Source organism: Sus scrofa, chromosome 5 (genome assembly GCF_000003025.6).
Source record: "Sus scrofa isolate TJ Tabasco breed Duroc chromosome 5, Sscrofa11.1, whole genome shotgun sequence".
In the NCBI taxonomy this organism is placed as follows: domain Eukaryota; kingdom Metazoa; phylum Chordata; class Mammalia; order Artiodactyla; family Suidae; genus Sus; species Sus scrofa.
In genome coordinates, this window is record NC_010447.5 from 3942548 (window position 1) to 4225745 (window position 283198).

Here is a 283198-nt window from a genome sequence, read left to right on the forward strand (position 1 = left end):
CTCAACTGGGTCAGCATGCTGTACAGTAGGAAAAAAAAATTGTATGGGGGAAATAACAACTTAAAAAATTAAAAAGAAGAAAAATAAAGAGTGTTTTCTCTGAGTCTGGAATTCTGAACTTTTCCTTTCAGCCTTCGTTAAGGGTGTGCTGCTTTCTTCTGATGAGAAACCTCCTCTAATTTGAATGGTTTCTCCTCTCAGTACAGGGTCGATGCGTTTGAGATGTTTTTTTTCTTTGTCTTGAATTATTTGACGTTTTGACTGTGGTGCATCTCCACGTGGGTTTCTTTGGGTTTTATCACATTTGGAATTTGCTCAGCTTCTTGAATGTGTACGTTTATGTCTGTTGCCAAACCTGGGAAGTTTTCCGTTATGATTTCAGCCCCACCCTCTTTCTCTTCGCCTCCTAGGACTTGATGTAACAGATATTCGATCTTTTGTTATAATCTCATGGGTCCCCAGGACTCTGTTCATTTCTCCCCAGTCTATCATCTCTCAGTTATCCACACTGAGGAATTCCTATTATTCGGTCTTCGGCTCACAGACACGTTCCCTTCGGCATCTTCTATTTCTTTGCTGAAACTTTCTATTTTTTCATTGGTTTTGGGCATATTCGTAATTGTTTGCTGAATGCACTTCCCGTGTGGCTCACAGCATGATTGTTTGCTGGAGCATTTTTATCAGGGATGCTTTGAAACCTTTAGCAGCTAATCTGACGTCTCTGTCAACTCACAGGTGATATCTTGTTATGTTTTTCATCCAGGTTGAGGTCTTTTGGCTCTGAGTACACTGGGTGATTTTCAGCTGAACCTGGACCTTCTCACATGACATGGGAGGCTCTGGATCCTATTTAAACCTTCTCTTTCAGCTGGCTTCCTCTCTCTGCTCTGGCGGGGGAGGAGGGCTCTGCCTCATTCCTGCCAGGTGGTTTCCTCCTTGGCCTTCCTCAGCAGCCACAAGGGGCGCTCCTCATCGCCCCTGGGCACGGTGGGAGCTCTGACCCCCGCTCCATCTGCGCCGAAACCTCCTTGGCTGGGAGGGGCAGAAGGCTCTATTTCTTCTCTTCACCTGGCCACATGGGGCAGGGGGAGGGGCCACCTTGTTACCATGGCCAAGGTGACGGTCCTGGCTTGGGGTGGCAGTCTGGACTCCCCAGGTGTCTACTGACACCCCGGGAGGGGGCCTCCTTTCCGGCGGGCTCCCCCTCAGCCTCCTCTGGCCCAGGGGGGCGTTGGGGTAGCTCATTACCGTCTGCTGTGGGCGTGGGCAGAGCCAGGTTCTCTTCTGGGTGTTTAGCTAAAGTAGGGCAGTTATTGTCTGAAAGTTTTCTGTTTTGCTGGGCTGCCCTTTCCTGGTCCCTTGGCCAGAGAGAGCTGACTTTTGTCCGACTTTTGTTTGCCTGGGACTGTTGGTGTTTCCAGATGCCAGCTTTTCCAGCTCCAAGTCCAGGATACCCGCGGCCAAAGAAAACCCAGGGAAGTCGCCACTGTGCAAAGCCTTGGATCCTGAGGTCCTGGTCAGCCCATGAGCTTCCCTCCACCTCTCAGAACCTTCTTCTGTTTGTTTTAACTCAAACATTCAGCGTTTTTCGTGGAGCGGAGCAGGAGGAATAGGGAAACGCACGTCTCCTCCGTCTTTCCAGAAGCAGACAAGTCCCTCTGTGCTAGTTTTGCAACTTCCTGTGAACCTATAATTTTTTCGAAATAAAAGGTTTAAAGGAAATTCTAGCCTCCCCAGTGTGTTCATGCATTAGAATCCAAGAAAGAGAGTCGCTCTAAGAGAAGGAGGCTGTTCAATTCACATCGATGTGTGACACATTCCAAAGGACAGTGACACCGAGGCAGGAGCGGGCTACCCCGCAGGGCCCGGAGAGCTGCGGCTGGGGGTGGCTGGGGACAGACGTGTGGGGTGGATTAGGAAGCCCTTTTCAAACCAAAGGCCCTGTTGCGGCTGGCCTGTGGGGGTCCTCGGACGCCTGACTTTGATTCTGAGGCAGCCGCAAGCCCAGGTGACACACGATGACGACGGATGACTGTTGGCGTGGAAGGGTCCTTGGGGACCATCTGCCCAGCTCCCCCCTCCCCGGCCCCTGTCCCAGGCCGCAGCCACGCAGCGGGCGGAAGCGGGAGGCTTAGCTGAAGGAGAGGCCCCCGTGGGGGCCCCGCTGGCCAGCTGGACTCCTGGCTGGAGCCGATGGCAGCCTCTGGAAAGCATCAGTCCCTTGGACCCATCAGTGTTTCAAGGCCAAACAAAGAAGCAGTGAGCACAGCTGGCTTTCTCTCCTCCTCCCAAGCCGACCCGCACATCTGGGTGTTTGGTTTCAGCTCACGGTCCCCTGGACACGGCGCTGCCCTGGCGGCGGAAGCCCTGGTCATGGAAGAGGACGCATTTACCCACCTTGAGCTCCCAGAAGTGGACTGAAGTCACAAAAACAGACATTCCCACCTGCCTAAGGGAACCTGGAAATGACTCTTTCCATATCTCACTTTCGATGCCATTCCCGAGCCAGGCCTGGGATGGGGGCGGGAGGAGGGAGCAGATAAAAGCAGGACTAAGACCCTGCCCCAGACGGTCTGCCGTCTGGGGGGAGACGTGGAAGGGGCTGAGTGCCAGATGGAAAAACAGCCACTGCATGGAGGCCGTTCACACGACGACTGCCCCGTCCTCCTCCAGCACTCCCTTCCCCTTCCCGGAGACCCGTCTGGAAACTCACCCTGCCCTGGATCTTCCTAGGTCCCAGCAGCCACAGCGTCACCTTCCCTTCCCGGGCTGGATTCCTGGACGCTCCATCCTAAATCTCTTTTTTTCCTCTCCCTCCCTCTCTCTCCTGGACCAGTCCCCCCTCTCCTGTGGCCCCCATAACCGTTTCTTTGCCCCCCACTCCTGGATTCACAGCTCCAGCCAAGCCCTTCTCTCTGAACCCAGGCGGACACGTGGAACACGGCCTCTGGGGTGTCTGCGGGGTTCTCGGGACTCAACCTGTTTACTGTCACACACGTGGTGTTACGGGCTGAATCTCCCCAAAATCCATCCTAATCCTCAGTGCCTCACGGGTGACCACACGTGGAGACGGGGTCTTTCAAGAGGTGATCAAGGTAAAATGAGGACAGGAGTTCCCATCGTGGCGCATCGGTAATGAACCTGACTAGTATCCACGAGGATGCGGGTTCAATCCCTGGCCTCACTCAGTGGGTTAAGGATCCAGCACTGCCATGAGCTGTAGTGTAGATCAAAGGCATGGCTCAGATCCTGTGTTGCTGTGGCTGTGGTATAGGTCCCAGATGTGGCTCGATCTGGTGTTGCTGTGGCTCTGGTGTAGGCAGGCAGCTGCAGCTCTGATTCGACCCCTAGCCTGGGGACTTCCATATGCTATGGGTTCAGCCCTAAAAACCAAAAAAAAAAAAAAAAAAAAAAGAGGTCATTGGGGAGTTCCCTGGTGGCGTGCCCTAGCAGTTAAGGATCCAGCATTGTCACTGCTATGGCGTGGGTTCGATCCCTGGTCCAGGAGCTTCTGCATGCTAGGGATGCAGCCAAAAAAAACCCCACAGAGGTCATTAAGGTGGGTCCTAAACCAATATGACTGGCGCCCTTATAAGAGACTAGGACACAGAGATGACCACTTGAGGAAGAAAACAGTTATCCATCCCCAAGCCAAGGAGGGAGTCCTCAGAAAGAACCAGCCCTGCCGACCCCTTGACCTTGGGCTTCCAGCCCCCAGATAAACGTCTGTTGTCCAAGCCCCCATCTGAAGTGTCTGTGGACAGTCCTAGGAAGCAGTACACGTGCTTCACCCCAGCTGGCTTGCCTGTCGTGTTTCCGTCGCCCGTGAAAGATGTCACCACCTAGCCAGGTGCCCCCGCCGGGAAGAGGCCCAAGATTTCTTCCAGCTCCCGCCTCTCGGCATCCCCCGGTTATCCACAGCTACACCTGGGGAACCGGGCTTCCAGAGAGCTCTTCGCTCTGTTAACTTCGCGCCATCCCTTCTGCCCCACACCCCCACACACCCCAAGACTGGCTGAGCACGACACAGGCAGGACGGCCAAGCTCAGTGCTTCTCGGGGTCAGTAGCCCCTGAGGGCCCAACCACACATGGCCACAGATGGGTCATCACTTTGTGGTACCGGGGCTGTGGGGGGTGGGGGGTGTGGGGGTTGCATGTAGGTGCCACCTAGGCATTGCTGCATGACCTACAGGCCGATGCCAAGACACCACGCTGCTGTGGTCTCAGAAATCGCCCCTCAGACTTAGGCGTTACACTCATGGACAATTTTAGCAGCCACAGAAGGCAGTTATGCTGTCATTCCAGAGTGAGGTGCTTTGGAGTATGAGAGGTCCCTTCTTTTGGCTCCTCTCAACTCAGAAAGCCCCGACCCAGGGCTCATGGAATGCTGTCACCGCCAACCTGAACTCGTCTCCCGGGAGGAAGGGGGCGGCCGTGGCCCCACGCTCAGCAAGCATCCTTGGCCGGGCCTCACCTCGGTGATTGGCCAAGAACGTGGCGTCTGGCAAACGCGGGGCACCAAGCAAGCCCGAGAAAAGACAGGCAAGAGTCCTGCAAGCGTCAGATCTAGAAAGATGCTGTATACAACAAATGCTAGGTTCATGGTTCGAAGTACCAGCGGGAGCTGAACCTGGGATGCCGGGGGTGGACCGGTAGGCCCTTCCCGGACACTCACCGCCAGACCCTGCCCACAGCAAGCAGGCCCGTCTCCTAGGACCCACTCTCGACGGCAGGAGGTAGACAGTGAACACAGAGGAACTGCAGCGGTACGTGGTGGGGACAGCGAGGCTCAGGGGGAGGAAGGAGGGAGCGGTTCCAGAAAAGACACCAGAACCCCAGTGTTCCAGCAGGTACTGAAAGGTAAGGAAGAGGGGTCCGTCAGGCAGACCAGGTAGGACAGGCCGCCTGTGCAAAGACCCAGAGCCATGGGGTGGGGCCGGTGGGAGGGGGGGCGCAAGTGGAGCCGGGTAGGTGGGGGCCAGGAGCAGAGGTGGCTGCAGGGACGCTTCGGAGCCACACCCACCTGCTCTGACGTCCTACGGCGGGGGGCGGGGGGCGGGGGGGTACCCGGAGGATTGAGCCGAGTGATGGGGTCAGATTTGGGTTCTGGAAAGACGCTTGGCTCCAAGGTCCCTGTACTGTCAAATGACAACCTCAGTTTCCCCATCTGTTAAATGGGGATAATGACAGGACCTACGTCGTTGGGGTTGGGTGGGTTAACTGAGTGGATGTAGGACCAGATGTGCTTAGGACGGTGTCTGGCACTTTGCGAGCACAGGTCACTAGGACCCATTTCACAGCAGTGTCACCGTTGTCATTGTCAGGGCCTGGAGCTGGATGGCAGGCTCAGGAACACGTGGCCTGGGCGCTTGTGACTGACAGCCTCCTGGCTGAGTGTGACGCTGATGCTGCACACAGACGCAGGGCCGAGGGGTAAATGGTGGCCCCGGTGCCACCCACTGCAAGCTGGGCAGGCTGGGTGCCTGGATGCAGGACGACACCCAGCAGAGAGCAGATGCCCTTTTCTTGGTCTTTTTCTTTGATTTTTTTTTGTCTTTTTAGGGCCGCACCTGTGGCATATGGAAGTTCCCAGCTGCCTGCCTACACCACAGCTCACAGCAACACCAGATTCTTAACCCGCTGAGCGGGCCCAGGGATGGAACCCGAATCCCCGTGGATAGAGTTGCATTCTTATCCCGCTGAGCCACAATAGGAACTCCAGATGCCCTTTTCCAATTTGCCAAGCCCCCCATTGGGAGAGGGGGCTGGGGGCCTTTCTGAATTCCTGCCTGACATCCTGGAGCCCCCAGAGCAGTAAAGGGGGCTTCACTGTCGCTGCCATTGGGGGTGAGGGCTGGAAGCCAAGCAGACGTGTCTGAGTGATGTTGGGGGTTGGGGGGCGAATTAGGAGGGAGGCCCGCCCCCTCGAGACCCCAGTTCAAGGCCCCTTCGGTGGAGCACATGCCCAAGGCCAGTTAGAGGCCCATGGATCCCACATTAAAATAAAATCCTCAGGAGTGGAGTTCCCACCATGGCGCAGCGGAAACGAATCCAACAAGGAACCATGAGGTTGTGGGTTTGATCCCTGTCCTTGCTCAGTGGGTTAAGGATCCGGCGTTGCTGTGGCTGTGGTGTAGGTTAGCAGCAACAGCTCCGACTGAACCCCTAGCCTGGGAACCTCCATATGCTATGGGTGTGGCCCTAAAAAGACACAAATAAAAAAAAAAAACCACAGGAGTTCCCTGGTGGCTCAGCTGGTTAAGGATCCAGTGTTGTCACCGCTGTGGCACAGGTCTGACCCCTGGCCTAGGAACTTCCACATGGCATGGGCGCATCAAATACATATATACATACATACATATATAAAATAAAAATAAATAAAATCCGCAGAACTTCAGAAGTCGGCATCTGCTGACGTGTGTGTCCTCCAGCCCCCAGCTGAGCGTCATGTTCAACACAGAACTTAGAGTCAAATAAACCTGGATTCAGATCTCAGGGTCCCCCTGTGGCGGGGGCTTGACCCCCTAGGGCTTGGCCGTCTCCTCCAGCACATGGTGCGATGACAGCAGCTCCACAGCACAGCGTAGACGGGAGCCCAGCATGAACGAACACCTCGAGGGCAACTAGCATGGTGCCTGGCACAGAGCAGACGCCCCAGAAATGCCAGCCACGCGCTGTCCATCCCACCTGGGGAAACCTGCATGGAACATTTTCCACGACAACCAGAAAACGTTAGAAGCTTGCAGTGTGGCCAGGTTTATTTAAATCAGCTAGCGGCAGGAAAAGTTGATTCAGGAATGTGAGTGTTTGATGATCTCCCCAGGTGGGAGGGAAAAATATTAAATGACAAAAACAAACTGAGAAACATTCTTGAGGGAAAGAGAGAAAGAGGGAGAGAGAGAGAGAGAGTCCTGTTCATAGCGCTGCCTAAATATAGCAGCGCGTATTTTTGTCGATGGCAAAAAGGGTGCCCAACCTGCAGAAGAAAATCCTGCTGCTTCCCAGATTTTCCGACTAGCTCTTTCTTGAATCAAAGTGGCCAGGCACGTCTGGACGCCTCCAGCCGAGGGAGTGTCAGCCTGTGAACCTTTGTGCTGGGCGCCGTCCAGGGCAGAGGGACAAAGCCCAACAATTTTCCAGCCCTTCCCAGAAAACCCAGTGCAGCAGCCCAACGGCAAGACCGCGGTCTTCCCACCTCCAAGGGCCTTTTTTTCCGTCTGCATCTTAAAAAAGAAAAGATGAACACGGCTCCACAAAGGGCCCTCAGAGGCAGAATTTGGTCCAAGAGCTTCACAAACAAACGGGAGGCCCTGAGCGCCCCCAAGCCCCTAATTGGGAACAGGTTAGCGGAGGCGTCCGCAGGGAGTTGCCATGTGGTCTCCGACAGCGGCCTTCCCCACCGAATTCTTTCGCTTTGATTTCGACATAAGCCACAACAACACCATGCAGAACCAATTATGCCCGGCTCCGCAGAGGAGGCTGCGACTCCAGTCGGGGTGGCTGGAAGTGGCCGCCCTGGGCCAGCCTCCTCTGCGGGGGGCCACCCCCCTCTCTGCCCTGTGACCCTCCTGTGCCCAGAGCCCAGCCTGCCCTCCCAAAGGAAAACCACACAGCATTTATCATGAGCGCGATGAAACGCTGGAGCCTTCTGTGGGTGGCCGACAAAGTGTTGACCACAGAGCTGACCACTGGTAGGGAGCAGCTGTGGCATCAACGTTTTGGAAAGAGCGGTGGGGGGTCCATTTGTATTGAATGAGTGGATAATTTGGGACTTCCCTCAGGGAAAGCAATCAACAGCTGGACAAAGACCTTCGGGGCGGAATCCGAAAGAGGTGCTTCATAGGGAGGGTGGGGGTTGGATTGGGGGGGAGCTGCTGGGTGGTGGAGGCTGTTTGGCATCTGATTGAATAATGCACCTGTGGAGTTCCCTGGTGGCTCAGTGGGTTAAGGATCTGGCGTTGTCACCGCTGTGGCGTGAGTTTGCTCTCTGGCCTGGGAACTCCCACATGTTGTGAAATGAGTAAATAAACTGCACCCATGACCTCTTTCAGCAAACATCTAAGAATGTCAACGTTGAGTTCAAATCTTGGTTCCACCATTGACCGACTGTGTGACCTCGGGCCAGCCACTTAGCTGACCTGGGCCTTGATTTCTCACCCACCAATGGGTATGATCACTGTGGGCAGCCCACAGGCTGTTGTCACGATTGCACGAGACAATGCAAACAAAATGCTTAGTGCATAGCTAGGATGCAGCAAGTATTAGCTGTTCCTACAGTCCTGCAAGTGGGGTCACCACGGTGAAAAACCCACACTGAGCTCATCAGCTTTGCCCTTTGGGTGTCCCGGAGCAGACCGGGGGCGGGGGGAGCCAGTTTATGGAAACGGAGCTATGCATTCACCTAGCAAATATTTAGTTCCGAGCCGCCTTCTAAGAACGAAGCAAAAGGAAGCAAAGGCATATAAGTCCGTTACTCGTCAGAGCCCCTTGAGGCTGCAAGAGGTGGGCCTCTCGGCACTGCAGGGATGCTGGCCCGGGCCCAAGCAGCCAGCTCCAGGTGAGGGGTGGCGGGGCCCAGGGGCGTCTCTGTCCCCCTTCAGGATTCCCAAGTGCAAAGCCCAAGCGAAAGGCTGCCAGGAATGGAAAGCGGCGGGGGTGGGAGAGCTTGTAGCCTGGCTTATCAGTCTAGTGCCTGGCACTGCCCCACCACTGTCCTGCTCACGCTGGGTCGGCTTCCCCTGACCATAGGCCTCGCTCCATTCTTTTGGCCTTTTTTAAGGCTCAAGGTTTTCTCAAGCTGGCCCTGCCCCTCTCTGGTCCCTCCTTCTGGAAATATTCCTTTGAGTCATTACTAACTACCCATCCTCCACCATCCTGTTACAGGGGCCAGGATCCTGCCACCAGACCATCAGTTCTATCATCCAGGATGTGATGGGCTGGAAGAAGGGGCAGAGTCTTCCCCCAGGGTGTCCTGGTCTCAGGGCGGGTCCTAGAAGGTCCCTTCTCATATTAAATCCAAGGTACAAATTGTTGTTATTTACTTTTTTCTTGGAAGGTGGAGTTAAGTGGAGAAACACGGATTCATGTTCCAGTTCAGTTCTCCGAAAGGTCCTCGGCCAAGGTGGATCTAGCTGGGTCTTTCTTTTTTCTTTTTTTTTTTTTTTTTTTGTCTTTTTGCATTTTCTAGGGCCGCTCCCGCGGCATATGGAGGTTCCCAGGCTAGGGGTAGAATCAGGAGCTGTAGCCATCTGCCTATACCACAGCCACAGCAATGCTGGATCCAAGCCGCATCTGCGACCTACATCACGGCTTCACAGCAACGCCGGATCCTTTAACCCACTGAGCAAGGCCAGGGACCGAACCCGCAACCTCATGGTTCCTAGTCGGATTTCTTAACCACTGTGCCACAACAGGAACTCCTGGGTCTTTCTTTTTCTTTCTTTCTTTCTTTCTTTTTTTTTTTTTCACAGCTGCACCTGCAGCATAAGGAAGTTCCTGGGCTAGGGGTTGATTCGGAGCTGCAGCTGTTGATTGCAGCCACAGCCCCAGCAATACCAGATCTGAGCCATATCTGTGACCTATACCACAGCTTGGGCAACACGGGGTCCTTAAGTCACTGAGCGAGGCCGGGGATGGAACCCGCATCCTCATAGATCTAGTTGGGTTCTTAACCTGCTAAGCTACAGGGGGAACTCCAATCTGGGTTCTTCCAAAGATCGGTCCGGCTGGAAGAGTAGGGAGTGGGCTGCAGAGGTGTGCAAGAGGAGGCTACTGCGATGGTTCAGACTCCAGAGGAGGACCCCAAACCGGGTGGGGGCCAGGGGAAGAGGGGAGCAAAGCGGAGAGGAGAGGGCCAGCTCTTGATTGATGTGGGGGCCGCATGGGCAGTGGAGGGGAAAATCAGGACCGATTCCCAGAGGTCCTGCCGGGACGAGGTGGCGCCTTTCATCCATGTGGAATTCAGAGAGAGCGAAGTAGGTTTGGTGGACGTGCTGAGTTGGAGAGGCCTGGGGACATCCAGGTGGGGAACCTAGGGGTGGACGAGGAAGGCCGGAGGTGGGGGCTGCAGGGGCGATTGGGGCTGTGGGGTATTTCCTACCGCCTGGTGCCGCCTCCCCCAGGACGCTTCGCCCCGGTCCTTGTGCAGCCTGGACAGAGGAGAAGGCAGGAGACCTGAGTGTTGCAACATCCCGAGGTGATTTATGGGGGCTATGTCCTGTGTGTTTGTTTCTCAGCACTGCCTTCCAAGTGGGAACCTAAAACCCCACATTCTGATCCGAAGTGTAATTTCCAGTCATTTCCACCGACGACATTTGGTTCTTATTATCAAAAGATACTCACCCAGATGTAGCATTAAAATCTTGGCTTCAGCGGATAAAGAAAACAAGATTATCTCAAGTATTGCAGCAACTCTCAGACATTTATGATTCCAAGAAATGGCTGTTGGATCACTGCTCAGGAGATCCATTTTCCAGTGTGTTTCTGGGTGGAAGAGAGCCAGTCACTTAGTAAATTTCACGCTGTTCATCTGAACTTTCCATTGGGAAGATCCGAGGGCCTTAGATGGCGAATTCCTTAGGGATAAAGGTGGAGGCATTCCCTCCCCCCACCCCGGCATCCCCAACCCCTCACACAGGCAGGCACCCAGAAGTGCTCAACCAGGGTTTGTTGACTGAAAAACAGCCCGATACTGTTCGGTCGGGACATGCAAGGTTTTCTCATTTGACGTTTCCTTCCAAAGGTTCCGAGGGCTTGAATTACAGGGAAAGGCAGCTTCTGTCAGTCAGACATGGAAAAACGTTTATGCCGAAGTGATGTTTTGAACTTTAATAGAGAACTTTATCTTTCCTGCATCCAATTCTGTATTAGTGGTTTGAGGTCCCTTCAAATACCAGTCTGGGGTATGGCGTCCCCCATTCATGAGTCCTGACATCCTCAAAGTGACCTTTTTACACACACTCAGGCATCGCTGATGCTTCCAAAGCACGTCTCATGTGCCAAACGCTTGAACAAATCATCCCGTTTCATTCCACAATGATTCTGAGCAATGATGCTTATCATTCTCATTTTACAGATGTGATACCTCTGCCTTGGGAAACACAGGCGGCCCTTCCAAGGGCGCATGGCTGGCGACAGGCAGGGCTGATGTCTGAGCCCAAGGAACGTGACCCCACGGCCCAGCTCCCCACTGTTTCCGGGGCTTCCGGGCAGGGCTGAGTGGGATGGGACTTCATGTACATTCACCTGCTTACCCCTCTTGGCAACCCCAGGAGAGGGGCTGGTGTTTGGATCCCATTTTACAGCTGGGGAAACTGAGCCTCACAGAGGTGAAGCCACGGGATGTGATGGAGGCCGATCCTGGGTCCAAGGAAGTTCACTCGCCACTCTGTCTTCCCACCAGCGCGGGACTCTGCGCCTCCCTCTGCATCGCCTGAGGACCTCACAGGCTCCATCAGATAGCCGGTCCTTGTCAGGTCCCTAGGGGCACCGAGGTGCAGAGGGGACAGCTTCAGCGCAGGCAACCTCCAGGACCACGGGGCCTCCATGCAGTCGTGGTCGTGCCAAGCCTGGCTCGGGAGGCAGAGAGAAGGACCATGAGCAGCCAATTCTGAGAGAAGCCAGCCTGGGTGCCAGTTCCCACGCCCTCCTTTGGACATCTCCCACCTGTGCGTCCTGTGCGCATGGCAGCAGGAACAGAATCGAGACTGAATCCAGTCCTGTCCCTCCTCCAAGGCTTGCGCTTAGCGGGTCTGAGTTAAGGTCAGGGACACCTCTCTGCTTCCCCATGGGGGGCCTCAGTGACCAGCCAGCCCCTGCCCCATCCCCACGGCCCAGCAGGCAGTTTGCACGTTGCAGCCCAGGAGAGAGGACTGGGCTCCCCCCAAACAGACTCACCTCACCCAGGAAGCTGCCAGCCCAGAGCTGGTTCTGTCTGCCCTCGGTCTCCTCGTGGCGGTCTCGGGATCGAGAAGCGGCGGCTTGCGGAGACTCCGGTGGACCAGACTTCTGCGCGTGCGTGGCGTGGAGTCCTCCCATTGGCCCAGGCAGGTGAGCAGGTGTCTCTCCCGTTGACAGACAGAAGGCAGAGTCCAAAGTGGGCTTTGGGACCGCGTAAGCCTGTGGCAGCTCAGTATTGCCTGGTTTTGAGCAAATCCCTTCACCTCGCTGAGCCTGTTTATCCATCGCACCGGCAAAATAAATGTGTTACAGGGGTTCTTCATCTGGGTCCACAGATCCCTGAAAGATCCTTGGAAAGGATGGGGGGGTCCTTAAAAGAGGATGGGGAGGAGTTATCTTTTTTTTTCTCTTTTTAGGGCTGCACCTGCGGCATATGGAAGTTCCTGGACTAGGGGTCACACTGGAGCTGCAGCTGCCAGCCTACACCACTGCCACAGCAACGCCAGATCTGAGCTGCATCTGTGACCCACACCACAGCTTGAGGCAAAACAGGATATTTTATCCCACTAAGCGAGGCCAGAGATTGAACCCGTATCCTCATGGATACTAGTCGGGTTCTTAACCCACTAAGCCACAACAGGGACTCTCCAAAGTTACCTCTTTATGCCAACCAGCCTGTAACTGAAATGCAGCATTTCCTTCTACTGTGAAGGGGCAGCGTGACCAGAGAAGGATTAGTCACACCTGTGGCCGGTCATCAATTAATGGCCGTGGCCACTTCAAAACTGCAGTCATTACTAGATCTCTCCCAGGGTCTTGCTGTTCGATGCCTTACTTTGCCAATGCTCTTCCTGAAGTGTGTGTCCTAGGGAAAAGGAGGCCTCGGGGGGGCAGTGGGGTCTGTTTTGGCCCCTCGGCTGGGTGGTGGGGTCTGTTTCGGCTCCTTGGCTGGGTGAGGTCCCTCTGTGCCCACCCGACTGCCAGTATAGAGGAGAGGGTTTGAAGAAGGACGGACTCTTTTTTGGCCATGCCCATGGCACATGGATGTTCCTGGGCCAGGGATGGAACCTGAACCACTGCAGCGACTAGAGCCACAGCAGTGGCCATGCTGAAGGACTGGCTCTTGAATGCCCCGCACAGGCCTGGCCTGGTGGGCTTGACCCAACATCTTTAAGAAGGCATCCACTTTTTTTTTTTTTTTTTTTCTTTTTTGGCCGCCCCACGACATAGGGAATTCCCGGGCTAAGGGTCAGATCCCAGTGTAGTGACTGTGGCTGCAGCAATGCAGGATCCCTTAACCCACTGTGTGGGTTGGGGATCCAACCTGCATCCTGGCGCTGCAGAGATACCAGTGATTCCATTGCACCACAGCGGGAACGCCTAACAGCAACGTCATTCAAACAGTGGCTCAGCCCCCAAACTTTGGAGTCACCCTTGACTCTTCTTCCCACAGCCACGTCCAGATCTGTCAGCATATTTGTTTGCTCTGTCTCTAAAGCTGTCCATGAGGGGACATGGACCTCTGGGCTGCCCATTGGAGACGATGACCCGGTCTTATCAGACGCCCTGGGCACGAATTTGGGCTGGAAATCAGGAAATGGGGCCATCAGTGGGGGGTCTGGGTCACTTCCCACAGGAGCACGTCAGGCACAGAGTGACCTTGAATCCTCATGGTGGCTGCCTGGGTCCAGTCTCATCCCGGGAGGCCCAAATGGCCATCAGGCTCCCTGAGTTCCCAGTGGACATCCAGTCGACAGAGGTGCATGGGTTGAGCCTGGGAGCCTCAGTGGGAACCTTACGGGGTGATTAGCTCACAGCCTGGCCTGCCGCCGTGGAGGAGATGCTCCAGCTGCTTGTTTCTCCAATGAGCTCTGGAATGTTCCGCCCCCACCAGTGGTGGAAAATACGGTTGAAGTCTCTTCCGGCACCGTTAGGACGAGTGTGTTGGAAAAGCTTTCTAGGACGTCTGGTAAAAAAAGAAAAGACCCACCAGATTTCCCATTGTGGCTCGGTGGTAACAAACCCGAGTTGTACCCATGAGGCCTCAGGTTCGATCCCTGGCCTTGCTCAGGGGGTCAAGGATCCGGTGTTGCCGTGAGCTGTGGTGTAGGTCAGCAGCGGCCGCTCTGATTTGACCCCGAGCCTGGGATCATCCATGTGCCCCGGGTGCGGCTCTAAAGACGAAAAGAAAAGACCCACTAAATCATGGGTATTCCTTCTTCCCACATCCATGCCCAGGTCCACATTCTGGGGCTGTAACGGGGCCGGGATTGGCTCTAGGGACACTGGACACATCCTTCTTGGTGAAGAAAAGGACAGACCTATCAGACACGGGACGGCGGAAACCAGCTTTGCCGGCTCTGGGCAGAGGGGCAGCTGGGTTCCAACATGGGGCAGCATGAACCGGGGGTGGAGGGGGGCGACCCTGGGCCTTCGCGTGGGTGGCAGGGTGAGGGGTAAAGCACAGAGGAAGGCCCCACCCTCACTCCTTTCTCCGCGTTGCTCTGTCTTGCTCTCTGCATCTCCTTTTCATCAATGTCTTTACATGTTACATGTGGTCCAAAAGATGCCTCGTTTGGAAACTGTACCCAAGAAGTGCCTGCTCCATTCCCCAGCCTTCTCCACGTGCCTGCCTGCGACCAGGCGGGAAGCGTGGGGACCAGCTGTGGACTCACTGCACCAGCACCCCAAAGTGGCTGTCACAGCAGGTCATACCTACAGCCTCCACTGCAGCCCCGTGTATCTGCCTGCAGAGACAAGAGGCACACGGAAATGACATGGCCAGGGGTTTGGGGCCCTGATGAGGGGCCAGGGCATGCGAGGCAGAACTGCCACCTGCTGGCGGACATCGGCAAGGGCAGCCGGCCACCAGCTCACTTTTTCGGTCTGGTCGCAAGTGTGTTAGGGCCCCTCCTTTTGCTGTCTCGGTGGGAGTTGGGGTCGGGGGGGGGGGGTCTTTGCGTTTTTTCTGTACATTTCCATCATCCCCCCAAAAAGTCGCCCTTTGCATTCCACTCCCATACCCTTGTCCTAAGCAAACAGAATATTTTTGCACGTTCTAGAACTTCATATATAAACAACTGAATTGCTATACTTTGGAGGTCTGGTACATTGTTTCTGATTCAACTATTTTGATATTAGCGGTTTGTTTCTTTTAATCAGTGAGCGGAGCGGGTGTACCATTGTTTATCTGAGAAACAGACTCACAGACATAGAGAACAGACTTGTGGTTGCCGGGGGGGGGGGGGGGGGGCGGGGGAGGGAGTGGGATGGACGGGGCGTTTGGGGTCAGTAGATGCAAACTATTACATTGAGAAGGGAGTAGCAGTGAGGTCCTGCTGTACAGCACAGGGAAGCCTATCCAGTGTCAGGATAGACCATGATGGAAAATAAAAGGGAATATGTGTTATATATATGACGGGGTCACTTTGCTGTACAGCAGAAATTGGCACAGCATTGTAAATCAACCATACTTTTTTTTTTTTTTTTAAAGTTTTAGGGCCGCACCCACAGCTTATGGAAGTTCCCAGGCTAGGGGTCGAATGTGATCGAATGTGCCTAAGTCACAGCCACAGCTACGCAGGATCCGAGCCGTGTCGGCAACCTACACCATAGCTCATGCTAATGCCTGATCCTTAACCCACTGAGCGAGGCCAGGGATCGAACCCACGTCCTCATGGATCCTAGTTGGGTTTGTTAAATGCTGAGACATGATGGAAACTCCTCAACTATTCTTTCATTGAAAAAAAGTTCAAAATTTGTTTATCTGATTACCTGTTGCTAAACATTGTGGTGGATTCAATCTTACAGCTACAATGAATAAGGTGCCATGAACACTTCCATAAAAGTCTTTTTGTGGACCTGTGTTTCCATTTCTCTTGGAGTAGCTGGTTGTAGGATAAACGCATGGTTGCCTTGTTAAATGTTAAATGTACGGGAAAACGCAGAGTGAGATGTGTGGTTAATTTTGTGAAAACTGCCTCTTTCCACGAATGATGGATTAACGTTCTAGTTCCTCTGCATCTTGGTCATCAACTAGTATATTTTTTTGTTTTTGTTTTTGTTTTTGTTTTTTTTTTTTGGTCTTTTTAGGGCCCACCCATGGCACATGGAGGTTCCCAGGCTAGGGGTCAAATCAGAGCTGCAGCTGCCAACTCACGTCACAGCCACTGCAACGCCAGATTCGAGCCGCGTCTGTGACCAACACGGCAGCTCATGGCCATGCCGGATCCTTAACCCACTGAGCGAGGCCAGGGATCAAACCTGCATCCTCATGGATACTAGTCAGATTTGTTTCCGCTGAGCCACAACGGGAACTCCCCTTAGCATGCTGTTTTCAAGGTTCATCCACGTGGTAGCATTTATCAGTACTTCACTCGTTTTTATGGTCAGTAATATCTGTTGCATGTACACACACGTATTTTGTGTACCCATTGGTTGGTGGTGGACATTTGGGTTGTTTTCCCTTTTTGGCTAATTTCAATACAGCTGCTCTGAATGTTCACGTCCAGGTTTTGTGTGGACATGTTTTTACTTCTCCTGGGCACAGACTTAGGATGGAATTACTGAGTCCCATTGTGACTCTGCCCCACAAATTCCAGCCGCCTCAGCTTTGCTGACTTGGAGCCCTTCCTCCTCCGCTCTGCGAGGTCGGTGCCCTCCCCCTGCCAAGGTGCAGCAGGGCCTCCAGGAAGAAGTCCCGGCGATTGTACAGCGCACCTGTTCCCTTCCCTCAGGGAGCACAGTCCTGTGCTATCTGGTGTCCGGTGTCTGAAAACTGCTCTTGCATTTATTTCATCCAACGTTCTGCTGTTTGTAGCCAAAGAGATAGTTTGGTCATTACATCCAGTCTGGACGCAGACGACCTATACACTTTTTTTTTCTTTTTTTTTTACAGCCGCCCCTGCAGCATATAGAAGTTCCTGGGCCGGGGGTCCATTCAGAGATTCAGCTGCCAGCCTACGCCACAGCCACCACAGCGCCAGCTCAAGCTCCATCTGTGACCTACACCACAGCTTGTGGCAGCTCCAGGTCCTTAACCCACTGAAGGCCAGAGATCAAACATGCGTCGCTGCGGGCACTATGTTGCGTTTTTAACCTGCTGCAACACAACAGGAACGCCCTTGTACACTTTTTAAATACCTATGTCTGATAAGTTCATCATCTAAAGTTCTAGGGAGACCCAATTCTGGCTGGTTGTTTTACCTGACATTTCCTTGTGGCAGGTTGTTCCCGTGTAAGTTTGTGTGAGCCTGTCTTTGGTTGAATTTAATCGGGAGAAGTCTAAATTGGGACAACTTTCTTCCAGAGGTTGTGTGCGTTGGTTTCTACCAGGTACCGTGGAAGAAAAATTAACCAGAGAACACTTAAAGTTAATTTTTGTGCTGGGGATTTTCCTCGCCTCTTTGGAAAAAGTGGAACTTCTGGGGCTACATTAGAGTGAGCTTATGGGTGTGAATTCTCAAGGACCACCATCATCACCGTCACCACCACCACCACCACCAAAACTCCATCGCATCACCGTCACCACCACCACCACCATTATAACTGTCACCACCACCACCATCACAACACCCCATCACACCACCATCATCATCATCACCATTATAATTGTCACCACCACCATCACCAACACCCCATCACACCACCATCACCTCCACCATCACCAACACCCCATCACACCACCATCACCACCATCACCACCATCAATCACCACCACCAACCCATTGCATCATCATCACCACCACCCTCATCACCACCATCACCACCACCACCATCATCACCATTATAATTGTCACCATCACCACCATCACCAACACCCCATCACATCATCACCATCACACCATCATCACCACCACCATCACCCACACCCCATCACACCACCGTCACTATCACCATCACCATCATCACCACTATCACTGTCATCACCACCCTCATCCTATCTCAGCCAAAATGAAGACTCATTAGTTTCTAGCAGTTTCTCCATCCCTGAGGGTGTAGCCACCTCCAAGCTCCCAGATTAACACAGAAGTCTCAATGTTGATGCTTCCCCACCCCATGAGGGTCTCTCCCTTTTCTTCTGTTTCTTCGTCCCCAGAGCTCTGGGTTCCTGTTATGAGCCTTTACCACCAGGGCAGCCTCAGCTTCTGTTTCTCATTACGGCTCACTGTCCTGGTTTCTGTGCATTGTTCTTTCTTGTGCGTGTGTGTAACTTTCCACGCTTTCATTTATTCCCTGTGACCTCAGCAATGCATATAAAATGCTTGCTGTAGTTTATCCAGGATTGAGGTGCGTTGCAGTAGACGTACATGTTGGGATATTCAATCCACTGTATATACATCATTCCTTTGGAAGCAGACATCCTCCACCTCAGTGACGTCATCTGTGAAGAATGGGGACAAAAATCCTGCCTGCTGAGGATAGTTGGAAGGCGCCAAGATTTGTGAAAGACATGTACTTAGCACAGTACTTGGCACAGACGGAGCCCGCGGGCAAAATCCATTCTGACGTGGGAGGTAGAAGCACCAGTTGCAACACAGTGCACTCTTTACTCTTCATCAACAACAGAAATTAGGCCAAGTACCCAGGGCAGAAGCACCCCCTCAGGCTGGGGGTTTATATGCCCGATCTGGGCCTTTCTTAGTGGATAGACAGTCTGAGAACTAAAGGAGGAGTCAGCATGACCTGGGTTTGAATCCTCACTCTGCTCTTCTCATGCTGTGACACTTCTCTCTCTAAATCTGTCTCCTTATCTGTTAATCAAGGGAATAACTGACTCACAGGTGTGTTTCAGGAATCCAGTGACATCATGTCACTGACACTTCTCTGTCTACAGTGCAGCACGTAGATGCCAGAGTTTATTAAGCTGGTCAAAACGGAGAGAGGGAGACGGCTTTTTGAAGGTACATGGGCATTTCTGTGCCCATGAAATGAGGCTGGCTGGTAGTGTTACCGAGTCCAAGCTCATACGACTCACCATGCAAAGGACCAATAAATTGAGAGAGCAGATATTGGGGCAGAAAAAGTGACTTTGTTCAGAAAGCAAGCAGACTGCGAAGAAGGTGGACTCATGTCCCAAAGACCCATCTTGCCTGGTTAGAATTCAGGCTTCTTTTATACTCAACAGGGAGGGAGTAAAGTCAAACATCCCCTGGTTCCAGTCAGCCTTCAGAGGCGACGTGTTCATTTCTTCTTGCCTTGAGTCATGCACAGGTAGGTCTGCTCAGGATGTTATTTTAGCACACAAAGCTATTTCAGCTTAGGGCTCATCACCTAGGTGCCCAGGGACGGGCCATTTAAGTTCGTAATTTAAGCTTATAGGCACATCCCTTAGGTGATTGATTTGTGATAGGACACAAAGGTTCTTCCTCATTACAGCAGCTGGGGGGTCGGGAACGCCAAAGAGTAGGGAGAGTGATGGCAATCAGGTTATCTGGGTTTGGAACCAGCTTCCCCATCACTAGCTGATTGACCTCAAGCAGGTCGGCAACTTCTCTGTTCTCCAGCTTCCTCATTTGTAAAACAAGGGTAAATAGCAACCAGGTGGTTGTGGCAAAAAGCTGATATTCCGTGGAACACAATTACCCGAGTTGGTGTAGCAGGAACCGTTCCCATAATGGGGATATTTGGAAGCCAAAAGGGTGTGACACAAGTCTAATGGGACTGTCAAGGCGATGGAGGCATGTTTTACACTTTCTGTGAAACAAGTGGAAACTCAAATGCGAGTGCTGTGGTTTTCGTATTTGGAAAATATGCAAAATCAGGAGAAAAACCCTCAGCTGGGGGCAAGAAGATTCGTCAACAGTTTAACAATAATCGCATCACAGGCTCTTCTAGCCGAGAAGAGAAGCTTTCCCCGTAGAAAATGCTTCCTAAAAACTCTCAAGTGGAATCTTGGAAGAGCAGATGATATGAAAGGACGGAGTTCTGCGTGAGATGGTGCGGGCAAGGATCAATTAAAATTGTATTTCCCTTTGGAGCACATTTATGGGAGGATACAAATGGGTGGACGATCCAAACACATGACATCTGAACAGGCAAGGGACACTGACAAATATCAAATGCTTCCAAACTCTTTCTTTAGTTAATCTACCCTCCGGCAAAGTCAGAAGTGCTCACCTGAAGCTCCCTGGTGGCTCAGTGGGTTAAAGATTCAGTGTTGTCGGGGCTGTGGCTCACATCACTGGTGTGGCACGGGTTCAATACCTGGCCTGGGTACTTCTGTATGCCATGGGTATGGCCAAAAAAAGAAAACAACAGCAAAAAACAGTGCTGACTCCTGAGTAGGGAGGAGTAAAGGTAACAGAATTTTGCTAGGTTTTCCTAGAGGAGGGCATGCCTAAGGAGATACGTGGGGGAAGGTAGTAGTAAAAATGACGAGAAGCAAAATAAAGTTTCTGATGTGTGCAAAGATGTACACTCCTGAGCAAAGAGACTCGTGTGCAACTGCCGCTCCTGCTACCCTGACAAAAAGGAGGTTCCCTGGGTGAAATAATGACCCAGAATTTAAATACTTGTTTTTGCCATTAAGGTATTAGGCAGTGTTTAGGGACCTGAATATTCAGGGATTCTTGATTCTACAACACCCACCATGAATAGAAACTGGGACAAAGCAGGAACGGGGTGGTGGGGCAGGAATAAAGGTACACAGTTCATTCTCCGTGATGCAGCCGTGGAACGGTGCACACGCTCTCTCTGTGGGGCCACGTCTAAAAAGGACGGATAAAAGGACAGACAAGGGAATTTGGGTCTAGGATCACCCCTCACCCCCGGCTTGGCACAGTCACTCGTTTTGTATATTCTCACCTAGGACAGACAGGCAAGGCCAGGGATGACACACAGGCTACAAGGGAGAATCCTTAAATTACTTTGCATAGAGATAAGCCTTTCTTTTTCAGTTTTCCCCTCCATTATTCTGAACCCCAGTTATTTTATGGCTTCTTCCTTTTTTATATACTAGTCTTTCTTCCTTCCTTCCTTTTTTATTTTTGTTTTTACTTTATTTTTTGCTTTTTAGGGCCACACCTGCAGCATATGCAGGTTCCCAGGCTAGGGGTCAAATCAGAGCTACAGCTGCTGGCCTACACCACAGCCACAGCAGCACCAGATCCGAGCCTCGTCTGTGATCTACACCACAGCTCATGGCAGTGTGGGATCCTCAACCTCCTGAGTGAGGCCAGGGATTGAACCTGCAACCTCATGGTTGCTAGTCAGATTGGTTTCTGCTACGCCAGGATGGGAACTCCCTCTTCAGTTCTTTCTTTCTTTCTTTCCTCCTTTTCTTCCCTTCTTTCTTTTGTTTGCTTTTTAGGGTCACACCCGCAGCATATGGAAGTTCCTAGACTAGGGGTCGAATCTGAGCTGCAGCTGCTGGCCTATGCCACAGCCACAGCAAAGCAATATGGGATCTGAGTCTCATCTGTATCTTACACCACAGCTCACGACAACACCAGATCCTTAATCCACTAAGCAGGGCCAGAGATCGAACCCACATCCTCGTGGATTCTAGCCAAGTTCTTAACCCACTGAGCCACCACAGGATCTCTGCAAAATGTTAACTGTAGAATCTGCATAGTAGGTATATGAGTGTATATTGTACAATTCTTTCGATCTTTCTGTATGTTTGAAATTTTTCATAATAAATTTGGGGAAGGGAGTTCCCATCATGGCTCATCAGAAATGAATCTGCCTAGCATCCCTGAGGATGCAGGTTCTTTCCCTGGCCTTGCTCAGTGGGTTAAGGATCCGGTGTTGCCGTGAGCTGGGGTGTAAGTGGCAGACGCAGCTCAGATCTGACGTTGCTGTGGCTGGGGCTTAGGCTAGCAGCTGCAGCTCCAATTCCACCCCTAGCCTGGGAACCTACCTATGCTGCTAGTGCGGCCCTAAAAAGACAAATGCATAAATAAATAAATTTGGGGGAAAAGTGAAAAAACAAAAAAGAACCTTCTGTTGTGTGCGTGTTTGTGTACATGGGGCCATTCGGGGGAGCCATGGAGAGGGTCCCACATCTGGATTCTGGCTCTGCCTTCCAGGTGGAGGCAAAGTATTCCACCTCTCTTCTTTTGTTATCTCTCAACAGGATGGGAATCACAACACCCAGTGGTGCAGGGATGTCGTAGGAACCTGCCCGGCCCTGGGCCTGCCCGCCTGTAGTTGAATCAATCACTGGCCTCATTCATTTTCCTGTCCGAGAAACACGAGGAATGTTGTTGTGCTGCTGGTCACCAGCAGAGGGCGCACTTAAAACAAACAAGCGTTCCGTTTCCAAGCCTCGCCTTCCTTTCGAAATATTTTTTATAGGGATGGGAAATGCAGAGTCACAGCAAACCTCTCCACGTTGGGCCCATGATTCCAGGCTTGAAGCTGTACTACCGACACTGCAGCGTCCGCCTATCGCTATCTCCCTCCTAGCCCGTGCCCATCAGCCCCAGGCCTGATCCTACTTCCTCCCCATCCCCAGTGAGGCCCTGTTTCCACATTGGAGTCTCCCTCCGGATTGTGAGATCCTAGCACAGGGCCCAGCACAGCGTCCAGGACTTGGAGAGCATTCGAGGTGCACTGAATCAACTGACCTCACCTCCGATCACTGACTGCATCTCCCTGCCCAAACGTCTGCAGGAGGATAAACGGTCTCTACAGGCTGTCACTCACCCAGCATCCCCACTGAAGGGTGGCTCGTTCAGCTTGGGCAACAACCTTTTTAATGGGATTATCCTGGGAAGCCCTGGGGCCAGGTGCCCCTCAGCAATCCCCCTGTTCAGGGTGGAATTGTGCCCCCTGCTAAAAACATGTATTGGCGTCCTGACCTCCAGTGTCTCAGAAGGAGAGCTTACTTGGAAATAAGGTCACTGTGGATATAATTAGTTTAGGTAATTATATCATGGTGGTGCAGCCTAATTAAAAATGGCTAGTGTCCTTACAAACAGGGAACACGGGAGCAGACACACAATGTGAGAAAGCCACGTGAAGAAGAAAGCATCGAGGCGGCTGATGCCTCTACAAGCCAAGGAACATGAACAATCGACCCCAAATCCCCAAAGCGAGGAGAGGAGCCAGGAGCGGGTTCCCTGGCAGAGCCCTCAGAGGGAACCAGCCCGGCCAACACCTTGACCTTGGACTTCTGGTCTCTGTACATTTCCGTGTTCAAGCCTCCCAGGGCGCGGTACTTTGTTATGGAAACCCCAGGAGATGACACTCCCCAGCCTGCTTCCCTAAAGGGTGTAAATATTATAGTATTGCCTGTCGGCATGATGAGCTTGCTCAGCTTCCTGCAGCCTGTGCAGCCACATGGTCACGTGACTAAATTCTGGCCAATAGGATGTGAGCAGAGGTGAAATGTACGATTCCCCAGCCACCTTGAAGCTGTGCTGCTGCTGCCATCCCACTTCCTTCCCATTTTCTCCTCCCTGCTGCTGTGAAGTGCACGATGGTGGGAGCCCAAGGAGCATTCCTGGGCCACAGGGTGAGGGTGGCAGAGCACAGAGGTGGCACTGCTCAGCTTGGGCTTTGACAAGAGGAGGAAATAAACTTCCATTTGGGGAGTCACTCTTGTTTTGGGTCCGCTTACCTGGACCCAGGAGAGAGAAGGGGGTGAGAGCCAGACTGTCCAGGTTCAACCCCCGGGGTCAGTGTGACCTTGGGCAAGTCACTGATCGGTGTCTATAGCTCAGGCTCTTCACCTGGAGAGAATGAGGAATAAATATACCCACCCTGACTGCTGTGAGGACCAAAGTGGTTAAATCCAGGTGAAGGGGGTTAGAATGATGCTGGTGAGTGCTGGCAATTGCAGCAGCTGAACTGAGAGTCTGAATAACACGCAGGCTTTCATCCCGAATCCACAGCACCCAGGGCTGCTCTATAGACGGTCTGAGCTGAGTTGAACAGACAAGCTTGTTCCTCACAGAAATGCAGGGAGAGGTTTAATCAAGTTTTGACGACAGTGGAAAATTAAGTTGAAGGGTCCTTCTGGACCAAAGTGCTTTTTTTTTTTTTTTAACACATGGGACTCTTTAAGGGTACAGCACTTTATACAATTAGCAGGAAGGCAGGTGGCCTTTTCATTATCGACTTCTTGTATTAAATTGTGTGAAATAATCTTCAGTGGGCTGATTTGTATAGATTTCCTTCATATATTTTTTCCTGATAATAAAACAAGGAGAAAAATAAATCAGCAGGTGCCTGACTTCCTAAATATTCTACTTTTCTCAGTGTGTTATTCCTAGGACACAGAACACATCCCCAACCTGTGAGCTCGAGGGGGAAGGAGGGGGCATTTTGTCACCTCGTCCCCACAGACCAGTCTAGGGACACGGGAGCTACCTGCAAGTTCCATGACTATAGGGCATTTGCTCATCCCATTTGACTTCTGTGAGATTATCTCTCAAATGCTCCTTACTTAGGCCCCAATGACGGACCTTCGGATCAACAGACACCTGATTGGAAAAGATACTGGAGGGTCCCCTCTGAGTTCAAGCCAGAGCTTGGTGAATGGATAGATACGTCAGTAAATAAATAATGTGTTTTGTTAGTGACAGGTTCACCTGCTGATCTGCATTTGACATTTTCTGTAGCTGGAACTCTGAACTATTCCTGGGGCATGTCTGTCATGAAGAAGAGACTCCAGGCAGCCCAAGAGCCCCTTCCTCTGCCCGGGGAGCCCCTCCCTCTGCCCGGAGAGCCCTCCCTGCGGTGGGCGGCTGGCACTGTCCTAGGCCATGTCTCCCTCAGGTCCACTCAGTGCCCTCCGGGGCTCCCGCGCCCTCCGGGTACTCCATCACCCCATAACGGGTACCCGTGTCTGAGCCCACTGGGCGTCGCCATGCCCAGGTGAGGATTGCCTGCGGAGGGGTGTTTACAGGATGAGGGCACAGTGAAATCTCAGCCCCCGGTCTGTCTGGGGACCAGTGGATTCCCAGCACTTAGTCTCTGGCTTCCCAGTTCGGAGCCCTTCTTCCCTTCCTCTTTACCAGAAGGCTGTGCCACCGCCCCAACCACTGCTGCTCCGGGGCTTCTGGGGAAATATACCCCAAGGGTCCTGAGCCTTTGGGTGGGAAAGATGTGGGGGGGTGAGCAGGGGTCCCGGAAAGGATGGTTCTATGGGCACAGCAGCGTGCCAGCGCCCATCCCCTCAATGGTGCACACAATGCCCCTTGACCCTGACCTGGTCTCACCCCCGCTGCCTGCCACCCCTCCACCCCGTCGTCTCTGCTCACTTCCTCCCGCCCCAGCGTCCGCCCCACACTCACTGCAAAAGCTGCTCCTTGGCCAGGCTGAGGTTGCTGCCGTCCAGGGCTCTGCGCAGCGCACGCTGCTGGCGCTGCAGCTGCCGCTCCGACAGCAAGGTGGCGCGAGCCTTCTGAACCCTCTGCCGGTCCCAGTCCATGTCCCGCTGGCGCTCCTCTTCCTGGAGCCTCTGTGGAGAGGAGACGGGACTCAGCACCCTGCCCCAGCAGAAGAGCCCCGGGAGAGCCGCCCTTTCATTTTACAGACGGGGAAACTGAGGCTTGGGGGCAGGTAGGTGAGCAAGGCCAGGCAGGAAATTGGAGGAGACACTACCCCCCCTCCCCGGCCCCTGCACCTGCTATCATGCTGGTGGCCCAGCCACTTGCTTCCCCAACTTGGAAGGCCTGGGCCGGCCCTCTGAGGCCTGAAGGGGACAGCAGAGTCTCCCCAGGGGCTTTCTCCCCATCTCCTGGTCCAGGCCACTGCTCCTCCCCCATGCCTGCCCCCTCACCCTGGCGGGGCGGCCACCTGCTGACCCGGGAGCCCCGCCCATCCTCCCCAGGTCTGAGAACCCCTCCGATACTTCTTGCCACGATTCCGAGTGGTTTCAACACCTTCCCTCTCCCTGCCTCTCAGCGATTCTGCCTCCCCTGGAAGACCCCTTTCCAGTCTGTCAGCTGTCACCCCAGTGTAGGGGTCCCCTTGTGGGGGGCTTGCTAGGCCACAGACGATGGGCCCCATAAAGCCTCAGTAGGTCTGGGGAGGGGCCTGAGAACCTGCATTTCTCTGAAGCTCTTTGGTGATGCTGAGAGTGTTATTTGTGCTTGCTTGCTTTCTTTTTCTTTCCTTCCTTCCTTCCTTCCTTCCTTCCTTCTTTCTTTCTTTCTTTCTTTCTTTCTTTCTTTCTTTCTTTCTTTCTTTCTTCTTTTGCTTTTTAAGGCCACACCAGCGGCATATGGAAGTTCCCAGGCTAGGGGTCGAATTGGAGCTGCAGCTGCTGATCTATGCCACAGCCCCAGCAACACGAGATCTGAACCAAGTCTGTGACCTATACCACAGCTCACGGCAACCCCCAGACCCTTAACCCACTGAGCGAGGCCAGGGATCAAACCCATATCCTCGTGGATGCTAGTTGGGTTCATTACTGCTGGGAACTCCTTTCTTTGGGGTTTTCGACTGAATCCTTAACGGACACAGACGCCTGAAGAACACCGCCCACGTGTCCCACGTGGCCCTTGTGATTCCCGCTCCCCATCAAGCTCCCTCCGGACTTGCTCCTCCCACCCCCTTCCCGTCTCGGGAAACACCAACTCCATGCTTCTCGATGCTCAGGCCAGGAGGCCTGGAGGATTCCCAAACTCCTCTGTCTCTCCAAGGCCACGCCCAGCCTTTCAACCCATCTCGTAGGCTCTACCTCCCAAACAGATCCAGAATCCAACTGCCTCTCAGCACCCCCGCTGCTGGGGCCCCGGCCTCTGCCAGCACCCGCTCTCACCTGACCACCTCATCTGCCTCCCCAGCCAGCTCTCTCCTTCCGCCTGGGCCCCTAGGTCCACCCTCAACCCAGCAGCGGGCGGGAGATCCTGTCCCTTCTCTGCTCAGACCCCTCCAGAGCCCCGCAGCGCAGTCCCAGAAAAGGCACGGTCTTCCCCAGTGGCCTGCCGGGCCCTCCCCTCCCCTCCTCCCGACTCGGCCACCAGGCTCCTCCCATCTGAACAGGTCCGGGTGGTCCTGGTCCCAGGGGTCCTGCCTCGAGGCTTTGCCCTTGCCATTCACCCCGTCCTCTCCCCAGACATGGGGAGGGTCCCCTTCCCTCCTCAGGGTTTTGACCCAAAGCCACTTCTCAGTCCCCTGAGGACCCTCCTCCCTCCCAGCGCCCCCAGCCCCCTCCCCTCCTGAGCACTCGGCATGGGGGCATAAATCAGCTCTTGTCCTCCCGCCACCAGAACCTGGACAGCTTCTAGGGCCAGTGTGACACTGGCTACAACTAGATGCTTGAGGCAGCGGCAGGGAGCCCAGAGCTGCGTCTGGGGGCTCGGGGGTGGGGGTGGGCAGGCACCAGCTTCTCCTGGACTTGCTGTTTCTGAACCAGGCGGATCTGCTCCAGCTGCTCCTGGGTCATGCCCTTCCAGCGGTCGGGGACCACGCGATGGGGCCCGAAGGAACTGGCTGCCTGCTGCGGGTCCTCTGACAGCAGGTCCCCACGCAGCAGGTTGGTGATCTCGGCCAAGTTGTCCTCTTGTTCCTGTTTTCTCTCTTGACGTTTCTTTTCCGCTGACTCCAAGGCCTGCACAGCGAAAGAGACTAAGGAGGCTGCTCTGAGTGACTCCAGTGGGATGCAGCGACCCCATAGGCTGGCCCGTCTCACTGCCCCCAAAGGAAGAAGGGCCCCAGGGATGGGTGGCTAGGGAGGTACCCTTGTCAGGCACAGAGGTGGAAAGGCCCTCGGACCCTCCATCAGCTGCCTGGGCAATGACGGGGGAATGAGCTGGGCCCCAGGAATCACTAGGACTCAGGTCATGTGCATAATCACTGAAGGTTTTGGTTTGCAGCGATTGGCCAAAGCGGGGAGCTGCCTCCCCCTTTTAGGCGGCTGTGTCCCCTCGGCTTGGCCTCACCCACCCCCAGATGGGGTCTGTGGCCCTGGTCACCCTTGGACAGCAACCAGCCACAGAGAACGACCAACCCGGTTCACAGCAGTGGTGATTCCTAAAAGGCACTTCCACTGCCCGGTAACCTCGGCCCCAAGGAGAGGTCAATCCCTGGCCCAATCCCAGCTCCCTTGAGGGTGGTGGGTGGAGGGAGTGGGCCCTGATGTGTGACCTGGAGCAGGTCCCTCCCCTGTCTGGGCTGCAGTTATCTCTCAGTAAAGTCAGGAGATGGATTCAGAGACATTTATCAGTGTTCCTACTTCTCTTTAGTAATGAACCAACGGACAGGGCACTTTGCCAGTGGCGCCCAGCAGGGACTCACAGGGGAACCAGCTTACACAAGCTACGTTACCACCTTACATAAGCTTGTGCTCTGAAGCTGGACAGGCCCAGATTCAAATCCTGGACTTGCTATATTTGGAAGTCCAGGGTTGGAATCTGCCAAAGCAGATCAGGTTAGGACTCAGGTGTCCTGAAGAAAGTCAGTTCCTCCAGGAAGCCTGTTTCTTTATCAATTAAAGTGGGTTAATCATGCCCTCCTGATATGGTTGTTGAACACGATGACTGATAAGAGCAGCTAATTGTTGCAGGGATTAGAAGGAAAGGCCATGATTGATGAGCCAAGGAGGCTGGGGTGCCCCAGGAGGTGGCTGTGTGTTTGTCCTCCCCTCCAGACAGTGCCCGGGGTGTACCTGGTTCTTGTTGAATTCTTTCACAGCTGCACAAACCGCCTTTCTGGTGGTGCCTTCCAGATTCTGTAAATGCTTGGCTGTTTCATCAAACTGCAGCCTGGTCTCCAAGTAGAGATCCTCTGAAAAGAAGCAAAGTGCAATCAAACCTTGCATCCACGTGTCTGTTCATGCACCTGCTTCTCATCCTGCACCCGTCTAAAGAAAGAGGATGCATGGGAGGGCTATGGGGAGACTGGGATGAGTTCATGCAAGTGAAGCTCTTCAGTGGGTTCCTGGCACGAATGTCAGCAATCATGTCTATGGATGGGTAATGTCTGCTATGGATTAGTAATGTCTGCCACGCTAGCAGTGGGGTTGGGGAGGTAGGGCGCGGCACGGTGGGAGATACGGTCAGACGGTGAGGGCCTTGCTGGTCCTTGAAATAAATTTGGTTTTTATTGAGTGAAGCTTTTGGAAGGTTTTGAGTAGATAACTTTGAATACAGTCATCCTGGCTGCTGGATGGAGCAGAGATGGTAGAGGGACCAAAGCAGAAGCCAGGAGACCAGTTAGGGGTTTTACTGCAGTCCTCCAGTTGGGAGATGTTAGCCGCTTAGCCCAGAGTGGTGCTGGTGAAGGTGGTGGGAAGCTGAGGTGACCTGCTCTTGGACTGCGTGTGGCATTTGAGAGAAAGGAAGGAGCCCAGGCTGCTTGGGCTGGGCCTGGTCAACTAGGAGAACAGAGCTGGTCTTTTTAGGGCTGCACCCATAGCAGGTGGAGGTTCCCAGGCTAGGGGTCCAATTGGAACTACAGCTGCTGGCCTACACCACAGCCACAGCCATGTGGGATCTGAACCACGTCTGTGACCCACACCCCAGCTCACGGCAACGCCAGATCTTTAACCCACTGAGAGAGGCCAGGGATGGAACCCACAACCTCATGGTTCCTAGTCGGACTCATTTCTGCTGCACCTTGATGGGAACTCCTGATCTGCTGAAGAAGGTACTGAGACCCGTTGGTCTTTTTTGTCCCTCACCGGCGTGTTTTTGGTCCTCACGGGCAATCTTCCACTCCCTTTGCTGTTGCAAGGACCATTCTCTGTTTTGTTCCTCTTGGAATTTCCTCCTCTGATGGAAGTTTAAATCCTCTCCCATGAATTTCTGCATTCCTGACACCGTATTCCGAGCATCATTATCGGACTGCCGGGCTGGAAGATCTTTCTTAAGGGCAAGGGGGTCAGAGAGGTCAAATTCACGGCGAGTTTCTGGCTTCTGAAAGCTCTGCTGGAAGTCACTGATAGCTTTACAGAGAGTTTTCCTGTCTCTCCTTGCCCGGTCTTCTAATATGCATGTGATTTTGTCATTCTGCCTCATTTCAGCAGCTAGAAGAGACAGAGCATATCCATAACGTAAGCTTCAGAGGGAAAAATAAATTTAAATCCATTTTAACATAATTTTCAGGCAGTTCCCTTCGTGGCACACCAGTTAACGAACTAGGATCCATGAGGACACAGGTTCAATCCCTGGACTCAGGTTGGATCCCTGGCCTCACTCAGTGGGTTAAGCATCCAGCCTTGCTGTGGCTGGGGCATAGGTTGGGAAATTCCACATGTCGTGGGTGCAGCCAAAAAATAATAATAATAATTTTTAGTGATTCTAAAAGTAATACAATCCTCCAAAAAGGTAACACAACTATTAAAGGGTTAGTGTCCTGAATATATAAAAAGCACCTACATTACAATTAAAAAAAAACCCAAGCAATCCAACCAAAAAAGGGGCAAAGGATGGGAAAAGGCAAACCACTATAAAGAAACCCGAGTGATTAATAAACTGAAAAAATTATGAGTCTTACAAGATGGGAAACAGTCAATGAATTGGTGAAATACTTTGAATGTTAATAATAGCACATATTAGTAGGAATATGGGGAACTAAAGATTTCTTTTTTTTTTTTTTTTACTTCTTAAGTTTGTCTTTCTTCCTTTTTTTTAGATTTCTTGTTTACTGTTTATGGGAGTGTGACTTGGAACACTTATACCTTTGGAAAGCAATTTGCCAATATCCCATAAAACTGAAAAGCACATATCCTGTGACCCATCAATTCCACTTCTAGGTAACCAGGAACAATTACCCTTAGGGCGATAATGCAGGGCAATCATGAACATTATTTGCACTTATTTAAAAAACTGGAAAAAATCTAAATCAGACACCAGTAGGGGAATAAAGAAATTGTGGTTAAAATTCATATAACAAAACACTATAAAGCAATTAAAATGAATATTCTGTATGTAGATCACTGATTAATTCCAAAATAGACCATTGAATTTTTTAAATGTTGCAAAAGGATATATCCAGGGAGTTCCCTTCGTGGCTCAGCGGTTAACGAACCCAGCTAGGATCCATGTGGATGTGGGTTCGATCCCTGGCCTCGCTCAATGGGTTAAGGATCTGGCATTGCTGTGAGCTGTGGTGCAGGCTGAAGACGTGGCTCGGATGTGAGGTGGCTGTGGCAAAGGCAGGCAGCTGCAGCTCCAATTCCTAGCCTGGGAATTTCCATATGCTGGGAGTGAGGCCCTAAAAGCAAAAAAAAAAAAAAAGTATTCTTAACGTAAGATATCTAAAGCCAGGTTGGCAAAATGTTAACATCTAATCGGTGGTGGGTATGTATTACGTCTGTTATATCATTTTTCTAAGTTTGAATTACTTTTAAACTAGATTTTTTTTTTTTTGTCATTTTCTTGGGCTGCTCCTGCGGCATATGGAGGTTCCCAGGCTAGGGGTCGAATTGGAGCTGTAGCCGCCAGCCTACGCCAGAGCCACAGCAATGTGGGATCTGAGCTGTGTCTGCAACCTACACCATAGCTCACGGCAACGCCGGATCGTTAACCCACTGAGCAAGGTCAGGGATCGAACCTGCAACCTCATGGTTCCTAGTCGGATTCGTTAACCACTGAGCCATGACAGGAACTCCCTAAACTAGAATTTTAAAAGATGAAAGGTTTAGAAAATATGAAACATTATAAAGAAAATAAGCTTCACTCATCATGCCATCACTCCAATTTTACCACTGCTAACATGTTGGTATATTTCCTTTCTGTGTTTTTCTAAGTATATTTTTACATTTTTTAAAAGTTATATATATATATTTAAATTTAGTTGATAACTTTTGTATATACAATTTTATATGCTTTTTTCTATTTAAAAAATCCTTGGAGTTCCCTGGTGGCTCAGCAGGTTAAGGATCCAGCATTGCCACTGCCGTGGCTCATGGCTCAGATCACTGCTGTAGTGGCATGGGTTTGATCCCTGGCTCGGGAACTTCCACATGCTGAGGCTTGGCCAAAAAAAAAAAAAAAAAAAAAAATCCTTATGATGCTTTAAAAGTAGCTGTTGGACATGATGGGAGAAAGGAATTTTATTTGAGAATTTGATCTAAGAGCTCAAATACTATTATTTGGACCATATCTGGTTCTGAGTCAGCTCAGGGGTGTGAGCTCAGGGGTGTGTGTTGTCTAGTGCAAGCAGCCATCCCCAGTAGAAGGTCTTGAATTTTCTGGCCAGGAAACATGTGCGTTTAAGATTTTTCATACTCAGTTTTTTAAGGAAACAGAGAAAAACATACATCTATCCTCATAATATATTTCCTACAGCTCACAGAGAATTCAATAGCTGATTTTCTTTTAAGTGATGGAGAATCAGCACATTAACTCAAGCACAAGAAATTGTGACATTTTAAAAGGAGGAAGAGCTTGAAAACAAATTTGTACATATGTGAGGAAATAAGGTGAGGGGTCTAAAGGGTGACAGCCCTGAACCACTAAGTGGCCATGCAGGGGACACTCACCAAATGTTTCCTGTCTAGCTTTTTCCGTTGCTTCTCTTATCTTCTGGTCACAAACCTGTACGTTCCAGGCATCTATGTCTCCCTGGGAAAGGAAAACCAAGGGAGAGAAGTATAGCCGGATAATTTTATTCAGTTAATAACTCTCCTACTTATCTTTTTAGATCAGAACTTTTCATACTCTGATGCTTTTGAAGAAGTTAGTTCTTCAGCCTGTCTTAACTTTCCCCAAAGTTCCTTCTCCCTTTCTTAGTCAATAGATCCTCATTCTCAGAACACTACTTGGGCATCACCTCCTCTGGGAAGCCCTCTCTGATTCCCTCTCCCAGCCTCAACTGGTGCTCCCTGGCACCCTGCGCTCTTTTCCCTGGCAGCCCTGGCTCCACTGCATTGTAACGAGACCATTTACTGCCTGCCTCCTCCACTGGGCTGTGAAGGTCAGGACTGCTTTATTCCTCATCTCCTGGGCCCAGCTCAGGCCTGCCACAAAAGACGAACTCCACTGGCATTTGTCAAATGAATGGAGTGGAAGGAGCTCCTGGCAATAGAGAAAATCTGGCTCAGAGAGAGGAGAACTGTGTCCAGTCTCTTTTTCGGCCACTAAATCCAGCAAGCCCCCTCCCTGCTGCAGGACTCAATTTGCCTGCCTGGCAAGAGATAGGGGGCATTATTCGGTCTGTTCAGGTCTCTCCCATCCTCAGCAAAGTCAGTACATCGAACTATTCTTCCAGGCAAGGCCTGGAGCCGTTTGCAGCTGTTCCTGGATCAAAAGTTTCACTCCAAGGATTTGTCTGCTCTTGCCTCCCGCAGCCCGCCTCTCGCGCCCCTCAGCTGCCCCTGTTGGCCCTTTCCATTCCGGGCTGAAGGGGCTCACCCCAAAGATCCTGTTCCTGGCATTGAAGATCCGTTTCTGCCTGCACAGCTCTGCATGTCTCTTCTTGGCCTGGCCAAAGTCCTCCTCCAGGTCCTTGGGCTGAGCTACCTCCATGACTGCAAAATCGCCCAGAAATTCCAAGAGGTTTTTAAAACATACGAGATAAAAAGAAAAGACGACAAAAATAAAACAAGCTCAAGCTAAGTGAGGCTGTTCCCTAGGAGCCTGGGCCGGTGGGATCCGCGCCTGCTCCAGAGACTTTCAGTCCATTCTTCCTGCCCTTCGACGGGCTTGTGGAGACCGGGTTCCCTCGGAAACGTAAACAACTCCGGTTGCTAAGGAACAGCGCAGCGCTCTCGCGTGTTCTGGCTTTAGTCTCGCGAGACTGCACGAGGCCCTTCCCGCGCTTTTCCCGCCGGCGTGTGAGGACGCCGCTGAGGCGCGGAGGGCGCAGCCATGGGCCATTTGGAGCTGCTGCTTGTGGAGAATTTCAAGTCGTGGCGGGGCCGCCAGGTCATAGGCCCCTTCAGGAGGTTCACCTGCATCATCGGCCCCAACGGCTCCGGTAACTTGGGAGCTGGAAGGCTTCCGGCCGTTCCCGGCGTCCGGGCCGGTTCTCCCGCAGGGGTCGTGAGGGTGGCCTCGCGGCCTGGACTCGGGCGGCTGCTGCCCCGCGGGCCCCGACCACCTCCGCTGCCCGCCCCTCGCCCTCCAGCTCGGGGACCGGGGTCGGGGCGACGGTCAGACTCTGCCCCGGGTTGGGGGGCGGTTGAAGGGGGCGGGGAGCCGGCCCTCGGCCCCCAGCGCCCCCCCCGCAGACCACACCCCCGGGACCCCCCCTCGGCCCCCCCCCGCTCTGCACCGCGACCCCCACCCCGGGGCCCCACCCTGGCCGCTCCTCGCGTCGCCCCCGCTCCCCTGCCCGGCGGTTTCTCCTCCTGCCCTCAGCCCCGTCACCTCTGCTCTCCACCCGCCTCCCTCTGTCCCCCCAAAAAGCGAGTGGGAGCGCGGTCTGGAGGAGGGAATTGGTTCCGGGGAGCCCGAGCCGCCGTGTGGTTCCAAGGAACCGGCACGGCGGTATCGGGACAATGACCACGTTTGTGGAGCTTTTTCCAGACTCGTGGCGCCGCCGTTTTGGTTGAATCCTCACCAGGGTGTATGATCCCCATTTCACAGTTGGGGAAACTGAGGTCCAGAGAGGCCATGTAACTTTTCCCAGGTTGCCCAGGAAGTGGCAGAGCCTGGACTGGAGCTGGGCCTGGCCAGGCTCCCCTCGGCTCTGGGATGGGAGGTAGTGGGGTACTGACCCCCCAGCAGGCAGAGAACGGCCTAAAAGGATGGTTCCCTGGGGAGTATTTTTTTCCCTAAATCTGGAGTCTCCTTTTGGCTCTTTTGGCCCAGATTTCCTTTCTTAATTCGGGAACCATATTTGAGTCAAGAGATAACTTGCCAAGTTCCTGTGGTGGCACAATGGAAACGAATCCAACTAGGAACCATGAGGACGTGGGTTCGACCCCTGGCCTTGCTCAGTGGGTTAAGGATCCAGCGTTGCCATGAGCTGTGGTGTAGGTCGCAGATGTGGCTCGGATCTGGCATTGCTGTGGCTGTGGTGTAGGCCGGTGGCAGCAGCTCCAATTAGACCCCTAGTCTGGGAACCTCCTTGAAAAGACCAAAAAAAAAAAAAAAAAAAAGATAACTTGCCTCAGTGCATTAAGTAACTTGGCAGACGAATAGGACACTGTCCCACAGATGAATATAATTCTGGGGGAAGAAGCCTTTTGAAATTTCTATTGCCTTATAAAACAGCTGCTGTTTCATGTTTTCTTATGCACTCAGTATACGCGAAGGAACACCTGAGCTTAGAAATAGTCACGTACGTGAAGATTTCCTTACCTCTTCTGTGTAATGTATTTCCTCATTTTCACTGTATTCCGTTATCAGAAAACACTGAAAAGATAATTAGTGTAATCACTGCTGCCTTGTTAACCCTCGCTGATCTTCTCCACTCATTTATCAGGAAGTTCCTGAACCCACCACCAGCTGATTTTCACCCTTTAACTGGCGATTAGGTGAAGGCAGCTCAGTTACATTTCACGGCTGCAGCAGTGTGGTACTTGGAGTATCTGCACAGGGTCTTGAACTTCATTCAGTCCACTTGAACTCCATGCCCCTTGCCACTCCAGATCCTGTTAAAGTGGGGCTTGGAATTTGTTTAAACTAGTGCCAAACATGTTTCAAAATAATCTCATTTCTTAATTTAAAACTACATATGGTTACTAACATACCTTAAGATGGTAGTGAAAATGCCCTTACAAATTCCTCTTGCCCCTCCTTAGATCCCTAGATCCACAAGCCCTGAAAACTCAACTCCCCTCTTGAGAATCACTGGCAACTTAGAGGCTATGCTAAAGGAAATTATGGATTAGTTCAGCATTGCCTTTTTTTTTAAATGATTTTTATTTTTTCCATTATAGCTGGTTTGCAGTGTTCTGTCAGTTTTCTACTGTACAGCAGTGACCCGGTCACACATGCTTTTTCTCACATTATCCTCCAGCATACTCCATCACAAGTAACTAGATGTAGTTCCCAGTGCTACACAGCAGGATCTCATTGCTTATCCATTCCAAAGGCAATTGTTTGCATCTGTTAACCCCAGATTCCCAGACCATCCCACTCCCTCCCCATCCTCCTTGGCAACCACAAGTCTGTTCTCCAAGTCCATGAGTTTCTTTTCTGTGGAAAGGTTTATTTGTGCCATATATTAGGTGCCAGATATGTGACATCATATGGCATTTGTCTTTCTCTTTCTGGCTTAACTTCACTTAGTATGAGAGTCTCCAGTTACATCTATGTTGCTGCAAATGGCATTAGTTTGTTCTTTTTAATGACTGAATAGTATTCCATTGTGTATATATACCACATCTCCTTAATCCATTCATCTGTTGACGGATTTTTTTTTATATAAGGATTTTAATTTTTTTTCATTATAGCTGATTTACAGTGTTCTGTCGACTTTCTACTGTACAGCATGGTTTCTCACATTCTCATGCTTCATCATAAGTGACTAGATATAGGAGTTCCTGTTGTGGCACAGCAGAAACGAATCTGACTAGGAACCATGAGGTTGCGGGTTCAATCCCTGGCCTCGCTCAGGGAGTTGAGGATCCGGCGTTGCCGTGAGCTGTGGTGTAGGTCACAGACGTGGCTCAGATCTGGCATTGCTGTGGCTCTGGTGTAGGCCAGCGGCTACAGCCCCTATTCAACCCCTAGCCTGGGAACCTTCATATGCCCTAAAAAGGACAAAAAGACCAAAAAAAAAAAAAAAAAAGTGACTAGATGTGGTTCCTAGTGCTACACAGCAGGATCTCATGGCAAATCCATACCAAAGGCAAGAGTCCAGCATTGCCTTCTATACCATCTCTCCACAACAAAAATTTCTGGTTTGCTAATTTATTACTGAGTTTTGCTAAGATGTTCACGTTCTCTCTGCTATTTGAAGGCCAAAACTCAACATGAAACTTACCCATGACTGATGTAATGGGTGATATTCCATTTATAGTCATTTGAACATTTTTTGGTAGATAATTTTTTAATCTTACAAAATTATTGGCATATTCAGATAGACTTTGTTAAACCAATTAATAACTTCTTGTCATGCTCATTTCCTGTTATACTTTAGTTATATTTTTTGTAATAATTTCCTATTGTCACCACCTGCCAAACTTGACATATTCTCATTTGTGTTTTTAGTAAACTCTTAATTTAGGGCTTTTTATGAGTGGTAGAAAATTTTCATCCTTCATGTTTTCCACTCAGATGCAGCAAATAGTTGTTGCATATATGGAAGCAGGAGCAGAAGAGGTTGTATAGACTAAGACAGCTCCTGCTCTGAAGGCGTACAGAGTAGAAGAAAATGATGCAGTAACTGAAAGAGAAAGCCACATAGCGCTGTTTATGAAACTTTAAACAAGGAACATGCAACATCTGATTTGGGCAGTTATGGACAAGGAGTGAAGATTAGGAAAGGTTTTCTACAGGAGTTGGCATTTGTGCTGGGTTCAGAGTAAAGAGTATTTTTCCAGGGGTTTGTGAAAGGTTTATTTGTGTGACATGTAGTAGTCCAGATTGGCTGGAATATAGTGCACATGTAGGGAAGCAGTGGGATAGACTGGAATCCTATTGGGTAAATCCTTGCCAGAGAAAAGAGTTTGTATTTAACTTTCTGGAAAAAAAAAAAAAGTTAGACTTTGAAGGATTTTTAGCCATGGACGACCACGAGGGTGCCTGAATCTAAGGCCATCCTCTCCACTTGTGCTTTGGATCCTGTCCCTTCCTCAATTCTTTGCTTTTGTAATTGTCCTCTTTCTCTTTTGAACTGTTACCTTTTTTCCCTTGTGGATAATTTTCTTTGGCATAAATAGACAGATGCCTTGTTAACACTCTCAGGACACTGAGGATGGATGTATGTGTGAAAAGCAAGTATAGTGCAGTGTTCAACGGTAGGATTTAGTGGTAAATGTATGGGTGTTTCCTATGAAGTTTTTGTATGTTTGAACATTTTATAATCGAGTGCATGGGGGGAATGTCCCTTGAACCTCACTGTCTTCTTAGGCTATTGCCCCCCCCCCAAATCTGTCTGTAGTTCCATTCTCTTCTCAATACACTCAATTCAGTTTTTAGCCCCAAACGCCACTAAAATGACCCTTAATCTAGGTCACCGTTGAGCTATATCTTATTAAAATCAGTGACCAATTCCTTATCCTCATCTTGTTTGACATTTCAGCAGTATTTCATTCATGTAAAAATCATTGAGGCGTTCCCTGGAGGCCTCGCAGGTTAAGGATCCGGCGTTGTCACTTCAGTGGTGCTCATTCAGTCCCTGGCCCAGGAAGTCTTGTATGTCACGGACATAGGTCCTCCCACACAAAAAAATTGAGTGCCTACTGTGTGCCACGCACTATTTTTGGTTATTTGGAATTCATCAGTGAGTTTAACATAAAAATCCTGCCTGGGAGTTCCCACTCCAGGTATAATGAACCCAACTAGTATCCATGAAAATGTGGATTCAATCCCTGGCTCAGTGGGTTAAAGGATCTGGTGTTGCTGTGAGCTGGAGTGTAGGCTGCAGACATGGCTCAGATCTGGCGTGGCTGTGGCTGTGGCGTAGACCAGCAGCTGCAGCTCTAATAGGACCCCTAGCCTGGGAATTTCCATGCTGCAGGTGCGGTCCTGAAAAAAAAATTCCTGCCCCTATAGAACTGGCATTCAAGTGCAAAGAGACAGACAAATATGAAAAGTATACCGAATATTAAAGTGTTAATTTTTAAAGAGAAAAGAGAAGCAAGGTTAGGGAGTAGGAAATGCTGGGGGTGAGTTTTTTTTTTTTTAAAGAAGTTGGTCACGAGAAGGCCTTGCTGTCAAGGGACAAGGTGGATCACATTTCGTTTCTCTGTCGTAAAATACTTCGCTCTCTGAACTCTCTCGAGTATACCAACAAGGTTTTCTCTGCTCCACTGGCCACCCCCGAGTTATTGGCTGCTTCTCCTCAAGATCTCTTAAGCGCTAGAGCGCCCCCTGGGCGTGTGTCCTGTCTCTTCCCTCTCCTCTCCTTCCAGGTGGTCTTAGCCAGTCCCATCCTTATGCTGCTGACTTGGAAATTATATTTCCAGCCTGTGGTGTTCAGCATCTGGTTTCCTAGTTCTAGTAGACATCTAAAACAGTATAATCAGGCAGAGTAATTTCCTCTCCCCACCTCTACCAAAGAGCAAACCTGTTTCTTCCTAGATCTTTACCAGCTTAGTAAGGGGCGACATTTACTCATATATTCAGACCAGAAGCCCACAGTAATTCTTGATTCCTGCTTTTACCTGCTATACCCCACTTTCCTTGTCCAGTTGTCTATAAATCCTAATGACTCTACCTCTGAAATATATCCTAAATCCAATACATCCCAAATACATCCTAAATCCAGTTGCCACTCTTCACTGGGAGAGTCAAAGCTGCTAGAGCTTTCATTTAAACTATTGCTATAATCTTCTAACACGTCCTTGTGCTTGCTTGCTTGTTTTTATGCAGTGCATTCTCACAGCAGGATATAAATTAAAGCACTCCCCAACTTAAAACTCCAGTGGCTCTCATCTTGCACTTGGAATAAAATTGATATTTCTTACCGTGATCCCCAAAGCCCTTTATAATCTCTATGCTCAGGTCAGAATGGTTTGGGGTTTTTTTATTTTTATTTTTATTTTTTTGCTTTCCTTACACAGCCAAGCCCTTTGCCATTTCAGGGTTTTAGCATTTGCTGTTCCTTGGACTTAGTATCCCTTTCTCCCAGGATTTCATGTGGCTACTACCTTAGTTTTTGAGGGTTTTTTTTTTTTGTCTTTTTAGGGCTGCATCCGCGGCATATGGAGGTTCCCGGGCTAGGGGTCCAATCAGCTGAAGCTGCCAGCCTACACCACAGCAATACAGGATCCGAGCCGTGTCTGCAACCTTCACCACAGCTCACGGCAACGCCAGATCCTTAACCAACTGAGTGAGGCCAGCGATCAAACCTGCAACCTCATGGTTCCTAGTTGGATTCGTTTCCTCTGTGCCATGACGGGAACTCCAAATTTTTTTTTTTCCTACTAGCTTGATAAGCTGTCCTTCAACCCTGATAAGTTCTCCCTCTTACAGCCAATATATTGTCAATCATCCCAGTCCTGCTCTTTAATAGCCTCGTCCCTGTCTCTCCATTCCCACTGCTGTCACTTATTTCTTCCTTGGATTAATGCAGTCACCTTTTGGCTTAATTCCCAACTTCTGGTCTTACCCTACTTTAATCCATATGGCACACTGCTATCAGAGTAATCTTCATTTGTTCTTGCAAGAAACAAGATCCATTTTATTTTCTTGAAAAGGCATTTGACAAAATTCAGTATTCCATCAACAGTTTTTTTCCAGAAGGTGTAATTTTTCAGGTGACTTAAAAAGTACTTTTCTGGGAGTTCCCGTCGTGGCGCAGTGGTTAACGAATCCGACTAGAAACCATGAGGTTGCGGGTTCGGTCCCTGCCCTTGCTCAGTGGGTTAACGATCCGGCGTTGCCGTGAGCTGTGGTGTAGGTTGCAGACGCGGCTCGGATCCCGCGTTGCTGTGGCTCTGGTGTAGGCCAGTGGCTATGGCTCCGATTCAACCCCTAGCCTGGGAACCTCCATATGCCGCGGGAGCGGCCCAAGAAATAGCAACAACAACAACAATAATGCCGCGGGAGCGGCCCAAGAAATAGCAACAACAACAACAAAAGACAAAAAAAAAAAAAAAAAGTACTTTTCTGTTTTCCAGAACCGTATATTGAATGGTTTACTGTTCTAATCAGGAAAAAATGTTGTTATTATTATTATTATTACTATTATTATTATTTGTCTTTTTAGGGCTACACCTGCGGCATATGGAGGTTCCTAGGCTAGGAGTCGAATCAGAGCTGTAGCTGACAGCCTATGCCACAGCCACAGCAAAGAGGGATCTGAGCCACATCTGCGACCTACACCCCAGCTCACGGCAATGCCAGATCCTTAACCCACCGAGCAAGGCCAGGGATTGAACCTGTGTCCTCATGGATGCTAGTCAGGTTCATTTCCACTGAGCCACAATGGGAACTCTGGAAAAAAATGTTATTTTTAAAAACCATTTTAGACAATTTTAAACATTTTAAACATTTTAGACAATGGCTGTTGAATTCATAAAAATAATATTTTATTATTATAAAAACTATATATGTGTGTGTATATATCTGTGTGTGTATATATCTGTGTGTGTATATATGTATATATATATATACACACACACACTCACACACACACATTGTAAAAAGTTAGAAACTAGAGTAAAAAACTGAAACAGGAGTTCCCACCTTGGTGCAGTGGGTTAATGATCCAGCTTGTCTTACCACCTGGTTTGACCCAGGGGCGCAGGGGGTTAAGGATCTGGTGTGCTGCATCTGTGGAGTGGGTCAGAGCTCTGGCCTGGATTTGATCCCTGGTCCAGGAACTTCTGTATGTCTTGGGGGCAGCCAAAACGAAAGGGAAAAAAAAAGAAAAGTAAAATGTATTCCCACAAACCAGAGAGTACTACTGTAATACCTGAGGGCATGTCCATATAGATGGTTTTCTTTGCAGACTTTTTTTCATGAAAATGAGATCATACAGTACATGCTGTTGTCTTACTTATTCTTTTTAGACAGTTATCCGCACCTTTTTTCCTCATTCATTTTCTCTGATGTATAGCTCTAGTTTAGATTTCCTCTGTTGACTTCAAAATGTTCTTTGACCAAACCATAATGCTGCCGTGAACGTTTGTGTGCAAGTTTTGGTGTGGAGATTTTTTTTTTCTCATTTCCTTTGGGGATATGCCCAGAAGTGGAGAGTCTGGATCCTATAGTAACTCTGTGTAACAGTTTGGAGAACTGCCAGACTGTTTTTCAATGTGACTCATCATTTTACATTTCCATTGTCAGAATTTTCCATATCTTCACCAGTAGTTGTTCCTGTAGTTTGTCTTGTTTCTTTTCACCATCCTAACTGATGTGAAGTGGCATTTCATTGTAGGGTTGTCTTGTTTGTTTGTTTTTGTCGTGTCTTTTTAGGGCCCTACACACAGCGTATGGAAGTTCCCAGGCTAGGGGGTGAATCAGAGCTACAGCTGCCAGCCTACACCACAGCCACAGCAACGCCAGATTCTTAACCCTCTGAGCAAGGCCAGAGATCAGACCCCAGTCCTCGTGGATACTCGTCAGATGCAGTACCACTGAGCCATGATGGGAACTCCTTTCATTGTAGTTTTGATTAGCATTTTCCTAAGGACTAGTGTGACTGAGCATCTTTTCATGTTAGAGTAATTTTTTTTTTTTGTCTTTTTTTTTTTTTGCTATTTCTTTGGGCCGCTCCCGCGGCATATGGGGGTTCCCAGGCTAGGGGTCTAATCGGAGCTGTAGTCCCCGGCCTACACCAGAGCCACAGCAATGCAGGATCCGAGCCGCGTCTGCAACCTACACCACAGCTCACGGCAACGCCGGATCGTTAACCCACGGAGCAAGGGCAGGGACCGAACCCGCGACCTCATGGTTCCTAGTCGGATTCGTTAACCACTGAGCCACGACGGGAACTCCAATGTTAGAGTAATTTTTAAAAATTGAGTTCATGCTGATGTTTTCCATTTGGGTTTTGAAAAAGTTTTTATTTAAGTACAATCAATTTACAATGTTCTGTCAATTTCTGATGTACAGCAAAGTGACCCAGTCATACATGTATATGCATTCTTTTTCTTGTATTATCTTCTATCATGTTCTATCAAGTGATTGGCTATAGTTCCCTGTGCTATACACAGGACCTCATTGCTTATTCACTCCAAATGTAATAGTTTGTACCTGCTAACCCCAAACTCCTGGTCCATCCCACTCCCTCCACCCCTCCTTGCAACCACAAGTTTGTCTCCATGTCTGTGAGTCTGTTTCTGTTCTGTAGATAGGTTCATCTCTGCCATATTTTAGATTCCACATATAAGTGATACATGAGGAGTTCCCAGTGTGGCTCAGCGGATAACGAACCCGACTAGTATCCATGAGGACACGGGTTTGATCCCTGGTCTTGCTCAGTGGGTTGAGGATCCAGTGTTGCTGTGAGCAGTGGTGTGGGTCGCAGACACGTTTCAGATCTGGCATTGCTGTGGCTGTGGTAGTACGCTGGCAGCTATTGCTCCGATTCGACCCCTAGCTTGGGAACTTCCATGTGCCATGAGGGCAGTGCTAAAAAGACAAAAAAAAAAAACCCTGATATATGGCATTTGTCTTTATCTTTCTACTTCACCAAGTATGAGAATGTCTGATTCCATCCATGTTGCTGCAGATGGCATTATTTTGTTCTTTTTTAATGGCAGAGTAGTATTCCATTGTGTATGTGTACCACATCTTCTTTACCCGTTCATCTGTCCATGGACATTTAGGTTGTTTCCACGTCTTGGCTATTGTGAATAGTGCTGCCATGAACATAGGGGTACATCTATCTTTTTGAATGAAAGTTGTGTCTGGTTATAAGCCCAGGAATGGGATTGCTAGATCATATGGTAGTTTTATAGTTTTTTGAGGAACCTGCATACTGTTTTCCATAGTGGTTGTACCAATTTGCATTCCCACTGACAGTGTAGGAAGGGTTTCCTTTCTCCATACCCTCTCCTGCATTTGTTATTTGTGGACTTATTAATGATAGCCATTCTGACTGGTGTGCTGGTCATTTTTAACCGTGTTTTCACTGTTCCTTGATTTTTGTCATTGTAAATATTTTTCCTTACTCTGAAAATCTTATTTCCTAACATGACTAGTATAATTAATTATTTGCTTTAACGTACAATATAAAAAAATGCCTTAAAGTACCAATAACATTATAAACAATAAAGCTACTAAAGGAAATTTAAAATTCCTTTGTACTTCTTTTTGGTCCTTAGAATGGATTCTACTGAGAATGTACGGTCACAATTCTGTGATCCAAAATCCCTTGAAATGAATCATTTCAGTATGCCTATGTTACCAATGTAATACTCAGTTAAGTTTACTTGTTTGTGATTGTTTTCATTTATGGTATTTTTTCTTTAATTTTTTATTATAGTTTATTTGCAACGTTCCATCAATTTCTTCTGTACAGCAAAGTGACCCAGTTATATAACATTCTTTTTCTCACATTATCCTCCATCATGTTCTATCACAGGTGACTGGATATAGTTCCCTGTGCTATACAGCAGGATCTCATTGCTTATCAACTCCGAATGCAATGGTTTGCATCTACTAACCCCAAACTCCCCATCCATCCTACTCCTTCCCCCCCCGCCCCGGCAACCACAAGTCTGTTCTCCATGTCCATGAGTTTGTTTCTTTTCTGTAGATAGGTTCATTTGCATATATGGTATCTTAAAAATTTAGTTTTTTTTTAATTGGTAATGTATGCACATATTTTAAAGGTCAGAACTATAGAAAAGTTTCTTCTACCCCTACTTCCTGTGTCACTTAGGATCCCAAGAGGAAATAGGTGGCAGTATCAAAATTAGGACAGTTCGAGGAAGGTTTATTTAAAAGAGACAAATTACATAGGTGTGGGAGGGCTGTAGAGGAATCAAAGAATATAGCGGTCACACAGCTAGCACCACCCCAAGGCCCAGAGAGGAAGGAACCCAGAAGGAACTTGGAAACATTGAAGGGCACAGCCAATCGGAAGCCACCTTCCAGGGAGGAAAGTAGGGAAGTAAATACTCTGACCTCAGCCTTCTTCGACCCTCGTGCCAGGGCGCTCCATCGGCCAAATCCAACTTGAAACTAAAAGTCTGAAGAGCTTGTGGATAAAGGGCAGAAGGTGCCCAACTCAGCTTCTGTGCCATGCTCTTCTTCACCTTCTGTACATAACCATTAGTTCCTTAATGATCCTTTATTTCTTTCTGCAAATTCTCCCAAGTATGTGTATATTGTTATTCCCAACCCCTCACTTTTTCTTTAAATAAGTCTGTATTCGTTTTTTTTTTTATTTATTTACTATGTCTACTGTTACGTACTTTTCATTTCCTCTTCTATTCTCTTACTGCTGTGTGATTTCTCTTTTCTGTGGCTATTACGTGATTATTTCAAATAGACTTTTCTGGAGTTGCCATTGTGGCACAGCAGAAAAAAATTGACTAGTATCGATGAGGATTCGGGTTCAATCCCTGGCCTCGCTCAGTGGGTCAGAGATCTGGTGTTGCCCTGAGCTGTGATGCAGGTCCCAGATGTGGCTTGGATCCCTTGTGGCTGTGGCTGCCAGCAGCCATAGCTCCAATTCGACCCCTAGCCTGAGAAATTTCATATCCTGTGGGTCCAGCCCTAAAAAGCAAAAAAAAAAAAAACTTAAAAATCAAAAAAAAAAATCAAAATTTCCTTTAATTTTTGAACACTTTAAGTTGTTTTCAGTCCTTCTGTGTTAGAAATTACCTATAATGAATTGTATGATTGTGTTTTTGCCATTGTGTAGTTTTTGTTTTGGTTTTGTCTTTTGTCTTTTTAGGGCAAAAAAAGACAAATTGGAGTTGTAGCCACCAGCCTACACCACAGCTACAGCAACACCAGATCTGAGCCATGTCTGTGACCTACACCACAGCTCATAGCAATGCCGAACCCTTAACCCACTGACTGAGGCCAGGGATCCATCCTGCATCCTCATGGATCCTAGTTGGGTTCGTTAACTGCTGAGCCATGACAGGAACTTCTCCATTGTGTAGTTTTGCATCTGTATCAGGGAGATAGCTCCCTAGAAGTGAAATTGTCAGTTCAAAAGCTAAATGGGGTTACAACTTAGTTAGCTGTTGCCAGATTCCCCCCTCCATAGTGGTTGTATCATTTTGTACTCCCAAGAATAATTTAATGAGAGGGCTGTCTCCCTCTTGCTGCATCAAAAGAATGTTTTCAAATTTTTGGATTTTTGCCTGTCTAGTAGATAAGAAATGGTAATCAAAACAGTTTTAATTTACATTTCTCTTATTATGACTGAGTTCAAGTATCTTTTCGTATGGTTAAGCACCTTTGTATTTCTCTTTCTCTGAATTGCCCTTTCATTTCCTTTGCCTGGTTGTCTGGTGGGTTATTGTCTCAGAAATGTTTATAAAATATATCGGAAAAAGTCACTGCTGTTCCTAAAATCCTTCATGGTTTCACATAATCTTAAGCATAAAGTTGATTTCTCTTTTATGCCTCCTAACCTTGCAAGCTTGGTGTCACTGCTATATAATCACTTACTGTTTCTTACGGAACCTTGCTATCCCATTTGTACCGGTGACCAAGCATTCTCTATTCCTGGAATGGTTCTGGTTACCTTCACCACCACCTCCGCAAACTTCTACTTACTTACCCTTTAAAACTCAGCCCAGAATTATCTCCTACAAAGCCTACTCAGAGTCTCCAGTAATTAGGGCCCCCCCTAAGTGCTTCTATAGTTCTTTGTGTTAATTTTGTCTTAGAACTTGTAGTAAGTTATAATTTCCTGCTTTGAGTGGGAAGAGTATAGGTTTTGATATCAGACACCTAAAAAACCATGTTAATTAACTGAGACTTAGCTAAATACAGCTACAGCATTTTACTATCTAGTTCTTTTTAGAAAGATCATGGAAAGATCATAGAAAAACCATGCCATATTTCCAATGACTGGCAGTATTTTCTTGTTTATGTAACTTTTCCCGCTTTTGGCACTAGAAATTTAAATTTCTTAAAAAGAAAAGAAATTAAATAGAAACAGTGGTAGCTGAGAGGACCCTGCATCTTGGATACTGTCTTAGAACAAACTATGGGCTCAGGGTTGGGGAACAATTTGCCGTTTGGGTCAGGAGTCCCCAAGACTCCCCCCAGTGTTGATGGTCCACTAGGAGGACTCACAGGACTCAGCATAGTTGTCATGACTGAAAGGAAACAAAGCAGACTCAGGCAAGAGAATAGGTACAGGGGGTGAACTCTTGAGGAAGCCAGGCACAAGGTTCTCTGAATCCTCCCCGAGTGAAGTCGCACAGGACAGGCTTAATTCTTCCACAGCCAGTTGTGACAGCACATGTGAGAGGTTGTCTACCAGAGAACCTCATCAAGGACTCAATGCCCAGGGTTTTGATCGGGGTATAGCCACATAGGCACCTCTGCCTAGCACGCACCAAAATTCCAGACTCCTAGAAAGAAAGCAAGTATTCAGCATAAGTCGTAGTGTTTATATAAACGGTTTAGGTGCAGTGAGACATTCTTGTCAGAAAGTGGTGGAAATTCTCATGGCATCCAAATCCAAATCAAATCCTATCATGCCAGCCAGGCTGGTAAGCAGGACTTTCAGAGGATAGCAGGCTTGGACATGCTTTATAATTCTTCTGCACTACCAACTCATACTAGTCATAAATATTCTAGCAACCTGAGTCCAGGCCTTGGGAAAATCCTGGAGGTAGATAGCCATTTAAAAAAATATATGTGGAGTTCCCACTGTGACTCAGCAGGTTAAGAACTCAACATGGTGTCTGTGGGGATGCGGGTTCAATCCCTGGCCTCGCTTGGTGGGTTAAGGATCCAGTGTTGCCGCGAGCTGTGATGTAGATCACAGATGCAGCTTGGATCTGGCGTGGCTGTGGCCTAGGCCACAGTTGCAGCTCTGATTCTACCCATAGCCCCGGAACTTCCATGTGCCTTAGGGTACGGCCCTAAAGAAGGAAGAAAAATGTGATACTTAAAATTTATGAAGTGGGGATAACTGAAATTCAGAGAAGTTAAATGATTTGCCACGATATGATATTTAATAGTGGGAGAGAGCTGGGGTTTAGATTCATGTATGTATGTATGTATGTATTTTTTTAGGGTGCAGCATATGGAGGTTCCTATGCTAGGGATCAAATTGGAGCTGCAGCCGCCAGCCTACGCCACAGCCACAGCAATGCCACATCCAAGCTGGTCTGCAGCCTACATCATAGCCCACTGCAGTACAGGTCCTTAACCCACTGAGAAAGGCCAGGAATCAAACCTGCATCCTCATGGCTGCTCGTCAGATTCGTTTCCGCTGAACCACAACGGAAACTCCTAGATTCATGTATGTAGCTCCTTAAATTTTGAACACTTAATACTCTACCATAGCTGCATAGAAGAAACCAGTAATCTACATAAAATTATTCAGTAACATGCATTTTGAATATAGAAAAGACAGTACTGTTTAGACGTGTGACCGCCTCTGTTTCACTTGCATTGGTAACCTGGTCTCTTTAGCTCTGGGCAAGGGTTCTTTTTCATTAAGGATAAATAACTTTTTCTCTCTTTTCTTCCCCAGGAAAATCTAATGTAATGGATGCACTTAGTTTTGTCATGGGAGAAAAAATTGCTAATTTAAGAGTGAAAAATATTCAAGAACTTATTCATGGGGCACATATTGGCAAACCTGTTTCTTCTTCTGCAAGTGTGAGAATTGTGTATGTGGAGGAAAGTGGAGAAGAGAAAACATTTACAAGGATTATCCGAGGTATGTTTTTTTGTTTGTTTGTTTTTTTGTTTTTTTGTCTTTTTGCCATTTTCTTGGGCCGCTCTTGCGGCATATGGAGGTTCCCAGGCTAGGGGTCGAATCAGAGCTATAGCCACCAGCCTACGCCAGAGCCACAGCAATGTGGGATCTGAACCACGTCTGTGACCTACACCCCAGCTCACGGCAACGCCAGATCTTTAACCCACTGAGAGAGGCCAGGGATGGAACCCACAACCTCATGGTTCCTAGTCGGGTTCGTTAACCACTGCGCCACGACGGGAACTCCTGTTTTTTATTTTTATCTTGGGTAGCAGATCTCAGAAGCAGGTGATAGAACTTGTCTGATTCTCCACTGGACTTTAAGCAGGCATATTATTCAAATTCCCTACTCTTTGTTTGGGGTTTGTGGGTTTTGTTTTTTGTTTTTTTTGTTTGTTTGTTTGGTTGTTTTTGTCTTTTTAGGGCCACACCTGCGGCATATGGAGGTTCCCAGGCTAGGGGCGAATTGGAGCTATAGCTGCTGGCCTACACCACAGCCACAGCAACATTGGATCTGAGACGAGTCTTTGACCTACACCATAGCTCGTGGCAAGGCTGGATCCTTAACCCCCTGAGCAAGGCCAGGGATCGTACCTGCATCCTCATGGATGCCAGTTTCCACTGAGCTACGATGGGAACTCCCAAATTCCCTACTGCTGAATAACATTCTTCTCCCTGGTTAGTAGGTTACAATGAAGGAGAGAGTCTGCCTCAAAGACAGTGACGTTGTAAAGCCCTTCCTGAGGGCCTCTATATATGAGCATCTGCTTTTCCTAGGGATGAAATAATTCAGCGCATGTTTTTGGTTTGTTTAGAAAGCTTTCCCTACCACCAAAAGCAAGTTGAATGAAATATTCGAATTTCTGTTTTGTTTTGATTTATTAATTAAATCCCTGTATTTCTTGACAAAACAAATCAAGATTTATTTAATTATATTTTTCTACCTATGCTAGGAGTTTACAGAGCTTGTATAAACAGATGTTTCTTATTTTCGTTTTTTGTTGTTGTTTCTTTCCATTCTGCCACTAGAACACAGTTTTAATGTTCTAATGTACAACTTTCCCCAAGTTCAATCATAGGTAATTTTAGAAATACTTATTATTATGTGCATGTACCTTAATGTATAATTTAAGTTTTTCACCACTTTATCACCTAGATGTTTCTTTCTTTTTTTTTTTTTTTTTGTCTTTTTTTGCCATTTCTTGGGCCACTCTCACAGCATATGGAGGTTCCCAGGCTAGGGGTCTATTCGGAGCTGGAGCTGTAGCCGCTGGCCTACGCCACAGCCACAGCAATGCCAGATCGTTAACCCACTGAGCAAGGGCAGGGATCGAACCCGCAACCTCATGGTTCCTAGTCGGATTCGTTAACCACTGCGCCACGACGGGAACTCCCTAGATGTTTCTTTATTGGTTATTTTTCTCACTTTCTTTGAGTTTTTTATCAAAAGACTCCATCTCAATCAGAGTCCCAAGCTTGCTTTCTTTTCTTCTTTTTTTTTTTTTTTTTTTTTTTTTTGTCTTTTGTTGTTGTTGTTGTTGCTATTTCTTGGGCCGCTCCCGCGGCATATGGAGGTTCCCAGGCTAGGGGTTGAATCGGAGCTGTAGCCACCGGCCTACGCCAGAGCCACAGCAACGCAGGACCCGAGCCGCGTCTGCAACCTACACCACAGCTCACGGCAACGCTGGATCGTTAACCCACGGAGCAAGGGCAGGGACCAAACCCGCGACCTCATGGTTCCTAGTCGGATTCGTTAACCACTGCGCCACGACGGGAACTCCGCTTTCTTTTCTTAATAAACCACTGTAAGTTCATTTTTCCATATTTATTGACATAATTGTCAAATAAAAATTGTATATGTTTAAAGTATATAATTTGATGTTTTAATATACATTGTGAAATAATCACCACAATCAAGCTAATTAACATATGCATCGCCTCACATGGTTACTGTTTTGTGTGTGTGTGTGTGTGTGTGGTGAGAACATTTAAGAGCTACCCTCTTGGCAAATTTGGAGTATGCAGTACAGTGGTGTTACCTCTAGTCACATTGCTGTATTACATCTCCAGAACTTACTCATCTGGCATAAATGAAACTGTTCACCTTGACCAGAAACATCTCTCCATTTCCCCTCCCCAGCCCCCGGCAACACCGTCCTTCTGTCTGTCTCTATGAGTTTAACTGTTTTCCATTCCACGTAAAGGTGAGATCGTGTATATGGGTTATTTCACTACCGTAGCATCCTCCGGGTTCATCTGTGATGCCACAGATGGCAGAATTTCCTTCTCTTTTAAGGCTGAGTAATATTCCCACATTTTCTGTATCCAGTCATCCACTGGCAGAGATTTAGTTTGTTTCCATATCTCAGTTATTGTGAATAATGCTGCAGTAACATACGAGTGCAGTTAACTCTTCAAGGTACTTTGATTTTCTTTGCATATATACTCAGAAGTGGGATTGCTGGATCATAAGGTGGTTCCATTTTTAAGTCTTTTAGGAATCTTCATACTGTTTTTCATAATGGCCATGCCAATTTATATTCTCACCAACAATATTAAGGGTTCCCTTTTCTTCACGTCCTCACCAAAACTTATCTTTTACATTCTAATAGGTATGAGGTGATTCCTCATTAAAGTTTTGATTTGCATTTTGCTGGTGATTCCTGCTTCTGAGCACGTTTTTACATACCTGTTGGTCATTTGTATATTATCTTTTGAGGAATATCTATCCAGGTCCTTTGCCCATTTTTAAATTGGGTTATTTGGGTTTTTTGCTATTAAGTTCTGTGGATTCCTTATATATTTTGGATATTAACCCCTGTTAGATATTTGGTTCCAAAATATTTTCTCCCATTCCACATGCTGCTTTTTGTGCTCTGTTGGTTATCGCCCTTGCTATACAGAAGCTTTTTAGTTTGATACAATCCCACTTGTCTGTTTTTGCTTTTGTTGCTTCTGTTTTTGATATCACATCCAAAAAATCATTGCTCAGAGAATCGTCACGAAGCTTTTCCCCATGCTTTCTTTTAGTAGTTTCGCAGTTTTAGGCATTACATTTAAGTCTTTAGTTCAAGTTATTTTTTGTATAGATGTGTCCATTTTGTATAAGGGTCCAATTTTATTCGTCTGCTGCGGATATCCACTTTTCCCAACACTGTTATTGAAGAGACTATCTTTTTGCCATTATGTATTCTTGGCACCCTTGTTGAAGATTGGTTCACTGTAGATGCTTAGATTTCTTTCTGGATTCTATTCTGTTCCACTTTTCTCTATGTTTTTGTGCCAGTACCATGCTGCTTGGATTACTGCAGCTTTATAATGTATTTTCAAATCAGGAAGTGTGATGCCTCCAGCTTTGTTCTTCCTAGCTCATCTATCTTAGTGCATTTGGGCTGCTATAATAAAATACCACAGACTGGTAGCATATAAACAATAGAAACTTACTTCTCCTGGTCCTGGGGGCTGGAAGTCCAAGATGAGGGTGCCAGCATGGTTGAATGAAGCTCTCTTCTGTTGCAGACCCCTCACTGTACCCTCGCATGTGGATGCAACTACGGAGACTTGAGGGCTCCTTTTATGAGTGCACCAGTGCTATTTGTGAGGGCTCCACTGTCATGACCTAGTCACCTCCCAAAGGCCTTACCTTCTTTTTTTTTTTTGTCTTTTTGTCTTTTTTTTTAGGGCTGCTCCCGTGGCATGTGGAGGTTCCCAGGCTAGGGGTCCAACTGGCAAGCTGAAGCCACTGGCCAAAGCCACAGCAACGCGGGATCCAAGGCACATCTGTGACCTACACCACAGTTCATGGCAGTGCTGGATCCTTAACCCACTGAGTGAGGGCAGGGATCGAACCTGTGTCCTCTTGGATCCTAGTCGGGTTTGTTAACGGCTGAGCCATGACGGGAACTCCCCAAAGGCCGTACCTTCAAACATCACTTTTGTTGTTAGGATTTCATCATATGAATTTAGGGGGACACAAACATTCAGACCATTGCACCATCCTATTTAAAATTGCCCTCTCTCTCCCACACAGAAACTTCCACACTCCCTCCTCAGCTCTGTTTTACTCCTTAGCACTTAATACTTGCTCACATGCTTTATTTTACTTACATAGCTTATCTGTCTCCATTACTAGGATATAAGCTCCTTGAGACCAGACTTTTGTCTCTTATGTTTATTGCTGTATAATACTCCTTGGCATGTAGTAGACACTCATTATTTGGTGACTGATTACATGCATTTATGAACATGTATATTATTGTATAAAGGGCCATTTTAAGAAGATAGTTTAAGCTTTCAGTAGTTGCTTACGTATGTCTGGTATTTATACTTCCTATAACAGTCTTTATTCTTTTACTTTAGGGGGATGCTCAGAATTTCATTTTGATGATAATCCTGTGAGTCGTTCTTCTTATATTAAAGAGCTGGAAAAGATAGGCATAATAGTCAAAGCCCGGAACTGTCTGGTTTTTCAGGTAAGTAGCTGCAGTGGTTTATTTTATCCATAATTTTGAAAATACATCGCTGTATTTTACATGTTGGTGTGCTTTACTGCTTTGAAAGGGAACTGTGGAATCGATTTCGTTGAAAAAACCCAAAGAAAGAACACAGTTTTTCGAGGAAATCAGCACTTCTGGGGAGCTCGTAAGAGAATATGAGGAAAAGAAAAGGAGGTTACAGAAGGCTGAAGAAGACGCACAGTTTAATTTTAATAAGAAGAAGAATATAGCTGCAGAACGCAAACATGCAAAATTAGAGAAAGAAGAGGTAAGACGTCATGACGTGACCACTTGAGTGTGGGATGCAAAAACTTCCGCCACGAGTGTAGGTGCTGGTGTGGGGTTGCTGAAGAGATTTTTAACAACACGTGACAAAGCCCAGGAGTCATCAGTGGTAAGCTTTGTGATATGTTTTCCACAGTTTAGGTTTTTTCGCCCAAATAGGGAGGATAACCTGAACTACACCGATGTCTGTTTTCCCAACTAAAATTAAACTTGAGGGATTTGTGTCTTATATGGCGGAGACTCTCCAACTTTTGGAGCCTGTCCTCTTACACTTTAAAAATTATTGAGGACCCCAAAAGTTTCTGCTTATGTGGTTATATCTGTTGATAATTGTTGTATTTGAAATTAAAACAGACTTTTTTTTTTTTTGTCTTTTTGCCATTTCTTGGGCCGCTCCCTCGGCATATGGAGGTTCCCAGGCTAGGGGTTGAATCGGAGCTGTAGCCACCTGCCTACGCCAGAGCCAGAGCAACGCAGGATCCGAGCCTCGTCTGCGACCTACACCACAGCTCACGGCAACGCCAGATCCTTAACTCACTGAGCAAGGCCAGGGACCGAACCCGCAACCTCATGGTTCCTAGTCGGATTCGTTAACCACTGTGCCACGACGGGAACTCCTTGAGACATTTTAAAAATGCATTTTAACAATCAGCTTTAAAATGGCAATAAAAATTTGTTGCATATTAACAACATTTTTTTGAAAAATGATTCTTAAAACCAAAAATTAGAAGGGTAGTATTGTTTTACAATTTTATAATCTCCTTAATATCCATCTTAATAGAAGACAGGTGACTTCTCATATCTCCTTAAATCTTGTGTTAAATCTTATCTGTGCTGAGACTTAGCAGCTTTACCATCCATTGGCTCCTACACCATCAGTGCAGACATCAACACAGCAAAAATGGCAAAGAAAATATTAGTATTGCAGAATTCCCGTCATGGCTCAGCTGTAGCAAATCTGACTAGTATCCATGAGGCCGTGGGTTTGATCCCTGGCCCTGCTCAGTGGGTTAAGGATCTAGCGTTGCTGTGAGCACAGACACAGCGCGGATCTGGCGTTGCTGTGGAGTAGGCCGGCTTGGACTCCTAGCTTGGGAACTTCTCTGTGCTGCAGGTGTGGCCATAAAAAGCAAAACAGAGGGAAAAACTTAATTATTATTATGGCATAGTTTTGACCTCAGGGCCTCTGTAGAAGGGTGTGGGGGAAGCCTAGGAAACCGTGGCCACATTTTGCAGACGCTCTTCTGTGGTATTTCTGGGTGCCCTTCACAGTGCCTTGTGTATTGTTGGTAATTGTTTGCCTTTAGCGTAGTCCCTTTCAAAGGCGGCTCTGATTCTGTCTGTCTTGCAGAGCAGGGCTCCCCGGTGCACTGAGAATCGCATCTCCCTATCCAGCCTGCTGGTCTGCCCCTTGTTCACCTCTGAAGCTTTACCTTCCTCACATTGACCTTTATTATTTATTGAACACACCATGCTCCCTTCTCTCCTGAAGCTTTTGTTTTTTCCTCTGCCTAGATAGTCATATGCCTGATTTGTACATGGCTGATACTCTCATTCAGGTTTTCATAAAAAGCCATTTTCTCAGGCAGGCATTTGCTGTCCATTCCTCCAATCTAAATTAGCATCCTTTCCCTGGTACTCTTTGCTTATTTATTTATTTATTTTTTTGGGGTAGATTTTGCTCTATGAAATTTTCTTGCTTTTTATTTGTTTGCTTATTTATTCTCTGCCTCCTTCCCTCTCTACCCCATTAGAGGACTTAGATTATAAAGTCGCACGAGCAGAGTCTGTCTCTGACTTCTTCCCCACTATATTTCCAGCAGGTAGAAGAGGGCCTGGCACACAATAGGCAGTTAATAAATACTTGAAGAAGTAAATGAAGAGTGGATTGTGTTTCTTATTAGAGATGTTTCTTCATATCTTTTTTTTTTTTTTTTTTGTCTTTTTGCTATTTCTTGGGCCGCTCCCTCGGCATATGGAGGTTCCCAGGCTAGGGGTCTAATCGGAGCTGTGGCTGCCAGCCTACACCAGAGCCACAGCAACGCAGGATCCGAGCCACGTCTGCAACCTACACCACAGCTCACGGCAACGCCGGATCCTTAACCCACTGAGCGAGGCCAGGGACCGAACCCGCAACCTCATGGTTCCTAGTCGGATTCGTTAACCACTGCGCCACGACGGGAACTCCTCTTCATATTTTTATATGTGTATATGTGTTCTTGGTTTTATCAGTGGAAAGGGGTGGCGTAATTGCAAGTCCAATTATAGTATTCGTAATATACTGAAATAGCATGTGGCAATTTAGAATTTTAGAACTTTAAACATTATAAGGACAGTTAGAATAGTCCAAGTTCCTAATTATTTTTTACAACATCCTGGGAGATAGCTATTTACCTGTCCCTTGGGGTATTTCATAGATATGAGCTTTGATTTCAAGGCAGCACAATCCTTTATATCTTTTTTTAAAATATATAATGTTTTTTATTTGTTTTCATCATAGCTGGTTTACAGTGTTCTGTCAATTTTCTATGGTACAGCATGGTGACCCAGTTACACATACATGTAAAGATTCTTTTATCTCACACTATCATGCTCCATCATAAGTGACTAGATATAGTTCCCAGTGCTACACAGCAAGATCTCATTGCTTATCCATTCCAAAGGCAATAGTTTGATTCTATTAACTGCAAGTTCCCAATCTGTCCTGCTCCCTCCCCCTTCCCCTTGGCAACCACAAGTCTATTCTCCAAATCCATGATTTTCTTTTCTGTGGAAAGGTTCATTTGTGCCATATATTAGATTGCGAGTATAAGTGATATCATATGGTTTTTGTCTTTCTCTTTCTGACTTCGCTTAGTATGAGAGTCTCTAGTTCCATCCATGTTGCTGCTATGGTACAGTGGGTAAAGGATTGAGCATTACTGCAGCTGTGGCATAGGTTGCAGCTGCAGCTTGGTTTTGATCCCTGGCCCAGGAACTTCCTTGCAGGTGGCCATTAAAAAAAGAATTCATTACAGATCACCTGTTGGTTTTATAATTGAGTTTATGAAAGGTCAACATAAAATATATTCCCTTTTGGAGTTCCCATTGTGGTACAGCAGACTAAGAACCTGATGTAGTCTCTGTGAGGATGTGGGTTTGATCCCTAGCCTCACTCAGTGGGTTAAGGATCCAGTGTTGCCACAGTCTATGGCATGGGTCACAGATGTGGCTCAGATCCAGTGTCACTGTACTGTGTGGTATAGGCCGGCAGCTGCAGCTCTGATTAGACCCCTAGCCTGGGAACTTCTGTATACCGTAGGTGTGGCCTTAAAAAGAAAAAAATATATACTATTTTATATATATTTCATATTTTACATATAAATATTCAACTGTTGTTGAATTATACTGTTTTATAGGCAGAACGCTACCAGAATCTCCTTGAAGAACTTAAAATAAATAAGATACAACTGCAGCTTTTCCAACTGTATCACAATGAGAGAAAAATTCATTTTCTGAACACTGAGTTGAAACGTGTGAATGAGGATTTGAGTGTCACAAAAGAGTCTCTTTCTCGTCATGAAAACATAGTTAAAGCCAAGAAAAAGGAGCATGGAATGTTAAGCAGACAACTACAACAAACAGAAAAAGAATTAAAGTGAGTTTTTTAAAATCTTTGTTAACACTTGGGTTTTATGTAGATTGATAGACGAAATAAAAATCTAAGTGACACTTTGAAAGTTAACTTTAAAAACTTTTTTACTTTGGAACACTTTTAGATATAAAGAAAAAGAATAAAGGTAGCAGAAAGAGTTCTCCTTCCCACACCCAGTTTCTCTCATTCATAGTATATTGTGTTTGTTGCTAGTAGGTTACCTTTGTCAGAATTAGTTAACCAGTATTGATGTATTACCATGCTAAGTATTCCATACTTTATTCATACTTTTTAGGTTTACCTAAGGTTCTTTCTTTGGCACCGTGCACCATAGTATATTCAGTCATCGTGTCCCTTTAGGCTCCTCTTAGTTGTGACAGATTCTCAGACTTTCCTTGTTTTTAGTGACCTCGACAGTTTTAAGAAGTATTGGTCAGCTTTTTTGTAGAATGTATCCCAATGAGGATTTTTTTCTGCTAGTTTTCTTATGGTTAGACGGGATTTGTGGGTTTTGGGGAAGCAGACCACAGTGGTAGAGTGCTGTTATCATCACATTATATCGGGGATGTCAATGCATCCTGTATGTTACATGACATATCTGTGTCATGTGATGCCAGCATGGCATCATGGTTGATGTTGACCCTTTTTTGCTTATCTGTAACCCTCCATCCCGATAGTATGAGATCTAGGTTCCACAGTCTCCCATCCATTAGCTTAATTGTGCATTTCCAGAAATCACGCCTGGCAATATCAGAATGAACAGCCCATGTCCTTGTGGGAAGCGACTTTTATCAACTAGAGTGCAGGGCTTATGTACAGTTCCTTTTGCTTTCAGTTTTAAGACTCCACTCATTTCCAAAGTCACCCAGGTTATTCCCCCACACTCTTCAGTAAGGTCATTTCACACATTTGTCATACAGTTAGATTCTTTTGTCACACCTATAGTCCATCTAGGAGCCCTCCGTCTCCTAAGTGGTTTTTCAAAAAACGTGCTACATTAGGGCTCACTGTTGGTGCTGTAAAGTTCTGTAGGTTTGGACGAATGCACGGTGTCATGTGTCCACTAGTATAGTGTCATACTGAGTAGTTCTCACTCTTAAAAAATTTCCCCATGCTTCCACTATTTGGTCCTCCCCTCGACATCTGGCAACCACTGATCAAAAGAACTTCCCTGTGTATATTATAAAATTTAATTGCCTCTAAAGCGAACTTTTTCTTTTTAGATCTCTTGAAGCACTTTTAAATCAGAAGAGGCCTCAGTACATTAAAGCAAAAGAAAACACTTCGCACCACCTCAAGAAATTAGATGTGGCTAAGAAATCAATAAAGGACAGCGAAAAACAATGTTCTAAACAGGAAGATGACATAAAAGCCTTAGAGACAGAGCTGGTTGATTTAGATGGTGCATGGAGAAGTTTTGAAAAGCAGATTGAAGAAGAAATCTTACACAAAGGGAGAGACATTGAACTAGAAGCCAGTCAGGTGAAAAAGTCAACATATGGGAAATCATATGTTGTTTCTATTGTTTCAGCTTCTTTTAATTAGAAAATATTTGAAGGATGACCTCTCTTTCTGATATTTTATTTTATTTTATTTTATTTTATTTTTTCGCTTTTTAGGGCTGCAGTCACATCATATGGAGGTTCCCAGGCTAGGGGTCCAGTCGGAGATGAAGCTGCCAGCGTACACGACAGCCATGGCAACATCAGATCCGAGCCACGTCTGCAACTTATACCACAGCTCACGGCAGTGCCGGATCCTTAACCCCTTGAGTGAGGCCGGGGATCGAACCTGCAACCTCATGGTTCCCAGTCACATTCTGCTGTGCCACAATGGGAACTCCTCTTTCCGAGATTTTAAAAGATTGCCCTCAGAATTTAAATTATGAGAATTAAAATTTTTCAGCCTCTATGTAGAAGCTAAGTTTTAATCTTTAGGCTGTTTTTCCTTCATAAGATTAGATGACATTTATGAGTTAAAGTCATAGAAAATACTTCAATAGGATTACATGGTAACATTTTGTAATAAAAGTTAAGTAATTAAATTGTATTAGGTTGTTAAGGTTATCATTTTTCCTCATGAATATTCTCTTCGTTTGCTTTTCAGGGCCGCACCTACAGCATATGGAAATTCCCAGGCTAGGGTCAGATTGGAGCTGCAGGTGCCGGCCTACGCCACAGCCACAGCAACAGGGGATCCAAGCCGTGTCTGTGACCTACACCACAGCTCACAGTAACACTGAATCCTTAACCCACTGAGCGAAGCCGGGGATCAAACCCACATCCTTGTGAATACTGGTTGGGTTCGTAATCCACTGAGGGAACTCCTTCACGAATATTGTAAAAACTTAAAAGTCAGATAGTATATGGCATTGAAGAGACATGATCACTTAATTGACAGGGGGAAATTGATTACTTAAGATGATTAAAATGTTGATGAATTAATATCTACTTTGTTATTAAGACTTAATTATATTAGGTTGATTGTAGATATCCAAAAATTTGTAATTCAGTTTTCAAACAATCTTTGAACTAAATTTCTATCATTTATCTCTTTCATTAAATTTTTTTGTCTTTTGTCTTTTTATTTATTTATTTATTTACTTATTTATTTATTTAGGGCCGCACCCGCAGCATATGGAGGTTCCCCAGCTAGGGGTCTAATCAGAGCTATAGCTGCTGGCCTACACCACAGCCACAACAACGCCAGATTCAAGCCTTGTCTGTGACCTACACCACAGCTCACGGCAACGCCGCATCCTTAACCCACTGAGCAAGGCCAGGGATCGAACCCGCAACCTCATGGTTCCTAGTTGGATTCATTTCTGCTGCACCACGGTGGGAACTCCTCTCTCATTAATTTTATGATAATCTTTTATTGCTGTGTATATTAAAATAATTATGACCATTTAAATAGAAAAATACATAATTTTCTCTTAAACTCCTCCTGCTTCTGAACTATTAATGAGTTTTAATGCACTTTCTCTTTTAAGAATTTCTTACAGAGACCTTTTGGAGTTGGTTTTGAATATGTTATTGATCTGTCTAAACAGTTTTAAGTAGGATGTTTATTTTATGTTCATACTGTCTTAGCTGGAGAAGATGGCCAACTGTGGTCTAATTTATATAAAACATATGTTTGATAAGTTTATATATCTGCTAGTAGAGGAAATTCACATAAAGAATTTCCTCCCTGCTTCTTTAAGTGAGTTATCAATGTTTAAACGATCCTTGTACAGCTGGACCGTTATAAAGAACTTAAGGAACAAGTGAGAAAGAAAGTGGCTATAATGACCCAACAACTGGAAAAACTGCAGTGGGAACAGAAGGCTGATGAAGAAAGACTGGCATTTGAAAAGAGGAGGCACGGAGAAGCTCAGGTACCTTGGTTTGTGCAATGATAATGTAGCATTATTTTCCATGAAATTTTATCCCCTTTTTGTATTGGCTTTTCAGTATATAAATGGACTTACACCAGACATAAGGAATTCATTAAATTTTCTGGATTACCTGTTATGCTGCTTAGTATCATTCAGGAGCTCTTTCTTTCATGGTCTAAGATGTAAAGAGGCAGTGCCTTCATTCATACAATCAGTAAGCATTTTATGTGCCTCCGTATAGTGATAGGTGCAGGCGGATGCTATTACCTGTTCTTACGTGTGGTTTACCCCAGAGAGGTTAGGACGAGGAGGGTAAAGGGGAAGAGCAAGCAAGTGTAATATAGGTGAGAAGTCACTAGGAAACACGAAGGACATAGCCCCGGAGGCCCTTAGTGGTCCACATGAGAAGTGACCATCAAGGCAGCCTTAGAGTGTGCTCTGCTTTTGAAGAAAGCAGACCTGGCTTCCGGCCAGTCTTGTCCTGTCACCGACTCATGTTGGTATAACTAAATCGTGTCACTTCTCTGAGCTTTGAGTTCTTCCTTTGTCCAGTGAAAACAGGTACGTGTCCCTCATAGCTATGGGCAGGCTGAGTCAGGTGAAGGGGAGTGTGATGACACACCAAGCGCCCGGTCCTTCCCCGTGGGCCTCGTGACCTCCTTCACTAAGGGCTGAGTGAAGACTGCTGTGAGGTTGTTACTACGGCATCTCAACAGTAGTAACAGTTGTGTACCTTGGAGCCTGTGGGCCCTACTGAGCATGTGAGCACCATTTCTAGTGAGACCTAATGGGGAAAGGATTCTAAATTATATATACGCTTGATCTATAAATGCCTTCTTGGAATTCTGAGGAGAAAAGGTTTATTGATTATTTTTCTAGGCACTTTTCATTAATTAGCTCATTTATATCTCACAATAATACTGTGGGGTTAGGTTTTTACTCTAGGGTACAGATAAACTGAGGGTTAGGAAGTCTGTCTCAAGAAATGGGTCTGACATCTTCCGGAGTAGCAACAAAACCATTATAATGTCATGTGTGTTAGTGCAGTGTGTATGTGCTACATTTACGTCACTGCTATAAACCCAATTTATTTAATCCTTAAACAGCTTTAGGAGGAAGATAATCAGTATTATGTTTTCATCATAGTATTTTTCATTTCAGCATTTTCTGCCTTGGTGTCTATAATCTCATAACTTTATTTTTAATTAGCTTTTGTCGAAAAAGTAATCTATGCATATGGCAAAAACAGATTTGCAAAGGAGTATGAAGGGAAGACTCAGCCACTCCATACTCCCACTTAGAGTCCACTCCCATAGCTGTTAACACTTTCTTACATACCTGTCCAGAAATACTCCATGTAAATACAAGCGTATGTGTCTACACATGTCTGTGGTGAACTTTGATGTTCCTGATTTTGGCTGGAGTTTTATAGGCCTCATATCTTCAGATGTGCTCCAAACACTTTTGATGCCTAGAGGGTGTGTAAGGTCATGTGATGGCTCACTTAATCTTCTAGGAGGTCATTGGTGGGCATCAGTCCCCAGGGTCTGTTCCAGAGGCCTCATTTCCCTTCTAGCCAAGAAAGAGGTAGGTGGTAGGCTCTGTTCTGTAACCTCTTTGAGATCAAGGACCTTTCTGTTGACATCTTTTTTTTTTTTTTTTTTTTTTTTTTGTCTTTTGTTGTTGCTGTTGTTGCTATTTCTTGGGCCGCTCCCGTGGCATATGGAGGTTCCCAGGCCAGGGGTTGAATCGGAGCTGTAGCCACCGGCCTATGCCAGAGCCACAGCAACGCAGGATCCGAGCCGCGTCTGCAACCTACACCACAGCTCATGGCAACGCCGGATCGTTAACCCACTGAGCAAGGGCAGGGACCGAACCCGCAACCTCATGGTTCCTAGTCGGATTCGTTAACCACTGCGCCACGACAGGAACTCCATAATCCTGCATTTTGAAGTAATGGAGCTGCAGTTATTGTGGGGACATCTCTGCCTCTGGTTTGTTGACGACAAGTTAACTCTTCTTTAAATGGGGGAAGTCCCCCATGAAGCCATATGGTTGTGGACTTTTTTTTATTGGTTTGTTTTTTTTCCTAATTACTGATTCAGTTTCATTGCTGGTAATTGGTCTGTTCATGTTTTCTGTTTCTTGCTTATTCATTGCTGTGAGATTGTATGTTTCTAAGAATTTATCCATTTCTTCTAGTGCCCATTTTATCAGCATGTATTTGTTCCTAATGATTTCTTTTTTTTTTTTTTTTTTGTCTTTTTGCTATTTCTTTGGGCCGCTCCCGCGGCATATGGAGGTTCCCAGGCTAGGGGTCCAATCGGAGCTGTAGCCACCGGCCTGTGCCAGAGCCACAGCAACGCGGGATCCGAGCCGCGTCTGCAACCTACACCACAGCTCACAGCAACGCCGGATCGTTAACCCACTGAGCAAGGGCAGGGACCGAACCCGCAACCTCATGGTTCCTAGTCGGATTCGTTAACCACTGCGCTACGACGGGAACTCCCCCTAATGATTTCTTAATGATCTTTCTACTTCCCTGGTATCAGTTGTAACTTCCCTTTTGTTTCTGGTTTTATTTATTTGGCCCTCTTTTTTCTTGATGAGTCTGGCTAAGTTTTTATCAATTAAAACAATTTTTTCCCTTCCAGTTTTATTGAGACATAATTGACATACACCACTGTGTAAGTTTAAGGTATACTGCGTAATGATTTGACTTACACACATCGTAAAGTGATTATCACGATAAGTTTGGTGAACATCTGTCATTTCATGAGGGTACAAAATTAATTTTTAAAATTTTTTCTTGTGATAGAGCTCTTTAAGATGTACTCTCTCAACTTCATATATCACAAACCGCAATGCTAGCTATATTAATCGCGTGGATATTACATCCCTAGTATTTATGTATCTTGTAACTGGAAGTGTGTATATTTGATCGCCTTCACCTGTTCTCTCTCCCCCTCCCCCACCTCTAGGAGCATAAACCTGATCTCTTTTTCTGTGGATCTGTGCATTTTTGAAGCATAATTGACCTGTGACACTGTTAGATCTTGTAACAGCATAGCGATTCGCTACTTCTGTACCTTTCACACTGATCGTTGTGACAAGTCTGGTTACGACAGGTCACCGTGCAAAGATAGCACATAGTGATTGACTGTGTTCCCCATACGGTGCTGCCCTCCCGGAGAGGCCTGCCGTCCGCGTGCCCAGTCCCTTCTGCTCCCCGTACCCTGGCTCTTCCTCCCATAGCATTTGTCCCCTATCATGCCGTTTATTTGCATATTACTGTCTGTCTAGAACGTCAATTCCACAAGAACAGGGTGTTTGTCTCTTGTTCGCTGATACATCCCCGGCACCTAGAGTAGTTCCTGACCTAGAGTAACTAATCTGTAAGAATTTACTGAATTAATGAACTTTAGAGGTGAAGGAGTTGAGGCCTGAGGTGGTTAACTAGACAGTCAGTGGGGGAACTGGAATTTGATTCTAAACACTTTTGTCTTCAGAACGAACCTTCCTGATCCCGACCCTGTATACCTCTTACTTTTGTCTCTTTGTCATTCAGCAGATGAGAATACAAACTTGAAGGGTGGTATATGATAATGTGCTAATGTATTTTGATAATCATATGAGCAGAAGAGAGTAAACTTGCTGGAGCTCAGATATCTAATCAATGATGGAACCAAGATTCGAACCTGGATTCTTGAAACTTCAGAGCTTTATACCTCATGCTGCCTTTTCAAAATTAAAATTTGGTCTTATGAGAATTTTGTTTGGTGTTGCTATAATTCAGACTCCATTTCCTCTTTTAGGAAAATCTAAAACAAGTAAAAGAACAAATAGAAGATCATAAAAAGAGAATAGAAAAGTTGGAGGAGTATACAAAAGCATGCATGTAGGTATAGTAAAAATGTATGTATTCCTTGCAGCTTTTTTATATCTCGAGGTTCTGGTATATTTGTGGTATATTCATCAGACGAATGCTTCCACTATATTATAATATTCTTTTTCCTCCATTGGTTTTTTTGTTCGTTTGTTTCTTTTTCCGTTTTTGGCTATACACGTGGTATACGGAAGTTCCCAGGCCAAGGACTGAATCTGAGCCGCATCTGTTATCTGTGCCATAGTTGCAGCAACACCAGATCCTTAACCCTAACCCACTGCGCCAGGCCAGGGATTGAACCAGCAGTGCCACAGAGACAAGCCAGATCACTAACCCACTGCACCACAGTGGGAACTCCTCCATTTTTTTATTTCATTATAGGTAATTAAAAATTAACCACTAAGATTTAAGATTTGAAAATATAAATGTTTGGAGTTCCCATTGTTGCTTAGTGGAAACAAACCCAACTAGCATCCATGAGGATGTGAGTTCAACCCTGGCCTCACTCAGTGGGTTAAGGATCTGGTGTTGCCACACACTGCAGCATAGGTCGAGGATGTAGTAGGCCGGCAGCTGCAGCTCCGATTTGACCCTTACCCTGGGAATCTCCATGTGCTGGGGGTGTGGCCCTGAGAGAAAAGAAAAGAAAATATAAATGTTTAACAGTGGTGAAACTTGAAACTCTCTTTTGGCTTTTTTTTTTGGGTATTGATATTTTATGATAAAAGTTATGTCATAAAACCTAGCACGACCTAAGTATTCTTCTACTGAGAATTTCTTTTTGTTGTTGTTGTTGTTGCTATTTCTTGGGCCGCTCCCGCGGCATATGGAGGTTCCCAGGCTAGGGGTCGAATCGGAGCTGTGGCTGCCAGCCTACACCAGAGCCACAGCCACATTAGATCTGAGCCGCATCTGCAACCTACACCACAGCTCACGGCAACGCCGGATCGTTAACCCACTGAGCAAGGGCAGGGACGGAACCCGCAACCTCATGGTTCCTAGTCGGATTCGTTAACCACTGCGCCACGACGGGAACTCCGAGAATTTCTTATTAGTTGGCATTTACTTACGATTAAGCTCTTGATGATTGCTCTGGTTATAATGATCTAGCCTTTCTTTTCCAGTATCCAGGAATATGGATCGTTTGAATCAAGAAAGAATGACTAAACTCTCTTGTCCATGTTTGATGCTAGGTTTATTTTATTGTATTTTTTATCATTTAAAATTGATAGGCACTCCCACTGTGGCTCAGTGGGTTAAGAACCCGACTAATATCCGTGAGGATATAGATTTGATCCCTGGCCCTTGCTTAGTGGACCTGGTGCCACAAGATGCGGTGTAGATGTCATATGTGACTCGGAGTGGGTGTTACTGTGGTGTCGGCCAGAGGCTATGGCTCTGATTCGCCCCCTAGCCTGGGAACCTTCATATGCCTGCGGGTGTGACCCTAAAAAGACCAAAAAATAAAAAAATAAAAATTGATAGCCCCTCTTCTGTTCTCCTGCAGTGCCAGACCAGAGTGTATTATATCTTGTCATTCCTAAGCCGTGGTTCTTCTTTTTGCTGTATAGTGTGTTGTTGTTGTTGTTGTTATGCAGGACTTGCTTGGAGGAGAAAAAGCAGCAAGAGAAAACCCTAGTGGATGAAATTGCGAAAACAAAATCGAGAATGTCTGAAGTGAACGAAGAGTTGAATCTTATCAGGAGTGAACTGCAGAATGCGGGAATCGATAACCACGAGGGGAGACGTCAGCAAAAGAGAGCAGAGGTTCTGGAGCACCTTCAGAGACTCTACCCAGATTCTGTGGTAACTGAAACAAAACGGCCAGGCTTGCTTATTTGGGATTCAGAACTTACCATTACGAGGAGGTTATTCAGAAATCTGTAAATTTTGAGTTTTTATTTAAAACTTAGTAGTAGATAACCAGGGTCAAATGTCAATAACTTAATTTTTTCAAAAGTCAGTAACTTCAGGGATGTCTACAGATAAGTGATTATTGGAGAGAAACTCTGACATGAACACATTACCCAGAAGGTCCAGGTTATGGCCAGCATCCCCAGAGGACACAGGTGCATGAAGTAGTTTGGGAGTGTAGTACCTCGCAGACACACGGCCTCACACGTCTCCTTATTCGTGATGTCGTTTACTGGGGTTTTTAAAAATGTTTTCTCAGTAGACATTGTTGGCATACTTTTGCAATGGTGAACTTTTATTCTCTAAATCTGACTGTCCACCCAGTATTACTAGTGTATTTCTTAATCCAAATACAGCAATATCCAACATGTTGTTTGGAGTGTCATCTTCCCGGAATCGTTTCTTTTGGCGTTGGGGTCTGGCATCTCACTCTTGTCACTAACACCAGTGTACACTTGTCCCTGTTTTATGACGGCTTCTTGTCAGCATTTGACACTGTTAACCACTTGTACTGTTTGGAAACACCTCTCCGTTGGCCTCCATGATACCACACTCTGTTGGTTTTCCTCCTGTATCTCTGGTCACCCATCTTGATTTCCTTTACAGCATCCTTTTTGTCTCTTAAGTGTTAGCCTTGACTTTAGATAAAGATGGAGAGTGGAGTTCCCATCGTGGCTCAGCGGTTGACAAACCCCACTAGCATCCATGAGGACTCGGGTTTGATCCCTGGCCTCGCTCAGTGGGTTAAGGATCCAGTGTTGCCATGAGCTGTGGTGTAGGTTGCAGACACGGCTCAGATCCTGCATTGCTGTGCCTGTGGTGTAGGCTGGTGGCTACAGCTCCAATGGGACCCCTAGCCTGGGAACCTCCATATGCTGCGGTTGTGGCCCTAAAAGGAAAAAAAAAAAAGATGGAGAGTTCAGTCGGGATCACAGAATTCTCGCCCCAGTACCAAGTGAGATACTAATTCAAAACCGTTTGAAGAGGGGCTCATGCATCATGCTGTAAATGTCAGAAAATGGTAATGGTCCGGATTTTAAAAAAAGGTTGAGGTAGAGCATTGCTTGCTCTTAATTCTGCAGAAAGCAAACTGATAAATTAATACCTGCAAAGTCAAAGAGTAGTTTAATGGTAATATAATAACAGAAAGAATAATTTAAAAGGCATTTAGAAGTCAAGGGCCTTGTGGAAGAAGTGTACAGAACAAAATTCCACATAAGTACTTTGTGCTGTGAACAATTTAATAAGAGCTTGAGTTCATAAAACTAGATCCGAATATGAGCTAAAACAGAATGAAAAGAAAAATGTAGGGCTGAGAGGAAACAAATCAAAAACAAACATTGGAGTTCCCATCGTGGTGCAGCGGAAACGAATCTGACTAGGAACCGTGAGTTTGCAGGTTCGATCCCTGGCCTCGTTCAGTGGGTTAAGGGTCTGGCGTTGCTGTGAGCCGTGGTGTAGGTCGCAGATGTGGCTCAGATCTGGTGTTGCTCTGGCTCTGGCATAGGCCAGCAGCAACAGCTCCAATTAGGCCCCTAGCCTGGGAACTTCCATATGCTGTGGGCAGCCCTATAAAGACAAAAGACAAAAAAAAAAAAATGAACTAATAAATTGCAAGCAGCCAGGAATGGGTTTTATAGCTGAAAATCACACTACTGACCTAGAAGTAAGGCTTAAGAATTGAGAAGGAAAAAAATGAAGAGCAAGATAATAAATATTAAAGTCAGTGATGATCTATCATAAAGCAACTGGTATTTCTAAAGTAGAACCTAGCAAATGAAGAAAGAGTTGAGGTGTGTAAAATTAAACCTTCAGATATTCTAGGGAGCATTGGTAAAGACCTGTTGACATTCTGACATTTGTTGGAAGACTCTTTGAATTTCAGTCTGATTCCTGACCAGTCTCCAGATCTCCAAAAAACTTCTCCATGGGAAGCCTTCTCTGATTTCTCAGGGCAACCTGGTCCCTGTTTTATACTCTTAGAGTGCTCTGTGCTTTATCAGGGTCTATTATGACTACTCCGTAGCTACATGGGATTACTGATTATTTGTATCTTTCTTCCCTCCTAGTCTGAAAGCTCTGTGAGGTCAGAGAGGATCTGTTTTATTCAGTGATGATTACCCAGTGTCTAGCTTAGTACCTGCATGAGTAGGTACCGTACAGATTCTAACTTAATAAGTAATGCATAAGGGAATAATAAATACTGTTTAATTAGTGTAGCTTTGTACCTTGGTATGACCAACCCCTCCTTTTTACTCTTTTTGTTGAATGAAGAGTGACACTCCTAAGTGGATATTTTGTAATGAAATTTATGTCCATTTGAACAATACTCTGTTAAATGATGATGTTTACAGTTTTACAGAATTAGTTTTCAGTCTATGCTGCTCTGTCTGTTACACTAGAAAACGATGAATTGTATGTTCCTCACTAATGTATTTGTTTTTTTCCTCTCCTTGTTTGAAACCTGCTAAGTTTGGAAGACTGCTTGACCTCTGTCATCCTATTCATAAGAAATACCAGCTGGCTGTTACGAAACTCTTTGGCCGGTACATGGTCGCCATTGTCGTAGCCTCTGAAAAGGTAGCGAAGGATTGTATTCGATTTCTGAAGGAAGAAAGAGCTGAGCCCGAGACATTCCTTGCTCTGGATTACCTTGATGTAAGAAATGTATAATAATCCTTAGTATTTAGGAGTGACAGATTCTTTTAAAGTATATCTGTATTAACTACAGATGTGATAAATTCACTTGAGTAATAATAAAAAAAGAATGTCTACACACACACACACACACACACACAGTATGTCTGTATTGCCTGGTACTGGCAGTGACTGAGGCAGTCATAGGTTGGATGCCAGTTAGGGAGTCATTCAAATGGCTAGTGTTAACGGCTTGTCAGGCAAAGAAGAATCATCGAGTGGGTGCTGTCTTTCTTAACTTCATTTTTTCCTAATCTGGTTTTGCCTTAATTTGCCTTGATGATTTTGAGCACATTGCTGTAGCAGTGTGCCACCCTGCCTATTAGCCAGCAATTTATTTTGTTCTATGGCAAAGTAAGGAGATGGCTAAGGCATGTGTTCTCCAGGTGAAACGCCAACCTGGCGTCTCAGTTGTAAATATGTGGCCCAGTAAATACATGCCAGCTTTTGGTGGAGCAGGCAGATTTTGAGCCCTGAGGTATGTATGAAGAGCCTTGGAGCGTCCACAGTTTAACTTCTTGAGGCAGGAACTCCATCCTTATCATGTCTGACATCCTTCGGTGACTCTTTCATTGCCTCCTAAAGAAAGGTTCTGCTCAGTTCAGCTTTCAAGCCCCTGCCCTGCGGGCAGCGTGCATGGTGGTGCAGGTCACATGTCCTACAGTTATGCTGACCTGAGTTTGAATCTCAGCCCTCCTTCTAGTTCTTACTCATTGGTTCTTCATTCTTCTGAGCTCCGGTTTCGTCATTGGTCCAGCCGTGGAATCACTCCTTACCGCATGGGATTATTACAAGGGATCTTTACCCGTGAAACACCGAGCACCATGCCTGGCGCAGAGGAGGGCTCAGCAAATGCCAGCTGGGCCTCGGGGTCCAGACTTGCCTTTGGTACTTTCACACCCTCACTCATTCCTTCTGCCCACTAAACTATGTAGCCTAATCTAAATTTCCGTTTTGCTTATTTTGTGCTTAAGATTTTTTTTAAGGCACACTCATTTTGTAAAAAATGTAATACAGAAGAATTTCAGAGATAAAGGAAGTACCCTACCTCTTCTCAGTGCCCAGTTCTTTTAGCACAACTATTTTAGATTTCTTCCATCCATAGAAATTTATATAAATATATGCTCCCTATGTATATATGTATTTTGATTGTATACATTGTTTTTGCTTTATTTTACAAAAATGACTTATACTTGGCTGTTTTTCAGTAGTACCTTGCAGATCTCTCTCGATCTCTTAGTAGACCCAGCTTAAACGTCTTGTCAAAGTTTCTCGGCGGTCTGATGGTTAGGATCCAGTGCTTTCACTGCTGCAGCCCAGGTTCAGTCTCTGGTCTGGGAACTGAGATCCCACATCAAGTGGCTGCACACTTTGGCCAAAAGAAAGAAAAAAAAAAACTTTCCTGACCTCTTAAGCCTAAAGTGATTTTTTGAGTTTCATACTATTATGCCACTCTTTGGAAGCATGTAAATGAGTATTATCTCCCACTAGATTTTATGACTCTGAGAGCATGAAGTGCTTCTTATGCATTGCTTTGTCCTAACTAGTTAGTGATGGTGGAGTCTGGAAATTATATCTTCTGGCTTTTAATGAAGTGTATTTTAAAAAAATATTATCTGTGCCCATGTTGGGATATTGTTCAGCTTGTTATCAGAATTTATTGTATGTAAGTACATCCTGTTAATCATTTGCTGTCATGCTTATGTATGTTTTTTGAAAAAGGATATACTAAGTATTCGATTTATTTTAATATACCTAATGTATCAAATATTCTTTAAACCTTTTAGATCAAGCCAATCAATGAAAGATTAAGGGAGATCAAAGGCTGTAAAATGGTGATTGATGTCGTAAAGACTCAGTTTCCTCAGCTGAGGAAAGTAATTCAGTTTGTGTGTGGAAATGGCCTTGTCTGTGAGACGGTGGAAGAAGCGAGGCACATTGCCTTCGGTGGACCTGAAAGACGGAAAGTAAGGCCTAGATTGTATTGTTGGATAATCTGAAGCAGTGTTTATAAGATTCACATATCACACACTCAAATATGTATGCTTTCATAAGTTCTCTAATAGAGGGAAAACTAACACAGAATTAAGAGGTTTATGGCATCAGTAGTTTTCATAATGTTGAGTTGAGTTTTCAAAAAGGTAATTTCTATAATACTTCCCCAAGTTGTAAATCATATTTTTGGAAGTTAGATTTACTGTAGTGGTCGCCTAAAGCCAGTAGTTTTTTTTTTTTTTACTTTATATATGATAAATGTCCTTGCTGAATCTTGGATTTTCCCTGCATTTGCATATATAAGATGTGTTTCTGAATGCCAGGAAAGATTTGGGGTGCTTATTTTACCTAAATAGCTTAATAAAGATGTTAAATGCCCTTTTACACATTCAAGGTTTTCACACATTTGAAGTTATAAAAATAGCGCATTTGAATTAGACTACTAATCTCTCAAGGAATTAACTTTCTCGTTTTAAAAATACTGCTTTACTTTGAGTTAATTAAGAGTTTGTATTTAGTTAAGCAATGTTAAATTCTTTGAATTATGTGATGTTTTTTTTTTTAAACTACATTTGTGATAACACAGTGCCTAAGGGCATAAACTCTAGAGTAAGACCAGTGGTGCTACTTAGTAATTCATTATGTGACTTAGGCAAGTTTCTAAACCTCTAATTTTAGTTTGTCATCTAAAATTGGGAAAATAATAGTACCAATTTCATAGAGTTATAGAATTAAAATAAATAATAACATCCAAAGTCTATTATAATGCTCAGCAAATAGCTCTCAAAAAGCGATACTCATTTTCTAATTTACTAGTCAATTTACGCATTTGATCTGGAATGTCCAGAATTGCAGATTAACACAAAACAGGCTATTTTTCTGGGAGACAGGAGTCGCTAGTGTTAAATGTGTTGGCTTGTCTAACGTGATTAACTTGTCACCCACTTGAGCAGTTCCGTCTGTAATAACCTTGATGATGATGCAGTCACGGTCTTGGGAATCGCTGTCATGGATTCTTACGTGTTAAATTAACGCAGGTGTAGTAAGTGCGCTACTAGGGTGTCTTCCTTAGTTTGCTACCTAATTAACTGCTAAAATTGGTGTTTGGAGATTTCTGTGGTCGACGTAAGTCACGTGAAGATGACTGTGTTTTAACCTTCCCTTCGTTCAGCATACCTTTATGATTTATATCTTGTTCACAGTAATACGCTCTACGCCTCTAAGTTATATTTTATTCTTACCACTATTTCAAAATTTTAATCAGCTTTATTTGCTGTATTTTTACCTTAAGTATATTCTGGGGTCTCTTATTTTCTCCCCATTACTATTATTCACTTGAAGAATTTCCTCTGTGTTTTAGGATGCATAAAACATTTGCACAGATGTCACATTTGCACAGAAATCACCTGATGTTTTAAATTGTACTTTCGCTTTCCCATGGACTTGATATTTTTCCATTTACTTGATAGCATGTTTTAGAATTTTCTTTATTCAGGCATTGCAAGTAACATCACAAAATGATATTTTGGTTAGTTTATAAACTACATAAGTACATATAAAATTATGTAATATAAATTACAGCAATTCTGCTAGCTATAGTTAGTCACCAAGGTTTTTAGAATGCAGCTTTTAAATATTTTAAAAATTTATGTAACAAAATTTTAAAATCTGGAGTCTCTTTCAATACATGTAATTATTTCATCCATTTCCCTTAAGCAAAGAAAGAACAATTATTTGCTTTCTTTTCCCACAGAGTTGATGGTTATTATTCAAAAAATACATAGAAAGATCTATCTTTGCTTTGCTTTTTTAATATGATGTGGCAAAAAAAAAAAAAAAAAATCCAAAACACATACCCCCCCAAAATGTCATTAACCAACTGGTAATTTGTGAAGTGATTATTTTTCCAAAAATTGAACACATTAAATAAGAATAGAAATGTAGGGTAGAGTGAGTTGGAAAAACCAGGGGTACCATCTGAAGTAAAACACAGTTGAATCTAAACTTTATACCTTCTATCGAGGACATTCCACGTGGATTAGGAATGTAAATGGTGGAGTTCCTGCTGTGACACGTGGGTTAAGAATCCAGCTGCGCGGCTCAGGTCACTACAGAGTTTGATCCTGGGCCCAGTAGCGTGGGTAAAAGGATGTGGCATTACCGCAGCTGCAGCATAGGTTGCAGCTGCATCTCAGATTCAGTCCCTGACCCAGCCATGTGCTGCAGGTGCGACCGTTAAAAAGATGTAAATGTTAAAAAGTGAAGCTGTAAGAATACTAAGGGAAATACAGAAAATTTTTTAAATCTCAGAGATAGGAAGGCCTAGTAATATGACAAAACTCTAAAAGCTATAAAAGATGGGCAAACTCACATAACCATAAAAATTTCTGCATGGTCAGAACCACCCTATGCAAAATCAAAAGACATGGCAAACCAGGGAAAATACTTGCAACTCATAATAAAGAGCAGAATTTCCTACAAGCCAACACAGAAAAGAACAGAAACAAAGTTGAAAATGAGCAAGGAAGATGAGCAAACTTATTTTAATGACAGGAAATATAATCGATCTTTAACGTGAAAACTCGCCCTTACTTAAAATATGGGAAATGCTCATTAAAACTGCACCGTAGCTCCGATTCCACCCTATCCTGGGAACTTCCCTATGCTGCGGGTGCGGCCCTAAAAAGACAAAAAAAAAAAAAAGTGTGATAACACTCTATGGGAATGCTGTGGGGGTATAATGTGTACCCACTCTGTGAAGGGCAGTTCTAGCAGCTGCGCTTCCTAGAACTTCTCATGCGCGTAGGCTCGCATGTATGTGAAATGATATATACACAAAAGATTGTTCATTGAGTCATTGTGTGTAGCAGGAAAAATTGAAAACAATTTGCCCAAGACTAGTTCAGTAAAATTATACGCGTTCATAGAATGGAACACTCTGCAACCTTAAATAAGAGTGAGGCTCTTTATATACATGTGTGAGACAATCTCCCATATATATTCAGTTTTTTAAAAAGTAATGTGTGGACTAGTGTGTATAAAAATTGGGGAAAGAGGAGTTCCCGTCGTGGCGCAGTGGTTAACGAATCCGACTAGGAACCATGAGGTTGCGGGTTCGGTCCCTGCCCTTGCTCAGTGGGTTAACGATCCGGCGTTGCCGTGAGCTGTGGTGTAGGTTGCAGACGCGGCTCGGATCCCGCGTTGCTGTGGCTCTGGCGTAGGCCGGTGGCTACAGCTCCGATTCAACCCCTAGCCTGGGAACCTCCCTATGCCGAGGGAGCGGCCCAAGAAATAGCAACAATAACAACAACAAAAAGACAAAAGACCAAAAAAAAAAAAATTGGGGAAAGAAGAGATGTATGTGTATATTTGTTTATGCAAAGGTATCTCTGGGAGAATACATAAGAAATTGATAGCATCGATTACCCCTGAGGAGGGTCACACGGTGGTGGGAGCCGGCAATGCCAGGGACATTTTTTACTCTGTACTCTTGTATCTTTTTGGATTTTGAACTATGTGAATATTTTACCCATTTAGAAACAAAAGAAAATGTTAGAGTATATTATTTTTCACACCAGTGAAAGGCAGCTTTAAAAATATGTATAATCTGTATAACACAGAAATTATAGGAGAATCTATTTTAGCAGCTTGTAACACTGAAGTAATATTTCTTGAAGCAGTTGAAGTTGGTTCAGTGGAATAATTGGTTATCCTGCAGAACAAATTTTTAATGCCAAAGAATTCCTAACCCATCTTCTCTGGAAGTTTTATTTAATGCTATTTAAACATTTCTGCAACTCTTTATTTTATATGAGATCCCAGTCCCATTTTTGGGGGGGGATGTAACTTCCAAAGTAGGTATAGGATCACTGCACTGAACAACTAATATAAGCCATAAGTAAGGGATTTGCAGGCTGGAAATAGGAATTATAGTCTTTTCAGAATAGGAATTTGATTGTAAATCAAATGAAAATAGGTTATTTGATAATAAATTTTCTTTTAGAAGGAGTAAATTTTTTAATAAACCTAGAAACTATCCCCCCCGCAAGACCTATAATCCTATGAATATTTGGCCATTTTTTAGAATTTAAGGTGGTGTATAACACGGTGGTTAAGAACATAAACATTTAGGAGTTCCCATCGTGGCGTGGTTGCTAACGAATCCGACTAGGAACCATGAGGTTGCAGGTTCGATCCCTGGCCTTGCTTAGTGGGTTAAGGATCCGGCGTTGCCATGAGCTGTGGTGTAGGTTGCAGACGTGTCTTGGATCCTGAGTTGCTGTGGCTGTGGTGTAGGCTGGTGACTACAGCTACGATTGGACCCCTAGCCTGGGAACCTCCTTGTGCCGTGGGAGTGGCCCTAGAAAAGGCAAAAAGACAAAAAAAACAAAAACAAAAAAAAAAACAGGGACATAGATGTCTGACTAACTTATTAGTTTAGGGATTTTAGTCCCTGTGTATGGCCTCAGGCAAGTTTCTTAATATCCTTATCCCCATTCTATAAATGGAAATAATATTTTCCTCATAGTGCTGCAAACAGAATTGAATAGCATCCATGCACTACTTCAAGCAGACTATGGGCAGTGGTAAACAGTTGCAGTAACAAAAGCAGCAGCCAACCAAGCACTAAAGTAAAAAGAATCTCAGAAAATCACTTGTACCCCTGCCCAAAGAGGGGAAGTGTCTTGCCCAAGTATCGTGGCTGGGAAGAGCGTTCACATTCAAACACTATGGGAATTAGCTCGAAGTTCTCGGTACACTCATTTCTCTCTCTTCTCGCAGAACCAGCCCATGGAGTTTTTCTTTTATGTCACATTTGGCTTTTATATATTGGAAATGGAAGTTAATAAATGTTAGACCACGATGGAGAACAGACGGAGGTTCCTTAAAAAACTAAACATAGAACTACCATATGATCCAGCAATCCCACTCCTGGGCATATATCCAGAGAAAACCATAATTTGAAAAGGCACATGCACCCCAGTGTTCACTGCAGCACTGTTTACAATAGCCAAGACCTAGAAGCAACAAAAATATCCATCAGGAGTTCCCGTCGTGGCGCAGTGGTTAACGAATCCGACTAGGAACCATGAGGTTGCGGGTTCGGTCCCTGCCCTTGCTCAGTGGGTTAACGATCCGGCGTTGCCGTGAGCTGTGGTGTAGGTTGCAGACACGGCTTGGATCCAGCGTTGCTGTGGCTCTGGCGTAGGCCAGTGGCTACAGCTCTGATTCGACCCCTAGCCTGGGAACCTCCATATGCCGCGGGAGCGGCCCAAAGAAATAGCAAAAAGACGACAAAAAAAAAAAAAATATCCATCAATGGAGGATAGGATAAAGGAGATGTGGGGTGTGTGTGTGTGTATACACACACGCACAATGGAATATTAGTCATAAAAAAGCAACAAATTATACCATTTGCAGCAACATGGATGGACCTAGAAATTATCATTCTGAGTGAAGTCAGAGAAAAACAAATACCACGTGAGATCACAAATATGTGAGATCTAATAGAAATGAAACAGTAGAACTTATGAAACAGAAACAGACTCAAAGATTTCAAAACCAAGCTTATGTTTACCAAACGGGAGATGTGGCAGTGTGGGAAGGAAGGATAAATTACAGTTATTACATGTGGAATAGACAGGTAATGGGGAGCTGCTGTATATCACAAGGAAACTCAGTACTGTGTGGCAGCTTGTTTGGGAAAAGAATCTGAAAAAGAATGGATTTATGTAAAACTAATTTACTTTGCTATACTCCTGAGATTAACACAAATTTATGAGTCAGCTATATTCCAATAAAACTAAAAAAAACGAATGGAAAGGCTTACCATGTTCTGAGATTGGAAGAATCAATGTTATCAAAAGGAATATACTACCTAAGACAGTCTACAGATTCAGTGCAATCCCTATTAAATTACCAATGGCATTTTTCAGAGAACCAGAAAAAAATATCTTTAATTTTTATGGAAACACAAAAGACCTCGAATATATAAAACAATCTTGAGAAAGAAGAACAGAGCTGGAGGAATCAGTCTCTCTGCCTTCAGATATTACAGAGCTACAGTCATCAAAACAGTATGGTACTGGAGTTCCTGCTGTGGTGCAGTAGAATCGGTGGCCTCTTGGGAGCACTGAGGCATGGGTTTAGTCCCTGGCCCAGCACAGTAAATTAAAGCACTGCGCAACTGTGCCTTAAGTTGCGAATACAACTTGGATCTGATCCCTGGTGCAGGAACTCCATATGCCATGCGGCAGGAAAAAAAAAAAAAAAACAAAAACCAGTATGGTACTGGCACAGAAATAGACATACAGATCAGTGGGACAGGATAGAAAGCCCAGAAATAAACCCACGTACATATGATCGATTAATCTGCAGCAAAGGAGGCAAGAATCTGCAAAGGGAAAAGACGGTTTCTTCAACAAGAGGTGCTGGCAAAACGACCGCCACATGTAACGGAATGAAATTAGAACACTCTCAACACCATACGGAAAAGTAAACTCAAAGCGGATTAAAGACCTAAATGCTAGACCAGACACCATAAAACTCCTAGAGGAAAACAGAACACTATTGGACATAAATCACAGCAGTGTCTTTGTAGATCCATCTCTTAGACTAACGAAAATAAAAGTAAATGACCTAATTAAACTTAAAAGCTTTTATTTATTTATTTTACGTGCATACATTCTTTTTTCTCACATGATCTTGCTCCATCATAAGTGACTAGGTATAGTTCCTGGTGCTGTGTATAGCAGGATTTCATTGCTTATCCATTCCAAATGTAACAGTTTGCATCTGTTAACCCCAAATTCCCAGTCCATCCCGCTCCCTCCCCCTCCCCCTCAGCAACCACAAATCTGTCTCCATGATTTTCTTTTCTGTGGAAAGATTCATTTGTGCCATATATTAGATTCCGGATACAAAAAGCTTTTTTTTTTAACTTTTGCACAGCAAAGAAAACCATTAACAAAATAAAGATAACCCACAGAGTATGAAAAAAATCTTTGCAAATACCATGACTGACAAGGGATTAATCTCCCAAATATGCAAACATCTCGTACAGCTGTATATCAAGAAACAAGCAACTGAATTTAAAAACGGTCAAAAGATCTTAACAGACATTTCTCCAAAGACAGACATAGATGGCCAAAGAGCACATGAAATAATGCTCAACGTCACTAGTTACTAGAGAAATATAAATAAAAACCACAATGAGGTGTCACCTCACTCCACTCAGAATGGCCATCATCAAAAATTGTTTAGCCAAGACATGGAAACAACCTAAATGTCCATCGACAGAGGAGTGGATAAAGAAGATGTGGTATATACACACAATGGAATATTACTCAGCCATTAAAAGGAACGAAATACCGGCATTTTTAGCAGCATGGATGGACCTAGAAATGATCATGCTAAGTGAAGTCTGTCAGACAAGGAGACACCACCATCAAATGCTTTCACTGACATGTGGAATCTGAAAGAAGGATGCAGTGGACTTCTTTGCAGAACAGATACTGACTCACTGACTTTGGAAAACATGGTTTCCAAAGGAGACAGTTTGGGGGGTAGGAGATACACTGGGGGTGTGGGATGGAAATGCTATAAAACTGGATTGTGATGATCACTGTACAACTATATCAATAATATATAACTATATTGATAACTATATTAATAACTATAATAATTATATTAATATTTATATTAATAAATTCATTAATAAAATTTTAAAATTGTTTATCTATAAACAATAAATGCTTGAGAGGGAGTGGGAAAAAGGGAACCTTCCAACACTGTTGGTGGAAATGTAAACTGGCTTTCCTTTTTATTAGTTCACATTACATGGTTTTAGTCCTCTGTAGGCTGTCTCCTCTGCTTTGACTAATTAATTAGAAACATTTGCAAAGCATTTGGGAATTGCTTTCATTTACTCCATAAAGCATGTGGATACTCACAGGACTCTGAACTTCAAGATATTTTTTATACCTTTGATTACATTTAAAAAAATTTTATTGGTCCCAGTTTCATATTTATTTTAGAGAGCATGATATTTTTGGTATCCTAAAGTAACTAAGGCTATTTTTATAACTTTGACATGTGATATCAGATTCTTCAAAATATAGTATTACATACTTGAAAACTACCTGATGTTAAATATAGATATTCTTGGTTTTTGCTTCTCAATATTGAATATGTTTGGAACTAATATACAATTTTATTTCAAACTTTTCAAATCGCTGCTAATTTCTTGCCTAGAATTGTTGGGGCCTTCGCAAGACAGAGTTCTGTGTCTGGGTTTTTGGCCGGCATCCCTCATGAGCTAGTTATTGTAGAGTTCAGTTAAGTAGTTTTTCTCAGCTACAGATTCTCAGGTATAAACATTGCCATATTATGTTCTGTTTTTATCTTCTTTGCGTACATTTCTCCAAGGTAAAATATTTTTATTTTACAGACAGTAGCTCTTGATGGAACATTATTTTTAAAATCTGGGGTGATCTCTGGAGGGTCAAGTGACTTAAAATACAAGGCTAGATGCTGGGATGAGAAAGAGTTAAAGAATTTAAGAGACAAAAGAACCCAGCTAATCCAAGAATTAAAGGTAAATCCATGTTGTAAAAATTGTAGAGTACTAAGTAGAATAATTCTGTTTTTAAGCTGATTTTTTGTTTGTTTGTTTTTGTCTTTTGTCCCTTTAGGGCCACACTCGCGGCATATGGAGGTTCCCAGGCTAGGGATCCAATCGGAGCTACAGCCGCCAGCCTACACCACAGCCATAGCAATGCCAGATCCAAACCGCGTCTTCGACCTACACCACAGCCCACGGCAACGCCGGATCCTTAACCCACGGAGCAAGGCCAGGGATCGAACCCGCAGTCTCCTGGTTCCTAGTCGGATTCATTTCCACTGTGCCACGACGGGAACTCCTAAGCTGATTTCTTGAATAATAAAAGTATTATCCCCATATTAAAATTCAAATTATGTGGGATGGAATAAAGTTAAGAAATAAAAATCTTTCTCTTACCCATCTTTACATCTTAGTGGTATTTGCCAAACATAATTTGGTACATAGCCTCCAGAAATTTCCTCTATATATGCAAGTGTATGTATTATTTTATGATTTTTTACAATAGACTTTTTGCTGTAGGTAGTGTTTGCAACAGACCTTTTTATTTGATATCTTAATATGGACATGTTTTCATTTTGGCATATAGAAAACTGCTTTTTTTTTTAATGACCCCTGTCTGGTATTTCATTATATAAATTTTGTTTATTTAACCAATGTCTAATCATGGCCATTTTGTTTTTTGCTATTACAAATGATGCAGCATTAAACATTCTTAGAGAGGGAAAATAGCACAATGTCTAAGAGAATAAGTCCTGTAGCCTCTCGGCCTGAATTTGAATCCTGCCTTTGCCACTAACGAGCAGTATGACCTTGGGCAAGTCACCTAACCCCTTTGTACCTTAACTTTCCATCTGTGAAACGGGGATAATAAAAGGACCTTCCATAACCAGATAGTCCAGATAAAATACTTAACAATGATGCCTGGCAAAAACGGTAAGCACTATATAAATGTTTGTTTTTATTGTTATATCTCTAAGATGTTTTCCTTGTGTGGAATTTCGGGGCTGAGGATATGTGTATTTAAAATGTTGATAGATGTTGATAAATTCCCACCAAAAGAAAACCTGTGATAGAGTGGGTATGTCCCTGATTGCAATACTAGATATTAACAAAAATTCAAATATTTGCCCATCTGTTAAAAAAAAAAAAAGGAATCTAATTGTTTGACTATACAGTTCTTAAATTATAACTGAAGTTGAGCATTTACTTATGTCTTTGTTGGTTCTTTGTAAATTTTTTACTTTTGTGAACCTATTTATTTCTGTGCACATTTTTCTATTAGGTTTTTACTTTATTCCCCACTTTAAGAATTATTATATAATAATTAGTCCTTAGTCATATATGTTGTAAATATATTCTCTACTTGGTCTTTTTTTTTTTTTTTTGGCCACACCTGCATCATGCAAAATTTCCTAGGCCAGGGATCGAACCTGCACCACAGCAGTAACAATGCTCGGTCCTTAACCTGCTGAGCCACCAGGGAACTCCTCTATTTGACTTTTTTGTCGGCTATATTGACATATATAATTTATATGTATTAACAGTCACCAGTTTTAAATACATGATTGAATAAGTTTTGACAAATGTATGTAATCAGGTAACTACCAGCAGCATGATTAGAACATTTCCATAACCGCTGTAATTCCTTTGTGCTCCTTTGTAGTCAGTCCCCTCCCCGGACCCTCTGGACCCTGGTAACCCAATCTATTTCCCATCATTAAAACTTTTTCTCACTTAGAATTTCATATAAATGGACTCATACAGGAAGTAGTCTTTTGTGTTATGCTTTCTCCATTTAGCCTAATGCTTTTGAAATTCACGTTGTGTGAATTCCACACAGTTCCTTTTACTGTTCAGTATCTGTTTGACATTTGACTTTGTTTCGTCACATGTGTTTTTAATCTTTACACAGCCAAATTTATTTATCTTTTGTAACTTCGGGGTTTTACTGTCATACTCAGACCTTATTTCTGAAAATGACAAAAGATTCAATCATGCTTCCTTGAAAGGTCATCTTTAACAAAGTAAGTAGAGTGCTTTTAGGTTGCTTATTTTTCCTGTTGAGCATCTTCTTTTGTGTATACAAATGGCTAGTTTGTGATTCAAGGTGACCTTCTGGCAAGGTGACTCAACTAATTTAATCTTTTTCTTTAAGCATAATACCACAATTATGTTTTGATCTAAGGAATATAAATATTCAGCTTTTGAAGCTGTTTAGAGATTCCACTAAGCTCCTGCCTGTGTCTCACCTGAACCTCATGGAGAGCTGGGTGTGAATGATGTCTTGGGTTCTAGGGGAGCCACTGGGAGAAGTTGATGCAGGGCTTCTCTTTTGATCTTTGAGGAATGATGGGAGAAAAATCAGGACATAGAGGGATCCTGGAGAGAGGTTAAATGTTTCTCCCATGTGATATCTTGGTCTTGAACCTCATGAAGCTAAATATTTGTGGGTTGTGGCCTCCCTTTTCCTGAGTTTGGGGGAGGCCAGAGAGATATCTTTTCCTCTGTCTCAGTAGGGCACTGACCATCTTCTGTTGTAATTGCTGGCCTGGGGGGGGGGTGAGAATATTTGTGGGTTGACAGTTAGGGTATCGTATTACCCAGACCTGATCCTCAGCAGATAAAGAAGTACCTCAGTGCACGGAGGTATTCCGGGATATTCCAGGAGCCAGTCAACACTTGAACCAAAAACAAGTGGAGAAGCAATAAGGAGATGCAGTGTAGTGTTGACCCTCCCTCTGTCTCTACAAACAAACGATAGAATAAAGTGGATGGATTGAAGGATAAGACGGCCATTGTCGAGAACCCCATTAACCTGGAAGACCAAGTGCAACAGTATTTCAGTGAGCGAGAAAATTACAAAGATCAAAAAAAATCATGAGAAAAATAGAGACTTAGGTAGACTCAGGAGACGTGGAATGGGAATAATCAAAGTTTCAAAAGGAGGAAAAGGAGCAGAGAGAAGAGGAAATAATTTAAAAAGAAGAAAATGTCTCTAACCTGAGAATCCACTTTAATTTACCATGCAGTTCTGGAGTTTCCATTGTGGCTCAGTGGTTTACAAACCCAACTAGCATCGAGGAGGATGCAGGTTCGATCCCTGGCCTCGCTCAGTGGGTTAAAGATCCGGTGTTGCTGTGGCTGTGGTGTAGGTCGCAGACATGGCTCAGACCCCGCGTTGCTGTGGCTGTGGCGTAGGCCGGCAGCTATAGCTCCGATTTGACCCCTAGCCTGGGAACCTCCAAATCCTGCGGTGCAGCCCTAAAAAGACAAGAATAAAAACAAAAAAAAAACTATACATGCAGTTCTATGTACGCTTAATGATAAAAGGGCACACAGTAACACAGATCTAGGTGTAATTCCTGAACACCTAGGTTATAGAGGCAGTGCTAAAATACACCCTTCCTTAAAAATATTCCTTATGCGTTAAAAAAAATCAAGCTTATATCAGACTACAAAACAAGGTGAGACTGGAATAATAGCTTTAGGCAACCAAGGGAAAAGGGCGCTGTCCCAAGACTGCATTTACCCTTCAGGAGTCTGCACATAAGCAGATCAGAATGTTATCCACATATCCCACGGGACGGAAATACCAGATAAAGGACTCTAAGCAACACATGAATTAGAACAGACCTAATTATAATAAATGAATAGTGCTAAACTAACGCAGCAAAACCTGGGAACTGGAAATGGAGAGAGAAATGTGTTCCAAAGGTCTTATCCTTGAGAAGATGAAGAAATAATATTCCAGAGGCTGTGTCTTGGTAGATGGGGTGACAGAGTGGGACTAGAGTATTTAAAAGTATACGGGAGTGCCCGTCCTGGTGCAGCGGGAACAAAGCCGACCAGGAACCATGAGATTGCGGGTTCGATCCCTGGCCTCCTTCAGTGGATTAAGGCTCCGGCATTGCCATGAGCTGTGGTGTAGGTCGCAGACACGACTTGTATCTGGTGTTGCTGTGGCTGTGGTGTAGGCCGGCAGCTGTAGCTCTGATTAGACCCCTGGCCTGGAAACCTCCATATGCCACGAGAGCAGCCCTGAAAAGACAAAAAAAAAAAAAGGTCAGATGGAGGAATTTAAAACTTCTGTGTATTGGTCACTAAGGTAAACACGAGTGGGTTTAAGTTTCCCAAGCTCGTCATAGCTAAAAGGCAAAATTCAGCTAAATGTCCTTGTAAGAAATTGTCAAAATTGAATGTTGAGAAGTATGAGATCAGCACCTGGCAAGTGCAAACAAAAAAGAAAGGAGTCACGATATCAAACAATGTGAACTTAAGCTTTCAATAAATACTTATCAAATGAATTGAATGAAGGACCTCCTGTATTTAAAAAAAAAAAAAAAAACCAAGATCCCCATTGTAAACCTCTTTGCAGCACATAGTACCTAAATATTGGAAGCAAGAATATGTAATAAATGGAGTTCCCTGGTGGCCTATTGGTTAGGGACTTGGTGTTGTCCCTGCTGTGGCTTGAGCTGGATCCCTGGCCGGGGAAACTTCCACATACCGTGGGCATAGCCGAAAAAACAGTAATAAAAAGAATACTTGGAAGTTCCTGTCTTGGCACAGCGGAATCAAATCTGACCAGGAACCATGAGATTGTGAGTTTGATCCCTGGCCTCGCTCAGTGGGTTAAGGATCTGAGCTACGGCGTGGATCTGGCGTTGCTGCGTCTGTGGTGTAGGCCAGCAGCAACAGCTCCGATTAGACCCCTAACCTGGGAACTTCCATATGCCTCGAGTGCGGCCCTAAAGACAAAAGACAATAAAACTTTTTTTAAAAAGAATACTTAATAAAAATGAAATTACGGTGAAACATTTTACTATATGTACCTCTTTCAGAATTGGACAGCTCTGGTAGACAAAAACAGTAGCTTAGAGGAATTGGAATCATAAAGATGTTACACTACCTGAAGAAGGCCAATCGCAAAACGACAAATACTGTGTGCCTCTGCTTTCCTAAAGCAGTCACATTCGTAGAGTTGCAAGGGCACGATGGTGATTGTCAGGGCCCGAGGGCATAGACGGGGGAGCTGTTCTTGTGAGTCTGGTTGCAGTTTTGCAAGGTGAAACGTGTTCTACGGGTTGGTTGCACAGCGATGTGAATACTTAAACACTATTGAACACTGAAAAACGATAAAGAGGAGTGTCCGTCGTGGCGCAGTGGTTAACGAATCCGACTGGGAACCATGAGGTTGCAGGTTCGATCCCTGCCCGTGCTCAGTGGGTTAGGGATCTGGCATTGCCATGAGCTGTAGTGTAGGTCACAGACGTGGCTCGGATCCCACATTTCTATGGCCCTGGCATAGGCCAGAGGCCACAGCTCCGATTAGACCCCTAGCCTGGGAACCTCCATATGCCACAGGTCCGGCCCTAAAAAAGACAAAAACAAAACAAAACAAAAAAACATCCATTAGGAGTTCCCATCGTGGCTCAGTGGTGAACGAATCCGACTAGGAACCATGAGGTTGCGGGTTCGATCCCTGGCCTTGCTCAGTGGGTTAAGGATCTGGCGTTGCCATGAGCTGTGGTGTAGGTTGCAGACGTGGCTTGGATCCTGTGTTGCTGTGGCTCTGGCGTAGGCCAGTGGCTATAGCTCCCATTGGACCCCTAGCCTGGGAACCTCCATATGCCACGGGATCGGCCCTAGAAAAGGCAAAAAGACCCAAAAAAAAAATTTTTTTTTAGGGCTTTTCTCTCCTCTTCACGAGAGGTTCTCGTCAGCCTTGAGCTCCGGCCCATATCCCGTCGCCTCACATTGCTTGCGCTCTGGCTCAGCAATGCCCACGTGCAGAAGCAGATTAAGCACATGATGGCTTTTATTGAACAAGAAGCCAATGAGAAAGCAGAAGAAATAGATGTGAAGGCAGAAGAGGAGTTCAACATTGAGAAAAGTCGTCTTGTACAAACCCAGAGACTGGAGATTATGGAATATTACGAGAAAAAAGAAAAGCAGATTGAACAGCAGAAGGAAATTCAAATGTCTAATTTGATGAATCAAGCGAGGCTCAAAGTCCTCAGAGCCAGCAGTGACCTCGTCACAGACCTGCTAAATGAAGCAAAACAGAGACTCAGCAAAGTGGTGAAAGATACAACCAGGTGCTGAGTGTCGTCGGATGGAGTGGTCCTCCAGGCTTTGTACCAGTTGTTGAAGCCCCAAAGGTTCCTTCGCTGCAGGAAACAAGATTTCCCGCTGGTAAAGGCTGCTGTGCAGGAAGCCATCCCTGTTTACAAAATCGCCACCAAAAGAGATGTCGCTGTCCAGACTGATCGGGAGGCCTACCTGCCTGAGGAAGTAGCTGGCAGGGTTGAGATCTGTAACGGGGATCGAAAAATCAAGGTTTCCAATACCTTGGAGAACCGGCTGGGCCTCATAGCTCAGCAGATGGTGCCAGAGGTGCGGGGAGCCTTGTTTGGTGCCAATGCCAACAGGAGGTTTTTGGACTAAGCCTGGGAGGTGGCGTTCATCCCCTGTTCTCCTCGTGGGACGTGACGTTCTGACATTTGAAGACACCCGCGTAGCCTCCTCTTCACTGTTCTTACATCCTGTGTTTATCAGTGGGTACCCTTCTGTAGTTCACACCCCTGGCTGATGGTAAATGATGGCAGAGAGTTTTATTTTACAGAATAGGAAACCTTTCTCTAACTTATCTGAAAGTAACCCAGCCTCCAGCTGGTTCTGAAGCATGAAGGTCCCCAAGTCATCTGCCCTTCTCTGGCGCAGCGTCCAGCCAAGAGGTCTGGTCTCTGCTCTCTGGGCTTCAAGTGCATGTGGGGCCACATTCCTTCCAGCAGTAGCAGCTTAACTGCTAACTGTTTGGGCTAGATGAGTATACTTTATTTATTAGAACAAAATGTGTACGTGGAAAAAAAATTTTTAAATAAGGTTCATCAGTAACAAACCTGACTAGCATCCATGAGGATGCGGGTTCCATCCCTGGCCTCAGTGGGTTAAGGAACTGGCATTGCTTTGAGCTATGGTGTAGGTCAGAGACGTGGCTCAGATCCCATGTTGCTGTGGTTGTGGTGCAGGCCAGCAGTTACAGCTCCTATTTGACCCCTAGCCTGGGAACCTCCATATGCTGAGGGGGCAGCCCCAAAAGACAAAAAAAATTTTTTTTAACAAAGGTAAAAGCCATTGTATACACTTTTTAGATATTTATAAAGAAGACTACATTTTGTGGTGGCAAAAACCTGGAAACAAAGTGAATGCCCATCATTAAGAGAGGGTTGAATCATTTTGTTACAGTCACACTGGAATAATATGCAGCCATTAAAAGAATGAATTTAGAGCATTATCCATTGACTTTTGTGAATAACTGAGTAAGAAAAGCAAGAGGCAAAAAAGCATGTTTAATACGATTCTAAATTTGCAAAACAAGACTGAAGAAAACCACATAAGTAGGTGAACATATATGCACATGTTTTCACACAAGGACGTGTAGTGAAAATCTAGAACATACCCTCGGGAGTCACCCTCGGGCTGAGAAACGGGTGGGGGGTGGTAAGGGACAAGGATGTGCTGAGACAAGGCAGCGCGTGTCACACGACCTCCATGCCTCTCCACTCCTCATTTTCGTGCCCGTTTCCTGCTAGGCACTGAGTTTTTGAGGGTGCTGTGTGGTGTCTCGTTATCCTAGTCCTTCACTGCCCCGTCTTTTGTTGGCAGAAGGGAAGACAGTGTGTGGGTGTGGTTACACGTCAAAGTCCGTGAATTCTGACATATGAAAGAAAGTATTTTCACTTTTATAAAATATTATTTTTTCTTCCTTTTTAGGATTTAATGAAAGCACTTCGCAAGGAAGCAGATTTGAAACAAATACAGGCACTAATACAAGGAACTCATACGCGACTCAAATATTCGCAAAGTGAACTAGAAATAATTCAAAAGAAGCACCTTGCTGCTTTTTACCGGGTAACATAGACCAACATAAAACTTGATGGAAATTAGAACCAGGAAATAGAATTTCAGGAATTACATTTATATAGCACCATGTAATTTTTACACTTTTCTGTGAGGTTTATTTTTTTTGTCCTTTAAGTTACTTTATTTTATGGTTATTATTGTTATCCAGTTATACCTGAATTTACTTTATCTCGCAGATTCTCTTTTTATTCTAAAAGATACATATCATGTCGGAGTTCCTGTCATGGCTCAGCAGTTAACCTGACCAGTATCCATGAGGATGTGGGTTCGATCCCTGGCCTCACTCCGTGGGTTAAGGATCCAGCGTTTCCGTGATCTGTGGTGTAGGTCGCAGACACAGCTTGGATCCTGAGTTGCTTGGTTGTGGCGTAGGCCAGAGGCTTCAGCTCCAATTGGACCCCTAGCCTAGAACCTCCATATGCCGTGGTGCAGCCCTAAAAAGACAAATATAAATAAGTAAAAGATAACCTGTCATGTTTTGGCTTCACTATATAAAGTTAAGCTGGCCAGTTTAAAAAGATCCTTTTTGGGAGTTCCCTTGTGGCACAGCAGGTCAAGAACCTGGCACTGTCACTGCAGTGGCTTGTGTCTCTTCTGTGGCACAGGTTCAGTCCCTGGCCTACGCACTTCCATGTGCTGTGGGTGTGGCCAAAAAATTAAAAAATAACAGACATGTTTTTCTCTCTTCTGTATTTAGGAACAGTCTCAGCTACAAAGCGAACTGCTGAATATTGAGTCACAGTGTACTATGTTGAGTGAAGGAATCAGAAAACGGCAACAAAGAATTGAAGGATTTCAGGAAAAGATAGATAAGGTTATGAATGATATATTTATTACTAGGTCACATGCAGGATGTAGTTCTAGACAGATACCAGATGTAGGGCTTCTTCAGTATGTGCTAAAGCAGAGTACGCTAAGTGCTAAGTTTTGTGGGTTTGCCAAGTCTATTTCCTTGTGTTTTTTGAGAACCATTGTTGGCTCATCTCAAGACAATGACTAGTGCATCCTTACTTTCTTCTGCTCTCCAACCTTCCCTTGTCTGTTGTCAAAGTTTCAGCCACTTTCTTTCTCTCAGTGCTCCTAACACAAGGACGGAAAGAAGTTTGTGTCATCTTTAAGATTGTGTATTTACTCTGTAATTTTTTCTTGAACATTTATTATGTCCCAGGCATAGTTGCTTGACTCTGGGTCAACAAAGATTTGATCATCTAGCCTCTGCCTGTAAAGCAACATGAACTTTCTGGCTTAATTCATTCCACCGTTGCTTGTCTCTCATCCTTAAAAATGTGTCTGTCACCCACTCATTCAGCAACTTCCACCCATTGCTTTCACTTCTGCCTTTTACCACATGACTTGAAACCACACAAAGAGATACGTAATTATCTCTCTTCCAGGTTAAATACTCCTAATTCCTTAGTTATTTACACTTACCATAGATTTAAGACCAGTTTTGATAACTAGCCTTTTGGTACTCTGTTTTTGGTCAATGCCCAGAACAAAAAATAATCTAAAAATACTGTCTGACCAGTACAGAGTACCCTGGGACACTGCACATGGAACTGTAACTTTCCACGGCTTGGGTTATATACTTATGTAAGTTATAGCTTACTGTTGCATCAGTCATATCCCCTTCATATTTAATTTACATTCAACTGAAATCTGAAAGTTTTTAACATGTCTGTTGTTAAAACAGTTCTCTCTTCTCCTATAGCTGTGCATAAATAGGGGCTTTAAAAACATTAATTTTAAATGTTACTTTGTTAGATTTGGCTCATTCTAGTTTTTCCAGATTTTTGAGTGTTAGTTCTATGCTTTAGTCCACTTGGTTTTACATTGCCTAAGACTCTGTAGTATTACCTACATATAAAGAATGTTTTATTTATGTGGAATGTTATGTTTTGGTGTGGCTAATATAAATTGAATACTTCTGACTTTATATTACACACTTCATAGAGCCAAAACACTTAAAAGGCCAGCTGTGAACCTTCTTATTTCGTTTTTAGAATAGGAAATTTGAAAATAGATAAGTGTAGCTTATGGAGTTAAAGAGAAAACACTGACTCCTCAGGGTACAGTGAAGCTTGTTGGGATTAGTCTTTGGCTTAGTCCAGGAGCATCTTGGTGGAGAAAACATAGATTTAAGCACTGTCTATATATGTTCTTAAAGTTAATTATTGTTGTTCTAAAACAATTTAAAAGGTTGAAGATGATATTTTTCAACACTTCTGTGAAGAAATTGGCGTAGAAAATATTCGTGAATTTGAGAACAAACATGTTAAACAGCAACAAGAAATTGATCAGAAAAGGTATTTTTATTGAGATGTTGGTAAGAAATTACAGATATATAAATGTAACTGTTATTTCATAATTTAAAGGAGTTTTGCCTGAGGTAGTCTTAGTTCATCAAGAAATAGCTATTCTTATAAAGAGGTCTTTTAATTCCACAATTTTTTAAAGGGAGAATGCTCAAATATACAAAGTAAGAGAATGAGGAAATAATTACACAGCACTTATTAAATTTACTTAGTTTTCTGTAAATATCCATATATGTGGGGGGGGAAATGATAGTTTTTAAGAAATAATAAATACCAAAAATTACCTCAAACAAGATAGAAAATTCAAGGGGGCCAGGTATCATAGGACAAAAAAGTTAAAAAGCTTCCTACCCACTTCCCCAAATTCACCAGGCACATGTGGTTTCACAGATGAATTTCCCTAGCAAACTCTAAAAGCATATATAACTTTGACATTTATATTTAAACAAATGTTTGATATTTAAACTGCTTCTTGGTTTAAAAGAAGAAAAACATTTTTATTAAATGAGCATAATGTTGATGCCAAAATCCAAAAAGACACGTGCACATGTAATAAGGAACTAGGAATCCGTCCCACCTGTAAACAACAAGGTGAAGTAGAAACAAGCAGTACATCGTTGTTGCAAAACTCTTACATGTGCTAGCTCCCTTCTTGCCTCCTGGGAGCACTTTTCTCGGGGCTTCTTGAGATGCCGCCTCCCAGGCTAAAGTCCTCAGTTTTAGCACCAAATAAAACATAACTCTCAAAAAAAAAAGAAGAAAGAAAAAAGAAAAAACAAACAGTACAATAACAAGAGCAAAACATCATCTAGTGGATTTCATGCTAGAAATCAGTAATTATTGCTATAAATGTTATTTATATGTATTGCTATCGTATTAATAGTCAAAGGAGAAAATCACATGATCACCTCTATAGATGATGGAAAAGGCGCTTGACAAGAACAAAGCATCCATTCTTGAAAGTTTTTAGACGTGAGTTAATATTTGTGATACGAGAAAACACATCTCGTTCTAAATTCATGGTGTTTTCGTGGAGTGTTCCTAGTAAAGCCCAAACTAGAAAAATATTCAGTGTCACCACTGTTAACAGTCTTCTGAAATACCAGTCAGTTGAGTCAGACGAAAAGTGTAAAAGAGGTACAAAATTTCAGAAAGGAGGAGGTAAACTTATCACTATTTGAAGATTATATCGTATATATTTAGAAGTTCCTAGAGAACAAAAGAAAACCATTAGAAATAAAAAGAATTCAGTAATGTGGCTAGATACAAATATTTATATGAAAATTTTTAGTTAAAAATTAATATAGAGGAGTTCCAGTTGCGGCGCAGTGGTTAACGAATCCGACTAGGAACCATGAAGTTGTGGGTTCAATCCCTGGCCTCGCTCAGTGGGTTAAGGATCCGGCATTGTCGTGAGCTGTGGTATATTAGGTTCCAGAAGCAGCCCAGATCTGGCATTGTTGTGGCTGTGGTGTAGGCTGGCGGCTATAGCTCTGATTGGACCCGTAGCCTGGGAACCTCCATATGCTGCAGGTGTGGCCCTAGAAAGACAATAAATAAATAAATAAATAAATAATACAGAATTAGGAGTTCCCATCGTGGCACAGTGGAAATGAAACCATCTAGGAGCCATGGGGTTGTGGGTTTGATCCCTGGCCTCACTCAGTGGATTAAGGATCCGGTGTTTGCATGAGCTGTGGCATAGGTCGAAGACACAGCTCAGATCTGGTGTTGCTGTGGTTGTGATGTAGGCTGGCAGCTGTAGCTCCAATTGGACTCCTAGCCTAGGAACCTCGTATGTCGCAGATGCGGCCCTGAAAACCAAAAAAAAAAAATTAATACAGAATTAAAATGTATAGCTTTTCTAGAACACACTACCAGGAGACAATATTAGGTGAAAATATCCCAATTACATTATGAAAAAGGTAAAGTACTTAGTTCTTAGAAATAAACTTACTAGATGTGAAAACAATATATAAAGAAACCCTTAAACAAGACCAGATATATACAGAAATGTGAAAAAAAAAGGACTCAGTGTTATAAAATTGGTTTTCCCCAATTTACTCTATAATTTATTTTAAATCTAATGTAAATATCATCTCAGTACATGTATGAACAAAAAATATATATATATTTTGGTCCCGTTAGGGCCACACCCACAGCACATGGAAGTTCCCAGGCTAGAGATCAAATTGGAGCTGCAGCTGCCAGCCTACATGACAGCCACAGCAATGCCAGATCTGAGCCACATCTGCGACCTGCACCACAGCTCTCATGGCAGTGCTGCATCCTTAACCCACTGAGCAGGGCCAGGGATCGAACCCATGTTCTCATGGTTACTAGTGGGATTCATTACCACTGAGCCACAATGGGCGATTCTAGAGTTCACATTCAGACGAAAAATTTTGTTTTTTAGGGCTGCACCTGCTGCATAAGGAGTTTCCCAGGCTCAGGGTCTAATCAGAGCTACGGCTGCTGGCCCACACCACAGCCACAGCAACTTGGGTGCCAAGCTGAGCCTGTGACCTACGCTGCAGTTCATGGCAACGCCGGATCCTTAACCCATTGAGCGAGGTCAGGGATCAAACCCACAACCTCATGGTTCCTAGTTGGATTCGTTTCTGCTGAGCCGTTATGGAAACTCCATCAGAAGACAATCTTAAAAAGATAATGAAAAAGGACAAGATTTTAAAACATAGTATAAAGCTATCTTTTTTTTTTTTTTTTTTCCTCTTTAGGGCCGCACCTGCTGCACATGAAGGTTCCCAGGCTAGGGGTTGAATCAGAGCTGTAGCCCCTGGCCTACCCTATAGCCACAGTGACTTGGGATCCAAGCTGTGTCTTTGACCTACACCATAGCACATGGCAACGCCAGATCCTTAACCCACTGAGTGAGGCCAGGGATCGAACCCGCAACCTCGTGGTTCTTAGTCAAATTCATTTCCACTGAGCTATGACAGGAACTCCAGGATAAACCTATCTTAATGAAATCTTGAGAGTCCAGAAATATTCTGAGATCTATAAGGGAAATTTGATTTAATAAGATGCATTTCATATCAGTGGAGAAAAGATAAACTTTTCAATAACTCAGTTGGGATACATGTATTAGCTTCCTAGGGGGAAAAAAATACCCCTACTTAGACCCATACTTGAGTCCTTAGACTCACATTAATTCCACATGCAGAAGTTCCTGGGCTTGGGATCAAACCTGCTCCATGGCAGTGACAGTGCTAGATCCTTAACCCACTGACAAATCTCAGAAGCCTTAAAGATTGATAAAATGCACATGTACAGAAATTTTGTTTTGTTTTTTGTCTTTCCTAGGGCTGCACCCGCAGCATATGGAGGTTCCCAGGCTAGGGGTCTAATCAGAGCTGTAGCCATCGGCCTATATCAGAGCCACAGCAACGCTGGATCCGAGCCACGTCTGCAACCTACACCACAGCTCACAGCAATGCCAGATCCTTAACCCACTGAGCAAGGCCAGGGATTGCTCCCGCAACCTCATGGCTCCTAGTCAGATTCATTAGCCACTGAGCCACGACAGAAATTCCCATAAATTTTTTTAAATGTGTGTAGAAAAGAGCATTTTGAGGAAAATGAGAAGACAAATGACAGGAGGAAAATGTGTATACGCAATATGTTTAGATATTGTAAGAGTAGTTTCTTCTGGGGAGGCACAGGGGAGGTGAAAGATATTTTACTTTTTATATATTCTTACTCTTTTTGAATTCTGTGATAGGTGCCTCTTGGAGAAAATAGAGAAAACTTTTAAAAATCAATTATTATTCTATTGTCCAGAAATAAAAGGGGAAGACTGTCAACATTTTGACCCACTTTATTTTATTCTGTATAATTTTCCTTAGTCCATTCATTTATTCAATATCTGTTTGCTGTAAGCTTTCCATGAGCCGGTTACTCTTCTAGGCACTGAGGATACAGCAGTGGAAAAGAAAGGTCAAAACCCCTGACTATTCTAGTTCCTTTGCATTTCTGTGTACATTTTAGGATTAGCCTTTCAATTGCTGTATTTTGTACTATTGAAATCCTTTTAAATGGATTGAAGCTTGATCACTGGCATAGCATGTATTCTCTTAATAAATGTTTCATGTGCACTCGAATATGCATTGTGTTGTTGGGTGCAGTGTTTCCTGAGCAGTGCTTCAGTCAAGCTGATTGGTTGCTCAGGTCTTCTGTGTACTTGCTGACTCTCTGTCTAGTTGCTGTAGTGTTCACTAAGAGAGGAGTGTTGAAATTTCCAAGTATAGTTTTGGATCTGTCGTTTTCTTCAGCTCTTTCAGTTTATACTTCATATATTTTAAATCTTGGTGGGAGTTGCCTTGTGGCATAGTGGGTTAAGGATCTGGCGTCACTGCAGCAGCTCAGTTTACCGCTGTGGCACAGGTTCGATCTTTGGTCTAAGAATTTCCACATGCCGCAAGCATGGCCAAAAAAAATCCTTGTGACTAGATTCGTACACATTTGAGATTATTATGTCTTCTTGCTAAATTAGTTTTTTTGTCATTTTAAAATGCTCCTCTTTATCCCTGTCATTTTTTTTTTTTTTTTTTGTCTTTTTTTTGCTATTTCTTGGGCCGCTCCGGTGGCATATGGAGATTCCCAGGCTAGGGGTCTAAGTGGAGCTGTAGCCACTGGCCTACTCCAGAGCCACAGCAACACGGGATCCGAGCCGCATCTGTGACCTACACCACAGCTCACGGCAACGCCGGATCGTTAACCCACTGAGCAAGGCCAGGGGCTGAACCCGGAACGTCATGGTTCCTAGTCGGATTCGTTAGCCACTGCGCCACGACGGGAACTCCTCCCTGTCATATTTCTTGTTCTGATGTCTATCTGAACTTTATTATACTTTCTTTCTGAAGAATTCTTCCTATTACTGTTTATTGAGTTTTTATAAAGGTCCTCTTGGAATTCTGATTGAGATTGCATTGGATTTATAGATTTATTTGTGGAGAATATCTTCAAAATATTTATGTCCTTTAATCTGAGAATAGTGTCTCTTCATTTATTCTCATCAGCTATACTTCATTAGAATTTTAATGTTCTTTCCCCATATAGGTCTTGTGTTCTTAATTTCTAGATTGTTTCTCTCTTATGACTAGTATCTATTTTTATGATGTTTTCCTGGTTGCCTTCTACTGGTGTAGAAAAATGATACCACACTTTAGATTAAGCTAATATCTGATAACTTTGCTAACCCCGTTATTACTTCAAGTAGCTTATCTATTATGTATCATAGGTATTGGTTGAGATGCCTGTGACATCCAATTGGAAGTAGAGTAGACAGTTGAATCCCAAGTTAGGAGTTCATGGGAGAGGGCCAGGCTGGACACACACCTTTAGCAATGGTCAGTACACAGATGGCACTTCAAGTCATGTGTCTGGGTAAGCTCCCCGGGAGAATGAATGCAGATAGAGACGGAAGCTCCTAGGCTCTGTGTAGGTAAGTTGAGGACCGGAGAATGAGCAATTAAAGTAGCGGCCAGTTAGGGGGAGGAGAGCCAAGGGAGTGTGGTATTCTGGAGCCCAGCAACGGAAAGAAATGTTCCCTTTGTAATAGCCTGTGTGTCTGCCTCCTCAGCAGAAATAAATCCCTGAAGCGTTTGTTCTTAGCCCCTCCTGCATGCAGCACGGTCAGCTGTTGAGGACAGGGAGTCTCTGGCCCTTGCCTGAGCCTGTCATGCCTGGCTCTACCTTGCCTCAGGGGTGGGTAGCCTTGGGCAAGATGCTTGACTCTTGTGCCTTGGTGTCCCCACCTGTTAAATAGGGATAGTAGTGTTTCCAACTTCAGAGAGTTCTATAACTTAAGTAAATTTATTCATTTAAAAGCATCTGTAGTGGTGTCTGGCATATGAGTAACCCCTCATTAAATATTTTTGTTTTTGTCATTACTGTCATTGCCTTTGTATTGGTAGTATTTAGCACAGTATTTGACACAATTAGTGGTTTAAATTTTTTTTTTTTTGGTCTTTTTAGGGCCACAGCATATGGAGATTCCCAGGCTAGGGGTCTAATCAGAGCTGTAACTGCCAGCCTTCTCCAGAGCCACAGCAATGCCAGATACGAGCCACGTCTGCAACCAAAACCACAGCTCACTGAACAAGGCCAGGGATCAAACCCGAAACCTCATGGTTCCTAGTCAGATTCGTTAACTGCTGAGCCACAACGGGAACTCCTAAAACGTTTCTTGAATAAAACATTTATTATCAAGGTATGTGAGGGAGAGGAGGGAGAAAGGATGGGACAGTTGCTATTGGAATTGTTTTTTTAAGAGATACGACTTTTTAGAGTTCCCGTCATGGCTCAGTGGTTAACGAATCCGACTAGGAACCATGAGGTTGCGGGTTCAATCCCTGGCCTCGTTCAGTGGGTTAAGGATCGTGAGCTGTGGTGTAGGTCGCAGACTCAGCTCGGATCCAGAGTTGCTGTGGCTCTGGCATAGGCCGATGGCTACAGCTCCGATTCGACCCCTAGCCTGGGAACCTCCATATGCCGCAGGAGTGGCTCAAGAAATGGCAAAAAGACAAAAAAAAAAGCTACAGGTGTACAGCATAGTGATGCACAGTTTTTAAAGGTTATACTCTGTTTATAGTTATTATGAAATATGGGCTGTATTCCCTGTATGTTACAGTATATCTGTGTAGCTTATTTTACACTTAATACATTTACACCTCTCAATCCCCTGTGCTCCTGTATTGCCCCTCCCCCACACTGAAAACCACTGGTTTATTCTTAGTCTGCTTTTTTTTGTTATATTCACTAGTGTGTTGTATTTCTTAGATTCTCCATCTAAGTGATATCATACAGTATTTGTCTTTCTCTGTCTGACTTATTTTACTGAGCACAATACCACAAGTTCATCCATGCTGTTGCAAATGGCAAAATTGCATTCTTTTTTTGTGGTTTGGTAGCATTGCATTGTGTGTGTGTACATATATATATATATATATATATATATATATATCTTTATCCATTCGTCTGTTGATGGACACAGGTTGCTTCTATATCTTGGCAGTTTTTAAATCATGCTGCTATGAACACTGGGGTGCATATATCTTTTCTTTATATTTTTAGGGCTGCACCCGCAGCAATATGGAAGTTCCCGGGCTAGGGGTCCAATCACAGCTGTAGCTGCCAGCCTACACCACAGCCACAGCAAAGCCAGATCCAGGCTGCATTTTAGAGTTGCACCATAGCTCACAGCAATGCCAGGTCCTTAACCCTAGGCAAAGCCAGGGATGGAACCCGCCTCTTCATGGATACTAATCGGGTTTTTAACCTACTGAGCCACATTGGGAACTCCTCATATATCTTTTCCAGTTACTGTTTTTTTTTTTTTTCTCAGATATATACCCAGGAGTGAAATTGCTGAGTTATGTGATAACTCTATTTTTAGTTTTTTGAGACATCTCCATACTGTTTTCGACAGTCGATGCACAAATTTCTATTCCCACCAGCAGTATATGAGGGTTCCCTTTTCTCCACATTCTCGCCAACGTTTTTTTTCTCATTTATTTTCTTAAATTTTTTAATGATTTTTATTTTTCCCATTATCGTTGGTTTACAGTGTTGTCAGTTTTCTACTGTACAGCAAAGTGACCCAGTCACACATACATATATATACATACTTTTTCTCATCCTCCATCGTGTTTGACCACAAGTGATAGATATAGTTCCCTGTGCCATACATTGCTTATCTACTCCAAATGCAATAGTTTGCATCTGTTAACCCCAGAATCCCAGTCCATCCCCTTCCCCCTCCCCCTCGGCAACCACAAGTCCATTCTCCATGCCTGTCAGTCTCTTTTTCTGTGGAAAGTTTCATTTGTGCCATATATTAGATACCAGATGTAAGTGATATCTCATGGTATTTGTCTTTCTCTTTCTGACTTTCTTCACTTAGTATGAGAGTCTCTAGTTCCATCCATGTTGCTGCAAATGGCATTATTTTGTTCTTTTTTATGGCTGAGTAGTATTCCATTTGTGTATATACCACATCTAGTTAATCTATTTATCTGTTAATGGACATTTAGGTTGTTTCCACGTCTTGGCTATTGTAAATAATACTGCAGTGAGCATAGGGGTGCATGTATTTTTTTTTAAGTAAAAGCTTTGTCCAGATTTATGCCTAAGAGTGGAATTCTGGATCATATGGTAGTTCTGTCTTTTTTTTTTTTTTTTTTGTCTTTTTAGGGCCACACCTGTGGCATATGGAGGTTCCCAGACTAGGGGTTGAATCAGAACTGTAGCTGCCAGCCTATGCCATAGCCACAGCAACTTGGGATCCAAGCCGTGTCTGCAACCTACACCACAGCTCATGGCAACACCAGATCCTTAACCCAATGAGCGAGGTCAGAGATTGAACCCACAATCTTTTGGTTACTAGTCAGGTTCATTAACCACTGAGCCACGATGGGAACTCTCGGTAGTTCTATATTCAGTTTTATGAGGTACTTCCATACTGGTCGTATCAATTTATATTCCCACCAACAGTGCCAGAGGGTTCCCTTTTCTCCACACCCTCTCTAGCATTTGTTATTTGTTGGTTTGTTGATGATGACCGTTCTGACTGGTGTGAGGTGGTATCTCACAGTAGTTTTGCTTTGCATTTCTGTAATAATTAGTGATCTTGAGCATTTTTTCATGTGCTTGTTGGCCATCTGTATAACTGGAGAAATGTCTGTTCAGGTTTTTTGCCCATTTTTCACTTGGGTTGATTTTTTTTGCTGTTGAGTTGTTTAAGTTGTTTGTATATTTTAGAGATTAAGCCCTTGTCACATCATTTGAAACTATTTTCTCTCGTTCCGTAGCTTGTCTTTTTGAGTTTTTTTAATGGTTTCTTTTGCTGTGCAAAAGCTTGTCAGTTTGATTAGGTCCCATTGGTTTATTTTTGCTTTTATTTCTGTTGTCTTGGGAGGCCTTGCCGGCATTTGTTATGTGTGTTCTCTTTAATGATGGCCATTCTGACAGGTGTGAGGTGATAGCTCAGTGTGGATTCGATTTGTATGTTCCTGTTGATTAGCAGTGTTGAGCATTTTTCCATGTGTCTGTTGGCCATCTACATTTCCTCTTTAGAAAAATGTACGTTCAGACCTGCCTATTTTTTAATTGATATATTTGTTTGATGTTAAGTTGTATGAGCTATTTGTATGTTTTGGATATTAACCCTTTACGGGTCATGTAATTAGCAAATATTTTCTCTTCGGGAAAGTGTCTTCTCCTTTTGTCAGTTGTTTCCTTTACTGGGCAAAAGCTTTTAAGTTTAATTAGTTCCCATTTGTCTGTTTTTGCTTTTATTTCCTTTGCTTTAGGAATAGATCCAAAAAAATACTGCTACAGTTTATGTCAAAGAATGTTCTGTCTGTGTTTTCCTCTAGGAGTTTTGTGGTTTCCGGTCTGACATTTGGGTCTTTAATCTATTTCAAGCTTATTTTTGAATATGGTGTTAGAGAATGTTCTAAGTTCGCTCTTTTACATGAGCTGTCTAGTTTCCCAGCACTGCTACTGAAGAGACTGTCTTTTTTTTTTGGTCTTTTTAGGCCCGCACCCGCAGCATATGGAGGTTCCCAGGCTACGGGTCCAATCAGAGCTATAGCCGCCAGCCTACACCACAGCCACAGCAACGCAGGATCCAGGCCACATCTGCGACCTACACCACAGCTCACGGCAATGCCGGATCCTTAACCCACTGAGCGAGGTCAGGGATCGAACCGGCAACCTCATGCTTCCTAGTCAGGTTCAATAACTGCTGCGCCACGACAGGAACTCCAAGAGTGTCTTTTGATGCTGTAACTTTTAATGGGGAGCACCTGAAGCTGGCAAAGTGGAAAAGTGCGTCAGGAAGGAGCCAGATCTTCAATTCCCAAGTTTGGAGTTTGTGAATGAATAGCTATTTGAAAAGACTAATTGGCTAAATAAATAAGAATAGGAATTCCTGTTGTGACACAGCAGAAACAAATCCCACTAGTATCCATGAGGAGGCAGGTTCTATCCCTGGCCCCACTCAGTGGGTTGAGGATCTGTCGTTGCCATGAGCTACAGAGTAGGTCGCAGACACGGCTCAGATCCCACGTTTAATTAGGTCCCATTTGTGGCTGTGGTGTAGGCTGGTAGCTACGGCTCCAATTCAACCCCTAGCCTCGGAACTTCCATATGCCACAGGTGTGACCCTAAAAAGCAAAAATAAATAAATGAATAAGAATAAACACGTAAATTGTAACTTAAAGAAAAAGTTAAGGACCCCTCCCCCCCAAAAAAAAGAGAGAGAGAGGGAGTTCCTGTCTTGGCACAGTGGAAACGAATCTGACTAGGAACCTGGCCTCACTCAGTAGGTTAAGCATTGCTGTGAGCTGTGGTATAGGTCATAGATGCAGCTCGAATCTGGTGTTGCTGTGGCTCTGGCGCACGCTGGCAGCTGTAGCTCCAATTCAGCCCTTAGCCTGGGAATATGCTGTGGGTATGGCCATAAAAAGACAAAAGACAAAAAAAAAAAAAAAAAAAAAAAGTTAAGGGAATCTATAGCTTATAAAAGATTTAAGAAACATATTCATATACACCATATGCTCCTGATTCAAACAAACCAGTTTTTTTTTAATTAATGAGACTTAGGAAACTGGCAAATTTTATATTAGAGAATTATTAAGATTTCTTTTTATAAAAGTTTATGGTTATATATTAAAGTCACTTTGCTTTTGGAGTTCCCATTGTGGCTCAGTGGAAACGAATCTGACTAGCATCCATGAAGACACAGGTTTGATCCTTGGCCTCACTCAGTGGGTTAAGGATCCAGCGTTGCCATGAGCTGTGGTGTAGGTTGCAGATGTGGCTCAGATCTGGCGATGCTGTGGCTGCGGTTGTAGGTGGCGGATACAGCTCTGATTCGACCCCTAGCCTGGGAACCTCTATATGACATGGGTGCAACCCTAAGAAGACAAGAAAAAAAAAAGCCACTTTTATTAAAATAGTTACAGGTTAAGGTCTGACATCACTGCTGTGGCTCAGGATGCACAGGTTTGAGCTCTGGCCCAGGAGCTTCCGTGTGCCGTGGGTGTGGCCAAAAAGAAAAAAATTGCAGACGGATGTCTGAATTTGCTTCAGATAATCCAGCAGTGGGAAGGAGTGATGAGCAGGATTATAGATGAAACGAGATTGACCATGAATTGGTACCTATTCGAGGTGGGTAATGGCTATATGGGGATTCATTATAGTGTGTCTTCCACTTTTATATTTGTATTGATTTTCCATAATAAAAGGAAAAAAGAGTTTAAGAAAGAATTGAAGAACTCTATTTACCAGTTGTAATGCTTGACTTTATTATATTAGATTAGAATTTGAGAAACAAAAAACTCGGCTAAATATTCAACTTGAATATAGTCGCAATCAGCTGAAGAAGAAACTGAATAGGATTAACACATTAAAAGAAACTGTCCAGAAAGGTAGAGAAGACATTGATAACCTAAAGAAGGTAATTATTGATGGAGTCTCATTGAAATGATGGCCTCCAGCGAATAACCGTTTGTTCTGATGATGTTCTAACAGCGATATGAAGGGGCATGGGTGCAGACTTGAGAAATGCTTGTAATAAAATCCACACAGTTTCAGGAGTTATTAGATATTGAAAGGGCTGTGCCCTGGAGGCATCCTGAACTCTGACTTGGGCGAGTGGTAGAGATTAAGGAGAGAAAATTCTGGGCCTGGATGTGTGACATCCAGACTGCCATGTCTAGCAGGTGGGTAGAGCGTACGTAGACAGCAGGAGAAGTCTGGGGTGGTTTCTGGGAATACACTGAATCCGGACGTGCCCAGGCGAGACGCAGGCAGAGAGGTGGGCAGTGAAGAACAGCGGACCAGGATGAAATTCTGGAAGGTTACGTAGGTTATGGACAGAGTTTGGGGGGGGGGTTCCGGAAGCCCCAGAGTGTGAGGAAGGAGGCAGACAGGGAGGTTGTCAGATGGTTTGGGAAATGTCTGCAACTGCCAATCACGAGGTCATGGCAGCACGAGTGTCGTCACTGGACAGTGGGCACGGAAGCCAGGTGGTAGCAAGCTCAGAAAGAGAAAGGGAGGTCATGATTACCCGGAAGTATAAACAAGAGCGGGCCCCCTTTTACGACTGGTTCAGCCAGCTTGCAGGATAGAAGTGGAGCTCAGAGTGACTGGTTTGGCTCTATTAATACTAAGAGGATCTACTGACCTTATTATTGTAAAAGATGGTAAATTCACAGTATAAATCATCTCCATTCAGACAGAAGAAAATTGTCTGAAAATTGTGGATGAACTCACGGAGAAACGGCAGCGACTTAAGGACGTATTTGTCACTCAGAATTCCAACATTGAGAAAGTCCAAGCTCAAACTGAAGAGGAACGGAAGAAGTTTTTGGCTGTTGATAGGTAATTAAGAAGCTTATCAGTTTGCAAGACCATGACCAGTTTTCAAGATGTTTGCCATCAATTTGAAATTTATTACAGGAAGTTTGTTTGAGTATGTCCCCTTTGTTGCTTTTGGTCCCACATCACACCTATCGAGCATTCTCATCTGGGGGGAACCGAGAGAAGTGGTTAGTTGTTTAGAGTGAACAGTTCTCTTCGGTAGGTGAGAACACGGACCTGGGTAAAGAGTTCCTTCCCTAAATCCCCCTTGACAGCACCAGTACCTTCCTGTTGAGGTGTCTCGGTCCGCTAGTCTGTTCATGTGACAAACCATAGCGAGTGAGGCTAAAAATCTGGAGCCATGCAGCGTGGCTCCGTGTCCCGGCCCTGCTGCTGCTTACATACCGTGCCTTCCTTGCCTTACCAGGAAGATGGGCACAATCATAGTGCCCACCTCGTGGGGTAAGGATTAGATGAGTGACCGTTTGGCACTTGGAACCGGATCTGGCCCGTGATCACCGTGCAGTGATGACGAGTCAGCTGGCTTTTGCGCCACGGTGACATCTACTTCCCTGTGTGGCTGACGCAACCACAAGTGATCAGATGACACGAGCTCTGCTTTGCTCAGCCTCTGGGCGTATCACAATTTTCCTCACTGTTGAGAGATCCCAGGGTTTCATGATACTGCCAGAAAATTCTTCGTCTGCAATTTTTAAGTGGAAATAAGTTTGTTTACTCTTTTTTCTTTTTTTTTTTTTTTTTTTTTTTTAGGGCCAAACCCAAGGCATATGGAGGTTCCCAGGCTAGGGGTCAAATCAGAGCTACAACCCATGGCCTACGCCACAGCCACAGCAACGCCTGATCCTTAACCCACTGAGCAAGGCCAGGAATCGAATCCACAACCTCATGCTTCCTAGTCAGATTTGTTTTTGCTGCGCCATGACAGGAACTCCAAGTTTGTTTACTCTTGATGTCTTTTTTACTCTTATGTGCTTTAAACAGAACCACATCTCCTGTTTGTCATCATATTCTTTAAAACTGTTTAATTCTTAATTTGTTTTATTTTTAGTTCTGCTTCTCACTTTGTTTCTACAGGTAAAACATCCAAGCCCTCATTAAGAAGGGATTAGAAGGCATTTAGAGTTCCGGTTGTCACTCAGCAATAATGAACCCAGCTACTATCCATGAGGACAAGGGTTCAATCCTGGCCTTGCTCAGTGGGTTAAGGATCAGGCGTTGCCATGAGCTGTGGTGTAGGTCACAGATGCGGCTCAAATCTGGTGTGGCTGTGGCTGTGGTGTAGACCAGCAGCTGTAGCTTCTATTCAACCCCTAGCCAGGGAACTTCCATGTGCTGCACATGTGGCCCTAAAAAGCAAAAAAAAAAAGTTAACTGGGAAAGCACTGTATTATTGCTAATGTAATTAAAGTAATGATGTTTATTATTAAAAATGCTCCCTTGGATTAAATAATTATATTCATGGCCTTTGTCTGAAGTGTTAAGGTTTAAATTACAAGCATCCATGAGGTAACTCTGGAATTTATGGCACTCATAGGGAAAAAAATTTTTCTTTTCTTTTTTTTTTTTTTTCTTTTTTTTCAGGGCCACACCTGTGGCATATGGAAGTTCCTGGGCTAGGGGTCAAATTAGAGTTGCAGCTGCAGGCCTACGCCACAGCCACAGTAATGCCAGATCTGAGCTGTATCTGTGACCTATGCTGCAGCTTATGGCAACACCAGATCCCTAACCCACTGAGTGAGGCCAGGGATCAAACCCTCATCCTCACAGACACTATATTCCATCCCCTCTAATCCACAATGGAAACTCCTAAAGTAATCTTTTTAAATGTAAGCTTATAACATGTTTTTCTTCCTTTGTTCATCTTTATATAATTAGTAAAATATAATCACCTTTTTATATCTGTATTTATAGGGAAGTGGGAAAATTGCAAAAAGAAGCTCTAGCCATTCAGACTTCTCTCGAACAGAAACGGTTAGAGAAACATAACATGTTGCTGGATTGCAAAGTTCAAGACATTGAAATAATTCTTTTGTCGGGGTCATTGGAAGACATCATTGAAGTGGAGGTATGCTAGCAAATGATTTTAAAATACATGCAGTTGTATGTAATACCTCCGGCTGCTTAGTGGGGTCCCAGCTATACAGATTCCTCCTCTTGTTCTAAAGCCCCCTTAGGGGCAGGAAAGACACCTCGTGGAGGAAGACGAGTAAAACAATCCTCCTTTCAGAGGACTGGGCGTTTTGTGCATTTCTCTTATTTCTCTTGCTAATCCGTGTGCTTTAGCTCCACAGCAGGGACCAGAGAGTTTGTCACTTGTATGTAGATACCCAAGAGGAATCAGAGAATCAAGGCTCTTGGAGTTAGGGGCACTCTGGGAGGCGGTGTTAGCCACAGTGACCCTCAGGCCATGTGCAAGTGGCCTGCTGCCGGGAGCAGTTCTCTGTACTCCTGTAACCGTGTCCATGGTACATGGAGGGGTCTTTCTGCACCTTCACCCACAACTTGAGGTGGTTCTCAGCAGCAGCGTGCCTCACTGAGTCTGTCCAGGTGGTGAGTATGCTGGGGAGGCAAGAATGGACAACCAGGGAATCAGAAGGTGAAACCAGAGACTGCTAACGGTGGGCATTTCTCTGTTTGCCTTTTTTTTCTTCCTTTCTCACCCCATTCGCATTACACAGTGCTCTTGAGGGCGGCTGGAAGGGTGCACACCCTTAGTGCTGTCACTCGTGTCAGGACAGACGCCACTGTACGGTTCAGGAGGAATACACCACTGTTAGCGAATCCAGAGGCTGGCGAAAATCGCTGTTTTGCCTCCCACGTCATCGCTGAGCTCTTTGGTGACTCTCTTCTTGTGGTCTCCCTTCCACATCCCGCCTCCCTTTCCCCTGCTCAGCAAGCCATGCAGTTCCAGCAGTTTCCTCTCCAGAAGAGGCCCTCCGACCCGTGGGTTCTTTGGTATTTAGTAACTGTAAATAATTTTTCTCTTGCTGATATTGACCACTTCTCATAGCATGACTCTGATATGCTATGATATTAGGATATGATATTATACTCAAAAAAACCTTCTTCCTCTGTTTTAGCATGGTCACGTTCCAGATAGAAGGTAAGGAAAGGAAAGGACCCTTTCTGGGCCACAAGTATCATCAGCTCCCCCCTTAGATGGCTTTAAAGGTGGAAAAGGGAGGCAGAGGGATAGGGCCAGAAGGAAGGCATCTCACACACGAGTCAGTCCAGGACTTGGAACATTGTCAAGAACTCTTTCTGGCTCGAGCTTTCCTCATGGGGCTGCAGCTGTAACCACTGGCTTTGACCAGAAGGAAAAGACACCTCTCCCTTGCCCGCTGTCAGAAAACTCCTGGGGAAGAACCCTGATTGGCTTAGCTGGGCCCTATGTCCACTCTTAAGGGTGTAGAGCGAGGGAAGGGAGGGCTCTGTAACAGCAGCCAAGTGGAGTAGAAAACCAGTACTCCCGCTGTTAGAAAGGGTATGGAAAGTCTGTTTGTTTGGTTTTGTTTTTTTGTCTTTTGTCTTTTCAGGGCCGCACCTGAGGCATATGGAGCTTCCCAGGGTAGGGATCCAGTCGGAGCTACAGCTGCCGGCCTACACCAGAGCCACAGCAATGCCAGATCCAAGCCGCGTCTGAGACCTACACCACAGCCCACAGCAACGCCGGAATCTTAACCGAGCGAGGCCAGGGATCGAACCCGCAACCTCATGGTTCCTAGTCGGATTCGTTTCTGCTGCGCCACGACGGAAACTCCTGGAAAGTCTGTTTAAAAGGCAACAGGCAGTCCAGGGCACTTACATATAGGGCAGGTGTGGCCCTCCCAAGGCGGGGGAGTGGTTTAGAAGAGGTTGAAGGAATAGTGCAGAGGAGGAAGCAATTTTAATGCCTACCTTCCAAGTAAACACTGTTGGTCAGAATTCATGCTGCTGCTTTGGTCCTGTTGATCTGTCAGTTACGTGAACTTTCAGAATTACTCTCCATCATGCCCACTGTGAGTGTGAACTTACTTCTTCATTAGCATGAATGGCTTTCATATTTATGGTGGGCTATTTCAAAGCAGGTATTAAGACCTTAGGCTGGGTTAATACTGCATCATTATCTTTTTTTTTTTTTTGGTCTTTTTCTAGGGCTGCACCCACAGCACATGGAGGTTCCCAGGCTGGGGGTCTAATCAGAGCTGTAGCCGCCGGCCTATACCACAGCCACAGCAATGCAGGATCCGAGCTGCGTCTGCAACCTACACCATAGCTCACAGCAATGCCGGATCCGAGCTGCGTCTGCAACCCTACCACCCCCCCCCCCCCCCCCCCCCCCCTCACCACAGCTCACAGCAACGCCGGATCCTTAACCCACCGAGTGAGCCCAGGGATCGAACCCACAACCTCATGGTTCCTAGTTGGATTCATTAACCACTGAGCCACAACAGGAACTCTCATACTGCATCATTATCTTAAAAGACAAAGTGGTGGTTCCACTCCGCTTGTGCTGTTCAAGCCACAATGGGGTGTTACACGCACTTTCTAAAGCATGATGCTTTTTGAGTCAAGTGTCCAGGCGAGTGAAAAGGCCCAGATCATGTCATGCTGGCGAGAGACGGCTTGGGGGATATGGTTGTTTCCCTCCAGTAGAAGAAGGTCTGTCATAGAAGAAGACATACGTGTTCGTTCTGCCCCAAGGGGGTTCCTGCGGTTGGAGGATGAAGCGCGAAGAGCCAGTTGTCTTCTGCCAGGGAGCACTTCCTACTGCGCAGAGGGAGGGCCTTGCGTGGCGAGTCCTCTGGTTGGAATTCTGTAAGCACATCTGGCAGTAGCCACGCAATGGGGCTGCCGTACGAGTTGGTCTGTAAGGCCCAAAACAGAGAAGGCGTTGGGTATAAATTGTCTCTCTCCGGAGGGCCGGACAAGGGCCACTGGATAGAACTGTCTTACAACAGTTGCTGTAGGAGTAATTGTCTCAGAGCCATCGTTAAGGTAGAGCCTGAGATCTCCCTTCCATTGGAGGTGTTCAGACAGGGTCAGTTTCCTGCCTCTGCCGTGGTTCTCACGGAAGAAGCTCGTGTTGTGGAGAAGCCTATGCCCGATTACTGGTTCCCAGACCATGCTATACACGTGAAGCGTCTGGGGATCTTGTTTCCTAAGAGATGGCATTTCTAATGGCTCCCAGGTAAGGCCCCAACCACACTTAAATAGCAAGGCATCAGATAACTCATACAGAAGCATAATGCAGGAGTTCCCATCGTGGCGCAGCGGAAACGAATCCGACTGGGAACCGAGAGGTTGCGGGTTTGATCCCTGACCTCGCTCCGTGGGTTAAGGATTCGGCGTTGCTGTGAGCTGTGGTGTAGGTCGCAGACGTGGCTCGTATCTGGCATTGCTGTGGCTGTGGTGCAGGCCGTCAGCAACAGTTCCAATTAGACCCCTAGCCTGGGAAACTCCATATGCCACGGGTGCAGCCCTAAAAAAAAGACAAGGGAAAAAAAGAAGCAGCTTAATGCAAGATATGATGTAGAATCACATAAGTAGGAATCATGAGATTCAGGGATTCCGTATCAAATTTTGTATTCAGTTTCCTTTTCTCTGTGAACAGTTTTAGTGTAAATGTGTTGCATAAAATGAGGACTTTTTCCAAAAGTAGTCTCATTGGGTTTGCCTCAGCTGAGAACATCTGGAAAGGCATGAGTGACAAAGGAGCTTTTTCTCTCTTAATTTCTAAGTCTCAGGTTTTGTTGTTTGGGGGCGGGGACGGTTTGTTTGGTTTTGGGGTTTCTTGGCCATGCCTGCAGCATGTAGCAGTTTCTAGTCCAAAGATAGGACCTGAGCCACAGCAGCAGCCAGAGCCATGCCGTGACAACAGTGGATCCCTAAGCTACTCACCACAAGGGAACTCCAAGTCTCAGTTCTTTTTTTTTTAAGTCTCAGTTCTTGGTATCAGCGCTACACCAAAGGCCAGCCTATAGCTGAATAAGTCCTCGTGTGTGTGTTCCTCCTGTCCTAGTTTCTTCACTCAGAGAATGATATATACTGAAACTGCGATGAATGCTGCCCGAGGCGCTGAGAATACAGCAGTGGATACAACTGCCAAAAATCCCTTCCTTGACATCTGGGGGGAGGAGAGAGAGGCACAGAAACAAAGTGGGGAACAGAGTCTGAGTTTGGTGGAAGCACAGGCTAAAGAAAACTTAATGCAGGAACAGGAATAAAGAGTAATGGCAGGGAGTTCCCACCGTGCACGGCGGGGTCGGCCGCGTTTCCGGAGCGCTAGGACACAGGTTTGGTTCCCAGCCCTGCGCAGTGGGTTACGTAGCCAGCGTTGCCACAGCTGCGGCTCAGGTGACGTCAGCTCCGATCTGACCCCGGCCCAGGAACTCCCTGTGCCGCGGGGTGGCCCAAAAGAGTCCTGGTGGAGGAATTTGCAGCATTAGAGGCAGAGGCCATTGGTGTCCCGAGAGAAGGCAGCCGACGAGTAGAGGAGTCAAGGATGATGAGATACAGACATCTCTGGGGAGGTTGTCCAGGCAGGGGGCAGTGTGCCAGCCCCTCGGTGGACATGCGCCCGGTCTGATCAGGGAGACCCGTGTGGCTGGAGCAGAGTGGGTACTGGGGAGCTCACAAAATGAAGTTAGAGGGACGCATAGGCCCGATTATCATGGCCTCACAAGCCGGCGTAAGGGTTGTCACTGTCAGTCTGAGCGCAGTGGCAGTCAGCTGTCGACTGGAGGGCGGGACGGATGGCGACGGGCGACCACCACTGCAGAGAAAAAAGAGAGGGCGCCGTCTGTTTTCCAGTTGGGCGCTGAAGCAGAAAGTACCCAGGCAACGACCGACGTGTATGAACAGGAAGAAGCCATTGAGGTGGACTACAGCCTGCTGCGAGAGGATTTAAGGGTAACGGAAGCTTGCTCTGTTTATGACTAACTCGTGGAAATAGTGAATATTCAGAGATGCAGACTAATTTTTAGATGATAAAGCATAAGTTTAGGGAGAAAAGTAGAATTCCTCATTTTTTTAAAAGACATGTTATATATATAGGTTTATATCAGCATTTCTCACCATGTGTTTTATAGAACACCAATAGCATGAAATGTCCTGCCAAAACGAAAAGTTTCTCCCAGTTTTTGGAAAGGCTGTTCCCTTCTTAGAGATTTACAAGAATAATAAAGTCTTTGAGACGTCCTGAAATAGACAAAAGTAGAGCCAACATACTCCAGCATCCCAAATTGCCCTGTCCGTGTCCCAGCGTGGCAGCCTCAGGAGGGGACACATCCTCCACGGCTGCAGAGCTCAGAGCCAGAATCCAGTCCCATGGTCTGGTTTAGCAGCTGCGTGTCTCAGTTGCCCTGTAGCCCAGGGCAGCTTTCTGTTTTAACTTCCTTCTGAGGCGGCTGCTCTCAGGAGGCAAAACGACTCCAGTCGCTTCACACCCACAGCCCTCAGAGAAGAGGGAGACTGCCTTCGGGACCGGTGCTGTTCTCCAGACTGAAGAAAGGTCTTCCCACAAAACTCCGGCAGCTGTCCCCTCATCGCCGTGGCCTGAACTGGGTCACATGTTCATTCGCAACCGATCACTCTTGGGGGTGGGGTGGACTTAGCTTTATACCCACCAGGGTTCCTGCGACCCATGAGGGAGAAGTGGTCAAACACGGGCTCCGTTAGAAGAGGCGGAGAACGGATGCCAAGGGGCAGTGTCCACCACGTCTTTTCATTTCATATGCTTTTAATGTATTTTGTTAGATTTGTTGGGGTCTTTGTATGTGTGGTACTTTGGGCAATCAGAAAAAAGCTCATTTTTTATTTTATAGTCTACTCAGTGCTTTGGTATTTAAAAAGTCCTTCCCCACATTACTGAGTAAATACTTATACTTTCTTCTTATTAATGATTTTCTTTTGTTTTCACTTGCCTATTCATCTGAAATTTATTTTTGTATGTGGTATGAGGTAAGAATCTGTTTTTTTGAAAGTATTTTAAAAGTAATCTGTGTTTTAAAAGTTAACCAGTTTACTCAACATTTTACAAATAATTCTTTTCCCAGTGAATTAAAATGTCACCTTTATCAGATACTAACTTCCTCTAGGCGGTTAAGAAAGTTTTCCTGGAAGGTGATACCTGTGTTACTTTTCCCCTCTCTCCTCATTCAAGTTGGGTTCATTGTCTAGGTTTCAGTGTAAGTGTTACCCTCCAGAAGGGCCGAGTCCCTGTCGTACCAGTGCCTGCCTGGTGGAGGGTTTCACACTGTGGTAAACGACTCCCTGTGAGCTCTGGAAGGGCAGAGAAAGAGCTGTTTTCATCACTGAATCCTGTCTAATACATAGCAGATGATCAGTATATTATAATGAACAAATAAGTGGATATATATATACATATATGTACGAATTGTTACTTTTTTTTTTGTCCTTTTTGGGCCACACCTGTGGCATGGAGGTTCCCAGGCTAGGGGTCAAATCAGAGCTGTAGGCATTGGCCTATGCCACAGCCACCACCACAGCAACACCAGATCCATGCCACGTCTGTGATCTACACCCCAGCTCACGGCAACACCAGATTCTTAACCCACTGGGCAAGGCCAGGGATCAAACCGGCGTCCTCATGGATGCTAGTCAGATTTCATTTGCACTGAGTCACAACAGGAACTCCAAATCGTTACTTTAGCCAGATAAATATGAAGGTGAAGCGTGTTCCGAGAGAGGGGCATCTATGACACCAGAGCTGTGATAGAGCACAGCCAACTCAGGAAGCTGCAAATAGTGTGACGTGACAGCGTTTCCGACTCAGAGGGCTGCAGGCGAGGGCAGGAGTGAATGTGGGGGGAGTGAGACAGACCGGACCCTGAAGGGCCTTGTGCCTCGTTACCGCAGCAGTTCGGATCTAAAGGGCGTTGATCACCACTCTTCTCTGCCAATAACAGGCTCTACAAACTGATAAGGAAGTTGAGGCCCACCTTAAACTCCTGCTGCAACAAGTAGCATCCCAAGAAGACATCCTGCTGAAGACGGCGGCCCCAAACCTGCGCGCCCTGGAGAACCTGAAGGCTGTGCGAGACAAGCTTCAGGAGTCCACAGACGGTGACACTGGGCTTTAGTTGTTCACAGGGTCACTCACGACTGTTGTGGCTTTTGATTTCTATAACATCCGTGATCCTCCCTTGCATTGCTCTTTGTTTTTATTACATATTTCTCCTGTCGTCTTGTAAGAACATACTTTTAAGGGTGAATCACTAATTCCTCCCTTGTTGAAAAGCGTTGTGCTTTAATTTATGTATTTATTTAGGTTGTTTTGTTTTGTTTTAAGAACAACACCTCTTGCATATGGAAGTTCCTGGGCTAGGGGTGCAATTGGAGCTGCCTTCCTACGCCAGAGCCATAGCAACGCCAGGTCCAAGCTGCATCTATGACCTACACCGCAGCTCACAGCAACGATAGATCCTTAACCCACTGAGCAAAGCCAGGGATTGAACCTCATAGATACTAGTTGGGTTCTTTACTGCTGAGCCTCAACGGGAACTCTCCCCTGCTTTAACTTAAAAATGAGTGTATTGGTTATTTTCATACTAGCATATGAGGCATAAATATAGATGCTCTGTTGGAATTTGTTATTATTTAAAAATCAGCCCTCTGATTTGACCCCTAGCCTGGGAACTTCCATATGCCTTGGGTACAGCCCTAAAAAAATAATGATAAATAAAAATCAGACCTACTAGAAAAAGGGCTCATCAATTTTAAGAATCATTTTCTTGAGATTAATAACAGTTAAGGTATTTTGAAGGTAGATTTTACTCAAGACAGCTAAACCCAAAATCCAATTTAAGAGTTTCTGAAGTGGGTTAAGAATCCAACTGCAGTGACTCGCAGCTGCGGCTTAGATTCAACCCCTGGCCTAGAAACTTCCATGTACCGTGGGTACAGCCATAAAATTTTAAAAACAAGTTCCCTGACTAGTATCCATGAGGTTGCAGGTTCAATCCTTGGCCTTGCTCAGTGGGTTAAGGATCCGGCGTTGCCATGAGCTGTGGTGTAGGTCACAGATGGGGCTTGGATTTGGCGTTGCGGTGGCTGTGGTGTAGGCCTGCCTGGGAACCTCCATGTGCCACAGGTACAGCCCTAAAAAGCAAAAAAAAAAAAAAAAAAAAATTTTTTAATATTTTATGCTTTAAAGTTAAAATAAGAGAAGACCTTTAGTGGTCTCCAAAATAAAGAACATTGATTCTCTCTTAGCTTTTGAGGCCAGCAGAAAGGAAGCCAGAATGTGTAGGCAAGAGTTTGAACAGGTGAAAAAAAGGAGATATGATCTTTTCAGCCAGTGTTTTGAGCACGTCTCAGTCTCAATTGATCAGATCTACAAGAAGCTCTGCAGAAACAACAGTGCCCAAGTACGTACTTTTTACCCCAAATATGAGTGGGAACTTTGTGTTGTTAGGGGTGTTTTGTTTTGTTTGTTCTGGCGGGAAATCACCACCACTATTTGAACAACCCACTCACAGGGCAGCGTCAGCTTATGACTGTTGGTCACCACCATGGCCTGTGTTCTAGATCCTCCTCACCCCACCACTGGCCAGCCTGGACAAGCCAGAGCCCCGCTGGTCCTGCTTCGTCTCTGCACCAGGAGGGGGTTAGATCCTCCGGTTTCCAAGTTCTCTTCAGTTGTGGAATTCTCTCATCTATACTCACGTGCTCTTAGAGAGCTGACACTGGCCTCTGTAGTAGTTGGGGTAAGGTGGAGGAACTTGGGGGAATAGGGACCGGGGCTGTGGACCTGCCCACAGTGACAGAGGAGGGGAGAGGACTAAAGGCAGGTTCCAGATCTGGACACGCCCTTGGAGTGACAGACTCCCTGCTCCGTGGTCCACACTCACAGCACACATTCGGTGGGACTAAGATGCAGGTTGAATCTTCGGTACCTGCTTCCCCTTTTCACAGTGCTCGTTCATGACTGAGGTACTCTTGAACCAGATATTTAGAATTTCAACCGAAAATAGTTTTCAGTAAAGTTAGAGTAAAAAAAATCCCGTTAACTCCTTGAGGGCAGGGTTCATCTCTGAATCTATAGAACCTGGCCCATAATAGGTATTTAGCAAAGGTTTGAGGAAAGGCGTCAGCTCTCCCCGACCGTTGGGAGGTTATCCTGCTGTGCTGGCAGCATCTCTTATCTCAATAAACTCTTCTTTCTTTAAAAAAAAACAAAAATTTTTGACGAAAGGACCAGTGAATGAATTGAGGGAAGGCTGCAATAAGACAAGCGTGAGCTGCTGAAGTTGAGGGCTAGTCTGGTGGGAAGGCCTCATCTTTCCTGTCTGTTAGATGTTTCCCTCTGCGCCCCAGCCAGGCAGCCTTGCTGTGATTACAGGTAGAGCTAAACACTTATTTTTCAGGCATTGGTATTTTTTCATCAGAATGGAGGGAAATCTCACCAACAGCATTTTGCAGTTAAATTCTTACAGTCCTAGGTTGAAATTTATGAATAGCTTTTCTGATATTGCTAAATAAATAATGTATGTTTCAGGCATTTCTTAGCCCGGAGAACCCCGAAGAGCCGTACTTGGAGGGCATCAGCTACAACTGCGTGGCCCCAGGCAAACGGTTCATGCCCATGGATAATCTGTCCGGGGGAGAGAAGTGCGTGGCAGCGCTGGCCCTCCTGTTCGCTGTGCACAGGTGAGGCCCCAGAGGTCAGAGCAGAGGCCGGTGGAGCTTCCTGCAGGAGACGTTAACCAGCTGTCTTTGCTCACCTTCAGCCTGTGTGACACAAAACCGACTTCTCAACCAGACCATTCAGGTTATGTTTTAGGCCTAGAACAATTTAGGCAGCAAATCTAGTTAAGTCTTTGACAGATTTTTATCCAATTTGTTACTATCAGCAGCTACTAATACTCCAGCTTTATAGAAAAGAAAAAGGAGTATCGGTGGCCAAAAATGAAATCAGGATTGCCAAAAAACCCCAGAACAGTAACAGCAAACCCAAACAAATAAAAACACCTAACGCGTATGTTAGTTTTCTAGTCCACAGCCAGCGACCTGCTTGAGTAAGGAGCGTTAAGCACAGTATCTCTTCTGAAAAGACGTGGGCCCTCATTTCCACTGACGGCGATGGCACCGTATACCTGACCATGGCCGGGGCCGCCCCATCCTTCTGTTCAGCAGATACTCAGTATTTCCTGTGTCAAGTGGTGATGTGGGCATTAGAGAGGCAAATACCCTGCCTCAGCCACAGTTCATTTCAGTTGGCGGGGGGAGAGACGACGAATGAGGCATGTTCGTAAAGTCCTTCTCTAACATAGAGACTGTGAGAAAATGGAGAAAGTTAAAGATGGGAATGGCAGCAGTAACAGGGCAGGGTTTGCAATATTTGAAGTCTTCTGGGGAGGCCTGTTTGAAAAGGTAACAGTTGAGCGAAGAATTGAAGAAATGAAGGGAGCATGTACTGAGGATAGACGTTCTCGGAGAGGTTTCTAAGGGAAGAATGTTCTAGACACGAGGAACAAGTGCAGAGGCGCTGAGGCCGGAGTGGGCCTGGCGCCTGTGGCGTTCAGGCTGTATACAGCAGTGGCAGGCAAAGGCTGGGACTCCGACCCAGCAGTCAAGGTGGAAGATGGTGCCTGGTAGGACCAGGGAGCAGGAGGCTGAGCAGACGGCGTGGGGCATGAGGGACCCAGGGGTGACCCCGTGGGGTTTGGCCTAATCAACCAGAGTAATGAGATCTGCCATTAACTGAGATGAAGACTGTAGGAGGAGCAGGTTTGGAGCGGGTGGGTGAGGAGTTTGAGCTGTTAAACAACCACAGGAGCTGGGTGTTGTGTGTGTGTGGCGGGGTGGGGGGTCATTTGTTTGTTTGGCCACACCCTGGCTGTATAGGAGATCCTAGACCAAGGTCAGAACCAGAGCCCCAGCAGTGGCCCAAGCTGCTCTACCGACAGCACCGGATCCTTAACCCGCTGCGCCACAAGAGAACTCCCCCAACGTGGAGCTGCTGAGTACGCCTTTGGACATGTGAGGCAAGGGTGCGAGAGAGAGGTCAGAACGCTCACATTGATGCCCAGGTGGTACTTAGAGATGAGGTCACCAAGGAGCTAATTATACAGGAGAGTGCCCTAAGCACGAAGCCACGGAGGTACCAGTGTCAGGAAGTCAGAGACGGAGTTGGTAGAGGAGGCGGGGTCTTGGCGCCCTGGGTAAAGCAGGAGGTAGACCTTGTCACCCCTGATGTCAGAGGCACCGGGAGGACCACCCCAGAGCCACCTGTGCAGGTCACACAGATGATAAGTGAGGCGTATTTGCAAAGTGAGCCTCTAACATGGAGACTATTAGAAGATGCTCTGTGACTGGGCACGGAGCATCGTAGTTACCACACAGAGGACAAGCATCCAAAAGGATGCATCTTATTTATTCCAAATACTGCTCGTCCTCTGCTCCAAGGCATTGGTAAACAAAGTTGTAACGTACTTAATTGTACTTTTCTTGTAGTTTTCGGCCTGCTCCGTTCTTTGTTTTAGACGAAGTGGATGCAGCCCTGGACAACACTAACATTGGCAAAGTAAGTTTCTTTGTGCTTTTAATTTCCAATAGAATATCTACAATTCAGGGGTCCCATTGCAATCAAAAGGCAGTTTACCTTGAACAAACACTGTTTGATAATTGCTAATTAAAAATGAAATCTAGGAGTTCCCATCGTGGCGCAGTGATTAACGAATCCGACTAGGAACCATGAGGTTGCGAGTTCGATCCCTGCCCTTGCTCAGTGGGTTAACGATCCGGCGTTGCCGTGAGCTGTGGTGTAGGTCGCAGACACGGCTTGGATCCCCCGTTGCTGTGGCTCTGGCGTAGGCTGGCAGCTACAGCTCCGATTCGACCCCTAGCCTGGGAACCTCCATATGCCGTGGGAGCGGCCCAAGAAATGGCAAAAAGACAAAATAAAAATAAAAATGAAATCTAGGAGGGAGTTCCTGTCGTGGCGCGGCAGAAACAAGTCCGACTAGGAACCATGAGGTTGCAGGTTCAATCCCTGGCCTCACTCAGTGGGTTAAGGATCCGGCGTTGCTGTGAGTTGGGGTGTAGGTTGCAGATGTAGCTCGGACCCCATGTTGCTGTGGCGCTAGCATAGGCTGGCAGCTACAGCTCCGAGTAGACCCCTAGCCTGGGAACCTCCATGTGCCTCTGGTGCGGCCCTAAAAAGCAAAAAAAATAATAAATTAAAAATAGGAGTTCCCGTCGTGGCGCAGTGGTTAACGAACCCGACTAGGAACCATGAGGTTGCGGGTTCGGTCCCTGCCCTTGCTCAGTGGGTTAACGATCCGGCGTTGCCGTGAGCTGTGGTGTAGGTCGCAGACGCGGCTCGGATCCCCCGTTGCTGTGGCTCTGGCGTAGGCCGGTGGCTACAGCTCCGATTGGAGCCCTAGCCTGGGAACCTCCATATGCTGTGGGAGCGGCCCTAGAAAAGGCAAAAAGACAAAAAATATATATAATAAATAAAATAAAAATGAAATCTAAGTTAAAATCCAAAAACAAGATGATTCAGGGTAGTACTTTCATTCAGGTTTAGGGGACCCCCAGTCAGTTACTGGGGAATTGACTCAGGGAGGACCCACAGATTGCTGCTGGGTGTTTTCCCCACATCCAGGCATTCGGACCTGGAGTGTCCTTAATAGTAGACCCCATGGAAAACCAAATCGGTTTTATTAAAAGTCCCGAAATAACATGTTTAAGTAAAATTCCAAAGGCATTTATTAAAAATTATTTATTAAAATTTATCTGGTCAGTTACCACACTTCTGCATAATCCTGTTTTCAGTATTTGAGACAATGAGGGAACTACGCACTCCCTTGAACTCTGCAGAATTCAATTTTTAAGGTCAGCCTTCAAGATCAGTGCAAGGATATATAAAGCCCCCTGAGAGACCACCCATCTTGACAATTTAAATGAGAATAGCCTTGAACACAGAAGCATGACCAAAGGAGTGACACAGACACTGGCAGTGCCCATCACTGCCCCGGCCTAGGACAGCTCCATCCTGCAGATTCCCTGTGTCCTGAGGGTCCTACGGCCAGAGCCGTCCATTTCCAGAAATGGATCAGTTAAACTCCCGGTTCTGATTCCAGGGTCATCCGTACTCCAGAAATGATGGGCTTTGCATTTATAGCTGCTTACAGGGAGTCTGGCTGTTCTGGTCGTGCTGACAGACAGAGGTCATGTCACTACTGCTTTGTAGCCTGGCATTCTGTTTGATGTGTTAGTCTCATGAGCTTGGTTGATGAGTCCACTCCTGAGAGATACAGTCACTCTTTTCGTTTTTTTTTTTTTTCTGCAATGGCTGAGTCCTCAGCATATGGAAGTTCCCAGGCCAGGGACTGAACCCGAGCCACAACTATGACCCATGCTGCAGCTGCAGCCTACACTGCAACTGTGGCTGTGCTCAGCCTGGGATGGAACTCGTGCCTCTGCAGCAAGTCAGATTTTTAACCCACTCCGCCACGGTTACTCCAAGATGCGTTCCCTCTTGAGGTGCCACCCCCATGGATTTTCACATGTGATGCCCGAGAGTTAGGATTTTCAGGAGCCGCAGCCGGGAGTAACTTCTCATGGCAAAAAATGTTAGCTTTCAGCATTTCCCAGGCTGTGTTCATCTAACACAGATCTCTCTAGGACCTTGCTTTTTGAATATGTCACAGCATATATATGAATAGCATAACAACTCCATACCCACAAAAGTTGGAAAAAATCCAAAGTCCCCCAAACCTTATAGAGAATGTGGCAAGAGCTGTGAGCAATCAGAGACTTAAGGATAACTGGAGGAAGAAGAAAACACAGGAACAAGAGAAATTTTGGTTTTTGCTTTTTAGGGCTGCACCCATGGAATATGGAGGTTCCCAGGCTAGGGGTCTGATTGGAGCTACAGCTGCCGGCCTACACCACAGCCACAGCAACACAGAATCCAAGCTGCGTCTTCGACCTACACCACAGCTCACAGCAACGCCAGATCCTTAACCCACTGGGACTGAACCCACCACTCCATGGCTCCTAGTCAGATTCGTTTCCACTGAGCCACGACGGGAACTCCTAAAAGAAAATCCTGGTTTGTTTCTCTTGAATGCCAGCCAGTCTGCATCAAGTAAGTGGACGCCATGGCCTGACTCATTTGGGAGAAATTCCCCTTCAGGAAGTTCATGTTAGCACTTGTATCCCATATCCTTTGCGTGTTGGGGTGGGGGCAGGGATCCATCATTGTGGACTCCTCCCCGGAGCATTTAAAAATGTCTGCATCTTCTGGCAGAATTTAGATGTATGTAATAAGGGCACCTTCAGGTACCAGGTCTTACCCGACTCCTCTTTTTTTCAGGGCCGCACCTGTGGCATATGGAGGTTCCCAGGCTAGGGGTCGACTCGGAGCTGCAGCTGCCGACCCACACCACAGCCACAGCAACTCAGGATCCAGGGCGAGTCTGCAACCTACACCACAGCTCACAGCAACGCCAGAGCCTTAACCCACTGAGCAAGGCTAGGGATCAAACCTGAGTCCTCCTGGATACTAGTCGGGTTTGTTACTGTGAACCGCGATGGGAACCCCTTACGAGATTATGTTGGCACCTATCCTATGTATTTAGAAACTCTTAGTTTCCAGTTTCCCTTTGAGACTTAGATTCCTGGCACCCCACTGTTGAGTTGAGTATGAGCAGTTACGTGGTATGAACCACTAGGGTTGAGTGTTCACTTCCTCTTGTGATCAGGGCACCCAACATTCATCATAGGTAACTGTCCTAGCATAATGCACTCCTTATATATTTGCATCCTGTCTTCTCTTCCATCCTAGCAATATCTCAAAACAAAACTCCTACAGAGAAAAAGTCCAGGACCAGGAGTTCCCTTCATGGCTCAGGGGATAACGAACCCGACTAGGATCTATGAGGATGTAGGTTCGATCCCTGACCTCGCTCAGTGGGTTAAGGATCTAGCATTGCCATGAGCTGTGGTGTAGGTCACAGACATGGCTCCAATCTCGAGTTGCTGTGGCGCTGGTGTAGGCTGGCAGCTATAGCTCTGATTTGACCCCTAGCCTGGGAACCTCCAAATGCCGCGAATGCGGCCCTAAAAAGACAAAAAAAAAAAAAAAAAAAAAAAGGCCAGGACCAGATGGCTTCCTAGGCAAATTCTTCCAAACATACATAGACGAACTTAGACTGATCCTTCTCAAATTCTTCCAAAAGACTGAAGAGAAAGGAACACTTTGAAAAGACATTCTGTTGCTGTGGCTCTGGCGTAGGCCGGTGGCTACAGCTCCAATTAGACCCCTAGCCTGGGAACCTCCATATGCCGCAGGAGCAGCCCTAGAAAAGGCAAAAAACAAAAGACATTCTGTGAGGCCACCATCACCCTGACAGCAAGACCAGATAAAAACACTACCAAAAAGAAAATTATAGGCCAGTATCTTTGATGAATATAGATGCAAAAATCTCAACAAAACATTAGCAAACCGAATCCAACAACACATAAAAAAAGGTCATATATCATGACCAAGTTGGAGCCGTCCCAGGGTCACAAGTAGGGTTCACTGTGCACAGGTCAGTCAGTGTCACACACCACTTTAACACAAGTCACTAGCCAGGTGGTCATCTCAGTAGACGCAGAGAACGCCTCTGGTAAAACTCAACATCCATTCATGATAAAAACCTTTATGAAAGGGTATACAGAAGGACATATCTTAACATAATAAAAGCTATTTATGACAAACAGACAGTAGAATACTCAACAGTGAAAAGTTTCTCTGCTAAAATCTGGAACAAGACAAGGGTTACCCACTCTCACCACCTCTATTCAACATAGTATTGGAAGTCCTACCATGCAGTCAGACAAAAAAAGAAAGAGAAGGTATTCAAGGAGTTCCCGTCGTGGCTCAGTGGAAATGAATCTGACTGGGAACCATGAGGTTGTGGGTTCGATCCCCGGCCTTGCTCCGTGGGTTAAAGATCGGGCGTTGCCGTGAGCCATGGTGTAGGTTGCAGACGCGGCTCGGATTCTGTGTTGCTGTGGCTGTGGTGTAGGCCAGCAGCTGTGGTGTAGGCCGGCGGCTGTAGCTCTGATTGAAACCCTAGCCTGGGAACCTCCACATGCCTTTTTTAGGTGCAACCCTGAAAAAGAAAAGGTATTCGAATCAGTAGGGAAGAGGTAAAACTGCCATTATATGCAGAATGACATGATACTGTATGCAGGAAGCCCTAAAGACTCCAGCAAGAGCTACTAGAACCATTCAGCAGGTAGCAGGATATGAGGTTCACTCACAGAAATCTGCCGCATTACTTTACAGTGGCAATGAAATGGGAAAGGGGATGTAAACAGTGACTTCCAAAATCCCATAAAGAAACAGTCCTTGGAAATGAGCCTTACTAAGGAGGTGAGGGACTTACATGCTAAGAACTACAAAGCATTAAGAAAATTGAAGATGGTTCAAAGAAATGAGAAGATTTGAAGAATCTGAAAAAATTTGAAGACTTAATATTGTTAAAAGGGCCATTTTACTACCCAAAGCAACCTACGATTTTTTTTTTTTTTCTGTCTTTTTGCCTTTTCTAGGGCCGCTCCTGCGGCATATGGAGGTTCCCAGGCTAGGGGTCCAATCGGAGCTGTAGCCACTGGCCTACGCCAGAGCCACAGCAACGTGGGATCCGAGCCACATCTGCAACCTACACCACAGCTCCCGGCAACGCCGGATCCTTAACCCACTGAGCAAGGCCAGGGATCGAATCCACAACCTCATTGTTCCTCATCGGAGTCGTTCACCACTGCGCCCCACGGGAACTCCCAGACTACAGATTTAATGTGATCCCCATCAAATTACCCGTGATACTTTTCACAGAACTTAATAATCGTAAAATGTATGTGGAACCATAAAAGACCCATAATTGCCAAAGCAATCCTGAGAAAAAAAGAATAAAGCAGAAGGCAGAACCCTCCCAGACTGCAGACAATACTACAAAGCTGCAGTTATTCAGAGTTATTGGTGCAAGGAGTTACTGCCGCAGCTCAGCGGTAACAAACCCGACTAGTTTCCATGAGGATGTGGATTCAATCCCTGGCCTCGATCAGGGGGTTAAGGATCTGGCGTTCCTATGGTTGTGATGTAGGCCAGCAGCTACAGCTCTGATTCAGCCCCTAGCCTGGGAACCTCCATATGCCGTGGGTGCCTCCTTAAAAAAAGAAAGGAAGAAAGTTATTGGCACAAAACGGACATAGGGGTCAATGGAACAGAATAGAGCCCAGGAGTTCCTGTTGTGGCTCAGCAGGTTAAGAACCTGACTAGTATCCATGAGGATGCAGGTTCCATCCCTGGTCTCACTCAGTGGGTTAAGGATCCAGCGTTGCTGTGAGCTGGTGTAGGTCACAGAGGTGGCTCGGATCTGTCGTGGCTGTGGCTGTGGTGAAGGCCAGCAGCTGTAGCTCCGATTTGACCTCTAGCCTGGGAACTTCCACATGCCACAAGTGCGGCCCTAAAAATCAAAAAACAAAACCAAAAAAAAAAAACACCTAAAAATAAAGTTGCCATATGATTCAGTAATCCCACTTCTGGGCGTACACCCAGACAATTATAATTTGACTTTTTTTTGGGGTCTTTTTAGGGCCACATCCATGGCATATGGAGGCTCCCAGGCTAGGAGTCCAATCAGAGCTATAGCTGCTGGCCTACACCACAGCCACAGCAATGCCAGATCCGAGCAGTGTCCGCAACCTACACCACAGCTCATGCCAACTCGAGATCCTTAACCCACAAGGCCAGGGATCAAACCTACATCCTCATGGATGCTCGTCGGATTCGTTAACTGCTGAGCCATGACAGGAACTCTGATAATTTGAAAAGATACATGTACCCTGCTGCTCACAGCAGCACTATTTACAGTAGCCAAGACATGGAAACAACCTAAATGTCCACTGACAAAGGGACGAATAAAGGTGTATATATGTGTACACACACACACACACACACAATGGACTATTACTCAGCCATAAAAAGAATGAAATAATGCCATTTGCATCAACGTGAATGGACCTAGAGATTACCACACTGAACTAACCAACAAAACAGAAACGGACTTCCTCAAAGTCCTGTATCGCGGTGGCTACCTACTCGGCACCATGGTGCCTCCAGTGCTGGAGTTCCTTCTGCCTGTGAATTCAGCCTGTAGCCCAAATTCACCTCAGCCGGGGCCTCATTCCTCAACCGAAGTGGCCATTCCTGCCTCCAGAATGAGTGTTCTCAGTATCTTGGCTGCAGTCAGGCCAATACACGGAGAAGGCACACTCTAGGCTTGCAGAGAGATCCAGGGAATCGGCAAGCATCTTGTTAAAACTGTGATTTGAGTCTTAAGTTCTTTATCGTTCTCCAGATTCTGAGTAGAGATTTTCACCAAGACGCATTTCTAGCCAGTCTGTTTTGTTCTTACTCCATTCCTTGGAATTAAGGCTCCTGAAGGAGCCACTGAATTCCCCGCTCACCAAATGAGTTGATCATGGACAATGAATACATATATAATTGCCATATTTCTCCCATCTTCAGCTTTTGAGTTGGCAACAGAGGAAGCTGGGAGCTTAAAATACCAGCCCTTCTTCACCCTCATCAAATACCCAAGTGGTAGTTTTATCTTGTTGTAGAAGTTGGTTGCATATTCACATGATAGTCTAGGTTAGATGTTTCTCTTAAAAATATTTAGGTTTTCAGTCAGATTTAATGAGGTTTCTAGTTTTCTAATCTCTTATTTTAGAATCTGAGCTATCTCCGCTTCTGCGGTTGCAGTGACTCCCTGCCTGAATCACCAGGAAGGCAGGCAGGCAGGCGTCCTGTCAGACTCAGACGGACAGGGCCTGTTCTCAGGGCCCCCAGGAAGGCCGCCTTTCCTTACTGAAGGGCCAGGTGCCTTCTGCATCCTTACTGATGGGACGGGGTTGACGCTTTTGGTTCCTCCCAGGTGTCAAGTTACATCAAGGAGCAGACTCAGGAACAGTTTCAGATGATAATTATTTCCCTGAAAGAAGAGTTCTATTCCAAAGCTGATGCGCTGATAGGCATCTATCCAGAGGTAAAGACACGGCAGAGGGGAGGAGGAAAATCAGCCCGGGGCGGCGGGGGGGTCCCAGCAACAGCATCTCAAGTTCCTCACAGAGTGTAGATACTGTTTGATTTCAGCAGTGACAGATATAGGCTGGGGTGATTTTTTAATCAATAAGACTTAAAAGGAACTACTCGGATGTTTTTCTGTGGCCGTATACAGAAAGGTAAGATCTATTTTAAGTGAAAAAGCCAGTTGAAAATTGCAGAACAGTAAGTATGATAGTTTTGCTTGTAAAATAATAGTACATATTAACTTACAGGAATTAGACTGCTAGTATTATATTTCCTATTTCTGTAAGGTCTGAATGTTTTAGGCAAATAGAAATGCAACATGGTAGAACTAACAGGGACCCATTTATCCTCCAAAAGTACCAGAGGAAAAAACAAAGAAATTGACCACAAGTTCTCAGGTGCATCGTCATTCTAGAAGCCCTTGAAAATACTTACCTGCGCTAATGGAGCAGAGCAACTCATTCAGATCATTCAGTCCTTAGACAATTCGGTTTCACTTCCTGAGTCCTCCTTGAAGCCAAGATAAAATCCACTTCCCTCCCTGCGCCTACCTCCTGTCACGGCATCGCTGGAACACGCTGCAGGAGAGAAACGGGAATTCTCATTAGCAGTGCAGGACAGGAATAAAATCTCAGGCTCTGGCAGGCCCTGTCAGTTAGACCAGCGGGAGGCGGAAAGGTAAACAAGAGCATCAGCCTGGGACCTGAGGGCACACCCAGCGGTGAACAAGCCAGCGGTGGCGAGGGCCTGGACGGGGACAAGCATGCGAGGCTGGAAGGCAGAGGCCTGGGGCTCCGGGAGGAGGGCCAGGAGCAGGCTGGAGTCAGAGCTGCCCTGCAGATGCCGCTGACCTCTGCACTGGCCACGAGTGAGAGGTTGGAGCTCCCGTTGTGGCCCAGCGGTCAGGAGCCCAGCTAGGAAACGTGAGGATGCGGGTTCCGTCCCTGGCTTCACTCAGTGGGTCGAGGATCCGGCACGGCTGGGGCTGTGGTGTAGGCCGGCAGCTGTAGCTCTGAGTTGACGCCAAGCCTGGGGGCATCCATGTGCCATGGGTGCGACCCTAAAAAAAAAAAAAAGAAAAAGTGAAGAGGTGGCCATCTTTTATGTCAATGAATTTCCTTTACCAAAAGGGAGTCTTGTGCTTCGTTTTTAGTTTTTTCCTCCGTCTGCTGTTTCTCAGTAGCCTTTCATTTAAAACAATCCGTGTGTGAAAGGCCCGTTTGGGGTAGCAGAGCTGGTACATTTTGCCAGGTAACTCCAAAAACGAAATAGAGCTCATGTCAATGCAGACAGGCGATACGTTTGGCTGCAAGGAGGGTCCTTTTGCAAAGCTCAGTCCAGACTCACTGAGGGCCCTGACTTCACATCTGATGACAGGGACTGACGGTACTGTCTTGTCTCCGTTTCAGCAAGACGACTGCATGTTCAGCCGAGCTTTGACCCTGGACCTTTCTCAGTATCCAGAAACCGAGGGGAGAGAGAGCAGCAGGAGGCAGCGGGAGCCCCGTTAGGCCTCAGCGCGATGGTAGCGGTGGGCAGAGTGCTGCGTGGTCAGGCCAACCCTTGTTCCGTTCTCACCCCCACGTTCCATCTACCTGACAGACTTTGGGAGCAAGCAAAAGCTTGTCCCCCGCCAAAGATGCTTGCCTCTGTTACAAAGTGTTCAGGCCCCACTCCAGTAAATAGCATCTCCTGTGCGTTAGCTCTGAAAACATAGTTTTAACTTCCATTTTGAAATCCAGTCAAAGTTTTTTAATCCGGCATCACTCACCTTTGCTGCGATGTTGCCTTGCACAGTTTAAGTAAACCTTTAAGAGAAGAAACTTGGTTTCTAAGTGTGCTAGTTACACGGTATTGGACCTGTGTCTTAGGGAAAATTATTTCGGAGGGACTGAAACCAGTACTGAAAGTATCAATAAAAATAGTCTAATTTCAAACGTCTGCACTCCGTAATTTTAGAAATAAAGGATTTAAGGTGAAATTGAGTTGTTTCAGAGTTCCTGTTGTGGCTCGGCGGGGAAGAACCCCACGTGGTGTCTGTGAGGACGTGGGTTCAATCCCCGGCCTCCCTCGGTAGGTTAAGGATCCGGGGTTGCTGTGATCTGCGGCAGAGGTTGCAGATGCAGCTCAGATCCAGTGCTGCTGTGGCTGTGATGTAGGCGGCAGCTGCAGCTCCCATTCAACCCTGGCCTAAGAACTTCCATATGCGGTAGATGTGGTCATAAAAAGAAAAAACAGACAGAAGGACACAGGCTCTCCCAAGCAACAGCCCACTGCTCCGCTCGACTGCAGTGGTCCCTTCTCTCTGGGAGCCCCTGTACCACCGCCCAGGGATGCTCCAGTTCCTTATATGCGTTGGTAGGAATCCGCATACAGCCCACAGCCTCCCTTTAACCATCTCTGCATTGTTTATAGTGCCTGATACAGCGTAAATGTTTGTAAATAGTAGCCTATACACGGCAAATTCTAGATGGTTTTGGAACTTCCTGGAGTCTTTTTTTTTCCCAACTATTTTCAATCCAAGGTTGGTTGAATCCAAAGTTGCAGAGCTTTTTGGGAGTTCCCGTTGTGGCTCAGTGGTTAACGAATCCGACTAGGAACCATGAGGATGTGGGTTCGATCCCTGGCCTCGCTCAGTGGGTTAAGGATCCTGCGTTGCTGTGGCTCTGGCGTAGGCCGGTGGCTACAGCCCCAGTTAGACCCCTAGCCTGGGAACCTCCAAATTCCACGGGTGCGTCCCTAAAAAGACCAAAAAAAGGTGCAGTGTTTTCAATAGTACTTCATTTCCATTTAAAAATGGAAAAAGAAAGGAGTTCCCACCGTGGCTCAGTGGTTAACGAATCCAACTAGGAGCCCATGAGGTTGCGGGTTCAATCCCTGGCTTGGGGACCTGCATACGCCGTGGGAGCAGCCCTAGAAATGGCAAAAAGACAAATCAATAAATAAAAATGGAATAAAAAATGATAGTGGTGCTGTATTTAAGTGCCAATCAGGGAGTCGCCTCCTGAAGTAATGGAATCACCTTTGAACGACACTGTTCCCTGTAAACAAAATACACTCTGTGCCTAAGAAACAGATGGAAGTCACCCAAAAACCTGCTTCCTGCCCTCCCCCAGCCAACCTCTGAAGGCGTGAGGGCCAGAAGTCGCCCGCTTGTACCTTTTTCCAGTCCTGGTGGGCGCGACCTCCCTCTGCCTTGGAAGACATCAAACCAGCCCTTCGGTGCCACACGGCTTGGGGCAGACGCTGACCTCACCCCTGAGACTGCGGACCGTCAGAGGCCTTCAAAGCAGGGTCACTGCTCCGTCCAACACAGCAACCCTCATCCCGGAAAAGCGCCTGGCTACGCCAAGGCACCCGGCGGAAACCGCAGGGGGACAGCAACTGTGGGGCGGGGGCACCAACTCCCAACAAAAATGAACCTGGTAAGAAGCCGGCTTTATAGGGTTAAATGGTTAAAGGCACAGCTACACAGGACACAGGCGCCTCACCCCCAAACCGCCCGGAAGCTGACCTGGGAAAGGGGCGCCCCCGTGACGCTTGCTGCCGCACCAGTGCGGGTGGGGGCCGGAGGGCGGGCGGCCTGTCCCCCCAGGGCGCTGGGCAGCTGGCTGCAGCCTCCTGCTTTCCACCTGGAGCAGGTCCAGCCGCCTTCACGGGCCAGAGTCTTTCGGGCTTTGATGAGGCAGCAGAGGTTACCATACAGGTGTCTGGATGACCACATGAAACACAACCATTCAAGAATGTAAAACCTGGAGCTCCCGTCCTGGCGCAGGGGTTAACGACTCCGACTAGGAACCATGAGGTTGCGGGTTCGATCCCTGGCTTTGCTCAGTGGGTCAAGGATCCGGTGTTGCCGTGAGCTTGGTGTAGGTCGCAGGCTTGGCTCAGATCCCAAGTTGCTGTGGCTGTGGTGCAGGCCAGCAGCTACAGCTCTGATTGGACCCCTAGCCTGGGAACCTCCATATGCCACAGGTGCAGCCCTAGAAAAGGCAAAAAAAAAAAAAAACAATGTAAAACCTGGGGAGTTCCTGTAGTGGCGCAGCAGAAACGAATCCGACTAGGAATCATGAGGTGGCGGGTTCAATCCCTGGCCTCACTCAGTGGGTCAAGGATCCGGCGTTGCTGTGACCTGTGGTGTAGGTGTAGGCCGAGAGCTGTAGCTCTGATTGGACCCCTAGCCTGGGAACCTCCGAATGCCCCGGGTACAGCCCTGAAAGTAAAAAAAAGCAAAAAAAAAATGTAAAACCTGTTCTCTCTGAGGCAGCAAACAAGCCACGTTGTAGTCACGCCCTGACCCAGTTTCTCACAGACAAGATTAGCCACAGGTGGATGTGCTATGCTGACTGCTTTTTCTAATACATCAGTCATGTTGGAATAAATTTGTATTAAAAACAAAAATCAGGAGTTTCCGTCGTGGCGCAGTGGTTAACAAATCTGACTAGGAACTATGAGGTTGCGGGTTCAATCCCTAGCCTTGCTCAGTGGGTTAACGATCCGGCGTTGCCGTGAGCTGTGGTGTAGGTTGCAGATGCAGCTCGGATCCCGCGTTGCTGTGGCTCTGGCGTAGGCCGGTGGCTACAGCTCCGATTCGACCCCTAGCCTGGGAACCTCCATATGCCGTGGGAAGCGGCCCTAGAAAAGGCAAAAAGGAAAACAAACAAAAATCAGAGAAATGACTAAATATATCTTTTAAAGCAAGGCCTTCGATTCTCCTGCATGGCGATTCTCAAAGCTCGACCTGAATTGGCTCTGCTTTACCTTCCAGCTTTAGATTCTCTTTCCAAGCTCGTAATATTGTCACCCTGTGTCTCACCAACTTTCAGATTCAGCCATCCTGCCCCCATTGCAGTTTGTAAAATGTCTTCTCTTTTTCTTTTTTTTTTTTTTTTTTTGCTATTTCGGGCCACACCCGGGGCATATGGAGGTTCTCAGGCTAGGGGTCCAGTCGGAGCTGGAGCGGCTGGCCTACGCCACAGCAACGCAGGATCCGGGCCGCGTCGGTGACCTACACCACAGGTCACGGCAAGGCCAGATCCTCAACCCACTGAGTGAGGCCAGGGATCGAACTGGCAACCTCATGGTTCCTCGTTGGATTTGTTTCCTCTGTACCACAAGGGAACTCCAATGTCTTCTTGTTAAAGCAGACCTAGATGTTTACTTTTTAAAATTTTAAATACTTAAGTAATCAATTAATTTCACAACTGAGTGGCAACTCAAGGCAAAAATTCTCATGAAATACATTGTACCACATCTTGTAACTAAAGAAAAGCTTAGCAATAGAGTTGAAAATAAAATTTTATTTTTGACAAGAGTGACATAAAAGATCCGTTTTCCATGCTTCAAAGAGAAAAAGAAAAGGCCTTCAGCAGCTCTGGCTTCTCTCTCCCTACACTTCCCAGCCTCACGTTTCTTGTTCACTTTCTTTACGTCCGCAGGGAGCTACTAAACAGGCAGCCTTGGCACAGATGCCAAGCAGGGCTGAGCCAGGACCAGGGGCCACCGGGCACAGGCACACAGCCCAGGCGGCTCTGCCCTGGGAGAACCCCGAGGACTCTAAAACGGCACAGACGAACTTGTGCCTGCTCCGCTCTGTGCAAATCCTTTCACGTGGGCCCTGGGGAGAATTTAAGAGCTGAGAGCAGAAAGGCTGGACCTTAACCCACAGAAAGAAGGCTTGAAAACCTTGAAATTGACTTAACTAAACATGTAACTTGCAGCTTCTCAGGTAACCATCACCAACCCATGTGCCGACCCTGCACCGGGCTTGTGCGCAGGCCTCTGGCTCTTGCGGGCTCCGCAGCACTCAGCCCGCTGTTCTTCGGAAACAAAGTCACCAAAAGGACCGACTCCCGAGAAGCCCCGGGACCCAGCGAGTCTTCGTGTGCGTGTGCGCGCGGCTCCCGCCCGCGTGCTCAGTGCTGTCTTCACTATTGAACAGGCATCTCGCTTGTTCCCACAGTAACAGACGTTTCTACCTAAAAGTTATATAAATCTAAGTGTCTAGTTTCTTATTTTCTCTTTGGCAGCTACTGTTGCTTGGACAGTCTTCACTCTCCCCCTTTTAATAGGAAAAAAACCCTGACGAAGAGGCCCTGTCACCTGGGAGTGGGGCAGGCCAGGTACCCCACCCTCAGCTGGTCTCTGAGGTGGTGGCTGTCGGTCCCCCGAGGACACCTTCGCCTCTGGAGCAGTTACCCAGTGGGGCGCGGGGCCCGCACGCCCGCGTGGTTCTTTGGGGGTCTTGGCGGTTGGCTCCAGAGGTCCGGCGCGGCTTTCCCTAACATTCCTCGTGGCTTCAGAGGGCACTGTGGTTCCAGAGGCTGCTTTTCAAGTTGCAGGTTGTGTTGGTTTTAAAGATTTCAAGACCCCCCAGCATCATCTGTTTGAACAAAAAGCAACACCCAAACACTCATTAACGCTGATGCCAAACAAGTATTTGCAATGGGGTTTCCAATTCAGAAACTGATTAGGGTTTTCTTATGTGCCAAAGACCCTGAGACACCTCCACGATGGAATTGGTGGCCGCTGTCGAGAAACGGCGCTGTGACTTACAAGTAACACTGGGGACAGAGGAAATCACGGGACATTAGATTTGCAAAGCGCTGGCCATCCTGACCCCTGAATGTGGGTGCTTTTCCCCTTCTTAGCGGACGGGGGAGGGGCAGGGTCCGCACACCTGCAGCGGGAGCCTGGGGACCGGGAGAAGCGGACGGTTCAGGGGTGGCCTCAGGTGGGGCCGGGCTGCTCCGCCCCGCAGCCCGAGGGCCTGGCCAGCAGCACTGGGGACAGAGACACACCAGTCTCTCTCCCCCTCGAGCAGAACAGGACAAAGCTCTGTGTAAGGGACCAGAGGGCTTCCTCTGCAGAGACGGGCTGCCCAGGGAGGTGGCTGCTGGTGTGGGTGCCAGCACCCAGGGCACCCCGAGGACCCCAGAGGCTGGCCTGCCCACTGCTCCGGGCCAGGTCCACCAGCAGGAGGCTCTGCTGATGGCACAGACCACGAGGCCACGCAGAGGTCGCCCCCAGGCAGAAGAGCTGCGGCGGCAGCGGCAGCAGCGACCACACCACGGACAGAGGACCGTCAGCTGCACCTGCCTCCTTAACCACAGCAGCGAGGTGTCCTGGGGACAGGAGGGAAACCAGAGACTAGAGGAAAGGAACCCTCGTCTGGAAGGGAGCAACCCAAAGAACCCAGCTTCACTGAGTTACGGATGAACTCCTGGCTGAATTCACAGTCCAGGTATCTGCTCTAAGACTTCCAAGAATTTTATCCAAAATACTCTCAACATGGAAATCTCCCTCTAAAGACAGGTTCCTTCAAGTTGTAAAATCTAAGGGAGCGGGAAGTTCCCATCCTGGCTCAGCGGTAACCAACCCGACTAGGATCCCTGAGGACACAGGTTTGATCCCTGGCTTCCCTCCGTGGGTTAAGGATCCAGCGTTGCCGTGAGCTGTGGTGTAGGTCGCAGATGCAGCTTGGATCTGGTGTTGCTGTGGCTGTGGTGTAGGCCAGTGGCTGTAGCTCCGATTAGACCCCTGGCCTGGGAACCTCCATATGTCGTGGGTGCAGCCTAAAAAGACGGAAAAAAAAAAAAAAAAATCTAAGGGAGCAGGTGTCACTCAGCCAGTCCCCTCCACCACCACCAGCCAGCAGGAGCCACCACCTCACCCCACAGGCAGCCTCTGCCAGCGCTGCCATAGCTGTTTATTTGAATCCGTGTCCGTAACAGACTCAACCGTACGTGTTCCCTGTGGCGCAGCAGGAAAAAGGGGCATCAAGTACTCACTGCTCCATCGTACCCGCTGAGGAGCTAATTTAAACGTTAAGTAAGGAGGGACGGGATTAAGACGGCGGAATAGAAGGACTGGAGCCCAACTTCTCTCCTAAAAACAACAAAATTCACAACTAAAGGCTGAGCACACTTCATCAAAATGGACCAGAAACCTTAAAAAAGATCCCCTACTCCAGAAGAAAAAGAGGAGGCCACATCAAGAGGTAGGAGGGGCGATTTCACGATATAAACAACCCCAGACTTCCCAGGTGGGAAGCCCCACAGACTGGAAACTAACTGGTTCACAGAGACTCACCTACAGGAGTGAGCGTTCTGAGCCCCACATCAAACCCTCATATGTGGGGATCTGGCACAGGGAGAAAGAGCCCCTGGCATTGAAGCCCAGTGGGGCTAGTGAGCAGAAGCTCCACGGGACTGGGGGAAACGGAGACCCCATTCTTAAAAGGCGCACACAGACTTTCACGTGCACTGGGTCCCAGGGCAAAGCTAAGTCTCCAAGGGAATCTGGGTCAAACCTGACTGCAGTTCTTGGAGGACATCCTGGGAAAACGGGGGGGGGGGGGGGGGGGGAATGTGGCTTGTCGTGAGGGAGGGACACTGAAAGCAAAGCTCTCAGGAATCTTCAGCAGCTGCCTTTCTCTGGAGGGGGCCATTTTGGGAAAATCTGGCTCCACCCATCAGTCAGCTGCTGAGAAGCCCCAGGGCAAACCACAATCCCGGTGGGATCACAGCCCTGCCCATCAGTAAACTGCTACCTAAAGACCCCTCAGGCACACAGCTGCCTCTAATCCCATCCAGAGACTAAGCCCCACCCACCAGAGGGATTAGAATCGGCTCCTCCTACCAGGGGGCAGGCATCAGCCCCTCTCATCAGGAAGCCTACACCAAGCCCCCCCATACCGACTTCAGCCACAGGGGGGGCGGACACCAGAAGTAAGAGAGGCTACAACTCTATTATCTGTAAGAAGGTCACCACACCAAAAACTTATAAAAATGAAAAGACAAAGGACTATAACTCAGATAAGGGAGAAAGGAAAAACCCCAGAAACACAGCTAAGCCATGAGGAGAAGATTCTCAGCCCCCAGGAAAGACTTTAGACTGTTGATGCTGAAGATGATGCAAGACATTGGAAATAAACTGGAGGCAAAGATGGGTAACTTACAGGAAACACTGACCAAAGAGATCCAAGATATCAAACTTAAACAAGAAGAGATGCAAACTACAATAACTGAAATAAAAAATTCACTAGAAGCAGCTAAGAGCAGAATACAGGAGGCAGAAGAACGAATAAGAGAGGTGGAGGACAGACTAGTGGAAACCACTGATGCGAAACAGAAAAGAGAAAAAAGATCGAAAACAAATGAAGAGAGTCGCAGAGAACTCTGGGACAACGTGAAACGCACCAACATCCATATTATAGGGGTGCCAGAAGGAGAAGAGAGAGAGGAGACAGAAAAAATATTCCAAGAGACAATAGCTGAAAACTTCCCTGACATGGGGAAGGAACCACTCACTCAAATCCAGGAAGCACAACGAGTACCACACAATATAAACCCAAGGAGGAACACCCTAAGACACATATTAATCAAACTGACCAAAATGAAAGACAAAGAGAAAATCTTGAAAGCAGCTAGGGAAAAAGAAACAACATACAAGGGAACCCTGATAAGGCTATTGGCAGATTTTTCAACAGAAACTCTGCAGGCCAGAAGGGAGTGGCATGATATACTCAATGTGATGAAAGGAAAAAACCTCCAACCAAGATAACTCTACCCAGCAAGGCTCTCATTCAGATTTGAAGGAGAAATCAAAACCTCCACAGAGAAGCAAAAGCTGAGAGAATTCAGCAACACTAAACCAGCCTTACAACAAATACTAAAGGAACTTCTATAGGCAGAAAAGAACAAGAGAAGAAGGAAAAGAAAAAGAGCAGCAAAAACAAATCCAAAGTAATTAATAAAATGGCAATAAGAACATACATATCAATAATTACCTTAAATGTGAATGAACTAAACACCCCAGCCAAAAGACATGGACTGGCTGAATGGATACAAAAACAAGACCCACATATATGCTGTCTTCAAGAGACCCACTTCATTTCTAGGGACACATACACATTGAAAGTGAGAGGATGGAAGAAAATATTTCATGCAAACGGGGATCAAAAGAAAGCTGAAGTAGCAATACTCATATCAGACAAAATAGACTTTAAAATGAAGAATATTTTAAGGGACAAAGAAGGACGTTACATAATGATCAAAGGATCCATCCAAGAAGATGGTATAACAATTTTAAACATCTATGCACCCAACACAGGTTCACCACCATATATAAGGCAACTGCTAACAACCTTAAAAGGAGAAATCGACAATAACACAATCATAGTGGGGGACTTTAACACCCCATTTACAGCAATGGACAGATCAACCAGACAGAAAATCAATAAGGAAACATAGGCCCTGAGTGATGCATTAAACCAGATGGACTTAATAGATATTTATAGGACATTCCATCCAAAAGCAACAGAATACACATTCTTCTCAAGTACATGTGGAACATTCTCTAAGATTGACCACATCCTGGGCTACAAATCCAACCTCTGTAACTTTAAGAAAATTGAAATCATATCAAGCATCTTTTCCGACCACAACGCTATACAACTGGAAATCAACAACAAGAAAAAAACTGCAAAACACAAACACGTGGAGACTCAACAACATGCTACTAAACAACCAATGGATCACTGAAGAAATCAAAGAGGAAATTAAAAAATATCTAGCAGCAAATGACAACAAACATATGACACTCCAAGACCTATGGGATGCAGCAAAAGCCGTTCTAAGAGGAAAGTTTATAGCAATACAAGCCCACCTCAGGAAACAAGAAAAAGCCCAAATAAACAAGCTAGCTTTACATCTAAAGCAGCTCGAGAGAGAAGAACAGACAAGACCTAAAGTTAGTAGAAGGAAAGAAATCATAAAGATCAGAGGAGAAATCAATGAAATAGAAACAAAGAAAACCATAGAAAGGATCAATGAAACGAAAAGCTGGTTCTTTGAAAAGATCGACAAAATTGATAAACCCCTAGCCAGACTTATCAAGAAAAAAAGAGAGGACTCAAATCAATAAAATTAGAAATGAAAAAGGAGAAGTAACAACAGACATCACAGAAATACAAAGGATCATAAGAGACTATATGATCATATGCAACTATATGCCAATAAAATGGGAAACCTAGAAGAAATGGACAAATTCTTAGAAAAGTACAATATTCCAAGACTAAACCAAGATGAAATAGAAAAGATGAATGGACCAATCACAAGAACTGAAATTGAAACTGTGATTAATAAACTTCCAACAAACAAAAGTCCAGGAACAGATGGCTTCACAGGCGAATTCTATCAAACATTTAGAGAAGAGCTAACACCTCTCCTGAAACTATTTCAAAAAATTGCAGAGGAAGGGATACTCCCAAACTCATTCTATGAGACCACCATCACCCTGGTACCAAAACCAGACAAAGACTCCACAAAAAAAGAAAACTATAGGCCAATTTCACCGATGAACATCGATGCAAAAATCCTCAACAAAATACTAGCAAACCACATCCAACGATACATTAAAAGGATTGTACATGGTGATCAAGTGGGATTTATCCCAGGGATGCAAGGGTTCTTCAATATCCGCAAATCCATCAGTGTGATATACCACATGAACAAACTGAAGAATCAAAACCCTATGATCCTCTCCATAGACGCGGAAAAAGCCTTTGACAAAATCCAACACCCATTTCTGATAAAAACCCTTCAGAAAGTGGGCATAACGGGAACCTGCCTCAACATGATAAAGGCCATATACGACAAACCCACAGCGAACATCATTCTCAATGGTGAAAAGCTGAAAGAATTCCCGCTGAGATCAGGAACAAGACAAGGATGTCCGCTCTCGCCACTACTCTTCAACATAGTTCTGGAAGTCCTAGCCACAGCAGAGAAGTAGAAGAAATAAAAGGAATACAAATTGGAAAGGAAGAGGTAAAACTATCGGTATTTGCAGATGACATGATACTATACCTAGAGAATCCTAAAGACTCTACCAGAAAACTGTTAGAGCTCATCCATGAATTTGGCAAAGTCGCAGGATACAAAATCAATACACAGAAATCGACAGCGTTTCTATACACTAACAATGAAAAAGCAGAAAAGGAAATTAGGGAAGCAATCCAGTTTACCATCGCATCCAAAAGAATAAAATACCTAGGAGTAAACCTACCTAAAGAAACAAAAGACCTGTACTCTGAAAACTACAAGCCACTGATGAAAGAAATCAAAGATGACTCAAATAGATGGCAAGATATACCATGCTCGTGGATTGGAAGAGTTAATATTATCAAAATGACTATGCTACCCGAGGCAATCTACAGATTCAATGCAATCCCTATCAAATTACCAAGGACATTTTTCACAGAACTTGAACAAAATATTTTAAAGTCTGTTTGGAAGCACAAAAGACCCAGAATAGCCAACATCCTGAAAAAGAAAAATGGAGCTGGAGGAATCAAGCTCCCAGACTTCAGACTATACTACAAAGCAACAGTCGTCAAAACTGCATGGTACTGGCACAAAGACAGAAATATAGATCAGTGGAACAGGATAGAAACCCAGAATTAAACCCACGCACCTACAGCCAACTAATCTATGACAAAGGAGGCAAGAATATACGATGGAGAAAGGACAGCTTATTCAATAAGTGGTGCTGGGAAAATTGGACAGCCACATGGAAAAGAATGAAATTAGAACACTCCCTAACACCATACACAAAAATAAACTCCAAATGGATTGAAGACCTAGATATAAAACCAGACACTATCAGACTCCTAGAGGAAAACATAGGCCAAACACTCTCTGACATAAATGACAGCAACATCTTCTCAGATCCACCTATCAGAGTATTGACAATAAAAAGAAAAATAAACAAATGGGATCTAATCAAACTTCAAGTTTCTGCACAGCAAAGGAAACCCTAAACAACACGAAAAGACAACCCACAGGAAGGGAGAAAAGTGTTTGCAAGTGAATCAACTGATAAGGGATTAATCTCCAAAATTTATAAACACCTTCTGCAGCTCCATACCAAAAAAACAAACAAGCCTATTAAAAAATGGGCAGAAGATCTAAACAAACAGACAATTCTCCAAAGAAGACATACAGGTGGCCAAGAAACACATGAAAAAGGAGTTCCCATCGTGGCGCAGTGGTTAACGAATCCAACTAGGAACCATGAGGTTGCGGGTTCGGTCCCTGCCCTTGCTCAGTGGGTTAAGGATCCGGCGTTGCCGTGAGCTGTGGTGTAGGTTGCAGACGCGGCTCGGATCCCGCGTTGCTGTGGCTCTGGTGTAGGCCGGTGGCTACAGCTCCAATTCAACCCCCAGCCTGGGAACCTCCATATGCCACGGGAGCGGCCCAAGAAATAGCAGCAGCAACAACAACAAAAAAAAGAGAAACACATGAAAAGATGTTCAGCGTCACTCATTATTAGACAGATGCAAATCAAAACCACTCTGAGGTACCACCTTACACCAGCCAGAATGGCCATCATCCAAAAGTCTACAAACAATAAGTGCTGGAGAGGGTGTGGAGAAAAAGGAACCCGATTACACTGTTGGTGGGATTGTGAATTGGTGCAACCACTGTGGAAAGTAATATGGAGATTCCTCAGAAAACTAAACATAGAACTACCATTTGATCCAGCAATCCCACTCCTGGGCATCTATCCAGAGAAAACCACGACTCACAAAGACACATGTACTCCAGTGTTCACTGCAGCACTATTTACAATAGCCAAGACACGGAAACAACCTAAATGTCCATCGACAGAGGAGTGGATCCAGAAGAGGTGGTACATATACACAATGGAATATTACTCAGCCATTAAAAAGAATACCAGAATTTTTTGCAACATGGATGGACCTAGAAACTATCACGCTAAGTGAAGTCGGCCATACGATGAGACACCAACATCAAATGCTTCACTGACGTGGAATCTGAAAAAAGGACAGACGGAACTTCTTTGCAGAACAGATGCTGACTCACAGACATTGAAAAACTTATGGTCTCCGGAGGAGACAGTTTGGGGGGTGGGGGGATGTGCCTGGGCTGTGGGATGGAAATCCTGTGAAATCAGATTGTTATGATCATTAGACAACTACAGATGTGACAAATTCATTTGCGTAATAAAAAAATAAATAAACGTTAAGTAAGTAGCTGGTAGTACGTTCAAGGTGTCAGGGCTCTCAGAGACTCTTGGATTATTATATAGGTGCGTAAGAGTGTTTTAAGAAGTTTTCTTATCTAATAAAGAATAAACTCTGAAATCTGAAAAGTCTCTATCCTGCTGTTTTCAGGAAGAGGGTAGGTCAGATAACCAGGAAAGTCTCTGCCATCCCTAGAAATCTGAAAAGACATCGCGGTCCCAAAACAACAGATGCTATGAAGAAGACGAAATCAGAAAACAAAAGCTGAAAGGAAAAAAGAAAACAAGAGCTTAGAAATTAGCAGTAACACTCAAAAATTTAGCCTAAGGAGTAGAAACATAATTTTAAGAATCTCCCAGAAAGTTTTTGAAAAAAAAAAAAATGAAGACAGAAAATGAAAATTAAAACATTAAAAAAAACAAAACACAGCAGAAATTAATTCAAGAGGCCCAACTAATATGATTCAATGAAGAAGGAACAGAGAAGACAGATTCCAGAACTGGAGGAAAAAGAACTGAGCAAGATACATTAAAAGGATTTCCACCTACATACAACCTCCTGAAATTTCTCAGCACCAAGGAGAAGAAGATCCTAAAGCTTCCAGAACGGAAAGCAACAGGTCCCCACAGATGAGAGCCGGGGTCGCACCAGACCCTCTTCAACAGGAAACCCGGTTCCTGAAGGATCCCACCCTCCCACCAGCCCTCGGGAGGCTGGCCTCGCACACGGCGGCCGTGGGAGCTGCCGGAGGAGGTTCTGGCGGAAGCGGGTGGCGTGGGGAGGGAGCAGACCCGGCACCGCCCCAGGCGGGCGAGGAAGGGGCTCCAGGCCAGGCCACACCCTCCAGCCGGAACAAGGAAGACTCAGAAAATGAGGGGCAGCATGATTAAGAGAATACAGAGGAGTTCCCATGGTGGCTCAGTGGTTAACAAGTCCGACTAGGAACCATGAGGTTGCGGGTTCGGTCACTGCCCTCGCTCAGTGGGTTAAGGATCTGGCGTTGCCATGAGTTGTGGTGTAGGTCGCAGACACAGCTCGGATCCCATGTTGCTCTGGCTGTGGTGTAGGCAGGCAGCTGTAGCTCTTATTCGACCCCTAGCCTGGGAACCTCCATATGCCGTGCGGTGCAGCCCTAAAAAGACAAAAAAAAAAAAAAAAAAAAAACCCACAGAAACAACACGAACACCACGAATCTGCAACAATGAAAAATGAGCATAATTAGGAACTGTGAGGAAAGGAACTCACTGGACCTTGATCTAAGCAGGACCCACGGCCGCAACTCATAAGCTGGTCAACCAGGAAAAATGGTTCCTGCCTTTTAATTAAGTCACTGCGTTTGTGTTCCAGCTTTTAGAGCCAACCTGTAGACCGGCAGGTCGATGTACAGCCCGGTGGGCTTCGGGGAGGAGGTGAGGAAGGGGAGGCGTGGAGGACGGAGGCCCCGCAGCCCCAGCTTCACTAAGGGACATGCTGTTACCATGGACACCGGGGGAGGCGCGGGAGGGCCGCCTCCCTGGGACAGCGCCACCTACCGACCAGGTGCGGACAAACCTCACTCCAGGAGAGCCTGACTCCGCGGGGGCTGCGCTGCGCGGAGGGGGCGCCTGAGAAGTGAGGGCGGGGACTCCTGAGAACATTGCGGTGCCTGAACTGCAGGGTTCAAGTCAACACTCGTTGGGCTGACCTGACGATTGGCGTACTTTTTCTTCACTAAGGTGCTGACTTAGAGGAACAGAAACTCTTAGAAGCGGAAGCTCTGGGAGCTGGAACGGTGTCCACGACCCCCCTGTCCCCAGGAGGCCAGGGCGTCAAAGCGAGTATTGTCACTGAAAACACTACGAATGCGGCCCGGCTGCAAGAGGCCCCCCGAAAGAAAGGCCATCATACCGGTATCAGACTGCCTGGGTTTTTTCGAAACTTCAATTCCATTTTCTTCTAACTTCCTCTTTGCGCAGTCCTGGCACGCATTACCTGAAAGAGGAAACCCTGGGTTAAAAGCCTCTCTGAGGACGGCGGCCTGTCATCAACAAGAAGACACCACTGGCTGGAGAGGGTGTGGGGAAAAGGGAGCCCCGGGGAGGCTGTGCTGCCGCTGTGGACCAGACCATAGGGATCTCTCCCAAAACTCAACAGAACCCCCACACGCCCCGACAACTCCACTTCTGGGTGCATATCCGAAAAACACCAAAAACCCTTATTTGAAAAGAGTTATTTACACCAAGGCTCATGCAGCATCATTTACAGTTGCAAGATATGGAAGCAATCAAAGTCCACCAGCAGATGCACAAAGAAGATGTGCTATGTGTGTGTACACGCGTGTGCGTAGGTACACACACACACACACACTGGACTACGACTCAGCTCGTACAATAAAGGTGGAATTTTGCCATTTGCAACAACATGAAAGGACTCGGAGGGCATGACGCTAAGCCAAGTCAGACAAATGCTGTCTGTCCCTTACACGAGGAACCTAAAACACCCAAGCTAGTGAGATAACAGCAGAGGAGGCTCACAGTAACCTACATAAATGGTACAGCAACTGCACTTCAATTAAAGAAATGTTTTGTAATTTGAAAAAAACTTAAGCTATTCTAGAATCCACCCTCCAGGACCAGCTCACAAATCTGATTTAGCTGGGGCACCAACCGAGCAATCGCTGCCAGGTGCTGCAGCTGTCTATCGAGCTAAGGCGTTTTCCAAAAGCTCGGCCACTCTGGGAGTGAGAGGAACCAATGATAACTGCGCTCTTCCACGTGGAAATAAGCTAGAAGCGGAAAGCCGGAGGCAACTGTTCTCCCACCGCCACCCCCACTACCAAGACGCCACCTGGGGCTCCGCCGAGACAGGCCAGCAAAGGAGCCACTCGCTGACAAAAGAGCCCCTTCCAGCCCAGTGACAGCCACGTGGGAGCACCAGCCACCTGCAGTTCCCGTCGTGACTCAGCAGAAACGAATCCAACTAGGAACCCTGAGGATGAGAGTTCAATCCTGGCCCTGCCCAGTGGGTTAAGGATCCGGCGTTGCCGTGAGCTGTGGTGTAGGTTGTGGGCTCGGCTAGGATCCAGCGTGGCTGTGGCTGTGGTGCAGGCCGGCAGCTGCAGCTCCAACTCGACCCCTAGCCTGGGAACCTCCACATGCCACAGGTGTGACCCTAAAAAAAAAAAAAAAAACCTGGCACCAAGTTCACCCATGGGTAGGATTAGATGCCAGGAGGCACTGGCACCTCGTCAAGTCATAAATGGGCAGGGTTGAACCCAGAGGACACACATTTCAAGTAATAAAAATAGAAAAATGCACATAAATAGTTAGAACCTACAATTAAAACCTCTGAAGGGGATGGGTTAAAAATTACTACATCTGAGGCCAACTGGTCCGATACAGACTCTGGTTCAAGGACAGGAAGCTATTCTCAGGCAGCGGGAGGGGCCCGTGTTTGACGAAGCTGTGCTCCCCAGGGGATGGGCTGCATCTGCCATCCCTTCATGAAGGCGCTGCTATGTGTCATCTCAGCACAACTTAAGCTATGTGTTCCGGGGGGGATGCCTGTGACAGTTAAGGAAGGAGCGGCAGGGAGACAGCGGGACCCTGTGCAGGCAGAGGACAGGCTGCGAAAATCCAGAGCTGCTTTACCCAAGGACGTGGTGCTGTCCACTCGCTCAGCATCTGGAGAAGAAAGGAAAGGCATCAGCACAGCCGAGACCTCACAGCGCTGCCTCCGCAGGCAGCCCAGCTCCCGCCACAGCCTCCATCTCCTCGCCAACGGCTCGGGGGAGGGGGTGTCACCATCCCTGCCACCCTCTCCAAACAAAAGCGCCTCAAGAGCGTAAGCCCACGGCCACAGAGTGCAAGTCCCCTGGCAGCCTGTCCATCCACTCAGCTGCCAGGGTCCAGCAAAGGGGGCGTCCGTGGGGACAGGAAGCCCTGCCATGAGCGGCGCTCCGAGGCCAGGTTAAGCCCGCAGTGGGGGGGGAGGCTGCCCCCTCCACACTGAGTGGCACATTTGACTCTGCTCTCGGTCCAGGACCCCAACCTCACCTCCACAGTATCTGGGCACCAACTGGGAGAGCAAGGCACCTCTCTGAGCTTGTCTCAGCAGCTTGAAAATCACCTACTTAGTAGCAGTGGATACTGTGACTCAAAATGCTATACGGAGTTCCCACTGGGGCTCAGCAGCTTCCTGACTAGGATTCCTGAGGATCCCTGGCCTCTCTCAGGGAGTTAAGGATCTGGTGTTGCCATGGCTGTGGTGTAGATGCAGCTGGGATCCCGCGTGGCTGTGTCTGTGGCGTAGGCCGGCAGCCACGTCTCCAATTCAGCCTCTAGCCTGGGAACCTGCATATGCCACAGATGAGGCCCTCAAAACCGAAACAGGTAAATAAAGTTGTATATAAAAATACATAGAAATGAAAGACACTCAAGAATGTAAATTCATAGCAGTGTGTTACACACAACGTTCCCCTCTCTTTTTCTTTGTAAAACTACCACCCTAGTTACACTCTTATCAATGGAAATGCAACTAAAATGGTCCACCTTGCTCATGACTAGTGATTTTAGGAAGGACTAGTGGCAAGAACCAAGCTGCTGGATCACACGTGCAGTCAGCCACCCCTGACCGTCGCGTCCTCGGGTCTTCAAAGCCATTGCCAGCACCCCCAGCCATCTGTGCGGCTGACCCACCCACCGCCAGGGTGACTGTCTGGTCTCCTGTCACGGTGACAGGAGAGCCAAAGCGGACCTTTCCCGGCTGCCGTTCTTCGTGCTCCCTGACACTGAAGGCAAAGCCATGACCTGCCCGGTGGGAGGTGGCCCCTTGTCGTGGTCATTCCTGGCAGGTGGTCACCCCCCCCCGCCCCCCCCGCCGGAGAAGTGAGGGCCGGGGCAGGGTTAAGGGTGCTGCACTTGGCACCACAGGGAGAAGACGCTAGGGGAAAAAGGCAGCTCTTCCTACAGTCATCCTGCGCCTCTGCAGTTGTAACTTTAAAAGGCACGGACAGGGTAAAGCAGTGAGAAACCTGCGGTTCAGGTTTTCGGCGTCACGGCTGAAGGAGCCGGCTGGGAGCTGGCTGTCTCGGTTAAGGGAGTTGGAAGCACGGCCTCTCCCCTGAGACGGGCAGACGTGGACAAGCACGGCTGTACGTGTCAAGTTCCAATTACCCCAACCTTCTCTCTGTAAAGTGCACAGAGACGCTAAAAAATAACTGGAAGACCAGTGGATCCAAGAGTATGAAAAACTCCCTCTTGGTTTTATTTTACGGCATGTCAATCATACCTACCAAAAGGGGAGAAACGGGAAGAATCCTCGCGGTTTTGTATACGGAAGCAAGGCAAATTCCCGTACCTGGGCTTGGCTGCTGGCAGATCTGCGAGGCGAGGTCCTGCACGTACGCCGGGAAATAGTCGAAGCAGTCCCCGTAGGACACCACTTTGATCCCGTGCAGCAGCATGTCTGCCTGGTGCTTAAAGAAGTGGTCCTCGCTCTCCTTGAGCACGACCATGTAGTGCTCCAGATCCACCCTGTTGGGCACCGAGTAGAGGAAGAGGGCTTGGAAGATCTGATCCCGCAGCGTCTCTCCGCAGCCCACAAACAGGAACGACTTGGTGCGGTACAGGTTCTGGAGAACTTCCTGGGAGGGAACCGAGACGCTGAGCTGCTCATCTGAAAGGGGGTCCGGTCCCATGACTGACCCCAAAGTTACATCTTTGTGCTTTCATTTTTTTCTTTCTGGCCGCTTGTGGAAGTTCCCAGGCCGGGGACCCAACCTGCACCACCGCAGGGACAACGCCGGATCCTTCACCCACTGAGCCACCAGGGATGAGCCACCTACATGATGGCCCTTTTAAATCCCTGCTCCCTGACGGGGCTCCCCCAGGAGCCACACGAGGAACAAAGAAGAAGAAAGGGAGTGGGAGTTCCCGCCGTGGCTCAGCGGTGACGAACCCGACCAGTATCCATGAGGATGCAGGTTCGATCCCTGGCCTCGCTCAGTGGGTGAAGGGTCCGGCCTTGCCGTGAGCTGTGGTGTACGTCGCAGACATGGCTCAGAGCTGGTGTTGCTGTGGCTGTGGTGTAGACCGGCAGCTGTAGCTCTGATTCAGCCCCCTAGCCTGGGAACCTCCATTATGTGGCGGGTGCAGCCCTAAAAAAAGACCAAAAAAGAAGAAGAAGAGGAGGAGGAGGAAGGAGAGAGTGGGCCTCTTCCTCTCCAAGCCAGGGTAACCGGCCCAGTCCCCAAACCCCACCCACCAATCAATCTTGTCAGTGCAGTCACGCAATTCAGATCTTCTAGAATTATGTACAGTTTTAAATGGTTAAAACATAATAAGGACGTGAATTTTTTTGTTTTTTTTTGGTCTTTTTTTTGTCCTTTTGCCTTTTCTAGGGCCGCTCCTGCGGCATATGGAGGTCCCCAGGCTGGGGGTCCAATCAGAGCTACAGCTGCTGGCCTACACCACAGCCACAGCAATGCAGATCTGAGCCGCATCTGTGACCTACACCACAGCTCACAGCAACGCCGGATCCTTAACCCACTGAGCAAGGCCAGGGATCGAACCCGCAACCTCAGGGTTCCTAGTCGGATTTGTTAACTACTGCTCCACGACGGGAACTTCCAAGGACATGAAATTCTTTTCAGAGCTGTGCACACACCAGGCCCCAGAATTAACATCTGTCTCAATGGATCACAGCCAGGAACCCTGCAGGGAGGGGCCTGGCGTCAGGAGAGTAGGGTTTGGGGGGTGAGGGCAGGACAGCTAAGGAGGGGACCAGGGACAATGACCCAAGGGAGTGGGCACAGAGAGACCCAAAGCTTTGAATCAGTGGGGTCACTCAGGCAGAGAATCACCAAGGAGAGCCTCAAGAGAGCGGGTCGGCGGTGAGGCTTCTCATCACACACCAACCGCATCTCGGCTGCAAGGCCACACCTGGGCCCCGGGGTTTGCACCCAGAAGAGGGCCGGACTCTGAGCTCGTCAGTGACTCAGTGAAACCCTGTAGTTACAAGCGGGTTTACAAAAAGCGGGGAGCAGTGTCTCCACACTTCATCTTGTCTAGGATACCCAGAAAGCTCACAGACCATGACATTTGAAAACTAGGTTTAGAAAGAAACGAGAAACAGCTGAGAAAGGAGATGCGTGAGTGAGCACAGAAAACGGAGGAGCAGGGAGGAGTGGCCAGAGAAGAACCTTCCAGAATGATGCGGGGCCTGCAGGTCACGCCAAAGGAACTCAGCTGTGTCCCTGGGCAAGAGGACCACTGAGTGTCACTGAGCATCTCTTCCAGGGCCCGGGAGCCACATGGAGGGCGCCCGGCTGGCCCCACCCCGCCCGGTAGGAGCGTGACCCGAGCGGGGATGGGGGGCCTGGAGCCCAAGTCACTGCTCAGATGGCCCAAAAGGCTGGTGGCCATGCAGCGCAAGGGCACAGCTGGTGCCCGTTCAGGGGAGCGTACCATGACTTCCGGGTCTTGAGTCACGTCCTTATACCCCGAAGGATCCAGCACCATGCCGCAGGGGTCGGTGTACAGGCCGTGGATGTGCAGCACGCCGTACCTGATGTGCCCCCTCGCCCACTGCAGGACCTGGCAGAGCAAGCACACAGGGCAGGTCGCCGCTGTTCCCAGCAGCTACGTGGAACCTGATTCAGGGTTTCTCAAGCCGCCCTTGCAAACAGTAAGAGAAACGCTAGGATTCTAATTACACCTTTAAAAGCGGAGACACTCAGCTGTCAGTGCCCGTCATTCCTGCCCGTGGCATCGACAAGAACGGAGATGGTTCTGGGAAAGACTCCCCCAGCATCTCAGACCCCAGCAAACCGCCAGGCCTGCTAACCTCCGCCTTCATGTCTCGTGCTGTGTTTGCACTACTGCTGTGTATACACTGTGGTCACACCCAGAAAACAGATGCAGAGGAGAAATACCTGATCCGAGAGCTCTACAGAGCAAAGGCCGCAGGAGGCGGCCCTGAGGTGGAGCCGCTCATGAGGGCAGCCGCGGCGGGACCGACAACCCCGGACACACGGACGGACACAAGCAGCCAGATGAGCTCCTGACACCACACCTGGTGCCCGTGTCACTAAGGGCTCGGGAGGGGCCTGCGGCCACGTTCACCCTCCAGCCTCCTGGGCCACGGCCCTCGAGCCAGGCGGCACGTCCGGGCTCTGGATGAGACTCCACGGCCGGGCCTTTCCGTGCAGAGCGGGGCTGAGCCCACCCTCTCATGGGGAGCGGGTGACAGGCGGGGGTGACATAAACCACAGGCCAACACGGAGAGGACGCAAACCTGTCATCAAAGAAATACGATCAAGACGATGACTGTTCAGCCTCCGTAAGAGAAGAAATAAAAATAAAACCCACACGTATCCAGTGGGAGAAACGCACTCTGGGTTTTCAGTAAAGCCACGTGCGGGTGGGTCTCTGGTCCGAGAAGCAGAGGCCCCGCCCACAGCCGGGGGTTGGGGGTGGGGGTGTGGACTGCTGGTCTCTTCTGGAGAACCCTTGGGTCATTTACACCCTTTGTCTTTAAAATCATCATGCCCTGTGGCCCTAACACTTTCCTAGGAACTTGTGGCAGCATCATCTGTAACTGTGATGGGTGCTGACCACAGCAGAGGAAAGTTAACAACTATAATCTAGTTCCAGGAGCTCCCATCGTGGCTCAGAGGTTAACGAACCCGACTGGGAACCACAAGGACGCAGGTACGATCCCTGGCCTCGCTCAGTGGGTTAAGGATCCAGTGTTGCTTTGCCCCTGGTGTAGGCTGGCAGCTACAGCTCCGACTGGACCCCTAGCCTGGCAACCTCCACATGCCGAGGGTGGAGCCTTAAAAAGAAAAATCTAGTTCTCAGTAAAACTACATTGAAAAACCATGCTGCTTTTTTGGGGGGGGGGTTGGGGGTGGGCCGCGCCTGTGACATGCAAAAGTTCCCGGGTCAGGGGTCGAACCCAAGCCTCAGCAGTGAAATGCTGGCACCCTTAGCCCACTACACCACCAGGGAACTCCTAACACCATGCTTTTAAAACAGCTTAATGACAGGAAAACGCTCACAGTGTAACATAAAGGGGGAAAATCAGGCGAAAACCTTTACATACACTGCAATCCCAAGCTGTTAAAGAACGAGGCAAATTAACCACAATCCACAGCGAGAGGACTGTGGGCGGGTCTGTCCCGACTGTCTTCGCCACCCAGGCCTCCCACAAGGAGGCCCACGAGGACGTGTAGACGCCGGTCCGCAGGACAGAAGGCCAAGCGGAGCCCCGCGCAGGCCAGGGGGTCCTGACAAGGGGGCAGCACCCACCCAGGGCCCGCGGGCCTGGTCCACGTGGACAGGGGCCCCCGCGAGTGAGCGGACACACCTTCCCGCTGCCAGGGCCGCGGGGCCACACCCCCGGCGGGAGGGCAGGGCGGGGCAGGGCCGGGCCAGCCGTCCGCACCTTGGTCTTGTCCTTCAAATCCAGAGACTCCATGGGCTTGCTCTGCTGCTGCCCGAAGATCTCCAGCAGGTTGTCGTAGTTGGTGGTGAGGACCATGGCGCCCCGCTCCATCAGGCTGAGGATGGACTGCAGCACCAGCGGGTTCTGGATGTGCCGCTCCAGGTCGTCGAAAACCTCCATCAGGCAGTCCTGGAAGAAGTTGGGCTTGGTGTCGCCCGTGCGCTGCGGAGAGGTGGAGCCAGAGTTAGGAGAAACAGCGTCTCTCAGCAGCTACTCCACACCTAGGCAGCTGATGAGAGCCCGGGAGCTGGGCACACAGCAGTGTTTTTAAAACAGAAAGAAAACCGCTGACCTCGCAGAGCCTAGAACTCTGGAAGAGGCCGAGGCAAGATGCAAGTCTCTAAGTAAGAGGTCGGCTGTGACGGGCGCCACAGGGAAAGCAGAGCGGAGAGGGGGCTGGCCCCGCAGGGCAAAGGGTGGACAGGTCACAGGGCATCCAATGGGGAGCGAGGCGCCCTGGAGGGGCTGATCCAAGCTGGCAGGGGGTGCAGAGGGAACAGCGCAGGCCGGGCCAAGGGCAGCAAGGGGCCCTGGTCTCCAGAGGGGAGTGAGCGCACCTGTCCCAGAACCAGATTGCGGAACCAGATTGCGGGGGCCCAGAGGCCACAGTGAAGACCGTGGCTCTCCTTGTGCCACAGCCACAGAGGTACCGGTTTCCCCACTGGGCTGGGAATCGGGTCACACCGGGAGAGAGCCAGCGGGACAGGGCTGAGGTCTGGCCCCTGCATGCAGCACCGAGAGTCACTGGCAGCCTTGACCAGAGCCACCTTGGGAGCCCAGCTGGGCCACGCTGGCGAGAGGGAGGCCACCGGCAACAGCAACAACCCCTCCGAAGAGTTTCAGTGTGAAGGGAGCAGAGGGGGGTGCTTCGTGCTCCCCGGCGTGAGCGCCCCTCACCCAGCCCTGCACTGGGACTGGCGGGACGGCTGGCCTGCACCCCAGCCCCCCCCCGCATCGGGAATGCCCACACCCCCGGCCTCTGGACCCCCAGTCACCCTCAGTCCACCCTCCCCACACCATCATGCTCCTTCTCCACTGAAAGTCAGCTCCCCACGTCCCTGGGACCCTGATGCCCTGACCAATGAGTGTGCGGGTGGCACCCGCTCACCAACAAGGCCCCTCGGCGGCGGTGTTTCTGTCACAGTTCGAGGTGGGTTTCCCATCCACACAGTCGCCCCTCTCGGCGTCATGGCCTCTGCCTTCCTCACCCCTCGCCTCCAGTGGTCTCGTCCCACCTCTGCCATCCGCGCCTACGGCCACGTCCTAAACCTCGTCATTACCAGAAGCCCTGGTCCAGCCTCTCCCCCACCCGCTCGGGTCTTAGCACCCGGCTCCCGGGAGATGGCACCCCATCAGAACTGGCTGCCACTGGCCCGTCTCAGTCCCCACAGCCTCTCTTGTCCCCTGAAGCAGCTGAGACCCCCTCATGTGCCACTGGGGTTGCTGCTCACATACGCTCTCCCAGTCTGGGCCCTCCCCGGGCGAACCCAGCCCGGATAAAACCAACGCTCCACCTGCCCGGCCCCACGGGGACACACCGTTCTGGTTCTGAACGGCCTGACTCTTCTTTTAAGGAACTTCCCGAAAACACACACATGTAACCTCCCAACCCTCCTCTCCTTGATTAAGGGGCCCCGAGCCACCCAGCGTCCTGCAGCCCCACTCCGGCCCATCGACCCTGCACCCCCCACCCCAACAGGACTCAGCAGCTTGTCTGTAAAGGACCACAGAGCAAACTATTTTGGTCACACGGTCTCTGCTGGTGAAGCATGAAAGCAGTGCTAGAAAATGTGTAAACCAATGGGGTGCATTTTACTTAGAAAAAAAAGCCACAGCCACCCCCTGTGATGCCAGCTGCCACACGTGGCATCGCCACCCAGCTAAAACTACTTCCCAGACTCCAGTCAAGCCAGGGGGGCCATGGGTAAAACTATGGCCAGGGCCATGAAAACAAAGTGAGGTGTGCCTCAGAGCCCTAAGGGCCGCCCCCCGCCCCCGCCGCCCCCCGTCCCCTGCCGCCCCCCGCCCCCACTAGCTGGATGCACTCCTTTCCGGCAGGAGGCAGCGTGGCGAACCTTAAGCACAAGGCAGACACTGCGGTGAGGATGGCAGAACCACGAGGGAGCCCCCGCGCTCCCCGGGACTGCCCCCCACCGGACTGCAATGTCAGAAATGTAAGTGCAGAGAGTTCCCGTCGTGGCTCATCAGTAAAGAACCCAACCAGCATCCATGAGGACACAGGTTCAATCCCTGGCCTCGCTCAGTGGGTTAAGGATGTGGTGTTGCCGTGGCTGTGGTGTAGGCCGGCAGCTGCAGCTCAGATTCAACCCCTAGCCTGGGAGCCTCCATGTGTCTTGGGTGCAGCCGTAAAAAGACAAAAAAAAAGAAGAAAAGAAAGAAAAAGAAAAAGAACTGTAAGTGCGGCCACGTGGAAGCCACGCACTCTGGGTTCTTTGCAGGCGCCCGAACCCTGAACCCTGCGTGCTGGTCTCCAGGCCTCCTCGTCACTCCTCCAGCATCCACCCCGCAAGGCGCAGGTGACGGCCGGCCGTCCTCAACAACTCGATGAGAAGAAGCGCGCCTCGGGCCTCTACCACATGGCCTGTCGGACCGCTGACCCCAGGGCATTGCCCAGCAGCCTCCTGTATCACCAGCTGCTCTTCCTCTGCTGGCCCCCTCCTCCTGCAGACAAACAAGCTGTGTCTTCGCCCGTCTTTAATGTTTAGGAGCCACTCGTCTCGTCACGTGCAGATGTGGCGGCCCGCCTAGACCAGAAACAGACCTGGATGCCCGCCCCCCCCTCGAGGAGCCCCCCAGGGCTGCACCGTGAACCCCCCGAGACGGCGCACGTATCCAGGCTCCATTTAACACAGACTGCGTCGGGGGACCAAAGCACGCCTGGCATCCCCTGGTGAACTGAACCGTCTCTGGCTGGCCGGCGCCCTCCGGGAGGCGCGGACACAACGTGGGCTGGTGGGAATCGAAACGTTCCATCCCAGCTTCACCACCTGGCCCAGAGCCTGCTGCCGCCCGCACGCTGGCTGGGCCGAGAGGCTTACCGGGGACATCTTCCGGATCAGATCGTGGGCGACCACCAGCAGGTCCCTGTCCTTCGTCACCTTCCTGCGGAACTCGGCCACATCCCCCGGGTGCAGCACCTCCAGCTGCTCGGCGGCCTCGATGACGGCCTCGATGCAGCTCCTCCACGAGCAGAGCGCCGGGATTCCCGGGGCCACGGCCGCGCTGACCCCCGTCCCCATCACCAGGAGCAGCTCCTGAGGCTGTTTCCGGATGAGGCTTTTTAAAAACTTTCTGCTCAAAAACAAGGGTGGGAGAGAGGGATGGTCAACATGAAGTCCAGGAACGCGCAGAAAGTGCAGCCCGGAAGGGCCTGCGAAGGGTCGGGTCAAGTCCAGCAGGGACGGGACATGCAGGCAACGTCCCTGAGTTTCTACTGATGGCAACAGAGCCTGTGTGTTAACCTCACATGTTCTAGCCTCTTTCCAGAAGGGACTTGGGGATGGGTGCGTCTTATTTACCTGAGTCCCCTACCGTGCTGAGTGCACATTTAAGTGATAATATGTTTGCAAACACAAAAGCTCAGCATGGAGTTCCCATGGTGGCTCAGCAAAAACGAATCAGAATAGCATCCATGAAGACTTGGGTTCGATCCATGGCCTCACACAGTGGGTTAAGGATCCGATGCTGCCGTGAGCTGTGGGGTAGGTTGCAGACTTGGCTCAGATCTGGTGTTGGTTGCTGTGGCTGTGGTATAGGCCAGTGGCTACAGTTCCAATTCAACCCCTGGCCTGGGAGCTTCCACATGCTGCAAGTGCAGCCCTAAAAAGGAAAAAAAAAAAAAAAAAAAAAGCTCCCTGATTACAGCGACAGAAAATTCCTGGTGAAGTGCTTGTCCTCCCTGTGTATCAAGCCAGCCCACTGCCCAGCAAGGACTCCTCCTGGGTCACTGGACCTGCGCATTTATGGTCGGATTTCCTTCTGTGAAGCGTGGCCCCCAGTCTTGGGCCAGACCCTCTGATCACTTGCTGGTTGGTGTGGAGACCAGGTGACAGTCACTTCCTCAGGCAGGAAGAGAACCGCCTCCTGGAACACCTCAGGTGTTGAGGCAAAGGGTAGTTACCGGCCAGTGAAATGCTCTCCTGCCTTTGACCTTCACCCTTGTAGGCCCTAAATAACATCGAAAGAGGCCTGGGTTTTCTGGCCACACCTGCAGCAGGTGGAAGTCCCCAGGCCAGGGACTGAACCTGTGCCACAGCAGCAACCTGAGCCACTGCAGTGACAATGCCGAATCCTTAGCCCACTGCACCATGGGGAACTCCTGTAAGGAGCCTTGTGAGGGAGGCCACAGACCTGTTTGAAGGTGCAGCAACTTCCTTTACCTTGACTTGTGTTCACTTCTGTGTGCTGTCTTTTCCACCGAATCCATCTGTGAATCCTAAAGAGATTCAGAGGCAATTAGTCAGAAGCAACTTCTATTTCCCAAACAAGGGTTTTCTTGTCAGTTCCTAGAAGAGAGATGAGGCTGGAATTAAAATCACAGGTCCTGGAGCTTTCTGTAAATCAGAACACCTGAAGAACTTCACATACAAAAATATACATCCGAAATGGCCCCCAAGCCCCCGTCCCCAATTCTGGGACTTAGCAGGCCAGGCCAGGTCTCAGGCTCAGATTCTCCAAAGCGGCACACAGGACGGAAAAGGAAGAGAAAGCGGCACGGCAGACAGAGGTGGTGCTGTCACCCCCCCCTTTATGACTCTGCTCCAGAACCGCTTCCACTTGACAGGAACACAAATGACCCATCGAAGGAGGACAATGCACAGGGCCCAACCAAGTAAGCCTGAAATTGCCCCCAAAATAATCCACATCACTTTCAAATAGAAGCCTTTTTTTTTTTTTTTTTTTCAGGCCCACACCCACAGCATAGGAAGGTTCCCAGGCTAGGGGTCGAATCAGAGCTACAGCTGCCGGCCTACACCACAGCAACACCAGATCCGAGCCGCATCTGTGACCTACACCACAGCTCATGGCAACGCTGGATCCTTAACCCACTGATCGAGGTCAGGGATCGAACCCACAACCTCATGATTCCTAGTTGGATTCGTTTCTGCTGCGCCAGGACGGGAACTCCTAAAATAGGAGTCTTTGACCTCATCCTGCTCTACACAACATTTTAGAATATTTTTTAAGCAGCCACTGATCAACCACGACGTAAGAAATCATGCTGTCACCATAATGAGGAACTTAAAAAAAGGGGCCCCAGTTCTTTCCATTGCTGTTCAACTGCTTTTGATGCCCCATACGTGTACAATCGTAGATACCTACTGAAAACCCAAATACGTTTACACATCTGCAAAAAAGAATGAACAAATGACACTTTGTGGGCTGGACTTAACTCCAAAATTAAGTGATTTCAAAGTTTTCCAAAGGACAAGCTGCCCCTACAAGCACTGAACGCTTCCATGACAGGGGACAGCCTGCACTGCCGTGTGGCTCGTTGCTGGTTTAAGGGCTCCAGCCTCTTTCTCCTCCTGAGCCTGACAGATGAAGGTCTGGAGCTGGCTCTCCGAGGCACTTCCAACAGAATCCCACAGGCTCCAAACGTCACAGGCAGATGGGCCTCTAGCCTGAAATGCTGACGTGTCCCTTTAAGGGTCCAAGGCGCCAACACAGGAAGTACCCGATTACATGACATCTCAGCACAAGAACTCTGCAGGGATGAACTGCAGCGCTGCCCATATTTAGACACTTGGAGTTCATTATAACACTACCCGGTTAAAGACATTGCCTCATTTCCTGTTCTTTCAGCAGCGTAATTATCAGAGCCAGATCTCACAATGACTTAGAAAGCACCCCCAAACCTCTCCTTGTTTTTAAACGAAGGGCCAAGCAGGAGAGTTCAAAAGCACCTCGTACCGGACCCTGGAAGTTTCTGTGGGATGGCAGACTCTGGCGTTCCCCTCCCATCCCCAACACCACTCTCCTAATGACCCAATCGGACTCCCGACAACAGTAACAAACGCCTTCAGAGGCCTTCAGGAGCTGCATCTTTTGGTTTCCTTGGTGATCATGTCGTCACCACAGTTTGCAGGCCCAAAGCCAAGTCATCATAGCAACCCAATTTTTTTTCAAGGACCTATCAGCATTTTCAGAAAGCGAAATCAGGCCCCGACACAGATTTGGACAAGCAGTTCCTGCCCTTTTTATCTAAAGCCACGAATAAGGGTCTGAATAGGGTGTTTTCTGCTTAAAATCTGAGATCATGAGTATCTTATGAACGAATTTCAGATAGCCAAAGACTGCCTTCTTTGAATCCTTAGCATCCAGCACTAAATTAAATGTTCATCAAACTGAGTCTAGAGAAAGCAGAACAAACTACGAACAGGTAACCTGTTATTTACAGCTAGCAAAACAAAGGCCCTCCCCAGCTCCCTAACTCTAACTCCACTGTGCCATGTTGTTAAAGACTTCTCCCCGCCACCACACCTCCTGGTACCCTGGCCCTGGCACAGTCAGTCCCCTCCCTCGTTGCGGCTGGGCCTGGTCATGTGACTTCTTTGGCCAATGGGATGCCGGCAAACAAGCAGGCAAGCCTTTGTTAAGCAGGTTGCCACTGGAGCCTGTCCTCTTGGAACTCAGCCATGTAAAGCCCAGTCTGGCCTCCTGGACGGCCACCAGTGGAAAACACACCAGATGACAATGAAGCACCAACCACTCAACATGCAAGTAAGGCCACCTGGGATCACTCAGTGCCAGTCAAGCAGCCAGGGGACCACAAGGTCATAAGCGAGCCCAGCGAGGCCAGCCTGAGTCCTGCTGAACCAGGCCCAGGTGCTGATCTACAGAACTGGCCATTCTCTGAAGCACGGATACCGTTTTCCACTCCGCCAGAAAGAGCAGAGGGATGGGAAAGGAGAATATCACCGGGGCGGGGCAAGGAGAAAATGTCTAGAATAGTAATTTATTACAAGTAACATAATAAAACATTTAAAACTAATCTCTTTCTATGGCAAATTACACCTTCACTTAACAAGTACAACCATGAATTAGAAGTTTCAAGTCTGGAGTTTGCGTAGTGGCTCAGAGGAAATGAACCCAACTAGTATCCACGAGGACTCGGGTTTGATCCCTGGCCTCGCTCAGTGGGTTAAGGATCCGGGATTGCGGTGGCTGTGGTGTAGATCTCAGATGCAGCTCGGATCCCGTGTTGCTGTGGCTGTGGTGTAGGCCGACAGCTGCAGCTCCGATTCAACCCTAGCCTCGGAACATCCATATGCTGTGGGTGTGGCCCTAAAAAGACCAAAAAAAAGAAGTTTCAATAGGATCCTCAAAAATATCCAGGAAGACTTTTAAGTTTCTTGCTATAAGTAAATTATCCTAAGGGTGTTGAGTGGACTAAAAGAGCACGGAGCTGAGAGTTCCCAGGAGGAATGGGGAGTATGGCAGACACACGCTCAATATGCCTCTTTCAACAAGGGGAGGGGACAGCGCAAATATTTACCAACATTTCTACATGCTGGCTGTTAACTCACCTGTAGCCGATCTCGAGTGATGGAATAAGAGGCCCCCAGGGTTTGAGCCAAAACTCAGGTCACTATAAAACCTGATTCGTGTAAAGGCCTGCAGGCTCTCACCTCAACACCACCCCTCCGATGCTGTTACAAAGTTACCCACACTAAGAAGCCATTTACAAATCTGCTGCTCAGGGAGACCTGGAAAAACTAGGATGAAGTGTAATCCATGTCACCACCGTGGTTGCCAAGGGCTGGAATGTCCCAAACCTTGCACTCTGACTACACCTAGGGAGGGGCGGGAGCCTCTGGCTATAAAGCAAGCTCTTCCCTGCCCCAGGAGCATATTCCAGGCACCCCGAGGCTAGTCAGGCTCAGAGCTGGCTGATACCGACTCACCAGGTCCTTAACGGCACCCTGCCCTTTAACTCCATTCCCATAAACTGCCTTTTTCATGGCAATCTGGCTTCCAGTTTTTTGACCTGGGAGGGAGCCATAGAAGCCGAAAACGTTTGGCATCAAGAGTAAGTTTCTTTCCTTTTTTTCTTTTTCAGGCCACACCACCACATATGGAGGTTCCCAGGCTAGGGGTCGAATTGGAGCTGTGGCCACTGGCCTACACCACGCCAGATCCAAGGCACATCTGCAACCTACACCATGTCTCACAGCAACGCCAGACCCTTAACCCACTCAGCGAGGCCAGGGATTGAACCTGCGTCTTCATGGCTACTAGTCAGACTCGTTTCCGCTGAGCCACGACAGGAACTCCAAGAGTAAGTTTTCAAGTACACCTGACAGACTTCTAATCACTCATCAATCACCTGGGACGTGGCTGCTGGAGGTATTTCTGGTGAGGCTGGTTAACATAACGAAGTTCCTTTGAGCTGAAAACGGGCTTCCTAAACTGCAGAGAAGAGGCCTGCCCAGAAACTACAACACCTGAAGCAGCGCTGGGGCTGTGGGGAAAACACCATATGCCCAGCCCTGAGACCTTACCGAACCTCGTGTCCAAATCCGTCAAATGGGAACGCCATGAGCCACGTCACCGACGGGACTGTTGTGAAGGATTTTTTGGGTTTTTTGTTTTTTTTGTTTTTTTTTTTTTTTTTGCTTCTTAGGGTCACACCGGAGGCATATGGAAGTTCCCAGGCTAAGAGTCGAATCGGAGCTGCAGCTGTGGGCCTACACCACAGCCACAGCAACCAGGGATCCAAACCACATCTGCGACCGACACAGCAGTTCACAGCAACACGGCAACCCAGAATCCTTAACCCCCTGAGCCAGGCCAGGCTACAGCTGGCCAGCTACAGCTCAGATTCAAGCCCTGTCTGGGAGCTTCATATGCGGCAGGTGCGGGCCTAAAAAGAGCAAAAAAAAGGGTTCATTTGCTTCTTGAAACCAGTTCCTCCAGACAGCACATGGGTACATATATTTAAACCAAAAGAATGACAAAACCCACCACTAATAAAAATGTAAAGGTCACACTTTACTTCAAAAAGCAACACTAATTACTCACATTCTACGCCTCTATGCGATTCAAGGGAAACGCTCTCCCGAGGTCTCTCACTCACCCAGTGCAGGGGCTCCTGTTATCGCCTCTCACCTGGCCCAGGCTGACAGTAAACTCTCTTAAGTGGCCAACTGCCCTGGCAAATGAGGTTTTGCACATTTTCTAACATTAGCGCAACTCAGAATGCCAAATACTCTTGACATTTTACCAGGAACACTGCCAGCAGCTCAAGTGTGCAGGGTAACAGTTTGTCCATCAGAGGAGACACGCTGCATGAATCAAACAGACATGTTACTTAACAAGCCAATAATGGTAAAAATGCACCAATACAGAGACCAGTGGCAGGCGGAACCACCAGTTTTTATCTATCCCAAGAGGGATAAGAAACATTCTGGAACGTAAACCTCCAACGAAACCTGAAGTTACAGAATCCTGGAGCTGGAGGAACTTAAAGGCTATGTGATGCCAAATACCCTATTTATCGAAGTGACAACTGAGACTAAGAGGCTTTGACTTGGTCAAGGCCCCCAGGGAGTGGGGGTAAGCTATCAACTCATTCTGTGCTCACGTCCCATAATCTTGCCACTTCCCCAGGCACCACCTGGTTCACTGTGCCCCCCAAACTTCATGGAGGGCATTCATTTCTGCATCTTCCTACCACCAATACTTTACAAATACAGTTTGGCTGATCTGCAGGTTCCAGATATGCGAAGAGAAATGGCCATCAGGAAGATACAGGAGCAGCAGCGAGAAGCCTCAGGCAAAACAACCAGCTCAGAGTTTTCTGTTAGGGCTCATCACACAACTGTCGGGTTAACTTTAGCAGAGAACAGATAAGGAGGGCTCAGCAGGGCAACAAAGCCACCACTGGGGAGGACTTCTTTCTCCTGGAAAAGGACCTTCAGGCTCCTTGGATCCAGGGGAAAGAGGCCAGGCCTAGAAGTTAAAACCGGGTATGAGTCAAACCACTTAATAAGGGGGTAAGTTACTCAGTCCCTCTGAGCAGTATTTCCTTTATCTGCTAAAAAAAAAAAAAGGAGTATCTTACACCTCAGAGTTTTGAAAACATTAAAAGCAATAATGGGGGGGGGGCTGCCCTGAGGCATATGGAGTTCCCAGGATCCCTGGCCAGGGATCAGATCCGAGCTGTAGTTGCCACCTACACCACAGCTGCAGCAACACCAGATCCTTAACCCACTGCGCTGAGCCAGGGATCAAACCTATGTCCCATGGCCCCAGGAACTCCAGGGGTTCCCTGCAGTCCAGTGGTTAAAGATCCGGTGTTGTCACTGCTGTGGCGGGGGTTTGATCCCTGGCCCTGGAACTTCCCCGCACCCGTGGGCGTGGCCGGAATAAATAAATATTTCAGAAAAGTTTAGAAAAAATAAAATAGCAAAGCCTACAACACGCTACATATGTGGTGGGTCTCCTTCCCAGATGTAGTCAATTAAAACTAAATAAAATTTAACATTCAGTTCCTCGGTCACATTTAAGTGCCTGACAGTCACATTGTGCAGTGTCTGGGGAGCAGAGACACAGGAGACGTTTTCGTCATCCCTGCACAGGGTCAGGCCAGCGCCTCCCTCTCCCTCACCAGGTCCAGACCTCAACACACCCAAGTGCTGCGGCTTTCTCTTCCTAAATCGCTCTCTAAGCCACGCCCTCTGCCTGCCTCAAGGTCCCCACAACTTTGGATGGCTGACGGCCTCCCTGGGTCTCCAGGGTGATGGTTCTGCCGGGACATATCTGAACTCGTCTCTTTCCAGGGCTTTCTGGGTCCTTCAGGAACCCCAGGCCCAGCCTCCAAACACTCTTATGATCTGGTTCCACTTCTGAGACCCAGCCCCTCTTTCCTGCCCACTGTGCCACATGTGCCTCCTGCATGGCGGCTGGGCTCCCTCCGACACAGTCACCGTGATGAAACCCTATGGGCCAAAGGACAGAACCTCACTGAAAAGGAGTACTAAGTCCCCAACATCGACCCCAGGCAGAAAACTGTAGCCTGAGGCAGGAAGGAGCCGGAACACCAGCCTTTGGGTCTGGACTTTACGAAGCTTAGCCCTGCTTGAGGGTCTTCACAGCCACCGCCTGGCCTGGGTCACCTCCACCTCTGCCATGGTCCACCTTCCTCCAATTCTCTCACATCACAGCCATTAAAAAAAAAAAAAACAAAATCAGCTCCACGAATGAAACAATTAAGAGGAGGAGACAACCCCAAAGCATCCTGCTCTGCCCCAAATCCCTCACCGCTTAGCTCTGCCTTCCTGCATCACATCGGATCTGTTCTCTAGGCTCTTCTGTGGGGCCGCACGAGTCTCATCAAAGAGCATTAAAAGTTAAACACTGTCCTGCGTTGCCCTCAATGCCACAGAAGACACATCTGCAAACTGCCCCCGCTGAGCTCACACCCCCTGCCTGGTTTCAAAGGGTCATCAGGGGACCCATTAGATGCCTCTACTTTTATATTTTATCATCAAGAATTCACAAACCCTGGGGGGATACCTTAGCAGACGCCGACGGATGCACAGACCTCAGGTTTGGGAAACCCAGCCCCAGCCGAGACCAGAGGGCAGAGGGAGGCAGGCGGGGGCTGAACCTCAGGGCGGGTGGGACGCAGGGAGTGGGGACCGCGGCCTGGGGAGCGATGGCACGGAGGGTCGGGGGGAGCTCTGAGGCCTGGGCGGGCCGGGGGAACCCTGGCGGGGGGGCTGGAACTGCGGATCCTAAGGGATCTCTGGACCCTGAAGCGGCGGGAGGGTCTCGGAGACTGGGGGAAATCCTGAAGGGTTTCCGGGCTCGAGAGTCCTGAAAATGTAGGGACCAGAGATGGTCGGGGGCTCCGACAGGGTCTCGGGGGCGGAGGTTCCCAAGGGAAGCGGGGGCGGTCTCGGGAGCCGAAGTTTGTCGGGGTCCTCGAGATGGCTGTGGATCCCGAGAGCGGCCGGGACCCATCCGGAGGCTCTCGGGGTCTTGAAGGGCTCTTGGTCCGGCAGCCCCGGCCTCCCCAAGCGGCCCGCTCACCTGCGGCGCCGCCGACACGCTGGTCGGAGCTCGCGCCCCCGCCGCCGCCTCCGGCTCAGCGGTCCAAGTCTCCGGGGTCTCCGGGCGGCCGCGCGGGAGGCGGTCTGCGGGGAGGGGGACTGCGCGCGCAGCCGGCGCGGGGGCCCGAGCCCGAGCCGGAGCCGGAGCCGGTGCCGGTACCAGAGCCGGAGCGGACGCCACGCAGCCCTCAGCCGCGACTCCCACGGAGGCCGGCCCGGGCGCCGCCGAAAAGCCATCCCCCGCACGCCCGTCCCCGCCTTACGAAGGTTCCGCCCCGAAGCCAACGGCCCCACGGAGGCCCCGCCCCCAGCCCGAGCCGCGGGCCCCGCCCTCCCGCGGAGGCCCCGCCCCGCCGCTGGCGCAGGCGCGAGCGAGTGAGGGAGAACGCTCGCGCTTCGGAACCCTCCTCCGCACTTCACCAGCTCACGCGCTGGCTCTGTGTCCTCAGTTTCTTCATCTGCAAAATGGATGCGGGCGCACTTTGCAGGGACATGGCGAGCTTTCAGTGCGATCGGATGCGCCCCTCTGCAGCCACGTCCTGAACACGCTCATATACCGCTTCAATCCTCCAACCCGAGTTGGGTCCAAACCCAGGCGGATCTCGGGTCCCCAAACATGCCTTGCTTGCCCAAGACCCCCGACGACCTGAAATCGTCAGTCCCCTCCCCCGGTCCCCAGTTCTTTTCTTTGACAGTTCCTACCATTCTGAAATTAGGTACAGTGTCTCTCCCCAGGCATCCCCATGAGGGACAGGACCTCCTCTGCCGTGTCCATCCCTGGGTACCCAGAACTAGAATGGGTCTAGGCACATAATCCGTGCCCAAGGGTGAATGAGTGATTGTCCACCCCGTGCTCTTCTCTCATCAATAAATACTCTTGCCCGGAGGCTGAGAATGGGACCAGTTGGGCTCTGATGCCTTGAGTCCTGTGACCTCACGCCCCGCCTGGGTCCCAAGTTTATAAAACGGAGTGATGCTAGTGGGGCGGTTGATGGGACCAAATGAGCTCGAGCATAGATGGGCTTGGCACAGAGGCACGCAGCTGTTTTAGGGCCCCTCCTGACATTGTCTGGAAGCCTTTCCCTTCCCCAAACAAGACTTAACCGGGATCAAAAGCGACTTCCTCCTGCCAGCCTTCCTAACCTTCCGGAATCCACCCTCCCTGCCCTATCCGACCGGGCGGAGTTAATGATTATTTCCTCTCTCCTTCGCCCTTTTTTTCCTGGCTGGATTTAAAGTTGGCTAACACACCCCACCCCAGCCCCAGCCCACTGGGAGCCTCCCATTCGGGAAGAAAGTTGTGCTTGTGAGTTTCTGTAGCCTGAGATTTTGGGGGGCCCCAGAGCACAGCACACCCGTGAGGGCCAGGGACGCAGGAGTGAAGGAGGAGCAGAAGCGGGCTTCCTGGGTAGTGCCAGGCACTTACCTGAGCACTTAACCTGTGTTCCTTCTTTTAGTCCTGGCAGCAATGAGGAAGTCGCCATCTTTATCATTCCAGATGGAGGAGCTGAGTCACATTTAACCATCACTGCATATAGCTCCCCATTCCCTGCACACAGGATGGGAACGCAGGGCAGTGCAGTTCCTGACACACGTGCTGAGAGCTGGGCACCACTGCTACCTGGAAACTGAGTTCGGCTGTTGGTCAACGTGGAGCCAGGAGACACAACCAAGCCAAACAGTGGGGGTGGGGGTGGGGGTGGGGTGGGGATTCATGACTTGCAGCAAGTAAGGAGAACACCAGGGAGCTTTCCCTAGAAGTTTTTTGTGTTTCTTTTTACAGCCACATCTGCTGCCTATGGAAGTTCCCAGGGTTCAACCTAGGCGCTAAATCGGAACTGCAGCTGAAGTCTATACCACAGCCACAGTTACACCGGATCCGAGCCACAGCTGCAACCTATGCCACAGCTTGTGGCAAAGCCGGATCCTTAACCCACTGAGAGAAGCCAAGAATCAAACCTGCATCCTCACAGACACTATGTCAGGTTCTTAACCTGCTGAGCCACAATGGGAACTCTCTCCCTGAGAAGTTTTATGCTAAGGGCATGTTCATATTTCTGAAGGGGCTTGAGCAGAAAAGAGTTCTGCATAGAATTGGGTCGAAGGTTGACAGAGGCCAGACTTGGTTGATTGAAGTCAGGAGGGCCAACTTCATTCCCACCTGGGTGGGGGCCTTAGTTCCTGCACATCTCAGACTCTATCCGATTGGGATGAACCTCCTTGAGGAGGAACTAGGACTCCGTTTTATCGCTTTCTCTTTTTTTGTTTGTTTTAGGGCTGCACCTGAGGCATATGGAGGTTCCCAGGCTAGGGGCTGAATCAGCTACAGTTGCCAGCCTACAACACAGCCACAGCAGCACGGGATCCGAGCCGCGTTTGCGACCTACGCCACAGCTCACGGCAATGCTGGATCCTTAACCCACTGAGCAGGGCCAGGGATTGAAACCGAAACCTCCTGCTTCCCTGTTGGATTTGTTTCCACTGCGCCACAACGGGAACTCCTATCATTTCTTGACTGCTATTCCTTTGTTCCCGCATTCCCTCACTTCTCTTAAGATCATTGATTACGGAGACCTGTTCAAGGGCAAGCAGTGTGGCCAGGCTCAGATCCCCAAATGGCTCAGATCCCCAGATGGCTTCTCTTAGGTCAAGAAAGCCATTCCTTGGAGTTCCCGTTGTGGCACAGTGGTGAATGAATCCGACTAGGAACCATGAGGTTGCGGGTTCGACCCCTGGCCTTGCTCAGTGGTTAAGGATCCGGCGTTGCCGTGAGCTATGGTGTAGGTTGCAGACGCGGCTCGGATCCCACATTGCTGTGGCTCTGGTGTAGGCTGGTGGCTACAGCTCCAATTAGACCCCTAGCCTGGAAACCTCCATATGCCACGGGAGCGGCCAAAAAAATGGAGAAAAGAAAAGAAAGAAAGCCATTCCTGGGGTTCCTGCTGTGGCACAGTGGGTTAAGAATCCAACTGCAGTGGCTCCGGTCACTGTGGAGGCATGAGTTTGATCCCCGGACCAGTGCAATGGGTTAAAGGATCTGGCGTTGCCACAGCTGCAGCTCGGTTTCAATCCCTGGGCCAGGAACATATTCATATGCTGTGGGTGCAGAAAGAAAGAACGAAAGAGGGACTTCCGGTCATGGACGCTGACAGAGTGTGGGTCATCTCAGAAGGCAAGAGGTGGCTCTGAAATGTGGGGTGGTGAGTTTTTATGGGCTGGGTAATTTCATGCCCTAACGACTGGGAGGAATATTCTAACTGTAGACCCAAAAATCAATCAGTTGATTTGAGGAAGAATTGGAAAATTTTATTTCAGCCAAGGCATTCCCATTGTGGTGCAGCAGAAACAAATCCGAAGACAAATAGTATCCATGAGGATGTGGGTTTGATCCCTAGCCTCGCTCAGTGGGTTAGGGGCCTGGCATTGCTGTGGCTGTGGTGTAGGCAGCTCTCATCCAGCCCCTCGTCTGGGAACCTCCATATGCTGCTAGTGCAGCCCTTAAAAAAAAAAAAAAAAAAGATGAAAAAAAATTTTTTTTATTTGAGCCAAATTTGAGGATTATAACCTAGGAAGAGCATCTCAGAAAGCTCTTAAGAATTGTTCCATCAGTTGGAAGTCAAGACACCGCTTGTTGTTTGAGACAGAGGGGACGGCTGTACATCAAATGACATATTAACAGTAGACACAATCCAGATCTGAGTATCATCCTTGGTGGGTCAGGAGACTTCTTACAAGATCAAGAGTGAATGTTATCTTTAAGGAGGTGTCCTGTTGATGCTGGGACAGTGTTGCTGTTTAGGGTTGTTGAGCAGGTGTGCCTGCCCCTGGGGGAGGTTTGGCCCCTGCTGAATGCAGATACTCCATGCCCAGTGAGGGAGAGGAGACCAAAGGGCAGAGAAGAATTTTTCTGTTTCAGTTTTTCTTGCCTTGCCATAATAGAGGAATTTTTATTTTCTTTTCTGGCCTCTCCCAGGCCAGAGGGCAGGTCCCAGCCACGGTCAGGAGAACAAAGCTACCGCTGCAACAATGCTGGATCCCTCACCCACCGCGCCTGACACAGGATCAAACTGGCGCCAAGCCGCTGCCCATCCCATTTCGGCACATGGGGGAACTCCCAAAATAGGAATGTCCTTTCATGTAACTCTCTTGGAGAAGGGGCGGGGTTTCCAGGAATTGGGGCACCACCCATATTTTGGAGGGAATATGTGTGTGTGTCTGAAACCACAAGGCTTTTGGCATCTCGAGCCCCCGGGCAAATGCAACTCATTTCTGATGCTGCCGTGGACACACAACGGGGGCTGCCCGGTGGGACATCAGTGTGTCTGGAGCGGACGTGCTTTTGTGTGTGTGGACACACACTGCTGTTTGTAGCGTCCCCACCGAGGGCCATGTGCTAAACTCTCCATCTGCATCTCCCTTCATGCTCAGTCACCCTTGCAGGAGGTATTATTATTAGTCCCCTTATCAGGTGGGAAAACAGACACGGAGGCCTTAGAGGAACTGACCTGGAAGGTTGCAACAGGCTGCTCTGAGGTCTCCCCTCACCCATCTAGACCGGAACCAGCAGGAACACCCTTGGCGCCAGGAGCTGAGGATGCAGCAGGAAAGCTCCGCCCCGCTCTCAAGGAATTGATGGCGCAGAGGGAAGCCGGCGACAAACACCTTGGTCAGGGCCATCAGGGCGGCGGGAGGCTGTAAAGAAAAGGGAAGCTGGTCAGGACTGACACCAGAATGAGGATGAAAGGGCAAGACACAGCCTGGGCAGTGCCCGTCGTGGCGCAGCGGAAACAAATCCAACTAGCACCCCTGAGGACAAGGGCTCCATCCCTGGCCTCGCTCAGTGGGTTAAGGAACCAGCGCTGCCGTGAGTTGTGGTGTAGGTCGAAGATGCGGCTCGGGATCCGGCGCTGCTCTGGCTGTGGCGTTTTCTGGCACCTACAGCTGGGATTCGACCCCTAGCCGGGGAACCTTCATAAGCCATGGGTGTGGCCCTAAAAAGCCAAAAAAAAAAAAAAAAAAAAAGGCACAGCTTGGGAGAAATGTATAAAACACATATATGACCAAGGACCCAATCTAGAGTGTACTAAGAACTCTTATAACTCAGGAATACAAGAAACATCCCAGTTTGTTTGTTTATTTGTTTCTGGTTTTGTTTTTGGCTTTCGAGGGCCGCAGCCACGGTATTTGGAGGTTCCCAGGCCAGGGGTTGAATCCGAGCTGCAGCTGCCGGCCTATACCACAGCCACAGCAATGCCTGATCCGAACGAACCACATCTGTGACCTACACCCCAGCTCATGGCCATGGCAACGCCGGATCCTTAACCCACTGAGCAAGGCCAGGGATCGAAACTGCAACCTCATGGTTCCTAGTCGGATTCATTAACCACTGCACCATGACGGGAACTCCTCCAGCTCTGTATCTTTTTTTTTTATATATATATCAAATACTTTTCTATGCACATATATAAATATATATTGAATATGTGTATATATATACATACACACACAAAAAAACCACAAACATATGTATGAAATGAAGTCTCTATCTCAGCAGATTACATTTAGGAGACATTATTTATGATACAAATCTTGTCTGACAGGCCTGACTCTACTCGCTACCTTAGGGTTCCACTCTGGGCTGTTCTTTTTTTTTTTTTGGCTTTTTGGCTGTTGGCTTTTCTAGGGCCGCTCCTGTGGCATATGCAGATTCCCAGGCTAGGGGTCTAATAGGAGCTGTAGCTGCTGGCCTACACCACAGCCACAGCAACACCAGATCTGAGCCACGTCTGCGACCTACACCACAGCTCACGGCAACACCGGATCCTTAACCCACTGAGCAAGGCCAGGTTAAGGTTCCTAACCTCATGGTTCCTAGTCGGATTCGTTCACCACTGCTCCACGACGGGAACTCCTCAGCTCTCTATCTTGATTGTGGTGGTGATGACACACATCTACATGTGTGGTAAAACTGCATGGAACTTTACACACACACACACACTCACACACACACACACTCACACACACACACACTCACACACACACACACAGAGTACTTGCAAAACTGGGCACACATGAATAAGGCCTGTGGATTTTACCAGTATTAACATCTTGGTTTTGATACACTTATCCTATTTTTGTCTTTTTCTTTTTTTAGGGCTGCACCTGCAGCATATGGAGGTTCCCAGGCTAGGGGTTGAATCGGAGCTGCAGCTGCCAGCCTACACCACAGCCACAGCAACACGGGATCCCAGCTGCATCTATGACCTACACCACAACACCAGATCCTTAAACCACTGAGTGGGGCCAAGGATCTCACCTGCATCCTCATGGATACTAGTCGCATTTGTTACTGCTGAGCCTCAACAGAAACTCCTAATTATACTATTTTCTATCTGACTAGGAACCATGAGGTTGTGGGTTCAATCCCTGGCCTTGCTCAGTGGGTTAAGGATCTGGCGTTGCTGTGAGCTGTGGTGTAGGTCGCAGACGTGGCTCGGATCCCACGTTGCTGTGGCTCTGGCGTAGGCCGGTGACTACAGCTCCAATTGGACCCCTAGCCTGGGAACCTCCATGTGCCGCAGGAGCGGCCCTAGAAAAGGCAAAAAGACAAAAAAAAAAAAAAAAAAAAAGACAAAAATTATGCTGATTAGAGTGAAGCCAGACAAAAAAGAGACCATATGACATAGCTCTACTTATAGGAAATTCTAGAAAATGCAATCAAATCTTTAGTGTCAGAGAGCAAATCACTGGGGAGAGAGGAGAGACGGGAGAGAGAGCTTTTTGCAAAGAGGAAAGTTCCCAGGGACTTGATATGCGGGTTCCCCAGGCTCTGAGGAGGGGGCTGGAAAGAGGCTTCACGGAATGGGATGGGCAGCACCCCTGAGGAAAGCACAGGGCGAGGACTGAGGCCTCATTAGCTTCAAGCAGACTGTATGCCATGTTGCTTGTAAAAATTTAGAATGAATAATTTAAAAATAGAACAACAAAAAATACGTGACCTTCCAGGACCTTTTTACTATTGATTCTCTATCTACCAGTGACAGGGCATGGGACGCGACCGCTAGCCTCGGGAGCTCTGGGTTAGGTAGGGATGGCAGGGATCTGAAAAAAGCACCGCCTCCTCCAGGAAGCCTTCCTGGCTATTCCAGCCCTGGCTGGGTGGGGAGGGGAATCCTACCTCTGATTCCTACCTCTAGACTTACCTGTGTGGCGAAGGCCAGACCATGCTCCTTCCAAGGCTCTGCTATAATTCTTCCTCTGTGCATTTCTGTCCTGACCAGAAGGGTGAGTCCAAGTTTTCCTAAGCCTGGGGCTCAGGGTTTGATATTGAATTCAATGGCATCCCTTTGTGATTGGTTACATCTCAGGGGAGAAAAATTTTAACTGTTTTGGAGCAAACTTTCCATGCATTCTGACTCATTTTGCACAGATGGAGGAGCCCAGAGAGGGTACTTCCTTGCCCCACGTCACACAGCATGTCCATGGTGATCAGCTAATTGAAGAACCACAATTGAGAAGGGAGGGGAGGTGGAGCAGCACCTGTGTGGAGGTGGAAGGCTCCGCTCCCAAGGCCCTGCCACCTCAGTCATAGCGGAAGGGGTTCCTTCAGAATCCGAGAAGTGAGCTAGAAAAATTGCTTCTGTGGGCATTTTACAGTTAGAGGTTTCTGTGAATCTCTAGCAGAGCCCCAAGCTCAGGAGCCGAGCCCAGCCCCTCCCACCCACCCTGCCCAACAGCTTGGGGTGTTCTGCTGATTGGATTCATCTGGGTGGAAGCACGCTGGCAAGGGCTCTGTCTCCAAGTTCAAGCTCAGCCCCACCCCCACCCTTCTGCCAAAGGTGATGGCTTACCCCCTCCCCCCACCCCGTGCTGCATGGAGGGGGCCTCCTGCCTTGTCAGCTGTGGTCTCTCTGTGCCTCTGGACCTGTCTCAGCATCTGTGTCCCTGGAGGACGATCCGGTGCCCCGAGAAGGGGGTGCCCCGAGAAGACCCTCAGCCTGTTGGGGCTCTTCCAACCCATGCCTGCTGTAACTAAGCCTGCTCTGACCAAGCTCTTCTTCTTTCAGTGATGGGAAGTGGGGCTGGCTTGTTTTGCTCATCCCCCAAAGGGAAGCAGTCGTGCTACCTGGCTCGAAGGGCAGAGTTGAGCCATGTGTGCAGAGACCCGGGCCTGGGAGAGCGCCCCCTGCCAAGAGGACTTGGGAACCCTCCGCTGTGTCCTGCAGTCTCTTCTGTCTGCCCATCGTGGGGTCCTCAGAGGAAGCTGGGAAGGGATGAGTGGTGTCCTGAAGGTAACAGTTTACAGCCATCAGCCCATTTTATTTTATTCCACTTTTTTTTTTTTTTTTTTTTTTTTTTTTAGGGCTGCACCTGTGGCATATGGAGGTTTCCAGGCTAGGGGCTGAATCAGAGCTGCAGCTGCTGGCCACAGCCACAGCCACAGCCACGTCGGATCTGAGCTGCATCTGCGATGTATACCACAGCTCACAGCAACACTGGATCTTTAACCCACTGCTGGAGGCCAGGGATGGAACCTGCATCCTAAAGAGTATGAGTCAGGTTCATTACCTCTGAGCCACAACAGGAACACCCATCAACCCATTCTACAGATGAGGAAGCTGAATCCCAGGGAGAAAGAGCTGACTGGTGTGGGTGACAGAACCATCTGCCAGCAGAGCTGCACCCGGGGCCCAGAGCAGCTTCCAGAACCTCGCAGCCAACAAGCCCCAAATAGCACCTAATAGCTGCATCAGTGGAAGTGCTGGGTCTCCCTCTTACAGAGAGGGATCCTGAGACTGGGGGATCAACGGGGGGGGGGAGGAACCCAACCCTGGTGTCCCGACACCCTGCTTTCCTTACCCTCCACCTTCATGCTCACTGAAAATGCACCCCGTGGCCCCACCTTCTAGAGAAACAAGGCGACCCCTCGAAATGACAGCGACTCGTTCATGCTCTCAGCTTCTCACTCACTCATTCCCTCAGTCTTTATTGAACGAGAATCCCGGACGATTTAATGGAGCGCTTTCCTGCAGCGGCACCAACACGCCCCGTTTCCCTGGAGAGGGGTCAGGGGACAGCAGCCGCCAGGAGTGGCACCCCGGCTCAGTCCTGGAGCTTGCTGGCGTACACCTCAGCCCTGTCCAGGGGCGGGCCCCGGTTCACAGACGTGTATGAAGGCTCCGAGGTCCCCTTGGGGACGGCCTCCTGTGTGATCTGGGAGTCGTGGGTCATTTCCCCGTCCGCACCGCCCATGTCCCTGGTGGAGAAGATGAAGAGAGTGGGGTTGGGGGGCAGGGCAGCCCCCGTCTCCTCACATTTCCACGTAGGCACTGCTTTCCCCAAGGTGGTCTTAGCTTCCTTCCATAGACCCGTCTTTCTGGAGCACTCGCTGTGTGCCAGGCGCTGGGATAAGACAAGTGTCCCCCTTGTGGAACAATGCGAACCATTGACGGGTCGAACCGTGAGCTGGACGGATGTCCCCAAAGAGCTGAGACTGCATGAGGAGACAGACCACAGCAGGCAGTGACAGGACAGAGTGGACCAGTCCAGGTGGGAGCCCCTGGAGGGCTTCCTGGAGGAGGGGGCCATTCATCTGGCCCTAAAGGAGGAGAGTAGGGGCGCAGAGAGCCGTGCCAGGTGTTAGATAGGAAGGACTGGGGAGCGGCTGGGACAAGAGTGGAAAGCTGGGTGCAGCTGGAGCTGGATTGGATGGTAGGAGGAAGAAATGAAAGAGCCAGGCTCAAGTCAGCTAAGAGGACCTTATGCCAGTGCTTCCCTGGGGGGGAGGGAGGGACACACCACAGGCTGACTCATCTGTTATTTGTGCTCTTATTAACTTCAATGTCAGAGGGCAATCCGACTTCCAAGTCCACTGCCCCCTCCCCACTCCATCCCTCCTCCACCCTCCATGTCTTTCTTCCCCCTGGCTAAGCTCTAGTTTCCACTTAAATTCACCTACTCCATCTGTTTTTCCATCCGCTCCCCCCTCATCCCCGGGGGCAAAGGGTACCCCCCATCTTTAAAGCCATCTCGGGTCTCCCTCCCTCTCTTGCTAAGTTTTCAGTGCATCCCCGTCCTGATCAGTTTGTTCCTGCTGTTCTTTCCTCCAGGAAGCCCACCTTGAGGTTCCAGGTGGGTCTGCCCTGCCCTCCTCTGGATTCCCACAGCACCTGCGGGTGCCTTGACCCTCCCAGGATTAGCGGATTCCCCCACCCCCACCCCACCCACCCCCACCCAGCCAAGATTAGTGGATTTCCCACCTCCTTCCCCCCAGGATTAGCGGATTTTAACCCCTGCTCCATCCTCCCAGGATTAGCGGATTGACTGCATGCCTGTCGTCCCACCAGGCTGCCCTGTTAGCTCTCCAGACACCCCAAGTGACACCTCCAGGCCTAATCTAAGTAGACATACATCCGAGTTGTTAGTGGGGTCGGGACACTCAGAAGCGGTGGTCCCAGCTCTGAACTGACTGTGTCACCTCCGCCCTCAGGCCCGGGTTTCCCCAGCGGTCCTACAAGGGGGTGGACTATGATGAGGACAAAAGCTGATAGCTCTTTAGCCCCTGGGTACTGCCCTGAGGACCCGACAGGGATTGTTTCACTTGCTCCCTCTCACCTCCAGGGGGCAGACGATATGTCTTAGAATCTCCCATTTGCAGGAGAGGAGACCGAGGCACAGAAGGAAGGAGGAGATACCCGCGCAAGGTGCACAGCTGGGCAAACCTGGGATCCGCCCCCAGAGCCCCGCTTACCCGCTGACCCCGCCTACCCCTCCGCGGAAAACTTGGAAGACTTGGCCTTGGGCACCCCAGGATCCCGCTCCCCTCTCCCTGGACTCCTCCCCCGCTAACACCAGGGTGGAAGGCCGCCCTCTGGCTCCTGGGATCTCCCCGCCTCAAAGGACCGTGCTGGTGGAGAGTGGCCCGCAGCCCTGTCCCCCAGCGAGCAGGTACTCACATGAGGCTGAGGACGATGGCGCCCGCAAAGCCGACGAGCAAGAAGAAGGGCAGGGAGCCCAGGATGGACGTGATAACGATCATGCCCCCGCTCCGCCGGCCGGGCCACGTGTCGATCGCCGAGTACGGGGTGACTGTGGGGTGCAGGCCCGTGACTCCCCAGACACTGCCCGGCTCAGCCTTCTCCCACAGGGGCCCCGGGCCCTGGAGGCGGCACCTCGCAGGACCGAAGCGAGGCCCCAACTCAGTGCCTCCCCCTGGTGGAGGTGCCCCCACATCTCACTCCCCAGCTTTCTCTCCTCTGGGTCTGGTCTCTCCCTCTTTGAATTGCCTTCTTGCATGATTTATTTTTTGTTTGGTCTTGTCTTCTTGCATAATCTAAAATTATACACCTCGGGAGTTCCCTTTGTGGCTCAGCGGTCATGACCCGGACTAGTATCCATGAGGACACAGGATTGATCCCTGGCCTGGCTCAGTGGGTTAGGGATCCAGCGCTGCCCTGAGCTGCGGTGTAGGTCACGCTTGGATCCAGCGTTGCCCTGGCTGTGGCATAGGTTGGCAGCTACAGCTCCGATTAGACCCCTAGCCTGGGAACTTACACATGCCGTGGGTGCGACCCCAAAAAGAAAAAAAAAAAAAGTAATTAAATTTTAAAAATAATAATAATAATGAAATAAAACTATAAACTGACTCAAGTCTTCCAGTGAGACAGATTACAAACAAAGGTGGAGCCGAGGTCCCTGGTTGGGGCCTGTGGGATTGTGGTTGCCCTCTGCTCTGGCCAGTGTCACCCTTTTGGAACTAAGTAGACGAACCATTCATAGGTCCGACTGTGCGCTGACCGATTTCCGTCCGGTGTCCCGGTAGATCCCGTGGGACCCTGTTCTGCAGGTCACTCCCTGCAGCTTAGGGAGACTGAGTTCTTGTTCCAGGGGCACTGGGACTCCAGCCTCAAGTCTGTAAGTATACCTGGTCCACGCAGACTGCCCTCCGGGTCCTGCCCCAATTCAGCTGTGTCTGGAGATTTTGCGCAGATGACCCAAAGGAATCCTGCTGGGGAAGCTGAGCCAGGATCCTTCTTCCCACTTCTCAGAGGGGAAAACCGAGGTCCCAAAGGGCACCCCCAGCAGTGAGGCACAGAGGCTGGGCTTGACCTTGGGACTCTCGGTGCCAGAGCAGTGCTGTGCCGGTGGACCAGGAAGCATGGGTGTGCCATTGGAGAGGTGGGCAGCAAGCGAGGGTGGGAAGGAGCCACCCGGCGGCCACACACTTGCCTGCCCTGTATGCCCTCCCCAGCTGTGTGACCTCAGGTGACCTTGCAGAGCCCTGGGTGGCCCATCACCCTACTGTGGGTGGCAGGAAAAATGCTTTGCTCCAGGCTGGGCCCATCTTGGAAACCAAGCAGTCTCCTGGCAGAGGCTGAGGTCTACACGGGGAGTTCTAAAGTTAGGGCCGCGGACCAGCAGAATTCCCCTAGGAGGAGTTCCCGTTGTGGCTCAGCAGAAACAAATCTGACTAGTATCCATGAGGATGCAGGTTTGATCCCCGGCCTCCCTCAGTGGGTTAAGGATCCAGAATTGCCATGAGCTGTGGTGTAGGTCACAGACGTGGCTCGGATCCCACATTGCTGTGGCTGTGGCTGTGGCCAGCGGATACAGCTCTGATTGGACCCCTAGCCTGGGAACCTCCATAACCACCCTCAGGTGAGACCCTGAGAAGCAAAAAATAAATAAAAAATAAAATAAAAACCCTAAGAAAGCTCTTCTGTTACCCCGGGGTTCAGCTGGCAGGATTCTCTGCGTACCAACCTCGGATCTGTGTTGAGAGCTCAGATGGAGGCTTGAGGGGGGACAGGGCAGGACTGTGGGCAGACGCCTGGGCCTGCCAGACCCCCCATGTCAGGAAAGCCTCTCTCTAAGGGAGACTGGCACCCATGTCGCCTCCAGGGTTCTTGCCCCCTGTGGCTAAGGTGCCTCTGTAACCAGCTTACTCCATAACGATGTTGTTGTTACAAGGGTTCAAGGGGCAGGTAGAGTCTAGACACAAGGTAAACTCTGCGCGCTTAAGGGGCAAATGCACCGTGGAAACGCCGGCTGGCTGCCCGCAGTTACACCCGGCCAGCCACGGGCCCAAACACCAGCAAATCCTCTATCTGCCTCTGTCTCGGCAGCTGGCCCTCGAGGGAGGGAGGGTGGGGGACCAAGCCTCGGGTTAAATGATTCGAAGGTGCACTTTCCTTCTCACCCATCAGCCCGCCTGTGTCTGGGGAGACTTTCCCGAGTGACAGCACAGCCTGCTTTCCCAGGTTCCCCGGAGGACCACCCCCAGCCCACCCCCACCACTTACGCTGGTTGGTGCAGACGGGGTCTGACCACAGGGTCTGGTCCTGTACCAAGCCCGTGGATATATTGACCAGGACGTACTTGAACCTGGAAGGAGGTGGAGCGGGAATGACGTCTATGCTTCCTGTGAGCCTCAGCCACAGGGACGGGGAGGGTCTGGGGGGGTCAGGGCCGAGCTGGGACTTCTAGGTGGCCGTGGTGGCCGGGGTGGGGGTGGAGGGCTCTGGGAACAGGACGGTGCTGGACTCTGCATCGGCAGCACCTTCGCCCAGGTCATTTCCGCAGCTCAGATGCCGCCTCCTCCGTGAAGCCATCAGAATTCTGGGCTCTCCCCCCGGAGGCCCTCTGTTTCTCTGGTCTATGCATAATGCCTGTTTGCCCCCCTTGCATTTTTGCCTTCCTCTAGTCCCAGCCTGGCCCTTGGTTTCACAAAAATGACTAATAATCATAATAATACCCATTTGCAACCCCACTGCCCTGTGATGAGAAGGAACTTTTTTTTTGGCTGCCCTGCAGCATACACAATTCCTGGGTCAGGGAACAGTTGTGACCTGGCCCAGTTGTGACCCACACCACAGATGCATCAATGCCAGATCCGTAACACACTGTGCTGGGCTGGGGACCGAACATGCGTCGTCCCGGTGCTCCAGAAACGCTGCCGATCCTGTTGCGCCACAGTGGGAGCTCCAGGGGTAACTTGATATGTAGAAAATCTCAGTCAAGTATTACAAGTCATAAAGGAAGATGAGGTAACATGGTACAGAATACGCATGGCCTCCTTTTTTTTTTTTTTTTTTTTTTTTTTGGTCTTTTTAGGGTCGCACCCTCAGCATATGGAGGTTTCCAGGCTAGGTGTCCAATTGGAGCTGCAGCTGCCAGCCTACACTGCAGCCACAGCAACGCAGGATCTGAGCTGCATCTGCAACCTACACCACCGCTCACAGCAACACCAGATCCTTAACCCAATGAGCAAGGCCGGGGATCGAACCCGCAACCTCATGGGTACCAGTCGGGGTGGTTATTGCTGAGCCACAATGGGAACTCCCACTCCCGGCCAGCTTTCGGACTTCACCCTCAGTTTAAAATGGTGGGTGTTCTGAGAACAAAGAAGTCAACAGCTTCTAGTCTGACCTTGGAAAAATGAAGACCCTTGAAAATCTTTGCAGCACCCAGGGTTTTGCTTAATCTCCTGCTTCTCTAGGTTGGAAAAGGAGAATTCCAGAGCTGGCGTGGGCACCCTGTGTCCCCCAGGTAGGGTGGGCTTCGAGATCGAGTAGGAGGGAAAGGCTTTCCCATGTTAAGAAAAGGGTCAGAGAGGTAGGGGAGGGGGGAACCCTGTGAGAGGAATGAGGTGAGGGATGGCCTGGGCCCAGGTGTGCCCTACGGGGTACAGAGACCCTAACCTAGGTGTCACCATGGTAACAATTGTGGGTGTATTCAAGGCCTGACCGCCGTTGAGACCCTCTGCCATGAGTCAGGACCGATCCTCCAGCTCTGTAAGGAGAAGATACTTAGGAAATACGCATGGAAATGATATGAAATATGCCTGGAAATGAATCACCAAGCTCTGCAGGGGACAGGAGACGTCTTCACGCTGAGCCCCAGTTTCTTTCAAGGTGACCCCCTTCCCTCGCTGGCCCCAGGTCCTTCCCTGTCAAATGAACCGCCACATGGGTGACGGCCAGGATGAGGTGCATAATCTGGCAGGGGGGGCCCTCAGTGCAAAAAGGAAAATGTGACCCCTTGTTTAAAAATTAAGAATTTTAGAAATTCCTGCTATGGCGGAACAGGATCATCGGCATCTTGGGAGTGCTGGGACGCAGGTTCAATCCCCCGCCTGGCACAGCGGGTTAAGGATCCGGTGTTGCCGCAGCTGCAGCGTAGGTCCCAACTGCAGCTCGGATCTGATCCCTGGCCCGGAAACTCTATATGCCCCAGGGGGGCCAAAAAAAGAAAAAATAAATAAGTTAAATATTAAGAATTTTAGAATGACTGGAGTTCCCTTTGTGGCATAGCAGAAATGAATCTGACTAGTATCCATGAGGATGCAGGCTCAAGGCCTGGCCTCCCTCAGTGGGTTAAGGATCTGGTGTTGCCATGAGCTGCGGTGTAGGTTGCAGATGCAGCTCGGATCCTGCATTGCTGTGGCAGCTGCAGCTTAGCCTGGGAACCTCCATATGCTGCAAGTGTGGTCCTAAAAAGCAAAAAAAAAAAAAAAAACAAAAAAAAAAAAAAAAAAAAAAAGAATTTTAGAATGACAATGCCAGAGCGTTAAGCCAAGAGGGGTCCCTTCGAGTGCAGGGCGCTGTGTACAGCAGCCAGCCCAGGAAGCCAGGAATCTTTCTGGCATCCGGGACAGTCCTGGCACACAGTAGGCCCTGGAGCACCAGCTCTGAGTTGCCCCGAGTCAGGGCTGGGGCACATCTGCTGCTCTCCTGCAGCCCCTCACACCCACCTGTACTCCGTAGCTGCTGACAGGGGCGGGTTGCAGAGGCCCCGGAAGTTGGGGTCAGACAGGCAGGTCCCATTGATGCCCACCCTGACCAGGTATGCATTCAGGATCTCCGAGGCCTGGGACACATCCCTGACGGCATCCAGGCTGGGCAGGTCGCTGCAGGGGGCCAGGTCAAAGGCCGCAGCTTTGTAGGGACCAGTCCTGCCTCCTTCTGTTTCCTGGGGCGTCGAGCTGAGCGGGGTCTTGGTGCTGTCCTGCACAGAGGCATTCCTGGAGCTGGCTGTGGGGGCGGCGACAGGAGTGAGGCTCCCGGCCACCCCAGCCCAGTCACCCACTCAGTCATCAAATGTCCCTCAGCATCCTCCCTGTGCCAGCGCTGTGCTGGGCCCTGGGGTCTCTTCCTTACTCCCTGGGTGATCTTGGGCCACTCATGTTACCGCTCGAGACCCTCTGTGAAATGGCAGGAAAATACCCCACAGATTGGGACTGGGCATAGGCAGGCAGTTAATGTGTGTTTGCTGACAGATTAAAACGATGACCCAACCAGAGCTATCGTCAATGACCAGCTTCCTAATCTCAGATCCCAGTGCACAGGTGAGGGCTGGCCCAGAACCAGCCCGTCCAAATGCATGGCTTCCCTCCCAAACATTGATCTTGAACTTGAACTGTCTCGGGAAGCCTTGGGAAAGACTTGAGCTTGAGGACCAGAGACTCTGATTTGCTCTCCAGCTCCGGGAGCTCCCATGACTTACTCTGCCTCTCTGAGCCTCGATTCTCTGCCCCCGCGATGAGCATCAGAACAGCTGCCTTGCACGGCGGCTGTAACTCTTAGCTCTAAGGTGTGCAAAGCACCGGGCGTGATGTAAGCACGCAGGGATTGGCACTCTTGTTAGTTCCTCCACTAGACTGGATGTCTCTCCAGGGCAGATATGTCTGTGCCTGCAGCACCCAGCCCAGGGCTGGCACAGAGCAGACACCAGGGCACGTTGGTGAGGTGCAGGGGGTGGTTTATTTTCCCCAGGTGGAGCACCCCTCTCCCTGCCTGCAGGCAGAACCCTTACCCGAGTCGACCAGGACATAGAGATAGACCTCGTAGGTGCCATGGAGGGCGGCTGAGCTGTCAAACATGCAGAGAGGCTTTTCCAAGGCCACCGTGGTGAGTGTGGGGTTGTTGGTGGCAAACGTCACGCTAGCCAGTTGGGGCTGGAGGTTGACACCTGGACGAGGCAATGGGGACAGGAGCTGACTCCCAGCAGAACTACACCCTTAGGCACCCTCTGTGCAAGCCTGCACACGTGGGCACGGACTCACACACACACACACACGCACATACACACACACACATTTACACACGTGGCTGGTGAGCACCTGCTGTGTTTCTCCGTCCCCACTGGCCATCTCAGGAACTTGCTTTGGACATGGGCAGCACCCTGTCCCCACCCAGCCATCCTGACCAGAAACCAGGCAATCCAGTTGGACTGCTGCCCTCCTGCTCCCCAACAGACATCCAGTCTCCAAGAAGCCCACTGCCTCTCCTCTGCATTTCTCTGCCCTGTCAGCCCAGCCTTAGCGTCCACCCTGTCACCTGGACCCCGGTGTCACAGCCTCCCCCCATCCTCTGCTCTTTAAGATGCGTATCTGACTCGGTCACTCTCCTGCTGGGCCCCTGCCTGGCTCCCCACTGCCCTTCAACACAGTCCAGCCTCTCTGGAGGGGCAGTGAGGCCCTGAAGCTCTGGGTCTTGCTTCCTGGGTCCCCAGCCTCACTCCTATGCACACCCCCTGCTCCTCTCACAGCCAGGGACAATGGGTGGGAGCTCCCCGGGATAGACTGTGCCACCCAGTCCTCCCTGAACTTGCCCACGCTGCTCCTTCACCCGAAATATCCCTCCTTCCCCTGGGTCCAGGCATCATCAGAAGTCTAGTCCAGCCCCTTCTCCAGCCTCCCACAGTCCCCTGTGTGTTCGTCTCTTGCAGCCCTCGGCAGAGTCCTTGAACCCCCATCAGAGAAAGCTTATTAATCAATGTTGGCTATTGTTAATATCTGGGTCCCCAGAGCCTGCACAGGGCCTCCCACAGAGCCAGCATCCGTGCCTGTCCCCGGAGTGAATAAGCTCTCATTCCTAACGCCACTTTCCATCCAGGCTCCTCTCAGACCCTTCAGGAGGATCAGAGCACAGGACACGCCCCAGGACAATCTGCCCGCCCTTCCTGGGCACAGCCCTCTCCTCTCATCGTCCCCACCCCGCTTACCCGAGCCAAGTTGCAGGCAGCCAAGGGCCAGCAGGGCCCAGAGCAGAGGCATCGCCCGGGAGAAGCCTCGACAGGGCTGGCGGTCCAGGGGACTAGCTTCAGGGCGCCTGGCCAACCCTGCGCACCTGTCCGCCCTGGGCCCTGGGAGCGGCCCGCCCCTGCCCAAGCCAGCCAATCCTTGGCCTCCTTGCAGGATATTTGCATACACCCCGCCCCGGGTTCCCCCGGACCGCGAGATGCTCAGGGTACAAACCCCTCCCCTCCAAACCTTCCCTGCGCCCTGACCAAGCCTCCTACTGTGTGCTGAGGCCTGAGCGGTGCTTTCACGGCGGGGGTCTCTCGCCTAGTGAGACCTTGGGGGCAAGCCACCCCCTCTTTGAGCTTCAGTTTCCCTGCTGTAAAGTGAGGACCCTAATTCCTTTATGGAAACCCTACTATGTGCCAGACTCTTATGAAGATGAAACGGGTTATAGGATGAAAGCGGTATCATGGAAACCTCGAAGTCCTGGGTCTGTGATCTGTCCCGGGACCTCTGTGTGAGCCTTTCAGTTCACAAGTGCAAGGCCAAGGCCAAGGCCCAGGGAGGCCGGGGACTGGCCAAGGTGCAGGTGGACTCCCAAGCTGGTTGAGCACAGGGGTCCTGCTGCCCAGCCCAGGGCTCTTTCAAAAGGGATGGATTAGGAGTTCCCATTGAGGCTCAGTGGTAACAAACCCGACTAGCATGCAGGAGGACTCAGGTTTGATCCCTAGCCTCGCTCAGTGGGTTAAGGATTCTGCATTGTTGTGGCTGTGGCGTAGGCTGGCAACTGTAGCTCCGATTTGACACCTAGCCTGGGAACTTCCATATGCTGTGGGTTCGGCCTCCACCCACCCCACCAAAAAGGCAAAAGGGATGGATTAGGGTTTTAAGGCCTGCTTCTTGGGGAGTGTTTTGTTTCGTTTTGTTTGCCTTTCTTTTTTTAGGGCTGCACCTGTGGCTCGGAGTCGAATTGGAGGTACAGCTGCCAGCCTATACCACAGCCACAGCAACACTGGATTCAAACTGTGTCTGCAAACTACACCACAGCTCACGGTGAACCCAGATCCTTAACCTACTGAGTGAGGCCAGGGGTTGATCCTGCGTCCTCATGGATACTAGTCAGGTTCATTACCGCTGAGGCACAAGGAAAACTCCCAACGCACTTTTCTTTTCTCTTCTTTTCTTTTATTTTTTTTTTTTTGGCTTTTTAGGGCCACACCCACAGCACATGGAAGTTCCCAGGTTAGGGGTCAAATTGGAGCTACAGCTGCTGGCCACAGTCATAGCCACAGCAACGTGGGATCCCAAGCTGTGTCTGCAAACTACACCACAGCTCACAGCAACACCAAATCCCCAGCCCACTGAGCGGGGCCAGGGATCAAACCTGCATCCTTATGGATACTAGTTGGATTCATCTCTGCTGTGCCACAAAGGGAACTCCTCCCAGTGCTCAGTCTTTCTCCCTCTCTTTCTCCCTCCCTCCCTCCCTCCCTCCCTCCCTCCCTCCCTCCCTCCCTCCCTTTCCTTTCTTTCTTTCTTTCTTTCTTTCTTTCTTTCTTTCTTTCTTTCTTTCTTTCTTTTCTTTCTCTTTCTTTCTTTCTCTTTCTTTCTTTCTCTTTCTCTTTCTTTCTTTTGTCCAGGCCAGGGATCAAACCTGCACCACAGCAGTGACCCAAGCCAGACAAACCTGGATCCTTAACCGCTAGGACTCTGAAAAGGGAAAATTCTTTAAAGAAGAATACCAATGAATAAATGTAGAAGAAGGAGTTCCCCTCGTGGCGTGGTGGAAATGAATCTGACTAGCAACCACGAGGTGCGGGTTTGACCCCTGGCCTTGCTCGGTGGGTTAAGGATCCGGCGTTGCCAAGAGCTATGGTGTAGGTTGCAGATGCAGCTCAGATCTGGCATTGCTGTGGCTCTTGTGTAGGCCAGCTCTGATTAGAGCCCCTGGGGAAATCCCATATGCCATGCTGCAGCCCTAAAAGGACAAAAGACAAAAAGAAAAGTAGAAGGAAAGACAAAACCAAACCAAACCAAAAATCTTCATTTTAGGAGTTCCTGCTTTGGCACAGTGGGTTAATGATCTCACTTGTCTTTGTGGAGGTGCCAGTTCCATCCCCAGCCCGGCACAGTAGGTTAAGGATCTGGTGTTGCTACAGCTGTGGCATAGGTCGCAGCTCCAGCTTGGATTTGCAGCTCCAGCTCAGACTCAGTCCCTGGCCCTAGAACTTTCATATGCTGTGGGTGTGGGAAAAAAAAAATCTCCATTTTATAAGCATCATGGTTTATAACTGACTCAAAAAAGGACCATCTCAGGTGTTCCCATTGTGGGTCAGCAGGTTAAGAACCAGACATAGTGGCCGCACCGATACAGGATCAATCCCTGGCCTTGCGCAGTGAGTTAAGGACCTAGCATTGCAACAAGCCATGGCAAAGGTCAATGATGCGATTCAGATCTGGCATTGCTGTGGCTGTGACTTAGGCCAGCGGCTGCAGCTCTGATTCAGCCCCTAGTCCTGGAACTTCCATATGCTGCAAGTTTGGCTCTAAAAAGAGAAAAAAACAAAAGAAGAAGAAGAAGAGGAAAGAACCATCTTAAAAGATGTTAAAACCGTAGAATGGTATTTTTTAGGGAACAAGATAAGCAGAAATCTGGGGACAACAACTTAAAATAATCAAACATAATGTCACCAATAATGAGACAGATTGACTTCATGTGCTTCCTGGAGTCGTGGCTCTGAGAAGGGCCCGGTGTCATCTATGGACAGGTCCTGGCCAAAAAGTCTTAACCAGAATCTACTCAACAGGAAACAATCAGACACATCCAAGCTGAAGGACTTTCTGCAAACCAGCTGGCCTGGATGCGCCGAGAATGTTAATGTCACAAATGGAAACGCAAAACCAAAAAAGACATAAGAACTAAATGCACTGAGTGACCCTGGATGAATTCTTAGGTAAAAACAAAGCCACTCTCACGAACGCGGTGCTACCTCACGTGACCGTGAGAGAAAGTTGAAGCACGGAGTGTTCCCTGGACGGTGACACTGATGAGACACTAACCTTCCCAAGCGTGACCGCTGTGTGGTGGTTCTGCAGAAGGAGATGCAGACTGGTGCATGGTGGCTGAGGGGTCACCACGTCTGAAAGTCACACCTTTTCTTCTTCTCCTTTTTTTTTTTTTTGTTTTTGTCTTCTTATGGCTGCACCCGTGGCATATGGAAGTTCCCAGGCTAGGGGTCGAATTGGAGCTGCAGCTGCCAGCCTACACCACAGCCTACAGCAATGCCAAATCCTTAACCCCCTGAGCAAGGCCAGGGATCGAACTGGCATCCTCATGGATTCTAGTCAGGGTTATAACCCACCGAGCCACAGCGGAAACTCCTGAATGTCATACACGTTCTAAAGAGAGAAAGAGAGAAAATAAAAGACAGAGAAAACGTAGCATAAGGTTAACAATTGGTAAATACAGACATTCAGGGTACGCTTCTTGAGATGTTCCTATAGGGTTTTTTTGTTTTGTTTTGTTTTTTTAACCCTTGGCCACACCTGCGGCTCATGGAAATGCCTGGGCTCAGGGTCAACGGCGAGCAGCATCTGCGACCTCCACGACAGCTCGCAGCAACACCAGATCTTTAACCCACTGAGTGAGGCCAGGGGTCGAACCTGCAGCCTCACAGAGACAATGTGGGGTCCTTAACCCACTGAGCCACAACAGGAACTCCTAGATTTGAAGTTTTTCAAAATAAAAATATTGGGAAACAAAGATTCTATGCTGGGCCGCAAAGGCACTCTTCTCTCCTGGGGGCTCCGTTCCCCCGTCTGTAAAATGGGGAGGGGTGGGGACGGCTGCTCAGCTCTGCGGTGCCAAGCGTGGAGGAACAGATGCTTACAGATGCTTATCTCCAGGGAACAGAAAATGCCCCGAGATAAGGAACAATTGAGCAAAGGGTGGGGTTATCCTCCAGGAATTTTTATGGACTGGCACTTCTTGTCCAGCAACTGTGTGTGAACCGGAGTTTGTCTGAGGCCAGCAGCGCTGATCCTGAGAGCTCAGCCGGGAATCCACCATGAGAGAGAGAAGGCCCAGAAACTCACCGTCTTCTCCAAGACACTGCAACTTCTTAGGGAAAAAAAAAACAAATAAAATGTCTTTGGTCTCTTGCTTTGCCCAAATATGGAGAAAATATTTGGGGGGAAAAAGTTAAAATAATAATCTGCTAAGGCCCAAAAACATTCTGCAAAAAATATCTTGGATTTAGACACAAGTTTCCACTTCAAAGATGCTGACTCTTTTTTTAAAGTTTTTTGAGGTATGAAAGATGCTGACTTTTGTTGGGCAGTTTCTAAAGAGGGAAAAAGTGTAAGAGATGAATCTTAGCAGCAGATTTGTCTGGGAGACACTCATGCTGGTAGCAGTGGAAGGAAACTGGGGCAACAAAGAGGCCCTGACACCTGTCAACGCGTCCTCCTGCTGCAGCCCAAATGCCCCATGTAGGCATTCCAAACTTTTTTTTTTTCCTTTTGCAAAACACAATTTTTACCTTTTTTTTGGAGGGGGGCACACCTGTGGCATATGGAAGTTTCTGGGCTAGGGGTTGAATCAGAGCTGTAGCCACCGGCCTACACCACAGCCACAGCAACACTGGATCCTTAACCCACTAAGTGAGGCCAGGGATTGAGCCTGCATCCTCATGGATACTTGTTGAATTCTTTTTTTTTTTTTTTTTTCCGGTCTTTTTAGGGCTGCACCCACGACATATGGAGGTTCCCAGGCTAGGGGTCAAATCGGAGCTAAACCACAACCACAGTGACGTGGGATCTGAGCTGCGTCTGTGACCTACACCACAGCTCACGGCAACACCAGATCCTTAACCCACTGATTGAACCCCCGTCCTTGTGGATACTAGTCAGATTCATGTCCAATGAGCCACAACGGGAACGCCACAAAAAATAACTAAAAAAAAATTCCCTTTTGACCAGGCCCATTCCAGGGCCCTGAGTCCTTCTGTCTGACTCCACATTTTCTCTTCCAGTTTTATTGAGCTGTAATTGGCATATGGCCCAGTGTACGCTGCAGGGGGACAGCATACCTCATAAAACGACTATCACAAGAAGTTTAGTGACCATCCATCATCTCCTATACACACAAAATTAAAGAAAAAGAAACACATTTTTTCTTGTGTTGAGATCTATCCTCTTAACAACTCCTATACAATGTGCGGCATCTCCTTTCTATTTATCATGTCATCCACTATACATATTTATTTATCTTGGACTTCATTGATTTATTTTTTTGGCCTCGCCTGTGGCATGTGGAAAATTCCTGGCCAGGGGCTGAACCCAAGCCCCTCAGTGGTGATGCCAAATCCTATTTATCTTATAACCGAAAGTTGTTAGCTTTTGTCTTTTTGAGGGGGCAGGGGCTGCACCTGCGGCATATGGAGGTTCCCACGCTAGGGGTCCAATCCGAGCTGCTGCTGCCGGCCTACACCACAGTCACAGCAACGCCAGATCTGAGCCGTATCTGTGACCTACACCACAGCGCATGGCAATGCCAGAATCTTAACCCACCGAGCGAGATCACGGATTGAACCCGCATCTTCATGGGTACCAATCGGATTTGTTACCACTGAGCCACAACGGACCCTCCCTGAAGGTCTGTCTGTAGCCTTCATCCGGCTCCCCCTGCCTCTACTCCCCACCTCCAAGAACTACAAATCTGATCTCTTTTTCTCTGAGTTTGTTTGCTTTTGAAGTGTACTTGATGGCAGCCCAACTACCTTTAGATCTGTTCATACCTCTCAATGCATCAGGCCATCTTTCTGAACCCTGGCCTGGACTACGTGTCTGCTGGGAGGGCGGCCACGGAGCAGGAAGCCGTGAAGTGAAAGGTGATACAGACCCAGCCCTGCACTGGCTTCCTTTGAATTTGAAACATGGGGAATTTATGGGTTGGAAATTCTTGACCCAGAGATATTCCTCCAAGGGCCAGAGACGCCTGAGCCAGTTCCACGACCTTTTTCTTTAGGGGCCAGAGAAGTGGGAGGGCGGGCCGCACCCCAGTAAAAACGCACTTGATCTTTTTTTTTTTTTTGGTCTTTTTGCTTTTTCTAGGGCTGCTCCTGTGGCATATGGAGGTTCCCAGGCTAGGGGTCCAATAGGAGCTGTAGCTGCCGGCCTACGCCAGAGCCACAGCGATGCCAGATCTGAGCCACATCTGCGACCTACACCACAGCCAGATCCTTAACCCACTGAGCAAGGCCAGGGATCGAACCCGCAACCTCACGGTTCCTAGTCAGATTCGATAACCACTGAGCCACGACGGGAACTCCTCTTTTTCTTTTTTGCTTTTCAAGGGCTGCACCTGTGGCATATGGAAGTTCCCAGGCTAGGGGTCGAATCTGAGCTACATCTGCCAGCCACAGCCATGGCAACTCGGGATCCTAGCCGCGTATCCAACCTACACCACAGCTCACAGCTACACCTGATCCCCAACCTACTGAGTAAGGCCAGGGATCGAACCTTTGTCCTCATGGATACTAGTCGGATTCGTTTCCGCTGAGCCATGACGGGAGCTCCCATAGAGTTTTCTAATAAATGTAAGAAGAGAGGAGGCTCCATCAAGGTACCAAACCATCTTGGTTCACACCAGGCGCCCTTCAGGAAGGGGCAGGAGCGAGGCCTGGGGCTGGCAGGCATCGAGGAGCCTGGAGGAATGTTCACTCCGTGGCTGGGTTTTGAAGGCTGATGTGGCTGCTGGAGTGGATGTGGGGTGTGGGGGAGGGGCAAGGGTGGTCCCAAGTTCTGGCCCGAGGAGCCCAGGGCCGGGAGCTGCCCTTGAGTCCCTGGCGAAGGCTGTGGGAAGCGTGGTTTTGGAATCCGTTTCAGACCTTCCGATTCCGTTGCGGCTCTGGAGCCCAGAGAGGGAGAGCAGCAAGGCCGAGCAGCCCAGCCTCTCAGAGAACGGGCCGACCCCGGTCATCTTCCCACTTGAAGGCTTCCACTTTGAGATCCACGGACCGTTCTCTGGTGAGGGACCATCCCTGGGCTTCCGAGAGGTTGAAGAGCGAGCCGCAGCTTCTCCCAACCTGGGGTGGGGGTGAGGGCTGCGGAGGGAGGCTGATTTACAACCCGAGTATAATTAACATCCCCCAGCACTGCCAGCTGGCTGCGTAGGCCCGTGTTGGGCACAGGGGCCTGAGGGCACTCACACCCACAGGTCCTGGAGGAGCTGTTAGAGCCCCACGGTCAAGGCCAAGGCCAAGGGCTGGCGCCACCTCTTCCTCCCGCCCCTTGGGAGAGGGTGCGGCTCCTCTGACTGACCAGCAGCAAACTGGTTTGACGGTCTCTGGAATGAAGCCCAGATTAGACATTAATCTCCCCTTATCCGTGTGATCTTGGGGTGGGGGCAGGCACGGGGGCCTTGGCCTGCCCCGCCCTGAAAGCCCCCTGCATTCCTCTGTCACACAGGCCACAGGGGGCGCAGGCACCCCCCACCGGCCCCTCAGCCCGGCTGACCCGCAGGTCAGAGCCTGGAGGGTGAGGGCAGAAGTGGGGACATTTACAGCTCCCCCATCACTCCCTTCATCCCGCAGCAGCTTGGGGAGACGACTGGCATCGCTCCCACTTTACAGCGGAGAAAACAGGGGTTACCAACTGCAGCGAGCCTCCCCAGGCTGCACCCCCAGGCTGCCGGCTCCGGCGACGCTCTGCTAGGCTGAGTGTGGGTTGCAGGGGTTCTGGGGGTGGGGGGAGCCATGGATGGAGGGGACGGGGTGGGCATCCCCAGGCCCCGGGGAGCAGCTGGGCACTGGGAGCCTGGGGCTCCAGCCCTCTGTCCGATCTGACTGCTGCTCACCCCCGCCCCCAGAAGCCCCGTCCATCATAGGCACTGCCCGGCCAGACGGAAGGCACTGCGTGTGCCTCCAGATCCACCCCCTGGTGGTGTGGCGAGGACACCGAGGCCTGGAGAGAAAAGCTGGGTACAGTCACCCAGGCCACCCCCCAGCAGGGACATCCCAGAATCCTGTGCTCTTTGCTCCTTCTCCTTCCTCTTCCTCTTCTCCTTTTTGTCTTTTTAGGGCTGCACCTGTGGCACATGGAGGTTCCCAGGCTAAGGGTCGAATCGGAGCTGCTGCTGCCGGCCTACACCACAGCCACAGCAACATGGGATCTGAGATAAGTCTTCGACCCACACCACAGCTCACGGCAACGCCGGATCCTTAACCCACTGAGCGAGGCCAGGGATTGAACCCGCAACCTCATGGCTCCTAGTCAGATTGGTTTCCGCTGCGCCACGACAGGAACTCTGATTTAAATTTTTTATTTATTTATTTATTTTTATTGATTGATTGATTTTGCTTTTTAAGGCCGCACCCATGGCATATGGAGATTCCCAGGCTAGGGGTCGAATCGGAGCTGTAGCCACCGGCCTACACCAGAGCCACAGCAACACAGGATCCGAGCTGCATCTGCGACCTACACCACAGCTCACGGCAATGCCGGATCCTTAACCCACTGAGCAAGGCCGGGGATCAAACTCACATCCTCACAGACACTACGTCAGGTTCTTAACCCACTGAGCCAAATGGGAACTCCAGAATCCTGTGTTGTTACCCCGCTTCTGCTCCCATCTCCACTGACAGGCAGGCAGGTACCCTACCCCCTCTCTGCCTCCCCCGCGCCTCCGCTCAGAGACAGAACGGTTCCGACTTGGTCTTGTCGGTACCGTGTGTGAATTTGTACACCGTGTCAGTAACCCCAGTTCCCGGACGTGTTCTCTATTCCATGTGTCTTTCCTTTTAGAGGTTTTTTGTTTGTTTGTTTTTGGCCTCAGCATGCAGTGGCTTAATATAGGATCTCATTTCCCAGACCGGAGATCAAACCCGGACTGCAGCAGGGCAAGCACCAAATCCTAACAACTAGACCACCAGGGAGCTCCCCCTTGGGTGTCCATCCTAACCAACCCCTAATGGCCACCACCCTAAAAGGCCTGACCGGCTAGGTCACATGACTCAGGGGCCTCCCTGGCCAGGTCCTGGCAGAGGCTGGGAGCCATTCCGGTTGAGCCCCTCGTTTGCTGTCAGGCCCCGTGGCCTCGGGCAGGTTGACTCTACCCTGCGCTGGGTCCTTATTTGAAATGATTGTGGCCTTTCCCTCCTGGATCTGCTCTAAGGATGAAACAGGCTGACATGTGTAAAAGGACCCGGCGGCAAGAATTAAACGACATGGTGCCTAACACGAGGACCTCTGGAAGTTTCCTGTGCGCTAAACAAAAGTTATTATTATTACTTTTTTTCTTTTTGGGCCACCCCTCGGCAGAAGGGGTTCCCAGGCCAGGGAGGAGAGGCCAGCCACAGCTTCGACCCACGCCACAGCTGAGGCAACGCCAGACTCCCATGCTGCGCCAGGGATGGAACCTGCATCCCAGGACTCCAGAGATGCTGCCGTTCCCACTGCGCCACAGCAGGAGTGCCTAAACAAAGGTTTTTTTCTTTTTTTTTTCTTTTTTAGCTTAGTGCTTATTCCCTGGGAGGCAGGGTTCCCAGCACTGGCCCCTATGTGTAATCTGAATTGATGGGAAATATCTCTTTAGTGACAACTTGTCGTAGAAGACAAAGGCGCTTCCTATCCCAGCCCCATTCCTCTTCTCCCCAGCCCAGCAACCACTAACCTACTTTCTCTCTCTAGGGATTTGCCTGTTCTGGTCATTTCACATAAGGGAAATTATACCATATGTGGACTTTCAGACCTGGTTCCTTTCACTGGACAGCCTTTCCAAAGGTCATCCTTGCCGTGACCTGGATCAATGGCCACCCCTTTTTATGGGTGAGTAATATTCCATTCTATGGGTGGGTGACAATTTCTTTGTCCATTCACCTGTTGACGGACGTCTGGGTTGTTTCTACTTTTGGCTCTTACGAATAATGTTGCTATGAATATTCATGGGCAAGTGTCTGTGTGGACACATGCGTCCCTTTCTCTTGGGTGAATACCTACAGGTGGCATGGCTGGTCACATGGTAACTCTGTGTTTAACTTTTTGAGGAACTGCCAGGCTGTTTTACAAAGCGGCTGCAACCATTTTACATTCCCCTCAGCAAGGCCTGCCGAGTCAGCTTCTCCACATCCTCACTGATACTTGCTGTTGATTTTTTCTTTTTTTTTTTTTTGTCTTTTTAGGGCCGCACTCGAGGCATATGGAGGTTCCCAGGCTAGGGGTCAAATCAGAGCTGTAGCTGCCGGCCTACACCACAGTCACAGCAACGCCAGTTCCAAGCCGCATCTGGGACCTACACCACAGCTCACGGCAACACCGGATCCCTAACCCACTGAGTGGGGAAGACCAGGGATCGAACCTGCGTCCTCATGGATACTAGTCAGATTTGTTTCCTCTGCACAACAACAGGAACTCCTTGATTGTCTTTTTGATTACAACCATGCTAGTGGGTGTGAAATGCTATCTCATTGTGCAGAGAGGTTTTTTTGCTTTTTTTTTTTTTTCCTTTTTATGGCTGCACCTGCAGCATATGGAAGTTTCGGGCTAGGAGACAAACTGGAGATGTAGCTGCTGGCCTCCACCACAGCCAGGGCAACACTGGATCTGAGCAACATCTGCGACTTATACCACAGCTTGTGGCAACACCGGATCCTAAACCCACTGATCAAGGGACCAAACCTTTATCCTCAGAGACACCATGTCAGGTTCTTAACCCACTGGGCCACAATAGGAACTCCTAGAGAGGTTTTTGAACACTAAAACTGTGGTGATTCCAGACTTCCCTGATGGCCTAGAAGTTAAGGATTCAGAGTTGTCACTACTGTGACTCGGGTTCAATCCCCGGCTCTGGAACTTCCGTATGCTGCAACCAAAACTGTCGTGAGTGCACTGCTTGGTTTGAAATATGTCGATGGCTTCCCGTTTGTCTTGGAGGAAGTCTAGTCCTTCCCTGGCCCCACAAGCCCAGCATGAGTGGCCCTGCCACCCTGGAAGCCCCTCCTGGGTGGCCCTTGTGCAGTCCCCTGGCCTTGAGTCCTGTGCTCCAGACACACAGGCCAGGTGGTCCCCGTCAGGCCTCTGCCATCTCTCCACCTGGGATAGCTCACACCTGCTCCTGACTGTGTCCCCTCCCTTGTCTGGCAAACTCCCACTAGGCTTTCATGTGCTGAGTTTCAATGTCCTTCCTGTGGGGACCTTCTTCTGACCCCCACTCTACATGCTCTCAGCATCCTGGGCTGCCGCTTTGCTGCCTTCAGCTGAAACGGGCAGCTGAAACCTTTTTTTTTTTTTTTTTTTTTTGGTCTTTGTAGGCCCGCACCTGTGCATATGGAAGTTCCCAGGCTAGGGGTTGAATCGGAGCTACAGCTGCCTGCCTACACCACAGCCACAGCAACACCAGCTCTGAGCCGTGTCTGTGACCTACAGCATAGCTCACGGCAATGCCGGATGCTTAACCCACTGAGCAAGGCCAGGGATGAACCTTCGACCTCATGGATACTAGTCGGGTTCATTACCACTGAGACACGATGGGAACTCTCTCTTTTTTTTTTTTTTTTTTTTTTGGGCCATGTTCCTGGGCCAGGGATCAAACCCAAGCCACAGCAGTTTCCAAGCCACTGCAGTGGCAATGCCAGATCCTTAATGCACTGAGCTACTCGGGAACTCCAGCTGACACCATTTTTATTGGGCTCCTTGCTATGTCCTCAGAGCCTAGGACGGTGCCTTAAAAGGAGAAGATGCTAAGACGTGGAGTTTCCGTCATGGCTCAATGGAAACGAATTTGACTAGTATCCATAACGACACAGGTTCCATCCCTGGCCTCGCTCAGTGGGTTAAGGATCTGGCATTGCCATGAACTGTGGTGTAGGCCACAGACATGGCTTGGATCCAGCATTGCTGTGGCTGTGGCTATGGCTGTGGCCGGCAGCTGCAGCTCTGATTCGACCCCTAACCTGGGATATGCTGCCAGTGTGGCCCTAAAAAAGAATTAAAAAAAAAAAAAAAGATGCTCTGAAGATATTTATTGAAAGACTGATGCGTATAAAGCTCTCCTGAAAGGCCTGGGCCGGGTCAGCGCAGTAACTGGAGCTGACGTCACTGCGAGCAGGAGATGCTTCCCAGGGCAAGATCAGGACCCCTCCCCGGCTCAGTCCCTGTAGCCAAGCCCCAGTTTGGCCACAGCCCTTGAGGCTGAGAAAGTGGCCGAGAGAGAATGTCTCACATCTTCAGCCCCTGCTTTATACAAGCTGGGAGCTATTCCACAGGATGGTAGGCGTTCCGCTGTGTTGGAGCAGGACTGGCAACATCTCTGGAGCTCTGGGACACAGGTTCAGTCCCTGGCCCGGCACTGTGGGTTAGGATCCAGCATAAGCTGACACTGCAGCTTAGATCTCATCCATGGCCTCGGAACTCCGTATGCCATGGGGCATCCAAATAAGGAAAAAAGAAAAAAAAAACAACAACCCAAAGAATGATTTACCTGGTATCTGGTCCTGATCATGCTCCTTGGTGGTAAGGACTATTGTGCCCATTTTATTTATTTTTAGGGGTGCAGCACATGGAAGTTCCCAGGCTCGGAGTTGAATGGGAGCTGCCTGCCTTTACAGCAGCCCCAGCCACAGCACCCCCGGCTCCATCCAAGCTGCATGCATCTGCAACAAGTGCCACAGCTTGCGGCAATGCCGGATCCTTAACCCACTGAGCGAGGCCAGGGAATGAACCTGTGTCCTCATGGATGCTAGTCAGGTTCCTAACCCACCGAGCCACAACAGGAGCTCCTACTGTGCTCATTTTAAAGGCAGCTATGTTAGTTTTCTGTAGCTGCTGAACTATTACTGCAGACTGGCTTAAAACAACAGAAATCTAGTGTCTCACAGTTCTGGAACCAAAGTCTGAAGTCAGCGTGTCGGCAGGGCTGTGTTTCCTTGGAGGGTTCTGGGAAGGACCAGTTCCTGGCTTCTTCCAGTCTCTGGGGGCTGCAGGAGTTGCCCGGCTCCAGCCTCTGCCTCTGTGATCACAAGGCCTCCTTCTCTGGCTCTGACCCCCTGTGCCTCCCTCTTCTAAGGAGACACAGCTGCATTACAGCCCATTCAGATGTGACCCAGTAGAAACTCCTTCTCGCAATATCCTTCATTAACCATCCTTGCCCGTAAGCTAGAACTCACAGACTCTGGGGATTAAGAGGTGGCACACCTTTGGGGGCCACCCTCCAGCCCCCATGGGGTTGGGGGCGTGGAGGAGGACTGTGGGCACAGGCCAGGTGCCTCTGGGGCTGGCCTCCCTGCTCCCCCAGGCACGAGGGGCCAGCCGCACCTTTGGGGAAGGATCTCCCGGCTGGACTGTCGGAGGAAGGGCAGCTGATCAAGCCCAGAAGTTACAGACAGAGATGACGGGTCTGATAGGAGACCTACCAGTGACCGAGCCTCTGGGTGGTAGGGTGCCAGGACCCCCACCCCCAGCCACCCAGGAAAGCTGCTCGGGGCTCCCAGCTTCCAGATTTATTCACCCGAAAACCATTCCGGCACCATGCGTGACCCAGGCCCATCCCTGGCTGGGGACTCACCATCCACTGTCTTGGGAGGAGGAAACAGCGACTGAGAATGTGGACAGGGTTCCTCGGGCCTTTTTGGAGCTCAGCGGAGGCGCCTGGCCCAGCCAGAGGCCCGGAGGACTTCCTGGAGGCGGCGGTAGGGCAACTCGGTGTCGTAGGGTGAAGAGGGGCCATGAGGTGCACGGAGTGGGTTTTTGGTGCAGCGGGGACTGTGGAGACGGACTGGAGCTTCCAGAGCACGGCCCTGCCTGCGGAGCGCGGCTCCCGGCCTCGTCCCCTTCCTGCCGTCAGCGGGGCCGCGCGCGCGGGTGTCGAGCGCCCCCTGGCGGCGTCCCGCGCGGTTGGGACGCGGTGGGGGCGTTGCTGGGAGTGAATGGCTGGGCTCAGCCAGGCGGACTCACCCAGGTTCTGTTTGAATCAGAAGAAAGAGAATGACCTTCCAGAGGAGGAACACGTTTGAGCATATAATTTCGAAATATTTATCTTGATACTAACGCAGTCATAAAGCAGTCCTCATTTACAATGAAGAGATTCTCACCTGTGGAGGGATGGGGACGCCTTGCGGGCACACGCATGCTCTGATGTGAAATCTTTGCTCCCTTGGCTCCCGCCCCTCCCCCCACTACGCCGATCACCTCCCCACAGGTCCTCCTGCTTCTGGCCCTCCCCTTATGTGACCTCAGGAGGGACCCAGTGTGGACACGTGTGTCCAAAACATCGCCGGGCTTAGAAGGAAACAAACCCACAAGTGGATGGAGAAAGTCCCCCGCCTCTAGAAGGTCAGGAGAAGGGCCTTTGAGCTTCCTGGCGACCAAGCACAGGAGAAGCAGATGCCCTTTCTCTGACTGGTTCAGTGCACAGGAATGGTGAAGAGTCAAAGGTGAAAGATTCCCGACTCCCCAGGATTCCTGGGATCCCAAAGTTCCCCCAGCATGGATACGGTTTTTTGTTTTTTTGTTTGTTTTTTGGACTTTTTGCCTTTTCTTGAGCTGCTCCTGTGGCATGTGGAGGTTCCCAGGCTAGGGGTCTAATCAGAGATGTAGCCGCCAGCCTACACCACAGCCACAGCAATGCAGGACCTGAGTCGTGTCTGCAACCCACACCACAGCTCAAGGCAATGCCAGATCCTTAACCCGCTGAGAAAGGCCAGGGATCAAACCCACAACCTCATGGTTCCTAGTCGGATTCATTAACCACTGAGCCACGATGGGATATCCCCAGAGTGGATACAAGAGCGCAGTGCTCTGGGCAAACTCCAGCAGCTCCGGGGAGGAAGTGGTGGTGGTAGTGGGGGGTGTATCCTCAGGGAATCCTAGAATATTACTGCCCTGGAGATGGGGAAACAGAGGCAGGGAAGAGGGGAAGGGATCGGCCGAAGTCACGCAGGCCAATTGTACAGATGTTTACCGCAAGCTGGATCCATTGAAACACTGGGCTCTAGGCCTGAGTCCGCCAGCCCTCTGCGTCCCTTAGGAAGAGGGAGAAGGCGTGTGGGCGGAACTCGCTCACACCACCGCCAGGCCAGCCTGGCTCCGGGCTTTGCATCTCAGATGCAGAAATCACACATCTGTGATGATGCATGATTTCACATCACATGAAATAGCCAGATCACATGGTCCCTAGATGGTGGATGACAGTTCTTGGAACCCGGTCTGATTCTGTCCTGAATTAAGGAGGCTGTCGCTGTTGTTGTTGCTGTTGTTTGTCTTTTTAGGGCCTCACCTGTAGCATATGGAAGTTCCTAGGCTAGGGATTGAATACGAGCTGCAGCTGCTAGCCTACACCACAGCCATGCAGCCCGGATCCTTAACCCACTGAGCAAGGCCAGGGATCGAACCCACAGCCTCATGGCTCCTAGCTGGATTCGTGTCCGCTGTGCCATGATGGGAACTCCCAAAGCTTGATGTTTAAGGGTCTTCTTAACCACTCCTGGAGACCCTCGGCTACAGCCAGACAAGGGCCTAGAGGAGCAAATCTGTGTCACCCCTGCTCAAAACCCACCCCTAGCCCCTTGGCCATTCGCCAGACCCCCCCAGTACCTCTCCTGCCCCCCGGCCAGGGCCACAAGCTCAGCCACCAGAGAGCCAAGAAGGGGATGCCATGTGGAGAGAAAACTGGCAAGAGGGGCCAGGGCCCCGGGGAGCCTGTGCAGGTCTAGAGAGTCCTCCGCTCCAGCCAGTTAGTTTTTCAAGTCAAGTCAGAAATACAGATGTTTTAAAAATGGAAATCACCCCGGTTTCTTCCTTCCTTTCTTTCTTGCCGTGCCTGAAGCATGTGGAAGCATTCCTAGGCCGGGGATCGAACCCACCCCACAGCAGTGACAATGCCAGATCCTGAACCGCTACACCACCAGAGCACTCTGAAATCAGCCCCTTTTTATTTTGTAAAAATTTTATTTATTTTTTGGCCGCGCCTGTGGCCTAGGGATGTTCCCAGGCCAGGGATCAAATCCAAACCGCAGCTGCGACGCACACCACGGCTGTGGCAAAGCCGGATCCTTAACCCCCTGCACCACACCAAGAATGCCATCACCACATTTTTGAGATTGGCAACTCATTTACACATGTTTGAGGTATAACTGACATATAATAAACCATACATACAGAACATTGTACGATCTGGAGAATTCTGACACATATATGAAGTTTGACATATGTGTATATGTGTGTGTGTGTATATGTGTGTATGTGTATATTTTTGACTCCACCTCTGCAATCAAGATAATGACATTTCCATCAACCTCAAAGTCAAGTTGAAGGACATCAACCCCCCCCTTTTCTTTGTCTTTTTAGGGCCACACCTGTGGCATATGGATGTTCCCAGGGTAGGGGTCTATTGGGAGCTGAAGCTGCCGGCCTACACCACAGCCACAGCAACGCCGGATCCGAGCCACGTCTGCGACCTATACCACAGCTCATGGCAATGCTGGATCCTTAACCTACTGAGCAGGGCCAGGGATCGAACCTGAAACCTCATGGTTCCTAGTCGGATTCCTTTCTGCGGCACCGCAATGGGAACTCCAACCCGTACCTCTTTGTAACCCCTCCTTCTACCCCACCCCCAGCCGACACAGGAATGCTCTGTCACTATAGAGAAAATGGCATTGTTTGAATTTCTTGTGAATGGAATCCCATGGATTGTTCTCTTTTTTGCCTGGTTTCTTTTACTCAGTACAATTATTTTGCGTTTCCTCCAGGAGGCGACATGTGTGGAGTTGCTTCCTTGTTACTGCTGAGCGGTACTCCATCGTCTGCAGGTGCAATTTGCTGATCTGTTCGCCTGAGGTGGACAATGGGTTGTTTGCACTTTTTTCCTGTTAACCGTTGCACAGAGAGCTTCCAGGAGCATTCCTGAGCATGTCTCGGTGTGAACGCGCTCTTGCGCAATTCCTGGGAGTGAAAGGGCTGGGTCACGTGGAAGGCATAACATCATAAGAAACTGCCAAATTGTTTTCCAAAGTGGATGTACAGCCCCCCAGCCCCACCAGCAGCCTACGAGCCTTCCGGTCCCTCTGTATCCCTGCCGATACTTGGACCGGTGGGTTGAATTTGGCCATCCTGCTGTGTGTGCCGTGGTGCCTCCTTACGAAAGCTCACTTCCTAACGATGGCCGCTGCTGTGCGTCTCATCACTGCTCATTTGTCATCCCTATATCTTCCTTGGGGAGAGGTTTATGCAAATCTTCAGCCCATTAAATGAAAATTGGGTTGTCTGTGTTCTTATCCAGTCATCGTGTTCTTTTTGTGCTTTAGACAGTACAGTTTCAATGGGGGCACTATTGCTCCCAAGGGGGTGAGAATTGGTTCTTTTTTCTTGTTATGGCCGCACCTGCATCATGTGGAAATTTCCAGGCAAGGGGTTGAATGGGGACTGCAGCTGCTGCCAGCTGGCCGGCCCCACACCTACAGCAATGCTGGATCCAAGCCACATAGGCAACCTACCCAGAAACTTGCTGCACCGCTGGATCCTTAACCTCCCGAGCGAGGCCAGGGAGAGAACCCACATCCTCACGACACTATGTCAGGTCCCTCACTCACTGAGCCACAACAAGAGTGAAAAAAAATCACACTTATTTACATAGAAAGTATGAACATACACAGAGTACAGAAGCAGATATCTGAACTACTAAAATTTCATGGGGGCAATTAGGAAAAAAAAAGCCTGGTGAGTTCCCCAGTGGCTCAGTGGGTTAAGGATCCAGGATTATCACTGCTGTGGCTTGGGTTACTGCTGTGGCGAGGGTTCCATCCCTGGCCTGGGAGGGAGGGGTGAAAAAATGCCAAGAAACCTTGTGTATACAGGTCATTTCTTGGATGTATATTTTGCAAAGAGCAAAAATTTTAGTTCCCATTGTGGCTCAGCAGGTTAAAAACCCAACTAGTACCCATGAAGATGTGGGTTCAATCCCTGGCCTGGCTCAGTCAGTTAAAAGATCCAGCATTGGGAGTTCCTGTCATGGCACAGTGGTTAACGAATCTGACTAGGAACCATGAGGTTGTGGGTTGATCCCTGGCCTTGCTCAGTGGGTTAAGGATCTAGCATTGCCATGAGCTGTGGTGTAGGTCGCAGATGCAGCTCGGATCCGCGTTGCTGTGGGCTGTGGCATAGGCCAGCAGCTACAGCTCCGATTGGACCCCTAGCCTGGGAACCTCCATATGCCACAGGAGTGGCCCCAGAAAAGGCAAAAAGACAAAAAGAAAAGAAAAAAAAGATCCAGCATTGCTTCAAGCTGTGGTGTTAGGTCGAAGTCGTGGCTTATGTCTGGCATGCTATGGCTGTGGCTAGGCCGGCAGCTGTAGCTCCAATTTCACCCCTAGCCTGGGAACCTCCACATGCTGCAGGTGCGGTCCTAAAAAAGAGACAGGAAAATTTAAATTTGGCTAAAGTCCAATTCATCAATTCTTCCTTTTATAGATGGTTTGTGCTTTCTGTGTACTAGTCTAGATACGTTTGCCTTGATGACTCAGGTTCACTGAGATTTTCTCCTGTTTCCTCCTGGAACTTTCTTAGAGTTAACTGTTCCATGTAAATCTATGATCCATTTCAGAGACCAAAAGGATTAATTGTTGTGTATTATGTGGCCTTGCTCTGTTGACTTGCTTCTGGGAGAGCTCAGTGAGAGTCCAAATTCAATTTTTTGGCATCTGGACACCCAGATGACCCAATGCTATTTATTTATTTATTTGTTTTATTATTTAGTCTTTTTGCCATTTCTAGGGTCGCTCCCAGGGCATATGGAGGTTCCCAGGCTAAGGGTCTAAGGTTCCCAGGCTAAGGGTCTAATCAGAGCTGTAGCCACCAGCCTATGCCAGAGCCACGTGGGGATCCGAGCCACGTCTGCGACCTACACCACAGCTCACGGCAACGCCGGATCCTTAAGCCACTGATCGAGGCCAGGGATCGAACCTGCAACCTCATGGTTCCTAGTTGGATTTGTTAACCTCTGAGCCACGACGGGAACTCCGACCCAATGCTATATATGTGGGTCTATTTCTGGATTTTTAGTCCTGTTCCAATTAACTCCATTTTTTTTTTCTTTTTTGCTATTTTAGGGCCGCAACTGTGACATACGGAGGTTCCCAGGCTAGGGGTCAATTTGGAACTGTAGCCACCAGCCTCCACCACAACCACAGCAACTCAGGATCTGAGCTGTGTCCACAACCTACACCACAGCTCACGGCAATGCAGGATCTTTAACCCACTGAGGGAGGCCAGGGATGGAACCCACATCCTCATGGATTCTAGTCGAGTTCGTTAACCGCTGTCACTCAAGTATTTTTAATATATTCTGTGGACCAAAGAGTAGGCCATCTTTGGTGTGCCTGCCATGGGCCCTGCCTGTCCTCTCTCTCCCATGTAGCCCTCCTTGCCTACCCAGCCAGGCACCTCCTGCCTCAGGGCCTCAGCTCCACCTCCATCCTGGCCCAGAACCCTCTCCCCCAAAATGATCTGTCAGTGTCTCCTTCTCCTAGAGGAGACTCCTGCTTGCAGCAACCCCTGGCCCCAGGGTGGCTTCGCTCTGCTGACTTGATTCTGGGAGAACTCGGTGAGGTCGACAGGCCCTGAATCACCAGGTTGTGTGGACACAGGTGAAGGCGGGGTTTTCTCTATGTGAGCCGGATCCGACTTCAGTTTGGGGTATGGCACTAGAGCTGCTGTGTGGACGTGGCCAGAGGGGAGGAGCGTGGAGGTCCCAGCCAGCACACGGACCCACCGGCCACATACACTGCTTGCTGTCCCAGCATCAAAATGATCCCACCCTTCGAAAGCAGCACCAGCAAGAAGGAAGCTTAGCCCTGGTTGGCCTCCCTCTGGGGTCTCAGGTGGTGGGACTCAAGGGCAGTAGGAACTGGGTGTTCTGAGGGAGTATAGTGAGCTGCTAGTGCCCCCTCCCCATGCTGGAGGAGCTGGCCCTGTCCCTGGGGGTCACTCCCTTCTGTCATCAACCCCTCCGGCCAGCAGGGGCTTGCAAACTCCTCCCGTGGTGGCACAGTGCTCACCCACACCCTGGTTCCCTGGAACATCCAGTGACTCCATGTGAGTTTATTGATCACCTACTATGTGCTGGCTCTGGACCACATAGTGGGGCTATAAAAGTGAGCAAACAGACATGTCCCTGCTCTCGGGGCCCCAGGTTGGCAGGGGAGTAAGGGAGTAATCAAGAAGTCACGCCTCCATGAGTTCCCTGGTGGCTCAGTGGAGTAAGGGCCTGGCATTGTTGCTGCCATGGCGCAGGTTCAATCCCTGGCTCATATGCCATGGTTGCAGCCAAAAAAAGAGTCACTTCCTGAATCAGTCGTTGTGAACTGAGGTGGGTGCTCTGAAGTCAGCACTGGGTCAGGGCGCAAACAGGGTTCCAAGCCATCCGATGAGACAGGAGCTGGACCTGGTTCAAGGATGCCTGGGGGTTTCCCTGGGGAAGTGATGGCTGCGCTGGATGAGAAGGATGGGAAAGGAGAATGTTCCATGGTAGGTCCTGCAGCCGGAAGGGTGGTGGCCCAGTGAGAGAGAGAAAGAAGGCCAGTGCGCAGGAGGGCTGCGGTGAGGAAGGGGACACGAGGGGCCTCCAGGCCAGGACTTGGGCCTGTATCCCAGGCCACGGAAAGGCGCCGTGCTAAGCAGGGGAGCAACTCATTTAGATCGTTTAGATAGCAGTGTTGCAAAAATCACCTTGCTCCTGATTCAACACCCAGCTGGCAAAGAACATGCTTCTAAGAGAAATTTGAATGTGACTGGTGTTTGGAAAGGATCAGAGGATTAATACTATTCCATTAGGGGTGATGATTAACCTTCATTTCATTAAGGGTGGTTATGGTGAAAAATATCTTTTTTTTTTTTTTTTTTGGTTTGTTTTTAGGGCTGCACCTGCTGGCATATGGAAGTTCCCAGGCTAGGGGTCAAATGAATCAGAGATTGAGCCAAGTCTGCCTCCTGCATCACAGCTCATGGCAACACCAGATCCTTAACCCACTCAGAGAGGCCAGGGATTGAACCTGCATGCTCATGGATACTAGTCAGGTTCATCACCACTGAGCCACAACGGGAACTCTGAAAAATATCCATTATTATTATTATTATTATTTTTTTTTTTTTTGCCATTTCTTTGGCCGCTCCTGTGGCATATGGAGGTTCCCAGGCTAGGGGTTGAATCGGAGCTGTAGCCACCGGCCTACTCCAGAGCCACAGCAACGCAGGATCCGAGCCGCGTCTGCGACCTACACCACAGCTCACGGCAATGCCAGATCCTTAACCCACTGAGCAAGGCCAGGGATCGAACCCGCAACCTCACGGTTCCTAGTCGGATTCGTTAACCACTGCGCCACGACGGGAACTCCTCCTTCATTTTTTTTAAGTCAATGCATGTATTTAAGTTTTTAGGAATCAACAATAACCATGTCTGAAACTGACTTTAAAATATTAAGGACAAAGAAAGAAAAAAGCCAAGATATTAACCATGTTTAACTCTGGGTGAAAAATACAAGGAGTGTGCATTATACTATTTACTTGACTTTTGGGTTTATTAGAAATATTTAATATTAAACAGAAAAAAATAATAACAAAGAAAAAAGGGGAGTTTCCGTGATGGCTCAGTGGTTAACGAATCCGACTAGGAACCATGAGGTTGCTGGTTCGATCCATGCCTTGCTCAGTGGGTTTAGGATCTGGTGTTGCCATGAGCTGTGGTGTAGGTCGCAGATGCGGCTCAGATCCCGTGTTGCTGTGGCTCTGGAGTAGGCTGGCGGCTACAGCTCCGATTCGACCCCTAGCCTGGGAACCTTCATATGCCACGGAAGTGGCCCTAGAAAAGGCAAAAAAAAGACAAAAAAAAAGAAAAAAGGAAAGAGAAACAGATCAATAACAGAAAGAGAGGCAGATAGGCAGATAGAAAGATCGCTCTGGTTGTCCAGGCTGGGTTGGAGGGGCCAGGCCTCCCAGGCTGGGACACCCCATGAAAAGGTTGTCCATTGCAAGTGAATTCTAAAATGACCACCAGTAGCCTTATATAATCTTCTCCCTGGGGCTGTGACCTACAGATATGATGGGATATCATTCCCATCATTATGTTATGTTAGATGGCAAAAGTAATTTTGCAGGTGTAATTAAGGTCCCTAATTGGTTGAGTTCATCTCTCTTTGATTGGGTGGGCCAGACCTAATCAGGTGGATCTTCACAGGAGGAATCTTAAAATCAAGGAAATCAGAGAGATAAGCTCCGGTGGCCTTGAAGGCACAGACTCCATGAGTGTTCGATATCTGCTAGGAAATGCATTCTTCCCACAACATGAGCCTGGAAAAGGACCTGGAGCCTCAAATGAGACCACAGCCCCTGGCGCCACCAGGATTTCAGCTTGTGAGACTCTGAGCAGAGAGCCCAGTTATGCTGGGCCTGAACTTCTGACCCCCAACAACTGTGAGACAACAAGCCACTCGGTTTGTGTGGTTTGTTACATAGCAACAGATAACAAGTACACCCTTAAAAGAGTTTGGGTCGGAGTTCCCACTGTGGTGCAGAGGAAATGAACCTGATTAGTATCCATGAAGATGTGGGTTCAATCCCTGAACTTGCTCAGTGGGTTAAGGATCCGGTGTTGCCATGAGCTGTGGTGTAGGTCACAGACACGGCTCAGATCCCAAGTTGCTGTGGCTGGCTGTGGTGTAGGCCGGCAGCTGGAGCTCTGATTCTACTCCTAGCCTGGGAACTTCCATATGCTGCGGGTGCAGCCATTAAAAAAAAAAAAAAAGGAAGTGCCTCAAAGGGCTGATGGGGGAGGGAAGGCTGGTGTCCTGAAATTGGGGAAGGGAGAGACCTCAGGACGATGGGCAGAGGCTCAAGCCCCACTGCAAAGACACCCTGAGTTCCAGGGTTGGCTCAGACCAGCCCTGGACCCACCCTGCAGCCGAGGAGGTGCTGTGCTCGGGCAGACAGGCCAGGTCAAGTGCTTACCCTACAAGGCCTGAAACAGGGGCCAAGTGGGCCCCAGAGGAAAATCCAGGCCGTGGTAAGACAGAGGTGGAATAGATGCTTCGTCCACCAAAGCAGGGGTTGAACTGTGGCCACTCAGTGTCCCCCACAGATATGGCTCCCCAGAACCTGGGCCTGTGAGGGACTTTATGGGAAAAGTCCTTGCAGCAGTGACCGAGTTAAGGCTCTTGAGATGAAAGCATCCTTAGGGTGGGCCCGGAATCCAGCGTCCAGGACTCTTGTAATAAGGAGGCAGAGGGAGATCTGAGCCACAGAGACATAGAGGGCAGGGGGTCATGTGACAACAGAGGCAGAGCCTGGAGTGACACAGCTCCGAGCTAAGGAGGCCTGGAGCCACAGGAGCTGGAAGAGGCAGGAAGGAGCGCAGCCCTGCCCACATCTCGAGTTCTGATTTCTGGCTTCTAGAACCGTGAGGGAATCCACTTCTGTTGGAAACCCCCCCGTTTGTGGTCGTTAGGGACGGCAGACACAGGAAACGAACACATCACCCCAGTCTGGTTATGAAGCCCCATAAGTAGCACCTGGTTGTAACGCCCGAGGGCTGAGAGTCTACATGGAGGCTGGGCCTCAAACACACCAAGATGTTCCCTCTAATTCAGCCCCTTACCTGTCACTCCCAGGAGGCTCCATTCCCCAGCACCTCTCTCAGAAAGGACAGCTGTGGGTGTGAACAGCTGCCGGACTCTGAATGTGCTGCAATGAGCCTTCACAAAGTAGGTGTTAGATAAACCTATCAGGAGTTCCCTGGTGGTTCAGTGGGTTAGGGATCCAGGGTTGTCTCTGCTGTGGCTCAGTTTTGATCTCTGGCCTGGGGGACTTCTGCATGCCACGGACATGCCCCCCCCCAAAAAAAAGGATAAATATATCAATATGACTGAAATGAGACCCAAATGTATAAACATAATCACTTCCTTCTTCTGAAGGCTCAGGGGCAAAATCCCAGCTGTGCTGCACCCTGGCCCTGTGAATAAGCCGCTTGGCATCTCTGAGCTTCTGTCTTCAAATCTGTAAATTGGGAATGAGAACAGTGCAGTCAGAGTGAGGGTTAAATGAGCTGCATACATCAAACTTGGCACAGCGCTGGGTGTGCAGGAAGTGCTGTCTCAGGAGTTCCGGCTGTGGCTCAGAGGGTTAAGAACCCAACATAATGTCCGTGAAGATGGGGGTTCGATCCCTGGCCTCACTCAGTTTAGGATCCGGTGTTGTCGGAAGTTGCGGTGTAGTCAGACTCGGCTCGGATCCTGTGTTGCTGTGGCTGTGAGTAGGCCGGCAGCTGCATCTCTGATGCATGCCTGGCCTGGGAATTTCCATATGCTGCAGGTGCAGCCCAAAAAGGGAAAAAAACAAAACAAAACAGGGAGTTCCTGTTGTGGAGCAGTGGTTAACGAATCCAACTAGGAACCATGAGGTTGCAAGTTCGATCCCTGCCCTTGCTCAGTGGGGTAAGATCCGGCGTTGCCGTGAGCTGTGGTGTAGGTCGCAGACGTGGCTCGTATCCCGAGTTGCTGGGGCTGTCGTGTAGGCTGGCAGCTACAGCTCCAATTGTGCCCCTAGCCTGAGAACCTCCATATGTTTCAGGCAGCCCTAAAAAGACAGACACACACACACACACACACACACACACACACACACACACACACACCAAAAAAACAGAAGTGCAGGCTCCCTCCTCCTCCCCACTGCCCCCTGTGGACAATGACCCACACTGGGCCTGGGAAGACAGAGGCTTCCAGCATTTGTCGGCCTCAGTCACTTCTGCTTTTGCAGGTTCTGCCCATGCCACCCCAGTCGTGAACGTACCCAAGCAGGAATACAATATGCCTGTGGCATGTGGAAGTTCCCAGGCCAGGGATTAAACCTGTTCCACAGCAGCAGCCTAAGCCACAGTAGCGACCATGTCAGGTTCTTAACCCACTGCACCACCAGGGAACTCCTTAAATATGATTTTTCCCAGAAAATATCCTGAAAGTATTTTTATAAATTTTTTTTTTTTTTGTCTTTTTTGGGCGGCGCCCACGGCCTATGGAGTTTCCCAGGCTAGAAGACCCGTCGGAGCTGTAGCCACCAGTCAACACCATAGCCACAGCAGCACAGGATTCAAGCCACCTCTTCAACCTACACCACAGCGCTTGGCAACAGTGGATCCTTAACACACTGAGCAGCAGGGCCAGGGATTGAACCCTCGTACTCATGGATGCCAGTCGGGTTCGTTAACCGCTGAGCCATGATGGGAACTCCAGGATTTTTTAGAGTTTTGCTCTTGAATTGCCTTGGCTCCTTGGCTCTGCCTTTTATGACCTCAGAGAAGATATCTAACCTCTCTGGGTCTCAGCTGCTCGTCTGTGAAAGACGATAATAATGTTCCCAAGTCGTGTGATTCAGTGTCAGCATCTGTAAAGTCATAAAACGGCGCCTGGCACGGAGCGAGTCCTGCACACACGTCTGCTCAAGAAGATAAAATACCAGCAGCTTTAAATTTCTGATTTCTTATCAGTGACCCTGAATTCTCAGAATTCTTGCCCCTTGAGGCTTCTCAACTGTCGTGAGACTTATTTTTTATTTTTTTTTCCTTTCTAGGGCCACACCTGCAGCATATGGAAGTTCCCAGGCTAGGGGTCGAATCAGAGCTACAGCTGCCGGCCTGTGGCACAGCCACAGCAACGCCAGATCTGAACCACATCTGCGATTTACGCTGCAGCTTGTGGCAACACCGGATCCTTAACCCACTGAGTGAGGCCAGGGATCAAACCCACATCCTAGTGGATACTAATTGGGTTAATCACCGTGGAAACTCCCAAAGTGAAACTTTTATAAATATCAGATCAAAAATAAAGATGTTGCAATGTTACATCTTGTAAGTATTTTATGAAACATCTTCGGAATTTTGTCACTTTATTTTTGCACTTTTGCTGGCACACAATGTTGGTTGTTCATACAGTTTCTATAGCCTCCCCAGGGGACAAAGACTGGGAGTTCACTGGGAGGGGAACGACTCGCAGGCAGGCCCTCTGAGAGCAGGAGTAGGGAGGGCAGGCTGAGAGCATCCAAAGATGATGAACGGCCGGCTCTCCAGCGCTCTGCTGGGCTCACCCGACCAGTCCTGCCATTGTGTCTGGCCTGGACAGGCCCGAGGGGACATGAAGCTTAGTCTCCTTGCTGACAGATAGGCGGCCTGGGGCTCGGGAGCAAAAGGGACTCACCCAACTTCAAACTGTGTTGGTCCAAGGTCTCCCTCGGAAAGATCGAATTCCTTTGCCTGTTTCATCCCGGCCCACATTTAGCACAACCCTCATCTTCAAACCTGGGTCCCTGTCCTTGCACTTCCCAGGAATACACCCTGCCCTGCAGTTCCACAAAGAGGCTTCTTCTTTTGAAACTCACCATCAGAGCTCCTGTTGCGGCTCTGTGGGTTAAGAACCTGACTAGTATCCATGAGGATGCAGGTCCATCCCTGGCCTCGCTGGGCATGTGAAGGAGCCAGCATTGCCTCAAGCTGTGGTGTAGGCTGCAGCTGCAGCTGCAGCTCAGATTCGACCCCTAGCCCGGGAACTTCCGTATGCCACAGGTATGGCCATGAAAAGGAAAAAAAAAACAAAAACAAAAAAGAAAACAAAAACTTACCATCCCATGTCTGTTCCTGAAACCAGAAGTGAACCGGACGATGTGTGTGTTGATGTCTCTTCCTTCCTGGCTCCGGGTCTAACTTTATTATTATTTATTTATTTATTTTTCTTTTTTACTCTTTAGGGCCACACCTGCGGCATATGGAGGTTCCAGGCCAGGGGTCGAATTGGAGCTGCAGCTGTCAGCCTACACCACAGCCACAGCAACAGGGGATCCGAGCTGCATCTGCGACCTACACCACATCTCACGGCAACACCGGATCCTTAACCCACTGAGCGAGGCCAGGGATCGAACCTGCTTCTTCATGGATACTAGTCAGGTTCATTTCCACTGCGCCACAACAGGAACTCCTTCCGGTCTAACTTGCCGTGTGATTTTGAGCGTAGCTTCTCACCTAACACAGAAGACAGCGCGTGTGGCATTTCCAGGGCTCAGGATTACCCTTGTCCACATTCATGAAGATTCTGGTTCCTTAAGAAATGTTAGTATGTGTCTTTCCAACCTCCCACCCCATCAGGCACCTCCTCTTTCAGACTCTGAAGCCTTTCTTCTTCCCAACGGGTCGGGGCCTGGTAATAGTTTTAAGGTTTTCCCCTGGGGGAATTTTAGCAGAGACTCTTAAAAAAAAAAAAAAAATTGGAGGCTAAAGGTGGAATTTCTGACCACAGCTGAGGATGAGAGAAGTGTGTGTGTGTCAGGTGGATGGTGGAAAAGGAGCCTGAGGGTGGGAGAAGGGAGGCGATTGAAGCTTTGCAGGCAGTCGCCCCGCCCTGGCAGCCGGGGAGAAGGCGCCCGTGTTGGAGGAGCCATTGCAATCTCGCTCTGGGGGCGGTTGGGTTTAATTTTCCAGATGAAAAGAGGCGGAGGAACCAGAATGTTGAGGAACCATGAGTCACAGGAAGGGAGACATCAGGCCAGGAAGCTGCTGACAACACACTCACATGACCAAAAGAGCATTGTTTTAATGGATCATCCGGGGTGGATCTGAGAGCCTTTGAACCTCCAGAGGGACCCGATGCTGGTCTACCCAAGATGGGGCTAGGTAGGCCTGACTTGCCCCCAGAAATTAATCGCCTTTTCGCCTTGGGGGCCAAGAAGAAAGGAACAACTGGAGTCTCACCTGTAGACTCAGGGAACATTAAAGCCAGGCGGGATCTCAGAGCTCACACAGCGCCACGCGCTACTACGTGGACAGTAAGGGAGGCTCCGAGAAGAGAGGGCTCCCAGCAAAGAGCCTTTCTTCTTCTTCTTCCTTTTTTTTTTTTTTTTTTTTTTTTTTTTTTTTTTAGGGCTGCATTCACGGCATTAGTAAGTTTCCAGCCTAGGGATATCATCAGAGCTACAGCTGCAGGCCTACACCACAGCCACAGCAATGTCAGATCCAAGCCGCATCTGTGACCTACACTGCAGTTCACGGCAACGCCGGATCCTCAACCCACTGAGCGAGGCCAGGGATCAAACCTGCGTCCTCATGGTGACTTAGTCAGATTCCTTTCTGCTGCGCCACAACAGGAGCTCCAGAGAGCCTTTGTTCTGAACGCCGACTGGCTCTTTGAATAAGACCACAGCCCACACTCGAGGACGTTCAGGCATTGGGGCAGGGATGGCTGGGAAGGAAGCAACTGACCTAGTAAAGCAGACAGGCTGAGGTTGATGTTTCTTTCTCTGTTTTTCGTTTGTTTGTTTGTTTGTTTAGGGCAGCACCTGTGGCATATGGAAGTTCCAGGGCTAGGAAGCAAACCGGAGCTGCAACTGCCAGCCTACACCACAGCAACGAGGGATCCAAGCCACATCTGCAAGCTATGCTGCAGCTTATGGCAACGCCAGATCCTTAACCCACTGAGCGAGGCCAGGGACTGAACCCGAACCTCATGGTTCCTGGTTGGATTCATTTCCTCTGCGCCATGACGGGGACTCCTGGTTGATTTTTCTTTTCACTAAATTTTTGTTTAATGTTGCTCTAGTGTTGCCTACAAAATTAAACCTTGGGGAAGGACAAGCTTGAGTGGAGAGCTTATGTAATTTCCCTGATCTCAGGTTTGCTCATTGTATTTGGTTTCTGTTGCTGCCAGTAACAAACTAGCCAGGGAGTTCCCGTTGTGGCTCAACGGGTTATGAACCCATGAGTTAGTATCCATGAGTTCAGGGGTTTAATCCCTGGCCTCGCTCAGTGGGTTAAGGATGTGGCACTGCTGAGAGCTGTGGTGTAGACGCAGCTTAGATCCTGCATTGCTGTGGCTGTGGTGTAGGCTGGTAGCTGCAGCTCCAATTGGACCCCTAACCTGGGCAATCCCTTGTACCACAAAGGAAGCCCTAAAAAGCAAAAAACAAAAGTAAATAAAAACAAATTAACCAAACACATGCTTTAAAAAAACACAAAAACACAAATTTATTATCTTAGAGTCTACAGGTTAGAAGTACGATGGTAGTTGGGGTACCTCATTGGGTCAAAATCAAGGCGTAGGCAGGACTATGTTCCTTTCTGCAGGCTCTGGGGGGAGGGGTCTGTTTGCTGGCCTTCTCCAGCTTCTAGAAGTGGCCAGATATTCTCGACTTGTGGCCCTTTACTCAAACGTCAAGGCCAGCAACACTGCATTTCTCTAATCATTCCTCTGTTGACACATCTCTTTCTGACCAGGAAATCTCCAATGTTAAGAATGCACGGGAGTTCCCGTCATGGCTCAGTGGTGAACGAATCTGACTAGGAACCACGAGGTTGCAGGTTCGATCCCCGGCCTCGCTCAGTGGGTTAAGGATCTGGTGTGGCCGTGAGCTGTGGTGTAGGTCGCAGACGTGGCTCGGACACCAGGTTGCTGTGGCTCTGGCGTAGGCTGGTGGCTACAGCTCCGATTGGACCCCTAGCCTGGGAACCTCCGTATGCCATGGGTGTGGCCCTAGAAAAGACAAAAAAAAAAAAAAAGAATGTATGTAATTACATTCGGCAAACACAGACAATGCGGGACCATCTTTCCATCTCAGGATCCTTAAAGTAATCACACTGCGAAGTCCTTTTTACTATATAAGGTAATATATATTCCCAAATTCCAGGGATTAGGGTTGGACGTGCTTGGGGGCCGTTATTCTGATACATATATATATATTTTTTTCTTAGTGGTTGCTCTAAAAATACGTTTTGCTTCTTTGCAGAAAAGAATGCTTTCATTGTCATGGGAAATAGGGCTAAACCAGAATTTATCCAAGGATTTTAAATGCGTTATTTTTAATTCTACTTTCTATTCTATATATGTGTGGAAAAGTGTTAACTCATAAATTTACAGCCTGATTTTTATGAACTGACCCCAGCAAAGTCATCAGCTCCCAGATGAAGACACAGAACATGCCCCGCCACCCCAGAAGTCCTGCTCCCACCTCCTTCAAGTCCAAAATGTAATTCAACACGTGTTGACATTAAAAAATGTCCTGGAGTTCCCTGGTGGCTCAGTGGGTTGAGGACTCAGCATTCGCACTGCTGTGGCTCAGGCTGCTGATGTGGCCCAGGAATTTCTGCGTGCCGTGAACAAAGTGCCCCCCCCACCCCAATTTCTTATGTGGACAAGACCTGGAATATCCTGAATGAAAAGGAGAAAGTCCAAGAGCTGTTCATTTATTCTTTCCAGATATTTTCTGGCACCTGTTCTGGGCTGGATGCCAGGGAAAAAGGCATGAACTGATTTCATGTGGGTCCTGTGGCATTGACTCTATGGAGGCAACTCTGTGTGTTTCACAAACTCCTTCCCCACCCCACCCCCTGCACACGCACACGCGTGCACATTGGCCAGGCCTAAGCAGCAGACTTCTCAGGAGAAGTGCGTCCCAAATCCAGCAAGGGTGTGGCAGGCAGGGGTCCTTGGAACTTGGGAAAACAAAGAGGGAGATGACCGTTAGACGTGCCAGCCTCTGAGCCTTTGCGCAGCCGTTCCCATTTCCCATTTTATCAGCCCAAACCCAGCTGTCTGGGCTCAGAACCAGAGGCCCCCTCAGGCCAGTGTCCCATTTTACAGATGGGGAAGCAGGCCCAGGGGAGAAGCAGGCCCAAGACCCCTCATCTGTTTCCCTAATTCTCTCCTCCACACCTTTATTTATTTATTTTTTTTATTTTTTAGAGCCTAACCCCTCAGCATATGGAGGTTCTCAGGCTAGGGCTCAAATCGGAGCTGCAGCTGACAGCCTACATCACAGCCACAGCAATGGGGCATCTGAGCCACATCTGTGACCTACACTACAGCTCACGGCAACGCCGGATCCTTAACCCACTGATCAAGGCCAGGGATGGAACCCCAGACCTCACGGTTCCTAGTTGGATTCGTTTCTGCTGCGCACAGCAGGAACTCCCACTCCATGTTCTTTACAGAGCTTCCCACCCCACACCTTCCCCTGGGCCTGGGGACACAGAGGGTCAGACAGTGGCCCTACCCTGAGGCACTCAGGGTCTCATGGCACAAAACTAGCTGTGAAGACTGAAGCAGGATCCAGATCACCCATGCCCTCCTTCAGGGCTGTTCCCACCCCATGGTCAGACCTTCTTACTGCCTCTTCCGTTTCCCAGCTTCCCCGTCAGGCTTCTCATTCATTCTTCATCCATGCAGCCCACATTTAAAAATTTTTCTTTTGGCAGAGCCTGCGGAAGTTCCTGGGCCAGGGATTGAACATGAGCCACAGCAGCGACAACTGCAAGGCCACCGGGGAGCTCCAGCCCACACTTATTTACTGGGCATCTACGTCTTGCTGGGCAATGACCCAGGCACGGGAAACAAAAGTGTGCAGAAGGCTTCCTCGGTGGGCAACTCGGATAATCAGCAGAACACGTGGCACCTAATGTGCTGTCAGGTGATGCGCGTGGTGGGATGGGAGGAGGGAAGGTGGCCAGGGAAGGCTCTTTGAGGAAGTGACACTGGAATAGACCCCAAAGAACTGAGGAAGCAGGTTTTACAAGGATGGGGGAGATGGAAAGGGGGTGTGGCCTGGAAGCAGGAACTTCTTGATGGGCCTGCGGACTGGAGGCTAGTGTGACTGCAGGGGGTCTGTCCTTGGAGACTTAGCTGGGAACACCCCCCCAACTCTCCATGGCCATCCCCACCTCTTTAGAAACGTGGGTGAGCAAGTTCCCCTTGTGGTTCAGCTGTAATGACCCACCTAGCACCCATGAGGACACCGGTTCGAACCCTGGCCTTGCTCAGTGGGTTAAGGATCCAGCATTGCTGTGAGCTGCGGTTGCCAGTGAGCTGTGGTGTAGGTCGCAGATGTGGCTGGGATCCAGCGTTGTTGTGGCTGTGGGATGAGCTGGCAGCTGGAGCTCCCATTCTACTGTAGCCTGGGAACTGCACACACATACACACACACAGGAAATGTGGGTGAGGTCCAGGAAAGGCCTCTGGCGGTGTCTCCCTTAGGTTTTCCTCTCTCAGTGGAGGCCAGCACTTGGTCGGATGCCCACTGGCCCTTGGCCTCCAAAAGGATCACGTGCCCAGCTGACCTCATATCTCCCCGCTCCTCAAACCCCTTATACCGAACTGACATTCAGAGGGCGACCCCCATGGTACAGCGGAGTTCTAACCAGGCTCGGTGCCTTTCTCAGCACCCTGCACTGTGCCAGGTGAAGGAGTCCGTGGGGGCAGGAAGGGCTTGCCACCGTCCCCCAACATGAGACCTCTTTGTGGGGGAGGGGTGACCTCTTTCTGGGCTCTGCAGAGGAAGTTCCCAGCGGAAACCAGTCCTGACAACTCGACTGAGGAGAGAAGGAGGGTGGCAATGGGGAGGGCAGGTGACAAAGTCAGTTTCTCGTGGGGCAGCGGCGGGAGCGGGAGGGGTTGGGGGATGGGGAGACGGCCCGGAAAGGGGTGGGAGGGGCTCAGAGACGCTAAACTGCCGGAGGGGGTTAAGGGGCCGAGGTTGGTTTCTGGGAGGGTCGTGGGGGTAGGGCCTGGAGAAAGTGGGCGCAGGGGTGGAGGGGCCAAGAAAGGTCGATGGCCGAGTAGTCGAGGCGGGATCCCGAGAGTGGCTTGAGGAAGCGCTTGGCGGGAGCCAGAGGCCAGCAGAGGGCGGGGGGGGGGGGGGGAGCGCTTGTAGTGGGCGGGGCCAGGGCCGGCGCTGGTGGGGTCGGGGCTGGCGAAGGGAGCCAGCCGGGTAGGTCCCGTGCGGAGGCGGCCGGGGTCAGGGGAGGGCGGTTCAGGGGCGGGACTCGGTTCAGGGGCGTGGCTTAGTGGTGTCTAGGGTGGGACTTGGAAGGGATGGGGCGGGGCCTGGGCGGCCGGGGCAGGGCCGGGGGCGTGGTCTTGAGGGCGGTGGCAGGACCTGGATGGCTGGGGTGTGGCCTGGGGGCGGGCAGGGGCGGGGTAGGCAGCGACCAGGGGCGGGGTCTGGATGGCCTAGGGGCGGGGCCGGGCGGGGCCGGGCGGGGCAGGCGGTGGCCCGGAGGCGTGCGGGTGGCGTCGGCGTCGCGGAGGTGCGCTTGCCTAGCTGGGCTTCGCGGGCGGCGGCGGCGGCGGTGACAAGGACGCGCACAAAGGCGGATTGTGGCTTCACAGGTGCCCGCGGAGGGCGGCGCCGGGGCAGCGGCGGCGGGGCGGGCCGGGGGCCCCCGCGGGCGCGGCGCGGGCGATGAGCCGGGGCCCGGCATGGCCTCCGCGCGGCCGCCGGGCCGGGCCTCCGCCTCGGCGCCCGCGCCCGCGGGGCTCCGGGCCGGGCCGTCCACCCTCCCAGCCGCCGCCGCCGCGTCCCCGGAGCCTGCGGGCGGCGCGGAGGCCGAGGAGCGCTCGCTGCAGCACATGCTGCGCGCCATAGCCGAGGAGCGCGGCCGCCTCAGCCTGCGCCGCGAGGTCTGCGGCCTCGGTGAGTGGGGCCGGCCGGGGGCGAGGCGTCGCCGGGGTGTGCGCGCCTCCGGGTGTCTCTGCGTGTGTCTCTGGGGCTCCCTGCGTGCCGTGTCTTCCCACGCCCGCAGATCCCTGCGTCTGGGTCTTTTCCTGTGCCTCCGCGTCTCCGTCTCTGATTTTGGTCCCAGCGCGGTCCGGCACGCTCGCGTCCCGTGTGCGTCTGTTTCCCGGGTCACCCGGTGTCTCCCTCTGTCCGTCCATCCGGGTGTCTGTCCGGTTCATCTCCTTCCTTTCCGTGGATCTGCCAGGCCTCTTCCTTCTCCAGGAAGCCCTCCCCGCGGCCTCACTGCCGCTGCAGGGAGTGTGGGCGCTGGATTTGGGAAGACCCGTAGCCCAGCATGGCAGGGCCGGGGCGCCGTGGGCTCCGGGCAGACCTCCCTGCAAGCTACCCTGGCCACCGCCTCCAGCTCGCAAGGAGGGCATGTGGCCGGCTTCCTGAAGCCTTTGTCTTCCCGCACCTCTGCACAGTATCTCTAACGGGGACCTGTTGGACCGGTGCCCCCCTGATCCCACCCGCTTGGCGGAGGGTGCGGGTCTGCGCCCCTCTGGGTGTGATTCTGCTCTGAGGAGGCCCGGAGTTTGAGATCTGCGGCGGGCGGGGTGGGGGTGCTCGTATTGTCTGAAAGAGCCGGGGGCTGCAGGTGTGGGTGGGGTCTGGTGGGCTGGGTGTGAGGTAATGGCTTCTGATGGATCGTGTTCCCACCCAAGCAGGAGGAGCCCCCCTCCCCGGTGGTTTCTCTCTGAAAGGACCCCTCCCTTCTTGGTGCGGGAATGACTTCATAGCATATTGTCTGCCACCCCCACCCCACCTTCCAGCCCAGTGTGGGCTGGGGATTCCTGAGGGGGCGACAGCCGTTGTGGAGGAGGGACTGTCAGCCTTGGAGATGCGGCCAGCACCCCTCCCCCTCATCTTCCCCCTCCCCCCGTGCATTCGGGGACCCTCAGCAGGCGAGAGGCTGGAGGAGGCGAGGAAATACGTTTGGATCCTCCTTTTTGTAGGAGGCAGGCCTGGTGTGAGACAGTCCCCCTCAGCAGGAGGCGGCTTTCCTGGGGGCGGGGCGGGGCTGTCTGCAAAGTGGGGTATGGGTTTTTCTGGCCTCCTCTGAAAAGGTGTCACGACTTAGTTTTGAGCAGAAATGGCAGGATCCTCATTTCTTCATTCAGCAAAGGTTCACTGAGCACCTACTGTGTGCCAGGCTGCATGCCCGCCTGTTGCCTGGCACGGAGTGTCTGACATGGGAGGGGTCTGAGCGACCATCTGCCTCAGGCCCCTCAGCTCTGTTGGCTCAGCAGCTCCCGGCACCCCTCCCCCTCCCCCGTCTGCCCGTTCCTGCTGTCCTCTGAGCATCTCTGTGCCCTGTGGGACAGTCCCCGCCCCAGGGAGCCTGTAGTGGCACCCCCTGAGAACACGAATACTTTGCTCTGGCACCTGGCATTTACTGAGCACTTACTGTGTGCCAGGTGCTTCCGGCAGACGCTGTCACTTTGACACTGACGTTGGCAGATCCATTTCTCTAATGAGGATCCCGAGGTTCAGGGAGGCCACAGACCTCGAGGAAGTTGTCCAGCTGGAATTGACCCTTGGGCAGTCTGACCCCTGTGCCTGTCCCTCCAAATGTCTCCAACCAGGCCTTGCTGCTGTGCTGCCTCTGGGGAGGAGAACCGCCCGGGAGGAGGCCAGGGCAGAGCCCGGTGGTCGCACCACTGCTGTCTCCCCTCCTGGCCTCCGGTCCCCTCACACACGAGGTCTCGCCATCTTACCACCCTTCAGCCCCCCGAACTCAGTCCCCGTTGTACCCTGATGCTCTGCCCTTCCGTGCCTGCTGTTTTCTTGTCTAGAGAGCTACCCCCTACTTGCCTGCCCCGCAGACACTCAGGTGGCCTTCAGGCCTCTGCACTAATGCTGTCACCTGTCACCCTTCCTCGCTCCCTGTTCTGCTGCCTGTGCGCTCCTTGTACCGGGTCTGCTGGACAATCAGGTGACTGGCACTGGGATGGCCCCTGCGGCTGCTGGCGACCCCCAGCAGGGCATTGCTTCAGTCTCAGTCTTGGGGTCCAGCATGGGCCTCGTGCAGAGCAGAGGCCCGGTAAACATGAGCGGATGGAGGAGAGATTAATTTCTGGACTGGGGAGCGACGGGGGTGGACGGCCAAGGAAGCTGGAATCTTAAAACTTCTGAGAGGGGCTCCCGTTGCCCACTCTTTGACTTTTCAGACGCGAAATGTGATGTACAGAGAGGACCCAGCGAAACAGTGACTCCCTGCCCGCAGTGCAGTTAGGACGGGACGGTGGGCCCAAGCACCCGCCCGAGAACCCAGAGCACCCTCTCCAAAGCGCCTGAACATCCAGTGGCTCGTGTAACTCCTCTCCCCTTTGCAGCTGTGATGACCTGTTACTTTTACGAATTAAACCTCCCAGGTTTTTGTTGTTGTTTACTTAGAGCTGAGATCAGGCAGAACTGTGCCCTGTCCTCTGAGGTTGTCTGGGAGGATAAGGGAGCCTCTGGGGGAGATGCTTGACCCTGGACAAGCTGTTGTCACTTCTCAGTCGTCCCCCCACCGCACCCCCGCAGCCCAACACCCCTCCCAACACACACACACATGTATCATTGCTGGGCTGCCATGAGAGGCACTGTGAATCTTGTCTGCTGTGCCCTCTGCAGTAGAGGCATTTTTTGAGCACTTGCTCCGTGCCTGGTGAGGGACTCGTCCTTGATCCCAGCCGTCTGGGAGGGGACAGTTGCGTAGGGGAAGAGAACTTGATGACCTGGCCAAAGTAAAAACCCTGCTGGAAGCAGCCAGGGCCGTGGCCACTCCGAGCAGGATTTTTATCTGCAGGAAACTGCCTGTGATTCCAGGTAACAGCTAAGCCAGGCTGGTGGCTGAAGCAGCTTGTGTGGGGCTCCAGAACCGCAGAAGAGTCAGGGGGTCCAGCGCCCAGGTGTTGTGTGATGCAGACATCTGGACCAAAGGTGGAGAGAGCCTGCCTCTTCCTCCCGGGCCCTGGATGGCCTGCCGGGTGGCAGGCTCCCTTCCCACAGGGGCAGCACGCCCTTGGCGTCGGGTCCAGCCCCAGGGGCACGGCCTGGGTGTGGGTCCTGGAGAGGCGCTGCGAGGGGGGGCCCGCCTCACCTCACACTGGCGTCTTTGGGCCCGGCCTGGGCTGGGCACTTTAGAGCTGGGCGTTCCTGGGCATCACCCCCTTTTAGGCGGCCCGGGGAATCTTCTCTCTCTCTGGAGCGCTGTGGGACAAAGGATGTTTAACCATCACAGCTTCGTCCTCACAGTAACCCTCTAGGGTAGGTCTTATTAAACGCTTCTCTTTGTCCTGATGAAGAGACACAGGCTTAGAGATGAAGTAACATATGCCCGAGGCCCGTGGCCAGTAAGTGGCAGACTCTGAGCCCGGGCTCTTAGCAGGGCTAGAGCCCCCCACGTCCTCAGGTGCTTGTGGCCCGGCCAGCACAGGTGGGCACAGCAGCCTGGCACAGGTGGGCTGAGGAAGGGTGTGAGAGGTGGTGAGGGCACTGAGAAGGGAGCCACCTTGGCTGACCTGGGGCTTGGTGCAGGCGTGCCTGCTGAGAGTGGCCAGGGTAGGCAGGACTTGGGCCGGGCAGAGCCTGGAGCCTCGGAGGGTGGCCATAGTGGTGCGGTGTTTGGAGGTCTGGGTGCCCAGCTGGGACCTTGGCACTCCCTCGGCCTGGCCTTGGGGCGCTTTGCGGGTGTCTGACTCCTGGACCGGCCCTCGCTGCAGAGGCGTTAGCACAGGGATGTTGCGCGTCCGCCGGGTGCCAGCCTCGCGGTGCCTGCAAAAGCGCCTTGACCTCTGCCTCCTGCGGGAGCAGCCGCTGGTATTACCCCATTCTGCACATGAGGAAACTGAAGTGACTCAGCCAAGGTCAAGTAGCCGGAGTTAGCAGAACAGCTTGGTGGGGTTCCGGGGGAGGCCCGTCAGATGCCCTTCTGCAGAGAGTTCGTGGACGGAGCCAGCTCTGTGCTGAATGCCTGCACGTGCCAGGCAGCCGACACCACCCCGTACTTGGGAAAAGGACCTACACTCTGGCCCGGCCCTCTGTGTGGCTCGGTGCAGTGTCGCTGGCCTCGGTGGCTGGTGGGGGACTTTCGTGGGAAGTGTGGCAGGAAGAGAAGACCACAGGGCCTAAGCGTGCCACCCTTTGGGACCTCTGTGTCCTCTGTGGAGACAACAAAGTCTGTAGGGTGACGGGTGCAGACTCAGGGGGTGGCGTGAGGGCCAAAGGAGGCGCCGCAGGTACGGCCCCAGCACGAGTCCTGGCGCGGGGCTGACCCTCCACGCTGTGGTTGTGAAGGCTGCAGGCGTTTGGAAATAGGGCTGGATTTGAGCTCTGAAGTTCAGGCTGCCTGGCGGTGGCCGGGGCCCTCCAGCCCCACAGCAGGCAGAGCTGGTTCTGGGCCAGTGCAGACAGGAGGAAGTGTGGCTGTTTGAAGGGGTAGTGGTACCTCTTTCGGTTCCTGCACCTATTTTTAAGGCCTGTGTGTTCCGTTTCTGGGGCTGGAGCGGCCCCTGGGGTGGGCCTCTGCCAAGGCAGGTCCTTTCAGAGCCCTGAGGACCTTGGACTTCATACCTTATGGAGACTGAGGGTCACAGCAAAGCCAGAGGGTGATCAGCTGTGTGGGCAACCACGTCCCCGCCCCCAGCCCGGGGGAGGGTGTCTGCTCAGCTCCTGCCCTGAGGCCTCTGACAAGCTGGGGGGCCCCTGCTTGTAGCACTGGCTCCTTTTTCACACCTGCCACCTTCCCTGGGCCAGGCGGGCTCACAAATGCCAGCTAAGTCATGAGGCCACTAAAGAGAGGCCCCAGCAGGACGCTTGTTTAACGAGTGCTTGGAGTTTCCTGGTGGCATAGCGGGTTAAGGACTTGGTGGTGTTGCTGCTGTGGCTCAGGTTCCATCCCTGGTCCGGGAACTTCTGCATGCCATGGGCGTGGCAAAAAAAAAAAAAAAGTCTCAAATGCATTTCTTCCAGTTAAAGAAGGTTATATGCACATTATAGAAACTGGAAAATATAAGAGAATAGAAAAAAACTACTCATAGTTCCAATCACCCAGAGACACTATTAACTTGGCAAAGTCTTGCTTTTCAATCTTTTTAAAGGCCCTTTAAAGAACATTTGATAAAGTTTGAAATACTTGATAAATACTTGAAACTACACATAAAGTTTCTTAATCATGCTTTTTCACTTAAAATTCCTGAAACATTTTCCATGTTATTCAAACTCTACACGTAATTTAAATGACTGGGGTAGCCGAGTGGTTGTGCCGTAATTTACTTAATTGGTCTTGTCTTGTGGGAAACTTAGCTTGGATCCAGTTTCTCGCTGTTATAAATAGCTTGCAACAAACCTCTTTTTTTTCCTGGGAAGCTTTCTGGGTTGGGATGATTTCTTTCAGCCGCCAGCCTAGGAGGCCATGCCTTAGGGGCTGCTGTTTGTCCCCCAAGGGCGGGTCTAGGACCGCGGGTGGATGGGGCCGGTGGCAGACAGATGTTAACCAGACTGGGGAGAATTTTGTGAACCGTTGTTATGAACAGGAAGAAAGGGGAGCGGAAGGTGAGCGGCCCTGGGGTGTGCCACCTGCTGGGAGAGGAGGCGGCTTAGGCCCAGGCTTGGGCCTGGGCACCTGGCTGGTCTGTGATGGTCCAGGCCTGTCTTCTCCCTGGAATCGCAGGCTTGCTTTCAGAGGAGGGAGCAGGGGCCTTCGGTTCTGAAGCTCAGGCCCGGGAGGCCCCGGGGGGTTGAGTGAGGGGGGTTGAGTGAGCCCAGGCCGTTGCCCCCTCCACTCCCTGCTGCCCCCTCACTTCCGGCTCTGGGCTCCCCCCACCCCCGCCACTGCCCAGCCTCGGACTACAAACTCCTTGGCCCCCGGGTCAGCATGGATGCCAGGCTGCCTGTGCCCAGGCCCTCTGGGTGCAGTGGCGAACCCTGGTCCTGGCTGTTGCCCCCGGGGCCTGTGTGCATGGGGAGGGAGCGCCGGGTGTGGTCAGCAGCCCTTGAGCCCGGCCCTGTCTGGGCCCTGTGGCTTTGGGACAGGCGTTCTGGGAGATCTGACTTGGCTTCCTCCTCCTGGCACTGTGCCCTCCTGGGTCAGGGCTGACCTGGCTACTTGCCCCCAGTCCCCTGGTTTTGGCTCGGGCAGCAGAATGTCCTCTGGGTCACAGCCCGTCCTGGGGGAGCTGGGATGGCCAAGAATGGTCCAGAACCCAACTAGCCTGTCCCTGTTGCTGGGGGGTGAGGCTCAGAGAAGACGCTTACAGAGCTGGGTGACCAGAACCGGGCTGCCCGATGGGCCCTCCGTGGGCCACCCTGGTACAGGGGAGGGAATTGAGGGCCTTTGGTGGCAGGAAGCTGAGAAGTTGCAGGTGGACGTGCAGACGAGGGGCCAGAGCATCTGGGGGCCGGGCGGGGGCCCCCCAGCTCTGGGAGGACTCTCTCTGCACAGCCCGGGCTCTGCACGCCGGGCATCAGCTCGTATGGGAGGGACCGCTTCCTTTTCCTAAGGGGGTCCTGCGTCTGAGGGGCTAGTGAAACAGCCTTTGTCCCCCTGAGTGACCAGCGAGTGGGTGGGCAGTGCGTGTCGGCCAAGTGCAAAGCAGAGGGGCTTGATCGTTAGTGTGGTCGATGAAGGTGCTGTCACTTTTATTTGTGACGTGAAAATCCTCTGCTTTTGGATGTGCTTTGAATCTTGACTCTGTCCTTGGGACGGTGCTTGGAGCAACGTTCCGAGGAGTCATCAGGGAGACAATTAGGGAAAGCCCGACTTTTACAAAGCGCCCTGCTGCGTCTTCCGGGTCCTCGTGGCTTTGCCCAGCGGTGTGCAGGTGTGCAGGGCGGGTCTTGCCGCTTTTTACAGGGAGCAGCGGAGACTCTGAGTGCTGTGGCCTCGAGGGACACGGCTTGGGCTTGTGCCTTCTGGTCCCTTCTGAAACGTCGCTGGCGGGCACTGCTGCAGCAGCACCGCCACACGCGGCCCTGTGCCCGTTGGCTCCTCACCGATGTGCTGCTCCTGCCCTCCAAGTGTATGCTTTTAGGTGACTGTAGTTAGTTACTGTTGGCGCTGTCGCACAGGCCGTAGTCACTGAGCCCTTGGGCTGACCCTGGCTGGGCCCTGCTCCCTGAAGCTGGGAGCCTCCTGGGGAGGTGGAGGGGCAGGTGGGCAGAGGGTGACCGTTCATGCTGCCCCCGTATCCTGCCCACACCATCACAGAGCAGCCCAGCTGGGACACCCGGCCCCCTGGAATGTGTCACAGGCCCCTCCAGCTCTGTCTGCTGCTCCTGCAGCCCTCTCGGCACCCAGACACCTAAGCCGCCCGCCCTGGCCACAGTCCGCCCGTCCTCAGCCCATATCCAGCTGCGGCCGAGTTCTGTCCCCCTCTGAGCCATCCCTCGTCCCCCCCCCCGGGGCACCTCTGAGCTGGACCACCCGGGTCACCACGCCTAGTCCTCTGTCTCCCCATGGCCGCCACTCCCGACTGTGTCAAACTTTGCTACATTCCCTTAAAAGTCACCTGGGGCCTACAGGTTAGGTTCAAGATCTATGTCACCTGGCCCTGCTGACGGCTGAGCCCCAGCCGGGCTCATCTTCTCGAGGGTCCCACCCGCCCCATCGGTCAGGGGAGCCGCACCTCTCAGCTCTCGGCTCAAGGGCTCCCTGCGACCCTTTGCTGACCCCTTGCTAGGATCAGCTGTCCCCTTTGCCCTGGCCGGCACCCACGCTGATTTGTGATGCTGTGTGACATCGTGTCCTTCAGGACCCCCCCCCCCGCCCTGGGCTCCCCTGCAGGGCCATCGGCTCGGGCTCTGAGTCCCCCGTGCCAGCTCAGGCTGGGAATGATGGCCGAGTGAGGCCCCTGCATGGGCTGGGGTGGTGATGGCTTGACGGGCAGGTATCTGTTGAGGGAAGGGTGATGGATTCTCGGGGAGGTAGCCCTTGACTGGGGCGCCCCCGCCTGGGCAGAGACCTTCAGGGGGTGCCTTTTGCAGAGTGCTGTGTCACTTTGGCGAAGTCACCGAGACTCTCTGGGCTGCGTTCCCCTGGCAGAGAAGGACTGATTCCGCCCTGCGTCCACTTCAGACAGAGGTCAGCCTCCAGACCTCGAGCCGGGAGTGTCACGAGGGCTGCCTGTGACGGTGACAGCCCTGGCTCAAATCCCGGGGCCTGTGGGCGCTGCCATGGGCAGGGCACTTCCCTCCAGCGCAGTCTCCTCATAGTGACGTGGGGAGAGGAGGGCCGACCTCCCTCGCCGGTCACAGCCCAAGGTTCTGGGACCCGTGGGCACCAGTCCACCCTCTTCATTGCCTGAAACCCACCTGCCTGCGCAAAGCGGGGCCAGGTGGGTCACACCTCAGGGAGGTCAGTGCCTCTTGCGTGCTTTGCTTCAGGACAAGGGCAGTGAAATAGGAGGCGGCAGAAATGGGAGGACCCCCTCCCCCCCGCCCCCCGGGGTGGAGGCAGGAGCCCCCATCCCCCCCCCGCCCCCAGAGCTGCAGCTTTGCATCTGAGGCTGTAGGTCCACCCCCACCAAGCCTGGTCACCCTGCCAGCAAGGTGGCTCATCCCAGTGGGGGGGGACTCCCAGGCGGGGGGTTGGTGGGGCAGGGCCGTGGCGCAGAGCCAGGAGCCCGGCTCTGAAGGCAGCTCCGGGCCGCCTGCTGGCAGAGTGATGTCAGACAAGTGGTTGGAACTTGAGCCTCTGTTTGGTCCCCAGTTAAGGGAGGTACTGGTTTGGCCTCCCCGGATCCTGAAATCAGGAGGTACAGCAGGTCAGGGGGTCAGGGAGGAGCCTGGGGAAGGGCCCCAGGGAGGCGGTGGCCCAGCCGACCTGCGGGGCCAGGCGGGGATGGGCCCAGGCCCCGTGCGCCTCCAGGAGGGACTCCAGGGTGAGGGGAGGGGTGGCCTGGGGACACGCAGGGCGTCTGGTCAGGGAGGAAGGGGGACCACCCCGCAGACGGCGGGGGCAGTCTGGAGGCTGGGCTGGGCTGGCGAAGGAGGCTGGACTTCCTCCTGAAGTGGTGGGGGACTAGGCGTCCCCTTGTGGCACCGCAGGTTGGGGCTCTGGCCTTGTCCCTGCTGTGGCTCAGGTCGCTGCTGTGCTGTGGGTGCAGCCCAAAAAGAAAAAAAAAAAAAAGCGAAGCAGGCAGGCGAGGTTCTCCTGATCGGCCACCTTGCGTCACTGAAACCCCGGGCTCCCCTGAGGCTGGAGCCCAGCACTGGCCTGGCCCGTGGGGTTGCTCACGCGGACCCGTCTGACCCGTCTGACCGGTTCTTGGCCATTCAAGTGCCTCCTCACCATGCCCTGGGCCGCCCTGGGCAGCGTCTTTGTCTTTTGTGCCCAAGGGAGGGTCTCCAGCCACGAGGGCACCGGGAGGCACGGGCTGATGAAAGGCCCATTGAGAGGCCACAGAAGCCTGTTGAGGCGCCGGGGGCGGAAGCTGCCAGGGGCTGCCTGGGACTCTCCCCAGAGGCCGCTTGACCCCCCACCCACCCCGCCGGCCCTGGGAGGGGCCGGCTGAGCTCTTGTTTGATTTCTCAGTTATCTGTTTATTTATTTTTGTCCCTTTAGGGCCGCGCCCCAGGCGTGTGGAGGTTCCCAGGCCAGGGGTCGAATCAGAGCTGTAGCTGCTGGGCTACACCACAGCCACAGCAACACAGGATCCGAGCCGCGTCTTTGAACTACACCACAGCTCACAGCAACGCCGGATCCTTCACCCACTGAGCGAGGCCAGGGATCGAACCTGCATCCTCATGGATACTAGTGGGGTTTGTTAACTGCTGAGCCACGACGGGGACTCCCAATTTCTCGTTTATTCGGTTACTCTCCCATCGGAGGCCCGTTCCGGGGCTCTCCCAGCAGGGCTCTGGGGAGATGAGCATCTTCCCGGTGAGAGGAAGACTGCGGGGACACCCTCGGAGCGGGCTTGCTGGACAAGGCGGGGGCGTCTGTGGCTTCTCCGCCCAGCGTCTCTCCTGACCGTCCTTATCCGCTCAGCGTCCTGCTGCTGCCCGGGCGAGGTCGCGTTCTCGCCCCCTTCAACCTGGACTGCCGATCGGTGTTTTGAGTCTTGCAAATCTCATAGGTGGAAAACGGAATTGTGTAGTTTCACGTGTCTCTAATGGTGTGAAGCCGAGCATATTTTCCTGTTTTAAGAGCCATTTGTATCTCCCCTGGCTTTTCTGTTTTGTTTCATTTTATTATACGTGGCATGTAACTTATTTGTTAAGAAAATTTGGAGTTCCTGTCGTAGCTTGGTGGAAACAAATCTGACGAGCATCTATGAGGACGCAGGTTCGATCCCTGGCCTTGCTCAGTGGGTTAAGGATCCGGCGTTGCTGTGACCTGTGGTGTAGGTCGCAGATGTGGCTTGAATCCCACGTTGCTGTGGCTCTGGTGTAGGCTGGCAGCTACAGCTCCGATTCGACCCCTAGCCTGGGAACTTCCATATGCCATGGGTGTGGCCCTAAAAAGACAAAAAGAAAAAAAAAGAAAATTCAACAGAAGAAAGGCTGGGGGAAAAATGTAATTGTAATGTATACATGTAAGGATAACCTGACCCCCTTGCTGTACAGTGGGAAAATTTAAAAAAATTATAAATAAAAGAACCTTGAAAATAAAAAAATAAAAAAATTTTAAAAAAAAGAAAATTCACCCTCATTTAAGAGTTCCAATAATTTTTACTGTGTGGCCTTTGTTTTTGCTTTTGTTTAAGTGTGTAGGTATTTTTTAAAAACTTTTTTTTTTTTTAACTGTGCCTGTGGCGTGCAGAAATTCTTGGGCCAGGGATGGAACCCGAAACCTCATGGTTCCTAGTCGGATTCGTTAACCACCGAGGCATGATGGGAACTCCCTGATTTTACTTTTTAACATCAGAAGTTTTTCTCTTGGAGTTCCCTGGTGGCTCAGCAGGTTAAGGACCAGGTATTGTCACTGCTGAGGCTCAGGTTACTGCTGTGTGAGTGTTTGATCCTGGCCCGGGAACTTATGCATGTTGCAGATGCAGCCAAAAAAATACAACATAAAAACAGAATGAGGACTCCTAGTAATTCAGTTTACATGAAGACTCATCTTTCAAATAAGTAGAATGGAGACAATTCTTCATAGTCGGTCTTGGGACAGCTGTCCAGCTGAGGAAGAAGGATAAGATTGGGCTCCTGCTCATGCCAAAACCAATTCTAAAAAGAGAAAAACCGGAGTGGCTGTCGTGGCTCAGTGGTTAACGAATCCAACTAGGAACCACGAGGTTGTGGGTTTGATCCCTGGCCTCGCTCAGTGGGTGAAGGATCTGGCGTTGCCGTGAGCTGTGGTGTAGGTCACAGACGCTGCTCGGATCCTGCGTTGCTGTGGCTCTGGCATAGGCTGGTGGCTATAGCTCTGATTAGACCCCTAGCATGAGAACCTCCATATGCTGTGGGAATGGCCCTAGAAAAGGCAAAAAAATTAAATAAATGAATAAATAAATAAATAAATAGGAGTTCCCGTCGTGGCTCAGTGGTTAACGAATCCGACTAGGAACCATGAGGTTGCAGGTTCGATCCCTGGCCTTGCTCAGTGGGTTGAGGATCCAGTGTTGCCGTGAGCTGTGGTGTAGGTTGCAGACGCAGCTCGGGTCCTGCGTTGCTGTGGCTCTGATGTAGGCCGGTGGCTACAGCTCCAATTTGACCCCTAGCCTGGGAACCTCCATATGCCACGGGTGTGGCCCTAGAAATGGCAAAAAGACAAAACAAATAAATAAATAAATAAAAAGAGAAGAAACTTTAAAACGTACGTACATATATATATATAGTTTAAAAATATATTTGTGTGTGTGTATATTTTTTGCCACACCCTCGGCATGCAGACGTTTCCAGGCCAGGGATCGAACCCGAGCCACAGCCTTGACAGCACCAGCGTCTTTACTCCTAGGCCACCAGGGAACTCCGTCGTTCTATTTTGGTGCTTTCTGTTCTGTTCCATTGATCTGTCTCATTGTGCTCCAACCAGTCAGTACTTTGCTTTCATTAATCGCTCGGTTCATTTCATTTATTCGTTTAATTGGCCGATACTGTTTCCTGTAGGCCAGATCCTGTCCTAGGAACTCAGTATCCAGCAGTGAACAAAACAGTCAGAGGGAGAATGCTCATAGCTTCATGGAGCTGGCATTCCCGTGGGCCTCTGTTAAAACAGCTCCCTTCGAGGAGGGCAGGTGCTGACACACAGGGGCCCCGGCCAACTCCAGCCTGCTGCCCGTGTGTGTAAATGGACTTGTACTGGCACCCAGCCACGTCCCTGTCTTTATGTCTCGCCATGGGTGATTTTGGAATTGGGACAGGACCATAGGGTCTGTGGAGCCTAAGCCATTTTCTCTCCGGACCTTAAAAAAAGCTTGTTGGCTCCTGTCGTAGGAAAAACTGAAAGCAGACAAAATACATGGGTCCAGTGTGTATGGTGCCATATGGTGACGGGCTGTGGAGGAAAAAGCAGGAAGTGGGATGGGGCTGTTGACTGTTGGGTTGGGGTTTACAATTTTTCCCTGTCTTTTTCTTCCTTTATTTCTCTCTCTCTCTCTCTCTTTCTCTTCTTCTTTCTTTTTCTTTTTCTTTTTAGGGCCGCACCAGCAGCATATGGAGGTTCCCAGGCTAGGGGTCTAATCGGAGCTGTAGCTGCCAGCCTACACCACAGCCAGATCCGAGCTGCCTCCGTGACCTACACCACAGCTCACGGCAGTGCCGGATCCTTAACCCACTGAGTGAGGCCGGGGATCAAACCCGCTACTTCATGGTTCCTAGTCAGATTTGTTACCCCTGAGCCACAGCGGGAACGCCTACAATGTTCAACAGGGCGGTTTGGGAAGGCCTCGCTGAGGAGGTAGATATTTGAGTTAAGAGCCAAGGGGAGGGAGGCAGGAAGCCTCATGAGCGGGAAAGCGACAGGACTGATTGGGGCTTGGGCACCGGTGAGGCAGCTGGGACGGTAGCACAGGCCGATGGTGGCAGCCTGGCCCCAGGGGGAGGCGTGGTTCCAGATGCGTTTAAAGACAGAATCAATGAAATGATGCAGAGATGACATCTGAGAGTTGTGCCGGCAGACAAAAAACAGCAGCGGAACTTGACAAATCTGTAAATGAACGTTTCTGTCCAGTGAGAGGGCTGTAAGTTTCTCCGGAACCCCCGTCGGGTGAGACAGTCGCTAAAGGTGATGTGGGGCTGAGGGAGGTTTTCTGCTTTTGTGTTTGGAAGTTGGGTGATCCTTGAGGATTGCGTGTGGTTTGTTTGTTTTTGGCTGTGCCTGCGGCATGTAGAGGTTGCCAGGCCAGGGACCGAACCCGCGCCACAGTGACGATGATGCCAGATCCTTAACCCACTGTACCACCAGGGAACTCCTTGGGTATTGTATTTCTTAGGATTCTTTTGGTGACAAGAAACAAATCCATAGTCGCTTAGACAAAACGAGAAATATATTGGCTCACAATCTGCTGAGAAGTTGCAAATGGAAGCCTCCAGAAGACCAGGAATGCCCAATACTGAGGACTTGTGGCCCCGCTTGCTGTAGCTCCGACCTGATCGCCGCTGTCTGGCCTTTTCCGCGTGGACCTCCTCCATGTGGCGGGAGAGGGGCATCCAGCAGCCCCTTGGTTTTATGTCAGCAACACCAAAGGACAATGTGCAGCTTGAGTTGATGGTGGCAGGAGGATTTAGCTTTCTAGTGCATCTTCACATCTGATAGAAATCACTCCCGGAGTTCCCTTCGTGGCTCAGCGGCTAACAAACCTGACTCGTATCCGTGAGGATGCGGGTTTGATCCCTGGCCTCCCTCAGTGGGTTAAGGATCCCGCACTGGCGTGAGCTGTGCTGTAAGTCACAGATGCAGCTTGGATCCTGCGTTGCTGTGGCTGTGGGGTAGGCCGGCAGCTGCAGCTCCGATTAGACCCCGAGCCTGGGAACCTCCATATACCGCAAGTGCGGCCCTAAAACGGAAGAAGAAAAATCATGTCCCCAGCATCCCTCTTTCTGAATTTTCTTGTCTTCTTATTTTAAAACATTCTCCTGGAATTCCTGTCGTGACTCAGTGGTTAACGGATCCGACTAGGAACCATGGGGTTGCAGGTTTGATCCCTGGCCTTGCTCAGTGGGTTAAGAATCTGGCATTGCTGTGAGCTTGTGGTGTAGGTTGCAGACGCAGCTCTCTCCCGCGTGGCTGTGGCTGTGGTATAGGTCACAGAACGGCTCAGATCTGGCATTGCTGTGGCTGTGGTGTAGGCCAGCAGCTGGAGGTCTGATTAGGCCCCTAGCCTGGGAATCTCCATATGCCACAGGTGCGGCCCTAGAAAAGACAAAAATACAAAAAAACCCCCAAAACAAACCATTCTCTTGGCATTTTCTTTTGGGTCATGTTAAATTAATAGATCAAATTAGGTAGAGTTGCTCCCTTTAGGATTTGAATATTTTTAGCTAAGAACTTGGTAAACCTTTTCATGTGTTCTTTTTTTTTTTTTTTTTTTTTTTTAGGGCCACACCCGCAGCATATGGAGGTTCCCAGGCTAGGGGTCTAATCAGAGCTGTGGCCACCAGCCTACACCACAGCCACAGCCACGCCAGATCTGAGCCGCATCTGCGACCTACACCACAGCTCATGGCAACGCTGGATCCTTAACCATTGAAGGAGGCCAGGGATCGAACCTGCAACCTCATGGTTCCTAGTCAGATTCGTTTCCGCTGCGCCATGACGGGAAGTGCATAATTTCTTTTTTAAATATTTTTGTTGTCTAACTGCAGCGTCTGGTACCTTTGTGACAGTGTCGACCCAGGCACACCTTGTTTTATTGTGCTGAGTCACTTTATTGTGCTTCGCAGAGATGGCATTTTTTTTTTTTTTTTTTAGCATATCAAAGATTTGTGTCAACTGTGCATCTATCAATTCTCTGGGCACCACTTTCCAGCAGCGTTTGCTCATTTTTGTCTCTCCGTCGCAAGCTGGTCATTCTTGGAGTATTTCAAACTTTTTCGTTATTAGCATGTTTGTTATGGTGACCTGTGGTCAGTGATCCTGTGCTGTCACTACTCATCCAAGGCTCAGGTGATGGTTAGCAGTTTTTAGAAATAAAGGACTTTTGGTTTTTGTGGGGTTTTTTTTTGACTTTTAGGGCCGCACCCGAGGCGTATGGAGAGTCCCAAGTCGGGGGCAAATTGGAGCCACAGCGACCAGCCTACACCACAGCCACAGTAATGCCAGATCCGAGCTGCATCTGCGACCATGTAGCTCACGGCAGCGCCGGATCCTTAACCCACTGAGTGAGGCTAGGGATCGAACCCGCAACCTCATGGTTCCTAGTTGGATTCGTTTCCACTGAGCCACGTGGGAACTCCGAGAAATAAAGGATTTTTAAACTAAAGTGTGTTTTTGGTTTTTTCAGGCATAATGCTGTGGTGCACGTGATAGACTACAACACAGCATACGCGTAACTTTTAACTTCACTGGGAGACCAGAAATTTGTGTGGCTTGCTTTATTGTGACGTTCTGCTCTTGAACCAAACTCGCAAGGTCTCCGGGACATCCTGTAATAGTGGGTTGTGATGATACTTATTTTGTCCTTAACATTTTCTAGTTGAGATACATGTTTAAGGAAGTATCTGTTTATTTCTTTCTTATGGAGGTTTTTTTTTTTTTGGCTGCCCTACTGCATATGGAGCTCCCAGGCCGGGGATCTGATCTGAGCTGCGAACTAAGCCACAGCTGTGGTAACGCCAGATCCTTAACCCACTGTGCCGAGCTGGGGATCAAACCCATGTCCCAGCTTGTTGCTTATCCCATTGCTCCACAGCGGGAGCTCCTGGAGTTTTTTAAAATATGAAGAATAGGTATGGAATTTTATGGAATGTTCTGTCACCTGGGAGATGACCATGTGTCATTTCTTTTTTGAACATAAGTATGTGAATAGATTTCCTAATATTGGACTTTTTTTTTTTTTTTTTTTTTGTCTTTTTACCTTTTTTCTAGGGCGGCTCCCACGGCACATGGAGGTTTCCAGGCTAGGGGTCTGATTGGAGCCGTAGCCACCAGCCTACACCAGAGCCACAGCAACACGGGATCCGAGCTGCGTCTGCCACCTACACCACAGCTCACGGCAACACTGGATCCTCAACCCACTGAGCAAGGCCAGGGATCAAACCCACAACCTCATGGTTCCTAGTCGGATTCTTTAACCACTGCGCCACGACGGGAACTCCGTGGACCATTTTTGTATTTCTGCATTAAATCCTTCTCAGCCATGGCATATAGTTTTAGTGGATTGATGCAGTCTTTTAAATATTGTATGTAAGATTTATATGTTCTGTCCACGAGTGAGATTAGCCTGTAGTTTTCTGTGTGTGTGTCTGTTGGTTTTCAAATCAGTGCTTTGCCTGCCTGTTTAAAAGAATTTGCAGGTTTCTTAGGCTGTAAAAGTGAGTAGCATCAGGGCTATTTCTTTGTTTGTTTGTTTGTTTTGTCTTTTTGGCATTTCTTGGGCCGCTCCTGCGGCATATGGAGGTTCCCAGGCTAGGGGGTCCTAAAATGTTTGTTTGTTTGTTTGTTTTTTGTCTTTTTGGCATTTCTTAGGGCTCTTTCTTGAAGACCTGGTCATGTCTTCTCAAAAACATCTCTTGGCCCATCCCTGCAAAGTCCTTTCCTGGGAAGTAGCTCTTGGACAGTTTTCTGTCTTGTGATGCGTGACCATTGTTTTTAATGGCTCTGAATGATTCTAAGTAGGGTATTACCGTAGCTGGCTTAACCTGTGTGGTTTAATGGTATGGAAAAGGATGGGGGGGGCGGTTCAAGGAATGCCTCCCAAGATCCAGTTCGTAACTCTTCCAGAGGTCTGGCGGATGGAAAACAATTCCCAGTCCTACCAGTAAGCGGGAGCGGTCTTGTTCCTGGAGTGCTGGGGGGTGCTGGATGCTGTTCCGAGCACCTGGGATTATCCTGTCCCCCTGGAGACTGTAGGAGGGCGTTTCTGGGGGCTCAGAGGTGTGGCGGGGTGAGGCGTGGGAGCCCGAGTCTCCTCACTTACACAGCAGCCAGGAGGCCCCAGGCCCTGCGCACGCCTCCACGCGGGGCCTTGGAAAGGATGGGAGCTGTCCCTGTTGAGGGGCTGGGTTCGAGCCACTGGATCCCCCAGCCTCACTTGCCTTGTCTTGAAACCCAGGGCTGAGCCTGTAGACTAAACTGCGGTTCCCCCACCTCGTCAGGTTGCCCTGAGGAGGGTCTGAAGAGGCGACAGGTGGAAGGGCTTCATACACTGTGGGGTGCGGGCCGCACGTGCGCCGTCATCCCTGCTCTTCATTCCTCAGCCAGTACTGTGCTGACACCGTCATGTCACCCCCTCGGCACAACCAGAGGGGGGGTCTCCTCGGGCGTCGGGCCCCTGACCTGGGCGTGGGCGGCAGGGGTTCTCATCCCCACACAGCCTCCCCGACGCATCCCCAAAGCCACTAGTCTGGTGCAGGTCAGAGCCGTGACCGATGACAGCAGGTCCCTCCCTCGAGGTGGGGGAGGCAGCTCGAGCTGGACGGTTGCAGTCTTTCTGAGGCAGCCCGTCCTCTTCGAGCGTGATTGTGTGTTTGCAGATTGACCCTCCCTCTGACCTGGAGCCCTCACGCCACGTCAGTCCCTTCAGTGTGTTTGTGGTGGAAAACTCCAGACGCGTGCGGAGTGGTGGGAACCGGGTCCGCCGAGGCTGAGCAGGGCAGCACCTGCTGTTTGGGCTCATCCTGCTCATGGGCTCTTGAGCGCCATGCGCTGCACCCCTGTGCTTTTTGTCAGTGATTCGGCCGTTTAAAGTGGCACCAGGCCTAAAGCCGCAGTGCTTTCTAGACCCCAGCATGAGAAGGCTGTGATGGGCCTGTGGAGAAAATACTCCTCAGATAAGCTTGTTCAGGCACGGGCTCTGGTGCCGGTGGCCTGGCGTTCAGTGCGAATGGCCTCGCTCGGTGCTAAACACGGTGTCTTTCTATGGAGAGAAATCAGAAGAGGAGGTTTGTATGGATGGATTGCCGAGACTGTGACCGGAGGCTTGCAGGGGCCCAGCCCTCTCTCTCCCCCGGGGTAGCAGCTTGGGATCAGTGGAGTGTGTGTCTGTCCGTCTGTCTGCCTGTGTGTCTGCTTTATAGAACCCAAGTGGCCTGGCCAGCGACGGCCCCAGCCCAGCGGGGAGGCCGCCTGCGGGCCTGGAGCTGTCCGTGGTGCTGCCCCAGGGAGGGGCTCGACCTCCGAGGCCTGCATCTCTGCCTTGTCCATCATCCCCTGGATTCAGGGGCCTGGAAGCCTGCTGCCCCCGCGGCCAGATGGCAGGGAGACTGCGGCGAGAGCGTCCTGGAGATTAGAGAGGTCTCGGCTGGGCTGGCGGCTCCCGGGGCTGCGATTTCCTGCTGGACAGGCCTTGGGAAAGGACGCAGGGAGAAGGGGTCCACGTGGAGGAAGAGAGCACTGCTGTCACGGGCCACACAGGGTCCAGTTCCCCTCGTGGTTTTTTTTTGGGGGGGGGTTCAAATATATTTTTTAAAGTTTATTTTGTATTGCTATTTCCCCAGCACACTTTTTCTTTTCTCACTGTGCAGCATGGGGACCCAGTTACACATACATGCACACATAATTTTGTCTCCCATTGTCGTGCTGCGTTGTGAGTATCCAGACATAGCTCTCAGTGCTCCGCAGCAGGAGCTCACTGCTAATCCAGTCCAAAGGCAATCGTTGGCCCCAGCTCCGTCGAGCCCAAGCTCCCCTTCCCTCCAGACCCCTTGTGGTTTATGCACAGTTCCCGGACTGTGTGGTTTAGGGACCCTGGCAGCCTTGGGACCAGGGACCTCCTCTGAGCAAGCTGCCCTGTGACAGGGACAGAACTTTACTGCCTCCGAAGGACCTTGGTCCTGGCCTCTCGCCCCCAGTCCTCCCCGTGGGAGGGGGCCAGGTGAGACCCTCTGACGGATGTGGTCCCTGGGCCTCAGGGGTTCAGTGAACTGGCTTTAGGGAGACGTCGAGGCAGGCCCTGGACGCAGATGTGCGTGGCTGCACATGCTAACGTGCCCCGTGCCTGGGCACGTCCAGCCTTCGCCCTGACCTTGCCCCTTCCCAGCCTTTTGGACTTGCCGACCCCCTTCCTCCCTCTCTCCTCCCCCATCCCCCTTCTCTCTCTCTCTCATGAGCCTGTGACGTTCACCAGAAGTCTACATTCATGGGAAAAAGTACTACCATCTTGCTGCTTTCTTCTTTTTTTTCTGTTTAAGGCTGCACCCGTGGCATATGGAAGTTCCCAGGCCAGGGGTCCATTCGGAGCTGCAGCTGCTGGCCTACACCACAGCCACAGCAATGCAGGATCCAAGCTGTATCTTTGACTTCCCCACAGCTCACGGCAACGCCGGATCCCCGACCCCCTGAGCAAGGCCAGGGATCGAACCCGTGTCCTCATGGATACTAGTCAGGTTCGTTTCCTCTGCACCACGATGGGAGCTCCAGTACCATCTTACTATTCAAAATACTAAAAGTGAAAAAAGGAAGGAGAAAACGTGTTCCCTGTGTGGTGCAGCAGCTCCCTTCGTGCGGGGGAGGTGGGGGGTCTCCAGTGCGCGGTGTGGTTTATGTGCTTGTAACCAGTGCGGCTAGAGTGCGTCTCTGTCTTTTCGCCAGACTGCATCACGCGCGTGGCCACATCCCCATTGGGCTTCATAGGCGTCCTTTTTATTTTTTTATTTTTCTTTCTTTCTTTTTTTTTTTTTTGGCTGCAACAGGCTTGATGTGGGATCTCGGTTCCCAGGCCAGGGATTGAACCCGGGCCACAGTGGTGAAAGCGCTGAATCCTAACCGCTACACCGCTGGGGCCTCCCTTCATAGGCTCCCTTTTAAAGTTTGATGGAGGTTGGGTTTCATGCCTAGAGCACAGTGTACCTAGATTTTTTTATGATTCAGTGAATGTTATTATATTTATAGTTGTACAACCATCATCACAACCTAACTGTACAGCATTTTCCATCCCGGCCCCCGGTCCACCCCCTCCCTCCCACTTGTCTGTCCCCTTTGGTAACCGGAAGTTTTTCAAAGTCTGCGAGTGTGTTTCTGTTCTGCAAAAAAGTTCATTTGTATCTTTTTTTTTTTTTTTAGATTCTACATATAAGTGATGCCATGTTTGTCTCTTGCTGTCTAACCTCACTTCCGGTGGTAATTTCTAGGTCCATCCGCATTGCTACAAATGCCATTATTTCATTCTTTTGTTAATGGCTGAGTAACCTAGATTAAATGTCAGTAGTTACAGGAGTTCCCATAATGGCTCAGCGGTTAGCGAACAAGACTAGCATCCCTGAGGACACGGATGTCAATCATTATAGAATATTCTTTTCTATTTTCTCTTTCCTTATTACTGCGATGACCTGTCATTTGCTCTCATTAATGACCTAGGGAATATCTTTGTGCATAAGGCATTTATTTATTCTTCTTATTTTTTTGTCTTTTTAGGGCTGCACGCACAGCATATGGAGGTTCCCAGGCGAGGGGTCAAATTGGAGCTGTAACCACTGGCCTACACCACGGGTCACAGTAATGCCGGATTCTCAACCCAATGAGCGAGGGCAGAGATCGAACCTACGTCCTCATGGTGACCAGTCAGATTTGTTTTCACTGAGCCACGACGGGAACTCAGCATTTATTTATTTTATTACTGTTTTTTCTTTTCCATAAGGTAGAGTCCCACAAGCAGGAGAATGCTCACTTGTTTCTCACAAAGGATGTAATGATTTTTGTTCTCTGATGATGTGACAGCTCTCGGTTCAGTGTGATCTCGCCAGCTTTGGCTGTTAGAACTTTTTTTTTTTTCCCATTTCTTGGGCCGCTCTCGCGGCATATGGAGGTTCCCAGGCTAGGGGTCGAATCGGAGCTGTAGCCGCCGGCCTACACCACAGCCACAGCAACTTGGGATCCGAGCCGCGTCTGTGACCTACACCACAGCTCACGGCCACGCTGGATTCTTAACCCACGGAGCAAGGCCAGGGATCGAACCCGCAATCTCATGGTTCCTGGTCGGATTCGTTAACCACTGCGCCACGACGAGAACTCCCTCCTAGAACTTTTTATCAACTTCACTGGAGTAGTTTGTGTGCAGTAACCCGCGTCCACGGAACGTACGGAATCGGATGCACTTTGATACCTGAAAGCACCACCAGAGGCAAGAAACACAACATTTGGGGGCAACCACCAGTCTGCTTTTTGTCACCGTAGTTTTGCCTTTTCTGAAGCGTCCCGTGGACGTGATTGTGCGACACGTAGCCCTTTGCCTGCTGGCCTGTTTCACTCAGCGGGTTGGTGTTGACGCTTCCCTCAGTCCGCATGGACCGGTGCTTTTGCTCTTACTGCGCTGAGAGTCCGTTGCGTGGCCACGGTGCGTGAGTCCGTCCTCCTGGGTTCTGACGTGGGCCTCTTGGGAGCATCCGTGTACCCATGTTTGTGCAGACAGGGGCCTCATGGCTCTGGGGGGGCTGAATCACTCTTTTTTTTTTTTTTTTTTTTTTTTTAAGGTTTGTTTATTTATTTATTTAGTCTTTTTGCCTTTTTCTTTTTTCTTTTTTTTTTTATTTTCCCACTGTACAGCAAGGGGGTCAGGTCATCCTCAGATGTATATATTGCAGTTACAGTTTTTTCCCCCACCCTTTCTTCTGTTGCGACATGAGTATCTAGACATAGTTCTCAATGCTATTCAGCGGGATCTCCTTGTAAATCTATTCTAGGTTGTGTCTGATAAGCCCAAGCTCCCGATCCCTCCCACTCCCTCCCCCTCCCATCAGGCAACCACAAGTCTCTTCTCCAAGTCCATGATTTTCTTTTCTGAGGAGATGTTCATTTGTGCTGGATATTAGATTCCAGTTATAAGTGATATCATATGGTATTTGCTTTGTCTTTCTGGCTCATTTCACTCAGGATGAGATTCTCTAGTTCCATCCATGTTGCTGCAAATGGCATGATGTCATCCTTTTTTATGGCTGAGTAGTATTCCATTGTGTATATATACCACATCTTCCGAATCCAATCATCTGTCGATGGACATCTGGATTGTTTCCATGTCCTGGCTATTGTGAATAGTGCTGCAATGAACATGCGGGTGCATGTGTCTCTTTTAAGTAGAGCTTTGTCCGGATAGATGCCCAAGAGTGGGATTGCGGGGTCATATGGAAGTTCTGTGTATAGATTTCTAAGGTATCTCCAAACTGTTCTCCATAGTGGCTGTACCAGTTTACATTCCCACCAGCAGTGCAGGAGGGTTCCCTTTTCTCCACAGCCCCTCCAGCACTTGTTATTTGTGGATTTATTAATGATGGCCATTCTGACTGGTGTGAGGTGGTATCTCATGGTAGTTTTGATTTGCATTTCTCTTATAATCAGCGATGTTGAGCATTTTTTCATGTGTTTGTTGGCCATCTGTATATCTTCCTTGGAGAAATGTCTATTCAGGTCTTTTGCCCATTTTTCCATTGATTGATTGGTTTTTTTGCTGTTGAGTTGTATAAGTTGCTTGTATATTCTAGAGATTAAGCCCTTGTCAGTTGCATCATTTGAAACTATTTTCTCCCATTCTGTAAGTTGTCTTTTTGTTTTCTTTTTGGTTTCCTTTGCTGTGCAAAAGCTTTTCAGTTTGATGAGGTCCCATGGGTTTATTTTTGCTCTAATTTCTATTGCTTTGGGAGACTGACCTGAGAAAATATTCATGATGTTGATGTCAGAGAGTGTTTTGCCTATGTTTTCTTCTAGGAGTTTGATGGTGTCCTGTCGTATATTTAAGTCTTTCAGCCATTTTGAGTTTATTTTTGTGCATGGTGTGAGGGTGTGTTCTAGTTCATTGCTTTGCATGCAGCTGTCCAGGTTTCCCAGCAATGCTTGCTGAATAGACTTTCCTTTTCCCATTTGATGTTCTTGCCTCCCTTGTCAAAGATTAATTGACCATAGGTGTCAGGGTTTATTTCCGGATTCTCGATTCTGTTCCATTGGTCTGTCTGTCTGTTTTGATACCAGTACCACACTGTTTTGATGACTGTGGCTTTGTAGTATTTCTTGAAGTCTGGGAGAGTGATGCCTCCTGCTTGGTTTTTGTTTCTCAGGATTGCTTTGGCGATTCTGGGTCTTGTGTGGTTCCATATAAATGTTTGGATTGTTTGTTCTAGTTCTGTGAACAATGTCATGGGTAATTTGATAGGGATTGCACTGAATCTGTAGATTGCTTTGGGTAGGATGGCCATTTTCACAATATTGATTTTCCCAATCCAGGAACATGGAATATCTTTCCATTTCTTTACATCTTCTTTGATTTCTTTGATTAAGGTTTTATAGTTCTCGGCATATAGGTCCTTTACCTCTTTGGTCAGGTGTATTCCGAGGTATTTGATTTTGTGAGGTACAATTTTAAAAGGTATCGTATTTTTGTATTCCTTTTCTAATGTTTCATTGCTGGTATACAGAAATGCAACTGACTTCTGAATGTTAATCTTATATCCTGCCACTTTGCTGAATTTATTAATCAGTTCAAGGAGTTTTGGGGTTGAGTCCTTAGGGTTTTCTAGGTATAGTATCATATCATCTGCATACAGTGACAGTTTGATCTCTTCTCTTCCTATATGGATGCCTTTTATTTCTTTTGTTTGTCTAATTGCTGTGGCTAAGACTTCCAAAACTATGTTGAAGAGCAGTGGTGAGAGTGGGCATCCCTGTCTTGTTCCAGATTTGAGTGAGAAGGCTTTCAGTTTTTCTCCATTGAGTATTATATTTGCTGTGGGTTTCTCATAAATGGCTTTGATTATATTCAGGAATGTTCCCTCTATACCCACTTTGGCGAGGGTCTTGATCATGAATGGATGTTGAACTTGTCAAATGCTTTTTCTGCGTCTATTGAGATGATCATATGATTTTTGACCTTTTTTTTGTTAATGTGGTGTATGATGCTGATTGATTTGCGTATGTTGAACCATCCTTGTGAACCTGGGATGAACCCAACCTGGTCATGGTGTATAATTTTTTTGATATGTTGTTGGATTCGGTTGGCTAAGATTTTGTTGAGAATTTTTGCATCTATGTTCATCAGTGATATTGGGCGATAGTTTTCTTTTTTGGTGGTATCTCTGTCTGGTTTTGGAATGAGGGTGATGGTGGCCTCATAGAATGTCTTTGGGAGTATTCCTTCTTCTTCAACCTTTTGAAAGAGTTTAAGGAGGATGGGCACCAATTCCTCTTTATATGTTTGGTAAAATTCACCTGTGAAGCCATCTGGTCCTGGACTTTTATTTGTAGGGAGTGTGAATCACTCTTAAATGTATGTTTAATCTCGTAAAATCTGCCAGGTGCCCGGAGTGGTATTTTATTTATTTATTTATTCACTTAATTTATTTTGCTTTTTAGGGCCGCACCTGCAGCATGCGGAGGTTCCCAGGCTAGGGGTCAAATCAGAGCCGTGGCTGCCGGCCTACACCACAGCCACAGCAATGCCAGATTCCACTTGAATCTGCTCATGGCAATGCTGGATCCTTAAGCCACTGAGCAAGGCCAGGGATGGAACCTGCATCCTCAGAGAGACTGGTTGGGTTCTTAACCCACTGAGCCACAATGAGAAATCCCCCCTAAGTGGTATTTTTTATTTTTTATTTTTATCTTTTTTTTTTTTTTTTTTTTTTTGCTCTTTAGGGCCTCACCTGTAGAATATGGAGGTTCCTAGGCTAGGGGTTGAAGCAGAGCTGCAGCTGCGGTCTATACCACAGCCATAGCAACGCGGGATCTGAGCCGTGTCTGTGACCTCCACCACAGCTCATGGCAACGCTGGATCCTTAACCCACTGTGCCAGGCTGGCGATCGAACCTGTGTCCCAGTGCTCCTAAGACGCCACTGATCTCGTGGTGCCACAGCGGGAACTCTGGCAAAAATCTTTAATAAAGATCCCATAGCTGTGGTGTGGACGCAGTGGGAGGGGCAGTGGGTGGGTTCTAGAGAGGCTGGTGCCCGCCTGGGTGGGGGGCTGGCAGTGAGGGGGGAGGACTGTGTGTGGCCCCAGCCACGTGGCTGCTGGGAGTTCCGGTTGGAAGCGTGAGTGGTGGCCGGTCCTCTCGGAGATGGCTTCCCGGCACGGCTGGCCCCAGGCGCCCCGGTGTGAGCTGAGCCTTCCCGTCAGGTGTGGGCGCTGGCAGGCGGTCCATGCGCTCAGGCTCCTGGGGCCTGCGGGCTTCGCTCACTGCCCAGGCTGGAGGAGCTGCGAAGACAGTGATTTTTCAGCATTTAAAGCAGGGACGTGGGGCGGCCTGTGTGGACCCTGCCGGGCCAGGCCTGGCTGGGCGCGTGGCATACTTGAGAGCAGATTGGCAGGGGTTTCGTTCCCCAGCCCAAGAGCCCTCCTGGGCATCGCGCTCCTGGGGCTGCCAGCAGCCTGCTGAGCGCCTCATGTCCGTCATCTGGTTCCAGAGCCTCGCATTTTCCGAGAGCCTGAGCGCGGGGGTCTGGGGGGGTCTGAGGACTTAGCAGTTTCTGGCTCTGATCTTTTTAACCTCTTGAAAGACCGTTTCTTCTGTGAAAGGGGCCGTCATTCTAACAGGGCAGTGATGATGAGAGGGCGCCCTGCCCTGCGGGGAGAGCTCATTCAGCGAAGACCTGCCAGTGCTCGGAGTGGCAGTTGTGTGGCAAATCGTAGCTCCCTTCCGCCTGCAGAGTCGAAAGAGCGCCTGTTGCTTGGAGCCCTGACCCACAGCTTGTTGTGGCCAGAGCTGCTCCCGTGTCCCCTGTGGGACCAGGAAGCCTTGGCGTGGGTGGTCTTTGGCGGTTTGGGGCCCTTTGCCGGGCTTGGGCTCAGAAGGAACGGGAAGGAAACCAAGTTACAGGAAGTTCTTGTTTTGTTTGGAGTAACAGGGCACCTTTGCCTAATTTTGCAGGGCTCCGTAGGGCGTGAATTGGGCGTTGCCTCTTGGGAAAGTGTGGCAAGAGGTCAGAGCCACAAGGCAGAAGGATGCACGCGGCATCTCTCCGTCTGTGCCTGCGAGCTTGGGGACGTGGCTCTCAGGCCTTGGCCTTTGTATCGGTCGGGCTCACGGGCCCAGACCCCTGACTCATGAGACCCCTTCTGTTTTCCTCTCAAGGGAGCCAGACAGGGTGTGGGAGTGGGGTGGGCTGCAGACTGCCCGCAGCAGCCCGGCAGAGGGCAGAGGGCAGGAGCGGGTGTCCAGCTGGGTCTTGGGTCCCTACCAGAGCGTATGGCTCGAGTACGGACAGGCTGGGGTCAGGTTTCCAGGGCCTGATGGCTGAGGCCCAGGAGGAGGGGGGCGTGGGCTGCAGGAACTGCCATGAGGACAGGAAAGGGCCCTCAGGTTGCCCAACCCCAGGGTAGGGTTGGGTCCAGCACCCAGATGAAGACTCAGTTGCAGAGGTAGTTTCTGGAGAAGACGAAAGAAACCAGCAATGGTGTAAATTTTGCGTTTCTAAGAAATAGCTCCGCAGCCTGTGGTGGCACTTGGTGGGGTCTGTCTAGACGCCCACTTTGGTGGGTCCAATTCTGTGCCAGGCTCTCTGCGCCTGTGGTCTCAGTCAGCCCGCCTCCACCCGCAGGATCCTGGGGATCAGAGAGGCCGTGCTGCTTCGGCCATCACATAGCAGGTGCAGGGCTGGAGCGGAAGCTCAGTCTTCCCACCCAAGCCTGTGGGGTTTTTCTCCTTGTGTGGGAAGGAGCACCGTCCAGATGTATTTATCATCAGGAAAGAGTATTTACGGTAAAAGAGGAGTCGGTGCGGTGCGCTGCGGTCTGCGCGGTGCCGTGGCCAGGGTAGGGCGACCTCCTCCCTGCGTTCTGCCTGTGGGTGAGCCTGGCTGACAAAGGGGCAGCTGTTCCTTTAAGTCGGATTCTCCGTGGGAATTGCTGCAGCCTGGGGTGGGGGTGGGGGGATGTCGGGGAGGGAGGGGCCTGCCTGGCGGATCCCCCCGCCCCAAGCCCTTCCGGCTCTCAGCCCAGACAGCCTGCAGTGACGTTCCCTCCTATTAGGTCTTTCCATCACTCCCCCAGCTGCTGATTCATCCCTGGGCCGGAGCCGGCTGCGCCGTGGGGCTCTCTGGCCGCCGCCGCCGCTGCCGGGTGGAGGGATTGGGCCTCCCGGGACGTGTCCTTGAGCCTCTTTGGCAGCCCCATGGCCGGGGGTGGGGGGCGGAGAGGGAATGGGGGGCTCTGAACCTCCCAGAGCCCTGGCCCATCTCTGAGCAGAAACACGGTGGGGGTCGGGGGCGGGGTGCTGGGCCGGGTCCTGGGGCCGGGGCCCGGGAACCCCGGCCGCCCTCACTCCCCTCTGGCCTCTGTGCAGGGTGCTTCAAGGATGACCGCATCGTCTTCTGGACCTGGATGTTCTCCACCTACTTCATGGAGAAGTGGGCGCCGCGGCAGGACGACATGCTCTTCTACGTGCGCCGCAAGCTGGCGCTCGCGGGCAGCGAGGGCGCCCCCGACGGGAGGAAGGTGAGCGGCCCCGGCGCCGCCTCCCTGCGGTCTCTCCGCCCCGGGTGGGCGAGGCGGCGTCCCTGCAGCCCTGTGCGCGTCGAGGGGGGGAGACGTGGCTCCTTTAGCAGCTCAGGGACAGTGACAGGCCGGCCAATGCTGGGACTGCTGGGCACGTGTGTACGGTATCATCCGCCTTCACCGTGACCCGGGAAAGCAGCAGGTACCACGGCTGCCGCACGGGGAGGAAGCAGTCCAGAGCCTGGGTGGTTTGGCCACTGTCTCCTAAGCGGGAAATAAATGCAAGAGCAAAGGGCTTGACCCCAGGGGCCCGGCTCCTCCCGCCACAGGCAGGGGACCAGGCTGGGTGAGGACGCCCTGCCTGCTGGGACCTGAGCCCGTCTCACCTGGTACCAGACACGGTCCTGAGCTCCCTGCCTCTTAGCTGGTGGTGTCTTCCCAGAAACTGGCAGGCAGATGTTCCTGACCCCCCTTTACTGGGAGGAAGGTGCAGGCTCGCTTTGGAAGGTGGCTCGCTTCGCGCGTTTCACCTGCTCTGTTAGGTGTGCGGAGGAGTTAATAGAACAAACTTTGCATGTTTTTCAGAAGCTTTATTTCGTGTTTGGTAAAATGTTTAATCCCCCTGGGTGCCAAACATGGAAACACAGCTTCCCTTTAAACAGAGGAAACGAGAGGGCGGCGAAGGAGGCAGGCCTGGAACCTGCAGCGTGCCTCCCCTGGCGCTGGTGACCCTGGGCTGTGGCACCATAGCCAGGGCTTGGCCTTCCTGCCGTGTGCCTGCCCTGTGAGCCTGACCTGTGCAGGACAGGTTCTGTGCATGGACGGGCCCGCTGCCCGCCGCAAAGGGACATGGTGGCTGGCAGGCCGGCGGCCACATGGCTGGTCTGGCTGGGCTGCTGCGTGACCCGCAGGAAGACGCAGGGTGGCCCAGGCCCTCTGGTGTCCATCTGGTGTCCATCTGGTGTCTGACAGCTGGCTGCGTGACTGTGCTGTCACCGGGGCCAGTGGGCACTCGGACCCAGAAATGCGTCACGTAGAGCCGACACCCTGTGGTAACCATGGTGACCAGAAGGGAGGGGAGCGGTCAGCAGAGGCCACTTGGGTGAGATGAGTCTTAAAGGAAAAGCTGCTCCCTAGCAGAGGGGACAGCGGCCCGGAAAGTCTCGGGGCCTCGTGCGTGCAGGAGGCAGCTGGTGGTTCTGTGCGGCTGGGTGGAGAAAGGCCAGGAACCCCGGAACATCCCGTGGGCGCTGAAGGTCACGGCCAGAGCCCCGGGAAACCGGCCACTGAGCCCGATCCCATTCAGAAGGGCACCGTTTCTCAAGCTCTCGGGTGAGGGTGGAGGAGGGGCTGAGGGGGTCAGAGTGGAGGAGGGAGCTGCCCTGGTGGGGGTGGGGGTGGGGGCCGGGCGGGCATGGAGGAGGGGTCGGCTCCGAGGAGGTCCCGGGAAGTGGGCTTAACTGGCAGGGCTTCGGGTGAGGGACTGTGGGGCAGGAGGAGGACTCAGCCTGGCAGCCGGGCCTCGGGCTCGGGCTCGGGCCCCAGGGGACACGGTACTGTTGCTGGAGGGGCCGCAGGAGATGGACAGCTGAATGTTGGGTGGCTTGAGGCACCTGTGGGACCCCCAGAGGGCCAGGTCCCCTAGGCAGTGGGTTTCCTCTCCGACACTCAGCAGGAAGGTCAGGGATGGAGGCAGAGATTTGGGACTGTGGCCACCAGGGTGGCACGGGGGCCCTCGGGTGGTGCGGTGAGAGGAGGGAGCCTGGAGGGGTAACAGAGAGGCCTAGGTCAGAGCCCTGAGCGACCAGCCAGGGACCTGGAGAGACTGGCCAGAGAGGGGCTGTGTGGGGATGCAGGACGAGAGGGGGTCAGACAGGCCGTTGGATCTGACCGGAGGCTGCAGAGGCCTCGCCAGCACAGCCCTGGTGCCGGCAGGACTGGAGCCACGCTCAGTGAGGGCGTGGGGGGAAGGGGGCCTGGGAGGCAGGAGGAGGTGAGTTGGGGGCAGGTGTTGGTGCAGAGACGCTGAGCCGAGCACGTTTGGGAGCCTGGCCCAGGGCCCTGTGGTCCCGGGTCCACACGCTCGCCCCTTCTAGTCCAGCTTCGTCTCCTGGTGACCTTCTCAAGTCAGCTCCCCTCCTAGGAAAGGGGGGCCTGGCTAAGGCCCTCCCATCGCACATGCGGGGTTGGGGGGGCAGAGGTTGGGTGCTGTGACCACCCGAGTCCCCAGGCACAGGGTGCTGAGCATCCTGGGAGCCTCACCCTGGCACCCCCCACGCTGGGCACGCTGTCTCTCGGCGCAGTTCTGGGGGTGCAGATGCTCCTCCCCCACGGGTCATCAGCCAGGAGAACCCAGGAGCCCCTGCCCCGGGTGAACAGCCAGCTGGTGACAGAGCTGTGGGCTCCAGCCTCTGCCCCCACTCCTCTGGCCTTTTGGCGTCTGCTGGGGCTCGGATCGCGGATAACGTTTATTTGCACAATCTCGGTGTTTTCTCTAAGCAGCGGGTTGAGGCCAGAGGCACCAGAAGGACTGGGCGCAGCTGAGACTCAGCCACACTGGGGATTTCTAATCAGGGAGGTTTTCTCAGCCTGATTTGGCCTTGAAGCCTCTGGGGGGCGGGGGGGCAGGGAGAGGCCAGGTGGGAAGGAGCGGAACGCCGTTTCTTGCAGGGAGGGAACCCTGGACTCAGGACTGAGCAATTGGGGGCAGGAGGTCCGGGGCTGTGTGTGAACTCTCCTGAGGACTGGGGGGTGTTGAGGTCAGTGAGGGGAGCCTGAGTCCGTGGGAGCTTGTGGTAGTCCAGCTCTTCATGTGCTAGAATGTTCCACTGAACACCTGCAGTGAGCTCTGCAGATGTCTCTCTCCAGCACTGGGAGCACAAAATGACTCGGATTCGGCTGGTCCTGGGGGAGCCCCTGGGCTGTTGGGACAGACAGACAGCATAGTCAGTGGCACATGGAGAGTAGGTGCTGTGATGGGGGTAGTTGGGGACCCACAAAGAGGAGCAGGTGACATCTGGCTGGAATGTTGTAGGGCAGAGAGAGGGAACACCAGTGGACTCCTGTGTGAAGGGACCAGCACTTGGAGGGGGCGGGGTGTCAGACACCCTCGTGGCCGTGTCCTGCCAGGGAGGCCCGCGTGGTGTCCGCCTGTAGTGTTTGGAAGGCAGCAGGTGGGCAGTCATGTGAGTCACCCTGCAAGGCCTCGAGGTGTTAGGTGGATGGGGCGGGGGGCGGGGGGGAGACCGTGCTGTTCCCAGGCAGCCTCTCTGCCCCCCGCTGCTCAAAAGAACAGGGAGGAGAGGAAGGCCCCGGGCAGGCGAGCCGAGGGCCCCGCTGCAGCGTCTGCGCACTGCGGGTTCTCTGCGACAAGCCGGGCCCGGGCTGCTTCCCGCCCCCTCCTCTTGCTGCAGCCGAGTTGGTACCCGGTCGCCATAGCAACTGGAGGGCTTCCTCACTGGGCCAGCGGTGGAGGGTGGAGGGTGGACAGGCTGCCTGAAGGCGAGGCAAGGAGCAGCGGTGGGGGTGACAGGAGGCTGGCACCCCCTGCCCTGCTACAGGGCCCACGGGACGACCTCGGAGGCTCCAGTCTTGGGTAACCCTGGTCACCTGGCTAGAGAACCGGGAGGGAGACAAGTCCGCATCTGTGTTGACGTGTGGCCAGCGCAGTGGTCAGGGAGGGGATGCCCGGCGCCGTGGGGCCCGGACCCACGCGTGCCCTGTGCCCGCAGCCGGCGGAAGCCGAGCCCGAGGTGGAGGTGGAAGTGTACCGGCGGGACTCCAAGAAGCTGCCGGGCCTCGGGGACCCCGACATCGACTGGGAGGAGAGCGTCTGCCTGAACCTCATCCTGCAGAAGGTGGGGTGCGGGGCAGGGCTCCAGGAGGGGGTCGGGAGGGCCCCGAGGCTGGCGGCCCTCCGCACGCACGGCGCGCGCTCTCTTCCAGCTGGACTACGTGGTGACATGCGCCGTGTGCACGCGCACCGACAGCGGGGACATCCACGTCCACAAGAAGAAATCCCAGGTGAGCCCTGGCCGCCCGGCGCCTTCGGGAGCTAAGTCCTGCTCCTCGCTCCCGGCCCCGCGGGGAGGGCTCGACTCCAGGCCGAGCGGGGCGCCTGGACCAGCTCATCCGGGACAGCGTCTCCCCGAGCGGCTGCCTGGCGCTGAGCAGTGCGACCTCGGCCCCCAGCGCCTGGGACCCTGGGACGACACTCTCCACCGACTCGAGTGGCTCCGGGCCTGGGCGCGGGCGGGGCCTCACTGGGTCCTTAAAATCTGCTTTCTTTCAGCAAGTGTTCGCATCTCCCAGTAAACACCCCATGGACAGCAAAGGGGAGGAGTCCAAGATCAGCTACCCCAACATCTTCTTCATGATCGACAGCTTCGAGGAGGTGGGCCCGGCTCCCCCCGTCAGGCCTGCACCCGCTCGGGAAGGCGGTGGGCACGGGGCTGGGCGTCCGCTCCAGGCCTCAGTTTCCGCAGCTGTGAGATGAGCGGCAGGGTTGACAGATCGGATGCGCTCAGGAGGGGGAGAAGCCTCTTGATCGTCGCCCTGAGCCGCCCCTAAGCGCCTCCAGACCTGGGGTCCCAGATGTCCCTGGCTGGGGCTGCAGAAGTTACCTGGGCCAAGCTTCTCTGTTTGAAGCTTGGAAACCTGCGGCCCAATGCGGGGGGTGACTGGGGAGCTCAGGGTCCTGGGGACCCAGCCGGATGGGGCACTCGTTTCAGGTCTGTCTCCATTCGACTGGTGTCTCGAATCGGCTTAGGCTCAGGCTCACACAGCTCATCCACGGCAGAGCTGAGAGTTGAACCCATGTCTGTGACCTCAAAGCTCGGCCTGTACCAGCCCTCGGGAGCAGACTCGAGCAGGGTGGGGTGTCGTGTCCCGTGCACGCCTCCCTGGGCAGGCAGACCTGTGGTCTCCTGAGCCTGTGCCGCACACAGGCCATGAAGCTCGGGGCCGGGTAGGGTGGCTGGGCTGAGCATCTGCAGCCCGAGTATAAGAGGAGCCCTGCAGTGTAGACCCATCACCGTGAACTGTTGAACTGGCACGAGGAAGAGAGATGGGGGACGGTGTCCTCTGAATGGCCGGCTGGGGTGGTGGCCCTCCTCCAGTCCCAGAGTCACTCTTGGGACCCCCACCCCCTCCTAGGCCCTGCCCCTGCCTCGCAGGTAGGCTGTCCCCTCCGTGCTGGTCTGGGAGGAGCGGTGGGAGGGCTGGTGGCCTCGGACATGGACCTGACACCGGCACCCACAAAGTGGGCCTTCCCGAGCAGGCTGCCCTGGCAGCCCCGGGCCAGTCGGGGCAGCAGGGGGCCAACAGGTGACCTCCCTGGCCCCCCCTCGTGTCCCGCCAGGTGTTCAGCGACATGACTGTGGGGGAAGGAGAGATGGTGTGTGTGGAGCTGGTGGCCAGCGACAAAACCAACACGTTCCACGGGGTCATCTTTCAGGGCTCCATCCGCTACGAGGCGCTCAAGAAAGTGTACGACAACCGCGTGAGTGCGGGGCCGCGCCTGGCCCCCCATCCTCGCCCTCCTCAGTGCTGCCCAGCCCCTGTCCCGGCCTCATCCCCCCCCCACCCCCGCTCCCGGAGTCGTCCCTGAGGGGCTGCGCTGGAGGGAGGGTGGCCGGGCCATTGCCGCAGCTCAGCCCTGTCCTGAGGACGTCCTGTCTCCGGACCCTGGAGAGGGGCTGGGGTTGGGGCGCATCTTAGGTCCCCTGGGCCGGGGGCCCTGTCCCCAGCCTGATGCTGGCCCTGCCTGTGGGCGAGCCCGGGTCAGCTGGGGCCCCCGAGCCCCCTGCCTGCCTGACGCAGGCTGTCCGCACCTGCCCGCAGGTGAGCGTGGCTGCCCGCATGGCACAGAAGATGTCCTTTGGCTTCTACAAGTACAACAACATGGAGTTTGTGCGCATGAAGGGGCCACAGGGCAAAGGCCATGCTGAGATGGCGGTCAGCCGCGTGTCCACTGGTGACACGTCCCCCTGCGGGACCGAAGAAGACTCCAGCCCGGCTTCGCCCATGCACGAGCGGGTAAGGGCTGCTCAGGGAGGGGCCTCCTGTCCCTCAGATCTGCCTCCCCCATCCTTAGAGCCCCCGGAGACGCGGGTGTTCTCATCCCCGCCCCTCTGGTGAGGAGGCGAGGTTCAGAGAGGGCAGGTGACTTGCCCAGGGTCACAGAGCAGGTTAGTGCTGGGGCCCTGAGCTGCCTACCACTGCAGCTGGGCTCAGCCCGCAGGGTCCTGATGCCTGCCTTGGTTAGACCTGCTGGGCAGAGTGGGCAGGGGGCGGGTCTCTCTGGAGAGTGAGACGGGGCTGACGGGGAGCCAGCTTCCCCTCCTGCTCACGCGGACCAGCCGGAGCGCAAAGGCCCTGGGGCCACCCAGTGCTTCCCTGCCCAGGCCACTGTTTACGAGGCGACGTGCACCTGCCTGGCCTGTGGGTAGGCCTGGGCGCTCCTGTCTGCAGACCTGGGGACCCAGGCCCTCTGGATTCGCCTGCACTGTCCTGGTCACATGGCTCTCGGGAACAGCACCCAGCCTTGGAGCCCTGCTCTTTCTGGGCCACTGTCCTTCCCCAGGGGTGGGAGGCTGAGGTCAGTGGCAGCTTTGTTCCCAGAGCCACCGGGGGCCCAGGGCTCAGACAGGAGACCCCAGTTGGGTCTTCCAGGGGGCTGCTCAGAGCTGGGGGTCCTGGACAAGGACAGGAAGGTTAGCACTGGGCACCTCCAGGAGAGGGGCTGCTGCTGGCGTGAGCTGGGACGGGTCTCTCCTCGCTGGGCCTCAGTTTGCTCATCCTCCTGCCCCCTGAGGTGCTGGGGGCTCCTCGGAGCCGCTGCCGTCAGATGCCTTTTGGGGGCAAGGTCCCAGGTCCCAGCGCTGCTGCTGATCTGCTGGGGATAAAGGCCCCTGGGCAGGGAGGCACGTGGCGCTGCTGCCGAGACAGGGCACCCGAGACAGGGCGTGGTCTTGCTGTACTTTTAATTCTGTAGAATTATGTTAACTGTGCATCTCCAAGATAGTCAGATGGTGGTTTCCTTTCTCTTGATATATATATATACATATGTGTGTGTGTGTATATATATATATATATATATATTTTTTTTTTTTTTACCTTGAATTTTCTGTAGTGAAGGTGTTTCAAAAGCAGAACAGAAACAATAAATGCTATTAGGGGGATGCTGGGTGAGAATTCCAGGCAGTGGCCTCTCTTGGAATAGAGGTTGGTTTTATTTCTGAGATAAGGACTCTCCCCCCTGGTCTGAGTGGCCCACTGCAACCCTAGCAAATGTGTTTGTGAAAGTTCTTGTGGAGATGTGGCCCGGACTTGGGCCAGACAGACCTGGGTGCCAGTTCCAGCCACTAGTTTGCTGAGCAGTCACAGGTCACTAGGCCTGCCTGAGCCTCGATTTTTCCATCCAGCAAATGGGGCTGGTGATCCTTCTCTCCCAGGGCAGCTGTGGGAGTGGAGACAGTGAGAGCCCCAGGCCCGTCATAGCAGAGAGGCCAGGGTCACGGGGAGGGGCTTGCCAGGTCACACAGCTGTCAGTGGCAGGCCCTGACCTCCCAGGGCTGCTCAGGCCCCGCCAGCTCTGTGCTCACTGTCGCTTGTTCCCCATTCCAGAGGGGTCATTTGTAACTAGCACATGACAAATGCAGGACTCTGTGTGTATTGTGGTTTCTGGTGTTTGTTTTCTATCTTTTAAAAACCTTCCCTGGCTTGTGGGAGGACCGTCTGGAGCCCAGCGGCCGCCAGGACTTTGGTGAATGTCGGAGCCATGACGAGGAGGCTGATGGGGCTCCCGAAGTCTCAGTCCCGGCTCGTCTTGTTCCTCAGATTCTTGTTTGCATGGGGAGGAGGGAGGAGATGGGCCAAGTTCCCTCTGCCTGGAACGCCCTTCCCCCCCTTCTTCACCTAGCGAACTCCTACTCGTCCTTCAAGACCCAGCTTGAGCGGCGCCTCCTCCAGGAAGCCTTCCCTGATTTCCCAGGCCGTCGATCCCCTTTGCCTCTGTGCTCCCCTGTATCCTGTGCTTCCCCTTTTCTGTTTCACCTCCAACATTCAGTCTGTGGGTGTCACTCTCCCGGTCTCTCGCCCCCAGCAGACTGTGAGCCCCTTGAGGGCAAGGACCAGTGTCATGTGCCTGTCTGTCCGGAGTGCTGCCCTGAGTGGGTGTGGAGGATGGCTGGTGATGGGCAGTGCGTTAGAGGAGAGGAGGCGATGGAAGCACGGACCCCTCCGAGCGGGCAGGGGCATGTTAGCCAAGAGACGCCATCCGGGTGAAGAGCCGGCCTTAGGGCAGAGACCCTTAGGGCAGAGACCCGGGTTGCAGCCCTGGTGTGACCTCGCACCCGTCCAGGCCACTGTCCCTCCTCAGTTCCTCCTTTGTCAGATGGGGCTGGTGCCAGACCCACGCCGTGGGTGGTCGGGCAGTTCGGGGGGTGTTTGGTGCCGGGGCAGGTGCCTGAGCCGCGGGAGCCGCAGCCTGCTCTGTGCTCTGACGGCCCCGCGCCAGCGTCCGCCGCCCGCGAGGAGCCGGCTTCCCCCCGGGCAGAGCCGGCGGCCCTGGGCGGGGCGGGCGGGCCTCGGCGGGAGCTGGGGGGGGCGCCGGGACCCGGGCTCGGGGGAGGGGGCCGCTCCGGTGACTCGCCCCTTGTTCCCAGGTGACCTCCTTCAGCACGCCCCCGACCCCCGAGCGCAACAACCGGCCTGCCTTCTTCTCCCCGTCCCTCAAGAGGAAGGTGCCGCGGCACCGGATCGCGGAGATGAAGAAGTCCCACTCGGCCAACGACAGCGAGGAGTTCTTCCGCGAGGACGGCGCCGGGGGTGAGCTGCCCGCCCCCGCCCGGCCCGGCCCGGCCCGGCCCGGCCCGGCCCGGCCTGCCTCCTTCCTCCGTCACGCGGAGAGCGAGCGAGCGCGCGCGCCGGCCTGTCCCGTGGCGCTGGAGCTGTGGGCAGGCAGACAGGCAGACAGACAGACAGACGTCTGCCTGGAGGAGCGCCCAGCCGGTGCTCTCTGCGCTCAGGGCACGGGCGCGGGCGGCAGTCTGGGACTCATCTCGGGCCGCGAGCCTTCCCGCTGTTGCTGGTGACTGTTGGGCACAGCGGGCGTGAGACGTGCCTGCAGAGACAGGAGCCCCGCTTCCCGGGCAGCTTGTCCCCGCTGCTGGCTTTTCTCCTCCCGCCCGCTCGCTCTGGAACCTCCAGGGGATCCCTCAGGTCTCTGCTGGGCGTCCCTGCCGGGTGTCGCAGAGGCCCTCGTTCTGGGCCCCTCACAGCCCGCGGTCTCCCAGCACCCCCGCGCCCTCCCACTGCCCTCGGCCCCACCGTCAGCGAGCCGTGCGGGGGGAGAGCGGGGTCGTGTTCAGCATGGGCGCGGGGACGCCCTGGGGCGAGCTGGGCCGTGGTGCACCATGGTCCTGACCGGCAGGCCCCGGGGCGGGGAGACGCCCGCACTGGCCTTGACCTGCTCTCGGGTGACCGCGGGCAGGTGCCTTCCCCACCTCGTACTGCCTGCCTCCCTGGGTGGCCCCTAGGACTGGGAGATGGTGACCGGTCCGGCCAGCCTCACCCCACACCCTGCGGGCTGGTGGTGCCAAGTTCCAGACTCCACGGGAGGGGTCGCCTGCCCTGGGAGGTGTGCTCCCCGCCGCCTGGGCCTGACCGGCCTTCTCCCTCCAGCCGATCTGCACAGTGCCACCAACCTGCGGTCCCGGTCCCTGTCTGGCACGGGGCGCTCCCTGGTGGGGTCCTGGCTGAAGCTGAACAGAGCAGACGGGAACTTCCTTCTCTATGCACACCTGACCTACGTCACTTTGCCGCTGCATCGGATTTTAACAGGTAATTCTAACTTGCGGTGGGACCTCTGGGAAGACCCCGGCCCCTCAAGGGCTCCCCTGGGGAGGGTGTGCCTTACCTGCGGGGGAGGCGAGAAGCGCGGCTCTGCAGTTCCCGCGGGGAGCAGGGATCGCAGGCTTGCCGGCCAGCTACTTAGCGGGCTGCTCGCCAGGCCAACTCCCATCTCCCCCGCTGCCCTAGACATCCTGGAGGTCCGGCAGAAGCCCATCCTGATGACCTAGCCGTGCGCGGGGCCTGCGCCGAGCCCCCAGCCCTGCCCAGTCCTGGGAGTGCTGCCAAGTGCCTACCTGTCCACCGCCACTGGGGTCTTCGGGGACCACCCAGCGCCGGAGCCAGAACCAGGCGGGGCTGCTCGACTCCCGGGGCCAGGGCCGACTCCACGAACACCAGCCCAAACGGAAGTGCCTCGTTCTCCCTGCTGGCTCCGCTCCCACCCCTGCGCCCACCCAGCACCCCCCGGCCCATCTCTGAGAATGCTCTGCACCCAAAGAGGACCAGAGACACCAAGACGCCGCAACAGAGCAGAGGAACAGCGGCATCCAGAGCGCCCAGACCCCCGCGTGCCGCAGGAGCCCAGGCAGAGCCCCCTCGGGGGCGCCCGGTGGGTCAGACCGGGGTCAGGTTTGGCAGGGCCGTACTGTGAGCTTCAGCATCCGAGTCCGCCCCCGCCACCCGTCCCCTGCTTACCACTTGGTCGTAAGTGGGTCTCTGCCGGGAGCCAGGCGCCCTGCTGTCGGACGGCTTTGCTCTGGGCTGGGAATACCTCACCCTGCGCCTGGTCCCCGAGGGCCCCGATCCCGCCAGAATGGCCTTCGCTTCCAGCCAAAGAGCATCACCAACACACACACCTCCAACGTGGAGACAACCCGTTCGCACCTCGGCTGGCACGACCCGCGGATTTGGATTCTGAGGGCAGCCGGGAGGGCTTGGCAGCCAGATGGCAGAAGGGCAGGGCCGGTGTCCCCCGGAAGGTTCCATCCTCTGAGGCTGCAGGAGGGGACAGGGAGTTTCACCTTCCCTGGTTTCCTAGAGCTTTTTTCCTTGGGGCGTGCTGGGTCCGTTTCTCAGACCAGTCACTGAGGCAAAGAGCTGGTCTGGTCTGGTCTGGTCCGTTCGAGTGGGCAGCCGTCCAGCCCGGTCTCACTCCAGCCTGAGGGGCTTCCGTCTAAGGTGACACGTGTGCTCTTCCCAAGAGCATGAGCCCCGGAGATCAGAAGTGGTCCTCCTTCCACCGGGAATGAGCCGTCGGCTGGGTCTCTGCTGTTTCATCCGCGTTCTCGGGAACATTCACAGGGTTCCTGCTCTGCGGTTAGAGGTTCTCGGGGACGTGTTTTCCTGTCCATTTCTATTCCGTGCGCTCCAAGGGTTTGCGCTGGGCTCCGGGAACAGGGGACTACTTTGGGGCTTTCTCCAGATTTTGTATGCTGTTATTAAAAGCGAGCTAATGCATTTCATCCTGCCTCAGTTTGCCCACCTGTAAACGGGGCTGATACCACCTACCTCACTGAAGTCGCCAGGTTCCAGTGCACGACCGGTCAGGGTGAGATGGCCCGCCATTCTGCAGAGCTCAGCGCAGGTCAGGGTCAGGCTAGCGGGGTGCCTGCCCCCTCCAGTCACCAGGCCAAGGAGGCGTGTGGGGGGGTTGGGGACGCATTCCTGCCTTTTCTGACAGTGCCCCGCTGGGCTGCTGTGTCTCGGCTCCCTGCACGACTTCTCGTTCCAAAGCAGCATCCTAGGGCAGCAGAGTCAGCTCACAGCCCAAGGTGTTGGAGCGCAGCCTCAGGGCCGGGAGCAGGGCCCGCACTGCCCCGCTTGTGTCCGAGGCGGCTGAATTGCCGCTTTTCTTCTGGTTGTCTGGGGTCTGAAGACTCTGGAACTCCGCTCTCGGGAGGAATGCAGTCCTGAGGTGCTTCCCACGGGGGGGACGAGGTGGTTTTAGGCAGGAAGTCGGCTCCTCTGTTAGGACACAAACCTAGATTCTGCCCCAGGGGGAACTGGGGGCGCGGGGGCAGGAACGTGCGGGTGTGCTTGGCAGGTCTTGGGCTGCGTGCCAGGCACGGTGGTGGAGAGATGGCACCTCATCTGTGAAGTGTGTGAACGGACGCACACAGGGCTTGGAGGGCTTACATCCAACTTTAGGTGGCACTTGGCATTTGCAGGCGCCATGCAAAGCATTTAGGTCCTGTCATTACCCCTTCTTAGAGACGAGGCACAGAGAGGGTAGGTGTACTGCCCGAGTCTGAACAGCATGCAAGACACAGGAGCCCAACCCAGGCACGTGGTCCAGGGGACACTGAGCCATGACACTGCTTTCCCAGGACAGACGCCTGAATGGTGGTGGAGTGGACCTTTCTCAGTCTTAAATCTTCTAACGAGTAGGCAGTAAGCTGTTTCTCTGCTTTTGCTACTTTCAAAGTAGTGACATCAGTAACGTAGTAGTAGAGGAACAAGTGACACGGCCAGAACCGGGGCCCCGACATCCCAGGGTGGCCTGGTGTTGACACGTCTCACTTCCTGTGGGGCCATCTTTCCTTTTCCGGGAACGCCCCTGTCTGTATAACGTGGGCACGGTGCCCAGGGCATGTGGACAGCTCTTCACTGGGGCTGGAATCTCGCAATCAGTTGTCCTTTGAAGAAACCCGCAACCTCTCACTGTCTTGTGACATTAACAGGGAAGGCAACCTTTTTTTAGAGACACGTCGTGGTCCTGGAGGCAGCGGGGGCACATCGTCTCCACTGCCACCTCCTTCAGCACTGGAAGGTCCTGGCAGCGTTGAGCCTCAGCCTCCGGGGTCTCATGGGGCTTCCAGTTCCCTGTGAAAACCGCTGAGGCTTGTTCTCTCAAAAGAAGAACATTATTTTATTGAAAACGTAAGTCACAGAGAAGTATTTGAATGTGAGAAAAAGCAAAATATTCGATCGCAGCCAGCATGGAGGGAAGATGGGTTTTCTGACGAGTCGGGGCCTTGCTCACCTTCGGGCTTGTCAAGGCCGGTTAACGAATCATCAGAATTCAGACGGGTTCCCGTCCACGTGGAGCAATGACGAAGACAGAAAGGCAGGCGGCTCAGAATCTGGCTGGAATTAAACCAGGATCTGTTTTTGCTGTTTTAATCACAGATAACTAGTCAGTAGGCTTTTTGGAAGAGTGACATGAAGGCTTTTTTTTCCCCATGAAAAGACATTTCAGAGGGCGGTCCCTGTGCAGTTGGCGTGTTCTGATGACTTCGAAAAACACATCGATGGTATCGCACCGTGGTGGGTTTAAACTGCAGGCCACAGTTCAAGGACTGGCACCGTCAGCTGCCTAATGCACCTCAGTAGTGGGTTTCACTCTGACATACGCATATTCTGTTCAGGTTTCCAGTGGAGCTGGAAGGTAGTTTCATACCCAGTTTCAAAACCCAAGTCTCTTGCTAAGACGGTCAGCCCCGTCGAGGCCCTCTCGTCTGTGTGTCGGGGAGCAGAATCACTTCTCTTTAAAGACCACCGCCCTGACTGGACACAGACTCTGAGTGGAATGTACCCGAGCAGAGGCAGCCTTCGGAGGGGACAGCCTCTGGGAGTCAGTGACAGGCGCTGGGCCAGCCTTCCTTTGTTCCTTTTCACTGGCAGACAGGATCCTCAGTGGAGAAGGGGCCCTGCCACCGTCGTCGTCGTCTGCGCCCAGGGACAGAAAGCTCTGGGGACACCACACACGAGCCAAGTCACTGGAAGCCCAGGCTCCTGGGGTGGGGCTCGGCGTCCTCGGGCGTGGAGGTGTTTGTGTTTACAGGTTTCTGCCCTCCCCGGGGCAGGCAGCTGGGCAGGCAGCCCAAGCTCAGTAGAACAAAACCAACCGCGATGCGCCGCCTTGGCCGAGTGGGGGCGAGTGTCTTCTGCCCCACGTCTGTAAGGTTGGGCGATTCAGATGTAAATACTAATCTTTTATGGTTTCCAAACAAATTCTATGTATGAGAACGTGTAAACCTGCAAAGAAAACCTGTTGAAGATTTTTCACTACCTTGAGGTTTAACTAAAATGATTTCTACAAAATATATTTTAGCAAAAACACCGTGACGGCATATACATTGGCTACATTCGGATTTGATGGGCAGTGGTATTTCCATAAACATGGTCAACAGCTTCTGGATCAGCCATCTTCCACGTCCAACAGAAGTAACTTCTACACAGTATTAGTGGTTGGCTGTTAACTGTGCTTTATAGACTCTGCGTTTCTTTTGAAAGCTGATTTGCATGTTGGGTATTATTTATTTCTTTAATGAAGCTACCTAGTTATTTTTTCCTCTGATGGATGTTTCAGATTAAATATGGATGTTATAGCAATGTGTTAACTTACTGATTGAACCTCAGTTTTCCCCCAGAGATTCCTTGAACTCTTTTTTTTTTTTTTTTTTTTTTTGCACTTTCATACAAATTGCTTTCTTGAGTGACAGAAGCCGCCCCATGCCCTGGCTTTGGCAGGCCCGGGAGGCAGCGGGGGGTCTGGAGGCCAGCAGCTGCAGTTTGGTCAGATGCTGGATTTGCAAAATGAAAGATGTGTTTCGGGTTCAGCTCTTGGCCCCTGTAAAGTAGTATGCACCCTCCCTTAAGTTATACTTAAAATCTCACAAGCTCTTGCTCAAGAACCTCTCAGAAGCCCTCGCAGAAGTGGGAAAATGACTAGAATAAAAGTCTGGTGTCTCACGTTCTAGTTTTGGCAGCTTCCCAACAAGCTACCTGGTCTCTGGAGGCTGTTTTTTAGACAGTGGCTCTTGGTTGCTTTTCCAGCTCCACAGTTATCAGGTCGATATGGGGGCAGCTCACACCTCTGCCAGAGGGGCTTCTGCACGCTCACTGCAGGTGGAAGCCCTCTCAGCAGCGGGCTTTGGCTTTCCATGGTCAGGCGGCCGGTCTGGTCACGGGCACAGGTGAGGCCTGTGATCCCGTAGAAGGCTATAAAGAATGACAGAATAAAAAGGGGGCTCTGGGAGGTACACACACAAAGCTAGAAGTCGATTAAGGGTCATCACGTCAAATGACATCGCTTAGGCGTTGCTGGACACACCGGCATCAGAATCCTCTGAAGCGGCCTGAGCACCTGCAGCCTATACAGGACGGTGCTCGGGAAGGAGGCAGGTTAGCGGGTAAAGAAGGACTTTCTTGTTATCCAGTCAGCCCCTGGCTAAACAGGTCCTTTTAAGACAGCCGCCTGAGGAATATTTAACAGGTCTTTGGGGAGAAAGTTGCTACCCTGGAAGCCACCTGCCGCGACCGCATTCCCGTCTGTGTGTCTGTTCTGATTCCGGCCTAGATGCACTTCTAGGAACTACTGTCAGGCCCCAGAAACATGTTGACTGGAAGGGAAAACCTTTGGGAATTTTACACTGGGAGGAAGGGTAAGTGTAAAATAACTTAGTCCCTAAAATAATGCGGTTCATTGTCTATACACGTGTTGAATGTACAAACGTGCTGTACCTTGTGCTGGAGTGTCCAAATGGCAGCGCAGCTGGCAAGTTTGTGAGGAGGGGAGACTGTGGGCATGGCCACACCCAGATGAGGTCTTCTGTTCCAGCTTCACCGAATTCCCTCCTGACTGGGCCTCTACCTGGGCCAGGATCAGCAAGATACGTCCTTCCTTTCTGTGGATTAAGGGTCTTTCATCTTGGAATCTGACTTTAATAAAACAATGAGATTGCTCAGTTTGAAATACCATGGTGTTTTAGTAAACATTAGTGATTATACGTGCAGTGAATAATTTTCTTAAAAAGATGTCGGCCCAATTCAGGACCAGTGAAGCGCAGTCTGTAATGGACACATACCTATACCTTCAGGCGGCACGCTCGTCTTGTGAGCTTTTTAGGGCCGCACCTGCGGCATGTGGAGGTTTCGAGGCTAGGGGTCTAATTAGAGTTACAACCGCCGGCCTACACCAGAACCACAGCAACTCGGGCTGCGGGCTGCGTCTCCAACCTACACCACAGCTCATGGCAATGCCAGATCCTTAACCCACTGAGTGAGGCCAGGGATTGAAGCCACATCCTCATGGATACTAGTCGGGTTCATTACCTCTGAGCCTCGACGGGAACTCCCCCTCCAGGTTTTCTTCTGAACTGTAGACTCACCACCTACCTTCGCAGATGCGACGACGCTGGAGTTGAGACGTGTGCTGAGGCTGGCACAGTTCCTGGCACCTGGAGAATCATTCCCCCTAAATTGTGCCAAAAGGGTACTTCTTAGGTTGTCTTTAAACAAGTCATCTGGGGAGCACAGAGGTAGCCCAGTGGTTCTCACATTTGACATGTGTCCAAAAAACACCTGTTAAAACCCAGGCCTCTGGTGGTAAAATATTCTGGCATAAGCTAGTAACTAGGTGATGGTTGCACAACTCTGAATATACTCAAACCAGCTGAGCCATACACATTAAAAAAAACCAAAACATGTGCCCAGGCCCCTGCCCAAGGTTGATTCATCAGGGGTAGGTGGGGCCTCCAAATCTGCATTCCTAATGGGTCCCTGGGTGCTGCTGCTGCTCCAGGGGCCACCCCACAGGGCCAGCCCTGCAGTGCTGCAGCCCTGCCACACAGCTGAGCACCTAAGAGGCCGGGTGCATCTGAGTCACTGCTTCTCCTCAGTCTTACTCCCTTAGTGCCTTTGGCAGTTTCCTTTATAGATGTTATCAGTTCCAGAAGAATCCTTTGATGGGTGACCTAGTCTTTTTTTTTTTTTCTCTTTTTGCCTTTTGAGGGCCACTCCTGTGGCACATGGAGGTTCCCAGGCTAGGGGTCGAATCGGAGCTGTAGCTGTAGCTGTCTGCCTACGACAGAGCCACAGCAACATAGGATCCAAGCTGCGTCTGCAACCTATACCACAGCTCATGGCAACGCCGGATCCTTAACCCACTGAGCAAGGCCAGGGATTGAACCCGCAACCTCATGGTTCCTAGTCGGATTTGTTAACCACTGAGCCATGACGGGAATTCCAGTCTTTATATTTTAACAGACGGCACCTTTTATCAACCACCTAAGTGCTGCATAACTCAGGACTGTTTTAAAAATGAGAGCCTTACTCTAAAACACTATCATAATTATACTACAATTTAATCTGTTAAGGCCTTAACAGTGATTTTCTAAATCACCAAACTTAAGGTTACATAAACTCAAAATATGTATTTTCTTGATCAGTTTGATCCCTAATTTAAAAACGTCCCTTCTGGACACAGATCCCAACTCCCCTTGTCTGGAAGAAACCTCACCTGCCTTAACTGTAGCTCCTTTGAAGAGCCCACGTCTGGAAGGTCTGCTGCAAGCACTACATTCGAGACTACACAATAAGCTTCTAGCACAATACCCAATGAAAGCGTTATTCCCGTTCTCACTGAAACGTGAAGCCAAAAGAAACCCTCGAAGGGTCTGGGATGGGTCTCCTCCAGCACAAGGGGGTCTGACAACAAGTGGGCTGGGCCGCCTCCCCTCCCGGCAGACCTTCCTGCTGTTGGGAGGCTTCTGGGCACTGCTTCTGCATCGGGCACTGGCTCTGCCCCCCGCCAGGGCTTGACTTGGGCACTTCAGTGGTTTTACGGCATTACAGCGCCAGGTGCGGCACGGAAGAACACCAAAGTTTCAAACACTGCGATTCTGCTTACTTTCCCTTTATTCACAGTTCACGATCCGTACACTTCCTCAATGGGATCATTCAAAAGCTAATACAAACTGAGATTACACTGACAGGTCAAGGATTTGCGTTTTAGGAAACGAGTTCCTATTTAAAACAGAAAGCAAACGACTCCCCCACTTGATTGCTACGAAGCTTCCTGTCTCTGCTGCAACGGCGTCTGCATCAAACGCAGGCTCCTCGGTCCCTACGTGATCACCACTGGCCACAGACGTACACGGGGCCTGGTGCTCAGAGGACCGCGCGGGAAGACGTCTGGACAGGCCCCCCACTGCCCCCGCTGGTGCTACAGGACAAATCCATTTCCGCCGGGAATTCTCACTTCTAGAATGAGGATGACTACCAGGGGTTAGGGAATGAGCCGCTTAGTTTGCAAATCTGCAGAGCCTTCAAAATACACCGTGCTTACATTTATTTGGATTGTTCTGAAATACAATCATGACTGGCAAGTGCTCAAAAACAAGCAACTTATTTATCTCTAAAACGGAACCAAAAGGCTTTCTCAGTGAAAATTCATTCTGAACTCTTAACAGTAAGGTAGAATATTAGGTTTTTTTCCCTCTACCCCAGAACAGGTAGGTATTTTTGGCATGCAGCATATCAAAAATATGATCTGGAATTGAAACTGTAAAACAATAATCCTTTGAAAGAAAATTAGTTAATAAACATACCTGTCCTTCCACGGGAAACACAATCTGAACTTTAAACCCTGGACACACATTTTCAACCTAGTTTAATTCCAACACTCCATTTTGGCTTCATGGGAAATGGCTCAAAAGGAGGAGAGAACACAAACTGGTAAAGAAAAAAAGAAAAAGCCACTGGGGTACTTGGTATTTGTCAAGATACAACACAATCTGATTTAGAATCAAAGATACACACACACCCTTCAGGTCACATTTGTGGTAACACTCCTTACAGATTCTCAAACTAAAGATAAAAAGTCCAGCCCACATTAAACATTTTAAATCCTCATTTATAATAATTTGTTAAAAATAAATCTGATCCCATGGGGCAGAACTGCGCCGTTAAGACAGTGGGGATGAACAGGCAGGCGGGCCCGCCAGGGGCCGAGGGGCCCTCCCCTAACAACACACACGGCCTTGGATTTTACAGCGAAACCCACACACACTCGGGCCTTCATACTAATACGTGATTCAAGTGGAGACCAGCGAGTTCCTAGAACACTGAGTGATTTTAAGAAAAGATCACATTTTGTCGTAGGGTGTACACATCACATTTTCCCCGATAAATTTTCCCTTTAACAGTACAGTCTGAGCAGCAAGAATTTGCTGGGAATGTTAGTTAAAAAGAAAAAAAAAAGCAAGCAAGCCACACATACCCATTAAAAAGACAAGCAGGGCTTAAGAGGTAATCCAGTCCTGACTGCTAGAGGCCATTTCTGGTCGACTCCACATCACAGCAAAGGCAAACCCAACACCGCACAAAGCCTTCCTTCGTAAAGATGCCGCCACCGTGCGCCTGACTTTCGGGCAGGACCTGGGAGCATGTGCGGCTGAGCACGCGGCTCGGCTCGAAGGCGAAGGCGCCGAGTTTGTTCTGATTTCCTCCACTTTGTCACAGCTGCAGAGCCCTACTGTTCTAACAGTACCGACCACGTGGTCACTAAAAATCATCCACAACAAAACTCAATAGTCTCACTTCTAAAAAGTTAAAAGCAACAAGTGCCACTTCCTCCCGCGGCCTCACAACACGAAGGAGTTTAACCACATCCCCCAGTATATGGCGAGCACACCTCTCTCCACATGTGTCTGTCTATTCGAAGTCACGCACTGGGCTTCCAACTCTCCCAGGGCCATCAGGGAAACGAGAGGAGAACGCCGAGAGTCGCGAGATAAACGCGGCCCGCGTACCTTACCCCAAGTGTGTTCAGAGTAACGTATCTGACCGCAAGGAGGTTTTCCCGCCCCTTAACATCTGAAAATTACAGTTTTGTTTGTTTTAAGCAACTCTACCACCCAGTTACTTTGACTCTCCCAAGTCAGAAAATAAATCATGGCTGAAGATGAGCCTGTGGCAGTGCTACCAGCCCCCAGGCACAGACCCTGAGACTCAACTGAAACAAGATGCGCTGGTGCCAGCACCGAACGGCTCGAGAGGAATGAGAGTGGGCGTTGACAACCTTCAAATTCACATCAAGTTCACAGGTCCAGAGCCTTCAAAGAACACGAGCCTCAGTTACTGACAGCTGTGGAGAGGTGACACGGGCGTTCCTGGGCACAACCATGGCTCCCTTTCAGACGGACATGTGGCATACTCTACTTTTTTTTTTTTTTTTTGGTCTTTTTAGGGCTGCACATGCAGCATATGGAAGTTCCCAGGCTAGGGGTCCGCCACAGCCACAGCAACGCGGGATCCAAGCTGCGTCTGCGAGCTACACCACAGTTCACGGCAACGCCAGATCCTTAACCCACTGAGCAAGGCCAGGGATCGAACCTGCATCCTCACAGACACCAGTCAAGATTCATTTCCACTGAGCCATCACGGGGACTCCTGGATTACCTCACTCTTAAAAAAGTAAACGGAAATTTCAGGTACCAAATGCAAAATGCACTCCTGTCTAAAAGCTAAAAGCAACCTTTACACACACACTTTTCTCTCCCGTCACCTCACTGCCTATTTCCTGGGAAGTTCGCACGGCTCGTGTAACGAACGCCCCCGTGACATAACAAGCAGGTTTTAGATCCACGGGGTTCATCGTGGCACAAACACCCTTTTCCACTTGCTGCACAGCTTAGCCCTGACTCTCTAATAAGGGTTTACTGTCCTCTGTCTACAAACTACAGGCTACCAAGTTTGTGCTTTGCAACCTCGGTCCTGGCGATCCCCCAGCCCATTTGTCTCCAGGGGATACAGAAGGAAGAGCACCTCATGAATATGCCTACAAACCCACAGAACAAGCCACACATTTCCTTTGAAAAAGAAAAAGCAGTTCCAGAACCACAGCAAAGCAGCCTCTGGGGTTAAAGGCCAGCGTCTGCACAGAAAAGGCTGAGGACTCCAACGCTGAAGGCAGACACTTCAGCTGTAAAATAACACAATAAAATAAAGCAAAGAGGAACCGTCTCTGCCCCAGCAAGGCAGTTCGGTTCTCTCGGACACCCATCGGCCAGGGCCAGCAGAAACAAGAGCGCTCCCGGCAACTCCCTTCTGGACACGGGGCGGCAGCGAGCCCCAGCCCCTGGACCGGAAAGGCCTTTGGGAAATCTACTCGATACCCTGATTGCAGTTCATTATTAACAAATCACTGGTGATTAGTTTAATCAATGAACATTAAAAACCTTCCAAAAAATTTCTTTCAAATATATTTTACACATTAGATAGATAGCTTTTAAGAAGGGAGAATACAGTTTCTTGACAGGTAATATTAAAGGTTTTATTGGCCATATTTATCTTCCTCACAAAAGTTTTAAGTTATCTCTAAGTTCTAGAATGTCAAAGAAGAGAAGAAAACTAAGTTTAAAGGGCAGTGGGGAAGCAGCAACTTGGCAACAGCTCCTCAGGGGAAGCGTGTTCAGGAATCCTTCTTCTCCAGTAAAATTTTGTGCAACTCATCTGCGTCCTCGCTGGTTTTCACCCGAATTAACATGGTGACCGGGACGGAGGCGTTGGTGGCATCGATGGGTGGGTTCGGAATGAGCAGGACCAGCACGTTGTTCTTCCCCGTGCGGCTACACGGCATGTTGGGCGGAATCAGAACGTTGAGCAGGATGTTGCCTGCGGTTAAACACAGGAGAAAGGCCATCGGACTCTACCCGCCACACACACAGCTCCGTGAAACTGCGGCTTGAATTCGGATTCGGATGCAGCTCACACTTGATGGATCTAAAATGAGGAGCCATGGGAGTGGCATGGCTCCCTGACAGACACCAGCACAGTGTCCCCAAGAGGACCGTGAGGCGTCCGGCAGGACATGGACTCAGCCGCGGTGAGGAGCAGCCGCCTTTTGCCACCTCCCACCCCCCGTCTCCCACCGCCACACCAGCCCCCCCCCCCAGAACACACTGGGCCCCCCGGCCCCCAAGGAACAACCCGCTGGCCCGACGTGGCATCTTCACCATGTCACTTGAACACGGAGTGGTCACCACTCTGTGGTCTCTGCCACAGAGGCCAGCAGAGTTCATGGGGTGAGCGTGGCATTACTGTGACAGTGTCCCAAGAAGTTTCTTTCTGGGACCCAGTCGGGGCAGCACCACTGCTGAGGCCCCAGCCGAGGGGCGACCCCCTCCTCCCAGTGGGTAAAGCTGGACGGTGGGGTAAGAGCGGAGGGGAACAAGTTAATGATTATTTGCTACATAACAATGATTCCTTCCATTCTTCTTCAAGGTTAATCCTCCCTGAATGGTTACTAAATGATCCAATTTACCTACAGCTTCTTCGTCACAGTCCTAACACAAAGGAAAATGAACCACTTCGCTTACTTCTTGGCAACGGTTTTTAATACATCTCGGTTTTCTCACACACAGAGTACCCGGTAATGACCTGGTACTCAACTAAACCTATAAATGCTCAGCAGGTACAGGATGAATTTGTCCCGAACAATCTCCGTTTTGTTCCAAAAAACACATTAAGATTCCTGAAAATCTCAATGACTAGGAAAGGCTTTCACACAGTATGTGATTACGCTTGTTTGTGCCACCTGGGAAAAAAAAGTACCCACCTAAATTGGTTTCTGCGCGCACTAAAAGTTGTGTCTTCTGATTGGCTGTATGTTTTAAATGCAGAGTACCCACACCTTTCTCTTTAAATTCATTGTCTTTCTTGTAAAATAGTTTACACCTATGAAGAAAGATAACGGGTATGGTCAGACACGGTGACAAACCACGACAGTCAGTTTCAAAGGGCCCGCTCACACTCGTGGGAGCCTGGTACTCAGCGACGGCGGGGACGCTCAGGAGACTCTCCTTCTGACCCAGATCAGGTCTGGGCACAAGCCAGAGGAGAGAATCTGGTCAGACAGTCTAGAGTCCCTCCACGTTTTTTAAATTATTACACAGTGGGCCCTGAACAACTCTTTAATGACGCTTTCTGAAACTACCTTTTCTTAAAAGTCTGGAAATCGTGGCCAGGCACCCCCCTCCCTGATGTGCTCCTTTGGCCCTGAGTTCGAGAGCGCTGACCTGGCCTTTAGAGAACAGGAAGGAGTACAGGCCACTCCACGCTGCCCCTCCCCTTGCTGTTTCTTATTTTTGAATTCTCTGCAAGACTCTGATCTCCCAGGACACTGAAATGAGTCTGGAAAACACACTTAGGCAAGGCCTGCAGATAATGTAATCAAATATCTCCTCGGCCTCCAGTCACACATCTCTTAAGGTTATCAATAAAGCAAAACCTGGGAGTTCCCGTCGTGGCGCAGTGGTTAACGAATCCGACTAGGAACCATGAGGTTGCAGGTTCGGTCCCTGCCCTTGCTCAGTGGGTTAACGATCCGGCGTTGCCATGAGCTGTGGTGTAGGTTGCAGATGTGGCTCGGATCCCGCGTTGCTGTGGCTCTGGCGTAGGCCGGTGGCTACAGCTCCGATTCAACCCCTAGCCTGGGAACCTCCATATGCTGCGGGAGCGGCCCAAGAAATAGCAAAAAGACCAAAAAAAAAAAAAAAAAAAAAAAAAAGCAAAACCACTGCCTGCTCCTATTTTTTCTGATCAGAAAAAACTTAAGTCAGAGTCATTCCTTTACGGCATCATGTGTAATTAAACTTTTAAACAAACAAATGAATTGTTAGTCTATGAAAAGTTCTCAAAGACAGCCCCACTTAAGAATCCCACAGGTTTTGCTGATTTACTCTACAAAAACTGCTGACTCTTAAGTCTCTGATTTTTGTATTAGAAGTGGTGTAGGTCACAACTCTGGCTCGGATTCTTGGATGTGATCCCTGGCCCAGGAATTTCATGTGCCACGGGGCAGCCAAAAAAAGAAAAAAAGAAAAAGAAAAAAAAAAGCACTGATTTCATTTCATTGAGAGAGAATTTAAAAATGGCTCTTTGGCTTTCTTCTGGAAGCAGGAGCTCTCATTAAATAAGCAAACAACAAACAAACAAACAAAAAACCCCCAGCTTTCATCACTGGGGGAAGGAGAATTTATACACCCTTAATGGGAAGGAACGGCTGCCCTGCCTTATGTTTTGGCTGTGAGAAGATTCACCCGGGCCAACCGTGTGTCTCCAGGAAGGAACCAGAGGTGCCTCCTAATTTCAAAGCAGAAGTAAAACCAAATCTGAAGCCAGTGATGAGGGGATGTCTTTGTAGGGGAGGGAGAAGGGGAGAGAAGGAAGGAGAAAAAGGGAGAGAAAGATGAGGTGGGGCAGGTGGAGCAAAGAAATGACAGTCCCTGAAGCATTTTGAAAGCAGAAAAGAGCTAAATTAACAGAAAAGAACAGAGGTGTTCCTGTCGTGGCTCAGCAGTTAACGAACCCACCAGCATCCATGAAGACGCGGGTTTGATTCCTGCTTCGTGGGTTAAGGATCCAGTGCTGCCATGAGCTGTGGCATAGGTCGCAGATGCGGCTCGGATCTGGCATTGCCGAGGCTGTGGTGTAGGCGGGCAGCTATAGCTCCGATTGGACCTCTAGCCTGGGAACCTCCATAAGCTGCAGGTGTGGCCCTAAAAGAAAAAGACAAAAAGCAAAACAAAACAAAACAAAAAGAATACGCTGAAAAGGAAATTGGGGAGCTGGATTAGTTTTAAATAGAGGCCAAGACTTCCTGTTCGGGTATAAAGAGCAGGCACAGCCTGACCGGGGACAGGGTGCTCGGTCAGCTCTGCAGCCTTCTGGAAGCTGCTTTCCATGTCTCTACAAAGTTACACTCAGGTGGATTCCTGTATCTCATTACTTACTTCTTGGAGTAAAAAGCATCTTCTTCTTTTACTTCAGTAACCACTACTTTGGGTGGCTCGTCATTCTCCTCTTCATCTCCGCCTTTTAAAAAACAACACTAGCTCAGTAAGATTCAAATCAAGAGCCTGAAAACGTGAGAAAAGGAGTTTGTACCTACTCCATCCCCAACCTTGGCGCAAACAGCCCATGTCAGCTGATGCAGAAACTGAAAGCTCAATCTAACGGTGGCAGGGGAGGCCCTCACTGGATTTTGGTAGAAAGCCTTAGCATGAAAAAGAGGTGTCCGTGCTCACATTCAGTGTACAGGCAAACTTACAATCAGTCACCACTCACATGTGCTCAGATAACCCACTGGAAAATAAAAATCTCAGAGAGGCTTCCAGCGCTTTCCTCCCCAAACGTCCCTGAGACCACCTCTACACCGCACCAAGGAATAACCATAGGACGAAAGGCCAGAGAAGACGGAGAAAATAAGTATTTTACAAGGCAAGTTGGCAGAGAATTCGGGCTCAAGTCTGGTGTGAGTAATTTAAGCGCTGTCGGAGCCGCCACCCCTCTGGACAATCAGGGGCCACAGGCAGCCTCCCAGTCTGAGCCCATGAGCACCTTCACTCAGTCCAGGGCCCCACCCACAGGGGACACCCCCTTAGAGAAAGCAACTACACAAAACTCACTAATGAGCGACTCCAAGAAAACAGTTCTGCTGCTCCAACAACTGGGGCCACCAGACTTAGATGTTAAGGCCACCGCCCCCCGCCCCAGTAGGGAGTCAGGGCCTCCAGCGTGGACCCCAGCATCTGTTATTTTAACAAGCTCTCTAAGTCTTTCCATTGCGAGGACCACGAGGTAAGGAGGAAGTGTTTCACCGAGGGCCATCCTGCTGCGGAAAGGACTCCCTTCAAACTCCGCAGCCCCGCGCCGCGCACTCCCTGTCTTCACTGGGGCAGAGGAGAAAGAGAGAGATCTGCATCCTAAGCCTCGCCCTGGAGGTTCCTGGCTTGAGGAAACGTTGAAGGCAGGAAAAGGGGACACGCAGCAGTGCCTGCGCCGTCTGCCTCCCCAAGGAGGGATTCGCCCACAGACCGAGTACCTTCAACTGCTCAAAAGCATCTTCACAGACACTATTTGTTCACAGCCACCGCGTGCTGGGGAGGGACTGTGACAAGCCCGCCCTGTGAGCTAAGAATCAGAGGGGGTGGAGAGGCTAGGACTAGGGCCCAGTCTGGGGCACTAACACGGCACATGATGGAAACCTCTAGAAAGGGGGCAGCAATCCAGACACACCTTGGGAACACATCGTCAGTTTGTCCCCCACAGCCCTGAAAAGTCTGCTTTCCTCATTTATAGGAGAGTACTGTTTTGCTAAGTGAATTATCTTTAGTCAGATCTTCTAAATCACAGTTGAAGGTCCATGATGAATTTTTTTCAATAAAATACAATTTTAAAAAACCCGTTAATTCACTTTTTAAAAAGAAGAATGCTGTGTGTTTGACACTCCTCAAAGTCAGGGTGCCAGATGTTTTTAAATAATTTTTTTGGCTTTCACCCCCCATAGTAATCCCACCCCATTTTACAAATAAGGAAACAGACTCAGAAGCTAACCAGCTCTGTCCAGAATCACACACACGTCCAGGAAACGACAGAGTGACAACACGAACCCAGATCCACCTCATTCCCATGGGACACAGAACCTACACGAACCCACACCAGCCCCTCGGGGGGGCCTCTGGTTTACCTCTGCATTCATTCCCGCCACCTTCTGCTCGGGTCTCCAGTGTTTTAGCGGAAAATGGTGAAGAAACTGGTTTACTCGGGGTAGTATCTTTGCCAAACAAACTGGAGTTTCCAGAAGAAAATGAAAAGCCAGTTAATGGGCCAGAGTTTAAGGAGCCCAACACAGAGCTATCGATTTTCTTGCCAAAATTAAACGAGGCACTTGCTGCTCCTAGTGATGGCTCCTTGTTCTTCTCAGACAGAGCCTCCATCTTCTTCTCTGATGCAGCTTCAGTTGTGCTGCCATGAAACAAAAAGGTTGACTCCTGCTGTAACTTTGAACCAAAGAGAGAAGGAGATTGTGTTTCAACTGCTATTTTGTTTTTTTCACTTTCAGAATGACTGCTACCACTGTTCCCATGTTGCTGCTCGATGCTTGCTAAGTATTTCTCATAGTCTTTAAAGATGGGGGTCAGATCGCAGAGCGGGTTTGTATTCACGTGCTTCACGATCCAGTCCCGAACAGAGCAGTTTAAGGCTGCCAACTGCTTGTGATAGGCATTCCCAGGGCAGGCTGTGCTGGAGGCAAGGCCGGAGGCAGAGGGCTGCTGACTGTCACCATTAGTTTTAGGACTTGACATCTTTTTATCAACCGAGGAAGCAGGGCCATTCACAGCAACAGAGCCTACCGGAAAGTGAAATTTTAAGAGTTTATTCAGAAGGTGATTTGATTAAGTCATCCGTATTTTCATACCACTGTCTTCCTATTTTCTGCTTTTATACTGTATCCTACTTTTGTGACAGTTCAAGAAGCTTGTGCACATGTAATATTTAGGAACTAGTTATTACAAAAACCAAACAAAACATTTTATATACATACATCATATATATAACTCACGCTTACATTAAACCTAATTTTAAAATATCTTTTCCTTCAAAAGGATGCCCATTTCCCCTAAAACTGTCAAAGTGTGAGCATAAAATTTAATCTCCAAGGTTGTAGGGATGAACATATATTAAACCAGTCAAATTCCGAACACAACATGCTTATCTTAATGACACTAAACATTCTGCCTAATTTTTTTTTTTTTTTGGGTCTTTTTGCCATTTCTTGGGCCGCTCCCTCGGCATATGGAGGTTCCCAGGCTAGGGGTTGAATTGGAGCTGTAGCCACCGGCCTACACCAGAGCCACAGCAACGTGGGATCCGAGCCACGTCTGCAACCCACACCACAGCTCACGGCAACGCCGGATCCTTAACCCACTGAGCAAGGGCAGGGACCGAACCTGCAACCTCGTGGTTCGTAGTCGGATTTGTTAACCACTGAGCCACGACAGGAATTCCTCTGCCTAATTTAAATGAAAAAGTAGACACTCTTAAAATAACTAGCTAAGGAGTTCCCGTCGTGGCTCAGTGGTTAACGAATCTGACTAGGAACCACAAGGTTGCGGGTTCGGTCCCTGCCCTTGCTCAGTGGGTTAACGATCCGGCGTTGCCGTGAGCTGTGGTGTAGGTCGCAGACTCGGCTCGGACCCTGTGTTGCTGTGGCTCTGGTGTAGGACGGCGGCTACAGCTCCGATTTGACCCCTAGCCTGGGAACCTCCATATGCCGTGGGAGTGGCCCTAGGAAAGGCAAAAGACACACACACACACACAAAAAAAGGAATAACTAGCTAAGTATAATCCAGTGAGTCAGGGTCCTTTTCAAGAACCAAAGATTTTAACTCATGATCCTATTCTCTGCTGCTAATCCCAAAAGTTCTTGACCAACTCCCCCAAAACAGGATCAGGCAATCAATACGTCCTGGGCAAAGTCAGTCTAGACTGGGGACAGCAGGTGTGTGACGCCCAGGAAGCTCTTGGTACACATGTAATGAATGAGGGGCCAGGAAGGGGCACCTTTACAGAGAGTTCACTAGGAGCTTCCTTTTCTCCTGTGACCCTTGGCTCAATTCTGAGGGTCATTCTCATTCCAGAGCTCAAGGCTCAGAAGTTAAGGGACTTCATAAAGGTCACAAAGCTGGTAACTGGCGGAGGTGAACACAGAACCCAGGTCTGTTTTGGCCTGTGCCCAACTCGCTCAATAAACAGTCAACAGCCCCCTCATTTCCACCCCTTTCCTTATCACCCTGCTTTCGCTTACACGGCCCCAGGACCCAGACCAAGTACAGGAAAAGCATCTTTGCCAAGTTATGTTTCATACGTTATCTTTACCCAGATGGGCCTGAAGGGACAAGCCTACTCACCGAAGGTGGTCTTGGCCTCGGTGGCCGCCCTCGAGCTGGAGAAGGGAGGGGCGGCAGTCACGCTGCTTCCGTTTGACAGGCCTTCCAAGGGCTTCCCTCCAGCACTGTTACCAAATCCAGAAAACCCGCCTCCTCCAGAAGGTACAACCAAACCTTTAAAACCTTTAAAGGCCCCTCCACTATCAGACTGAAATATAAAGAAAGCGCATACATTAGATAACTCTACTTTTTATCATCAAATAAGCAAGTGAATGACAGCGTTGTCGTGGCTAAACAGTACCTAGAATCCTTGTGCAACCAACACTAAAGGAAACTGCCAGGAGTTCCCATGGTGGCTCAGTGGTTAACCAACAATACTAGCATCCCCGAGGACGCAGGTTCGATCCCTGGCCTCAATCAGTGGATTAAGGATCTGGCATTGCCGTGAGCTTGTGGTGTAGGTCGCAGACGTGGCTCAGATCCCGCATTGCTGTGGCTGCGGTGTATGTAGGCCAGTGGCTACAGCTCCGACTGGACACCTGGCCTGGGAACCTCCATATGCCATGAGTGCGGTCCTAAGACAAAAAGACAGAAAGAAAAAAAAAAAAAAGGAAACTTCCAGCACAAGCAGAAATAGCACTTGGATAGATTTTATTCATGACAGCTCTGCAGTCCCCAAGCCGCCTTCCTGAAATAAGGACAGTTGTAATTTTCAGTGAAATAATTAAAAAAATATATAATTAGGATATGAGTAAAAAGACGAACTCAATAAATTCATGGGTTCATCACACAGCCACAGAACTGTAACTAAAACATGTTATCAACACAACTAAAGCCCAAATGAAAGATTTTTCATGTACTACTCATAGACCATTTATTTGCCCAAGGAAGTTGTAGAAGCATCGAGTCAGGCTAGCGGATAGTATTTTACCGCCACCTATAATTTCCTCAGCACATCTGTAGCCTTCGACGTGCTTTCAGTACACAGAAGCTTGGGAGTCTGAGTCCAATTCTAGATTTTCTGTTAGCTGAGAAACCCAGAGGCGACACTTTATCCCTAGGGTGTTTTCACTGCTTTCTTTACAAGGTCTTTCTAGCAGACGGAATGTCCTGCTGCTGCTAGCTCCCTTCCATGTCTAACCCAAGACGCTCTGGAAGCGTCTGGCATTCCTTAGAACGCTCTCTGCCCCTGGGAACCGCAGAGAAAAGCTCCTCAGTTTAAGGTGCTTTGCTGAAGTCACTGCGGTTTCTGTAAGATCTTTTTTTCAAAGTAATGGTTACACCACAAGGAGGTGATCTGCCTCTCAAATCAAAGACCCAAGGAGGCTCTAAGAAACGTCCTCTAAAATATATCAGGGAATACACTCTTCAGAACATCCAAGAACGTGCAGAAACTTTAAGTTCTCACATAAATGAATTATAACAATGATCTCACAAAAATACTTCAGCTGGAAGCTCTTCATTTTAACGGGCCAGGTGGCCTGATATTACTACAGTTTTCGAAAAACACGAAAAGTTTCAATCACATCTACAGAATTTCACCGACACACACATAGCAATAAAATCAGGCAAAGAATGCAAATCTTTTATGAAGTTTAACACGTAATATATAGTTCAGGTTCTGATGCTCTAAATTTTATTTTTGGTGATTTGAAATAAACCAAACTGATGGTTATCATTTTATAAGAACAATTCATGGACAAACTGTAAAGCTGCAAGTGGCTCTTCAGAGCCTTTTATTTTTTAGTTTTATTATTTTTGTCACTATTTTTCGGCCACGCATGTGGCAGGCAGTTCTCAGGCTAGAGATAAAACCCGAGCCACAGAAGTGACAATGCTGAGTCCTTAACTGCTAGGCCACCAGGGAACTCGTATCTTGCACAATTTAAAAACGCCACATGAGGAGTTCTCATGGTGGCTCGGTGGAAACAAATCCAACTGGTATCCATGAGGATGTGGATTCAATCCCTGGCCTTGCTCAGTATGATCCTCAAAAGAAAACTAAACAAATAAAAAAGCCACATGGGTCTTCCCATTGTGGCTCAGAGGTAGTGGCTCTGACTAATATCCATGGGGATGCAGGTTCAATCCCTGGCCTTGCTCAGTGGTTTAAGGATCTGGTGTTGCTGTGAGCTGCTGCATAGGTCACAGTCACAGCTCGGATCTGGTGTTGCTGTGGCTGTGGTATAGGCCGGTAGCTGCAGCTCTGGGGAAAAAAAGGAAAAGAAAAACTACAAACTGTAATAGAAAAAATAAAAATAATTTAAAAAAGAAAATCTGACCAGAGCCACCACAGAATGCGCAGCTCAGTACGTTTATTCCAAAGGCACCATCCAGGATGTTCAACTAACTCCTCCTGAGAAGAGGTGTGCGGGTGAATGTATCTGAGGGCTGAGGACCTCGTTAGAGTTGTTACACGTGCAGTGACTGCTGAATGCTGACCACGTGATTTCAGTTCTCGAGTTCTAAGTCACGTTTTATCCTCTGGAACAGAAGAAAACACTTTACTATACTAAACTGCACTAAGCTAAACTATACTAAACTTAACTACATTACACTAGAAGGAAACCAACAATGGGAAATGTTCCCACCATCCTTAAACGTATGTATGGTCCTACCCACACCTTGACTGCAGGAGCAGCAGGCCTCAGAGCATCTCACATTTCCCTGTCATACTCCTTTCTGACACTCCCTTGCCCTGCTTTTGTACCGCTATACTCATTTTTCCTCTTCGCACTGTCACTCAAACTCTAATTTGTCTAAATCTTTTTTTTTTTTTTTGGCTTGCTTTGCTTTTTCGGGCTATAGCTGATAAGCTATACCACAACCACAGCAACAGCAACGTGGGATCTGAGCTGCACCTGTGACCTACACCACAGCTCATGGCAACGCTAGATCCTTAACCCACTGAGCAAGGCCAGGGATTGAACCCACATCCTCATAGATGAACCCAACTAGTGTTGGGTTCTTACTGCTGAGCCACAATGGAAACTCCTGCCTACTTCTATTCTTATTTCTGCAATTGAATAAGCTCCCTTTAATACAGATCTCATATTTATTACTTTTTTCTATTTGCCAAGGATTTTCACGAGCAGACTAGAAGTTTTTAAAAGCATTTAACAACCCAATCAAAAAATGGGTAGACGATCTATCTAAATAGTTATTTCTCCAAAGATATACAGATGGCCAAGAGGCACATGAAAAAAATGCTCAACACCACTAGTTAGAGAACTGCAAATGAAACCTACAATGAGATAACACCTCACACTGGTCAGAACAGCCATCATTAAAGAGTCTCCAAACACAAATGCTGGAAAGGGTGTGGAGAAAAGGGAACCCTCCTACACTGCTGGTGGGAATGTAAATTGATGCAGCCATTATGCATAACAGTATGGAAGTTCCTTAAAAAACTAAAAATAAGAGTTACCATATGACCCAGCAATCCTACTCCTTGGCATACACCCAGACAAAACCGTAATTTGGAAGATACATGCATCCCAATGTAATAGCGGCACTATTTACAACAGCCAAGACGTGGAAACAACCTAAATGTTAATAGAGAAATGGATAAAGAAAACGCAGGGTGTATGTATGTATATATACACACACAACGCAACATTACTCAGCCCCAAAAGAATGAAATAACGCCATCTGCAGCAATGTGGACAGACCTAGAGATTATCACACTAAGTAAGCCAGAGGAAGACAAATTATCATATGATATCACTTACACGTGGAATATAAAAAAATGATATAAATGTGGAGTTCCCATTGTGGCTCAGCAGAAACAAATCCAACTAGTATCCATGAGGATGTGGCTTCGATCCCTGCACAGTGGGTCAGGGATCTGGGATTTCCCTGAGCTATAGTAGGTCGCACATGTGGCTCAGATCTGGTATCTCTGCAGCTGTGGTGTAGGCCGGCAGCTGCGGCTCCAACTGGACCCCTAACCTGGGAACCTCCGTATGCACAGGTGTGGCCCTAAACAGCAAAAAAAAAAAAAAAAAAAAAGAAAAGAAAAGAAAACAAATGAACTTATTTATAAAACAGAAAGACTCACAGGCATATAAAATAAACTTATGGTTACTAAAGGTGAAGGGGGAATAAATGGATAAATTAAGAGAAAAAACACAGGAAACTATACATTCAGTATCTTATAATAATCATCAACTTAACAACGAAAATCTATAAGTATTTTCAAAAACAGTGTTCTTAACAGATTACATAAAAGACTTACAATTAAAAAAATAAAAAGCATTCATTGATCGGATTGCTCCCACAAGTGGAAATACTCTGTAACTCAGAAATCGAATTAGTGTTTGACTATAAGAAAACACTCACTTCAAATCCAACATTTCTACGTTTTGCTTTCTTTATGGCTCTATTCTTCAAGACCTCCTCACTGGCCACTGAGAATGTTCCCACCTGCATAAGTGCACAAATTAAATAGCAGTAAGGTAAGGCCACAAAGGAGATAAAATGCTGAACAAAAAAAAAAACCTAGACCAGACAAGCTCATCTGATATTTTCTGTTTTTAAAGTACGGTTAATACTGGGAGTTCCCTATGGTCTAGTGGTGAGGACTTGGTGCACTCACTCCTGCGGCCTGGGGTTCAATCCCAGGTCTGGGAACTGAGGTCCCACATTAAGCTGCTATATGCCACAGCCAAGTGATAAAATAAATTAAGTACTGTTCATACTAGTAACACAAATCATGGAGAGGGCAGAATAAACTCAAGCTTACACCTGTTATCTATCTTCTGAATCCCAATGCTAGTCAGGCAAATCCGAAATCTTCCAGAAACTACAAATCCAGGCTGTGATTCCCAGATCAGAGAGAAGAGTGCATTACCCCAAAGCTCTAAGAAGACTGAAACCATCAAAACCTTGGTACAAAATTATTCATGGCCAATTCTTCAAATATTTTAATTAAAAAAAACTTTTTGGTCTTTTTAGGGCTGCACCCACAGGATATGGAAGTTCCCAGGCTAGGGGTTGAATGGGAACTACAGCTGCCGGCCTACGCCACAGCCACGCCAGATCCAAGCTGCGGCTGAGACCTACACCACAGCTCACGGCAACGCGGGATCCTTAACCCACTGAGCGAGGCCAGGGATACGGCCAGGCCACGTCCTTGTGGATACTGGTCGGGTTTGTTATCACTGAGCCGCAACAGGAACTCCTCTTCAATATTTTAAATGTGTTCAAGACATTACCCAGATGCCCAAATCTAGTACCTTACTACCTTGGTTTTTAACCATGGTTTTTAAAAGCTTCATGTCCATAATATATACGTTATTTTAAAGAGGAGTCTTGCCTATTTGCCCATCCGCCAAAAGACCACCAAGGGACGTGGGACTTCAGGTGACCTGTTGGAAAACTACTGCTCTTCTATAGTATATTAAAAGTACCAAGTCCATAATCAGAAAAATGCGGAAAATCTTTGGCTTTACTTCAATTCTTCCTTTACCCTGGAGCCTGGTATAAAATACCCACTGTAAAGAGTTTTCATCTGTACTTATTCCAGATAATGTTAAACTTAGAAGAGACCTCTGTACCCACAGAAGGGCCATTTGACCTCAGCTGATCCAAATTAAATGTAATCTCCTTCCACGTTCACTAGAATCTATCCAAATGGAAGCGCTTTCATTCCTGAAATATTTTAATGTCAAAACAAATCATTCTATGGTAGTCTAAATCTTACAAGGCCCAGAATGTAACACTGCCTAAAACCTGGAAATAACTTAGTTACCAAAGACTTAGTTAAAAAGTACCAGGTCAGTCAGAACTGTTAAACGCCCCATCTTTTAAAAGCCCATATTTGTGACTTTTGTTTCCCAAAACATATTAGTACATACACCTGTTACGGTAAAAACATTAGTCCTAAAGAAGCTTGCAAACACTTTCGCAGACTTTAAAATACATTTTCCATACTCGGCATACTTCTATTAACTTGAAAGGCTAACTTGGTTACAGATTTCATGACTGAGCTGGACTGGGCGTATCACAGTGCTGACAAGGCACTAGAAATGCAGCTGTGTTCTAATCTTCAGGAGAGAAAAATTAAAAGATTTCCCCAGGGAGGATCATTTCATTTTATTAGGAAAGAAACCAGGCCGATCTAAATTCGATTCCTGCCAATGCAATTGTCCACGGGGGGGGGGGGGTTCATAGCTACAGTAGGAAATAAGACAGGCCTCCAAGCGGCATTAGAGTAAGGGAGGCGACCTCAACCTTCCAAAATCGAACCTTGTGAGTTTGGCAAGCCGGGAAGGTGAGGAGGCACCACTTTTCACGTCTGAGCCCTGACACTGAGCTCAGCTTGTGGCCAGATCGTTTACTCACCTCTCCGTCTGGACTAAAGCCATGGGCTTGGAACGCTGCAAGTCTATGAAATTCAGGAGCAAGATGCTTCTACACAGGAGGAGACTATTTCGGGAATAGGTGCTAGGGGAAAAGCACACCCGAGTGTAATGAATTTCTACACTTAGTAGAGATCTTAAGAAACCATACTGTTTCCAGTTCAGGGTGTTCTTAAAAAGGCCATTTAATTAATTTTACCACAGACTCTTCATGAAGAATCCCAAAATGAACTGAAATTTGGGCAGCAGGAAAATATTCTTAGGGAAACTACTTTTTACCTCTTCTGCTTCATCTTCTTGATCCCAATTTCTGTCTGTCAATTCCTTCTCGGCAATTCTTTTGGCCATTTTTTCGAACCTAAAAGTAAAAAAATTACAAGTCATAAGTTCACTTTCCAGACCAGGATATAACTCTTGGGAGTTCCCGCTGTGGAGCAGTGGAAGTCAATCTGACAAGTATCCATGAGGATGTGGGTTTGATCCCTGGCCTTGCTCAGTGGGTCAAGGATCAGGCGTTACTGTGAGCTGTGGTGTACATCACAGATGTGGCTCGGATCTGGCATTGCTGTGGCACTGGTTGGCAGCTGTAGCTCCGATTCGACCCCTAGCCTGGGGACTTCTATATGCCACACCTGTGGCCCTAAAAAGCAAAAAAAAAAAAAAAAAAAAGTTTACTTTCCAGACCAGTGTATAACTCTTAATCAAAATTCACCAGCAGGCACTGCTTTAATGAGAACTTTATAGTACTGTGAGGCTCCCAACATCACAAATCCAACAAAGGATTACACGAGGAGATGATTAAGTCTCCTGAGGAACGCTGGCACTCATTCTGAACAACAATAAAGCAAAGCTATTGGAAATAAAATTAAAATGAAACATGGATTGATTTTCTGGCCATGCCCACTGCATGCAGAAATTCCAGGGTTGAACCTGTGCTACAGCAGTAGCCCAAATCACAGCAGTGACAACAATGGATCCTTAGCTGCTAGGCCCCCATGGAACTCTGTTTTTTTTAAATCAGAAATTCCCTGGTGGCTCAGCAGATTAAGGATCCGGCCTTCTCACTGCTGTGGCCTGGGTCGATCCCTGGCCCAGGAACGTCCACATGCCACATGTGCAACCAAAAATCTGATTGGAAATCTGATCAACAAATATTTAAATAAAAATTACTCTGTGTAAATTATACTTATATATGGTCTTGCTGTAGGCATACTATTTTTAATATTTAACATTCTCTTAAGGATGATCCAGTAAAGTTCAACCTTGTTAAGAATCTGAATAAAGAGTTCCCATTGTGGCACAGTGGAAAGGAATCCGACAAGTATCCATGAGGACGTGGGTTCCATCCCCGGTCTCTCGCTCAGGGTCAGGGATCCGGTGTTGCCATGATCGGTGGTATAGGTCAAAGACGAGGCTTGGATCTGACACTGCTGTGGTGTAGGCCAGCAGCTACAGCTCGATTCGACCCCTACACTACTGCTGTAGCACAGGTTCAACCCCAGGACTTCTGCATGCCGTGGGCATGGCCAAGAAAAATCAATCAGCGTTTCATTTTAATTTTATTTCAAATGGAGTTGCTTTAGTGTTGTTCAGAAGGAGTGCCATTGTTCTGTTACCTTTGCAGTGGATACAAGCACCTATTCAAAGTGGGTGCTTGTGCCTGGAGTTCCCGTCGTGGCGCAGTGGTTAACGAGTCCGACTAGGAACCATGAGGTTTCGGGTTTGGTCCCTGGCCTTGCTCAGTGGGTTAAGGATCGGGCGTTGCCGTGAGCTGTGGTGTAGGATGCAGATGCGGCTAGGATCCTGCGTTGCTGTGGCTCTGACGTAGGCTGGTGGCTGCAGCTCCGATTGGACCCCTAGCCTGGGAACCTCCATATGCCACAGGTAAGGCCCTAAAATGACAAAAGACAACAACAACAACAACAAAATAATTGCGATTATCCCCCCAATCCTAAGATCATATCCTTCACTATTAAAAATAAAACAATAAATGGAGAGTGTTGTTTTGGATTCTTCCCTGACCCACTAGCTAAATGGATGAAAAAAAATCCCATTTTTTGCCCAAAAATTTATCGATTACTTTGGGACACTAGCTAGTGTTCCCGAAAATCAGCCTACATTCCTTCTACCTTTCCCACTCTTATCTCCCCTCAATCAACACAACCCACCTGAAGAAGTTTCTAGAACCTCCTGGTCATTAGATACAAACTTAAACATTACCCACTGCACTTCAGTGTCTACAAAATAAAATCCAGATGCTGGCATTCTAAAGTCCTCCAAAATCTGATCCCCTGTAGGGTAATTACATAAGCCTTTTCAGCTTTTAAAAGTCTCCTACTAACCTCTCAATTTTTCTTTTATAAGCGGTTTTTTTTTTTCTGGTAACAGAACAAATGGGCCTTAAAGTCTCAGATTCTAAGACATAAATGAGAATAAATATAATAATTTTCAGTCATTACCTGCAAATGCTCTTTTTTTAATGCCTTCATCCCCAACACCTGGTCAAGTTTTGCTATTAATCTGTGTCATCCAAAAAACAAACAAGGTATCCTTACACCTAAATCCTTACTAAACTTGAACTGTTCAGAGGCCAGCTCTCTCTCTCTGTGGAGCCTTTTTGGCCATTTTCCTACAGTAACTAACACCACTAGAGGGCAGCAGAGCAGAGAAGTTGAAACAGTCATTTTTGCTATTAACTACTTAGCAGTTACTAAGATTAACTGACAAAAAGAGATGGAGCTGAAAGTGCAAAAATGCAGTAAGAGAAAAGTTTTAACTTCTAACTCATACCCACAAGTGAAAAGATAACTGGCATAAACAACCTAAGTTCAATAGCTGCTTCCATGGTCTATCAGGTGACTAACCAGAGGGCAGGTATCTGCCTCTCACTCACATATACTGGGAATGCCCCACGCCCACACACAGGCAGGTGTTCTAGCTATTGTAGGATCAGAGATCTCAGCACTACACATTCCAGAAACTACTACAAGATGCTAGCATCTAGTTTTGCCATTTTGTTGCTGTAAACCTTGGGCAGGGCACTTAATTTCTGCGCCTCGGTTTCTTCATCTGTAGAACAGGGAGGTGGTATGAAAACTGAATAACGTAAACAAAAAGCACAGTTTAGACCAATGCCTGGAACAGAGGAAGGACTCGATACATATTATTAAAGGAACGAGTTCTGTTAACAGCAAAGATTATAATCTTTTCCTCCCAATCGTCGCTGTAAGTACAGAAAAACAAGATTAACTTGAATTATGAGTCAGGCTTTAAAAAATACTTTGCCAAATCCATATTTTATTTCAAAGCATGAGTCTTCATACAATAAATTTTCTTTTAATGCCTGGGGGGGGGGGAATTCCCTGTACTTAAAAACAGGGAAGGCCTGGCACCTAAAGAGTCTTAAATGCTATTATTCTTAAGATCTTAAATTTCTCGGCTTCTAGTTAAAAATGTTATCAAGTTATGAAATGATTACCAGGTATGAAGCAGACCCTGCGATCGGAAGTCCAAACTTTTGGTAACTGGGCACACCTTTATTTGTGCCTGACACGGTTCGCTTCGCGACCTCTGCTTACCCCGATGCTACCCCATCCTTGGGGGTTAACGTCAACCCACCCCGCTTTGCCCGAAGACTTGACCGCACTTGAGGGTGTGATGCCCGGAGGAACCAGGGTGGACCCCGGGGGCTGAAACGCTAGGGAAAAGGAAACCGCTTCCCACTGGACAGAGCAAAGGGGGGATCCACGGCCTGGGAGCGCGGCGACCAGAGTGAGGCCAGGCCCAGGAGGAGGTGCAGGGGGCGAGGGCAGCGGGACGAGCGCCGAGAGGAATCGCTGGGAAACAGACCGAGAAGGCTTGGCCCGGGCCGCCCCTGCCCGCGCCGCCGCCTGCCTCCGCCGGGGCCACGGGGGCCCCGCTCCCGGGCGGGCCTTAACGCACGTCGGTCACCGCAGCGCCGACGGTCAGCTCCGAGCCCGGCTGGACAAACACCCCGATCGCGTCGCTGCCGACACCCCGCCCCCCCCGCCCCGGTCGCACCCCCGCGCCCCTCCCCCAGCCGGGACCCCGCACCCGGCTCCCCCTCCCAGACCCGAGTCCCGCACCCCGAGCCCGGGTTCCTCCCCCCAGACCCCGGCCTCTGCGCCCGGCCGCCCCCCCTCCCCTTCCGCGCCGCCCGCCCGCCTCTCACCTCCCCGGCGGCCGCCGCAGCCCTCGCCGGGTTGTGGGCGCCGCGAGGCCCGGCCGCGCAGCGGCGATCAGGTGCGAGGGCGCTGCCGCGGCGTTCGGCTCTGAGGCGGCGCGCGGTCGCTTCCGGTGCGCGGAGAGCCTCGAAGGATTCGGTGGTCCGCACGCCCTGAGTCGCCAACACCATGTCCCTCGGGGGCCTCACCCCTCTGTGTTCGGCAGGGATGGGGACAGCCGTCCGTTCAGTCAGAGGCCGCTGAGGGAACAGCGCCCAACACACCCCAGGCCGCCATTTTGTAACTCGAATCTACCCCTCAAAACCAATTCGGAAAAAAGAAGGAAAGAAACGCCCGCGTCGAGCTACTGCGCACGCGCGCCGGAGCCTTGCCTCGCCGCACCTCCCCCAGCGGGCAAAGGGCGTCACGCTGCGCATGCGCCCAGCTGCTTCGAAACCGTCGACCGAGAAACGCACCCGTCTCACGCATGTGCGCGCGCATGCGCACACCCCATGCGCCGGCCTCGCGGGAAGCCGGCAGCGGCGGCCGGGGTTTGCGGGCGTTGGTCACGTGTCGCCCGTCGCCGGCGTTTGAGGCGTTGGGCGCGGGTTGCTTCCGTGGCTGGGCGCGGCTGACATCTGCAAGGCGCCGGGGAGAATGGGGTCAGGCAGGCATCGTGGCCGGGGCTCGTGATGGAAGGCTGACAAGAGACAGGCCATGACTCCCGCAGGCGTGAGTGGACGCCGGTAGAGGCACGACGGGAGCTCGGCGCCGCCGTCCGTCTGCGAGAGCTCCCCGGGTGGCCTTGCCCGGTGGCCGGCAACGTGCCCGCCCGCTGCGGATGCTCGGAAGGCCTGGGATCGCAGAGCCGGGAGGGACGGGCGTGGGCGAGAAGAATGTCACCCCGTTCGTCGCCGTTCTGCGGCCAACTTGTGCTTGTTTTCCGCGGTGGGTGTCATAGAGGCGAAGTGACACCTAATGGGGGTCAATGAAGACGAAATCTGCAAACGCGTTTTTATTTTTAAAAAATTAAAAAAAACTTTTTTAGGGCCGCACCTGCGCCATAGGGAGGTTCCCAGGCTGGGGGGGATTCGGAGCTGCAGCTGCTGACCTACCCCACAGCCACAGCAAAGCGGGGTTAGAGCCGCGTCTGCGACCTACACCGCAGCTCACGGCAACGCCGGATCCTTAACCTACTGAGCAAGGCCGGGACTGAACCTGTGTCCTCCTGGCTGCTAGTCAGATTTGTTTCCTCTAAGCCTAAACGGGAACTTCTGCAAACGCGTTTTTAAATTGTGGGACTAATTCGTGTGTACGGTTCCGGAGTTGTATCGATGCGATTTTGTTTGAGCTGTTCAGCATCTCAAATACCACGGTGTAGTATTTCAAACGGTACAGTGGTGGGTTAAGCTGTACAAAGCAATTCAGTTTTAACTCCTTGCCTAGTGGTTAATAGACACAGTTGGAATTAGACCCATGATTACTTTAGGAAAGTTGCTTTAAAAAAAGAACATTCCCTTTTTGGGGGAGCACCTGCTGCATTCGGAAGTTCCTAGCCAGGGATGGGACCAGAGACCAGAGTCACAGCAGTGACAATGCGGAGTCCTTAACTGCTAAGCGACCAGGGAACTCCCGGAAGAGGAACATTCTTAGAGCAGCGGTTCTTAACCCCCTTCTTTTTTTTTTTTTTTTTTTCTTTTTTCAGAGAGAGCTTTATTGCTATACTTGAAAATGCAAACAAAGTTTGTGCATGCATTCAGGTAGGAAACCAGTGCGTGTAATTTCAGGGTGTTTATGAACCCTCCCCAAAAGCCTATTCAGGGACTCCTGTTAAAGACTGTTTATCTGGATACTAGACTATACATTATAAGAGTTAACAAAACAAAACAAAACGTGGCCCCTATTTGTCCTTTGCCATTCTGTTTACTTCCCCTAGGATAAGACATGCAAAACTGATCTTTGCTGAGCATGTATTTAAAACCAGTACAGGTACCGTACCCAGCCAGGGACCTGCTGTCCTGTACTTTTCACACCTTCCTTGTAAACAGGATGGAGTAGTGTGAGCTGTACGTATGACTCGTGTGACTAACTGTGTCACAAAAGGAGAGATGTCCTGTAGGAGGCACACTCTGAAGTTTTTTTGTTTCATCAACGAAAAGAACACTTTTAAGACCCCTCCGGAGGATATGGGCCTTGGCAAGGCCGTCCAGTTGTGACAGAGCTACGGCCAGCGCCCAGGGCTCACAGCCCAGCATCCCTTGTCACTTCAACAACCGTTGAATGCCTCCTGTTGGGAACTCCACAGATGTTTGGTGTGGAGCTACAAGTGGCCCTCACGTCTTCCAGCGGTCCCAGGTCACCTTTCCCGCACGTCTCAGTGCCTGTGATTGCTCTAAATCCTCACCGCTTAAACCTTTCTCGCCACATCTCTCCCTGTCCCAGCGCCAGCCTCACCTCCTGCCCAGCCATCCTTAGTGCATAATATGCGCTCAACTAGTTCCCAAAGGAATGAACCCTGCTTTTGCTTCATTGAGAGAAACATGATCCCAGGCATTTCTGAGTTAGTTGCCCTCTGACCAGTAGCTTGAATCTTTGGTTCTGTCTCTGTGAAGCTCTTTCATTCCAAACTCTTTCTGGTGCCTTAGAAATTGAACAGTGACTTTTGTTTTTATCATGGAATATAATTACTAGTCAGCTTGCTCTGTCCTTATCATGGAAAGGACCCAGGTAGACTTTATACTCAGCAGTGAAATGCCTCTCTCTGGTTAAAATCACAACTTTTCTGCTTGCAGTAATCCAGCATTTATCTAAGGCTAACCGAGATACTACAATTACTTCTTAATTACATCTTGTGGTGCGAGGTCATTGGCGCCCTTCTCATGCAAATAAAAACGATTTACGCATGTTATAGCACAATAGGTGCTATTCACGGTGGATTTCAGTGCTTCCTAGAACCACAGCTTTAAACCGGCCCTAACTCGGGAGAACTGAGGCCGTTTGTGTGCAACCTCTAGCCCCATTGAATTGGCGACTTTTCATTTAGTGAAGCTCTTTGTCCCTCACTTTATGAAATCGTCCTGCGAAAGCCTGAGCCCCTTTTTTCTGAGATCTGCATTTCAGCAGTCTCTTTGAACTTGCTGCACCTCTGAGGTATGTTTATGGTTTCCAGGCCGGGTCGTTTTCACCTTCATATTCAGGAGACAACCCGGCCCGCTGGTCTACCTAAGTCAAAGTGGGTTCATGGCAACGAAGCTTGCATCCCGCTCTGCTGCTTGAGGTCCGTGACAGGAAACGTTGTCGTGTCGGCTTGGCCGCTGTGCTCTGTCAGAAGTGTCTCTTGAGTCAAGCCTGGTTTCCCCTGGTGAAGAAAACTGCAAGACGACTTCCTGCCGCGGTGCAGGGGACTGAGAGAGCCTGATGCTGGCGGCTCCGGTTGTCGCTGCCGAGGTGGAGGTTCAATCCCTGGCCGGGTGCAGTGGGTTAAAGGATCCGGCGTTGTCTCATCTTCAAACCCTGGCCCGGGAACTTCATGCGCTGCCGAGCAGCTGTTACCCAAAATAAAAACAAAAAAAAAAAGAATTGCAAGGTAATATTTTGTTGAATTGCCGGCGCGTTCTGGCCTTTGTTCTAGGTTGAGAACTTGGAGGTCGCCTTCTCTGGACTTTCAGAAAACATCCAGCCACAGGAGGCTGCACGACCACACGGTGCCCCTCGAGTTAGGGACCTGGGACAGGAAGGGGGTTCTCTCAGCCCAGCAGTGGGGCTGCTGGCAGGGAGGGTGCCGCCGAGGACCCCAGCTGATGGCAACGCACACCTCGTGTGGGTCTGAGTGACCTCTCTGCATCCCGACATGTGGTTGCCCTTGTCTGTTTATTTTGGGTAATTTGTTGACCAATGCCTGTGCCCTGTCCTGGGCATTCTTACCTAAAGAAAAGGGGAAAGGGTTAGGACGAGCGGGCAGGGCCACGCCGAGCTGAAAGAGCGTCCGATGCCTGTCCTGTTCCTCGGCCTGCTGAGCTCGGTGGTGGGTGCTGACAGACGAGCTCCACGGTCGAGGGAAGGCGCGTCGTGAAGGCGGCGGATGAAGAGTGTGGGGCTGTTCGTGCCGGACCCCAGAGCAGGGGATCCTTGTGAGACGACAGCCCTTGGGACTGGAACCCAGCCTGGGACCTGAGCCCATGGTTTTTAAATTAGAGTCACTCACTCACCGTGGCGTCTGGACTTACTGAAGTGCTGGTTCTTTATGCCTTGGCGAAGAAGGAAGTAAGCAAGAGACAAAGTGATGGGCAAGACAGATTTATTAAGATAGGACGCTTGTGAGAGACGCAGGCCCAAGTGGGCAGGCAAGGAGCCTCTGCCCCCCGGGATCAGGGGGTGCAGTTTTAGAGTCCAAGGGAGTGGGGGTGGGAGAAGACCGCCTCTTCCTCTCTCTTGGAGTGGTAGCGCCGAGGGCACCTGACCCTGTGAGGGCAGCCTAGGACTGTCCTGGTGCTTATTCAGATCGGCGGAAGGGCTGACCTTAACCTCCTGCCCTTGGTCTGAACCTGAATGCAGGCGTTATCCCATCCCCCCCCCCTCACACACACATGACCTGAGGCACATCTCACGCCTCCACTCGTCGTCAGGCAACCCTCCTGAGCGGTCACCAACCTGCAGTGATCTCCCAGAGCTCCCCAGGTCCCCCTCCATTCATGGTCCCCACTGGGACCCCCACAACCTCCCGTGTAACTCTTCTTCTCCATCCCTGTCACGTACGTGGTTGTGCTTAGGATCTAGGAAGGTGCCGAGTTCCCCGGACCTGGTCTGTGAGCCGAGGTCTGGTGGCAGGTGTGTAGACAGCGGGCACCCGCCAGGCGTCTTGTTTTTCTCCCAGGGTTCTTCCTGCCTGAGTTTGAACCTGGTGGGAAGTCTGCTCCTTTTAGTTGTGGGGAAGGCGAAGGTCGTCCAAGCAAGTGTGGGCAGGAAGATGAATCGAATAGTATCATATGGTGATTAACAACAAGCTTTTGAGTTCGTTGAGTTTGGTTCTTAAAGGTGGCGCTTGGAAGTGCAGTGTCCTCAGACAAGCTGTTGAACTCTGAGCTGCTTCCTCACCTAGGAGCTGCGGGTAGTAGCAGGACCTTCATGGAGCTGTGAGCGTGTCGGGAGCACACCGGAAGGACTCGGCAAATAGACCGTTGTTGTTAAGCCAGCAGCCCCTTTGTGAAGTCCCTTGGAGGTGTTCTCCCCTCAAAGGCTATGAAAGGGTTTTAAATTTTTTTTCTCATGGGATTCTTGTTTTAAAACCTCTTGTTTATTTTTGAAGATTTTATTTGTGGAGTGATGATTCATCTTCCCTTTACCGATCAAACATGTGACCGACATGCAGAGGTTTCTGCCTCCTCACCGTAACGGTATAATCTGATGGGTTCTTGGTGCTGTAGCTGAAGGCTAATAACTGATGTTACAGCTGGAGCAGACTTGTGATGAGTTAGGGTTCTGTTTCCAGTAGTCTCTTTGAAGTGTTAGCACGAATCAAGGACTCCCCAGTCGTCTCCAGAGGTGCCAGACTAGATCTTTCTCCATCTCAACCCGGTTGGCTTCGAAGCAGAGTTAATGTTAAACTGGGAGCCAGCCGGATTCTCGCGAGACGTTGGACCGTGCCTGACTTATTTTGTCCTGGAGATCCCGGTCCATTGACGTGTATTTTCGTTTTTCAGGCTTCAGTGCAAAAGGAAAACCAATGGCTAAATTTTCTAGAGCTGTTATTTTTTTTCTTGAGGCTTTATAGTCACTAACATCAGTAACAATATGTATAGTATGTTTTTAAAAAAAAACTTCCGGAGTTCCCGTCGTGGCGCAGTGGTTAACGAATCCAATTAGGAACCATGAGGTTGCGGGTTCGGTCCCTGCCCTTGCTCAGTGGGTTAACGATCCGGCGTTGCCGTGAGCTGTGGTGTAGGTTGCAGACGCGACTCGGATCCCGCGTTGCTGTGGCTCTGGCGTAGGCCGGTGGCTACAGCTCCGATTCAACCCCTAGCCTGGGAACCTCCATATGCCGCAGGAGTGGCCCAAAGAAATAGCAAAAAGACCAAAAAAAAAAAAAAAAAAAAAATTCCAATACTATGAATCATATAAAGTAGCATATTTTTTTTCTGGGGGCAAAATCAGCCGATAAGAATTCAACAATAGAACCATCGAGAGAGCCCTCACGGGCCCACGATGACAGAGGCAAATACAGTTGCAAGTTCCAAGGAGCAAGAAATCATCACAGACAGACGGGGTCGAAAAAGCAGTCACTGCGCTGGGGCCAGATGCCGTCCAAGGGCGCGGGGACGTGTGTGGGTTGAGAGGAAGTGGGAGGTGGTGGTGGAAGGGTGTGAGCGGAACACTGACTGAGGTGTAAAATCGCTGAGGTCTCAGGTCTCGCAGGAGGTGCGGAAACTCCCCGAGAGCGGATTTCCCGCGTCCACGAAGAGGTCAGCTTGTCCTCCCTCCAGGCCGCACGCGTTTGGATCTCGACCCTTTGCTCCTCGGTGGTTGCTCGAGCCTACACGTGATCCACCGTGTTCGAGGGCTTGTGTGGGAGCGCTTTCTGGATGGCAGGGTGCAGGGACGGGGCTCCCTTGGGACCCTGTGGGAAGAGGTATTGGTGAGACCTGTCCTAACGGGCCCGCAGTCTTCCCGTGCGTGGCTCTGTCCGTGCTCCTCCGTGTTGACCTGCTCGCCTTGTCCCGCCTCTGCTTGCTCTCGGGTCTGGCCCTCCCCATCTTCGCCCTCTTTCTGCCTGTCCAGCCCTTCCCTGCCTTCCCCCCACATCCGCTGCTGAATACGTTTCCTCCA

General features: G+C 49.8%; 6 protein-coding genes, 1 long non-coding RNA gene, 1 other non-coding gene and 1 pseudogene across 20 annotated transcripts; 5 read left to right on the forward strand and 4 right to left on the reverse strand.

Moving 5' to 3' along the window:
* On the reverse strand, positions 23792-33477 carry RIBC2 (RIB43A domain with coiled-coils 2). The gene is made up of 7 exons (XM_003125957.4): positions 33154-33477; positions 32283-32364; positions 29478-29822; positions 28464-28582; positions 27180-27407; positions 25144-25310; positions 23792-24037 (listed from the first exon to the last, which is right to left on the reverse strand). The coding sequence occupies exons 1-7, from the start codon at positions 33265-33267 to the stop codon at positions 23959-23961; spliced, it is 1134 nt and encodes a 377-aa protein (XP_003126005.1). The 5' UTR covers positions 33268-33477; the 3' UTR covers positions 23792-23958.
* SMC1B (structural maintenance of chromosomes 1B) lies at positions 33551-124601 on the forward strand. 2 transcript variants are annotated; one of them, XM_021091388.1, is made up of 25 exons: positions 33552-33718; positions 47987-48175; positions 52574-52686; positions 52775-52978; positions 56394-56632; positions 57853-58111; positions 59868-60008; positions 63824-63906; positions 65493-65700; positions 68281-68466; positions 70293-70472; positions 78950-79096; positions 86900-87037; positions 87747-87863; positions 89249-89355; positions 100708-100849; positions 101630-101775; positions 103687-103840; positions 108568-108666; positions 110685-110841; positions 111991-112145; positions 113276-113427; positions 115234-115303; positions 122718-122828; positions 124282-124601. In XM_021091388.1, exons 1-25 carry the CDS (start codon positions 33610-33612, stop codon positions 124381-124383), a joined length of 3708 nt encoding a protein of 1235 aa, XP_020947047.1. In that variant the 5' UTR covers positions 33552-33609; the 3' UTR covers positions 124384-124601. The 2 variants fall into 2 exon arrangements, with proteins under 2 accessions (XP_020947048.1, XP_020947047.1); XM_021091389.1 differs by lacking the exon at positions 78950-79096 and having other exon boundaries at positions 33551-33718.
* LOC110260810 lies at positions 80041-85981 on the forward strand (annotated as a pseudogene).
* Positions 122846-160037, reverse strand: FAM118A (family with sequence similarity 118 member A). Of its 6 annotated transcripts, none has more exons than XM_021091392.1 (9): positions 159915-160037; positions 150809-150864; positions 149468-149720; positions 146349-146570; positions 144368-144496; positions 142260-142545; positions 140552-140584; positions 138810-138893; positions 122847-123450 (listed from the first exon to the last, which is right to left on the reverse strand). In XM_021091392.1, exons 2-9 carry the CDS (start codon positions 150853-150855, stop codon positions 123344-123346), a joined length of 1161 nt encoding a protein of 386 aa, XP_020947051.1. In that variant the 5' UTR covers positions 150856-150864; positions 159915-160037; the 3' UTR covers positions 122847-123343. The 6 variants fall into 6 exon arrangements, with proteins under 6 accessions (XP_020947052.1, XP_020947051.1, XP_020947050.1 ...); XM_021091391.1 differs by lacking the exon at positions 159915-160037 and adding an exon at positions 158469-158734 and having other exon boundaries at positions 150809-150934; XM_021091390.1 differs by lacking the exon at positions 159915-160037 and adding an exon at positions 158469-158734 and having other exon boundaries at positions 122848-123450.
* On the reverse strand, positions 167438-179725 carry UPK3A (uroplakin 3A). 2 transcript variants are annotated; one of them, XM_021091394.1, is made up of 6 exons: positions 179571-179725; positions 175301-175456; positions 174240-174519; positions 171789-171871; positions 169444-169576; positions 167438-167744 (listed from the first exon to the last, which is right to left on the reverse strand). In XM_021091394.1, the coding sequence occupies exons 1-6, from the start codon at positions 179626-179628 to the stop codon at positions 167591-167593; spliced, it is 864 nt and encodes a 287-aa protein (XP_020947053.1). In that variant the 5' UTR covers positions 179629-179725; the 3' UTR covers positions 167438-167590. The 2 variants fall into 2 exon arrangements, with proteins under 2 accessions (XP_020947053.1, XP_003126017.2); XM_003125969.6 differs by lacking the exon at positions 179571-179725 and adding an exon at positions 176492-176642.
* KIAA0930 (KIAA0930 ortholog) lies at positions 209824-255825 on the forward strand. Of its 4 annotated transcripts, none has more exons than XM_005663739.3 (10): positions 209824-209993; positions 237369-237520; positions 241252-241377; positions 241466-241543; positions 241812-241913; positions 242880-243020; positions 243362-243556; positions 246187-246349; positions 247205-247363; positions 247562-255825. In XM_005663739.3, the coding sequence occupies exons 1-10, from the start codon at positions 209930-209932 to the stop codon at positions 247600-247602; spliced, it is 1221 nt and encodes a 406-aa protein (XP_005663796.1). In that variant the 5' UTR covers positions 209824-209929; the 3' UTR covers positions 247603-255825. The 4 variants fall into 4 exon arrangements, with proteins under 4 accessions (XP_005663796.1, XP_020947056.1, XP_013852923.1 ...); XM_021091397.1 differs by lacking the exon at positions 209824-209993 and adding an exon at positions 236741-236873; XM_013997469.2 differs by lacking the exon at positions 209824-209993 and adding an exon at positions 236741-236786.
* On the forward strand, positions 245365-245446 carry MIR1249-1 (microRNA 1249-1). Its single transcript, NR_128444.1, has one exon. It is a non-coding gene; the product is annotated as a microRNA 1249-1 (primary transcript).
* Positions 251761-276863, reverse strand: NUP50 (nucleoporin 50). Of its 3 annotated transcripts, XR_002343853.1 has the most exons (9): positions 276385-276756; positions 272472-272550; positions 272176-272277; positions 270172-270255; positions 265852-266038; positions 263628-264290; positions 261892-261973; positions 259716-259834; positions 251761-258772 (listed from the first exon to the last, which is right to left on the reverse strand). XR_002343853.1 is itself a non-coding variant. In XM_021091395.1 (8 exons), exons 2-8 carry the CDS (start codon positions 272538-272540, stop codon positions 258570-258572), a joined length of 1407 nt encoding a protein of 468 aa, XP_020947054.1. In that variant the 5' UTR covers positions 272541-272550; positions 276385-276863; the 3' UTR covers positions 251761-258569. The 3 variants fall into 3 exon arrangements, 2 of the variants coding, with proteins under 2 accessions (XP_020947054.1, XP_020947055.1); XM_021091395.1 differs by lacking the exon at positions 272176-272277 and having other exon boundaries at positions 276385-276863; XM_021091396.1 differs by lacking the exons at positions 270172-270255; positions 272176-272277 and having other exon boundaries at positions 276385-276765.
* LOC102161421 lies at positions 276929-279955 on the forward strand. The gene is made up of 2 exons (XR_001308625.2): positions 276929-277324; positions 278082-279955. It is a non-coding gene; the product is annotated as an uncharacterized LOC102161421 (long non-coding RNA).

What these genes read in the sequence shown, in the direction of transcription:
- RIBC2 (XM_003125957.4), bottom strand. Translation starts at nt 33,267, where the DNA reads ATGGAGGTAGCTCAGCCCAAGGACCTGGAGGAGGACTTTGGCCAGGCC. An exon ending in TGAGGACCAAAAACACGCCG is followed by an intron (nt 28,583 to 29,477) that starts GTGAGGGACAAA and finishes GCTTCTTTTCAG; the next exon opens with AGGATCTCTACTTGGAGACC. An exon ending in GCCAAGGAGCAGCTTTTGCA is followed by an intron (nt 24,038 to 25,143) that starts GTGAGTGTGGGG and finishes TTTTATTATCAG; the next exon opens with GAAAAAATATATGAAGGAAA.
- SMC1B (XM_021091388.1), top strand. Translation starts at nt 33,610, where the DNA reads ATGGGCCATTTGGAGCTGCTGCTTGTGGAGAATTTCAAGTCGTGGCGG. An exon ending in ATTTACAAGGATTATCCGAG is followed by an intron (nt 48,176 to 52,573) that starts GTATGTTTTTTT and finishes CTTTTACTTTAG; the next exon opens with GGGGATGCTCAGAATTTCAT. An exon ending in TGATAGGCATCTATCCAGAG is followed by an intron (nt 122,829 to 124,281) that starts GTAAAGACACGG and finishes TCTCCGTTTCAG; the next exon opens with CAAGACGACTGCATGTTCAG.
- NUP50 (XM_021091395.1), bottom strand. Translation starts at nt 272,540, where the DNA reads ATGGCCAAAAGAATTGCCGAGAAGGAATTGACAGACAGAAATTGGGAT. An exon ending in AAGAAGATGAAGCAGAAGAG is followed by an intron (nt 270,256 to 272,471) that starts GTAAAAAGTAGT and finishes GCACTTATGCAG; the next exon opens with GTGGGAACATTCTCAGTGGC. An exon ending in CGAGGCCAAGACCACCTTCG is followed by an intron (nt 264,291 to 265,851) that starts GTGAGTAGGCTT and finishes ACTTTCCGGTAG; the next exon opens with GCTCTGTTGCTGTGAATGGC.
- FAM118A (XM_021091392.1), bottom strand. Translation starts at nt 150,855, where the DNA reads ATGGATTCGGTGGAAAAGACAGCACACAGAAGTGAACACAAGTCAAG. An exon ending in CTCAAGACCCGGAAGTCATG is followed by an intron (nt 142,546 to 144,367) that starts GTACGCTCCCCT and finishes GTTCCCTCCCAG; the next exon opens with GAAGTTCTCCAGAACCTGTA. An exon ending in ACCCAGGCAGTCTGATACCG is followed by an intron (nt 123,451 to 138,809) that starts GTATGATGGCCT and finishes TCTCTCCTGCAG; the next exon opens with CGTGTTCCAGCGATGCCGTG.
- UPK3A (XM_021091394.1), bottom strand. Translation starts at nt 179,628, where the DNA reads ATGCACCAGTCTGCATCTCCTTCTGCAGAACCACCACACAGCGGTCAC. An exon ending in TCAGCAGCTACGGAGTACAG is followed by an intron (nt 171,872 to 174,239) that starts GTGGGTGTGAGG and finishes ACCTCCTTCCAG; the next exon opens with GTTCAAGTACGTCCTGGTCA. An exon ending in GCCATCGTCCTCAGCCTCAT is followed by an intron (nt 167,745 to 169,443) that starts GTGAGTACCTGC and finishes CTTCTCCACCAG; the next exon opens with GGACATGGGCGGTGCGGACG.
- KIAA0930 (XM_021091397.1), top strand. Translation starts at nt 236,756, where the DNA reads ATGTATTTATCATCAGGAAAGAGTATTTACGGTAAAAGAGGAGTCGGT. An exon ending in TCCACAAGAAGAAATCCCAG is followed by an intron (nt 241,544 to 241,811) that starts GTGAGCCCTGGC and finishes GCTTTCTTTCAG; the next exon opens with CAAGTGTTCGCATCTCCCAG. An exon ending in AGAAAGTGTACGACAACCGC is followed by an intron (nt 243,021 to 243,361) that starts GTGAGTGCGGGG and finishes ACCTGCCCGCAG; the next exon opens with GTGAGCGTGGCTGCCCGCAT.